The sequence below is a fragment of the Scatophagus argus genome, chromosome 6 (genome assembly GCF_020382885.2).
Source record: "Scatophagus argus isolate fScaArg1 chromosome 6, fScaArg1.pri, whole genome shotgun sequence".
Lineage (NCBI taxonomy): Eukaryota > Metazoa > Chordata > Actinopteri > Scatophagidae > Scatophagus > Scatophagus argus.
In genome coordinates, this window is record NC_058498.1 from 11,358,699 (window position 1) to 11,576,421 (window position 217,723).

General features: G+C 39.9%; 1 protein-coding gene and 1 long non-coding RNA gene across 3 annotated transcripts; one reads left to right on the forward strand and one right to left on the reverse strand.

Moving 5' to 3' along the window:
• Positions 1–56,297: 56,297 nt before the first annotated feature.
• Positions 56,298–184,005, reverse strand: negr1 (neuronal growth regulator 1). Of its 2 annotated transcripts, XM_046391146.1 has the most exons (8): positions 183,569–184,005; positions 144,439–144,677; positions 121,962–122,087; positions 107,191–107,322; positions 96,773–96,893; positions 94,732–94,880; positions 84,031–84,072; positions 56,298–59,423 (listed from the first exon to the last, which is right to left on the reverse strand). In XM_046391146.1, the coding sequence occupies exons 1-8, from the start codon at positions 183,736–183,738 to the stop codon at positions 59,323–59,325; spliced, it is 1,080 nt and encodes a 359-aa protein (XP_046247102.1). In that variant the 5' UTR covers positions 183,739–184,005; the 3' UTR covers positions 56,298–59,322. The 2 variants fall into 2 exon arrangements, with proteins under 2 accessions (XP_046247102.1, XP_046247103.1); XM_046391147.1 differs by lacking the exon at positions 84,031–84,072 and having other exon boundaries at positions 183,569–183,998.
• Positions 183,988–186,318, forward strand: LOC124060327. Its single transcript, XR_006843553.1, has 3 exons — positions 183,988–184,093; positions 185,341–185,409; positions 185,640–186,318. It is a non-coding gene; the product is annotated as an uncharacterized LOC124060327 (long non-coding RNA).
• Positions 186,319–217,723: the final 31,405 nt, after the last annotated feature.

The following is a 217,723-nucleotide window of genomic DNA, read 5'->3' on the forward strand; positions in this document are numbered from 1 at the left end:
ATGGCTGAGGACTTTCTATTCTTATCTTTTCATATTTTCATATGAACAATTGTGAGCAATGTAATCCATTATCTATCAGCACAGTTAATTTACAAACCAGTATGCATTTAAATTCCTAATCATCCAAAGTTTATTGCCCTTAGTTCTTTAGTCACGCATCATAAATTATTAGATAACATTTTTTGCCACATAACTGTCACTCTAATCTGACCTCCCAAGAATAGGGTCAGTCCAATGACTGTGACACAAAATGTTTCATAATTCCTTGTAATAGGAACGAAAGACAATTTCACTGCTTCTAATACGAGGGTAGTTAAGATGCAGGATGTAACTCCCTGTATGTTTCTGAGATGTAAATGCTTTCAATGAGAAGGAGGCTTTAAAATGCAGTTTTTCTTCATGTGATAACAACTACAATTCAAGCACACACCAGACCTTAGGCTGCTCCGGAATTGTCCTTGTCCACCCAATCTGCCGTCGGTCAAAGTCAAAGACCCTTGGAGGTCGCTGTCACAGCTGGTCCATGACCCTGAGGCCACACCAGTAGCTAATTCAGTGTTTTAACTGGAGTCTATTACTTTCTTTTCTTTGCCCTCTGTTCCCTTTTCCCATTTTTGACACGGCTGAAATGACATTGTTGAGGCATGTCCCTTGTGTTTTGGACAAGATGGGTTTATATTGAGTACTCTTGAGATGGACTGAACAAGAGTTTTTAATCATATACTCTTTTAATCATCATGTATCTGTTAAGGAGACGTGCACTTGATTTATGAGCCTTAAAGGTTTATCAGGACAAGAGACCAGGCAAATATGATGTGTCAGAGGCGAGACAGCTGCATTTTATGACTTAGCCTTGTTCTATTAAAGGAAATGACTGTTGGACCCTCTTCAGTATAATTCATAATATCTCATACAGAGGCCAGAGGTTTGATATTGCATGAAAACAACAGCCTCTACCCACACAGACTCTTATTTGTTTAAAATGAGGCTGCCTCTCTGTTCCGTTCTGACTTTTCTTTACTTCATCAAAGTCATTTTTCATAAAGGAAGCCTCTTTTTGTTTCACTGATAGCGCAGGAGCCATCTCAACTCCCAGGTTTTGGCTGAGGATGTACTTTCTGCTAGCTTTCAGCATTGCACAGAAAAGAATGAGGGGGAGATATGAAGCAAATGAAGCCATGAATAACTAATAAGGAGACATTGCCAGTGATGTGGTATGTTTGTTTGCAGCACAGAGTTGCATGAAAGATTCAGAGAGCAGTCAGGCAATTAAATAGCACTTAAACGTTGTCCAATTACATTAAAGTGGTTTCATTGGCAGTAATGCCTTCTTTACTTTGCTGTGTCCTTTCCTAGCCAATGTACAGCCTGCCATCTGATTATGGACCAGGTCAATAACGCTATTAAGAAAGTTTTTTTTTTCATGGGTGTCAATGAGGCTTTGGCGAGGCGAACACCGTTTTCTAGCCCAGTGGCGGATACGACTGAGGGTTCATGCGGAGCAGAGTCTCTGACAGGGAGAGGCAGCCATGTATGTAGGTTTGCAAAAACCTGCTGCAAGTCACCAGGGCTTTCCAATACTGACAGATGGTAGGGAGCTGTTCCTGAGAAAAGGGGTAGGGTGTGGGCAAAGAGTTGGAGGCTGGTGAATGTTGGCGCGCTCCACCCTGCTTATCTCAATTTCATGATTCAGCAATAATCAGGAGAGTGACATGCATTTTCTCACAGGTCAAGTCAACTGTGGGGCTGTTTGTTAACAGGATGTAATTTCATCCCCTGCCCTTACGAGGTACATCTATTTTGTTTCTGCACATTTGTCAAAGGACAGTCTGACATAGCCAGAGAGGTGGCCCTGTGTTCACACTTTAGCAGTGGTAGGTGAAGTGTGAGGTGCCAGCAAACCCCATCAGCATTATAAAATGCAGACTACTGCACAGTGCAACAGCTTGTGTTAGGAGACGTGCAGCTGCATTGTGCCGTATCTCCTGCCCTCTCATCCAGTCCTTATCACTAAAGCACATTCATTCTGGGAGTCAGAGAGCATGAATTTTACAATCCAGTCTCAACCCCTTTTGTAAAAGCAATCTACAAAGCATGATATGATTTGAAGGTGATAAATCTACTGTTTTGCAGCAATAAAATGCAAGACGGGGTGATCAGTTTTGACTGTCTGAGTGCTGACAACTTGAATTATTGACAGACTTTTTTTAAAGCTACTTCCAACAATATTTTTATAATTTTTACTCACGAGAGATAATACTTGTGGTTTTGGGTTAGGGGGTTAAGATTCCCCATGAGGAAGAACTATTCAAAATTTTCTTTTAAAAGGAAGTGTGTTTTGAGCTGAGCAACCATAACACTCTGCAGGGTGTTATGGTTGCAGGTTGCAGCTTGCAGGTGAGTGTTCCTCACTGACAATATCAATGTGTCAAGTCAAACAGGTCTTGACAGACCAGAGAATTGGACGAGTGATGTTGGCACAAACTTGGAGACCAGACATTGTTCTTCAAATGGAATCAACGAATGTCTCAGACAAAGTGTTTACAGGGCGAGGGGTGATCTCGCTTGATGATTCCCGTGTGTCTGTACAAAATGCAATATATAAAACCCATGCTTCCTTTAAGACAAGGCCAGCGGGACGTTCTGTTCTCCAATGCCATTTCTCAAATGATTTTGTCAGGTTTCTTGGGCAGACTCGTTTAATTGCAACACATCACTTTTGGGGACCTCTCGAAGAGGAAAGAAATCAATGTCCCTCCTGCTCCAGCCCCTGGCAGAATAAAGTGAGTGATCTGTCACCCTGCACCCTTTAGTGTTTCCGTGTGACTGAAACATAGGCAAATGGGAAATCTAAATATAAAATACTGAATTCAGCAGAATACTGGTTAGACCTTGAAATATCTTTTAATCCTTTTGTTGAAGCTTAATTCTGTGTAATTAGAGATATTGTGACATGCCGATTCTTTTTGTGCCAAAGCCGTGACACCATCTTCATCTTCATTTTATATTTGATAGTATTTTACTGTCCGCAAACTGTGTCCTGTTTTGTTGGCTGTTGTATATTCTTGTGGCAAAGGAGAGAGAATGAAAATGCGATAGGTAGAGTGAGGGGAAATTGACAGATGGACTGAGACGAAGGGAAGAGGAGATGAGTTCACAGTAAACAATACTCAGACTGTAATTAAGTGACCTGACTTCAATTAGAAGCATTATGTGTGGAAAATTGTTTTTGTGGTTTGACGCACTGAACCGTTGCATTTGATCCCACAATTCTTCTCCCGTTATCTTTAACCCCCCTCAATTCATTTCTCTTTATTCACTCAAAGTTTCCTGTCACCACCTCATTGCCGGGTTGACAGTTACTGAGGAGGTAATCTGATTGCCATGTAACAATAGCTAATGCGGGAAAATGGGAAGCAGCTTCAGCGCAGCCTTGGCCTATGCGTCAACTGGCTCTGCTGTTGGCAGTGACATAGTCCTGGCAGTGGGGTGATTAATGTGATAGGTGGAATTTGTCTCGTTATGTTGACACCAGCTAATAAATGCCTTGTAAACAGCCAGTCACAGCTGTTAATGCATCATCATAATCCAGGATTAGGAGGTGCCAGGCATGGCCAATAAATGCAATTAGACACTGACAAAATTAATTCGCCCATACTCTGACTTTCCTGCCCCCCTGTCCATTCTGAGGGAAACTCGAGTGTTTTGTGTGATTCTTCACAGTGACGCGAGGGGATAAGCCCGCAGAAAATCTCCCCATTAAATAAAGAATATCTAACTCAATTTGTGATCACTACAATGCATTATTTGTGAAATATCAACTGCAAGTTAGATTGAAATGAAAACAAATATCCTTGCTTTGGCCCTCCTAATCTGCTTGGAATTATGGAATTACGGATGAGGGACTTGTCTTGGAAGTGAAAAATCGAAGGGGGAGATGCACCCTGCATGAATGTGAGTGTGAAAATGTTATCGAACTGAAACTCATCATGCAAATGTTGTATTTTATTCTTACACCTTGATATCTGATATAGAAAAGACAAGACAGGTGACTTTTAAATGTGGCTGGTTGTTAGAGAGGTCACCAAAACAGCCATTAACTTCCTGTCACTCATCTCCGTCACGGCTCATTGGTGGAAGTTGTGATGCGGTTCTTCATGTTTTTACTCACCTTGCTTATTTCTAGCACCTGGGACTTTGGTCTGGTGTTTTTCTAAAGATTCTAAAAGACATTCCCACACACCATCGGCACCCAGTCAGCCCATCCTATTACCAGAGCGATGGTCAATTGAGATGATCAATTTGCATAATGGAGCATTAAATTGGGCCCCCCTCACACCCACCTCTCAGCAGCTTGCTCCCATGGAGGGCTCACTGAGAGTGGCAATTGCTCTTGAAGGGGTGACATGTATCTTCCTTGTTGGAGTATCCTTTCACCATGCAGGCTGAAGCATTTGGCTGGTGAATTTAGCACCAGCCACTGAATAATGAAGGCTCTTATTCATGAGAAATCTGTTGCCGAATTGAAAAGTTCATGCGAAAGGAACACCTGAGTCAAAGAATGAGAAAGAATATTTAAGTTAAAATGTTAAAGTAGAATCAAAGATTGAGATTTCTTAGCTCACCTTTGCCTTCTTGTCATATCTGCTTTGCTATAAAAGTGAAAAAAAAAAATAGCACTCTCATGAATTATTCCCCTTGGAGCAAAAACAACTTAATGTTACCCTTTTTTAAAAAGGGAGCTTTTTCTTTGAAGTGTCAAAAATCCATCCATCCATTGTGCTCATCCTTTCCCATTAGCTTAATGATGGCCTTAATTGCAACGTCCATCTTCATAGCCACTAGTGGTCATTTCTCGGACACAGAGCAGATCATTTTGATTAACACCCACCAAGGAAATCTAAGACCGTTATCTTAGGCAGATTAGTTGAGCTTTTTAGAAGCATGTCAATGCCTAAGGACCTGTGACAAATCGCATCCAAGGAGCTGCTTGGATCTGAGGCTGGCGAGCTGTGATTGATGTGTGTGCTGTGTGAGTGGCAGGGAGGAATGAGATAGAGCCGTCATGGCCTTCCTCTCCACCATGTTGCCTTTGTTTGAAGAGGTCTCTCTTGGGATAGTGCTGTCTAGTGAACAATATGGCAGCAGCCCCTTGGTGTAGGGGTTTTGTTAGCTGGCCATTTGTAAGTGCCCATTTGGCATAGTGGGAACTGGCTGCTGGCAGCTAAAACAGATTTCTTGAAATTGAGTGCACCACTAAGATGAAGTCTGATGTTTATACAGCCTCATACACATTTCAAATAATTTTCTCATCAGTTTGATCTACAAAATCTTTTAATTAAATGTACTTCTTTTTTGCTATAATCACACTCTGTTGAGAGGACACTGTGCGTATAAGTGACTTACTCATGTCATGAACAGTAAGCGGAAAACTTTCATTCCCATGAGTGAGTGCTACCTTCCCATGCCACAGGCAGCCTGCTGGGTTGCTGCCAGCCGATCAGCCACAGCCTGACAGGTGATTGACATTAAAGAACTAAGGGATCCGAAGGTAGTTGAGAAGCAATGGTCGCATGCGTTTTTATGAGGCTTTTGTCAGATGTTTTTGTGACACTGAAGGCGAGTAAATCTGTTTGGGTCTGTCTTGTCTCTGTGAGTGTGTGTCTGGAGCCTTGCACTGCCTGGTTGGTGAGGGGATTAATTGGTAAGGCTCTGCATGCATGAGTACGATCTAATTTACCTCCATAAGCTGATGCACAATAGTAAAGCTCCCTAAACAGGCAGTGCTGAAACACATTTGAAGGTCTTGTTCCTGTTCAGTGTCTGGTCTGGTTAGTACAAGAGCAACCTGGCGACTCTACTCAAAGCTGTCTCTGAGGCCAGAGCAAAAGCATCCTGCTATCTGTCTGGAATCTAACACTTTCTTCATTCCATTTTAAATGTCATGCCCAAAAGACAACATGGCTGAGTATTTGCTCGTCCACGCTCCAGATCCATACCATTAGCATAAATGGAGAATCAATTATTTCAGCCCTGATGGAGCTGATTATGCAGAGACAATAAAGGCAGAAGGAAAAAGTCATAATTACAAGATGACCTATGTCGCTTTGCCACCATCGCCAGTGTACCAGCGCTGTGTTGGTATTTCAAGGGTGAGCTGGTAATTACCTGATAAGAACTGCAGATTTGCACATTGAACACAGCACACTTGCTTTGCAGCATGGACCAACCCAGTCACCACTGCAGTTGTGTTCTTGCTACCCAATCACATTCCCTCTCTAAATACACACAATGAGACACATTCATCATACGCATCCACAGGAAAAATGTTGACTCTTCAATTTACATTAGATGTCAGATTTAACTGGTGTGTCATGCTCTTCGTACTGCTGCCCATTTGATGATAATATCCAGCACAGCGCTCTGTTGGCTGAAGAATACAATTCAGATGGCTCTATCTCCTTAGGCAGAGGTGCTGTGTTGTGCCAACCACTCAGAAGCACAGCCCACAACCATCTAGTGCACAGAAGTGGGACTTACCACTGGCATATCATGCCTGTCAGAATGGGGGGTAACAGAGAACCAGAGAGAGGCAAGGGTGATATGTGTGGAAAAAGAAAGGGGGTGGGGGGGGGGGGCAGCAACAAGGTTTATCTTGGGTGTAGCTGCAGAATAACAACCTCCAGCTCATAAAAATCATCTCTGTTGGATGCCAGGGGGAAATGTCACAGAGGTAATATTAAAGAGCCACAAAGGACTGTGAGAACTGTGCCCACATCGTTTATACTGACTAAGATCAGAAGCACCCTCTGAGCCATTAACCCTTTTAGCAAAATCAGCCCACAGTTCCATCCCCTCAACCCCAGCCCAACCAATGAATCAGTGCTTTCTAAAAGACCACAAGACATTTAAAGCAGAATCATACCTTTTGCTTTTATTTTAAGAGACCCACAGACAGCTGGGTACATGGTGGGAAAAACACGGGGTAGCCCACTGCATTATGACTGAATGATAGTACCAGATGGGTTGTAAGATGTTATGAATTATTTAAATCTCTGGAAACACAGCATCCTCTTTTGAGGACAACTTTAAAGGCTCTTCTCTTCCTACCCTCATAATAATGTTGACTGTGTTAGTATGAGCAAGCAGCATGCATGTATGTATCAATCAGAGCAGGAATCAGTGTGAGATCAGACACCTCTTCGTCACTTCTACTCTGCTGTCCCACAGCTTGCTTTGAAGGGCCTGGCTGCAAAGAATAATGAGGATGCAAGGTCATTTGGGATGATTTGGGTACCAGCCCACACACACACACACACACACGCACGCACACACACACAGAGAGAGAGAGAGAGAAATGGAAACACCTCTGGTATTACCACAGAAGATCTAGAGAAGTAGTTAGAGGTGGAAGAGACATGAGAAACTCCGAGGACGTCACACAGAGTGATGTGCATGTGTTGTGGAGGTTGAGAATAAAGATAGGGAGTTAGATATTATACAGAAATAGAGTCAAATATAATGTGCTGTCTTATGACTGGCATTTGAAATTTCTGAAAACACAGTGTGCTGACTGCTCAGTAACCACTTATCACTCTTAGGTGAAAGGCTCTATCCAAAGGCATGAACTGGGGACATTTATTTGGTTTCTGCCAAATAAAGACATACCGAAGCAGGGAGACGTAGGTGGTAATACAGAATTCCATTGTTTTATAATTCATCTGGTAGAGGTTGCACAAAATGGGGGTGGCGTGCTTGTTTTCTTGACAGACACAAGAATAAATCTAACCTAATGGTGTACCATCCAATTCTTGGAAACTGCATTTTCTCCAAGCCCCAAATTCCTTTCAAATCATGCCACATTGCTGCCACCTTTCGAGACAGCTGGGCACAATTGTGTCTGGCAGATGTCAAGGCATCCTGGCAAAGCAACACAAATCTGGGACAGTTGGACTCAGGCAACAAACAGACGGAATATCTTCTAAATCCATGCCACCACAAGAGGACACTGTTGATGTATCAGCCCAGAGACTTATTTATTAATATTGATGTCCCCTCCTTTTTCTTTATAATTTCAGACTACTTGAGTTTAACATAACACGTTTTAGATGAAAAGGTAAGTGGGAATATGTTTTCATCATCATCGGTAAATTGGGTTATTAAATAGTTGAGGGGCCTCTTATTTCATACTCTATCCGAGAGCGGGTGTGTGCGTTGAATATAGTGAGGAGCTATATGGCTAGCTATTTCACTCTCTAATAACCTCTGTTGAAATGAGAGTTTTGGGGATTGAGATAACAGCCGATTATCGCTCTGTGTTACTGTGATAAGCACGCACAGAAAACTACACAGAGACACAGGGCATAGCCAATTATGAATATGAAAACCTATTCATTGAGTCAAGCCCTTTTCTTTTCAGACTGTAACAGCCTGACACAATAGGTATCCTCTGCTGATTCCCAAATGACTTCCTGTCATGTTGATACAGGTTTAGTAGAAGTCCAAGGGTGTGGTGAATCATAAATATGGATGTCCAGTGCATCATTGAGAAAACACTATTAGGCTACAGTGCATTATTCTCTCATTCCCATAAACATCCAGTCATATTCACACTCATTCATGCTGCATGAACTTCCATGAGGGTTTATAATTATCAACGAGGACTCCAAGTCAGTGTGGGACAAAAAAAAAAAGAAAAAAAAAGAAAAACACTTCTGTACCAAAGCTTTCTTATGTGCACTGACGCCTTGTCTCTCTGTATTACAGTCAAACAGATACAGATGTCAGTATGATGTATTTCACAGGTGTCAATGTAGGTACGCCATGAGTGAAAATAACGAGCAATATGACTTTATTCCCTACATTTACATAAATATCACATCACACTGTTACAGGAGGAGGTTTAGTCAATGTTTGTGATTGTGGTGAATTATCAGTGTAGACACTTAAATTCAGTGTCTTCCCCCAACAACTCTATCATTTTTATGGTAATGCAGACATATGTTTATTGGATATTTGTGGCTAAGGAGCATTATGATTATGGGCACCTATATTTCTCTCCCATGTAGATACAGAAACAGTGGGTGTTTCCGAGTGTGAGGTATAATCATAACTGTAGGCACTAATCATAAATCTGACTACTACACATACTAATTGTGTATGTATGTCTATATACAATAGAGCAGTGTTATATTTATTCTCATAAGATGCTGACTTTCAAATCAATATACCAACAAACTAAGTGTTCTCTACAAATAGGAAAAGATGCAATAAAGATGCAATACGTGGCTTACATCAGTCAATCAACCAGCAACCTCTGAATGCCACTGACCAGCTGGAGTCTCGGCTGGTTGCCTGGCAACCTCATGGTAACAAGAAGACAAGGAGGTCACTGAGGTCACTAGCACAGCCAAGATGTAGTCTGGCACATGAACCCTGTAAATCCACAATTTGCTTTCTTTACACTTCAGCTGGGTGGGAGGATTTTGTCACCACTGAACTGAGCCAGGCTAGCTGTTTCCAGCCTTTGAGGTAAGCTAAGCTAACCAGCTGTTGGCTGTACTCTTATTTTTAAACAGCAAATGTGAGGTTGGTATCAATATTAGGTTGAGAGTAGACACAATCATTATATCAGAAAGTGCTGGACTAATTTTTCATTTGTTGTTGCCTGGTTGATAACAAATCCAATAAAAAGAATTCAGTGTCAAATCAAACAATTTTCTAAGCAAGATGTGTGGATGAATTCTGTTAAAATCAGTCATTAAAAAAGTAAAAAAGCAACCTCCACCTCCTTATGTAGATTACATGTCATGGATTTCATGACACTGGAATTTAAAGCCAATAGTCTCAGGCTTTACCATCCAACCAATAAACCCATAATTTACCAGTGGTGGTCGAACTACTCAGATTTTTTACTGAAATAAAAGTGACACTACCACACTGCAAGAATACTCAAAAGGCATCTTTACTATTGTTGGTGCTGCTTTCACAAAGACAACCAGATTGTTCAGTTTTCCTCAGAATAACGGCTACCTACAACACATGACAAGCGTGAGTTCATTCATTCATTTAGTCCATAATGGAGTCAGCCTGACTGGATCACCAGTCAGCCTTCATTTCCCCTGAAGACTTCATGCCTGGTGGCAGACAGAATTGCGTAGTGATAGTGAGTTTTCAAGGGAAGCAATATATCAGTCTACATTATTATTCTATAACCATTACACTGTGTTATCAACATTTATTTCCTAATGATATCTTACAGCAAAGAACTTGTCTGATGGCAGTTTAAGTAAAAGTATGTAGAGCCTCAGTATTATCAGCAACTTGCACTTAAAGTATCGCAAGTACTTGTACAGTAAAATTGCCTCTGTCAGTCTTTGTTTATTATATATGATGTTTTAAATTAATTTAACCCAATTTCCCCCAGGGATCAATAAAGTCTTTCTGATTCTGATTCTGAAACTGCTGCATTAATGCGTGTGATACTGTTTAATCAAGTGGTTTTCAGAGTGAGGTTCAGGGATCCCCAGGGGTCCCTGAGGAGGTAGAGGGAACTCCGAGCAAAATGGGTTATAAATCATCACTATCACTATTTTCAAATATAATCCTACCCATAAATAACACAACAACAGAGTGTGAATAGAATAACTATTTTTGTTCATGGTTTCATATACGTTCTGTAAAAAAAACATCTAAAAGCAAAATTCTTATCAGATGGGGGTCTGTTTAGTAATTTGTGTCAGTTTAGGGGTCCTTGACATGAAAAACTTTTGGAAGGACTGATTTAATTTAGTGCAATGCAAGATTATCATTTGTTTGTAATGTTGCTGTCCTGTGAGAACTGAGCTTTACATGAGCTGCAACCCTGTTTTCAGCTTTACAACAATGTATTTTCCATCCAAACCAGTGAGGGGTTTTAAAGCTTAAAATGTAGAAGAACGTTATTGACTGTTAGAAGAACACCCAAATCCTTCAGTTTAGCAGAAAAAAAAACAGAATACTTAGTTGTTAGTGGACCTGAATGAAAAATATAGTGTAGTTAAAAATAGGCTGGATTTGTCCCTGAGACATAGTAGAGAAGAATTCTAAAGATGCATAAAATAATAGCAATAATACCAGTAGCTCATATTTGTACTTTGTCTCAGTGCTTGAAAAAGTGCAGTGCTACATTCATCCACTGAGATCCAGCAGATATCTGCTGCTGTTTTCAGTCAGGTAGGATAGTTGAAATGTATTACTCTTTAACCTCGATTCCATTTGTCTGCAATCCACTTTCCACTGGTGCTCCCAAACATCTTCTCTCTTCATCAGAGCAGCTTCCCAAGAATGCACGTTGACCCTGCAAGCCTCCTCAGTATGCAGGAGGTGTGTGTGTGTGTGTGTGTGTGTGTGTGCGCAGGAGTGTGGGTGTGTACACAGCAGTCAGGGTGGCAAAGCACAGAATGTGTTATATATATCTGCTTGGGTGTTAGTTTGTTAAAGACTTTTTGAAGGCTGATCCATGACAGTGATATTTTTCAGCTGCAGCTGCTGATAGCTGATATTTGTGCTTGTGTTATGCACATCTAAATTAGCCATTTCATTCTTTATTTTCTTTTGTTATTCCATTTGGGAGAGAGAGAAAAAAGGAGAAATTAACACAGTGTCACTTGAAGTGCTTGCAAACAGAATGAAGCACGGATGTTTTTCGTTCTGCGGATCTATAACTCATGTCCCTCGTTAGGCTTTCTTTCGAGAATATAACAATTAAAGATTAAAATTTGTCAGTGCTTTCTCCAGACTTCTATTCTCTGAGGAAGCTTTGACACCGCACAGTGATAGGACACAAGAGCTGTGTTCCAAATTAGCCCCCCGCTCACTCATTCACTGTGTCGTATATCAGTGGTTCCCAACCTTTGGCTCAGGACTCCCTCGAGGGGTCCCATGATAAATCTGAGAGGTCACGAGAATATTAAAGCAATCTGAAGAGAAAAAAGAATACTGAATACCTAATACTGCCCTCTACACCTAAACCGCACCCACATAGTCCTGGTGAAGCACGTTCGCCGAGAATTCTTGTTAAAAGGTGATTAAGGATATATTGTTTTGTGCTGTATTCAGGTTTTCAGGCATTTTATGGTAAATATTGAACACTGTATGTATTATAAAGTCAGAATCTTTTTGAGGTAGTTTTATTTTTATGTCTAAATGTGCTCAAGATTTTAGACACATGAAAAACGTCAAAATAAAATGTGAAATCTCAGTGACCGTGTTACATTTGAATATCATCTCACATCATCAGGTAGAGACAAATGTGCTTTGCCACTCTTGCTAACATTCCCCCAGATGCAGTGATGCCAAAAGGATCGGCTTTTGGAATGACCACAAACCACTGTGACTGTCATCACATCAGAGGCAAGGAACGAACTGAAAGCATCTTTGAATGCTCTGCTGTGTGCCAGCTTCGCACCCATCACACCACGGCTTGATCTCAGTATTTCCCAGAAGCGAGCCCCAAGAGTTTCACTGAGGGTGAGCAGAATATTACAGCCAAGAGAGGCACAACATGTATTTACAGCACAGTTAATTTCCTACTCTTCCATTTTTCTTTTGGTTTGTCATGATAGCCTATGCTGTGCATGTTGTACCTTGCTCTTCTCCTTCAGGGAACAGAAGTTATACTTTTTCAGCTTTTTCAGGCTACAACCCATGAAGCTGATGAGCAAACTTACAGAATCGCATCCTCAACACATCAGCTGTTTCCTGATTTTAATGATAAGTTATCCATGTATGGCTGAACCACAATGCATGTATGGTACTGCATTGTATTGTCCTTTGTGTGTGTGCAGTACGTAGCAGCTGACATGGCTGCCAGCCTGGCCCCGGCCCAGGAAGCCACATCCAAACATTCACAGCTGTTACGACTCTCCTCTGTGGCAAACCCTGACACACTTTCATTCTGAAATACACACTCACAGTTAATTCAGATTCCATTATGGACTAACTACGTATCATGTTGGTTATATGGGGGGATGCAGGAAACGCTGAACGTTAGAAAGATTTGGTTCCTCGTCTCCATCTCATTACAATGTTTTTGATGAATTCATCACGTCAGGGTTGGCTAATGAGTTTGAAAGGCGAGTGTCTGCTTTGCTCAGGGCTTGCTGACAGCAATAAAGGCCTGTGAGCACTCTGCAGTGATGCCTCAGATGTGGAGTGGCTTTGTCAGGGGCTGACAGCTCTGCAGGGTGGCAAAGCCACAGCAAATACACTCTTTGTTATGAGCTAATCAATGTGAAACTGATCAATAATTTAGTTTCATTCATTTCAGCTGCTCTGATGGCTTTTTTCTTCTCTTTTGTCCCATGAGTTTGTCTGTGTGCAGTGTTTTTATGTATAAGTGCCTCTTTATCTCTGATACCTGTGCATTGTTCTTGTCTTTCCTTGCTTTTGTTTGCCTTTTTTGTCATGTTGTTCTGCTTGTTGTTGCTGTTGTTGTCCTCAACACCTTACTTTACTGGTAATCACACATCATCCATAAAACCCTCACTTGACTACAGATCTGTGGTCCGCATTGCTAATCTTAAATGTGTATAAGGGCATCAGTCTTGAAGCGGGGTTGGTGTTGGCCCAGAGAGGTGGCGAGGTCACTTTGACACATTTCAATCTGGGCCACTTGATTGCAATATACCAAGCAATCCCCATGGAAATAATCTAGGATTATCCTGTAGCAATGCTTATCCCCCCCACATCTCTGACATGGATTTCCCCAAGACATCAACAAGCATATAGTCTGCAGTGTCTGTGTCATCTGTGATGCCATTTTTTTTTGTCCTTATGTGTTAGTGAGACCTCAGAGGACTGATTAATGCCAATATGGCCCCTGGTGACTACCCCTGTCTTTCATGACCAGAGGCAATGGGCAGTGACTCTCCGCCAGTCAACATGGCATATCATTATGTCCATGTGTGAGACCTCTGAGAGTTGTCTGCCAAAGGGCACACACTATGTGGGTAGTGGGTATCTTAATCACAAAGCCTTAGCACAAATCAAACTTCTGCCAGCTTCCCTCAGACCATGCCAGACACCAGTGCATCTGTTGCTAAGCAGGGCTCGAGGAGTGCAGCACTTCACTCTTGTGTTTTGTTGACAGTGTTTGTTTGACAGTTTATATGAGCTGTGAATGCTGATCTATTGCCAAAAAGTCATTCGTAAACTAAGAAACGTAGTCTGATATTTTTTTTTTCTCATGACCAAAACTTCAGCAATGAAAACTGAAATAGACTTACTTAGATTTCAGGAGGAAATCCATTACACACCATAAGCACAGTATAAATATAAGTATTACATAAATGTTTTACAGCAGGGTTCTCGAGACCCCAAACAGAAGTAATGTGTACTTTTCTGTAGTGGAGTTCTGAAACCTGTCATCTATCAAAGGAGAGGCAGGGTTTCCAGTCCCCCAAACAGAACATCATGATGAATGGACTTAAAGTTGAACCTGTAACTGCATGTGTGTAATAGAGTATGTGTGCATAAAAGCCTGTATCAGTGGAGAATCACAGTGGGCAGTAACACAGATTTAAGGTTGAGAAGCTAGTTTTAATACACACAATGAATGTGCAAATTTGCCAAAGCATAGTGTAGTCGGGCGTTAAGTGTGAAGCTGCCACTGCTTGAGGGATCCTGTATCTCGCACAGTGGATGATTTACATAAAAAAACACTATCACTCTGAACTATTTTTAAAATCACATTCAATATATTGTAGTCACACTCCAGAGAGACTGGAAGGGTATAATAAGCCCTGGAAATGTTTACAATGTTCTATTGGCCAATCCTTAAGGGAGACGAACAAAAACATCTTCGCTGTCTATCTATCTATCTATCTATCTATCTATCTATCTATCTATCTATCTATCTATCTATCTATCTATCTATCTATCTATCTGTGAAGGAAATTGATTGTCTCTTTATCAAACAGAAAGTCTAAACATTTCTAAGTGGCAGACGGTATGACTGTGCTGTCCCTTGAACGACAAGTCAGAGTCAAGCGACCACTGGGACCAGATGGATCAGGTTTAGAGGGGGGCCCTGATGAACTCTGGCAGTGCTTCCATCTCTCACAGTGTTACATTGTCCTGGCAGCCGTGTGGGGTTTGTCCAATGTGCGTCACTGGTTCTGTGTGGAGCAAAAAGGGTGTTGATGTGGATACAAGCCCACCTGAATTCTCTACAGTACTAAATGTCTGACCCGTATTGGATCTGTCAGAGTGATTGGTGTTGTCTGCTACCTCTCACGAACCTGTTTGCGATGGGCCTTTTACAATCACACTGAGAGAATCAGGCCTCTCTGCCTGACACAGATGAGCTCTGGAGCCCGGCCCAGGTAGTGATGTAGGCTAGCCACAGGCCATCGATGAGCGGCTCTTGTTCCCAGTTCCCTCCATCCATGCTTTCCACTTTTCCCTCCCTCCCTCTCTCCTGCATACGCCTCCCTCCAAGTCTCCCAGGCATGCTGCACCTGTCCCTGCACCAAAAATACCCAGGGATGCCAGCAACCCTGCAATCTGTCACCTCCAGGGCCTCACTGACATTTTTAATCAGAAAGTGATAGCATCACTGTTACAGATGATATTTACCCCCTTAGCAAACACACTCCCCGTACTCAAGGCTTAGCTAGGAGTATGATTTGTGGGGATCATTGTTGTGAGATTGGTACACACTGGTTTTGGAGAGAGGTAACAAAAATGTGAGCTGTGTTACCATCTGAAGGCTTTTTGTCTCTGCGCCGTCGGTGGGTTAGATACAGCTTTGTGGTTACCACGACAGAAGTACATCAAAGAATACATGCGATGGAGTCCAATTAATGGAGTGTCAGGATTAAAAGCCAATATGTAAAACACCCGTTGCACTTTCCCACCCTTTCATGCTTTCTTAGTCTCACACCAAGGGGGATAATGATTTCTCTGCAGCAAAGAGAGGCTGTTTGTGGGTAATGCTGTGAAAGCAATAAAACAAACACTGCATATTAACGCATTTAATAAAGATAGTAGGCTTTGTACTTAATCAGGCTCTGACACTGTTCATGTGAGTACCAAAAAGAGTCTTATTAAGTCTGATGAGAAATGTTTTGTTCACATTTAACACGCGGTATCCACCTGCGCCAAAAAGTTTCTTACATCCCACTGGCAGTTTTTAAAACTGTGTGCTGAAGGGAAATTTCACTGGCCCTCACATTTCCTGTGTATCAAGGGATGCTGCAGCCTCTGGAAAAATAACAAAGAATCTCTTGAGCAATGCATTCTAAATAAATCCCAAATGGAAAATGCATTTTTTTTTTTTACCTCAGCTATGCAAATGGGTAATTAATGCAGGACAGAATAGGAGACACGTCCTATATAGTTGCTGTCAGGACCCTGATGAGAAGAGGACTCACACACAGGCAGATGTTACCCTCAGGCGACTGATCCACAATAGGAATTCTCTCTCCTCCCCCATCTTACTGTGGACAATAGGAGGCAAAATTATAAAATCATCTCTGGATCCATGAGAGGAACAGTGTGCACATTCATTAGTGTAGCTGTGGGCTGTTGAGGCAGACAGGTGAACAGGGCAAATAATCAAATAAGAAGTTCAAAAATCCACCAACCCCACCGGAGTGATAAGCTGTGCTCCTCAGTCAAACTTAGCTGGTGTATAATTAAGGGTTATGGAGTGTCTCTCATCTCACTATTTTCTATTGCTTTTTGTCAGAGGCAGCCTACATAGTCTGCTGTGCCTGTGTCCCATTTCCTAGATAAAAAAAAAAAAAAAAATGCCTGGGTAAGGCAATGGCTGCCATCCCCTCTATGGTTGAATAATGGTGTGATGCCCTTGCTGCATAGACCCTTGGGGATTATGTTTCAACAGTAACCTGCCAGAGTAAAGGTTGTGGCAGTAATTAAAACCAAATATTTAAGAGTTGGCCAGCAGTCGGACGCTGAATTTTCAGATCAATGTGGGCCAAGAACAAGGACCCTGTTGCCCGCCCAGAGCTCCATGTGCCCCACAGAGAAAGTCAAACAGATTGAGTCAGCTCAACTGCTCGCTAACTCACTGAGCTGAAAGGCTGCACGCCTGCTGGGACCTCCTGTTACATAGCTAGAATCTTTTTCTTAATGTTTACTAAGGAGAAGAATGGGATGACAGCAGAGTACGGGGCATGTTCACTGCACTGAGTTCAAGATATTTTTACTTCAGCATAAGAGAATTCTGCATCAAATCCATTGTCCCCAGCAGCTGAATTTCCTCATGAATCTCTTGATGTACATGAATGTCATGTTGCACCTCAACTAAGGTTCACTGCATTCCAGAGCCTGATGCCACCTAATGCTGGCATAGAAAAACTGTAATTTCACATACCAATTTGTGATATGAATGCAAGTTTGATACGGCAATGTGCACATTCTACCCATATTCATGACTCATTTGCACCCTACAAAATACAGTGAGTGGTTAGCATCTATAGTCTATATATTACTGTTTACCCATGTCAGACTGTGCAGAGGAAATGGTGTAATTTCATGTAATGCATTTGATCACATTATGGAAACTCTCTGCTGAACTACACATCCACTGTGGGTGGAGGTACAAAAGCACTGTAGCATGGAACCTGCTATCTCAGTCTTGTGATACTGTTAAAACAGTTATTGATGAACTAAATGAGCATAGCACCCATCACAGCCAACTTCAAAAAGCACTTAAATGTCATGTGTAATGATGAGTAGCCCAGTTGTCGAACCGTTACAGCCACATGAGAGGTTTGATTCCAGCCAGGAAAATGTGTTGCAATCACCCTCTCCATATTTCCTATCTGCCCTTTCAATGTTGACTGTCTAATAAAGGCAAAAAAACCAAAATAACTGTATGCAAAAAAAAAAAAAAAAAAAAAAAAAAAAAAAAAAAAAAAAACATCCCATGAAACTTCAAAAGCTTTCAAGACACACTAATCCAAGTCTTGCAGTCCCCTTTGAATTGAATTGGTCTTTTGATTCCCTCACCTTACAGTCAAAAATAATTCAGAAACCAAAATCACAGGACGACTGCCAACTCAACTCCCTGGCAGCCGTCTCCTGGAGGCAATGGGCTGGCAGATAACATCCTTTGAGGATCATCACATCCTCTCTTCCATTTCTTCAAGACTCTTCCCTTAGGCCAAAAATTCAATACCGCAACAATTTAAAGTATTTTTTTTTTCAGTCATTTATACCTTCTGCATTCACACATGTCATTGCCTACAAGTGAAAAATAATACAAGCTACAGCAATCCAGCATTAACACACAGGTTTTCTTGCACATTATTTGCTACATTTTCGGTGTGTTCGCCATACTGATTTTGTATTGCTTGCCCATTGGCTTTATGCTGATGTCAGTGACACAAATGATGTCTTAACAAGATTCAGATGAAAAATGTTTCTTCTCATTCTCATGTCTGCAGGTTGGTTGTGGAGTCAGCATGGCATGTGCTGTTAGCACAAATACTGTAAGACAGAACACCATGTAGGGAAGACTGGTATAGGGGTGGATTTGTCAGGGGGACAAAACAAAGAAACAAAACAAACAAGCAAAAAAATAAAACCCAAACATTTACAACTCATTTATTGTGGAGGGGCTTTTGAGCCCTGTGTTCAAAGTCTTTCCACCAAAGGAAACCCACACACACAATCAAACACATACACACACTGACTGGAAGTTCAAACACAATGACCTACGCATACATTCAGTTTCTAATTAATATAAACAGCTCCAGCTACAATTACAGCCTCATAAGTTTGCAAAGCTTGTGTTTTGATAATTGATTTAATAGGCTACAGATAAAATAACTGTTAGATAATTCTTTTGAGCACAGTCAGAATGGCTCTTTAGTAAACCATGGATCCATTTTACTGTAATTGTTTCTCCCGTTTGTTTTCATCAGTGAATCGTATCATGTACTATTTACAACAGAGGCTGGTTTGTATTCAGTGTAATCAACCATATCTTACACAACTGGCTTCCATTTTCTCCAGCAGCTGTATTGGTGTGTCTGCTAGAGAAGCGGCATCAAAACTTCTTTATTCATCGATCGTGCAGGAGTCTGCCTAGTACAACTGGGTTTTCGTTTATCCAGTCAGGGGCAGCTTTTTCCCACCTTTGCTGCACGGAGTCTGGACAAAGCACTGCTTTCCCCTGAGTCATCTTAGTGTTTGCCAAAACTGTTTTGAGGGCAACCTAAGGGCTCTTTCTTTCTCTCTTTGGCTCCCACAACACTGTTTTCGCTTCTTCTGCCATTGAGGCTGCAGTTCCTAGGATAGTGTGACACTCATCTCATTTCTAAACTTAAAAACAGTCCCATTTAAATGCATGATGATGCAGCTAAACAGCCTTCATCAAAACCTCAGCCACAGAAGCCAGGCGTTGTTGAATAACACACACTGGGCATTTCCATAGTTACCCAATTAGCAACATTACTAACTACGTTAGCCATAGCACTGAGGATGGAGTGGGACACTCTTGGGGTGGGACACCCATGCTACTAACCCCAGCATGGGAATTAACTGAGTCTGTAAAAATTCCACATTCAGCAAGGTACCATAAATGCAAATCAAGGTGAGGTCTGTGTATGTCTAGTAAAATTTATGCTCTCCAGTGTTTACTTTGAACTGGCGCCTGTCTTTGCCATTATACTGTAACTGGCTCCTGTCAGACAGAAGCACTTGACTGAGGAGGGGTTGCCCTTTAAGGCCTACAGTGTAGATGTCCGTTTGCGGCAATCAACTGTTTACATGCTGGCTCAGATTCATCGCTGCGCAGAGCCAAACTGACTGACCTGATTTAATTTGATCTAATGGGAACGTTGGCGTACATAGATTCTCAGAGGGACAGTGCCCAAAACAAAAAAAGGGGGCCGCTTTTCTACAGGTCTTGGGTTAGGGTTTATTTATTTTTGTCCTAAGGTCATTTGACAGCAGCAATAAAGTTAACCAGAATTATCAGCAGGCCACTTGGACTGACCAGAGGAGCACTTAGTGGGGGATGAGAACTGTACACAGAGGCATCTGAACTGACCAAGGGCAAAAATAACACACAGAAATGTCCCATGAAGGCAAACACACTGATCATGGTTAAATAAATGTTTTTATTAAACAGACATATGGATTTTAACAAATAAAGCAGCTTTAGTGTTGGCACTCGAGCACTCAAACCTTATGTACCGTATGAGGCTAATTCTGTCACATGACATTGTTAATATCAAATCTGGGTCATAAATATGGGACAATTAATTGGTTTGATTTTAGGTCTCAGAAAGCAGACCCAGATCTGAAAAAACAAACAAACAAACAAAAAACAAAAACAAAGAAAAAAACAGGATGTATGGCTGCTCCAGAGGGACAACACCAAAGAAAAATACCACGGTAGTCTGAGATGCAGCAAGCGCCACTTGAGTCTCGCAGGAACATCTGAGAGGACAGTATAACTGTGCATTCATGCAGCGAACAAATTATTCACAGGAAGTCCCCTATTTTCTATCACCAGAGAAATGTCCTCTTGTGTCTATAAGGGATAAAACTCACACATGTAACATGTAGTGTAACTGTACAGTGAAGATGCTGTTTATCAAAAAGTTAACCGATAACTGAATCCACAATCAGATCACAGTTTGCACATGTGACAAATGAGTCAATCAGAGGATCTGCCCACAACCTTTAGAAATCTGCCAAACTCTCCTCTCCTCTGCACAGGTTCATATTTTGCAGGATAAAATGTTTCTTTTTCTTTTTAGTAGCCACTGCCGATGTGTTTCATTTTGCTTCGCAGTGTGGAAACTTTAGAGCATATGTTTTGGGAAACATCCAATTACAAACCTGTACTCTTCCATATCCCACCTATAGCATGCAATTTAAACTTGTAATTAGCTCGAAAGCTTGTAATTACCATATTGATTGGCCAGTAGCATGTCAGTGTTTTGTCTGTGATGTGATTAAAAGTAGTGTGGTGGTGTAATGCTCTAAACATTGGTGGGTAAAGGGATTTGTGACTCAATGATGATTTTATTGTGTTATTTTAAATCATGTAATTCATTTAATTGACATTTTCATGTTTTGTACATTACCCTAAATTACAGATTTTTATACACGTGACAGTTTAGGATTGCAGACAGATTTTACTTTTTTCACATGTTGCATACCGTACATTAGTATTTATAACCTGATGTACTATACGTTACATCTATGCATTGCAGTATTAGAAAAGATTTATCTACAAAGCAGCCAACAGTATGACAGTATTGATTAGGGTAACAGCGCCAGGTAATATGAGATATTTTGTCTTCATGTGTAATTTGTGTATCGAGCAACACTATAACACAACATATTTGCATGCTAACTTTTCTTTAGGCTGTGCGTAATCGTGAGGCCACAGTGCATCCAGTTTCCTAGCAGAATATATACTGCAATATTACTGCATGCAAATGAGGATAAGTTTTATGGCTAATTCCTAACTTATGTTGATTATTTCCTCTCTCACTGAACTGATAACAGCTATCTTCTATTAGAAAAATAATAAGGGTTGTCAGTTGTGGGCCGGTTTGGGTGTGAGGGGGGCAAAGAGAAGAGTAAGATAGAATGAAACTGTCTTGTGAATGCAAAGCCCGCACCAGCTATAAATAACATGCCGATATAAGTCTAGGGAGAGTTTATCGGCTGCTTATGTCACGCATGGATAGTAAAATGAAAACAGCATAATTTGAAAAATGTCTGCGACATGAGCAGAGTGTACACAACTGGCTAATAGCTTACATTTAAATGAAGAGGCCTAAAACTGCACCATTTCAGACTTGCAAGTCTTATATAATAACACATGATGATTACAACAATAATATAAGACTTAGTCTGAATTTTTTTTTTTTTTTTTATGGTGTGCTTAAAGTGATGCCCAACCATGTTATCAAACACTCTCCTTCTGCAGCCTTGAAAGGTGATTAAGAAGTTAAATCTAAGTAGTTTTCTTCTCTCATGTATGGATGTGAGCATCATGTCTGTCTAGTGGTTAACACATATAAATTATAAATGTTTGCAAAAATATGCCACAAGCACATAAATACATGTCAAAACTACTTCCATGTAGACATTATGGCTAAAAAATCTGTTTCCTCTGCAGCCTGTAAACACAGTACAACCATTATGAGGGCTGAGAGTTCAGGTGAGTGGAAATCAATCTGTTCATTGACAGAAACGATCTTGCAGAACATGTAGAAGTGCTTTTACTATCCCGCCTCGAGATCGTTGCAGCAGTATTTTTGGAATCCTTTTAAATCAATACATTTTTACAGGTAATGAGAGCAAATGAGAAGTCTTTCCGAACTGAAATATTGAGCACTGCGGTTTTGATTTATTGTTGCCCGCATAACAGGTGAGATAAATCGTCACACAGCGGCATACTGGTTGTTAACACAACAATAAAAAACAATCTAAAACAACACTGACTTGCAGTCGAGACCAGTTTGACGTACTAACAGCCCTCTCGTAATCATCTGACCCACAGAAATAAACAGAAATCAAAATGCTTTTCTATATCGTGTCTTTGCAAGACCCACAATTACTCTCACCTCAGGGGAGCGGTGTAGTTGCCTTCACACTGTTTTGCTGCAGGCTGGAGGAGTCAGGAAACAAAGGCAAATCAGCATCTTGGCTGATGACCCCACAGGAGGGAGTATCATGGCCTGACGAGAGCTGCTCCCTGCGTGCACCATTCATTGACCTGGCCATTACCGAGACCTTGTGCACGCCAATACTTCCTCCACATGAGCTCATACTAGAAAATCTTGTGATTTTTTTTTTTTTTTCTGTTTTGCACTTTTTTTGTGTGTGTGTCTGTTCTGAGTGGAAATTTGGTAGATTGCAGCCTTGAAAGGAAGGGCCACAGCTTTGAGGCTGCACAGATTTTGAATAGAGAGCATGCCAAGAGTGTGTTGTGATTCATCCGAGGAAATCATACTGGCTTTGTGCTGCTAGAGCTAGGCAGACTGGTGTCCCATTGATCTTTTTTGTCTGATAATACGCATGGCCACAACGACTGAAGGTGGACCACAGAAACGGTCTGTCCTAAGGACTCACTTCATACATGGTGGGTTACGCTGTTCTTCAACCACTGATAAGCTCCCCATATCTTTCCAGTTTTATCTACATGCATCTATAATTTTCTGCTGGGTTTAATGAGTGGAGCAAGGCACAAATACTGCTAACATGTGAATGATGACTTCCCCTGGGGCTCCCAAAATTACACCTTTTTATACATCCCTGGTTTTTGGTACCATAGTAGACACCTGCAGATTTGGATGTTTTTTCCAAGTAAAACATGTTTGTGGTTTCTTTTGAAGGAACTGGAAACACTAGAATGAAACAGATACTTAGTAATATGGTTACTGAGATAAATATGCAGTGATGGAATAAGCACAGATCATCCTAAGTGTAAAGAGTCCTAGAATATTACAGTATAATAGGTTTACAAAAATTTTTACAGGGTGTTATATGATGCCACTGTTAAATTAACAAACTACTTGAGGCTACTATTGCATTCAGAGTCAATACAATACAGGTGGACCTTCCTCACATCATGCCATTGAACCCTTGTTTTAAACCAACAATAAATTCATTTTGTACATAGAGATTTTGCAGCGACCTTCCTCTGTAAAGCCTCACTAAGACAAAACACAGACAAACAAACACAAAAGACCACCAATTAATAAAACAAGCCATGGACACCGCAGCAGGAGCAACAAGTAATACTAGGCTACAGAAATGAGATAAAAGCCTGTTTAACAGCAAAATAAAACCAACACAGATAACAAAGAAGTGTTTAAACAAGAACAACTCAACATAACCAGTCCTTTTAGCATCTGTTTGCCAACATAATACCAATGTTATAAAGTTGATATGGGGATGTATCAGCAAATGGTTGCCTTTTTTTGCAATATTTTCATTCAGTAGGTATTGAATGTTTGTCCACATGGCAAATATACAGTATACGCCAATCAGCCACCATAATAAAACCACTGACAAGTGAAGTGAATAAAATACATCATATGTTTACAATGCAATATTTGCACGGAATGTAAAGGTATCTGGTAGCAAATGACTCAGTGGCAGAGAAAATTCAAAGCAAAACTTAGTCCAAAATCCAGAGGCTTTAATCCAAGAAATCAGGCAGGGTCAAATCACCAAAAACACAGTCTGGGATCAGTCTCAAGATACAGGCGGGCGTAAGGCAAAGGATCACAAAACCACAAGAACTCACTAAGTCAGAAAATCAGAGAGCACACAAGAAAACAAATGCAAGACTGCAAAGCACACCAAGGTAACAAAGACAATCTGGCAAGGAAACAAAGGATGAGGCAGACTATATATACACAGGTTCACCCACTCAAAACAACAGGGGAAAACAAAGAGGACAGGTGTTGCAGGAAACAATACAAGGACCTGGAACCAGCTTTTCAAAATAAAACAGGAAGTGAACAAGATAAAGAAACATCGCTACAACATGTAGCAGGTTCTGGTGATCATGTGGATCTTCTTTGACACACACCACCCGCCTAAACATTGCAAGCCCCCCCCACACCTTCCAGCCGGACAGTATACTTCATTTGAAAACCAAATGAGGCAAGTCTCAAGGACCACAACAACGGCCTGCAGATTCTGCAGATTCCAACCTGATCGAGAATCTGTGGGATGCAAGTAAGCCGAATCCACCCTCCCACCTGGAGGCCCCACCCTTAATGGACAGGACCCGAAGGATCTAACGTTCAGATGCCAGTGATCACAAAAAGCGGTCCTGTGTCCCTTCCCCTGACAGGTCAGGTGGATTCGGCTTATTCTGGTGCAACCCACAGATTCTCGATCAGGTTTGAATGTGGGGAGTCTACAGGCTGTTGTTGTTGTGGTCCTGTGTTGTTTGGTATAGTTTATAGTTAGTTTAATGTGTTGTTGAGCCAGAGGGAGACAGAGTTGCAGAGAATGAGGCAGAGAAGAAAAGGTTGACGGTGAAGTTGTCAGTTAAGTAAAAAATGTACGGTGTAAGTTACAGTTCAGTGAGTAAAAGCTTGCAGCTTCTCAAGACCAAAGCAAAGTTTGTGAGTGTTGTTTTTCACCTGGAAAACTTCACCTCCACTGGTAAAGTGAAGGGTCACGTTGGTATGACGATAAGCTTGGACTCCTGTCTATGCTGACTCATGCTATGATACCATCTGCAAAATGAAAATGAAGGAGATTAAAGGACTTTGTACAAAAAGCGAAAAGAGTAGAGAGAGTAGAGCTGTACCCTGTAATGGAAAAATAAACTCAATATTCACAAAAAGCTTTACACATTACTTTTTTTTTTTTTTTGGTCACCATTACCGGGTGATCCGTAGAAATAAAGAGATCTACTGAGTTGAAGGATAATTCCCTGTGGGTTCATCACTACAAGCAACCACTTTCATGCTTCACATAATAACTCTTGATTTGTGGTAAACATAAAATATTGACTAGAGCAGATCTAAGTAATACTAGAAATACCACAATGTAAAAAAAAAAAAAGAAAAGGCAAAAAAAAGAGTGAGTTTAGGGTAAAAGTTCTCCATTCAAATATAGAAAAGTATTATTGGCTAAATTTTCTTAAAGGCTGTGAGAAGCAAAATTCCTCAAAATGGAGAATGGGTCAGATGAATGGAGAGAAGTAAAAAGTACAACAGCTCCCTGAAAAGATTTAGTGATGGAGCTGAAAAGTACAATTAGCTGAAAATTGTACTTAAGAGCAGCAGTTGAGTAACTATAGTTACTGTGCACCACCTCATACAGTGTATGATTTCTTGTTTATAGCAGTAAATTTAGGATGCCTGAATGAGGCCCTTGAAGTCATACAGAGTAATCTTTAAGTTGGACTAAATCTGAATTCGAGAATTACGTGTGACAGGGGACGGTGGGGGTCCTATGCACTCGCCCTTGCCGCCGACTCTGCGCATTGGACGGGGGAGAGTGAGTCCTGTTGCTAGGATACGGAGCATGGATCTTAAAAAGGGACCGAGAAGAAAACTGTGAAGCGAATGATTCTCCCCACAAACAAAACCTGGCTTCTCAGGCAATGCAAATATGTCACTGATCAATGACACTATCCACTTTAAAAATGTGTGTCATCAGTGTTTCTGGTGGTGACAGCATTGCCAGTTTCACCTCAGGCAAGAGGTGCAAATGAACCATAGAAATCAAGGAATTTATTTATAATTCAAAAGGCATCAGTGATATTGACACACAGGGCCTATCAGAGGCACAATCATTAATTCTCCATTTTGTATTCTTTTACTGAATGCATTAAAAAAGCATTAAAGCTTTGTCTCGGTGCATCAAGCACCACCCATTGCGCTGCAGCCAGGTGGTTGAAGTTCACAGCACTTTGTTAAAGTGACTTTTTCTTCCCATCAATCAACAGCACTACTGACCCTAAAACCCCACGCCGTAATTGCCTTCAGGATTAAAATGGATTGGAGCCTCCGCTGAAATCCCGCATGCATTTTCCATTAGTGTTCACAAGCAGGAAGTTTGCAGATGCAGGCTGAAAGTAGGTACACGCAAGGAAATTCTTTTTGCTCTTTTTCATCATTATGAATGTTTAAAATATTTGTCCGGGAGCGTAAATGAAGCAGCACATCCTTCTGTAAGCAGAGTTAGTATACAATGCAGATTTCTGCTTAGGTTTTTAAAAAATGGCTGTCAAAAGCCTATGTGGATTTTCACATGTATTCAATATTGTAATGGCCTTCTATTAGGATATATGATCATTTTAGGTTTTGTGTTTTCTAGAGTGAGCAATAGATGTAATTATATCAAACATTTGATTACATAACATTAGATTACAGCTTGGTACCTATTATGAATACAGAGAAGGTCAAATGACTCACTAGCCTGCCTGTAATATGATTATAGTTGAGTCAATAGAGGATAAGAATCCATGAAAGAAAAATTATGTTATCAAAAGCATGTCACAGTAGCAGTGAGTTGTGGTTATGTACACTGGGTAAGCCAATTTAGAAGATGCACTGTAAAAACAAGCAGAAATCAAAAGAGAGTCTATTTGCATATTTATGATACAAAGAACCCAAAGAATATTGTTCACACAGTAATTGGAGCTGAGCTTACTTGGCCATAAATAGAACACACAAATTACATGGAGCAGCTAAACATGTTCCACCCTTACATTAATGAATGTTTGTTCCCCTCCCACAGCCAAGCGCCTTGTGTTGTATTTGTTTCCTCTCTCACACAGTGCGAAGCAAGTCATTGTGTGGCGCTGGAGAGGCGATGTAACCTGCTCCCATTAGGAGAGACAATGATGTGCTGAGCTGCGTTCTCCTCTGGTGGATTCTGCAGTTAACCTTGTGTGTGTGTGTGTGTGTGTGTGTGTGTGTGCTCTTTACAAACTGGCTTTAGCATATGCTCGCAATCTATAGTTTACTGCGTATGGACCAACCATCAATAGGTCTCCTGCCTGTCCATGCTCTCCTCTGTCCTCTCATACTGACTATTACCATCTCTTTGACTTGCCCTCTAGGTCTGCCTCTTCTTTTTTTGACGTCTCCATCAGCCACACAGGATCGATAGATGTATGGGAACAGCAGCCATGGCGTTTCTACAAGAGACAATAGCAAAGTGCATTCAAAAACTGCTTGTTAGTCAAATGTTACACTCGGATGCCCATAGCTGATTCAGTCTTGTTTTCATGTCTCCCCTTCTGTCTTCCTGCTCTGCCTTGCATTAATTTCAGCATGCTGAATCAATGTTTCTTTATTTCAGAAAGACAGAGAAAAAGAAAGGAAAAGAGAAATCTCTCTAATACATCAGATTAACTGTGTGGGAGAATGTCTAAGCTTCATTAAGGGAAATCATGATTTCAGTACTCTCAGTGGAGATGTGACTGATACTGACAAATATTTGTAATTGAAATCAAATGATCGCTTACCATTGCACGAGGCTTTCAAACACATCGTCCTTCTCGTGAAAGCATTTCCCTTTAATCCCCCCTCGCTGAGAAGAGGTTTGATGTGGGCGTTGAGTCCAGTCAACCCTCACTGGGCCGCTGAAGTCATATCTGCAAAAGCTGCTTGATGAATAACACTGATGTAAAGTCTGTCTGCCAGGCTTCAAAACAGCAGCCTGGTTTAGTGACCAGAGTGTGCACACGCTACTCCTCGTATTATTCCCCAGTCTGACAGGAAACACGGAAATACATTTTCTGCCTGTAATCACATAGCTCGGCCCGATTGCGCTCTTGTGCTACGGTGTGTTTTTTGTTGTTGTTTGTGCAGAGTGGATGGGTGTGGTAAGGTGAAAGGAACAAGCTGAAAGAAGCAATTTGATCCCACTGTCAGTTAGTTTCATGCATATTGCTCCTGTGGGAAAAACTGAAACAATTTATCTTTGTGTTATTGTGCGGCGGCTGTAATGCCTCCATTTCTCTACTGGTTTGATACTGAAATTTGTGTGTGGCAGTTCAACAGCAGATTGCTGAGCCAAACCGTTCTCATCCATAAAGCATAAAGCAACCATAAACATGTAGGACATTTTGAACACAAAGGAGTTCCATAATCAGCTTCTTTTGTACCAGTGCTGACCCTAACCCAGAGTTTGTCAACCTTGTGGTCATATCCCTACAGGAGGTTAATTGATATACAGGTATGGTCCTGGGAGACTTGAGAGAGCACTGGATGTGTGATTGATTTATTTATTTGAATGGTTCTGTCAGTCCACCACTTTTGGTCCAGACTGGATGGATTCCCATGAATGTTTTACATTTCTAGTCCCCAGAGGATGAACTGTAACAACTTGCAACCAAACACTTCAAAAACCACATCAATTGCATCAGAAGCAGCTGCATTACATGTTAATTGCTAATTAGTATCACGGTAAGCCGAGACTGTTAAATGAAGCCTTGACTGTTAAACCAAGGCTGTTGTTTGGCTGATGCCTCACTGTAGGTCCCTCACTTAATTAAGAGGTTGTCCAGTGTGTTCAGGTCAGCTCCAGTCCTCTTGTGGTGTTACCAGCATGGAGCACAATGTTGACATCAGCTCATTTTGGTTAACACATATAACACATATAGACAGAAGTTATCCAAAACTCTTGGATAAAGATCATCATGGTTGTCCATCACGTTGCTCATCAAGTTGCTCTGTACATTCTCTCAAGCATCTATCATCTCCACTCTCACTGCCTTGTGCCTTCACGTTATGCAAGCCCCGCCCACTTGAGGATGGCAATCAATTGAAAACAACAATCTCTGACTGTTAGCATTAGCATGTACTGTCAGCTGTTTAGCTGAAGGCACTGCAGTGTGAAGTGCAGCCGCCTTCGCCGGTTTAAATGATTTAAAATGCAATTTTTTCACTATAATCAATTTAGTTTAAGATTCCCTCACAAATCAAACATGTTCTAGATAAATCAACAGAAGGCATAAGGGAGAAGAACACAAAGAACATCTTGAGGTTAATTTTAGACATTTTTTTAATTTAAGTTGGTAATTTTCTAGAATATCTAATTCTTCACATATTAATTTTAACGAGCAATTTAAGGACTGCCTGTTCATGTTGGCTTGAACATTCATAAAGGTTCAGTTTTGACCTTGGAAGCAATGGTGGGCAAAACAGTCTCGACAGGGTCAACAATTTCATGACAACTGGGCAAACTCCATGAATGTGACAAAAATCAAAGCTCCATAACAGCTACCAAATGAACCTTGCTGCAAGATTGTTTTGTCAAAAAAAAAAAACACCTAAATATTATGTTTTGCTGTCTACAGTGTAAAGCCATGTGACAGTAGTATGTGTCAAAGATTTTACAATGCAGCATTTTATAGTTGGAAGTGACTGTCCCCATCATGTGCTTGTAAATGCCAAAGAATGTCCCCAAAGTAACTCAAAGTAATGGACTTTCCTTTCACATTCTGTACAAACGGCAACGAAACAATGGCTGTGCTCAAACCAGTCAATATATCATACAATGACACGCAGGCCTACTGTATAGGACGGTGCACCTATTAGCGTGTACCTAATGCGTCTAATCTATCATGGTGGAAGTTCAATCGTTTCCTCTGCAGCCAAAGACAAAACATCACCTTAGTTAGCCATCCTTTGTTTTCCTCTTTTTTGTCTTCCATCTTCGACAGCAGCCTCTCTTTCAATCATATTTGATGGCAGTGGAGTAAATGCGGCAGGTGCCAATTGCCGCTTTCCTAGAAAACAGAAAGGCAGGCAGCCAGGCAGGCCACAGTGATTTAATTGGAATAATGTATGAAATGAGTCAGAGTCGCAGGCAGGGAGTGTTAACTCTCAGCTGTGCCAGCTTCGACAGAGATCAATGCACCTAACCTCAATTCAAGAAAACATTCTTTAATGGATCCCCTGGGGATCTGTGCAGAGCCTCTTCCCTTCTCCTCACTTATTTATTTATTTTAATCTTTATTTTTTTCTTTTCGACTGTGGCACACACTTTTTAATTATCCGCCTGAGGATTACCAGGCCAGTGGGAGAGGATGATTTTTTATCCTGTCACACTAAACAATACTGTTTCTATCTCTTTTCTTTCATTCAGGAGTCATACTTTCCTCTTTTTTTTATTATCAGGGTTGTATACTCATGAGCGTTTCCCCTGACAGCGTGCTAAGGTTACACTTTGATCATCTGTTAACCTCGACATCGTAATTTTGCATAAAAGCAGCTGAAATACAGGAGTCCTTTTATGATTGAATTCTAAAGCAATTCACCATATTCTCGTACTGCTGTGCGTTTACATTTTGAAGTAGTAGAGATTCCTCATTTTCTTGCTTTACTGTCCATTTTCCACTCTAACCATCACAAACTTATGCAAAAACCGAATAAAATCAGACAGCATTACACGGATTGCGTTGTTGGGTGCATGGGAAGGCACATAAGGAAAAGGAACATCAGAAAGAGTTGAGTGAAAAAATATTTGAAGCTGTGACATAATCAGCTGTGCTACTCGCTCACAGAGAAACAAATATGAGATGAGGAACTGTCTTACAGTTTACATCCCTACTTTTTTGTTCTCTTGGGAGTTATTAATTATTCATTGGGGTGACTTACTTCCCAGTCAGGAAAGAGATCCCAAAGAATGCCAGGATTTGACAAAGCTCCACCGTGTAGTCACATCGCCTTTGCGCTTTCTTTCCTCTAGTGTCTTTGACCATCGACACATTTTAGGTAAAAAAAAAGAAGCCACAAGTGAATGTCCACTCAGAAGCTGGTGTTTCTCTTTAATGCTTACTTTTATTACCAAGCACATCTTAATGCTTTAAGGAGAAGGAATCAGTTTTGACGTTTACAAAACTCTATAACAGTCTGTCAGGTTTTGTAAATTTCTTTGCCAACGTGTATGCATTATGTTATGCATTAAGTTTGTTCCACCCTATTTGAAAAATCAGATTATATGATTAGACTTTTTTCAGTTCTGCATGTAGGAAGCATAACAAAAAAATTTACATCCCCTTCGTCATTAAAAAAAAAAAGCAATTCTTGGAATTTTTTTGATATGGAATAAGAAAGGGAAACAGATGTAAGCAGCAACAAGCCATTTCTGACAACATGGCATTTATGTGCACTGAAAACAGAGGAGGACTGTGTGATGCTAACTGCAAGTGAAAATGACAATGTTAGACAGTGATTTTGAGTTTGTCAATTTATTCTGCATTACTTCATGTCAAATTGTGATTGGTTGGTTTGTAAACATGGATTGTAGTTGTAGTTTTGTTTTTTGTTTTTTTGTGAGAATTAATTCCTAAAGACACAAGAACAGTTTCTATCAATAGACCATCACTATAAGACACAGTTCCATCAGTCATTAAAACAATCATCCATTTACCTACAAATTAAAAATAATGTACTTACAGTTTAAAATAGACACTGCTTGTGACATGCACATTTCATCCATCTGCAAATCCTGTGCACTGTGCATATAGTCATGTGCACAGAACCATCTGGAATGTATATGCTTCACAGATACACCTTTTTAACTTAGTTGTATGTCCTTATGGTGGACAGTGGAGGATCTGCTGAGGAGTCTCACAGGAGAGAAGTTGCTCTATAGTCTGGTAGTATGGCTGTGTATACTTCTGTATTGCTGGTCAGACAGCAGCAGGATGAACATGCTGTGGCTGGGGTGGATGTTGTCTTTTGTAGCCTTTGGGCTCATAAACATGTAGCTGATGGGTACCAATGACAAAAATGTGCACCTGAGCTCCACTGATGTAGACAGAGGCCTGTGTGTCTATCCTTCCTTTTTTAAAAAATAAAAAAAGAGAAATTCAGCTCCTTGGTCTTATTTATACTGACCAGCAGGCTATCTGTTATCTGTGCACCACTCTGCAAGATTGTTGATTTCTGTCTGCATACTTCACAACAGAGATCTCTCCTTGTCTGGGATTGCAGATACTGTGGTACAGTGTGAACAGGAGGGGGCGGAGCACATAGCCCTGGGTACCTCCGGTTTTCAACACCAGAGCGAAGGAGGTGTGACTGCCAGTATGAAAGGTCTGGTGTGTGTTTGTGAGGAAGCCCAGTATCTGCTTGCAGAATGTGATACTTAAGCCCAGTCTCAATTTTGCCAATCAGTTTCAAGGGGGAGATTGTGTTGAATGCTGACCTGAAATCAACAAACAGCTCAAAAAAGGGACCCACATATGAAAACATTGCTCCATAGTGTCACTAATGGTCAAAAATTGTTCAGGGCACTGCTAATTGTACAACTGACTGCTGTTTGTTGTAGGGCAGAATTTCCACAGAAAAAGAAGTACGACATTTTACTTAATTTTTGATAGACTTCAGTGGCTGAGAGATTTGCTTGTTGATGTGAAGAAGTGTTGCTTTCACACTGGAAGAAGTGTTTGTTTGTGAAGCTGTTTGATTGTGTAGCCGTAACAGCAGCATGTCCAGACAGGAAAACTGGAGGCAAAGACTCTCTCACAGCTTGCACAGCAAATAGGCACCTAAGTAAGATGAAATCTCTTAAATCAAGGCAATATACTTTCTTTATTTGTGGTTCTGTCTGACAAGTTATTTCTTCTTCCTTCATCAGGCAGTTTTTATGTTCGAGCTTTTCACTTGTTTCAAGCTACGCTGTCCCTCATTATCTCAATAAGATAATGTAATTTGTTAGGCTACTTTTTAGCGGTTTAGTGCTTGAAAGTAAAATTATAAGAACTGTAAAGCTGTTTGACCAACACTGATAAGTACAAAACTACTTTGTCAAATTCTGAGTTTATTTCAAATGTTTTATCCTTTTCATCCCTTCAAGTTAAGAAAACAACTGTGTATACGCCAATCTGATAACCTTTAATAAATAGGCAGGATGTTTGTTGTTTATTATAAGAAGGTTAAAGCACAGTTACATTTGTTATCTTGCCAAAGGTCTCACATTTCCATTTTCACCTTGACCACCAATGGCCTTTATGTTGTCTTTGCATCTTTTTGTTCTGCCCATATGGAGCCTCAGGGTATGGCTGCTAAATCCTCAATAAAGAAGTGAAAACAAGAGGTGTATTTTTCTTTCTTTTAGCAAGCCAATCTCACTTTTAGCAGTTGGACAAGTACGTTTATCTTAGTAAGGATTACATAATTTATTCTATTTTGTAATAGTACCTTGTTTTTAAAGTAAGTATACTGATTCAGTGGTTAGTGCTATTGCCTCACAGCAACAAGGTTTTGGGTTCAGACCCATGGGATCTATTCCAGCTCATTCACTCCAGCCCCATGATCCTCCAAGGGTCTTTAAGAAAGGGTGGGAAGACAAGTTCACTTGTTTTTAGTGTCGTTGTGCTGGTTGTAAGATAATTCCTAAACTTACAGCTTTATTTCAAGACAGTAGCACTGGCATTATGTAAATTTAAGCCCTTTTTCCTACATATGTAGAAAACAACAACGAGTCAGCTCATAGAGGTGACTGGTGCTCGTGCAACGTTGTGCAACACCAACAACTTGTCCCTGAATGTCAACAAGACCCAAGAGTTGTTGGTTGTAGACTTCAGAAGATCACAGAGTGACCATTCTCCAGTGAACATTGATGGGAGATTGTAAAGAGCACTAAGTTCCTCTGTGTTCACTTGGAGGATCACCGCACTCCACTCCACTTCCTGAGGAAGCTGAGGAAAGCTCATCTTCCCCTCTCCATCTTCACCACATTCTTACAGGAGGACCACTAAGAGCATCATGCTCAGCTGCATCACCGCCCGGCATGGTAACTGCACCGCAGTGGCTCGCAAGGACCTGCAGCGAGTAGTGAGAACAGCCGAAAAGATCATCAGGGTCTGTCTCCTCTCCATCAAAGACATTCACACCACATGATGCGTCTGCACAGCCACAGCATTGTGGATGACCCTGCACACCCATCACACAAACTGTTCACTCTTCTGCTGTCCGGGAACAGATACCGAAGCATTCGGGCTCTTACAACCAGACTGTGCAACAGCTTCTTCCCCCAAGCTATAAGACTGCTCAATTCTCAGAGGCTGGACTAAGTACACATCACAACATGGACATCTTATGCCTCATAATATTTACAGTCACTGTTCTACCTGCACTTTATACTGTTGACACTGTTTACAATACTGTCCCTACCTGCACTTTACGGCTCTCTCACACAATCCATAACAGGACCACGTTCTGGTTGGTGTTGCTCCGTGTGTGTGTGTGTGTGTGTTTTCTCACTGTGTATAGTCTTTGTGCAGTATGTATGATCTTGTATAGTCTCTGTGCAGTATGCATAGTCTGCATAGTCCTTGTGCACTATGTATAGCCCTGTTCATTATGTATAGTCTTGTGTCGGTTTGCACTGTGTAAAATTATTATAGATGTATTTAAATTCTATTGTGGCACCCCGTCCTTGGAGGAATGCTGTCACGTTTCACAGCTTAAACGACAATAAAAAAAAACAAAACCTTTGACCTCTTGAAATAACTATTTCATATTTTCTTTGTATCCAGGCAGGGATTTTTTTTCAGTCTGACTGCATGAGTTTTAAGATATCTGTGGGTTATTTGTGACTAGATATTTTTACTTGCTTTTAAAAAATCCAGTTAAGTGAAATTTTCCTGTTGGCAGATAGTTTTCCTTATTTGAAGTGATATTTTTTTGTTTTGAGATCTTGTTCTTGAGAGCAGACTTTTTGCAGTGTGACAGCAGAACACTGTGCATGAACAGGCCTACAGACCCTCTGTGAACGACTTCAATCACATTTCACATTCTGAATTTGTCTGTTTGGTTACCATCGTTTGTCATTACAAGCATCATCACATTTGTTGCTGCCATACAGTAAAGAAATAAACATATAAACCAACATGATGTGAGGTTTTCAGTGTATTCATGCACCAGTGTACAGCCAGTGTACATTCTGGCAGGAGAGCAGTGAGTAATAGAGTCGACAAACTCTTTCCTCACTGTTCCTGTATGCATGGATCTCTTCCTGTCACTCCAGTCCCACATCATGTACTGGCCACAACATGCCACGCTGAGATGTGTTGATCAAAAACCAGAGCTGTCACCACAACCCTCCTGTTTCCTCCTTCCACAGAGCCAAACAGAAATCAACACTGCAGTCACTCCTTCCCACTGCTTTCTTCCTTTTTTCTAATAAAAATAATAATAACCATAAGAGTTCATAAAAATTCTGTTCTAATGAATTAGTGCTTTCTATAGTCTGACTTAAACCAAAGACAAATGTATATCTACTTTAGCAGCAGTGTCCTTGCATTGGCTTCACTCAGCCTTTCTTACATCATATGGACAAAAGTGTTGGGACTCCTGACCATTACATCAACAGGGACTTTAATAACATTGCATTCTAAATACACAGACATTAATATGGTATTGGTCTCAGCTTTCACTCTTCTGGGAAGGCTTTCCACAAGGTTTTGGAGTGTTTCTGTGGGAATCTTTGCCCACTCATGTTGTAGAGTGATAGTGAGGTCAGGCACTGATGCTGGAGGAAAATCCCTGGCTTGCAATGTCCATTCCAGATCATCCCTAAGGTGCTGGATGGGGTTGAGGTCAGGGCTGAACCCCTGAGAAACGACCACATACAACTCCTGAATTCAATAATAAAGGTGGAGGTCCCAATACTTTTGTCTATATAGTGTATTTTGAACTACAACACCCATAATTCCATTCTGTTCAGGTAACGTCTCATTGCTAAAGTCAGATTCACCCTCTATGGAACAAAGGAAAAATGACTGCTTTGTCCTCGAAAATTGAGGAGCTGAACTTCTCTCACATCTGCTGCTACACGTGGCTGATTCTATTGTTGCTCAATTGTGATTTTCTGAATACTTTGATTACGCCAATCTCGCCAGCACCAGTATCTGCCCTCTGCGTATCCATATGGGACTTTTATTGTAGTGTGACTGCACTTTCAGCTCAGTGTCTCTTTCTGCTTGTAACTTTTTAAATCAAACAGAAGGGAACAGTCAGAGGAGAATGGAAGTGACATAATTCTGTGAGAAAAGTGTATTTCAAAAATTTGAATGGGAAATAATATTTAAATCTCATGGCGCAGCTCGGTGTGAATTGCATTCATACCACCTCATGATTTATGTTCAGTGCTGGTGTTCTGTCCTTTATGTAGGCAGGGGGTCAATGTGACTTTCCTGTTGGAGACCAGAGATTACATCCTGTCACCGTTCTGTCATTAATGTTCACTTTCTTCTTAATCTTGGAGAAGATTAAGTGTTTTAATTGTCTAACTTTAAGGATTCTGCTGCTGTTGTTGATTTTGTGGGATGTGAACACTGACAGACATTGTTGCTTAAGACATTCCAGGCTTTTGCTGCAGAAGAAAACTTTTGGTCATTCATTTCAGAACATGCGAACATTAAGCGGATGCACGGAAGGCTGAAATTCTCACAGCAAAACATATGCCACTGGAGCACTGACATGTGGTCTATGAGACAGTAACACTCCAGCTGTAAGGTTACAACATGTAAAGCAAAGGCCATGCACACTGGGTTGACAGACGTGTGAGCTTCGAACTCTGCAACATATTCGAGCAATGCTTTCCCTGCTGGTTAAGCATAGTTTCCACTATTTGTCCAAGGTTGCAGTAAATCCCTGGGAAATCATATCGCCACATGCCTACTATTCCAAAATGGAATTCTTTAAACCAGTTTCCCATACATACAGAGGGGTTGGGTACATTGTTAGTAATAAAGCAGGTGCCTTCAAATGGCACATAATGAATATACTCTGTGGATGATGTATCATTTCAGTAATTTCTATGCCTGACACATACACAACAAATATAGTGTTATGTATTCATGCATAGAGCAGAAAGATGGACAGCAGAGTGTGCACTGATAGATTTCTGTTTCTGTCAGACATTTATTGTACTGTATGCCTCATTCATTAGGCTGCATTGTTTTGTCTTTCCACTTGTGTCAGCCTCCACAGAGCAAACCATTATGTATAACTCATTCTGATTATTTACTGTCTGAGGCCCCACGGTGAACAAAGAAGCAGAGGCTTAAGAAGCGCCACGGGCCGAGCAGATCATTTGTTGCTGTTCCTTCTCCTCTAATTGAAAAGCAATGAGAAGCATGAGTAATATACACCCAAGACGCCCAGGTACTGTCTGGAATAAATTCACTTAAGAGTGTTTCACATTAATAAGTTTAAATATAGTTTGCATTCAGGAACTGAAGAAGAAGAGGCGTTGTGAACATTCTGATAGCAGCGGAGGAGATAGGTAAGAAGGACGGTGCTCCTGCAAGAGTCAACCTAAATTAAGATTGAGCGCAGCGCTTGCTTTGTTTACTGTAGTGTGAGCAAGGTGAATTTGTGTGGGAAGTCTCATCCAATGACGTGCCAGACAAGGTCTTTGATGAAAAAGTAAAAAAAAACAAAAACAAACAAAAAACCAAGCAAACACAGAGCTCTATGTGACTGTGCCGCCCTTTGCGAGTGTGGTGTATTCGGCTTGTTAGTAGCAGTCTCACATGAAAACATCTGGGAGGCTTGTCTAGACAGTTGCGCAGGATGATGATGGTGGGCAAAATGGCACAGTCTGGTCCACTTGTATGTGCACTGTTATTTTTTCACTCACACCTACAAACATTATCCATTGTCCTCTTAACACTGGCAAGAGCTAAACCAATTATTATGGACAACTATGAATTATGCTGTCAGTCAGCAGCTTTCTGCCAGGTTCTAAGGGTCAGCCCGTCCTGGGGTTGAAATGCAGAGGAGGAGAACAAATGAAAGACAGCAATGATGTGCGATTAACTGCTCATTATGTCAAGGAGCAGCGGAGGAGCCGAGGTGAGGCCAAGAGGTCGTCATATTTTACACATCCACTCTGAAATCATTAATGAGCCCCTGACTGCACAGGCTGAAAAACAACAAACAAAAATAAATATAAAATAAGAGAAGAGCAACAGCAAACTCAGTGGTAACTGTCCAGGTAATTATCCAGTGATCAGAGCATTCATTATGACACTTTAAAACCGAAACCCCCGTTTCTGTACTGGTTCTGGTTCCATTTATATGGGAACCTTGCCATTCTCTGTCCTATAAATGTTCCTTTCAGAGGGGCTGTAAACAGACGCTATAAGAAGTCTTACAAGCTGTGATACAAGCTGATCCAGCATGAAGGAAATGCGATCTTTACATCCTTTCCTTCAGTCTGATGCTCCGCCTTCCTTAAGCAAAGTTCAGTTCAGTTGTTTTGCACCTGCCTAGTGAATATGCTAACGGCTTGTAATGATCAGTTGTTCGTAGCAAACTAAGGTACTCATCAACTAGCATTTACAAAGAGAAGAACATTATGAAGTAATTGTTGGTATAATTATATCTGTTTCCATTTAGTAATGACATATTTAGGATAAACAGTACACTCACAGGGGCAGAACAGTCCAGGCAACAGCAGGACTTATTATTACAAACATTATGCAGAAATTCAGTGTTCAAAGCTTGGATCTGAAGGACTTTGATCTGAGGGACAAAAGTCTCTCTTGAGACACATTTTGGGAAAATGCTTTTCACAGAAAGAGTCTTGGTGAAGCGTATTTAAAGTTTTGTAAGACGTGACTGACAAGGTTTTACCGTACAAGTGCACAATGTAGCAATGTTAGCATAACATAAGAAAATGACATATTTTCATGACAACTTGAACTGTCTGCTGCTTGACAAGGCTAAAATCTCCACTTTGGAGATTTGATTCCATGTACTGGTTCAATGTTACAAAACACTAGTGCAAAGTTAATCTGAGAGAACGGATGGGTGGATGTCCGGAGTGGATAAATACACTTTGTCAGAACTTTTTAATTTGTTCATATGTTTCACATGAATCTTCTATGTGCATCCCTCCCTTCCTCGCTCTCTCCTTCTCTTTCTCTCTCTTAACCCAACCCTTCACAGCAGATGGCTGCCCACCTACAGTCTGGGTCTACTCAGTGGCTCCTGCCTGCTAAAAGACAGTTTTTCATCACCTCTGTCACCAACTGCTTTCTCATGGGGGAAAAGTTGGGTCTGTGTATGTTAAAGACCAAATTAAACAGTATGGTCTAGACCTGCTCTTATTTATTAAGTGTCATGAGATAACTTCTGCCGTGATTTCCCGCTGTATGAGTGAATTGACTTGAACTTGTTGAGTAGAGAACAGGCATAAAACTCACTCTCAGACTTTAATACATAGGTTGGGGGGAGGGGTCAGAACACAAAAAGGCAGTCAGTACAGGCAAACATAACCACAGGACTGGACCAAGGCGAGGTCGATAAGGTAGGCAGAGGTCCAAAAACAAAGCCAAGAGATCAAAAAACAGAAACAAATGCTGGAAGGTATGGCTCTGAGGAATATGATAAAGTGCCAGCAGACACTGTGAGAGCACATGTCTATATACAAGGGAGGTAACAAGGCACAGGTGAAACAAATCAGGGTGGGGCTAACAATCACAGTGATGGGAAACAGGCAAAGACAGGAAGTGTAAAGCAAAAACAATTGACTTTACGGGACAGAATTGAATTGTAAATGAAGATTTATTTGCAAAAAATTGTTGTTAAAGAGATCATAATTAATGAATAAATTAGCACAAACAAATATAAATAAATGCAGAGATATCCAAACAAAGTGTTATCATCATTTAGATCTAATTTATTTGTTACTGTCTGTAATTTCTACCAGATGAGTTAAGGGACAGAAGTGTTCCTCCTGTTTCTCTGAGCTCTGGGGTTACCGAGTGACCCAAACCACGTGGAACCAAACTTAACCTGAACTTTTGCAGATAACTGTCCATTGCCTGTGCAGATGAAAATGACTCATGGCTCTGTCTGAATAACCCGAAAAAGATGCTTGTAAATATGAAAAAAAAAAAAAAAAAACTACAGTCATATCTCAGAGGAGGAAGGTCAAACATTGCTGCTTTAAAAGAAACAAAAGCTACTGGCTAAGTACGCAGGAGGACTGACCTTCCATTTATTTAATGAGAATCTCACGCTGATCAGTTCAGTCCAACAGTCACTACACACAGCTCCTGTAGACAGTTTCTCAGTTTTAAACATTGTAAGTGAGTCCATGTTTATATCCTGTTGTCAGCAGCTGGAGGTAAGTAAACTCTGCCATGAGGAGTTTACTAATACGAGTCCAAAGATCCTTTTCTCATAATCACAAGGTGTTTAATTACATTTTTATTTACATTACACTGCTTTAAATACCCTAAGAGCAGCATCAGATTCATCACCTGAAAATGTAGCTTCCTCATGGTCTTCTGAACTCATACTAACCTTAATTTCACAGCGTCCTTGCCCCACGTGTACGTCTAGTCATGATTGACACAGCAGTTTTAATTTGATCACCCCAGCAGAACGGCTTTCACTCACAGACTTTGGCATTTTGCACTTTGCCATTTCCCACGTGCGTATCCTCAGGGAGCATTTGTCAAGACAGCCAATTTATCAGATAATAAAATAATGATAATGGTAATTAGATTAATTCTCCTGATCATGACCCGTGCACTTTGAATGCCGATTACCATGTAAACACAATCTCCGTGTGATTTTCCAGGCTGATAGCTGTGTGCCAAAACCAGAGCGCCACACGTGTATCCCAAGGTCTAATGAAATAATAACTTTGGCTGCTCAAGCATAGTCAAGTTTTACTTCTCCTCTTCGTGCTGCTGCACCACTAACAACAACTCTCCTGCCTGCCACGAAACATTAGCCATCAATTATGTTGTAATTGAGAAATATCTAAGCATTGGCACCTATGACCACATTACAAATTCTCCACAGCCGGCTGATTTCAGAGGACTGAAAAGCAAATGCAAATAGGTTTTTCAATTTGAAAAAAAAACGAATGTAGGCTAATTGAGTTGACCTTAAAATTGTCTTTAATTTAAAATTAACACCAGAATGTGAAGCAGAGTCTTTTTTTTATATATTTGCTAAATACACATCTATACTTAACCACAACACCGTCTTCTCCAATCCAGTCTCAAACACTTTTTATTTATTTATTTATTTTGTTTTCATTTCATGGCAAATAAAGCACATGGGTAGACTACAACTGACACAATATTTGTTGCTCTGTCAGTTTTTGTTTGCGTCTTCGACAGTGCCGGCCTAATACTGGAACATATCAACCTGAACAATTTATATATGCAAATGCACATTTGTACAACACAGATTTCACGCGGTGTATGTGTTATAAAAGTTGACAGCAGGTTCACGAATGCACAGACAGCTTGAAGAGTTGGTTCATCATCACTAGCTGTGGCAAAGTCACACCCTCTCAATGCCAGAGAGAGAGAGAGAGCAGGGAAACACACACATGGTCTTACGCTGACTTGTGCCCCGGCCTGGCTGCATTAGCTCAGCTGTTTATGCATTTAACATCAGCTACAGCTATGCATGCAGCAAACCATGAATCACAGAGGACTTTTGGGCTGCATAAATCATATTTATTGTTAAGCTTTCAAGAGGACACAGTCATTTATCCTCGGTTCAAGGAGACGCAGGCGGCTTCAGACACTTGTCAATGACGTGTTTGGAGAGAGCTCATAACAGGCTGTCAAGCAGAGATGAGATGTACGCTATGTACCAACACGGTGCTAAAACCAACATCCTCTTGCTTATCTGTGCCATAAGGGGATGCACACGCAGATGTAATGGATGGAGATGGTGCTCACACTCCGCCCTGCAGCTGCCATTGTAAATTATCACTTGTCATATCTGTGACATTTCAGTAAAGACAGTTGATGTGGTGATGTTGGAGATATGAACTTTGCGGGGTGGGGGGTTGTTTGCACCCATAGACCCCATGTTAGCATCTTCCATTTCGGGCGTTTCTCTCTGTTATCAGTCTATCTTAAGAAGATAGATCAAAACATGCAAATAGTGGCAGTGTGTTGCCTGAACAGAGATCAGAGTTAGGATAGGCTGATATATAATTCACCATGCCTAATCTGCACTGAGCAAGATGTGTTTACTGTTTGCTGGAAAAACAGCTCTCAGTGTAGCGAGGCATGAGAGCTTGTAACATTGCACAGCTACCCGCATGTTCAGGTGGAAAGTTAAAACACAAGCATATCCACCGAGGCCTCACATGAAAGTCAAGAAGTAATTAAATGATGTTTTATCTTTAAACATATGCCTGTGTCAAGAGAAAATAGCCTCGATTCAGACAGCCAATAATGAGAAACACCTGTAATTACTTTGAAATGTCAAGCTCAGTGACAAAGCGCGTGAGTGTACGCGGTAGATGGCGGAGAATTACAGCTGGTCTAAAAGCTCATGTCTGGAGGTAAACTGCTTGGTGAGTCATTTCGTATTGCGGGTTGGTTCGCTAATCGCCTTGTTTTTCTGCTGAAGTTTCTCCTGAGGGAGAGATGGCCGAGTTCTGAGATGGAAACGACGGAGGGGGAGGACACGCTGTTCCCACGTGAGATTGTTCTGTCTCTCTAACGGTAGCAGGAAACCTTTCAGCCCACAAGCTCCACATGTTTTCACTGGATCAAATCCTGCCCACAAAATGCCAGTTAGCATTCTGAGGAAAACGTTGTTTCAACAAAAAGAAAAACATCAGAGATCATGTGGGGCTCTATGTTTTTGGAAAAACACTGAGCTTCATAATGAAAGGGGATTTTAAGGTAACACTTGGGGTAACAGTTAAAATGCAACTGTGCAGCCATCCTCAAACTTTAAGTTCTCATTCCACAAGGAGAAAACAGGCATAGAAAATAATTGAAACGACATTCTGATCTGCCAGTTCTGTGATTAAGGTCTGATTAAGATGCCATGTTTGCTTCAGCAACAGCTTCATCTCATTCCAAGGCAGTCAGAAATTGCCGTCTCAACCAGACACAGAAGCTTTAGTGTCTTGCATCTTTTTTCAGATGGTTTTGCTGAATGTTTGGAGATGTCACAAGGATCGCTCTTATTTTGATGGAGCCATCTGTGCTCTTTATCTGATAAAAGCGGTTAATGGATGTGGTCAGGAAAATTCTGGTCCTTCCAGCGCGTCACAAATTGAACCAAAGTTTTGAAGGCCACAGGCACCCACAAATTGATTTGATATGCCGTCTGTTCTGAAATAGAACACTGACTATTAAGGCTAATAATGAAAATTAAGTTTTATTAATAACAGTGTTAACCTTCGTTAACTTTAAAAGTAATGCTTGGTGGTATGTAAATCCTGTCTGAAATCATTTTTAACAAGTAGCAATTATATCACATTCACTCTCAGCTTCATTACATCCTGGCTACTGCTCTTTGACCGCTTCTGTTTGTCCGGTGCATGTAGGGTGTCATTGGTTGTGTACCAAACGACATCTGGCGTGTTGCACTTTACGATGGATAACAAAGAGCATTAATCTCACATACATTACAGAGGCCTGTCGTACTGAAGCAGCATAGTAGGAATGTCTAAAAATTAACCAGCTTCTAGCTACTACAATATTCATTTTGACTAAACTTGAAAAACATACTCGCTGTCAGCCGCACGCTGAGATTTCAAATCTCCATATCTCAAACATTTATGTCCCCGTGTTTTTCTTCTCCATTTGTTTTGTGAGTTTGAGCTATTATTTTCCCTTTAATAGCATGCCATTCATTTGGGTGCCATTTTCTTGTAAAAAGAGGTGCCTAGTTAACAAAGGGAAAAGAAAAGCCATTAAAATGGATGGCTTTCTAATCAACAGGAAGCTATATCAAAGCACGGAGGTCCTCATTCTCTGAAACCGCCTTAATCATCCAACAAACACAATTATTGCCATCATTTCACTGTGAGGCAAACTCGGCATGTGTTTTTTGACATCTAAAGTCACTTTTTTTTTTGTAACCAAATTTCATAAATCTAAACAAAAAGCTTTCAAGACGTAGAAAAGCTTTGATCAATGATAGGATCGTCTCATGTGTTTACTTGCATTTGTCTGTCTGAAATACAGTCCTGTGGTTGTTTTGTTTTTGCCATTTTGCTGTTATGAATGCAGAAAAAAAATCATGACAGAGGACTTGTGTTATCTCAGCAGGACGTCGTGGAGCAAGTTCGCTCTCTGGCGTTTTTGTTCCCAGGCCAATATGCTCAGTGGATTCCACTTAGTTTGTCTTCATTTTAGAAAGCTGGATACTTGCTGAAGACGCAGTGCGTCTCTCAGCCAGAGTGATGGTGACATTTTATTATTTTTAATTCTTAGGTGTTCATGAGAGATTATACATCAATGTCAAGACAGAAATCTGCAGCAGCATATAGCTGGATGCTAAACGAATGCCTCCATTCTCTTATCGCACTCCCATGAAGGTGCACAGCACGCTTAATGTTATTCTATATTCAACAATTTTGAGATCATGAGAAGCTCTAGCAGTGCCTTTACAATTTTATGTGTGCATGCAGTGCCAGGATATGTCTAATTACTCCCTCTCATGGGCTGCCAGTTCGTGGAGACGTGTGACAGAGTCGACAGTTGTGAGGCTATTCAGTGAGGTCCAACCGCTAGCTGTTGATGATCAAAACAAGACTTGATTAGCGATGCCTCTGCAGGGATGCTGCTCTGTACAGCTGTACAGTTGTACAGTTGACAGCAAGGTATCAGCCAGATTCAAACCATCCAGGATAAACAAGAAACTTAAGAGAGGGACAGGCATAACAAGCAAACCAGCTAAGCTGCACTGTTGTGCAGGCAACAGTCTTTAAACTCCCTTAACAGCTATATTAGTGCTAATGACAGGCTGTGTTGCTCTGTGGCACAGGTGCACCTGAGCAGCAGGACGGAATAACTGCTGAACAAGCATGAAAACATTCAGAGGGAAACAAAGACTTTTCATAGGTAAATTACATGGCAAAAATACACCCCATTCAGAGAGAAAACTTGGCTCAGGTTAAAATTGAATATTTTGAACTTTTCATAGACATTTCACGTCATAAGTTACGATTACCACGATAACACACCGTGGTAACACACACCTTTATCTCATGCACACACACACACACACACATATGCAAAGGTGATACCTGTGTTCAGTGGTGTAACACTACTCCACTGATCCACAGGTGGCTGCAGGTATGCTGCAATTCATTGTTAGGGACTTTGGTCTGCTTACAAGGAAACTAGACAGAAGTTGCTGCTGAGGCAAAGCAAACATCTCGTGCTGCTGCTGCTTCGCATTAAAAGACTTTGAAGACACAGGCAAAGATGAAAACAGAGACTTTTATAGTGAAGCAGCTGCAGGAAATAAAAGTCAGTTATTTAAAAATGTGTCTACAAAACATCATTCTGGGCAATTTTTCACTTTCAATTGTTTTTGGACTTTAAAACGACATAAGTTCGGCTGAACTGTTGACAGGCCAGTTGCTCTTATGTTTCTGTATTTGTCAACTGCTGTTTCCAAAAGGCAGGAATGTTGAAGCTCAACTCAATAATGATTCTACTCCCCCCAAATCTTCTATCATTGTACTATCTCAGGTGCGGCAGTTGCCATGAACATTTGATACTAAAATAAAGCAAAGCGACATTATTACTTTTGGCATCTAGACATCACCCGTAAATGTATTTAATTAAAGTCTAAATGTCACAGGGGAAATGATATAAAAAACCAAATTCAATACCAAACACAGACTCTTATTCCTCAAATGATTCATGAAAGTGAACTCTTATGATCCACAGTGGGATCATGTTGGTATTATACAAAATCTGCATCATGTGTAGGCTGTATTTGCATGATTCATATGCATGATTCATTGCAATAAATGTCATTCTATGGACAACTTTGTAGAATCCATTTTGTTGGAGGCACATGTTCTCATCTCACAGGTCTCGTTTTTTAGCAATAAGTATAAACTAACTCTAGAGGAAAACACAAAATGAACAACTTCATGTTAAAATAAGTGGAAATGGGGGGAAATTTTAAATCATGTTTTCAGTACTGAAGTGCGGTTGATTTGTAATTACTACAAGATTTTACATTGCTTTTTATTAATTTGGCCTTACTGCTATGGTGCTCAGGCACCACTGACAAGAGACATTGGAAAAAAACGAAAACATTTCTATGAATAACACAATTTATTCCATAAATGAGAGGCTGTGAAATATGGTGCATACCACTTCGAAACCATCAAAAGGAAGCTTCGGGGAGAAACTGCATGAGGAGGCATTATCAGGCTTGTCAGCACGGCCTGTCTAAAATAAATACCATTTGCATCTTTCTTCTATTTATCATCTGTTGCATTATGCCTGCTGTCCTCTCTCGTTGCTGATTAAATTTCCATTAGCCATGCTTACTAGTTGTGCTGGGGAGGGAGCTCCTGAAAAATGCTCTTTGAATGTGATTGCTCCGAGAGAGTCAAGGTTGGGTAATGACATGGTGGCATGATTTCTTACATTTTTTTTTTTTTTTAAATGTTTGAGGGGGGGTTATACACCGTGTGACAGCACTTCTTTTTCCAGTGAATATCTGGCTTCTGTTTTGGAGGCTGGCAGCAGGAAAATGGAAATGCAAAGAAGGAGACGCTATGAGATTGAAGGGGTTGAATAGAGGGAAGACTGACGTTTCAATTGGAAGAAACACATATTTTTGCGTATACTATTCTTGTGTTAAGATGAGCGGTTGCTTGAGGTTGTGAGCGAAAAAATTATCTCTGAGGAAGTGTGTAACGCTAAGCACTGCATCTGCATTTAAACTCGAACATTGAATGTACATAAAAAGGTTCAGCTTAGTCCATTGACATGTAAAGATCAATGACATGTCTTCTCTTCCTGCCACTGTACAAAAGTGAAGCCAAAATATTCCAGATATAAGCGCTGCCATCTTGTGGCAATGATGTTATTTGTAGCCCTAGCCTGCAAAGTAGTGATTGGGCGGTGAAGCCGCAAAATCCAGTTCCCATACACCCATACGCACAGCTGTCAATCACAATGTTTACTCCCATTTGACAACATCAAACAACTAATTACAGTCAAACCTATCAGAAAAATTAACACTTACATACATCAGCACAATGCAAACTACCTAAAAGCAGAGAAACCATCCTTGAGAAGAATTATCTGATGTGTTTTCAGTTTGATCAAAATTACCTCTGTTAACATGATGGGGGAGGGGTTTATAGTTTGTACTGGAGCCAGCCACCAGGGGGCAGATGACTATGCTGTCATCCATCCTTATGTACAGTCAACAGTTAAGTTATGTTTCAGTTTAATAATTTAATCCAAAATACACAGCATATTTCTTATAAATACTGTAGGTGTTGATCCAGTTCAGTTCAGTTATTCCGTTACATTTGTTGGCCCTTAGACCGTGTGAATTAGTGGTATTTCACAAGAAATAAGCCAATAAGCTAATGTCCAGGTTATGGAAATGTATTCCCCAGTGTATAATAAATAAATCAATAAATAGTGACCATGTTACACTAAGGGAGCAGCTTTCTGTAACTAGCTGTGATCCTCCTTGGTTCCCTTAATGGCGAGCTGGATTGATTAGTGCGGGGAGGATGGGCGGCCGTGTGGCCTGCTGCCTCATTACTCTCAGTTTGCAGGTGTTCTCGATGCTTCGGTGCCCCTGCTGCCTTGGCACAGAGAAGACAGAGGACAGAGACCAGACCCACCTCGTTCATCTTGTGCTCTGTGATGGAGGTCATGCAGGAAAGCACTCTTGCTCAGAATAAGTCGCCGGGAGTGACAGATGGAGTCGCAGAACGGGAGGGGAATCAGCTCAGCCTCAAAGTGTTCCATTTGTTTTTCATCTCAGGAAGGCGACTGCAGGCACAGTTTTGATGACAGCACCCGCCAGGCTGACTTTATGGTTATGTAAGGCACCCTGACTCTGTGTGTTTGAATTTTACTACATCTTGATGAAACTGTGAATGCGTTCCCTGATTAGACGTTTATTGTGGGGTTGGAACAGTGCAATATGTCTGTGCTTTGGTATGTTTATTTTGCAAGAACATGGTGACAGAATAGCTGTGGTAGCCACATAATAAACATGAAAATAACACAGTCATGACATTTTATCAAGATGTATTGAAACATAGAAGAATACAAAATATACTCATGTACACAAACATGCTGGAATATAGAAATAGGAGTTTAGGAGGTGACAAAAAGCAAGGTGGGCCAGCCCTGATCAAAATGTCTTTACCTGATAATGTATCATGATTAACATAGTTTTTTCAACCATAATTGGAAATTGTGCATTTTAATTGGTCCTTTCTTATTTATTTGCATTCTTGAGCACATTTAGATACGAAAAGAACTAACTTTGGAAATTACAAAAAAGCTAAAAAGCTATTAAAAAGTGTAGTAGAATTTGGTTTTATACACCAAGATTCACTTCCATGTAGGTTAAGCTTATCAAAATTGTACAGTTTTGTTATGTCTTGGGATCTAAAGTCAGCAGTAAAATATAGCTCAGTAGTAAGGCCAAATTTGGATTGAGTTCATTAGCATTTTGGGACTTTTTGGGGCAGATTCCTTCATCAGCAACTCCTAATTATGATTAAAACAAAACAAAACAAAACAAACAAACAAAACAAGCTGCATTACCTTTCTATTAAAAAATATTTACTGTTGCAGAGTAGTAGTTTACATGTAATTTCGAGGAGACAACATGTTAATACACCTATCTGAACGTCATCAGATATTTCAGATAAATGCAAAACACAGATTTGTTCTTATGAGCTGCCTCATGAAGTGACAAAATCTGAGGGCACAACTTCAGCCAAATGGACATTGCGCTTGTCAACTTCATCCTAATTGCCACGTTAGAGCAGGGACATGCATGAGACACAGGTCTCATTATTCTGACTTTTCATTTCCCAAATACTTTGCAGATTCCTCCTTCCTGACTTCAGCTGTCGTCGCTTATTGTTCTATCTCTGAGCAGAGCAGTTCTGGATCATAAACTCCATCTTCTCACATTTGCATATTCTCTCCACAATGCTACAAAGTCTGCACTCGTCTCAGCTGTCTTCTCAGGTGAGAGGGTAGGCCATCGCATAAAAAGAAATGTTTCAGGCTACGCCAAATGCAGGGACGCTGCAATTAAGCAGTGTGACCACACCTGTTGTTTAAGTCCTTTGAATTTACACAGCTTTTTGTAGTGCTGTGCATTATCGTGACAATCACCCTGGGCTTTAATTATTGAAACACTTAAAAGTGTGTCGTAGAGTTCATCAGTGCACCGTAACACTCAACACAAGAAGAAGAAAACGAATAGGTGGGCGGGGGGCAATTAGAGTGTAGAGCAGCTTCCACTCGACTGTCATCCCAAAGGAATTCTGTCTTCACTTTGTGGTTCCAGTCAATAATTCAGCCTTTGTATTTAACCATTTGTTAAATATCATACTGCCCATGTCCACTGTCAGGGTGAAACAAACGAAAGAAACCACTGAATTTCATGGTCAGAATTTTGTTTGAGCAATTCATCAGCTAACTAAAGTGAGAATATTGAAGATGCTTTTCCAACTCATTGTCCGAACCAAATTAAACATAATGTTTTCTGGTCCACATCATTTGTCAGTGCCTGCCCGTACCCCTACTTAAAACTGTTGTTGTGACAGTAACAACTTCTCAAAATAATTGCTTGATTTCCATGGGCGCAGTAATGTCACTGCAGCAAATAAGTAGCAAAATTAAAAGCTGGAGTTATAAACTTGACAGGATGGAGGAAATTCTCCACAGGAAACAGAATTAATTTTAGACAGCTCTGATGGAGCTCAGGATTTATCAGGAGGACGTCTTTACTCCAAACAATTTCACAGTAGGACACACTGTGACCTTTTGGACATAGAGATGAACACAAAGCATTAATTAACATCAGATCCTGACCGATCCTGTTGGTGCATCAGGAGTGCGCAAATGCAGATGCACTTATTGTTTCTGCTGCTGTATAATGCTGCAGGTATGTAATTAATTATCTTTTCTTTTTCTTGTTTTATTTTCTTTCAATGATGTATTATTTCACTCACAACTCATCCTTCATCAGAATAAACTGTAGTGCCTTGCAAATATCATGTGATGCATGCATCACTGAGCATGTTATGAGGTGTGCAAAAACTTCAGCTCTCTTTGATTTAATGTGTGTTGTGGCTCCAACCACTGGGGGATTATACTCTTTATACATTACTCATCTGTCTGCTCTTCTGATGCTTTATTTTGCTATTAAAGTTATTTCATTTTTGTATAGCCTTGTTGCACCCTCTCTGATCTCAATAGCTTTTCTTTATTTATTGTCGACCATTGATGCTTAATTATCTGAGTTTTGTACTTGATTGATTGATTGATTATGAATGTCAGTCAAATATTTAAATTTCAACTGAGTTTGTGGTGTCTTATTTTATCAAGATGAAGCATTTCTTATTTAAAAGGTTCAGCCTGTTTTTCTCCCTGGGTTATATCAGAGTTGGACCAAAAATTGAAAAAACTAGAAGCACCATGCCAAAACCCACGATTTTCTTTACTTCACCAAAGAGCGAAGGACTTTAAGGACAGATGTGACTAAATAAATCACATGTGCACCAATTTAGCCTGTAGATCACAGCATATAAGAAAAGACTCTTAATGATACTGTAACTAAAGGTTTTACTGTTAAAATGTATGGCCTGCTTTTAGAATGAAGCTTAATGTCCATTTGAAAAACCCCAGGCTGTTTTAATGTTAATAATTCACATTAACAGGATGATGTGATCAAAACAGAGACAGTGGTTCTGCTTCACCACTGCAAGATATTCAGTTTACAATAAAATCACACTGGACAGACTATCGAAACAGTAAACTCTCATGTTTTAAAAGCATAAATAGTGAACAAATGTAGACTGGAACAACACTCATCAACCAATCGTTGGGGACTGTTGATTGAAAACGACGAAACATATTTGACTATCCATATGATCTGGACTCCTAAAAGCTAAAAAAAAAACAAAGAAAAAAAATGTTCAGTATTCATATTTAAAGCTACTTAAAGCTTAAAACTGGCAAATACTGCTGAATTTACATTTACCACCAGTTTGAGGGGCTGCTTTCAACCACAAAGGGATGGAGGCTTGATCCAAGGGCAGAGAACCTGTATGTGCTGCTCTAGTGAGATGGCCTTGAGTTGAGACTCTTTTGTCTAACATCGTGGTCAAAGGTAGGAAAGGCTGTGATCACGGATAAAAGTAAGCCATATTGACTCTGGAAAGAAACAAAGAAGCAATGGAATAGTGTCCATATTGTCACTTACCAATGTCCATGTTTTTGACTGAATGTCAGAGACTCAAGTATTTATGTTAAGTATACAACTCAGTGTAAACAAAGCAAATGACAAATTTAAACGCATTTTTAAAAACCAATGAATCACTTGTTTTTACACAGAAGGAGCTATTTTGTTGCTAGTCACCAGACAGACAAAGGAAATCACATTAAATGGATGACTTGGATATTTTTAGTCTGTAACATGTTGTTATGAATAAATTATCTTATTCCAGAGTGGCTGCAGAGCCAGTATGTTCAGTCAAACCATTTCTTCTTGAACACATATAAAAGCATCAAATGTTATTGAGAGCAAAGTGTGTTGTGGTTGTAAAGGTCACATCAGTCTGACACAATCTGCAATCCCATCATCAACTGCCATTTATTAGTATCAAACCACTGCTACAAAATTACATCAAACATGATGAAAATGGACTTGCATACGTGCTATACACAATGTAAGCTTTAAAGTAAGTAAAGTACATGAATTTATTTAATCTTGGACAAATATCAATATATATTTATATATATTATATATAGATATATCAATGCCACTTAAAGCCATATATATCATTCCAGTGATCTAGAGCCTATAAATGTACAACTACATCCCTGGTGGCTAAAGTACCTTCATACACAGTTAAGTAACATTTCTGTTCCAGACTTCTCATCACATTATTTTTCAGCATGATGACTTGAAGATTTAAATAAAACAAACACATAAAAAAGAAGAAATAGAAGCCCACAGGAAAAAAAAAATGAGCGTGTTCCCTTCAACCTTATAATATCCATTCCTGTTTTTTTGTAAAAAGAACAAAAGTGGCGCACGTAAATATATTCAGTTTCCATAAACAACAGAAGACCTGCACCTCATACCTTGAGCTCTACTTGAGGTCACTCCATTTAACACAACACTGAAGACACATGATGAACTGGTGCTACAAAGAACTTACTTACTTACTGTGTCATTCAGTGTACATAAAGCAATGTGTAATTCTTCCTTTTGAGGCATGAAAACAAATAAAATAGGATTACATTTTTCTGTCAGTCAATTGACGGCATTTTCTGTATGGCAACCCCATTCATTCCGTCATGAAAAAGTAACAATTGCCTGGGAGCTTCACGTGAAAACACTGCAGTGTGTGATTCAGTCATCGGCGTCATGGAGAGACCCGGCTGAGATAGCTTTGCTTTAAAACCCAGGCATTATCTCACGCTCTGCATCATTGCCTGGCAACTTATTTTCCAGTTCAGTGGAAATAATGAGGGACAGGTTGACAAATACTTGATGCAACCTCTTTTTTAAAATAGCACGTCCCTCTCTACATTGGCAGCTGCCACACTATCGAAGGGATTTCGAAGAAAGTGTAAAGTCACACCAGTCAGAAATTACTCAGTTTTTGTACCAATTGAAATGTTTGGGAGAGAAAAGAAAGAGGCATATTTCAAAAACAGATTTAGAACGGAATGAAACTTACCCTTAGATTGGTTACAGAGAAAGTTTGTTATTTTTTTTATTTCTTTTTCTGCCTTCGTTTGACAGGAGGGGTAGCTTTTTGCCTGCTGTGCAGCAAACATATCTAGCAAACTGACTGGTAGCACTCAAGAAACAGAGGTTTTTTTGATACTGTCAATTCAGTATGCTGCTCGGGGAAAGTTGGATGGTGACAGCAGGAGCAAGGCAGCAGCTCCAGTTTAGTTTGTTTGACACAATCTCCCAGTTAAAACTGACAAAGGCACAGAAAGGGTTTCATTAACCGCAGGGTCAGGAGGAATTCCTCTCTCACAGCTCCTACACTCCTCCTCTCTGCTCATGCTGGCCACAGCACTGTGACACCATGTTAATCGTGCTCCATAACCCGCAGTGTATGCTGCCTTAATTTTGTTGCAAAATAACAGTTGTATATAAAGTCATTTCGGAGAATAAGAACTGCAAACATTCAGTACCGAGCAGTCAAATGACAATACACTGTAAAGCATTTTGTACTGAAAACATAGGCAGACAGGTTGGATGTCTTAGCTGATGTACAAAGTGACTCCTTGTCAGTATTTACTGTCTTAAATGCCACTTGGAATATAATGCCTCATCTCACCACATCAGCTTTTCAATGGCAGCACAGCATGCGAGTTAGTTGCAATGTTTCCTACAGTGACATGCAGAGTCACACATCATCTGCAAACAGTAAGGACAATTTATACGGCTTGACCTGATAATATCCCGGATGAAGATGATCTGAACCCTGCTCCTGTTTGTCTGGAATATACACACACACACACACACACACACACACACACAACGACACTGAACTTTTACTGTGCATTAATCATAATTATTTTAACCGTGATGACATTTAACAATGTTTAATTCTTTTTTTATGCTATGCTACTCGAAGTTACATGTGTCAGAATAACTCTTAAACTCATTTATAAACCACTTGTCTTCAAACAATTACAAATACATAGTACATGTAATTATACTGTATATCTGTATCCTATGCAGAGTGTTGATGTTATAAATAGCCAATGAGGAGAAAACTGAGTATCATTTTATATCTTTAACAGCTCAAAGACTGCATACAGGAGCTTCAGCTTGTTGTGGCACTAATACACTAAATAAGGGTAATGATTGATAAAATACTTTAAAGGCACATTTTGTACAGTACTTGTCCCCCTCCAAGAATATAAACAGCTATTGTTTTATAACGGAACAAGTCCAAACTTTGTAATAAGAACTGGATGATTCAGATACAACGAGAGGCGAGAAGAGGGGGATGCTTTGCAAGGGGCAATTTAAAAATTCAGGGTGGGGATTGTGGGCCGTAATAATACGCGCCAGCATGAATATTTAAAATCCTCTTATCTTAAATTTTAAAGTGGAGAGATTTTTTTTCCCTCTGCTGTCAGTCGGGGGCGTGAGGTGAGGCAGTGATCTCTGCAGGTGGGTGGCATGGCCTCTTTTCAGCTTGTACATCAACATGACTTTTTCAGCTGAACTTTTTAAGAGGTAGGTCACACAACCATGGATGTTTCTGTCAAGAGAGAGAATTCAGATCATAGGATACTCGAAAGCCCTGTGCTGTTGGGCTGAAAAAAAGGGAAAAAAAAAGTATGATAGACCCCAGGTGCATGAGCAGTGAATTATGTTTGTAAATATCTCCAGATCATATACACTAAGTGCTACACTCCAGTCAATAATGATGATGATGAACTGCAAACTGTGGTTAATCCTATGTACAGTGGCATCTGGCCATCTGGGCTCAGGAGGATTTATACAGAGTTTCAGGGCAGAGGGAAAGGGATCAAATATGCATGATACTGCAAAATTAAGATAAGTCAATAACTCAAGCTACACGGACAGAGAATAGTCCCTGCAGTGTCTGAGCCAAGATTGTACAGGATGGAATAGAAATGTGCAAGTAGCAAGGTTATACACAAAAATGTAAAAGTTTTACACTCTGTGAGTGCTCAAAGATAATATTTAATAATTATGTGGTAATTGATATCAGACATTAATTTTTGGCCTTTATATCGTGTTTGGTGACTAAATAAAAGATCATATTTAGGGTACTGTAAAATCACGTAAATCTAAAATATGGTGAAATTGTTCCATCAAATTTTAACTGTGCGCTAGTAATTATATTCTCATCAATATTTTTGTTTGAAGTCAACATCAAAGAACTTGATCGTTGCTCTTTATGTGGAATACCAGACCAACTTACTACAACTCACATTTAGCAATAACACGTAACTACATTATTGTAATATCTGAAATTACTTTTTCATTATTCTAATCATTACATAAGCAGAGGAATTACATTCAGCAGTGTCTGATAATGATGATGAACTGATCTAACCGTATCGTTAACTAACATTAGCTATTAGAGTGTTAGCTCATTTCAGCTATCGTTAACATTAACTAATTTTAGCTAAAGTTGAATTGCACAGATTGAAGGTTCTGCTCAGTCAGTGAAATGTTCACTTTCAAAGACCCTGATTGAGGTAATCATAGTTTGTGATGATCTTAAATATATAGTTGAGGAATTCATTAATTAATTTCTGCTAGCTTTAGCTGGCGATCGTTTCTTTACTGCTGTCTAGCTACAATGTACCACACTGGATGTATGCAGTCAGCGAGAGTAAGATTTTGTAATGACCAACAGACACATTAACACAGCTGGTCTTTTTGAATAAAAAAATATCAAAAAAAGATGTCATCCTTGTCAAGTTTCTAAAAATCTTAATGATCAAAGTAAGATAAGCTATTTCCTGGGCCAACTAAACCATCTTTAGCTGAGCGTACGGGCACCTGCTTATGAAGCATGTTTATGCAACTGTTAACAGTTGATTTTGTAGTTCAGCTAACTGCAGAAATAAAGGTGAATACAGCTTATAAAATATATGAAAAGCCCACAAACAGCATTGATTACGCCCTTGATTTTAACGGGGACAGGGGGAATGTAGCGATATGACATTTTATGATTTGAGGAGGACCTTACCAATAGCGCTCCCAAACCCTGTACAACTGATACTGACAACCGCCTTGAACGCTCATTAACTCAGATATGGGTTTATATTGTAACATGAAGACTTTTATTGCAAATAATAGTGATTCGATAAAAGGGACTTGTTAATACCATTATTCAAAATAATCAACATCCAGTACATTTCATATGGAATACTAGCATGGTCTTAACTGCTTAGACAAGCAACCAACATAACTCCAGACTGTCACCAGTGTGCCACAATAATCATCATGACTCTGAATAGCAGTAGTTTTAGTTTATCAGCAAAGTTGATTCAAATAAATCACAAACAAACAAAGCCTGGTGGTCTGTTGGAGGTATGTATTTTTAGACCAGATTTAAGAACCAAAGGTTTGGAAAAAATTGGTTCCATTCATAAAAAGTATGAATATCAGCAAAATTGCCACCTCAAAAACACAGGTTAACTTTGACATGCAGCACAACCATACTCTCTGCACATCGTCAAACACGCAAGTGTGTGAAAACTATGACTACACACTGGCTCTAAAGATCAAAAGGTATCCTATTTTCTCCAAATATACACACATTGATTCTGTTCTATAATACTGTAATATTGGTTCACACCCTCTCTTTTTCAAAAAGTAGGTAATTTTGATTGCAAACATTGTTCTTTTTAATGTACTTGTCTGACAAAAAATCAACAACAGTTATGGCATCTAAATGAACCCGACAACATTATAAACTATGCCATACTGTGCCTCATTCAAATAAATTTCACATACCCAGTTTTACATGTTTCAAATCTATTTTTTATACACTTTTTTCATAAAGGAAGAGAATAAATATATTTCCGACCCATTTTCATTATACCTTAACATTTAAACAAGATCATATGGTGCAGTATTTTTATAATTCGTAAAACAAGCTGATAACAATTTCAGTACAAATAACAAAAGAAAAAATGTTTAGCAGACCTTAAAACAAATTATCACAAAACGTAAATGTAATTACAGTGTTTGTGCTTTAAGTTTTGAACTGCGATGGCTATTTCTCTATAGGTTTGCAGTTACAAGTTCATGTGAAAATACTGCGTGAACTCGGGTACTGATAGTCCCTCGATCTCGGGGGTAAAATATAACACAATCCGAATCCAAAAAAGTCTTGCAAACATGTTAACCTGTACGACAAATACTGCATCTTTACCAGATGCAACTGGCTTATTTGAAAATACCTGCGAGAGCCATGACTTGAGAATTATTTTCTTCACTGAATTTTATGCCTAGTTTGAAAGATAAGTCAGCTATAGTTTTATGAACATCAGGAATATGTCAAACAAATGAGTTGTATCTTGTTGAGAGCTTCTGGAAGTGTCCTTTTAAAGGAGGTTCATTTAATGTCTATGGTACTATTAAGGCATTACAGTACAGTATCTCTGCTTACACCATGACTTGAGGATATTTGAGGATGAATATGCCATGACAGTCTTGTCAAAAAGTAAACTCTTACAACAACATTGTTTTTTTAGCCTTGATATGGTATTTCAGTGAACAAAAAGCCACATTTCCTCTTATTTCACAAAATCATGGTTCAATTTATCCTCAACTCTGCTGGACTTTCACCAGCCCTGTGGACACTGTTTGAGTTTTGTTTTATTAAAATGGACACTCATCTTGGAGGAGCTCTTAGTGACTTAGGCCACGTTTGCAGTGACATGCTTCATTTTGTTATTCAAAGTTAAATCTTAAGTTACATGTCCTTTGGCTCTCTGGTCTCAACTTATTTGTAAACTGGTGAAACAAGGTAGATATATTTATTTTAGAGGATACTATAAGATATTTAAGTATTGTGAATTATTTGTGAAGAAAAGACAGAAGAATTATAGGCCATGCTGGAGACTGTGGCTTTCCAAGAATCCATTATGCCAAAAGTTGAAGTCAAAATCTTCAAGAGACCTGCAGTGTGCAGTTGTGGGTTTTCAGTCAGCAGATGATCAGTGGGTACACACAGCAATTTCAGAGACATAAAAACCTCTGCTCAGACACTCACTGGAAGTGACATGTTTCAAAGAACTGCATCTTTAAGAGAAAAGTTTTAACAGCTGAACTGGTTGGGCTCTGCTTTTTTCTTTTCAACTGCAACACTTTGTTGCAACATTCATGTATGTGGACTGAAACTAAAAAAAGTATTGAGTACATACTGTAGTATTTATATTTTCAAGAAAAATGTAAACATAGGGCAGCGATGTTCCTCCCTTCGTACTGTACAGTCGTGAAGTTGTGAGCTGTGTTAATGTTCTTGGTTGAATGAGAAAAGCTGGTCCCACTTTAAAACAAAAGCCTACACTATATTAAAATATAAAGATACAATACAGTATACTTTGCTACTTTGACGGCTGCCTGATCAAATCTGCGAGGCAGGCATAGTAAATGTAGGACCCATTTCAGAATACAATAAAGCACACCTTCAACACTGTTCATCCATCTATTGAGTAATCATGACAATACAGGTCCTGAAAAGCCCTGCCTTTTTTGTTCTTTTGCTTTTTTTTCTGTTTTTTTTTTTCCTGTATTTTTTTAAGCACACTCCATAATCTGAATTTGTATTGTTAGGAATCTAAATGTCCTTCCTTTGTTCAACAACCCATAATACATTCAATACAACATTGGTATGGTAATTCTGTGTACTGAGAGACTTGGCACAATTGCGTCTTTTTAGCCATGTACAAAAAACGGATGAAAATGTCAATTTTGCGCCATTGCCTCCCAGAGGAAGAGGCTCGAAATAACTCATTTTGATGAGCAGAGGTGGAGTGTGGCTGGGGCTGAGCACTGATTCACAAGGTGGTCATCAGAAAAGAAGAGAGGAAATAATAATAATAATAATAATGATAAAAAAAACATCATAGTATTTACATGACAGAAATTTCACCAAAAAGCAACAGAAAAAAACCAAAAAAAAAAAAAAAAAAAAACTCCACACAAACTAACGCTGATTATTTTCCCATCACGGCTTTTCAACAAACTGTACCAGATTTGATTCCAGCCATCAGCAATGTCAAAAAGGATTCATAAATGCTCTCCACAGTCATTGGGTCTGGGCTGGCCTCTGCTAGTACACGCTGATGAAGGAGGAGAGAGCCAGGACCAGGTATCGGCAGGCCAGCGGGACGTATGCACTTCCTGTGCTCCCATAGGGTGCAGTGTTGGGCGCTGTGGGCACGGAAACAAGAAACGCTCTGATTAGTGTTGATTGCACTTTCACTCAGAAGCACCCACCATTTGTAAAGCCACAGTCGGCTTGGCATGGTGTTTCCAAATGAGACTGTAAAAACTGCAATTACTGTAGCACTTGTACTTTTTAGTATTTTTCTCCATTTGCAAGAACAACATATAAATCCATCTGCTACTCAATATTCAATAACAGTAATGGAAGAGGTTCTCAGGTCAGAATACTGATGTATTAAAGTGTCAGGTCAAGTAAATTTCTTTGTAGAGCAAATTTCAAACAAAAAACAAATTCTCACCAAAATGTTTCAGAGAGCAGTTACAGCCAGATACAAACAACCAAATAATGATTAAAGTAAATGAATACATGAGTGCGAATCAATAGTTGTGGATCAAATTATATAAAGACAAATTTGTATTGATTTTTTTTTAAAAATTAAAATATCCTTTAAATTTGCATTTTATGACAGTTTTAACTCTTTGGTCATCCAACAGTTATTTTAAATAAAACAACCAGAGAAGGGGAAATCACACTTTAGCTGAACTATTATCAACACAAAATGGACAGATCAGAGCTACTGACTTGATCTAATGCACTGCATTTCATAAACTTATCAACTACTTGTTTAATATAAAATCTCAAAGCCACACGACCCTCGTAATCCATCAAGGTGCTGCCTGATTAAACTTCTGATCAGAGCAGAGTCTGAAGCCTGACTGAAAGCTATCCTGGGCTGTAAAGGGAGGGACAGCTTATATTTATTATTATGATCATTGACCCACACATGTTTGTGACATAATGTAATTCTAACCACGGCTTTAACCTGACTAAAGATCTTATCAGCCTGAGTAACTGAAAACACCTGTATGAGTGTGCGGGGTCTCCGATCTCAAAAGTAATTGGAGCAATAAGTGATGACATCTTTCATAATGTGGTGTAAAGAGTGCAAACATTTTCCTCTGAAATGTAGTGTGGCGTAGCAGTGCAAAGTAACATTAAACATAGTGGAATGGAAATTTGGTACCTCAAATTTTTAGCGATTAAATGTACTCAATTACTTTCCGCTGCTATTCTAAAATAGTCATTTTCTAGTTGAGTGTCAAAACATTTAACTCTCCTTTCCCGCCAATTTCACATTAGTGACAGAAAAAAAGCCATCAGCCGAGAAGAGGAGAATAGATGAGGGCTGCACAAGGCCTTTTCTTCACTTTCCTGTCAAAGGCGGCTTTGTTTTTGCGCTGTTTGTGTTTCTCTGACCAGCAGACAGCCACAGTAATATGAACAGGCCTCTCTGGAGAGCTGCGTCAGGCAGGGCAGAGAGGAGGAGGGCAGCCTTTCATTTGGACGGGCTACTCTGCCTTCTCAACGCAGGTACACTCTTTTAGCTTGTAGCTCAATAAAGCACACCTCGCAGGTTACAAAACATGTTCTCCCTCAGCACACACACAAGGCACAAGGCACATGCATGCCTACGCACACACACACACACACACACACACACACACACACACACAGCGCAGCAAGCAAGAGTGCAAACAGGCTCTGCTCTACCAGGGGAAATCATGTGGTGCACAGCCCATATCAGCAGGGTGCCTCTATTTACACTGCCATGTAATTAGTTCACAATGTAACTCCTATGATGTGAACCTCACGATGCACAAACACACTGAGCAAAGCGAAAAACTACATAACCACACACACACACTGCGCGCACACACAAATGCAATCATAAACATATAAAGTCCATCTCTTCATGTATTTCTGAGGCCAGAAATGACTCATGGTTGCACATTTTGCAGGAGAGGATTGTTAGAGAAGAGGGTTGTTATCCCACTGTGCTGCTGTTGTTGTGGACTGTGTATTTATTCAATAAGAACCCAAGCGGGTTGTCATTAGAGCGGCATATAGCTGTCGGTGTGTTAAAATAAATACAACGGTGCAGAGATTGATCTTTTTTTACCAACATAATAGCTTGTTGGTGACAATTTTAACGGGAGAAGCCAGGGAGAGAGAAAAAAGACACACGTCCCATTATCACCTGACACGGCCCTGCTTTTACCTGATATTTTCAAACATTATTTGTTGGCACTGAAGTTGTTTACCTATTAGAGTGAAAACTATAGCTCTGCTGACAGAAGGGAAAAAAAAGGGGGGAAAAGGGAAATGTAGAGCACAAACGGGTGGAAATTTTCATGATGTGCGTCGGGTTGCACGGCTGGCCTGTGCGAACTGCAGCTCCCCTCTTCTTTCTCCGTCTCCCTGCCTTTCTATCTTTGTCTCCCCTTTCTACCTCATTCTCTCTCTCTTTGTATCGCTTCTCTCTCTCTCTCTCTCCGTCTCCCTCTCCTCCTATCCAAAGTACAAGATAATGACACAGTTTTCCTGGGCTGCGAGAGAGAGAGCGAGCCGAGAAATGGTAACCATAGCAACAGCTCCTGTCCTGCTCTGCCGACCCTCTGTCGCCTGAGCCTGAGTGCGCTTCATTGTGCTAGCCATGCTAGCAAAATCATTTGTGCGTGTGTGTGTGTGTGTGTGTGCGCGGTGGGTGGGGAATAGGCAGATGTCACTATTTCCCTCCTTCAGTTTCTCATCTGATCAGTGTCAGTGTAGTTTCTGGCTCAGTAAATGCTGCAGTAATCACATTAATATCTTGTACACAACTGCTTTTCATGCAGCAGTTCAGGGAGCGCACAGGGTAATTACTGGATCTCTGCTATGACTAATGTTGACTGGGCTGGAGAGTGTAACAATAAACCCCTCAGTGCTTCAGGAGGGGAAGCGTATAGTGAGGCTGGGGCAGAGTCAGTGTTACTGCATTGCTGCCTCCTCGCGCCGTTTGATTTTGGGCTTGTTTAATATCTGCCTGTGTCACTGTCAAAAGTAGGGACCTCCATTGTTTTGACTGTGTGGGTTGTAACTTACCATTTTAATTAACTCCCCAACGTGGAACTGCCTGCAACACCATTACTCTGCTTATTAACATGAAGGGAATAGAAGGTGAAAAAGACAGAGGCAGCCAGAAAGTGAGCACAAATGAAAGACAGATACGGGGGAGAAGAAGGGGAATCAAAGGAAGAGATAGCAAGGGTGGGGGTTGGGGGGGTGGTTACTGAAAAGAGTGCGAGAGAGGGGGCTGCGGTGGACAGGAGAGAGAGGAGGGGGGGGGCTGCTCTGACTGAGCTCTGCCTCTTCGGGGTTTGAATTTAATTGCCATGTACATCAGCACTGAGCTACAATGAAGTACGAGAATCCCAGACAATATATCATAGAGAAACCAACAGTGTCAAGATGCGCAAACGCTGGGAAGACAAGCAGTTCTCCAAAGGGAGAGGAGTGGAGGAGATAAGTGGAGATGAAGGCGATACGCTTCAATTACTGTTTTGCAACCAAATTGAAATGAAAAACTAGAGCCTCCCCAGCTCCAGCCGGAGTCATATGAAAATAACAATCCCTGGTCCTCTCCTCTGGACTGGAGCCATCGGCTTTAAATGGTGTGCTGGGAGTACGAACCTCCCTCCCTCTCTCTCTCTCTTGTCCTTCCTCCCTCCCCCTTCCCTCTCAAATCTCCATCGACAGCAGTTTTGTCACCCACATATCATATGCACAACAAACGTTAAGGCCCTGAACCTCAGTCACTGTTGACACAGATAATGAATCATACTGAAATATGCAATAGTGACACTCGACGAGGGTCTGTGTTGAGTACCATCTCGAGTGTTATGTATTTCACTGGAACGCCATAGTTCATTAAGTAATACCGTGAGCTCGTTTCTCTTCCTTCTCAGCCCTTTCACCATCCCACACGCTGGGTTTGTCAGGTTTGCGTAAATCCATTCAGAAATCCTCAGTCCTGTGTTCACATGTGTTCAGTAAGGCACACGTGAAAATGCAAGAAGAAGGCAAGAATAATGGAAGAAAATCCCCCATGTTTTGTGTTGGACTGAGTCTCAGATTCATTCGTTTGTCGTTTAGTGGATGATTCATCCCTTGAGTTGGTCGTATCCTCCCAAGCAGGCTGTCACGAGCGTCGTACAGACGGCAGCCAGCAAGGCAGCATCCCAATCTCCCCGAGGACACGGCTTCAGAGATGGGCTCTTCTGAGCAGAGGGGTTGGGGGAGGGGTTCAGTGTCCTTGACCATCAATCAGTGGCCTCTGGTCCTTCCCTCGCCGCTCCCCTGAGAGAGCCCACATGAGACACTCCTGAGCCAGAACTGATCCTGTACACACCATGCTGTAAATCGGGCTAAATCCCTCTACATGCAAGGTTCACAGCAACCACCAAGGGTGTCTTTAACACAGTACAGCACACACTGAAAGCAAGGATTCTTTGGGGGAGCACAACGCTGGTGTTCGCTAAAGACTCTAAATGGAATAGCAAGCAACGCTCATGACATTTGATGAGGGGATGCTGCACCTTCAAAGAATGTGCTACGCTTCATCTTCTTTTAAGTGCTTACGCACGGAGAGTGCAAACTCCTTCGAAGGCGATGAAGACATTCTCCATGCTTTACCTCACTTCAATCCACTGACAGTGAAATACACTCATTCCCTCTATCATTCATCTTGCACCCTCTTGCCTGTAGCAGCCTGCCATATTGAGTCGGCGCACAATTGACTTGCCGACCCATCAGCTCACTCATCCATTTCTCTCTCCATTCCTCCTGTTCTTGTACAAGCAAAATGTTCTTCGTGACCAGACATGATGTTCAAAACTCATCGCCTTCGTCTCCCGCTATGATCATCACACACTTCTGCTCCACGGAGCCCTCATTCACGCGAACCTTCGAGCTCATTAGCCCCACCAATCGTTTGCATTAGTGCTAGTAATGAAAAGCCTCCATTAATGAGATGGCCTTCGGAGATCATTTACCCTCCTCCAACTCCCAGTACTGCCATATCCTCACCCCACCCCTCTCTCCCTCTACATCCTGGTACCTGCCGGTTATCAACACCCAGCAGAATGCTTTTTGGGGCTCGAGCCCAGGCTCTAATAGCTCCTCTCGGCATCAGTATCTAACTGGAGAGTGAATGAGAGCGAGAGAGAGAGAGAGAGAGAGAGAGAGAGAGAGAGAGAGACAGGTCACCTGATAGCTTACTGAGTGAGCTGGGGGCTCTCGATTGCAAGCAGGCTTTGGCCTTCAGCTTGACTTAATCAACGCCTCTGTGGGGTATCTGGACGCATAAGAGAGCCCTCAGCACAGTGTGAGCTGGAGGAAGGAATCCCGACAGAGAAGACATTTCCGCCGTTCTCCACACAGATACTGTTCCCCTTCATTATCGATCGACGTCTCACTTTCTCACTCTCCCATTCCCTCATTCTTAAACAGAGAGCATATGTGTGTTCCTTTTATTTGAAATGAATAGTGAAGTTATGAGTCTGCCATTCGAGAGAATCCAAAATTCAGAGTGACCTGCACCTATGTTTATTGCACCTATCAATTCAAGGACATGCTTTATGCAGGAAATCAATGAGCTTGCAAATGATGTACTTTATATGCACGCCTGATGGATAAATCTCCATTTTTAAAATGATTTATGAATTTTCCCTTCTAGGTTTTTTATCCCCTCCCTATTTCTAAATTTAGAGGGTAAATCCACATCAGCGTGTTCTGGGAATAAATAAGAAAAAAAGAAAAACGCAGTACAGTGTGGACTGATACTTAAAGCGAGCGTTTTTAATCACAGCATTTCCAAAAGCATAATTACGCCATGACTTTGGCTGCTCCCGCTAAATCTGTTTAATGTTCGAAGCTTAATAAAATGCACAGGGACGCAAACAAACAGCGTCAGCATGTAGCAAGTTCATGTAGCCCCACTTTTCCTTTTTCTCCCTCTCACATAATAATCTCCCTGTCATATTTTGGTCTTTCACTCCCACTGTCTCTCCCTCACTCTTTAATGCTTATCACGGTTTTATTTCTGCTGCAGGCCCAAGGATTTCGCTGAGTCAGCCACTGCTTGGCTACTGTGCCCCTGTGATGACAGCGACAATCTGGCCAGTTATGAGGAATGTTGATGACAAACCGATGCTACTTGCATCTCCATGCGCTGCTCCATCAATACGAGCCGATAACATCTGATCTCCAACCAGGAGGCAACCCTCTCTCCCTGCCCTCTCTGTTCCACCAATCTCTTTCGCGTTTAGCTTCCTAAAATAGCAATTCCCTGCTGTTATGTATGAGGATTATGATAAGACAGCTCTCTTTTATCAATTTCCATTATGGTGCTGATAACACAGCAGGCCTGAATGTGGAGGGTTAAGTGCATTTTCTTCTTGATGGATATAAGATAACTTTATCACTGCAGACTGCCTGGTTATCACAGTTCACCTGGGGCTAGTCGAACCTGACTGGAATTTGCTCACGCTGTGCATCTCTGCGCAAGCACATGAGATGCGAACAGAATTTGCTCAGATGGTCATGCTGTATGCAGAGAAATCCATATTTTTGTTCATATTTACTTACCCTGAGCTGTTAATTGATTTCTCTCGGATCAATTCGGTGGTTTACAGAAATTGTTGGACCAAAAAGGGCCAAATCAATTGCCAAGTGATTAGCATGTGCAGTGGATTATTTCTAGCTGAGGCGCTGCACAAGACTTGAGGCTGCGTGAAGGAGAGGCACAACTCAGTGGAGGCACACGCCATATGTTTACGTTAATTATTGCTCAAAGTCTGCTTTAGATAGTGTACGCCCATGAGCTGTGCGAGTGTCACACATGAAATATTCCTTTATTACGCCAAGACAGAACCTGAGGCAGTGAATGCACTCCAGTCTCTACTCCCCACCTTGTTTCTGACTGCCTGCGGGAGGTTCAGATAAAAGCTATAGTGTCCTGAAGTGAGCACCATTGATTCAGAGGGGTATTTTATACAGCAGCTTGAGACAGTACAGGCACTGCCTCTCATACACACACACATGCGCAAGAGCAAACTCAGTCTGGTCTCTGGGTGTGAATACGTTCCTGTCTAAATAACACACTCTGGGATCTGTTAAGCAGTTAACAGCTGAAGGTCTCAGAAGTGGATATAAACATTCACAACCTTCCAGCTTCTCCTGCCACAATGTGCGCTGACAATAAAAATACATCAAAAAGCAAAACATATAAAATGATGTTCTAGTGCTACATAGATGACCCTCTTGACATGTAGCTTTGGGAGATTGCTGACTATCATGAAAATGAATAGATATTTATTCTGAAACTAGAAAACTAATTGTGCTGCTGTTAATTAATTGTTAATCGCCTCTGCCGACTGTCCTGGGGAGAAGCTGCACTAAAAAGGCTAAAAATCAAGTCAGTGGTGTCTGATGCAGTTAATCAGGAGAATGTTCTAATGGTGTGAATTAAGAGTGTCACATCGAGGGTCTTTGTGTCACATATCTGTGAAAGGAGCCTACTGAGGTTTTAAATTCACATTACAATCCATAGGCCTTCTTTGTACAGTTCTACAAACACATACAATGAAGAAATACAGTGAATGTGGAAGTGGTGAAAGATGATTTTTTTTGTTCCTGTATGTAGACAGCTCTTGATTTAAGTGCTAAAAATGTAATCTGTTACCATCATTACAATGAGGTTTTGCATTAAAGCGTATTTTATGTTGAACTACAGCTGTAGAACAATATTGCACTTAAATACTGGTAACTTCCCACCACTTAGACATAAGCTTTTGCAACTAAGCTTAACTGTGTAGGTCTGACTGCCTTTATGAAGACTTCAGAAAATCAAACAGTTAAAGTGTATGGAAGTTAAGATGGTGGTCTGATGCATTGTTTAATGCCAGATAAAAACAATGGATGACATCGGAAGTTAAGTGTGAAAACACATCTAATTTGATTGTGTTCCAGGCTTGAGTTTGTGTGCACTCTGTTGAGTGACATTAACTGTGGAAGAACAGGATGTTACAGTTGTATGAATAAAAGGGAGACAGTAACACTTTACTCTGAAACGTGTCAGATCCTGCAAAAGCCCTTAACCCTTATGTGGGAACAGCCCTTAACCCTTATGTGGGTACATCCCCCACCCCCTTCCAACCACACACACACACACTCAATCTACTTTAGCCTTTCCTTTGTAGGCTTATCCTCTCTGCCTGACTGACACTATCAATATGCAACTTTCATAGCTGCTTAAATACCAGAACTGATGGTGGTGACACACGCTCTTTCCCTTTGATGTGGGACTGCAGCTCACCAAGTATTAGAGTACGAGTTTCTTTGCCTTTGTGCTCCTGTTTGTCACATGAGGTCAGACTTTACCGACTGGAATCACTGAGGGGAATAAGTCTGCGTTTACTGACAAATTGGACCAGTCAAATGACCCCTGGTTCAACTCAGCTGGGTACCAGGAGCAGCAAAATATCAATACATTTGGTAAAAAGCACACACTCACATCTCAATTTGTAGCTGAAAACAGAAGCAGATGGATTCACATTTACATTCAGTATTCATCATCAAGTTGAATCACTGCTGTAGTGACAGTGAATGTGAGCACCGGAAATGTCAGTTCAATTACATTGCATTCATACCATTAAAGGCAATTATGCCAGAATGTAAAGGGTCACAAAGTAGCCACATAAAAGGGGCTAATGCCATCTGTCTCGAAAATAATGATCAAAGTTCTAGCAGCAATTTAAAAAGATGCTGTTTTATTGGTTAATAAGACCCAGAATCCTATTACCGAGCTCCTCTATCAATGTTAATTTGTCCCGTAATGTGTTAAGAAAAAAATGAACAAGACTAATTGAATATACACTTTCACTAGACTAGATGTTGTTAAAACACCATTCCAAGTAAGGCTTTTATCCTACCCAAGCAACACTTACACAGCAAATTGAAATAAATGATTTCAACATAAGCTCGAAATATAAGGTCAAAACTCAAACACGCACACAAAAAAGACTTTCCTAGCTTTAACTGCAGACTTGCCAAACATACAGGGAGAGATCAACCACAGATGGTAAAAGGTAACAAACCATCAATTTCAACCACAACAACAAAAACAAAACTGAAACTTTCTTCATTCACTATGACAAATGGTAAAGAAACCAGAGAATGTTTACTTTTGCTTGAAAAACGACTGATTATCAAATGATTATCAAAATATATGGGAGCTGATTTTCTTTCTTTCGACGAATCAATTAACTGACTAATCGTTGCAGCTCTACAGCGTACGTGTGATTCGCTCAAAATAAACTGCAGTGCAGTGTTCATCAAATCCCCTTTGTCTGTCGTGGAAATCGAGATTTGGTCTGATTTGGAACAAAGAACAGTTGCCAGGCATCTCGATGCACATATCAGTCAGTCAAATATCAACAAACAAAGCAAATTACACACTATTAAGATCTAGTTTAGTGGCAGAAATACAAAAGCAATGAAAATGAACAATCATGGAAGGTGGGAATATCCCTCTGATTCTGATTTGTGCTGGGACTGCTGACTCTGCTAGTGAAGGGCACAATGAGCTCTTTTCTAGCCATTTTCTGATGTTTCGAGTTGGGATGCAGATCTGTGGCTGGAGGCCCACTGGGATCCACCCACCATCACTGAGATCTCCCCTTGCAAGATGGCATTAGGAACAACAAATGTAAAGCAAAATGGTCTAATCCGCTCGTCTCTTTTCAAATGTGCTCAGACAAAAAGCGCCTGGGATTCTTCAGAGCTAATTAACAATGTCAACGGTGACAGGAATCTGGCTGGCGAGTAGCTCAGCCCATTGATTGTTTCAAACGCATTACAGTAATTCAGAAGGAAGGGGGTCTTAGATAAAAAAATGGGGGCGTTTATCACTTCAGAGACCAATACAGCCTTGGTGTATTGAGTCCCAGGATTATTTTGCCAAAGGCATCTCACAACATGTTCACTGACCTTTCTTCATCATTAGTGAATGTAAAGAGGGTGGATCCTTGTCAAATGCCTTGAATAACTCATCAGCTGCAAGGCCAGGGGAATACTAAAGGGTTAATGGTTTCTGTTTGGGGCCTTCGAGGCTTTACCATTCAGGACTTGCATTTCAATTGCTCCGTTACATGAGAAGAATCGAGGAGGGGAGCGGGGAACTGTGATAGCCGTGAGCTGTGCGTAAAAGTCTTTGTGTGTGTGCATGAGGGTGTGCATAAAGAAGTGTGTCATTTACTGTCACCAACAACCCCTCCCCAATCATCTACCGCTAATGCACACATCCATGCACACACACCACCAACATCACCACCACTAACGTCCAATAGGAACATCCTTGGCATGCGAGTTATGTGTGTGCTGCACTCTTTATTGGTCTCTGGGGGAGTGTATCACACACGGTGACACCACTCCAACTTGCACCAAGAGCCTTTAGCATTAACGGAGGGCCGGCAATACTGAAGACGCCAAACAGCTCGGAAATCGAGCCGATAGAACTAACCTTATTTAACGGCCAGACATCCAAGCCATTTCCCCAAAGAGAATGCCATTTCTGAATGTCACGACCTTTTCTAACCACGTTTAAAAACCTCCAAGGTCTTCAAGGTGTGGCTTGTCAATAAAAAGATTTTGAAGACTCGTGAGAAGCGGTAAACAAAGAGAAAGGTAATGCATATGCTGAGCTTTTAATAGGTGGTTTATTGCGGATGCTGTCATCTGTTGTTGGGCTGATTGAGAGGTTTTTCCTAAGGCTTGTGACAGTGATTGAAGGAGTGTGTGTATGTGAAAGCGTGTGTGCTAGATGAACATTAGTGCACACAGCTTTAATAGAATAAATACTAAAGAAATAAAAAGATAGAAAATGCTTTGACACGCTGTGTGTCAGTGTGATTTAGAGTTTGTGTGTAGACAAAGAGTGTGGACCATTTAGTGGGTGACGGGCAGCGTGGACTGATTTAAGGGTAGCGGGAAATTGTCGTGAAGAGCAGCTCTCTCTGTTCAAGCAGCTCAGAGATAATTGTCTGTCTGAGTAAAACAACACTGTGCAGCAGCAGTGTTGCACTGAGCACAGAGTTCATCACAGAGGGGCAACACTGCAAACATCAAACTTGACAAAAGAAGTTAAAAAAAGAAATGAAAGAAAAGACAAGAAGAGGTGTCTGGGGCGTGATTTGAGATGAAGGCAGACAAAAATCTTTTGCTGTTGCATAAGGACAGCAAATATGGATCCACATAATCGATAACACAGTGTTTTTGAAAGTGAAACAAGGGCAGGAAGTCAACAGGATTCATTTAGAAATCAAACAGAAACCCTATTTAAGAAAAGCACTAGTGAGGCCTCATATCATATGTCCTCCAGTATGATCTTGAATACAAAGAGACAAACTGTGGAGTTGTGCTGTTCGTGTCTGCGATGTTGTGATTAAGAGGAGATTGAATTCTGTTTCAGCCAAAGCTGGATTAAATGCAGTTAAGTAGCCAATACAGTTACATCTCTGATGATTTACAGGAAATTTTCCTGCAAGTGCTGGAAGCAGAAGTTAAAGTTTAATAGATGGAGCAAAACGAGAACACAGCAATTCCCAAACAAAGTCCCAAACAAAACTGTTACACTTATTACACTGCATTTACTTATATGGCTAACACTTTAAATCACTATTTATTTAGCATATACAGTGTACATTTAACAATTGGTTTATAACACACTATGTAGCCTAGTTGTATGTAGCTCTAAAGTCATTTTTAAGTGCTTATTATTGTAAAGGTTTAGTCAACAATTAACTAACTCCTAGAAAGAGGAGGGCAGGGATTTGAACATGAAATTTTAAAATAAAGGTCTCTGAACATAAATGTCAGTTCACCTGAAAAACTGACCGGACACATTCCACTTCCGAACTGTCACTAATGTGGTGGCAGAATCGACAGAAGAAGAAATGAGCAAACTCCATATCATTATGTCTGTACGTTTGAAAGTAAACAAAAATCTGTGTACAAACTGTGAAGGCTGGGATTTAGGCTGCTTTTGGAGGCAGTGGGCACAGTATCTTTACTCCTAAGGCGCCTTACACTGACAGTGTCAGTCAGGGTTTATTTACAATGGGCAAACTAATTACTGTATAATTCCCAACACTTATCATGTGGTGACATATAGACACCCGTCCCTCTAAGATTCACATACATGGGAAGAAGACATGTCATGGTTGGGTAAAATTCCTGCAGTTCAAGTATTATCAGAATAGTTGGCAACAAAAACTCAACCCCCCTGGCACAATCACATGAAAGAACAGTAATCTGCTGGCAGCCAGCTGTCACTTATGAATTTATATGAAACCCAACAACAAGCTGCCCAGGCCTAACACTCAAAGTCAGCAAAAGGTTGGAAATGTGGACGTCATGAGGCAGTGTTCAACGAAAACTTTGGTGCAAAATATTCACTGACTGCAATTTTTCCAGAATAGAACTAAATAAAATGCAACTTGTGAGAACAGCTGACAAATAAACTGATGAATAAACAAATGTCTTATTTTAATACAAAATAATGTTAATAAGCATTACCTGTCCTCAGAAGGAAAAAAAAAAAACAACCTAAGTTAGAGACTAATTTCATATGAAATCAAACTGTAAATTACATAAAATAGTAACAACACATAGTAACAAACCACAAAAACACAAAAGCCAGCATACTAATGTGAGCTAATGGTAACGATATTAAGGGCGAGTGTGAAAGTAAAGTAAAGCCAGCAGATGTTTATAAGATACTGCTAGGAATGACTGCAGCCTTTATTTTGGTAGTCAGCCATCAATGAGAAGTCAATGCATTTAGCTGCTGGTCTCCAGCTAAACCCAAACTGCAAACAGTAGTTTATACCCCTTTCACAGCGGACAAAAAACGCACTAACACACACCAACATCTGTCTTTTCTTGTCAATAGAAAAGTGTACAATCGGCATTTATTGGCTTGCTCAGTTATCTGCACTTGGTGAGTGAAATCTGTGATCTGTCAGATTCTGTATGGACCATAGTTTGGGAATGACTGCCAACTCTATTGTATTACTGCAGTGTGACATATAAACAACTAATCAGTGCCTTGTCTATTAACCTAATGATAGCACAATAAATACAACCATGGTTAACTATACACAAAGGTGTAGCTTCAGACTTTTAAGATGACATATACAAATTCACAAACTGAAAATGACGTTTCAGAGACAAAAAATAAACTAAAATAGACACTGAAAATAACAACAATGAAAAGCCTAAAATTTTTTAGATAAAAACTGAATTGAAAAAAAAAATTAACTTAACTTAGTTTTATATGGCAGGACTGAGCACCTTGATCTCGTAGGCCAGTGAACACAGCATCCAGCTGTTCTAATGAAAGCTACTGCCTCAGCTCCACATCTGTCATGAGTTGACTACAAATCCTGAGAGTGATGCAGAGAGAAGCTTCCTAACAACTAAGCGAGGTCTGAAGAGTGCATTTACTGTATTTCCAAGGGCAATGACAACATGTCCAAAGCCATCTCTCCATTACTGCTAAAAGTGTTCTCTCTTTTACCTCAAAATTACGCCCATTTAACTCTCCTGAAGAGCGCTCTCACCAAAGATGAGAGAGAGAGGGAAGACCTAAAGCACTACACAGTGTGAACCCACTGCAATCTACAAGTTGGCCGAAAAAGTCATCTTTTCTGATATACTGTGGCCTCTGCTGTAAGTGTGTGGCTTTCTTCAATCATCCTCCTTAATGCACTAACCATTAGAGTCTGTCCAGAAAGAGAATATACCCTGGTGTCTCAATTATAGTCCAAGACTGAATCTCTACAACAGTCTTTCGTGGTCATAAAAGGAAATGACAATCCATTTTCTGCTCCAGCTCTCATGCAGCAACTGCAGAGTTCTGTCTGTTGTTGGGAGCACCAAAACTCATCTTTCCAACTGCATCATCTTATTAATCACCCTGACTGCTGTTGCTAGAGGGCCAATTAAAGTTGGAAAAAGATTTGAATTGTCAGGGAAAAAAATATATATATATTTCTTGCCCTTTTAACAGTGACTTCCCTTTTCTGGTCTTCATGTTTTTGCCAAAACTTTGAATGAGAATGTGGGTTTTGAGAAACATGTAAATACAACATCAAAAATGGGGAAGGATGTCGCAGACCTGAAAGCGTTGCAATGCATAATGTGCTTTGATCTTCTGGTTACAGCAGTGGATGCTTTAGATTTGGTGATCTGAAAACTCTGAAAAGTTACGATAGAAAAAAATTATATAAGTGACAGCAACAGGGATAAAAGCACCGCCTGCAACAAGAGCTCAAAGAAAAAAAAGTGGGAAAAAACACATGAAAGAAAGAAGATTCTTTGGCACAATTTAAAACTGGAAAGGCTCTGACAGGTCTCAGTTTGAATACCCACCACCAATATTATTCTTACGAATACTGCAAAATACCCACAGAGAATGAACAGAGTGAAAAAGTGAAGTCTGTGAAATAGTTTACTTGTTCTTCTGTAGACAGTTACTACGTTTTTGGTGTATGCCGTTGTGCGTGCGTGGGACTGAAACACGACCGGGTTTGCATTTAAGGGCCGACGCTCCTGAGGAGACGCGAGGTGGGAGAGATAATCAGAGGTAGAGAAGAGGATCGTGCATGTGGGAGCAAGGGAAAGATAGAGCTGGAAACGGAGAGGCAGAAAGACTCGGAGAGAGGAGTGTGGGGTAAGGAGAATAATCCGCTGATGGAGGGAGAAGAGCAGCACGGCCGTTTACATCAGAGACTGACAAAAGAAGGTGAAAAGCAGCCCTGAAAATGAGTACTTGCAGGGGGCAGAGAGGAACACTGAAGGCTAAGGCCCATGAAATATGGATTATAATCAGTTTATACTGTTTGCACAGAAGGGAACGGTAGACCTTTGTGGGAGTCCAAAATGTGTTCTGAATGCTATCATGAGTTAGAGAAATGTATCAGTTGTCCTAAGGAAAGCATTATCCATACACTTAAACATTAGCACATATAACACTTAAACTCATACTGTGAGGTACAGCTTGATATCACCTGATAAGATTATCAATACTGGATGCTTTTGAAAACCACTGAAATCCAATCAATTACAGCATTTTAACATTCAAATGTCAACATCTTTATAAATGTCTGCTTTTTCCCCTTTCAGTTCATATGGTGATTTTTTGGTAGTTGCCCATAGCGATCATTTCTGGCAGTGCACTAAAAATACCATCCTTATATCTAAACCTGGAAGGAAACTAATTAATTGTGGATGACCACGAGGCAAAGTAAAACGCATTGACACAGGAGGGGAAAAAAAACCAATGCACTGCAATCCTGCAAGTAGATTTTACGTTTTATGGGCTATTGTTATTATTATTATGGGCTATTATTGGGAGAACATTTTTGTTGAATCTTGAAGTTGTTGAGTAGTTTTATTATTGCTCAGTGCTACTAACCTAACTATTAGAAATGAATCAGTTCTGTAGCAGCTGTTTCGACGCAGCCTGAACACCATTTTCTGATTGTAATGTCTTTCTGTGTGGAGTCTGTCTGACTGTTCATTTGCCTACACCACAGACACACATGGAGGACAGCACACTGTGCATCCCAGCCGCGATCTTCTACATGAAAGTCTGAAATGCTGGCTGCGTCTATCACCGCAAACGCTGCACCCTCATAATCTGCTTAGCTACATAAAGGGGGCATTACTTCCTGCACTGGCACCGAACGCTGCCATTAGATGTAAATTGGTGTAAATCATCCCATACTGATGTATTGCTTATGGAAACTGGTCTGATGATCCATGTGTCACGCCTTGTTTGTGTCATCATCACAATTACACAATCACAATATTAACTTCTGTGTTTCCTTGCCTTTTGAAGTTTTCTATTTGGAAGCACATCTTAAGTGTTTCATAATTAATTAACCAAAGCAACTAAGGAAATAGAGACATCACTTTGGTTTATTGCATCCTTCCCAGCACAGTAAAACACAAAATCAATTTCATTGTCGGTATCTCCCACTTTTAACTAATCAGTATTAACACTCACAATGTGTGTAAGGGCACCGTAATAAAAAGCCCAGGCAGCCACAGCAAAACAGAACCTAACCCATAATGACTAATATCACACAAACAACTGAGTACCAATCAGCCAGATAGCAAAAAATAACACTTCCTTTGATTTATACTCATTAACATGAATTACAGGAGAAATAAGGCAATCACATTGTGTGCTATTAAAACATCACAAGCAATGGCTTCCATTTCCAGAAAACATATGCTGTTAAAGTATGGTAATGCAAATGTCATAATAAGGCATGGGAACTGTTGATCAATTAAATGAACTCTGGGAACACTGGCAGACTTTGATATTTCAGAGGATCGTACTGTAAAGCTCAGGAGCCCTATAAAACGAGATAACTGCTGGTCTTCGCAAAAGGTTTGATGTATCCTGTAAAATGTAAAGCATTATGAGAAGTTTTGTGCATGCAGTCACTGGAGGCTTATGCTACTTTTCATAAGATAAACAATATAGATTTGAGGAAAGGAGGAAAAGCCAGTTTTATGTGACTTTGAACTAGTTTACTGTGACAACAGGTTTTCGACTGGGGGAGCTCGCATGCTTCCAGTCGCACAGGACAAAACCCACCGTCTTATTTATGTTGTCCAGGGATCTCGGGGTCAAGTATGATAGATGACATGCCATCTGCTTATCAGGCCCTTCCAGAGATGATTGGAAGTTAGCACTAGGTAAAAGTGAAGGTCAGCATATCCCCTCAAAATGAACCACACTGGACAGGAGTCGGGGTGGCAGTGCGGCCGTGAGAGGAGGGGGCAGAAGGGGTTCGCGTGGCTCTTGATCTTGCCACCATATAAGTGATAAGGCTGGTAGAAAATGCACTGCCAAAAAGGATTATCTGTGGGTAGCTCAGTGTGTCTGACACCAGGCATGCTGGGTAAAGAGAGGCAGGGTTGTTTAATGTAGAGGTTCCTCCAGTCCTCTAGGATTTACAGTACCAGTCTACTCCCAGACAAAACCCCAATGTAAGCTTATCAGTGGGAGATGTTCTGTCCTCTTGAATATTTCATAAGTGCAGTGTATTTATACTGCCATTAGCTGGGGGTGACTCACAAACCCACAGTCAGTAGTCACATTGGTGACTATATTGTAATTGCCACTTTATGCAACTCAGCTTTAGCACTTCTGGCTCGTGCTTCTGGTGACAGAAGTGTAAAGAAAACAGTAGGAACATCGGCACTGTTAACACCGAGGTCGTTTATAGCTGTTATTTGGTGAAGCTTTTCATGATCAGGAGTCTCATATGTTTCACCTCGTGATGAAGACTTAATTCACCACATCTGAGCTGCAGCCAAAAAAAAAAAAAACAAAAACGCACAATGCTTCAGTATGTTTTTAGTTTACTGTAACACCATGGTTGATTTTCAGGGCGTTGAAGGCGGCAGGAGGAAATAGGTGACAGAGTCTGTGCTTTGTGTGAAGTTACAGCCAGTGGATGGAAGAAAAAACCCTTTCAAAATCTGGTACCTGCTTTTATTTGACACCGCCAAACTGTCAGACTTCTTATCTGCTGAGCTGGAAATGTCTGAAAAGACAACACATGAGAACCAAGTTTGGTTCGAAAAGGACTATGGAACACATAGAGTTATATAATAACTGATTTGTGTTATTGATTGTGCCTGGGGTGAAACAAAGGACAGCCAGATCTACTCAGCTCAGTCAATGACATTCAAGGAATCCAATATCAGTCTCTACGTATCAGTGTTCTCCTGCACAATGTCAAAAATAATCCTGATGGAAATTAAGGACATGCTTTGGCAGCAAAAACTTATTACTGTGTCTTACAGCCAAAGATACCATCAGTATTCTTTCAGTTTTTCCTTCCATGACTTTTGTGAATATTTTACTTTTTCCTGGGCACACCAGGTGATTTATGATGACCCAATATTCTGATTATCAATAATAATCAGTATTCCTGTAGTCCATGTGGACATGTAACATATGATGGAGCATATGTTTCAGAACATATTACAAGAGCTTTCACTGCTCAGGACCCAAGAGCATGAATACTCTGTATACTAATCGATAGTATTTTGAGTAAAAATAAAAAGTAATACATACATGCTTTTCTGTTCTTAAAGAGCCAAGTTCGACATGTAAAAACAGATCTGCAGTAAATTAGTGAATATGGGTGACAGTTTCTCTCTTTCACCGGCTCTGATGTTGAGGCTTTCATGTTGAAATACAACTAGAACTTTTGTTTGATGTGACACCATACTGACAATAGCCCCACAGGCAGACAGTGAAGACGCTGCTCCAAACAAAAAGAATCTCAAAGTCACTTCGCCTTCATCATAACAGCTGATAGTAACCAATATTCAGGCTCAGCAGAGAGGCTGTTCCTCATCCACAATGGAGTGCCTCAGCTGAACTGGGTGAACATCTGAAAACTTTTAATTTAAAATGTTCCTTCAAACTCTTTTATCACCATTAATTCCCACTGAAGCCAAACATGAAAAGAAAAAAAAAAAACTGGGATAAAAAGTCCTAAAGTTATTGAATTTTAATGAGGGCAGCTAAAGATGCATTATGTATTAAAGCTAAAGTTAGAATATGTTGTAACGGTATTTTGAAAAACAGCCAGTTGCAGATTTAATCAACAAAGTAACGCATTACATGGTTTCAAAGACAGACTCAATGTGCTTATGAGCTCTTTCCCAGTAATAGTTAGTCTAATATTTACAAAGTCGTGGCCAAGAGAGAATATTAATTCAGAACTTAAGAGAAAAATGCCAAGTTGTTTATTTATTGAGAAGGCCTCGCGCAATGTAATATCAACAAAATGTGCCTTAGGGTCCAACTTGTACCAACATCAGATAGAAGAATTGAAAGAGGAAAAGCATAACCTAATGTTTTTTAAAGTCATTTTCCAAAGAAGACATTACCCCAAATTCAGACATAAATTAGCCAGCTATCCTTTGATTAAAGAAGCTTTACATGCTCGCTAAAATAATTTGATTAACACAGCTCCCTGTGCCTTGGGGAGCTGAGTGAGTGACTTTTGAATTTTGGAGGACCTTGGAAGAATACTTAATAAGGTAGATTATCTCTTTGAAGTTGTTCTCTGGGCCTTGAATAAAGAAAGATGAGACCTAACCTCGCTCTAAATCAATCAGAAAATCTGCTTCATTAAGCTGGTGAGACTTTCAATTTCAAAATGTGTATACACAGAAACTGAGAAGACTCTTTTCTCTACTAAAATGCACACGGGAAATGCAGGGCATCATCCTAGATTGAAAGTGAACAATTCTTAAAGGTTGCTCCATCATGGATCTTCTTATGACCTACTCCATGGTATTAACAAGACACATAAACCTTCATGGACTCATTAATCACCCTCTTCCTATCTCCTAGTGCTTCACACTGGGTCGGTGGGGGGAGGGTCAGATAAATGCTTCTCACACCAGGCTTCGAGGATGACAGCATCACAGTTGCCTCCTCTGTAATTAGCTCTGATTATACCACATATTTCAAACTAAAAAAATAAATAATCATGCACTATGAAAAATGATGGCTAAGAAGAGCCTCAACAGTGGAGTGATCATCTTCGCTTAGCTACTCTTGGGCAGTCTGAATTTTGTTTACGTTTAAGTTGCCATGCCACATGGGAATCAGAGAGAGTCACATACATTATGTATAATGCATCTAATACCCCAAACCCAAAGTACTGTACACTGCGTCTCACAAACACAAGAAATTTGGATCAGAACAGTGTTAAGAACATTGTTTTTTGTACTGTCAAGTGATTTGCGAGAATAAACACTAGTGAAAGCCTGCGGGAGCATATGCTATTATCACAGATCTACATTTCACTGGGATGACAGGGTGGCACCGCGCCAGCTGCTTTGGAGTATTGAAGCAGTGCTTTATGTTTACGTAAATGCATACAACTCCCCACGCTAAAGATGAAACGAGCTTCAGACCTGTATTGTTAACACAGTGTGGTATATTACCATTTATACAGAGGCGGACCAAACTTTCAAGGTGCTGTATATGAAAAAAATGTCTGTCAAGTCAGAACAACAGATGGTTTCTATTTTTGTCTGTGATTCCCTGACAAGTATGAAAATATCTTTATAACACGTATGAGATAAAATAAGAGAAATTCAAGTGTCAGAGCAGACAGATAATGTAGACAGTAAAATTAAAATTTGAAAAGTATAACATGACAGTATCCTAGACTAGATGAACGTTTGAAGGTATTTAAAAGCGAAACTTAAATTTTACCTGTCACATTGTGTAATCCAGTGCTCAGACGGTAACATCTTTATTATGTATAACACATGTAAGAATGATAAAATATGATTTAACATATTACTTTAAAAAACTATATAAAGTGTTAAAGATTAATAAAAATATATAAATCCATAACAAAATAGATATATTTTGAAGTCCTGCCTCAAGAGAACAGGTCAGCATTTTCAGATGCAAACTTCTTTGCTTTGTTGCCAAGAGTTAGAAGAGAAGATCCATGGCACTCTCATAATTATATACTGTAGTTAATATGAAGCTACAGCCAGGAAGCCGCTAGCTTATCTTAGTATAAAGACTACTGTGGGAATATGGAAAAACTACTTCCATGAAACCGGCCAATCTTGCAACAGATCTGAAACACGGGGTGGAAAGACACATTATTTTATACTTTTGCAAAGTGAGTACAGGTCTCTCCTCCCTGGCTTGAGACAACAGCAGTGGTCGCGCTAGCTAAACAGTGAATTCAAAAAGGAAGGGGCATTTAAGACAACAAAAAAGTGAATCAGAGAAACAGAATGTTATTTTTTGATTGTCTCACTGTGGTTTTGATCTAAAGCACAAATAAACACACCCACACATCCACAAAACCTTGCAGGAAGGTGCTGCACTGCCAGGGTTTGTGTCAATTGAGATGAGGCACTCGTCAAACAGACAGTCCTGTACCTCTCTTTCATCCATGAAACAGCCAAAGCAGAGTGGAAAGATGGAGACATTGATATAACCTGGTTGACTGGGGGCTACAAGCCCACTACCCAAAGGCTGAAGTGCAAAAAATGTCCCCTGCACCTCAAAACTACAAAAGACAAATGAGGAATGAGTGAACTTTGGAGGAGCTAGGTAGATGGATTACCTTCATATATTACCAGGATAGCCGCTTCCTTCCGCTAAGCTATGCTAACAGTTGGCTGAAGTTTTATATTTGAAGTATAAATGTGAGCAGTTTCAGTTTTCAGCATAGTGACTAATGTTGCGTATTAATGTTGTTTTCTCTTGTAATTTGAATTTATTTCTGGCATTTGCCCTTGTAGTAGTTTCAGTTTTCTTATCAATCTCCTGGCAGGACAGCAAATAAGCACATTTACTAGAATGTCTACTATTAACTATTAACTAACTATCTACTAACTATTCCTTTAACATTATTACCAATAAAAATAATACTAAAAGTATGAGAAGACCACTGATAGTTGGGTCATTGTTCAGCAGAAGCAGAAAAAGGACATTTTGAACAGTCACCGCTGAGTGTTAAAAATGCTGGAACAGTCAGAGATGAGAGCAGTGAGTGTGACAGGTCTGGCTGAGAGGGAACAGGTTGGGTGTGGGGGTGAGGGGGGTCACAGCTGGCTTAGGGTGTGCTGTGGTCACAGTTGCTGCTGTGGCGTCTGATGGCAGCGGGCACAAGTGAACGCCTGAAGCGCACCGTCCCGCTCTTTGGTGGGTTGAGCTGGTGGCTGAAAGAGCTGTCCATCTGCTGCAGTTCACCATCGAACGAGTGGGAGGAGTTAGTCGGGACGGTGTTCATCATGTCAATCATCCGTCACGCTGCCACTGCCTCCAGACTGTGCACTTCCTGCCCGACCATGGAGTTGGACTCCAACAAATTCTACTGGCATCACCAGCCTCAATGCCGCCTCCCCAACACGCTACAGCCAAGAACAGTGCACTGACCAGCGCTGACATTCAGCAGCCTGAACTGAAGGATCTCAGTTTCCTCATCGGAATTTCATGCTATGATCTGACCAGTAAAAGTTTTTGATTATTTGGAATACAAGGTGTCTGTACAAGTCTATCATCTCTACTTCTTCAGGCTTCATGATAACGATGAGCTTCAACCACAGAGCTCTGAATATTTGTTATCGACAACTCAAGACAAACAACTCCTTACACTGTGGTTAGAACTGCAGAGTTATCAGGGAAAACAAACAATTTTTTTATGTAAATACAGTACATTTTATTGTTTAGCCATATTTACTAGAGGTAATTTGAGCTTTACTATTTCATGTATATGTACACAATTCATGTTTTGATTATCCAAGTAATCCATATTGTACTCAGTGATACAGTTTGTTGTGTTCTATTTTCAGTTGCTATACAGCTTAATAGTTAACAAACCTTCTGGTTAATTACACATACCTTCCATAATCAGAATATTAATTTAAAGGCCCATAGCAAATCGTAGCAAATCAACTTTAAATTGCATTTACTTTCTACTGCTGCAGCTGTTTTCCACATTTTTAATAAATTGTGTTTTTCCTCTTTAACCATTTCCCACCTTTCAAGCAGCCACTGATTAAATAATCAACTTGGGAAACTTTCCGAAATAAATCCTTAAATCTATTAAACCTTCATTATTTAGGTGTTACTGCTGGGTGGTAATACAGTTGATCATTGTGAAAACTATCCTTGAGGCACAAGGAAGTCACAGCACAGTTGTGTCTTTGAAAGATCAGAGTACACAAGCTCTAAATCAGAACAATCTACCAGCACCATAACTTATTCAAATGGCTTCTAATTAGCCCACACATTAACATTTTGGCCCATCTGAACTGATTCTTATTAGAGCAGTCCTGGGACACCAAGGTTAGATATTAAAGTATAGTGACTGATGTTGCCTATTAATGTTGTTTTCTCTCGTAATTTGAATTTTTTGGGGTATTTTTTTGGCATTTGCCCTTGATGAATGTGCTGAAATATACACTGCATGAGCTGTGGGGGATGAACAATTTTTCCACTTCATATCTCTTGATTCGCTTACCTTACAGACTCCTTGTTTTGGGCACGCATCTTCCCAAACTCATTCACAGGGGAAATAAAAGCAGATAATAACCTAAAAATTAATTATTAAACTTGATTAAACAACGGTTGGGGGAAAAAAGGTCAATTTGCAGGGATCTAAAATAATTCCCTTTACCGAGCCACTTAGTGAGGGCACCATCAAAAAATTAACTTCAAATACCACTTGGAACAAAACAAGAACAGAAGGTCCCCGAGTGAGTTTATCTCCACGATTGAAACCACTGGTGTTCCTTTGGACCATGAAATTGTCATTTGTTCTGCAAGCGTTATATCAAATGAGAGTTCAGGGCCATGCCAGGACTGGTCGTTGCTGCTGAGGTTGTTTTAACTTGTTATCTCACAGAATCTCCATGGATAATTATATGCTTGGCTCAGATAGTCAGGTAGCAAATGCAGGTGGGTGCACGCTAATCCCGGGCTATGTCTTCATACAGCTCAAAAGGAAAATGATGGCATCTGTCCACAGAATGCTGGAGGAAAAGTCCCCCAAAAAAATGCTTAGCAGATTCTTCATGCAATACGAATCCCCTCATGTGACTACGTGTGCGCTGTAAGTGCAGGTGCATTTGAGCATGTCTTAATATTTCAGCACATTTTCACTTCAGTTTCAGCGTCTATTGTGAGCCAGTGAAAGCCTTTTAGTGTGAATGCATTTCGTTTCTCTGCACATGAACAGTATTAAGCAAAAATAATGTAACCAGCATGAGAGATTACATTCTGTGACTTGCTTAAAACCATTAGAAAAGGAGAAAACACGACCAGGCAGAGGGGGATTATTCTGGGCTGGAATGTGGAAGCAGCTGAATACAGTGAAGGCAGGGGGGGGAGGGAAGGGACAAGGGCGACATTGACAGTGTAGCACCAACAACAGCTCTGGCAGGAGATCGGGTTAAAGAGGGTGGCAGAGCGCCAACTGATTGTTCTAGAAAGGAGCAAGAACAGACAGAGGAAGCAAAGAGAGGGATATAGGAAGATTAAGACACAAAGAGAGAGAGAGAGACCGAAACACAGAAAGGACGTGATAAAAGTACAAAGACAGCAAAGATTCCATCTTGCAAACAACAAACCAAGGGCCTTTGCCACCAACAGCATCCTGCCTTTGATGTATACTGCATTTGGGTGGCACTGAGGAGAAGGAAAGAGGTGGTGTTGGTGGTGAGAAAGCCGTAAGGAGAAGAAGCCATCAGCAATGTGAAAAGCATCAGACCCAGAGGCCTATGGAAGAGCCACTTTGATGACACTACTGTTTACTCCACATGGGGTGGTGGTGGTGGGGTTTGTAATGAAACGAAGGGGAAAGGAGAGGGGGGGCGTGATGGCACAGGCTGCAGGAAGTATATGTAGCCAGGCTGTAGAAGCCAAGTCAAAATTAACAAAAATAATAAGAATAAAAAAGGAATACAAGTCAAATAAATAAATGACATACAATGAAGCTGTACACCCAGCAGGCATTCCAGCCAGCCAATTGAAAGAAATCAAGATGGAGGAGAGGGTTTCGGCTTAGTTAGTATGAGGCAGCGGACCTCTTTGCTGATTTGGTGTACAGCATGGTGACATATACTGACCTGGGCTTGAGACAGCACTAGTGGTGGTGGGTTCAATAATTGCTACAGGGGAGGAGAGGGGGGGGAGAGGGAGGGGGAGGGAAAGAGGACATTCATGTATTATTAACAGAATGGAGACGTAAAATAAAAAGAAAAATTCATGCAAGGACAAAAGGACAGGGAAATGGAGACAAATCCTCTCCATGCACTAAGGACTGGTGTCTCCGTGGCAAGATGCAAAACTTCCACATGCTCATAAACAATGTGTTTTATCCCCCCGCTTTCCTCGGATTTGCATGGGTTACTGGTAAGACAAAAAATGAGGGGAACCTGGGAGCTGGGGGTGGGTGCCCCCGAGGGGGGCTTTTGTGATTGAGTGACAAACTCTCATCACACTTCTAGTTCGCTAAACAACCGGCTGTTTCTCCATTTCGCATCATCCTTCGAGGCTGTATGAACCGATCGAAGAATGAGCAAAAAAAAAAAGAAAAAAATGGGGGAGAGCTTATTCTGCTTTTGATCTCTCTGAGGAGGGAACTCGAGTCCCAATCTGATTACCTTATGAACTCATTTCTGGCTGAGCCATTGGTGACATTTGCTAGATGGAATAATGTGACATCCAGCAATGTACAGTCCAGTGTGTCAAACTACTAGAGCTGAGCCTGTCCACGGCAGCAAACACATCGTCTTTACTTTTGAAGTGTATATTTAAAATGTCACACCAAGCAGATCTTATGCTCAGTCACATGTGTGGTAAAGATGTTCTTGCAGATTTTGTTGTAGAAGGAATCAAACATGTGAATTCATTCTGTTATAACTGATAAACTGATGAGAGCTGCAAATTGACTGACACTTCTGACACCTATTATAGCCGAAACATAACCAGAACACATTTAGGTGTTAATAAGATTATCGATACAAAGGACTCAATGATCACATTGCCAATATTCATTGATTCTTGATTTCAAAACTCACAGCTCAACAACCCGCACTCTGCTGTGTGGCATTCATTATTTAACGCTACTTTGGTATAAAAATATCACTGTAATGTAAACATTACTGCATATTTGATCTAAAGTTGCAGATAAATAAATAAATTACATGGATTTCTGTTTGGTAAACAAGCACTTAATTCGAGATAAGCTGTGACCAGCTTTGTGCAGTGACTCACTCAGGGTGCAAAATCTGGGGTGTGTGGCGAAGGAAAGCTCAACTCAAAGTGATGCAGTGTTTGGAATCGTAGGGTTTTTCCAGCGATGCGTTTTTTGGCACATAAACAGTGCGACTTACACTTGCAGCTGAGACTATTTATACTCCTCACAAAGGTATAAACCACTTTCTTTCCACAAGTCTTCACGGTGGAGGAGGAGCTTATCTGTCACAAGGGAAACCATGGCAGCCATGATTATACCTCACACATATTCACACTTAAAAAAAGAATACTTTTTTATGCTGTTGCAGTGAGCTGCTGAATCTAGGCCATAGTGCAGAAACCTACTTAGACTCTCCACTTTAATCCATTTACAGGAGAACTCAATATGCCCATATCAATTGTGAGGCCAAAGGGTTCACTGCCATCCACACCAAGCTCTCAGTCTGTGAGTGTCTGTGTTGCTATCCCAGCTAGGTAATAACTGCGTTGCTGTTCACGGGCTACTGTTATGTCAGCAACAATAAAACATGTCCTTTCATTTGATTTCATCATTCTTTTGGATGGTCAAATTGTATACAAATCGGTATTCATACGTGAAATGCTCCCCCCTTGTTATATTGGCGGGGAAATGGTGGAATTCATCTTTTCTTCCACAAATGTTTTCACTTACAGTACTCCTGAGGGAGCCGATATGTGTAGCCAGTTTCTTTTTAGTTCTTTCTTCAAACAGATGGGCGGGTGCTCTCTGGTAATACTTGAGCATAAATTCACCAGTAAATCATTTCATGAGCTCTCAGACACTCGTCCGTTACTGTGGAACATATCCTTTGACATGCAATCCCTCCCTCGTAGCTCCACACTGACTTGGGCTCTTTCTCTCATTCAGCAGAGCATCATTTCATGCACTGTATATGGCAGACAACCTCGTGCACACCTGCACACTTGCAAGATAATACATATTAGTCTTCACAGCTATTTCATTTCATGGACTGCTATTTTCTTTGTTCTCTGCAGACCAGATAATGCAAGAGATTTATTGGACATGATTTGCAGAAATCATTGTCCATGTAGGGGCCGCACTGTGATTTTAGCTTGTCGTAAGCATAATGACGAGTTAATACTACAGCTGCACAAAATATTAGGACTCTGGAATCAAGACAGCTAATGTACAGCATGTGGACCTATTGGCTTGGTCCTTAACAGGAAGTGTACTTGGAGGCAAATTTTGATAGAGATGAGGTAGCAAGCTAACAAAACCAAAAATTCAAAATAAAGCAAAGGCTTTAGCTGATTGGGTTGGACCTGGACTGCAAAGCCGCATCACCGAGAGCCACGAGACTCGGCTCAGCAACCTAGCGAAAACGACTGGATGCCAGAGTGGCAGCAGAGGCCAGTCTGATAACAGGGGATACAGTATTAAGGTGGTCCCAAAACATTCTGGGGGACAGGAGAGAGATGAAGCAAGAGTCAGTGGGGCATCAGCAGCTGGCAAAAACAGTGTGTAGAGATGGATTATTTTCACATACTGTTCTGTGAATTGAGGATTTATTATGAAAAGGGGTGACTGCCAAAAAACAAACCGAAACAGTTTTGTCTTGTTTGAATGAAGTCTGCTTTAAGATGAGTAAACAAGGAATTTAAGCTCATCGCTAAGTTTGGGAAAAGAGAGAAACTTGAATTCAGAAGTTGTAGGAATGTATTCTTCAGTTTAACAAGGAAAACTGATGTTTTATATATTTAATGATATTTAATTTTGCGACATTACACTAAATGTTAAGAGAGGTTGTGAAATTTATATATCTCCCAGCTGAAACTACGGGAAGGACCCTTGCCTCTAGAGAAAGTGGTAGTACCAGAGAGGTCGGGCTGAGCCTAGCTGGTTAACATGCTACCTTCAGCAAAACAATACATAGATGATTTTGACATAACATCAATACTCTTGTTTCCTCACATTCTGCTGATACAGTTAGTCAATTTTTTGAACGTTTTAAACTAAAAGTATGATTGTACCTTACAAATCGTACTTATAAAGGAATAGGCAGGAAAAGGTTGGATCTGAGCCACTGTAAATGTCCAATTCATCATCACTGCTCCATTAAGATGTTTTTCATGCAGGGATCTTTTCCTTATGTGAACGGTTCAGCTATTCTAAAACATTTTCTTCACTGGTCCCTTCATGATCATGGAGAAGCAGGTGTTAATTTGTGAGCTGGCCACTTAGTTATTCATCTTATGTCATTTTTTAATGCTGCCCAGAGAGTGCATCATCCTGTGGGCAGTTGCTGGGCTCAGTCATCCAGGGATGAACATTCCTAGCAGTGCATCTGGCCTCCTACAGTAGTTGGCGAGGGTGGGTGGGGTGTGGGTGGGAAGAAAGTCCATTGCCCGCTGGGCTGCAGGATGAACATTCTGCCACAGCACCAAACATTTCCTCATCGTAGTGCGACTGGAAAATGTTAATGGCTTTTCTGATTACCTAAATATGGAAATGCAGGCTTTCAAACGATAGGTAAATGGCACAACACTGTAAGGGTGCTTTTGGGGAAAAATAAAGGACCCTGCAACCTCACCAAGTTCAATTTATTCAGCATATTCTCATATATCGTGTGCGAGTATCTGAACATTAACAGCTAAAAAAGACGTGAAAACACTTTTGTAAAAAATATTTTGTTTATCTTAAAGGCTTTAAAGGTAGAATAACAGCTGAATGTGATCCACCTGCTTGTATGACTAGAATATGAATAGAAGAGCTAGTAATTTCACACGAAGATGAACACACCTTGCTAAAACTGGATACACTGCCTTCCAATGCCCACATGGCTTCAGTGTTATTTCCCTGCATTTTAAGCCGTTATCACACACCCACATTTCAGATTTCACCTTTAGCTCCCATTTTCCTCCATCTCTGCTCCATGACTCAGGTACAATCACACAGCGTGGGAACAAACAACATCATCAACAACAATGGCAGATGAGGAGACATGTCGAAATGACACCTACACATGCGGTGATTGATAAGCGTGACAAACGAACACGACGTTCATTAACCAACTAGCCAGCAGTGTCTCTTTTGCCGGAGGGAGGCTGAGCGGCGACGGTGAGAGAGCGAGAGAGTAAGTCTTTTTCTTTTCCCATCAGTCTCTTCCGATTACTGCTGGGGGGGGGGGGGGGGGGGGGTAAATGATGGCAGAGGTATAGGCGGAGAAAATCTCCTCCAGGGCTAAGCCGAGGTGGGCTGGGGGATAAGAGCTTGACCAATTAAGCTGGAGGACTACTCAGAAAATTGGAGTGAACAGCCTCAGTCTTTTCATTGAAGTTCACTTCCATCTCGCACATGAAATGGGAAGTTGAAATAGGGATTGCCAGTTTGGTGATTGTTAGACCTCTGCTAAAATCATAAAGTGTGGGTTTGAGTGTGCATGCATGTGAGTTGTGCATATAGCAAATATGTGTGTGTGTGCAAGGAGAGACTGTCAGAAACACAGCCTGCAGTGTTGCTTTGGTACTAAGGGTGAAACAGTTCTGAAGCTGAGGCCGAAACTGCAATTCAAACATTCGTGGTCTGGAGTCATGGTTCTGTCGAGACCAAAAAACTTCAAATACGTTTGTACGACATTATCACCAGTATGTGTCGATTATGGGAACAAGACAAATACAGACTGGAAGGCGTTTCCTCATTCCTACAGGTTTCAGGCAGCCTCTCATTGCAGATTCAGACCAAAGCAATAACTAGAGTTCATCTCTGCCTGACCAAATCAGTTTAAAAAATTCACAAATATGATTTAAACACATGATCAGTGTGCTCAAAGTGCTGCTGTAGTTTGCATTTTTTCTTTTCAAAACAGATGACACAAATGATATTTCCTACGTACTTGGTTTGTTTTCAATGCTGTACTGAAAACATACTGAACCCGTGACCCTGAAACTGAAGTATATAATGTGCAAACATTTCATATTTATTTTATGTTCATTTTCGATATTTATCTCTGCTCTCTTATTATGCAGATTACTACTGGTTACTAAAAACTGTACAAGGTCCAGTTGTGCAGTGGACAGAAAACGTTTTCAGCCACATGGCTTAAAGAGGAGAGTCGTCCAGCACGTCAGGAGGTATTGCTGAATGACCTTGACAGGACCAAAGTGGGCCTACCTTAGCACTACAGCATTTTTTTTTTTTTTTTAAATTTAATGATTAACTAAAGATAATTTTGCCTCACAATAATGCAGAATACGATCCACATTTGAAAGTCTCTGTGTTTCTATGTGTAATGGCAACAGTGAGCTGTTTTCATTGATGATAAGATCATCAAACATCAACACTACATTTTGCAATGATGTGTTGAGTCTAAGCAACGTACAACTACCACCTGTCTTTTGCCTTCTCTTTTTCTTTCATTTTGACTTTGATTCCTCCCTCCTCTGCTTTTCTTTTCATCCACACTTCACAATAACCCCCAAATAAAAAAAAGATCACGTTTTTCTGAATCATTTTGTGAAGTCAATTAAGAGTAAACTTTATCTGTTGCTGGTTCACACATGCTAATGTTTAACTGATGGCTTGTCAGTTTTTTCAAGCAAATCTGACTGAAATGCTCATAATGTTGAGCCTGCTGTAGTAATTCCCACATAAAAGTCTGCAAAGCCAGCCCTAATGTTAAATAAATATGTGAACACACACCATATGAACAGAACTATGATATACATAATAATAGACATGCTGACTGTAACATATGGCGACAACATTTAACTGGGTTAGCTGTGGCAGCTTTATGGTGATGATTACAATATGCACTATAAATCGACAAACAAATCAGCACATTTGTATGAAACTGGCATCTCTCTGACTGTGAGAACAAATGCATTGATTCTTCTCCACATGTCTAGTCTTACTGCTTTGATTCTGCACCACGGTTAGTACAAACTGACATAAAGAAACTATTACACTGTAATTTTCTCTGAATGCTGATACCTCATTAATTGTGATTACACGTCTACAGTGTCTTACAGTGAAGCTTTTGAGAAAAGAGTCTCTCTCTTGTGATTAAATCAAACTGACTGCAAAGAAATCAAAACACAAACTTTACCTGTGCAAGCCCTGGTTCAGTTGTAATCAATTAAATACAAACATTCTACAAGCAAACATGCTAAGAAGCGCAAAACGTTATTTCGGAGTATCTCTATGCAATCATTCAAACCTATTATACAGTTCAATTCATTACACCTTTACAAACTAAATTTTATTATTTAAAAGTAAAGAGAACTGTGAGACATGTTTTATTCACTTTATTATTTGTTCATTCACTGATGCCACTGGTTATTGTGTTCTTCAACAATCAGGTATAAAAGCTCACACACACACACACACACACACACAAACACAGGGTACTCCAACAAGTAGTGACAAAGGGGTTGTATGCTTTCTTTGTGCTCCAAAGAACCCTGTTTGTGCTTTAAATACACAGCTTAAAGTGGCACTTAGCTGAAAGAGATCACAATCCCTGACTAATGGTTTAACAGCACAAAACCCCACATGGTCTAACACAACGGGCACAGCCGAATCCCAGCCGCCACAACAGCATACAGTGAGGACACGGCTATTCCAACTCATTTCAAAATTGCAGAAATTAGCCAGTACCATGTCGACGTGCACAAAGCTTGGATGCAAATTCAGTTTTTCATCCTTGTTTTCTTTGAATCAGAAGCCGACCTGTCGAACTGTCTTCCAGTGGCTGCATTTAGATGGAAGGCAAATGTGTTTACTTTCCCTGAGAGAAGGCTTTCCACGGTTACAGTTCATCTCATCAGAGATAATGGCAAGCCTTTTCCTGGACTGATTTAAAGGGACTCGGTTAGATTAAGACAAAGAGGATTTACACTGCTGGAGAATAGGGACCTTTCAACTTCAGAATCTTGACAACAAACTAATGAAACTGAGCCCTGAACGCTTAGCATTTCAGTTTATATTTTATCTTTTTCCCCCAGTGGCTGCATTTTAAGGAGGTTCTTTGAAAGGACATGACCCATACTTGACATCAGCAATTCATGCGCCATTACCAAACCTCTAGGTGCAATAGAAACTAGAGGTCAACCAACTGTGGATTTTCAAAGGCCGATATAATAATAACAGTTTGCAGCAGTGGGAAAATATGTCGATTAACCCCGCCCCCAGAACCCCGACAAAAAATAAAACCTGTATTTTATATCTTGTAAAACGTCCTATCAGTGCCGATTAATCAGCCAAAATGATTGATTACTCTACCTCTAATGGAAACAACCAAAGAAACTACTGCATATAAATTTCTTCACCGCAAACCACCCACATTGTGTTGCCACTTAAAATTCACCTCAATGTATGATGCTCTATCAAATATGCATGCCCCTTTCCCCCTTCCCATCTTGCTCGTCAATAGCTATTGACTGGTTCTAAAATAGCAATCCAAAGTCACCCGTGGTGAAATCTAACCTCTGGGTTTTGTTATTTGCGTCAACGTACCGGTGAGAGTGCACTGCGACGATTGCTTGCCATTTCTCATTAAGAGCGACAGCAGAATTGGCCTCTCCTCCATTAGTGGAGATCATGAGAAAGAGAGAGGGAGGGTAAATGAGATGCTGTGTGTGTGTGAGAGAGAGCGAGGGAGAGCAAGAGAGTGATAGGAAGAATGAACGACAAGGGGAGGGGGGGGACAAAAAAGCGAGAGCGTAAGAGTGTGAGATAAGAAAATCATGGAGACAAAGATAGAAAAAGAGACAAAGAGATAGAGAGAGGGAATGGAAGAGGGAGAAGTTGGGGGTGGCAGCACAGGAAGCTGCCTCCTCTGACTATTCTGAGGGTTTCTTTGCTGCTCTGCCTTTGAGGCCTCGCTGGTGTCACATTAAGATCATCCATTTGAGGATCTGAGACAAGGCTTTGATGTTCTTTGTGCATACACAAACAGGAGAGTGGAGGGCTCCTTTGACAATTGCCAACTCTACAGAAATATCCTTTTGTATTCTCAGTCTCTGGCCTGCTAGGGACAGTGTTATCATCAGAGGGTGCAGCGCAAACTGGTGAATAATTTAATTCACCTGTTCATATTTCATCACTGAATACATTAAACGGATATTTTTTCCACTCATACTTGCTCTAAAACATTGAGGGAAATATGTTCCCCAACCCCTTGCTTTCATTGCTTTTTTTTTCCTGCCTGGCAGGTACAGCAGATGGACAAAATAACCAAAAAGCCTCACAGTGTAGGGATATCAAATACCTACCTAGAAGTACAGTATAAACCCAGAAAAGTGGAGCTCTCCTGAACAGGACATTGTAACATCCTTCAAGAAGAGAAAATGTCTTGCTCTTTCAGGAATGAAAGTGGTTGAAAGCCACTCCACATAGTGATTCAAAGATGTGTACATGAGGCACGTTTTCAGGTCATCTCATACTGATGCTTTGTCACACCTTTTTTCCCCATCCCATCTAGACCCACAGGGTAACCTTTTAGTGTCTGTGGTCTGTGGTTTAGGTACTAAAACTATGTGGTTCGGTTTAGGAAAAGATCCATGACGTGTGTTTCTTTTCACACAGGATGCAATCTTTGGTCTCCTGGGTGAAAGTGAGTGTGACCCACCACTCAACTCTAACCTCAACCCCTCTTGGGACTTTCACTTTTATTTTACAAAATCCGTTGCATTGTGTTCAGTTGCTCTGATGGCCTAATATTGACGTGGGCGTGTTTAAATTCAAGACACATTAAAGTCTGGTGCGACACTGAGGGACATGCCAACTTTGTGGTTTTGGACACCAGGGGAATGAGACCAAGCTTGTATTTCCAGTGACTACAGACTCATCAAACCACTCTGGGATGTTTAAACGTAAGAAAATGAAAATGTTAGACTGTTCGTGCAACAGTATCCAAACAGCCTTGCATTCCTTGTCTGTTAATGGCTGGTTAGATGTTAAGCAGTGCAATGGGAATAAGCCTCAGGGCATTTTAAGGAACTTTTATCCTTTTTGATAATTTATGTTTTAAGCATCCTTGACATAACGGGCCTGTTGTGCTTTAATGATCCATAAAAAAAAACTTTAATCAGAGAGTGAAATCACCAGTTGGCCTTGTAACAGACAGATGACTTGTTCTGGACAGTGTATACCCTGCTGACTTCCTGGTTCCAATCAGCAGACCTTCAGACTATGGCATAATGGCTTCCTACAGTATAGTATAACCATTACAGTGTTCTCAAGAATCGGCAACATGTGCTATTGTTTGGAGGCTTTTTAAACTCAAAAACATCTGAGAAGTCACCACACAACCTGATCTGGTCATAGGAGATCTTGTCACCATTTCTTCTCCACAATGGCTAACTCTGGTTGTACTTGTATAGAGTAAGCAGCCACGTTCTTCCTCAAATACACAGACACATACCGAAACTCAGTATCAAATGGGCCCCAGGGAAAAACTGTTTAAGACTGATAAGCCCCGACAATAGCATGTCAATATGTACTCTCTCTCTCTCACACACACACAGACACACACCCTACACACACACCACCACCTAACCATAATAATAAACATTACTTGCCTTATCCTAACCCTAACCTCAACCTAACCTTAAAGCAAGTCTTCATCCAAATATTTAATAATATACATGCATCTCTTGTTACCTTATCCACCTCAGGTATGTTATGTACGCTAGCAGCCCAGATTCCACACAGAGTTAACCAAATTACACAAACATGGGTTAATAATTAAAAGTAAGCATTAGCCACTTGATTGTTGCACAGTCTGAGTGTGTTCATGAACAGCTTTGGTTTTTATGTAAAAAAAACAACAAAAAAAAAAAACAACAACAACAACAAAAGATTGCAATAAGAGTACCGTTAAAGAACCGCATTACTGTGCAGTAATGGCAGACAGAAAGTTTCTGCTGTTTTGTGGAAACTTGGTGTCTTGGTTCCACAGTGTTTAGAAAATATTCTGTGTTTCAGTACTTTAATAAATGCAGAATGCTTCCTTGACCACATTAAATAATTCTGCAGTCTCCCACTGATGCACCAGCAGTTTGGACTCTGATTATTTGGCCTCTTTGAATCTCTGCTAGACGCCTCATGGCACACTGAAAACCATGAAAAGGCTGACTCTCAGACCTCTTTAAAATCTGATTCATACTGCTACTTGGCATTCAACTTAGCATGACTGACCTGTGTAGCTGCCTTTGTAATTGTTATGCTGTTACCACCTCCAAGCTAAATTTCTTTTTCAGGTGGTGTTCTTGTCCAGTTCACATGCAGCTGTAGACTTAAAAAGCAGACACACACACACAAACACCCACCCACACACATACAGACTTTGCAACTATGACAGACAATCAACATTCACAAACCTGATGACTGGGACATAAGAAGCCACCTCCACTGGTGATATGTGGACACCCAGTTGCAGCACTGGAATTAACATAGCTTTTATCCTATCCTGCTGCAACAAAAATGAAAACACTTCTGAGGGCACAGACCCCCACTGCCATCCCCAACACTCAGCTCTCTGACTCTTCACCACTCCATTTAGCCACAAGCATGTAGAATGACTACTTACGAATGAGAGGCACACTGGCATTAGCCGTCCCTAGCTTGTTGGAGGCGACACATGTGTAGTTCCCGTAACGATCCTCTGTCATGTTGGTCACTGTGAGGACTGATCTGGAGCTGAGGCTCTTGATGTCGATGCCTTGACCCTTGATAATCCTGAAACCAACACAATCACAACAAATGAAGCTTTTATTTCTCACTCACACACAAAGTGATAGTGGGTGGGTGGGGGGCATGAGTACAAGGACGGTGCAAATGTTTGTCATCCTTTAGTGGATCTTCAGATTGTATAGTACTTCATCACCCTCTTCAACAGATCTATTTGTCCCTTGATCTGTCGTAGCTGCCTGGGAGAGATGCTTCGAAGGACTGAGAGGAGAGAGAAATGACCCAGAGGTGAACCAGCTGGTTGCCACTTGACATGTTGTTCATCGTTTCGATGCAGGTGCAGGGGGATTACAATAAATCCTACTCCAGTTGTGTCTGGCATCTGTGCAGTGAAATTGACAAATGTTTAATTGTTTATTTTGGTGGTTGTGATGATCTTTAGCAGCCTGTAGAAATTAAAATTCACTCTGTAGCGACATATGCTGCGCATCCAGATTGTGAGATTATCGTAGATATTGCTGCAGAGTATGGTTTCATCAATGTCGTTTCATATTTCACACTGTAAACCATAAAACCTCCAGAGAGGAGACATGTTTCTATCTTGGCCTTGCTGTGCCCCCTCCCCCCAGGATATCTAGCTTGGCTTTGGTTGCTCTGAGAGCCACTCTGAGTAGAAACACTATGTGTGACCTTATGTCCTGCAAATATCCACAAATCTGTTGTTCCCTCTCCCACGGCAACCTCCTCAAATGTTAGCTGAACATTCACTGATAATCTCGGCGGGTGTCTCGCCTCTTCACTAGTTCAACATCAAACTAGTCAATGATCCCCTCTGTCATATTGAAACCAACTCCTCTCCCATGACTGCATAAACACTCACCCACTTCCACTGAAGAATGAAAGCACTGACAGATCAACAGATTTGAGATTGCTTGTCATAATACTTCTGATAGACACAAACTGGCAGCGGCACTGCACTGATGGTATAGCTGCATTAACACAGAGTCAAAATAAGAGGTGGCCCTTAGCTCCCATACATGCTAAATGGGCGCCGGAGTAGTTAGTTAATGTCTTACAGATGTTACACATGTTCTGTGCTTAAGTCTTTATACTAATGTCCTTTTCATAATGAGAGGTAAATGAAGAAATCACCATTTAGATGTGTAAGAAGTCACAGAAAGAACAAGTCCTTGAATTAAGTAAAGACTAGAATCATGCCAACTTGCCTCCTTAGCAATTTGAATAAATTGAATCCACCCTATAATTACAATTAGCACAGTGTGAGCTGATGATTGAAATTGTGCTCACCAGGAGTGGGTAATGGGGGTAATTTGGTTTTTAAATTCAAGAACTGACACTTGAATCTAGACTGATTGATGGATCTGCTGCCGATGATTTAAGCCAGTTGCCAGCAAACATTTTATTAGGATGCAAGGTGAGGACAAGGCACAAGTGACTCCTCTTGGACCATTTATGTGGTTTCGGCACAGGGCGGACAAATGGAAGAACAAAAAACAAGAACCAAATCGCTTCTATCACGTCTATGCTTACTTGGCCACAAACAAGTATGACTTATTAATTGTCTCATGTCAGCATGAAGGATTTTAGTTCAACTGTGTTCAAACACAGTCATTAGACAGTGATTCTAAATAATAATTTGTGGCAGGACATTCCCACTTCAGAATTACATGAGCTAAACTCTCAAACACTGTTGAGGTTTTCTTCTGCTAATATCCAGTATTCAGGAAAAACACGTGTAAAATATGTCGAAGATGGTATGCATGTAAATTAATTAACATGAGTGAAAAACAAGGACATATAACTCTAAACAGACTGCTTAGTGAATTTTCACTTCATGTGGACAATTGAACAGGTGGCCTGCCTGTGATGCTGCCAATACACTTTATAATAGACAATTCATACAAACAAACTGGGCTCACCTTTTCTCGCCCTTGTACCACTCGAATGTAGGAGAAGGCACAGCAGCTGCCTCACACCGTAGCAGAGCTGTGCGTCCCAGACCGACACCATGGCTTTTCATCTCATGGATAGCGGGGGCAACTGGAGTAAACAAGAAATGGGAAATTTTGTCAGTTAGCACATGCCAGTCAAATCTGTGTTATCACCGGCATAAAGACAAACAAAAGGAAAACACTTCCGTGATAATAAGAAAAGGCACACAAGGGTTGTTGAACTTGAAAATGGCAACCTCTGACATCCTGGTCAGTGCATACATTACATAGTGTACACTCCACACTCAGAGCCAACAGAGAAGGAGCTGAAGAGTGGAGAGGGCAACCATCCCCAATGTTAGGAAAATGAAATGAATTGCACTGCATGGTGATAAATGGCTTAATGGAAGTTCAAAGACTCAATGGCAGAGGCAGGTTCTGTGAATGCAAAATGAGGCTCCTTTCATGTGCTGAAATGTGGCGAAAATCTCTTTGCCGGTGTCATAAAGGCAGCTTTACATATGGACGGTTTCTAAGGCAGCCTGGGCCTTTTGTACTTCAAATATGTAATACTGCTTATAGTAACACAGCCTTGAAAGAAATGAAATTAATGAATTGAAGTTATATAGACTTAGAAGAATGGCGTTTTGTTGAAACGGTATGTGTCAAGAAAAAAAACAACAACTTTCTCCTCACCATTCTCTTACTCACATAATGGGCATAGAAATGTTTCACTTGTTGTATTTGAAATCATTGGCCGTCATCAGAATAATTCTGAACTCAAAAATGCTGGAAGATAATCAAAAGAAAATGACCCTCTTGAGGACAAGCAGTTCTCGCTGTAAGTAGCAATGTTCCTAAATGAACAGTGAGCATACACTGGGTCATATGCACTGGTATCATCCTGTCTGGTTTGCTGCTTCTTCTCCATTAATCAACAGTGGCAATGAAACAGAAGAACCGATCATAATAAAGCACAGGCCTCAATTTGACATTCTGTATTGTGTAAACTTGGCTCGGTTCCCCACGGCCTGACAAATAATTCAACTGTTCTGAACACACAATCAGATGCACAGCCATCTGAGATACAATACAAGCAAAATTACTGGTGCCATTCACACAGATTCTGATTAAAGGCCTATGAGGCATGGAAGAAGCTCAGACTGTACAGGTCAATCCTGTAGCCAGCAGTCAATTGCCCTGCATGTCTGAGAGCGAGATGGACTATGGACTATTTATATCCCCGACAATGAGCCTTTAAGAGCTAGCTGTCAGTCAGAGCTGCAGGCTGTATCCTGTGGAAAGGCTTGACCAAGCACCTCCAGATCTTTACTTCCAATTGTATTTGGAGATGTTTCTAATGAATGACCTCAGTAAGGCCTGATGCAGCTCTGGACTCCACAACCCCAAGGTACTAACTGGCATCAGACTCCCCACATTGCAGACAGTGAGAAATCCAATAAACATCCAGCGTTCGTGTTTGTGAGTCTATTCCTACTGAATAAAATAGTTCTGACGAGTATTTCAGGTACACGGGATCAGCAACACATTTTATTAAAACACATATGGTATATGTATTTTGTAAGACGGATAGTCTCGGCTTCATTTTAATGACACAGTATGGTGTGCGTGTTCTCTCTTCCAGCCTGTGAGAGGCCAACAGATAGATGAGGTGGGATGTAACAGATCTGCGTGAGGTGAAAAAGATACATGTGAGCATTTGAACATGTGGTATATGATCATGTAGGAGAGGCACGTTGAGGTGACAGTGCACCCTGTGATGATGGATGCCCTTCCACCAACGTTCTTCTGCATCCTAATGAGCAAATTCGTATGACGAGTGTATGTAGATTTTCTGTCCCTGCATACGTGGGCCAATTATTTTCAGCTTCTGGGCTGAATAATCCGAAGGACTTGAGACAGTGAATCAATGTGTGACGGTAGGGCTCTTCATGTTCATATATTTTGGAATGAAATGTTGGATGCTATGCTGGAAAGTATTAGTAGACCTTGATTGGATGTCTGTCCTGGCTGCTTATATGTTGTAAGCGTGTGTGTGTGTATGTGTGCTTTGGCTGTGTGTACTCTTGTGTTTAAGAAGTATCCAAACTTCAGGTATTAAGACTTTTCTGATGCAATCTTGCTTCAAGCTTCACAAACATCAAACTTCAAACTTCACAGATTCAGATATGTATCTATTTCAATCACGACCAGCATTAAAGACACCTGTAAAAAAGTCATAGGCCCAATCAGCCCCTTTGTAGAGGAGCTACAGAAACGTGTAGCAAAGAATAAGAGGGTTACTAAGGGTTGATAAAGTAACATCAGAGAGACTGTGTGCAGCTGAGATGAGCTGTCCAATACTTAAAGAAAAGGAAGGGAGCAAGGAGAGAAAATTGCAACAGTGCTCTACAGCACAGAAATATAAGCCAATAACAAGTCTGACAAAATCAATGCAGCACGCTGACCGACAGAGGCTTAGTGAATCCTCGTAATCCTCCATTGGTGTCATTGTGCGAACCCATTGATTATCTGAGGCCTCTGAAAGCGCTGGGGTGACCTGGTTGTCGAGCTGGACAGATGCTAGGACAGTGGACATGGTGGTGCAGGTAGATGTGCCAATACCTGAAACCTCACACACTGTCTTTTATTCTAAAAGTCAGAACACAAAACCTCTGACAAATAGTCTGTCTAAATTTGTTCCTTTCATGTAGCTGTTGTATTTCCTTTTTTGCAAGGCTGAGAATTTTGATGTGTTGCCTTTAATTTATTACCAACTGGTCAAAAAAAGAACACTGCTTAAAAATGAGATTTCCTGTTCATGATTAAATTGGATTACCGTCTTTTTTTATTATCATTATATTTTTTGGGACATTTATGCCTTTTACGGATAGAACAGTCAGACAGTGGCAGGAAATGGGGCGAGAAAGAGGAGAAGACATGTAGCAAAGGATAACAGGTCAGGCTTGAACCTGGGCCATCAAGGGGTTTCAACCTTCTGTACATGGGGCATGTGTAATAACCACTCCGCTGCGCGTTGTCCGAGATTACTATAATTCGTTCAAAGATGGTTAAACCCTGGCAAGCAAAACTAAACCAACAAAGAATCAGGAAATATTTCTAAATGTATATTATCATCCTACTGATTAACATACTGTATAAGTACTACAGGCCATACCTTCCAGTAATGTAACTAAGGAGTGATAACTAAGAATATAAACCCAGATTTCTCCTCATATGAGCTGGTGTCGGACAAGGCATATGGAACATCTATCATCATCTATCTCCTCTCGTAAAAGCTTATCAGACTATAGTTTCTATCAAATGAGCAGATTTCAAAAGTAGTTTGGGCCCAAGTAATTGTCCTCCTCACCACTCAAATGATACAACCGTTGTAACATTTTGGAATGGAGAAAAATATCCCCCATAATTTTGTAGGTGGTCCAAAATGCCATTATTTTATGCATATCGATAATATCAAGTCTTTCCAATTTAGATCCTGGCAGTGAATCTGTTAAGACAGATCACACCCATAAAATCCAGTCCAATTCAATAATTCCAATTTCAACTTGCTGGCATGTCCTATATCATCATATATTGTGCAATACACCATCGGGATTTGGAGAGTAATGCAAAGTAGTGCACTAAAAGTCATGAAGGCCCAATAATCCAGGTAATTTAGTGTCTGCAGATTGCTGTGGTGGTGCTGTAAATCATGCCTGGAGTCATGGTGACTCCACCAGATGGGGGTGAAGGGTTGGGTCCAGAAATAACACAGGCACGGCAGAAAAATGGGTGCTGCAAGGCCCTGCCCGGTGACAAATGGGCAGTTGTGGGTCGATCACAAACCGACTTCCATTACATCTGCATAATGTGGAGCATGTCATCAAAACAAAGATGGTGTCTCCAACGGTACATCTTTACAAAGTGCATGAATACAAGCACATTAACGATGAATAAAACGTTTGACCTTCAAACCATCTAATATTAATGGACAGGGTTTGTTCAGAAATCATCGCACCTCAATTCACTGAGTTGCGTGCCTTCTTCAACAATCCTCATGTGAATATGAATGATTAATTGGTGTACTTCAAGACTGAATATGATTTATTTAGCTGCAAAGTATTGTTTGCCAAGAGAACCCAGAGATCGCAAGCTTTTTAATTAAAAGATCAATTAATAACCCTACCTCTTCAGCCAGATTTGAAAATGAGTTTTCATTGCAATTAAGAAATGGACTCATCAGTGCATGACTTATCAGCTTACACACAGAGACACTGTTCCCCACTGCCATCTGTGGGCTTCATTGTCCTGTTTTTTGTCGGTCAGGAATGGTTCTGCTGCCAAGATTTATTAATTAATTAAGATTTCTATTCAGGACAGCTAGGGAACATTGTGTTCCTTCTTTTTTATACAATGCAAGGCATATAAATAACCGGCTTAGTGTGCAGGATTGTGTGGTTTGACAGCACCAAGGATTCAATCTATTGTCTGAGTCTTACACTAAATGGTTTAAGGTACACAAATCCCCCATCTTAAACTAAATTCACATATGAAATGGTGGGTTTGCTGTGGTGAAGACCACACCACTACCAGCACACAATGAAATATCAACGTGAACAATATGCTATGTTCAGCTGTTTAAACAAGCAAAACATCCATTTTTCTAATATACCGTATTTGATGTAGCCCTGCCATGTAAAAGCAGTTGCATTTTGTCAGTGTCATAAAGTGAATTCTGCTCAGTCCCAAAAAACTCTTGACTGAGCTAAAAGATGAAGTCACTGTGGGTGTCAATCTGTTTTGAAGTGGTACTAGCAGGAACATTTATTCTGAAAAAGATCAAGGTTGTGCTTACTTATTCATGCCCCACATGCAACAAAGAATCCAAATAGCAATCAAGACAAGAGCTTTGGAGAGATGTAGAGAAACGGATTTACATCCAAACAGCTTGAGGGTACCGGCTTTAACTTCACTTAGGATTGGATCAGAATCCAATTCACGGAAGCCTTCTCTTTTGAATTGTAAGTCACAGTATTTCAATGAATACTGCAAACTATCGTCAGATGCTCAACTGAGACTCTTCCTGATGTTAAAATACTCCCAATAATAGATTTCACTGAACTGTGGAATGAACATTCATTTTATTTTGATCCACCACTGCAGCTGTGGACACACACACACACACACACACACACACACAGTATGTAGGAGTAGGACGTGTTTTTTATCAAATGTAAATATGTATGTCATACAGTGCTACGCAAATGTTACAGTAGATAATGATTCTTAACAAAAATAAATGTTGATAAGGTGTAAATATGCTCCCCCTACTCCCCTAATAATTGTTCACTTTCTTGCCATTACTTGAAATTGTAACATTAGGTGGTCATGAAGGTGTGTCTCCGGACCGCCAGTAAACAAGTTTAGCCTCTTATTTATCGGAGATGGTCATGACTGCCCCGTACCACTCTGTCAGGGCAGTGAGAGGAGCATGTTGTGGGTGCATCTGGCAGACCAGGGCTTGAATCCCAAACAAGCCCAGATGACGAGGCCTTTAGAGGAAAAGGCAGGGTGGGAGAAAAACAATAGACAAGGTGATGTAAAGAATTTGAAGTATTCACAGTTGTGGCCCCTGCATTTCAATTATGCCCAGAAAATCTCAGTATTAAGGCTGTAGCTGTGTACAGCAGTTCTTATATGCATGCTCATAATTAATTAAAGAGGATCACAGTTTTGTTGGTCAATTCTCGTAAGCAGAAGAGAAAGCAAGGTGCTCTTCTTTTTATAAAAATGGCCATGGTGAATGTGTGAGCAGAATTCACAGCTGCAGGCTACTGGAGGAGGAAGGAGGCGGCTGGCAAACACGGAAGTACACAGGGCACAGCTTCTCTCTGCAAAGCAACACAAACCTCAGCATGATAGAAAACTAGTGATGTTGAGAGGGAGAGAAGCCTGTGCTGGTTAAAACCTGAAGCCTCTATCAAGTTTGGAAGGAACGAGATCATGGAAGAAAAAAAAACAAACAAGCCATAAACAAAGTTGAATCTAGTGTGATAGCTGTGCCCAATTAACTTCAAGATGTGTGCCAAAGACCATGCTATCATAGCACTTTAAAGAGAGGCACTAGAAGTCTGAATATTCTGCTTTAACTTTTCCAGAAATGTCTGTTATATAACTGGTGGCTTCATGTGAAAAAAGTATATATAAAAAGGAGGCAGCTATCCCTAAAAAAAAAAAGCCAGGGTCTTCCTACTCTACATTCATAATTCACACATCTGTGATGCGAACATGACATCAACCGATCTGTCTTCTTTACACATTTATTTCCTGAAAACTGACTGGTGGCAGCTTCGCGATTATTACATGGACGGAGAGAGACGATCTCTGGAACATCTGGTGTCGAGGCACCTGAAACAGTGCTGAGCAAATAAAATGCAGCACGGCAAGACAGTTGGTTGTCTGTGTACTTTCCACGTTTGACTAAAGTTTGTGCAAACTGTCAAATCCCATCTTGTAACACGATGGCGTTCAAACTCTTAAGTGTCACTCATTCAATAAGGAGTGAGAGAAGACTGAGGAGAGCTTTCAAAACTACAAAGGAAGGTCGGACACCTTTAATTTCCTAGCTTGAAAAAGGAACACATTTTTGTTAATGTTTCATCTGTATGTTGTTACTAATTGTTCTACCACACAGTGGCTTCATTAATTAATCAAACACCAGCTTTTTATCTCAGGTGGAGGTTTTCCACGGTTGTTTCCTTCTCATTCATCCCTCCGACTCAGCCAGCTAGATGTGATATTTATGCCTTTGAGTCACACTGTGCAGTGAGAATTTCAGCCAATAACGGCGCCCACCTGCAGTGAAGATGAATATGTAAATTTGTAAAGTGGGTCAGAGATCAAATTTTATCAGGTAAAAATCACTGCTGAAATATCCTTTCACCAAGTAGGTCTTTTCAGCCAGTCTGATTCCAGTATAACCTTCTGGACAATGGCCATTAACCCAGTTTCACTCAAACAGGTTATCAGTCGCCAATCATTCATCACTGGAAGTATAAAGATGGGAGACACATGCAGTCCAGTAATATAATTGATGCTATCTGATCAAGACATTTTCTTGTCTTAGAGAAACACAAGCACAGGTTAGATGCACCGGAGACAATACTTGGAAGTAGCAGAAAATTGAAAATACAAACCTGCCTCTAACTCTTCATATCATATAAAGCCAAATGGCAGGCTTAGTGTTATGGAAGGCCTGGTGTTATTATGCTGGAGCTTAATTTTGTTTTCATTACTTTGGTTTGCTTATTTTAATTAGTGGCCCTAATCTGCAATTAGCCCAGGGGTCAACTATACTCTTAGTTTAAAAAAAAAAGGAACTGTTTTGAAAGCAGAGAGAAATTGTTTGGACATGTATTTAATTAGAGTGTTAACCCACGAAATGTCAGTGTCACTCACTCTTGTGCGGTTTTATTAGAACGATAAAAGAGAAAAAATGCAGTCATGACTGATTGATGTTTATGATTTAATTTAATTGAACTGCTAGCAACCAGAAGGATACTCTGAGAGGATCAATGTGGATATTCTAGCGGGGTCAGTGCACACCATTATAGCCTCTTAAATAATTCGGCAACAACATCCAGTGAAAGCTGAATATTTTGCATGAAAAAAAAAAACAGTGTAATTTTCTGTCATCATACTGTGTGGTAACTTAAAGTCTTTAAAATGGCACATTTCACATTGTGGACTGTCAGGATAAAACACTTGCAGAATCTCCCAGGAGAACATTTACAAAGCTGAGTGGCTGTCAGCAGACTAGAACAGCTGCATGATCATGTGACTGTGCAGCGCAATATTTTTTAAACGTCTTTATCTTGATTTGGAACTTGGGATACTGAGCCCTCATCAATACCTCGCTTCTGGGCATTCTGTGAATACAGCTTGATGTGTGACAGTGGAGCATGAACGATACAGCACATTGGGATGGGATATGGTGCAAATGCTTCTCTTTTTCCTTCACAGAGGGAAAGGCTTGCAACAGGGTGGAGAGGACGCAGTGAAGAGTGGCCACCAGCTGGCTCAGGCTCTGCCTGCTATGACCAGATCAGCCGCTTCAAAGCACAACTTTAATTTCTTTATTCTGCCCCCTTATCTTTGTAAATGAGCACGTCTGCGCAAGTGTCCATCATGTAGGGAGGAGACGGACGTGTCAACTAAAACATAGAAACTTTACAGAACAGAAACGCTGACAATTTAAAGTTATGTGATGTAATGTACCAAAGATTTTTAATAGATACCTCATTAGAAGATGCTGACAACCAAAGAGACTTGGTGCTGCTTTCATGTCAGCGACATGTTTTGTTTATGCAGGTCTCATAGTTTCCTAGCACTTTGAATGCTAAACAGTTGCAATAAAACACAAGACCTTTCATGCATAAGGTGCTTGTGAGGCCAGAAAAGTCTGACTCTGTGGAGCTACACGTTGGCCATAGCTCAAACAGGGTGTCAGACATTATGAAATATTTATGAATTAAGTGGGAGGCAGCTCTAAGATTTACACTATGTGGAGACACAGGCTGCTCCATCACCTCAGCTAAACTAATTACTGCAGACAAATTTTGAATAAAGACTTGTCAGAAGGACATGGCAAATATGTCATAGAACCGCTACATGAAAGATTTTAACGTACACTAGAGCCACCCTTCGACTGATTAAACATGAACTGCCAAAAAAAAAAAAAAAACATCTTAGATTTTGCAATAGGCTGTTTTACTTAACACTCTGGAGACAAAGGTTTTCATGGGAAACCGGCTCTTACACAACCTCCTAATACCAGTGCATTCACTCAGGATCTCTCTGCTGCTTTTGACAAAAGTACAAACTTTATATATAATAATTCACAGCATTTCCAAGAAACGCCTTCGGTGTGTTGCAATTAGGCTGTGTGCAATACAGAACCTCAATTTCTCAGTCCAGAAAGCGTAAGTAATGTGTGAGAGTTTATACAGTACAGTAGCCACCTTTAAATTAGAGACAATTTTCTGGGCCTGAAGTGAAGGAATTCAATCTCTGCTATACCCTAAAGGATTATGTAAAATATAACATTAAATCAAAATCATAAATAGTTTTCATAAAGCAATTTATAGACCATTAAAATTCATTAAGGGAGCCTACAAAAGATATCTGGACAATTCTTCACTGTGGTACATGTCAGTGACTGGTCAGTGAGGGGAACAGCTCTGTAGCTCTGTCAGCTCCAGATAACTCTGGGTAAATACTGCTTTAACACTTCACGAACTACAGCGCACTCCCACCTAAGGTATCGCCCCGGTGATCGAGCTGCAGTGACTCTGTCTGACAGCAAAGTCCTCCTAATCAGTTCACTCTGTTTGGATGCTAAACCCACATACCCCTGGTGCCTCGCTTTAAAAGTCAGCATCTGACTAAGACATGCCTTATCAATCACTGTGAATATCTCCTTTGTTCTGTCACATAAAGACAGTGACAGTCATCAAAGCACTTTTCATTCTTGAACCCACGTCTCTGTAGAGCTATAAATAACCGTCCTGTAAGACTCCATTCGGACCCAGCTCATTAGAGTCAGGCATTACACCGAAATAATGGCCACAAGACTTTGTTTTATAATGAAGCCAGAATGAAAGCAGTCTTAACACAGAGAGGTAGAAATACAGAACAAACATTACTGGACTCAAAGTTTTGTTTAAAAAAAAAAAGAAGTCAAAAGTCAAATCTGTGTAGAAAAACAAAATAACTCAATTTCTTAAAACTGATTCAGAAAACTTGCATGATTAGCTTTCAGGATATGACTCAATAAGTGGGCCAGGAGGAGCTTTTTGTGGCCGACTGCCGACTGATAAGCTTTGCCAAAAGTGAGATTTAGCACAGGACATCTACACAGAAACCTCTATGAATAACAGTGAAGTAAAGGAGCACATTTAAAAAGAGATGGAATGGCAATAATTGTCAAGCACCCATTTCTGCTCACACCTATAAGTGGTGATTTCCATGTGACCACGACAGCTAAAGCCCAGCATCATTCATTAATGCCCCGGCTCCTCATTACTGTCTGCTCACACTTTTGAAAGACTCATTACCTGCATAATGGAATAGTGCTTAGAACAGTCAGACCTTTCCTTAGTGTGAATTAATCACCTACATGCACAGACAAAAAGGGAATTCTCACATTAAATATTAAGAAACTTCAAGCTTCAGCTTTCTACTTTTCCAAACTTCTAGAAGGTGTACTTTTGTTGCAGCACACCGTCAGGGACATGACACTGGTATCATTGAAGACTGCTTCAGTGTCTTTCAAGTGTCTGCAAGGCCAGGCACATGAAACAGGGAAAACAGGGAAGCCAGGGTGAAGACAGAGATATACTTACAGTTGACTGTGACTTTTACTGTTTTGGTGTCAGGAGAGGCGATGTCATTTAAAGCGCTGCATTCGTAGTCTCCAGCCTGGTCCCTTGTGATGCCGGTGATGTTAAGATATTCGCCACTGTCATACTTCCTGGCTGGAAATAGAAAAATGGAGGCAAAGTGCTTACACTGTGTCTACAAAGAATACAAACACAGGGCACAAAACTAATACACACACACACACACACGCATACAACTTTTTATTTGGCTCTAAGATTTGTGTAGTCTATAGTTAGCATGTGGGAAAACCCTCATTTGCAAGGTTTCAGGTTTACCCCGGAGTAAAAGATGTAATGGTTTTGTACTGAACACGTTCCTTGTGTCCTAAAATAGCAGCAGATTAGCAGATTAGCAGTGGGAATGGTGACAGGAAATGACACAATGGTGCATTCCCAGTTATCCACTCATCATTTTCTGAACTCCACACTTTTCAGTTAGAGCTACTTTCTGGGAGAAAGACAAATTCAATGGCTCAGTGCACATGTCAGTGCTTTATTGTTAGCTAACAGTGCCAAAGGCAATAGCAGCAAAGAACCATGACTGACATATTAGCAGGGGCGTAGTGCACTTAAAAAGCCAGAGGGAGCACAAATCCACACAAATGTCCACTCCCATTAACGAAAGGCACATTCAGATACTGTATGTTATCATTGTTAGGGGTGACGGATGATAGGTGTTTTTGTAAATGTATTGCTAGAAAGAACTGAAAGTATGATAACCGGAAAGAAACAACAATGAGATACACTACAGTGTCAAGTATAATTAAGTGAGAATAATCAGGACGAAATATGTAATTTTATTCAGAACACAAGAACAAATCAAGTTGGTCTCAATCAACAGTGTCAGCGGTCTTAGCATGGATATGCCACTCACAGGATTTTCTCTACCATTGCTTGGGGGGTCGGGGTCTCCCCCTCTGCCCCTGAGAGAAACAAAATATTTCATTTATGTTATGTTGTTAATTCCTCCTGTTCCTGCATGAGACCTCCAATCTCATTTATGTTGAAACTAAGGATTTGTTTCCGCTCTATCTCTTTCCCCTCATTCTCCTATCTGCTGGAACTATCAGGAGTTTAGGTTTTTCTTTTGTTATGTCTTTTGTATATTTGTTTTCTTGTTAAGGTCTCTTTTCTTTTTGGATGTTGATCTCATAAAACAAGCTATATGAATAAATCCCTGCGGGCTGAGGGAAATTGTAACAGACATTTTTACTATTTGACTGACACTTTTTAGACAAGACAGTTTATCTATTAATCAGTACTGGAAATAATTGTTAGTTTCAGCCCTATTTTACATATTAAAATTTGCTACAAAAAAGTTTTTGCCTTGAGTGGCGTGTGATTATGTGCTAGATTAAAATCTAAGTCTCGGTAATGACAGCCAATAAGCCACCTGCAGATGATCACAAACATTATGCATCTGTATCCATCACTGATATGTTATCATACATAATTTATTACTTCTTAGTTTAGACAGATGAACAGATAGATACGGAATTGGGAATACCAACAATGAACCCAATTTGTGTAATAAATGATTATAGAAACTCTGCAGACGACATTGTGTATGTCTGTTAGAGTGACTGAGGCAGATTCTCTCCTGACCGGAATTAATTTCCAAAGCAATTGTGCTCAGTGTGAAATCTATTTCTATACAACTTTCCAGGGTGGATATGGTGGTTTGGGATGGAAGAAATATGGATGCGGTTGGAAGGTGTGGGGATCAAACAAAGTGCACAATCAAGCAAAACTGAGCTCAACATCCTGTTCAGAAAACCCACAGAGACCCGACACTGACTCAGCAATATCTCATAAAAGAGGAGCCAGAATCACGACAATCTATGCTTTAGGAGTGGAAACACTGCCATTCTGTCCTGCCAATCTCCCCTGCAAGTGAGCTGAATACTTATATAAAGCCACCTCCTTATTCTGTAACCCTGGTGGCTTTTTATCTGCTAGCTGTGATGTCAGAAAACTTGAAACTGAAGGCATTGTCGATAATGAGCTTTCCCGTTTCTTCTCACACTGTTGTGGTGGCAACAATGGAGTCTTGGCAAAGATATTAGTGGTGACACAAACAACAGCAAAGGAAAGAAAAATGTTTGAAAAACTGATCCATAAACAAGCGCCGGGTGTGTCTGAAGAACATAACCATTAATATGCCAAGAGAGTACAGGGCAGCATAATAGGCTCTATTTTTGTGGTGGTGCACAGTTCATGACTGGGCTTTGGACCAGGAAAGAAGCATTTTTTCATTGGCTGCACACAGTTTTTTTTTTTTTTTTTTTTTTTTTACTTAATCCCACTGATGTGAGAGGGGATGTGCCGTACAGTGTGCCAGTGAAGTGATCAAATAGTGCAGTCCAAGTTTGAGGTCAAAAGTAACAGGGATTTGTGCAGGCTTGGTCAACATTTTCTCATTCTCTACTTGGTATCTCCAACTGTACCTTAAGTGATGTGTACATAAACAGGAATACCTTTTTAAGAACAAAATCCTTGGAAATCTGCCTTTGCTACACTTTTTTTTTTTTTAAACAGACAGGATAACACTGATACGAGCATCATACCATCAAAATTAGCCACAGGGCATCAGCTATCAAGTACAACTAAGGGGCAATTTTTCAGCACAAAATTTACTTTATAATAAATAAATACATTAAAATTAAATTTAAATTGAACATTTTGGCTGATGTATGAATTGTTCTTGCTGTGATCTACTTAATCCAGCACTATGCCCAATGACAAATGTGGACTCTTACTACAGCAAACTTGTTTCAAAAGAGGTATGCGTGTCTGACTGATGAAAATGTAGATAAATAAAGCTTATTTATACAACGCTTTTCATGGGGCATCAACCTCTCTCTTTAATGCAGTTATTATTTAAAAAACAGACTTGAACACACAGCTGAGATGCAAGCCTGCAACGAGCCAGTGCAGATAGTGTCTCAGATTGAAATGAGTGATACGGCTGTGGTGGAAATCATATCGATACCATTAACTACTTTTATGGAGCGCAGAACAAAATTCTGGTGAGCGTACATAAGCAGGATGGAGAAGCAGAATGTCAGATCCATGGAAAAGGGATGGCAAACTCGTTTGTGATTGGAGATTTAACATTCATTTATGTTTATCTTAGCAACCCGTTGTCTTTCTTGGAACCAAACTGGGCTTACTTTTCTCTACAGTAGACATCTGAAACATACCTGAATGTTATGATGTAGGCAGATTGTAATATAGTTAAGATTTACTACCATCTGAGACAAATATTCTTGGTTTGCTTTTTGCCGACTGACACTATGCAGTTTGTCTCTTTAATGGATGAAATTAAGCCTTATTTGGTCATTACTGACGCCAGCCATTCCTCACATACTGATTCCCCCAAATATCCCCACTGTTTCATACTTGCAGCCACAGAGTTATCAAAATCCATTCTCCACTTTCATAACGCACCATTGGTTCACAAAAGAAGAGCAGGATGGTTATATGTACAGTGGCTAGAATGTGTGTCACTCTTTTCCAGTGCACATGACAAAGCTAAAATCAGACATACAGTATTTATTTTAGTGAATGTTGACATACTGCAAACACAGCCTTTATAGATTTCTCTGAACCATAAGTGGTTCCACTGAGTCTAGCTTGTTTACTGCACACAGTGATCAATGCTACAAATCACAGGACCTACACAGCAGGTCTGTCGCTTTTGTCTTTTATGGCAAAGCACTTTGTAACGTCTATTCTAGAAAGGTGCCATATAAATAAACTTTATTTACCCACTTATCGATTATAAAAGTACTTCAAACGTTCACAGGACTTCATGTCTCAGTGCCCCGTGTCGATTTCTCCCCAACACACCAAGTAACTGCCTACCATGGTTGACCTATACGCTGCCCAAAGTCCACAACTTCATTGTATTTCACTGTAATGGGGAATTATGATACGCAGGATGTGGAAATCCACTGTGTGCACTTGTGTCTTTTACTCGAGCAATGAAATAAAAAGCACTGGCCCATGAGGCTAAGTATGCTTGATGCTTCCAATACCATTTACCAAATGGCTGAGTCCAATACAGTGGTTTCCACAAAAAAAACTTTTCTCTCACATCCTGAGGGAAGTTGGTCACATAGGACATGTTGAAGCAATCAATGTCCAAAAACAATAAACTTTAAATTAAAATGAAACTTATTTATAACATAGGTGAGTTATGTTGTACGAGGTGGTGGTGTGAGCATGAGATAAGAAAAAGGCTTTCCTCCTTGCTGCCTCACAGTGTTGCACCAGTTTGAGGTTTGATACCACTGACTGCAATTTTGAAAGGCACCAATTTCTTTTCTAAGCCTTTACTTGTTGTGCTCTACTTTTGAAATATGAAGTCATGGTGGTGTTTCCACCTGTTAAGGTCAGATACAAGTCCAAAGGGCAAATTTACCCTCATACTGAGAGCATTTTATCCGATTTTCAGTTTTGTGCTTCCCTTTGATATAAATTCTTCATAAAGTACACATTTAAATAAACAGAGTGCAATTTTTAATACAGTTAGGACAGAATTTGTACTTGGCAAAAATGCCTGGTTGCAGGATGTATGATGTCCTTTCAGTTAATGGAATATTTCAGACAGGAGCAATCATATAAGAGAAATCACATTCCTAGTTAAATATTCTGACAGTCTTCTGATGGGATCTACTCAGAAACAAGTAGGAACTTTTTTATGAAAAGTCCAGAACACAACTTCACGCTACTGGACATATCTGTTACACGTCATACTGCCTGAATCAAATTGGCCTGAATTTGTTTTCTTCGAGGCAGCTGGACTGATGCCGTCCCGTCTGATACCCAATTGAATGGCACCACAGACCAGACAGTGGTTTTCTTTTTCTGGCCACAGTAAGCCTTTTAATCCAGGAAATCAATACCATTACTGAATGAAGTCAGAGACCTAATTACAAAAACTGTTGACTGAGAGACAAAAAAATATATATATATGTAAACAACTGAATGCAAAAGTGAGAAAGTACCAGAATGACAACTAACGCTCTAGAATCAATAGAGGCAAATTAAAGTGAGTTCTCCAATGCTACAAACAAGCACAGCTTTCATGATAACAAAGTGGGTGCAAAATGGACCACCTATGCTTCGTTGACCACATGATATGAAACAGCATCTCTGGCTGACTTCTGATGCCTCCAGCGAACTGGTCAGAAAATGAGAACCCTGCATTTTACTCAATATAAATATAACTGACAACATGAGTTCTATTGCTGAACACTGACGAGGCAGAACAGATGACACCCTGAAGACTTGGCCAATGAAAGTGAACAGGGATAATTCACAGCAGGAAGCACAGAGTGCTGTGATATATCAGCATTGGAAATAAAAGTAATAATAAAAACTATTAAACATTAATATTGTGTTATTAAAACACATATGATAATATTGTGTAAATAGTGCAGAAGTTAAGATTTGTGTGTCTTTTGTTTTAATCTGGTCGTCTTTTGTATGCTTTTTATTATTGTTACAGACTCTCTACTCCACCTCTCTACACTTATTTCCATATTTTCAGTGTAATTATTTTTGCCAAAAAGAGGCAAAACACACAATAAAATTATTTTTAGATACTGTGATAAATATTGTTAATGGAAACTGGTTTCACCACAATAATCACGTAGCGAAAATCTGATGTTGAAACATGATGTAAATGTCCGTATAGTGTATTTTTTTTTTTAATAAATCCAGTAGAAACAGTAGGAATATTGATCTGTCTGTGCCATAACGACAGAGATCAACAACAAGAAGAGAAACCATGTTAAGATACACCTTCATTTTCATAAAAAACTGAATGCATATTCCTCACGGGCATTGACTTAACAGGTGTTAACAGGTGAAGAACAGGTGTACTTTTTAAAATGATGGCTGTGGTCTTTTGTGGGGTCCCAGTAAGCCATTCAAGTATCCCTGCAAATGCAATGCCAGCACCTTAGAGCTGTACTTCTGAATAGGCTACAACCATTTTTAATGTCAGCATTACTTCCTGTGGTTTTCCTGCAAGTACATGTCAAAATGTCTGCTGTGAAAAACGGCCTATTCACTTTCTTGAAAAATTCATTCAATAGTAATGCAAGGCATGAGAAACACGTGTGAGTAATAATCACTCCCACGTTCAACAGCACCCTTTTGCGATATCCACAGGTGGCATGCAGGGTCCCAATTAAACTGATGGAGATGCGTAATACAATGTGAAGAGAACTGTGAACTAACTTCCAATGACAACTTCGAGATTGTGAAATATTGGTCGAGCCTCTAAGATTAAACCATATAGAGTAGGGTGGGGGATACATCATCAAAAATGATCAATTTCACCTAGCCCCTGATCTTACTATTGATCTAACATTGTTTCTGAGCTACTTTCTTGGTTTCTTCTCAGCTGTGCAGATAAAAGTTTCTCCCTTTGAATGTTCCAGGTGCTTGAACACAAAAAATAAATAAATGAATAATAAATTAGCCACTAAGTCAACACATTGGTTCATGAAACATGCTGGAATCACAGACATAGAACTGCTCTCCTGCTCCTGCTCTCCTGCTCAGCCCTGAATAATGACAGTAATTACACAACTTAAAATCACACTGTAAATTTCCTTACCAACAATAGTTCAACTTAGTTCATCTAGTCCCACTGGTGAGCTCAGTGACAGCTGAAGAGGTGAATGATTAACAATTACAATGTGATATTCTACACAAGTGTGCACAAGGAACAACTCAGAAAAATAACTTAAGCTAATCGAATTAATGTCTCACATACTTAAACTGTAAGTAAATAAGAAAGCCTATATTGCATCTGTACAGTGACAATCTGTCTTCCCACTGAGCAATTTTGATATTGATTGGAGAGAAAATAGAGAAATATGGCTTCCTCTCTGTTTCTGTCTTTGCTGCCACATTATTTTTCAAACCACAGACAAATTCTATTACAGCTAGGCAGTAATAAAAACGTCCAAAAGATGGTCCACATTGCACAAAGTTATGATTGGATGAATTTTGGTAGGATAAGCAGCAAAAAAGTTTTAACAAAACCCAAAATGGAAGCTAAATAAACTGACAATATTACAGTGTTTAGGCCTAAGAGACAGCATGGGGGAAAAACTAATTTTCTGGTCGAGTTATATGAAGAAATGTGAGTTTAAATTTGGAGCAGTGGCGTTCTAGATGAATTACTGTATAGACCTAAAAGTATGTGTTTGTAAATATGCATTTTACTGACTGATTTCTACACAAGTGTCATATGAAAAACTTCACCAATCAGTTCAATCAAAACCATCAGCTCTGTGCTGCCTTAGATATTTATTGCAAGAAGAAAAAAAAAAAGCTTGCGACAATGACAGTGCTGTAATTCAAATATTAAAATGCCACTTCTAAACAACTTGTGAGTTTATTTTTATGTATTTAATGCGTGAACATATTAATAAATTATATAGCATTTCAAAAAAGCAGAAAAACCATAAAAAATATTTAGCGCCCATATCATCCACATTTAAATGAATTATGAAAAAAAAAACATATATGATGTATTTGTTTGCAATTGTTATAGTCACATATATCTTTTTTCCAAAGCAGATATGGTCTTGCATCAGAACAAATGCACAATTACACAATCTTCTGAAACAAATGGACCAAATTTCCATTGGAAAAAAATCAAATTAGGCTCCAGTCTTTCTTGATAAATGAAAGCCAATATATTTTTTTCATGAAAGATCTGGATGCCCTGGTTGCAAATGGTATTTCTATCGATTAGAACAGGATGGGGGGGCTTTGCAAAGGTCATGGAAGCCATTAAACAACAATTGCATCCTTGATGTATACTTTGAAGAACATTATATGCTATGAGTGCTCAACCTCTGCATTACAGTAGACAAAAGCAGTCTTAGCATTATGTGGCCTGAAAAATATGAAGACTAAGAAATGGAGGAAAATAACCCGGGCTGTTAGTGACGCAAAACCAACAAATGACCCAACATGAATTGTGTACAAGTGCATGCTGAGATATTTGCGACTGACAATGGCCCCTCTCACCTGAGGCAGATGTCACTCCAAGCAAATTAAAGAAATCATAGCAAGGTTAATTTCACATTCAGTGCCAATGCTGGATAAGTCCCGTTGCAGTAAGCAATTTCCCACATTGTGTAGGGGAGCTGTGAGAACGCTTCCTTCAGGGCTGCAATACACAGATAGGGTAGGCATCGCTGAGGAATCCATTATAGCATAGAGCAGCATTTTCTACATCAATTTATCCTTTTAACTCCTGAAAATGGAGAACAACCCACGCTGCTACATTGTGCACTGCTGCCTTCTGGCTCCATCTCAAGGTGTGGGCCAGAACTAGGGGTAGGATCACACCATGTGCAGGGACTGTCTGAAAAACAGGCTGTTAGTCTGTTTTGATACATAACCCCCTACCCTGCTTCCTGTATGTCAGTCTGAGGCAGCTAAAATCCAGCGTGTGGAACTGGGCCAAAGAAGCCGTAAGTCATGTCTGATTGCATGTGCTGCCACCTCAGTGACCCATAAAATTACCTCACTGTTACTTTCTGTGTGGACATATTTAGCCGAATGCACTGTAGGCAAGAAACATAATTTCAGATGCTGAATCTCGCTGGACTGACAGATCTATGTGACTTTGAGGTTAGAAAAATATCTTCTATATGGCAAGAAGACAGTGAATAACAAGTTCAAGATTAAAACAAAGTCATTTGTGTGACAGAGCTTCAGTGTGTTTGTGCATTAGAAGCATAAAACAGTTTGTTGATTCCAGTCACAATAAATCATAAGTCAACAAGAGATTTAATTTGTATATTCAAAAACTATTGGTATATAACATGGGCACTGGTAAATGAATCTCAGAGGATTTGAGTTAAAAATAGGAAACACTTTAAATTGGAATTAAATTGGAACAAAGTGCAGGACATAACAACCGAACAAAAAGAGACCACATCTCCATGCCACAGCTCGACTGTTCTATTGTTTAATTAACTGTCTTGGCCGCAACAGTAAGTGGTATCGAATCAATCTGTCCAGCTTGGCCAATCCATGAATTCTTAACACATTGCAGCACGTGTGCGAAAATATAATGACAGAAAACAGAGATTATATTTAAACCATGTTCCACTTTAGTTTTTATGAAGAATGAGTGGCTTTTACAAGATCTGATAAATTTCAACAAGAATGGAACAAAATAGAGCCAAAACAAACATAGATATGCTTGATATGCCTTTACATATCAACAAGATTAGTGCTGTAATGAAATAGTGATTCAATTCTGAGGAACATCATTGCTTCAAGACAAACGCTATCACTATTTACCACCCACTTATCCACCAGGGGAAATGGTTTCTTTATAGAACTTAGACTGCTAGTACGCACTAACTAGTGAGTTTGTTTCATTTTTAAAGAAAGAACGCCAAAATTGTCTGGTTTTGTGACAACAACCGCCTCTTTGGGTTTTAATCTAACAAAAGAAGAATATTTGAAAATGTAGCTTTGGTTGCTGTCAATTGGTGATGGGCATTTTTTAATAAGATTTAACAGTTTATATTTATATTCAAAGGACTTATGGTTTAATCAAGAAAACAAGAGAGATTAAATGATAGCTATAGCTGTGTATTGCTTTTATTAGAAAGGGTTTTACAGTTTATTTTTCATGAACCCATTGACACACATCTTTACACACCGCTGGCAGAGAGCCGTCATGCACAATGTTGGCCTGACCATTGAGAGCAATCCAAGGTTCAACGTGCACCGAAGTGGACAGGATGGGCTTGGGATTGTACTGTGATTGGCAGACGAACCAGGTTCTGCTGAAGCCACAGCTGTTAGTAGTAGCTCTGAGATTCTTGAAAAACTAAAAAAAAAGAAAGACATCATCTATCGCTGCCAACTGCCATTAAATATGTGTAGCGTGGCGGTAACTCAATAACACATTTAAGTTAAAAAAGACACTCCAATGAAGCGTGTGGGCATTGAGCACCTCTTTAGTTCACAATATTCAGCTCAACAGCTAAATGGGGAAGTATGAGACATGGCTCCTGCTGTTGATATCTGAAATTTGAAATACAGAGCCTAACTATTTAACTTTCACCTCCCATCGTGTCTAAAGCATGCTGAAGTGTCAGCCCTTTAAAAGCTCATCAGTTCTTTGCAAACTATGAGGAAAGGAACTTGCTTAGCATTTGTTAAAGAGCTGCAAATTCTAGCACACCATGGCAGGCCTAACTGAGGTTCTGGAGCAATGATATAAGGTCTGAATGACTCATTGCACCATTCACATACCTACTGTACTTATTTCACTTGCTGTCACCACTTAGTTCAGGAACAAGCAAGTTACGCTGGATCCAATTTCAAGGAACAGATCACATATGGTAGTGAATTGTCAGTGCAGAGGGTGCCGCTGCCTGGGAGGGGGAGGGGGGTGTGATTTGAAGAAGATATGCCTGGTGCATGTATATGAAAAGGCAAAACAAAACATTAGCAGTATACAGTTGATATATGTGCAATACTAGCTGCTTGGAAAGAGAAAGAAAAATGTATCCCAGCTGACTCCTATCACAGGCAAAAATCAAATATGTACTCTAGTATTCTAGTCAGCCTTTGCAAAGGTCACACTTCTATCCTATGGATTCAAATCTCAATAGGAAAAGCTTATCAAAGCAATTCTGCCTGGCCATGCAGCCATCCACCCAACCAAACCTGAATGAAACAGACTACGTTAAAGGATATTTTAGCCCCCCTTCCTGTGACCTATGAAAGAATGTTTGAGGAACCACAGCACAGTACCACATGCGTAGACAATACCCTGAAAGGCAATTGTAAGTTTGTAAGTAAGCAGCGATGTCAAAAGCTAAACTGATAACAAAAGAGTAGCTTATGGGAGCATTACCAGTGTTCTGATGTCGTCTCCTGTTTAAATTCAGCTTGTTTTTATCCATATAAGTTGATTGAGGGTATATTTTAATGACATCAAAAACCCGAGGCAGGAGCTCCAGGATTGGACAAAATGAGACACAGAATCTAGACAGTTTCCCATTAGTGCTATTCAACTGGTGATTGTACTGCAGCACTGGAACAGTCTGGAGGAGAATCCTTGCTCAAGGGTAGGGAGAGCTTTAAGCACTCACTTTGCACGTCTGGATTTCACCAGATGATAAGAAGACTTGAACGGACTTTCAAGTCCTAAGTGCCCTCATCATCCAGCAATCAACCCAAACTGCGGAGAATTTCTGCGTCAAGCAAATCTTTACACGGATAATTAAACTGTTACACAAAACTGCGATGACTATTAAAGCGCATTAAGCTCCACACATATGCTGGTGATATTCCTTCTTATGGTAACATGTCAAAAAATATGATCTGTCTGTTAAAGTACTTGCTTCAATTTGCATCTCGCTAATTGAAGAATATGCATTAACTTTATGTGCACACATACTGAGACAAATTATCGTCTCAATAAACAGTTTATAGCCACACTTCACTGAATGCACATAGTTTATTATTAGCTGGCAGTTTGCTGGTTGGCAGCAACGGGAGAGAAGGAAAGAAATGCAAACACAAAACAGTCAGAGTGGGAACAGGAACTTGACAGTCAGTCAGGGCAATTTATCATTCTGTCAAACTTCACTGACTGCTGCAGCAGAACTATCTGAAGTGCGAAGCCCTCCCCCCACCCCAAAACGAGTGAGTGTTAAGAGAGTATGGCCAGCAAAAATTACTACAAGTTTGTCACTTTATAGCAGTTTCAACGGCAGGGCCTCATGTCAGTGAAAGAAATTACTGCTGCCAAATACAAATCAGGTATAACTGGTATTAGCATGTAGTACTCACAATACATTAAGTCTGAAAAGTGCGAGTGGGCGATCTGGTGATAACTAACTAAATAAATAAACAAATTAATTAATTAATTAAGTTCCAAATGAAAACTGTGATCTCTTTCTCAATTAAGAAATGCCCTGTTGATTCTAAACACTTAAAATAAGCTCCAAATTTCTTCAATTGCAAAATTAAAAGACAATTTTGAAATAAAGGTAAAGAAAGTTCTCACGTAACTTACAATACATCACCACCCTCTTTAAGTAATTTGTCCCATCAGCTTGTACGTTCTCCTCCATCTAATGGTTTGTTTACATATCTTGGCTCCATCGAAGAGGTTACGTGATGTTTAGAAACAGAAGTAACAGGAAATAAATATGATTTGACATGATTCGCCAGAAAAGTAGCTCGTGGACACCAGATCAATCACAATCAGAAACTGTCTGATTGCTCACCCCTGAAAAGAAACAATGAAAAATGAAAATATGTCATCCATTTTTAATTCTGTGCTTCTTATCAATTATACTGTAATTGCGATTAATACTCCACTTAAAATGATAAATAAATCACTGTTTAGCATGTTGATTCTTGCTTGAGAGAAATCAACACACTGCAACTAGTGAAAAAACATTAACACTTTGACAACACAAGAAGAATTTAAACTAAAAATTTGGAAAAAAATAGATAAAACCCAAGCAAATTAAGATTTTATAACCCATTTGCTAATTTGTCAGCAATCACTATGAAATGAATAAAAACAAACAAACACACACACAAAAAAAACTTGTGAATTAGTTTGGACCAATAATCTCCAAACTTAAATATTTCCAAAGCAAATTTGGTGAATGGTATAACTGTTATAGCATTGACACTGTATTTAGATTTTATAAATTTGAGAGTTGTGACTATATTTACCGCTTATAAATAATCCACTGTTTTAAATCCTGAAAAATGTCCATTTTTATCCTGTATTGTAAGTAATTCCGTTGGTGGTTGCAGGTCTGCTTTTATGCATAACTGAGGTATTACGTATGCTGTGACTGCACACTCAGGTTGCCTACGCACTGACCGGAACAGACTATTCTGCATATCTAACAGATTTAATGGAATTAAATTGAAAGGTAATTAGCCTATTACAACTTTTCAGCTGTACCACGTCCTTTGGACAAATCACCCTTACCACAATAACCAACTCAAAGATCCCATGGCAAATGGTTTCTTTTCTGATGTGCTGGGAGACAGACCGTGATTACATTTAGTCCTGAGCCCTTTCATTTGACCAGCATATCATTTCTTTCCTGGCACACTTCAAAGTGTGGACACTTCAAAGTAGAATGAGTGACTGCCACTCGGACTCTGAGGATGGCTCTTTTGATCATCTTCTGAAAACTCCCCTAACGCAATCAGGGCAAGCACCAGAGAGAAGGATTTGACAGCCATAAGATAAATGCAGTCATCCTCACAGCTATCAGATAAGCACAGCAGGCTCTAATCCATTAATATGAAAATGAGGGAGGACTAGAAGTGGCTGGGTGGGGGCTTTGCAGCAACAGTTAAATGCTTTGGAATGAGTTTTCAAAGGAAGGATGCAGTATTCAAAGCACTTAATGATGTATGTGTTCTCTGACTAGCAGGCACCTAACTAAATTATGACAATAATAAAGATATTCTATGTTAATGCACCTTAAATGATATTTTTACAAACAGCCACAGCAAGCCAGAAACCGTCTGCAAAGATGATTCATAATGCTCATCGACATGTTGGATGTGCTCTACTAACATGTTAACTACAGCCTTGAGCAAGTAACAAAATCTGTGCCTTAGAATATCTTTTCTGTATAACCTCTTGAAGAACCTGATTTTAAAGTGGAACACGTCGGGAAATATGTTTTAATGTATGTATGTATGGTAATTGAAAATCTACAGCAGCATGTAGATTTAAATATTTCCAGAATGTGTTGTTTTGTTTTGCAAGGGGATATCTACTTCCACAAAGTTCATAAAGCTTTGTTTCTTTTTTCTTTTTGATTACTTTATTTTATGCATCTATCAAAGTTTCTGAAGAGACATTCTTTAAACATGAATGTGCATAGGGGTGTGTTAAATAACCTCAAGCCGCAGTGACTCAGGAAACATACATCACTCCTGAGATTACGTGAACTAAATAAAATGAATTTAAGTACACTGCACACGTTGGTCCATATCATCTTTACAGAAGCACAACTATGTTAACTTTTTTATATGGTCAGCCTGCATCACAATATGGTCGTATGAGTTAGACAGGCTTTTTTACGCGAGTTGAATCAGTCTTCGGTTGAATCTGAACTCACGTTATAATACTTCAGCATGATCGAGAGGTGTGACTTTGTTCTTTTTCATAAGTAGTAGTTATTTGTCAAGCTAAATCTGGACACCCCGAAGTACATACTATGCAAAAGCATGTAAACAAGTAATTTTATCTTACCACTGCATCTCTCAAGCCAATTTGAGCTAAGATGATACAGCAGCAAACCATGAAAGAGCTATTGCTTCTGCCCTTGAATACATGACGCCAGATGGTAACATCATTGCAGGAGCTGAATATGTACTCAGGTCTCACTCTCTCCATGATACTGTATGTTTACTTGAATGTATAACAACATCTATCCGTGCGACCTCCCTTCTTCTGTCATGAATCCATCCATCCTCATGCATCTCTCGCTCCATCCCTTCACTCCTTCCATCTCTTCATCCACAACATAACTACCAGTCCTCTCTCATCCTCAGTCTATCACCTATTGATCGCGTCCATGCTTTCTCATTTCCTGTCTGTATCCATTCATCCCTCTGTCCATTTATCCATCCGCCAATTCATTATCGTAGGTATATGAGAGGTGAAATGAACTCACCTAATGGCGTTATGTGTCTCCAGGAAATGGACGGCTCAGGTTTCCCACTGGCTGTACAGATGAGCGACACATTGCTGCCCTCGTTTACCGTGATGTCAGAAGAAATGTCATATATCTTGGGAGGAACTAGAGGAAAAAGAAATAAAAAAAACAACAAAAAAAAATTAAAACATAGACACAAAATTAGAATTTTAAATCTGCAATCTGCACTTCATCCCCTAATATCATCCATACGTAACATTAAATTAGAGCGCAGGAAGGTAAGGAAGGTATGGTGGATGTCTTAACAGTGGCTACCGGCCTGTGTTCTAGTTTTGACCAAGGAGTAAATGCTATACTTAAATAACCCCTCACTTATGGTAAAATCATGCTAGGTAGCTCATAATAAATCTGAGGGGCAAATTATTCAGTTTGTGATTTATACTGGTATTGCCAGCTTGTTAAATGTTCTCTGGAGCGAGGGAAGATCTGATGTTCCCCATCCCAGTTTCCAGTCTCTCAAATGACATTTTCAGTGAACCCTTTAACTGCTGTACAGGTAGTGTAAGTTGAGCAAGTACACAAAGAAGACATTTTTTTGGTTAAAACCAGCAATGCACAACAAGTGTATTGATATGGCCCCTTGTTTTTCTAGACACGTAGAAGGCATACTGGTGTACCATATTGATAAAACTAAACAAAGGTGTTTTAATTACCCCAGAACAACTAACTGTTACCTTTTCAGCAGTGAGTAACATGGTGGTTAGACTAGCAAGCTAACTACCTCAGTGACAAAATCTGCAACACAGTCCCATTTCCTCCCTGAGTCTTCTCATTTTACTGTAGCTTTCGCATGAGGAACAACCACTTGAGTTTTGTCATGAAAATATGAGAAAAACCAGAACGATTTGTTCTGAAACAGGACCTTACTGGTTGCTAACATGGTACCTAATATAGCTTGCTAGAATTCAGGCAGCCGTCTATGTCTGTTTATAGTGCATGATAAACTCCCTTCACGATAAAAACAATGAGATCGTAATGGGCATGATTAATCTGTTTATTTTGGAGTTAGACTCAGCTGAATATATCATGAGAATTGATTAATCTTTTGACTGTGACTGTGTTTAATACTTCCTGACAGAGCTTGGCACAATCTGTTAGTCCCACACACAAAGACTTTGACTGGCTCAAACAGCCATTCACAAGAACAAAAAACTTTTTGAATCACTTAACAAAACTTAGGATGTGGGCAGTGGTCTGGAACCACACATCACTTTGGGCAATTTGGAAGCTGTGTATCTGAAAGTAAGTCCTCAAATATTCTCAAAAAAAAAGAAAAAATCTTTTCCATTGGGGGCATCTCATCAGCAGTCCCTGCTGGACATTACTTACCATCATAATTTACAAGTTTCTGAGCACTTAGATCCTCTTGAAGCTTTGATGTTAAAAGCTTCGGTATTTAGGCTGCTCAAAACAGACACAGACACACATGCAGCCACCCACGAAGCCATTTAAACACATTCAACTAAGCACACATGCAGACACACACACTTATACATCCAGGCTTATGAGACACTATTTTAATCAGCGAGATTTGAATCTCTGAGGGAGCTTTTCTGCAGTGGACTGTGCCATATAGTAATAGCTTCTCAGTCGTCTGGGGCTTCAAACTATTCTACCCTCTGATCCCTCCTGATGCTTGCTTAAAAAAAACAAAACAAAAGAAAAGTTGATTCAACAATTTCCAGAGCTCCACTTTAGACCCAGCAATGTTTTTTTTTTTTTTTTTTTGAGTCATATGCCCTCCATTGTGACAGCTCTATTCAGTTTAGCTGCCGCCACCTTCGCTGGCTCCTCTTTAGTCTATTATAAGCAACAATACGGGGGATGCAGCTCGGCAAATACAGCATGACTAATGACAACATCAACCATATGTTTAGCTTTGAGTTTAAGTACATTTACCTTACTGCTCTTGCTTTTCCTCTTCAAGCATTGCACAAACAAGTAAATAAAAAAAAAACAATATTGTACTGAAAACACTGATTTCTGAAGAAAAACAATAATCTATCATCAATATTAAGTCCATACTGTTACAATCACGTACACCAATTGCACAATAGGAGCAAAAAGCCTACAGTCACATAGAGGATGGTGCATCATTAAAAGCATCAATACTCATATAGCGAAAACCTCTTTAGCACAAGAAGATAAAAAAAAAACATCTATGATTTACAAATGGTACCACCCCAGCCTGTACTGACTGAGCCTCACACAGGCAAAGCCCTCAGCGATATGAGGGGCCAAGAACATTCTCCTCACTGGTGTTTTTTGTTTTGTTGGGGGATAGGCGTCATTTTTGATCAACAGATCTGGATCTAAATGAGATGAAAGTGGCGGACCTTCAGTGGGAGAGGACCGGAGGCGATGTTGAATCTAGGTTATTGCTTGTCAGACTCTTGTGTTTACTTGCTGTAGGACCCCACTGTTGACACATCTCCTCAGTGTCTGATAGCACAAAATTGAAAATGTTGGGGTTGTCTACTGATCCTATCTCTTTGGCAGGGACTGAGAGGTTTTCAAAGGTTCAGATGAAGAGCCCTCAGTTTCTCAGCTCAGATTCACTATTGCGGAGTTGCTTTACTGTATAACGCTGTTTGCCCCAGCAGAGAATAAAAGCCAAGCCCTGAAAACAGAATAAAAGATCAACAGAAAACCTTTAGACAATAAGATGTGGCAAACCTTTACCATCTATGGCAATGGGAATGTCTGTATGCTATTCACCTGACATCAACCCAAACAATTCAGATTTTGTATACACAACCAAGACTGCTAGAGGTAAGAAGCAAGGCAACGGCTGTATCAAGAGATTTATTTATTGCAATGTTATTTCAAAGTTTTAATTATTCCAGCAATAAAACAATAAAATCTAGAGTCAACTGCATATTAAATGCATTTTTGCTAAAATCACTACAATATAAGCACTTGTAGTTAAGTTCCCAACACCTCAATTAACCGCTCACTATTAAGTATGGAGCAATTACTATTATCAGGGGAAGAGCGAAAGAAGGACTTCGGACATAGCTAATGCATTAACAAAAAATGATTCTGCTCATTCCTGTTAAAAGGAAGATCTTACAGAAGTTACGTCTCGTTGCTAGGTTACAGTGCCGAGACACTGCAGGCATGGCTGCTGAGGGGCCATAGAGTGGACACTTGATACTCAGGGCTGAAGGGGGTTTCCATTTGGCAAATAGAGAAGTAAATGTATTTGAAATTCCACACCGGCTAATGAGAAAATCAAGTTACTAAGTGGATGCAGAAGTTAAAGTGTTCAGTTTGTGCCTACTGGGTAATTTCAGGCTCAATTAAAGTTGTTTATGTCACAAACTAATTATTCATATGAATGTGTGTGAGTGGTCGTGCGAATAGCATCATTCAGTTCAGTTTACATACCTCGAAAAATGTTAAAAGCCAACACAAAAAGGACACAATCTTCACCTTGTACTGAGGATAATTTTCGGTGAATGGGCTTTAACGTAGCATAAAGGCTGTTTCACACCAGTCTGATGCAGAAAGTCAGTACAAATATGTGAAAAATTTGCATACATAAATACAGCATTCAGCATTTGGTCATGCCAACTCTGATCATTTTGCAATTGACACCAAAACAGAAATAAAGGCACCTGGACTGGATGAAAGGAAGAGAGTCTGCAGGTGGCAATGTTCCTCATTAAGATTAAAAGCGTGGATTTTTTTTTATGCAGGATATCTTAATGTCTGAAGGCAAAGAGCTTTTTACCACAACAGCCACAAGGACCTTTGTAATTAAAAACATGGAAATGCTGACATATCAGTCCCAATATGGCCCCAAACGTCAGTCACGTCACTGAAATTAACATTGATTTTTATTGTGTATCAAAAAATTTCTGAGAGCAATAGCACCACATTTAGGAATATGTGTTTATTTTCTTTCTGGTGGATATTTAGATGGGAAGATTAATTGCTTTTTTCTCTATCTGTCCAGTAAATATAAAGCAACAGCTAGCAGTCATTTAACTTTAGCTACCAAAACCCAAGGGTGAAAACAACAATCCATTGTTTTACAGGCAGTTATGTGCTGCATTATTTCTTGACTGTTGCGAGACAATTATTGCCTAAGAAGCCGTTGGCCCCCCCGTAAAACTGTGTCATTGTTCTTAAAATTTTGTTTTTGCACTGATTAAACAAATTCAATCTAAGGTGTTAATTAGTGAGTTTTAGAGGTTCTGACTGGTGGATTTAGTTACCGTTTGAAGGAGCCAGGCTCGCCGTTTCTAATAATTACCTGCTTCTCGTGGCTGAAACCAGTAAGATAATCAACAATTTCACATTTTTATATTTTAGAAAGAAGAACATAACCTGTTGTTTATGCACACCTGTGCACACCAGAAAAGGTAAAATGTAGTGAGCAAAAATGAATGATTTAATATTCCATAGCTCTAATAAGATTCGTTGTCTTAAAACTTGTGGACTCTTGCCTTCTTCTCTGAATTCTGTTAGAACATTCACTGCAAACATCAATCAAAGCTGTATACTGTCACCTATTATATCAGAACATGTAGATGCTGTGCTTATTAAGTAAATTAAAGCAATTTGACTTTATATTATTTGCTCTACTTGTTGGCCACAATTTAGTTAAAATTTCCATTACTAGGTCGTGCATCTATAGTTTCCAGTCTTTGTGCTATGGCTGCTGGGTTTAAATCGGATTTAACAGAGCGATATGAGAGTAGCATTAGTCTTCTCATCTCACTCTTCCACAGAGAACATATTATATCCCCCAAAATGTCAAACTTTTATTTAAATATATCCTCAGTCCAAAAAATCCTTTAAATCAGGTTTAGTGCTTTGCCAAACAGCACAATGCACCCTTCAGTTAGTGTTTTAGTCAAATAAACTATCTGATTAATGTGAGGCTAAGATTGTGGTCCTGGCAAACAGATGAGAGTTAAGCTGCAGTTAACTAAAAGTCAGACTGAATGTGACTACTTGGCTGTTAGGGTGAAGAAAGACTGTACTCACATCTGAAGAGCTAATTATTCACAGAGATGCTGTGAAAAGCCTTTTAGACCTTGTTGTGGGAACTGGTTGCAAATTTCTTGGTTGACACATTACCTTGAAAGCCTGCAAAGCCCATTACTATCTTTTTTTTCCCAGACTGCTTCTCTCTGAGTGCCCTATATTATCCCTTTTACACCACTTCCACCTCTTGAAACATCAGAGGCTGTCGTGACTGTGCTGCCCTTCAACAACAGAACATTATAACCCATTGCTGGAAACATACACACAGCTTGTTGTTTTCTTTACATGCTAATTCAGTAACGACGCCATGATTGTCATGTTTGCCCATTCCTCTCTAATTTCCCCTTCTCCATCCCTGCAGGAGGTGCTGAGAGTGAGCTGCCACAGCTGATCTGGGAGGCGTCATCTCCCTCCTGGCAGACGCCTTGGGTGAATAAATAAGCCTCTAATGACGCCACCTTGAATTACGGAAATGCTTACAGCTGCACTATTAAAATGCAGGGGTTTTCTTCTAGAGCTGCAAAGTGGGACGCACAGAACTGGGCTCTTCTACGAATTCTGACAGGCTCTCTCCAGGACGACTTCTGCTACCAAATTGCAGGACCCCATTACTGGCTAAACCCACTGGCATCTAGCTTTCCAATTAGAGCAGAGAGGGGAAGCCCAGCCTCTAGTTGTAATGGAGGACAGTATGGGCAGAGGTAGAGGAGTCAGTGAGAGCTGTGAGGGATGGGGGGAAAGAGAAAAAAGGAGAGAAAATTCCGGCTTCATTTTGTGTAATTCAGCTCCTTCATTCGACCCCATTATCCTACGTACACCCGATGGAAGTCGACAAAGGTGAACTGCCCCAGGGCACATTTACTTTCTAAACACAACAAGATGTAGATGCTTACCGATCTTAGGGCAGATCATACTTAATAAACAACATGCAGCACTTTGAAATTGAATTAGGGGCAGATCAGAGTTTTATTTTTCAGATTTGCTTAATACGGTGAAGAAAGTCTGAGCAGATCTTTGAAATGCTCCTAGTAATTCTACAATTACCTACTCTTAAGCTTTCCCAAACCACAGGTTGTTGACATTGATACAGGCAAATTATAATATACCTGTAAAATATACCTGTGTTTGTAGGGCGTAATATACACCTCAGGAATGAGACAGTCCCCACACAGCTATTCCTAAAGGTGTTCAATTCCCTTTCCTCACCGCAGGGAGCAAAAATGAACCAACTTCCAGTTCGTTAATTAGGTGTCAGACACGGAAACTAAACATAAACAGTAACAGATTGCATTACTCAAAGGGATCACTTCCAATTGCGGTGTCATAAAGCAGGCACAGACAATTTGTGGTACCTAACTTTGGGAAAAGTTCATCCAACTAGAAAGAGAAATCTGTGATTATTTGTTTTCACTACAAGTTTTTCACTGCTAGTGACAAAAAACACACAAACATCGTGGCTGGGATGTCCGTGGCCTTCACTTTTGTTCAGTTTGTAATATCTGTAAAGATGGTTGACGCTGATTGTCACCCCGTCACTTCGCAGCCTTCAGGCTCCTTCAGTCAGACTCCGACTTATATTGTATTGCACAAAAATATGTGTAATAATGAAGGAGAAATGTATAAAATGTGTTCCAGGGACACTGACAGCATGTTTGTGTGTATGTGCGTGCATGTGTGCATGCTCATGCGGTTGCAATGTGTGCTTCCAAAGTATTGACATACAGTGCTTGACTCCCAGGCCGTAAACTTTGAAATCACTCTAGCTTTACCTCCAATATCATCCTCCGCTCTCTCATAGCGTTATTAAACATATCAGTCTCAATCATTTTCAACCGAAAAACACACACAACCATGCCCCAATAATAAAAAGCAATAAAAATGTTCAAGGGAGAAAAAAAAGGATGTTTTCTTTTTCTTTCCATTTATTTGAGCCCAGCAGCTATAGAGGAGGTGGACTAAGTGCTTGAACGGCAGGGCCAAGACATAAAATCTCATCAGCCTTCTGTTTTTGGCATCTCTTCATATTCTAAGATCTCCTTGTGGCTTAGATATAGGCTAGGTTAATAAAGAATAGAGATTTGAGGAGTTGTAGCAGACAGCAAACGGCTTAAGACGCAAACAGATTCCCAGCAAGTGCACATTAGCAGATGAACATTATTCCATAATGGCGTCATTATGCGTGATGAATCCAGTGATTTACCCTATTAATGTACTGCAGGAATTTGCCTTGGGGTACAATGATGGTGTGTGATACTGTGGGGAGCTGTACAGTGTGATACACTGCATGTCAGCAGCGGCACAAAAGCTTCAACTGCAGATCTGAGATCAGCAGTTTTGATGTAAAAATGTGTCTGACTTCTCTGTAGTAGTTTTTTTGTGTGGGTGTGACCCAGTTGTTATTTTCATTGCTGTGTCTTAATAAGAGCAACACCTCACTGTACCATTGTAAATGCACCTGGAATACATCCTTACAGTAAAATCTATGCCCATTACTTTAGCTGTAATCCTAAAGTTATATTCTTCTCTCAATTTATTTCAATGGCCCAGTTTTTTTTGCTTCAAGGCAGTATTCCTGTCTGACTGAAACAGAAATGACCCTGATACTGTAGTAACAATAATGCACTGGTGAGAAACAGAAAACATCAGTGTTCCTGTAACACACAACGGATTCACCACGTTGAAGCTCTTGGTTATTTGGTGTAACAGCAAATTAACAAAATCATAAAGCCAAAAGTGTGTCTTTTCAGTGATGTCTACTTGTTCCTTGTTTTAAATAGTTATATTGGAAGATATTGAGCTGATTAGGCTGATAAACCATAAAAAAAAGAATAAAAGGTTTCACTGCTGAACATGCTTGCTCCTTTGCAGAAATCCGAAGCGACTGCGAAACCCACTTTTGTTCAACTTGTGATTAACCATTAGTTTATGATAATATTCCTGTCATGACCTAATGGTGCAAAAATAACATGCTTCCGAAAATGTCACAACTGATACATATGATGAGTAATTGCCAATGAGGTTAACGATGCAGAAAGCGTGATTATGGAGAGCTTGTTACCAATTTCATGCACTTCTAGTGAATTCATGAATTAAGGGAAATCAATTGATGAAAATGAACTTTTCGGAATACCTTGTGAGAGGCAATTAATCTTCAATGGGAGAGCTGCACTGGGCATGTAATTCAAAGATAAGCTATCACCCACTTATTGCAATAGTTTCTCATTTACTCATGCTAATCGGTGTCTTTCAGCCCTGGCATCTTGCTTATGATAAACAAAATTCCTCTGCGTGGGCCACTCAGCTTTGGCTCTCCAGAATGATCACTGGTTTTTCAATTAACTGCGTGGCTACAAAGTGTCTTTGATAAGCACAGCTTTTTCAAAAAGTTTCTTGTCAAAATGTGGCTGTCAGAGGGTACGCTGCTTTCCAACAACGAAATATCAGCCAGTGACCAAGCGGCCGTTGCTATGCTAGCTCTGTCTGTGTGTATGAGGACAATGTCTGTGTGTGTGTGCGAAATAGAGGATCTTATGTGAGGACACAAAGCTCTGTCTCCATCTGTCACTGGGCCTTGATGTAGTGCTAAAGGTCAAAGTTCAAAGTTTAGATCCTGGGTTGTGATTAATGTAGAGAGACCAGTTGGCAGCTAGCACACATGCGCTACACCCAGTCATTGGGAAGGTGCTCAACTCCGCGGGGGGCTCGGATCTGCTCTTTACTGGCCTTTTGCTCATCAGTTTGTTATACCTCAAATATGTCCCGAGCCAAGACGGAAGATGGCTTCTGGTGATGGCTATTCTTACCTATCAAATTACAAGTCCAAAATTCAAGATCCAAAAAAAAGCAAAACAAAAAATCCCACTCAATACATTTAATCATAGCCAAAACCCATCAGAACAAGGTAGTGCATGTGAACCTTTTAATCTATAGCTTAATTAACCTCAGACATTTGATGTGTAAAATGATCCAAATACTTCCAAAAACCTTCATCTGCATTTTCAGACCTTTTATTGAAACTCCTCAGTTGCTGTTGGGAAATTAATTCTCAGAAATGTGGAAAACACATTTTCTGTGCCCAAAAAAGTGCGCTTGATAGTTATGACGAGTGACTTTCAAAACATCCGAGTTTGGGCTTTTCTTGGACCCATCATCATCATGAGAGCAATGTGTAATTCCCTGTCTATGTTCATCCATTTGTAATGACATTAAGCTATTACCTTTAAATATTAATATGCAGTTCTGATTGGGTCATCCAGTAGAAAGGAAGTCGTTTCAGGATTGAGTCCATGAACCAAGTTTAGTTTATTGGAATGAGGGTCCAAACACATTAATGCAATGTTTGTTAAACTCTCTCTTCCTCTCTGTTCTGATGTATTTCTTTCGTTGGTGAGTCATATAAGTCCATGATAAATAGCACTGACTGCCAAACAATTCAAGGTTCAAGTGCTGGAGAGGATTAGCGATTCTCAGAGCGTGTGTGTGTGTGTGTTTGCTGTATCTGTGTATGTGCACATCCACAAACACTGAAGCTGTGTGCATACAGCATGTGTGTGTGGTTGTTTGTGCGTGTGTCAGCTGCCACATGCTCTGACGGTGCCCCGTATCGACTGCTTCTTCTTCATGATCCGCCCCGCGGGCTGTTAGGAGAAGATTTGGACTAAACAACACGTAGGTAATACAGGGCAATTTGTACCCACTGAGGGCTTTGGAAAGGCCAAAGTCATGACTATTCAATAAGTTTCTCATTATTAAAAACCCTGAGCTTGTACTTTGCAGAATACAGATGTCAGTTCTCGCTATTTGTTTATGTGCTGCTTGTTAAAACAATTATTCACACAGAACATCTGTGTCTCTGATCATTTTAAATAAGAATATGCCACTTCGATCTTTGATTTGCTTTGTTCCTGTGTCTTCACAAACAGAACCTCTGCCATGCCGGTCTGTAAAAGATGTGATGGGACATACAGATGACTACCAGATTCTCTAACAAAGCAGAAGGGCTTCTGCAACTGGATCTTAAGAGCTAAAAGTCAAGGAAGTGGACTATTGGAGGAAATCTCTCACTGCTCTCTAATTGCACTCCTTGCGGCAGATGAGTTTCAGGGATGAGACAGGCTGGCGGCACCCCACTGCTGGTGGTCAGTCTGCATTCAGGGTGATATATGCAACAGCGCTGCAGGGCCAGAGAGCGCAGCCTGTGATATTTATCTGCCCAATTAAGGCCAGTGTATCTGTGAGATGCCTGCCAATGCTTCACCCCCAGCAAATCTGTTTCACAGCTATCGCGCTGTTGATGAAGGATGTATTGTGATAAACACTGCCTAGAGGAGAAGTGAGAGAACCCATGTCTCTGTTGTGATTTACACCTCTGAGAAACCAACTGTTTAGCACCAGAAAAGTCGTGGCCTTACACCAATGGTGAAGGACAATCCTGAATTTAGATTGTTCTCACACTCAGCGTGACTGTCTCGTGTTCCACTGTGCTTCCAGAGTGGCCCCGAGTACAACAGAAATCATCTTAGAAGTCAAAGAGTTGATTAAATTTTCTCGACAGGACACAGCAGTGTTTACAAAAACAAAAGAAAAGAAGAGCTAGAGAAAGCTTTCGTTTATGTCCATTTACTTTGCAGAACTTATGAATTTCACTTTTTAGCCGATTGACTGCATTGAGCATCATCAGAACAAACACCAAAATGCTCTTCATTCACTTACTTACTAAAAACAGACCAGACAAAAGCAAGATTAAGACTTCTGTGTTGGTGGTTAAAGCTTGCAGATGTTGTAATGCAAGGACAGACATTTTTTAAACTGTCCTGAAATAGATATGGATAAAAGCAAAAACAGAGCTGCAACTAATGAACATTTTCCTCATCAGTTACTCTGAAGATTATTTCCTTTATTGACTAAGTAATTGCTATGGCAAAAAAAAAGCATGAAAGTAGAGAAAATATCCAATTTTGTCTGCCAGAAGTCCAAAGATATGAACTTTATTATTGTAGACTGTTGTATAACAACAATGAAGGTTGAAGTCAGTGAGGTTTTGACATTTGACTTAAAAAAGTTACTTGACAATTACTTTTTTGTAACAAAACCAAGCGATTAATTGATTAATAGTTTCAGCTCTACGTCAGACAGCTTCACACTGTCAATCATCAAACAGTGAGAAGAAATTCTCATGCAACATCTAAACCTCCATGATCTGCATTCTCAACCTGGAAAGAGCTGATCTTCAACCAAAAGCCAGTGCATCTGTGCAAAACAGCCATCCATCTTGTTACAGCGCAAACAGACAACAAAGTACCTCAGGGCAAGAAGACAGCAAAGAGAAGATTAGATGAAGACCAGGTTGGACAGTGTGAAGAAAAAGCACCATACTAATATGAATTTAACTGAAGATGACCACTGTTAAAAGGAAGGCATCATTTGTGATGTGGACCAGGAGTTGTGTCAACTTTGGTCAATATTTAATGTGAAGTATCTGCTGGGAGTGCTGCATTTTATTAACACATACAAAAAGAAAAGCAACCTACAACTGATCTGAATCAATTAGTGATAGGGAACTATTACTGTTGAAAAAGAGAGCAAGCACGGGGAGCAAAAGCATTAGTCTGGTTCCAGACCTCTGAATTGCTGTCCACGTCTCCTGTAATGAGAGCCATTCAAACAGATTTGTATTCATGCACACTGACTGCTGTTTTCCTCTGTTGGAACCAGAAATATCAGAAGTATTAGTCTTTCCAGGCTGACATTATGCATGAAGTGGAAACGGAAAACGAAGGAATATAATTGGCAAAATTGAAATTATCAGTATACTGACATGTGTGATTCCAGTGAATACCTTCCAGTAAGAAACACGCTGTCTTCATTTAGAGACACAGAGGGCTGACGGAGAGCTTCGTCACATGGTGCAGAGACAACCACCTGACGTTCAATATGAGCGAATCCACTGTTTCAGATATGGATGTTGCTGAAAAGATTCCAAATTCCAAAACGTGGATGCTTCACACACACGTTCAACCCGGCGGCACAGAAGATCTGTATAATCAGCGCAGTTTCAAGTTGGGCACTCAAGATTAGTGTCACCAGTTCAGTATCTGACCAAATGTGAAATATGGTCATAATCTCCCCTCCTGCTCCTGAGCTATGGTTTTGAATAATAGACAGGAAAGATTATGATGTCACAGTAAAGCTGACCTTTTGATCTTTTGGATATAAAATGTCATCACTTTATCATTTTATTCTATTAGACATTTTTGTGAAATATTGTCATAAATAACACATCAATTCTTGAGTTATATAGCGCAAAACGTATTTGGCTATAGTGACCTTGACTTTTGACCTCTGACCACTAAATTATAATGTAATTCATCCTGGATTCCACATGGACGTTTGTATCATATGTAATGAAATTTCCTTCAGGCATTCCTAAGATACCCTGTCCACAAGAATGGAACGGACAAAAACACTGACCACCCACAGAAAAATGTCTACCAAACGGTGAGTTCAATGCAGAGACTTCCAGACACAACAACACACTTAAATCGGCATAACAGCCCTTCAGTTCACTTAGCAGACCAGTATGGTATGATGGAAATGATGTCGTGGGAATATAGATGACATGGATTGTACAATGACAACATATAGTAAATTTACAATGACAACATATAACAGCCAAATTAATCTGAAACTGGGGCAAATCAGTAAACAGATCAAATAAAATGATAAAGGAGGGAAAAGTGGAAGTAAAGGCCTATAGTCAATATTACATAATATAATAAAAACATAGTCTGATTCAGGTAAAAGCCAAGTTGCCTCTTCACTTGAGTTAAATGAAGCCACACTTTGAGAAGTTAAAAAGAAAAAAGATTCCTGAATGAAATGATTTGCTAGATTATTGATTTACACTTTCTTTATTCCACTGGAAAGGTTTTACAGCGAGAGGATTTACATGACTTTCTATCACGTTATTAAACATCTGTGCACGCGTTGCTGTGCACTGTGACAACTGTTGCTGTGTTTCACTGAATATTTATGACAATTAGCAACTGTGAGAGGTAACAAAGATGATGTTGTCCTGCCAGTTAATTTAATGTCATCCACAAGGACAGGCATGTAGAGAATATATTGGGAAGGGAAGCATAATTACTTGATTAGTTGAAAGTGGGACAGTGTCCAAGAAAATTCACAGGAAGTAAGTCTACATTTTCTGTTTTAGAACAACCCCATTACTATAATCTGACGGCCACTTTGACTTACAATCATAAACATGCATTTCAGAGTACAAAGAGCACAAAAATACCACTGCTGATCACTGTGAGTAAAGTGGGTCCAGAACTGTCATGCAGAGACAATCAAGCTTTCCATAACAGATCACTCTGAATCTTAAATTAAGAAAACTGTGACAATTTGAGCTACAATGTTTAAAGCACAGTGTGTGCAGTCTGCCTCTATGTATTCATGTAAACCATTTAACTTGCAAAGAGCCATTCCAAGAGCCCAAATAAAACTGCCTAAGTTACTCTCCTCTCGCGTTGTATCTGTTCCCTCTCTAGAGAAGAGAGACGTGAGAGCTGAGTGTCTGACCTTTGTCCTTACCCATTTTAATTAACCATGGCTAATATCAGCTATTTCCATGATGAGGACTCACATTATTGCACAAACACACAATCACCTACACACACGTGCATGGAGACACACATATAATTAGGCATGCACATGCAAGCACATAATAGGGGACAGAAATTTAAAGGGGCTAAGATAGGGATTCACAAACTCTCTCTCTGTCACAAACACACACACACACACACACACACACACACACACACACACACACACACAAATGATTAGTGACTAACTAAATGTCAGGGGCCATAATGGCAAATCTGTTCCTTTAGACACACTCATATTCTCTCTACACTTTCGCTTTAATATCAATAGCAGGCCGAGTTGTTCTAATGCATTATTATTCCACCGAGACTCTCGATACACAGATACTCCAGCCAGGGACAGTAAAATCCATCCACGATCCCCCTCTCACAGCACTCAGACATCTTATCACACATGCAGTCATGACAAAATTTTGCATTAGAGTTGTCAGAGGGTTGTTTTTAATTTAGTTTGATAACAGCTCAACATAGACATACACAAGAATGACCGTATATCTTTATTAAATCCAAAACCAGGGAAAGCACACATCATTATCATCATACTTACATTGAAAACTAACACACTAAACACAATGTTAAATAGAATTTGAAGAATGTTTTAGAAAATCTAACTGGAATAATTTCATGTATGGCCACAGCAACATATCCTGGCTATACCTGGCGGAGATCATATGGAAGGATGAAGAAGGAATTTTGTATAAAGTTGGTAGTAAACATTGATGCAACCTTTCAGAGAGATATTAAAGAACTGCAAAATGTATGGCATCCTGTCCGTCCTGTGTATTTCACGATGACCACAGATAATACTGTACATGTAAGGCATTTGCACGACAGCATCAACCAAGTGTTTATCTACTCTCAGCAGTTATTAGAACTTAAAATGCATGAACTGCAGATATGTTACATAAGGATAAAGTGTTGGGCAAATGTCCAGTGAAGCGGATCAAGCCCCTCCCTGAGTGAACTTAAGTAAACAGTTTACATTTGTATTAGAAAATACAGTGTGCACATCTGTGGGTGGCGCCCTAATTTTCTGAAATGGCTACTCAGGAAGGAAAACGACCTCCTCAATTCATTTTTTTAGAACACTTATAGTCTATTACAGTAAACTGACAGTCTAATAGCAGCATTCAATTTAACCTTGGGATGTGTCACAGCCACCATTGACAAAATGTCTCGCTGTGTTTCAGTTTCGATGAAATACGGAGAACTTAACACTCAGCTGTTTAAGCTACTCAGCATCATGTTTAAATAGGAAATTGCTTATCCAATATGTTCACACAGTGCAATCTATATTTAACTGAATAAAGAGCAAGGTAGAGCTAGGTTGCAATTATACTTAAACTTCAAAGTATTGATATAGCTAATCCTCGAGAGGAATCCACGACAGTAAATGAGAGGGAGAAATGTCATTGCGAAGGTGTTCGTTCTCTAGATTAATTCACTGAGTGGCATTAAAGTCTAGTTGACAGGTCTGTATTTTTGGACTCAAGAGAAAATGAAATCTGTTTTAAATGCGCCTGGCAATTAATGAGAGTGCCAGAATCACAGCATATTAAGAACAAACTGCTATTTTCTGGGCCTACTCTGTGATTATTCTCTCTGAGAGGAGCGACGACCTAGAGATTTAACCCTCCATTCCTCTCCTTGCTTAGAAACACTCTCCCCAGACTGACTCACTCCGCGGGCGTGGGCAACGAGTTTTCACTTGTAGATCCACTCTGATCCATATTAATGTCCAAAGCATTTTCATCACATACAGGATTATGTCTATTTGAAAACGTTAACCCTATGAAGTAGTGCATCACACTGAGACTTCGTATAAAGTCTTAGATGAAATCCTTTAAAGATACACGGCATCGCATCTGCTGCATGCTGTTTCGTTTCTACAGTGCATGATCCGGTGATAGTTGGGAAAGATGCATGCTGGGAACAGGCGCTTCGTATTTTTTAAAACCGATCCACGTGACGATATGTCAGCAAGATTCCACTGAATGAACGGCCTGCAGCTTCAGCCTGTTTTGTCTGATGAAAGCTTGAAACACATCACCAATGCCCATGTAGACAGTCACCGGTGAAGGGAAGTATGCCTCTTTCCCCCTACTTGCAGTGACAAGATATTCTTAGATGAGAGGTGCTGTGCATATTTAACACATTATCACATTCACAATCTTAATTAACAGAGAGGGAGGAAAGAGAATGGCGGCTGAGGAGGAGGGTAGTCATGTGATGTGTAGGAGGGCGGGTTGGGCCTGATAGCAATCTCTCATTCCCCTGTATCCTACATCAGATAATGGTCAGGGTAGCCTGTAAATAGGTCAGCGCGTGCATGGTGGAGATTAGGATATTCAGATGAACACCAGGGCTACAGTAGAGTAGTAAAGGAGCTGGCCTGATGTGGACCAGGAATTCGGCGTGGTCATAGTTCATAGGGTTGTCGGTGATGCCACTGATTTTGCAGTTTCTCAATAATCGGCACACAGCCACAAGGCAGAACCCATTCAGTTTAATCTTGTTAAGTCAAGTATTTAAAGGAAGGCTTTAACTGATCAGCAATTACCTGTGCCAAATGTACCTGCACCCCTTTAGTCATTCAGCAGACCCTGATGGCCCTGATGATTATTGCTTTCAGCTGAGATTATGTGAGACACTCATTTAGGCACTGGTAAATCTGGAGCTGTACACTGTGGTAGTAGCTGAACTTAATTGCTTCTTTACTGTACAGGACATTAATATTCTCACAGGTTTCACTATCTGCTGATGTAAAATACTGACAGTAGTCTAACCTACTGCTTTACATCCACTTATTTTGCCCGTCTGCACATGAATCTGCAGATTCGTTTGCAACAAGAAAGAAAACTCAAAATGTAGCTTTCATGTTGCGCCCTCTACTTCACATGACTCTGAAGTGTAATGCCGGTGCAGCAGTGTAGAATCCACAATTTTCTAATTTCTCATGGCCGCTGTTAAATGGCAATGGAGCTATGGGGGGAGAGGCACAGATGCAAACGCCTAATTTGTTCAGGTGACACAAGATCTGAGGGGGATAAATGTCATGCAGAGATTAAACGATTCTGTCGAGATGAGTGAGGAGTCACAGCCATATCTAACCTCCTGCTCCTAATGCAGCAACACGTGTCTCACTTGTGACGAAGTGTGTTGATAATTAGCCTCTTGTTGCTGTAGAACGGTTGTTTGGGTAAGAACAACAGGTTGGAAGGTAAGAAGAATCCTCCAAGGGTTGTGACTGGAAATCATAAAAAATAAATAAACCTTCATTTGTGGCTCCAATAGCAAACTGAATGGTTATTTCTCGTTGTCATGAATAGTTTTTGAAGGTTTTTGCTGATGCAGACAGTACCAGCAGTACTCCAGTTACAAAAAATACTTTCTCAGCGTTAAGAACTTTCAGTGGGTTCCTGAATCACTAAGTCCTCGCTGATCAGAAATTTATGAATTTAAGGATTCATGAAGCAAACTGCTGAGTATATTTCTATCTTCATCATCAGTTTAAAATGATGTCTTTTCCTAAAAAAAAATCATTCATGTTCAGGCTACTGGATCGTACTGGATATTTTAGCATTCCTCTGTTCTGTCTAAGGTCAAAAAAACATTGAAATATGCGTTTATGAAACTGAAATGACATGACCAATGCCAGAAAAACCACCCAGCGCTGCTGACATGGATACACATTTCAGTTAAGGATAATTGCTTGGAGAATCAGCTGGTCAAGGACCCTACAATGCACCTGCAATGGCTTGAGACTGCTGCATATTTCCATACATATACAGTAATCCCTTCTTGCTCCCATTTTCTGTGTTACTCCTCATGGTGCTGTCTAGCAAAGCAAAAGTGCCAAAAAATCCAATGCCATGAAATCCTTTTACTTCAACTGTAACATTCATGTTGCAGCATTAATAAATGTTGTATGCTTGGACTGAAAAGCCCAGATTAAAGTGTCTGTTTTTTTTTTGTTTTTTTTTTACTCTTAGCAAGTCTTCCCTTGCTTTTCAGCAGATGAAAAAACAGCATGGTCCCAGAAGCCTCTGCAACATGACAGAGCTGCTCCCCTGCTGCATCTCATCTGTAACAAAATCCCTCTGTTCTCCATGAGTGGGCTTAAGCATGTGTACACAAGTATCGCACAGTGACAGGTAATGATTCACAACACACAGAGTTTTCACAAAGCAAATAAACAAAAGTACGATATGGTGTGACGTTATGGAGGAGCCATAACAGCACCCACATGTTGGTGTGGTATAAAAATAAAGAAATGACTGAATGGCAGGCAATATAATGAGCCAAATTTTTAACTACCTCGAATACCCCTGTCAGAGATATGACCGCAGGCATTTATCAGCTGGAGTGAGTCATCTGTATTTCGACATATTTGCTGCCTGCAGCTCACACTAAAATACACCGCTCTGTCTCAATGGCTAGCGACCCATTTGCCTAATGACTCAACAGAAGCAGATTTACATAACACAATCACAACACCATCAAGCTTTGCTAATAGCCGATAACAGTAAAAGTAGCGATACATACTTATGGACTTATATGTTCCTCTTTTTTTTCATACTGATTTCATACATTTCTTCTCTTCTTTTACAGCCACTGTTACTTTTTAAAGTAATCATTACCTAAATCTAGATGCAGAGCTGCAGCGAGAAGATGTGAAAACAGAAGCCTGCTGAGTTTTACTCCAAAGAAAGAATTTAAATTTAAACTGAAACTTAAAGAATTTCCCTTCGGGGATAAATAAAGGGAATCTGAAAGTGCAATGAGTAACTTATTTAAAAGATTTGCTTTCGTCTCCATTAAGCGAAATCCCGTTGGCTGTGACTTTGGCCCTTTCCACTGGTGCAACTGACAGACTTGTCATCATAGAAGTAGATGGCGAGATTGTGATGTTTATGGAACTTCTGAAATACATGCTGCCTTCCCATCGACACACAGCTCTGGTCGAACCAGGACAGGTCCAGTCTCTCTTTGCCTTTCAAACACAGTCGCCTTCAGTTTTGATAGGCTGTTACTCATGATGCATAACCAATCAGAGAGTGGTGACTATGGTTGTATTATAAGACTTTCAAATACAAAACGTAATATAAATATAATACTATATTATTCTATATAAAATAATAAATATCAAATGCATTAAATAATAATACAATATAATACATCTATCTATGGTGTGACTGCACACACAGATTGGAGGTTGCATGAGTGTCAAAGGCACACATTTGTAAATCAATTTAACCATTGCCCTAACCCATATTTCCTGTTTGCTGATCCAAAACATTATCTCATCTGTGACTCAAAACCACAATGTGATCCATTCCAGGTGTTAGAAAACGAAGTGTAATCTCTAAGCTTTATTTAACCAAATTAAACATGTTTCTGTGTAATAAAATCACCTGTCTCAGACTGTAAGTGACAAACATCTGACTCAAATACCAACATGTTACATTTGTGAGCTGCATACCGACAGTTGGTCTTTGTATGTCAAACCAGTGCCAAATCTTAGCCACGAGGTCACATCCATCAGGAATTCTGGGCATTGCTAAACTTATTATACAGCTGACAGCTGGCACATTAGCTTCGGTTTGATTGTGGCCATATGGCCAGTGGTGAGGAGCTGCTATGACCTGAAACACCCCTGGTAAGATTCCCATTACAGAATGTTTTTCAGAAAGCCAACACTCACAAAAACATGATGGTCCTGTAGTGACCCTTACTGCCTGCCAAGCAGCTGACTACAGTTTATCACATGTATATTTACAGGCACAGTGTATCTGTAAATGTCACTGAAGGAGGCAAAGTGACTGTTTGCTTGAGCAAAAGGAGCTCTACTCGCTGTCAGGGTGAATATCATTAATTGTAACTCATTCGCTCTGTAGTTCACTCACTCTCAGGCCTGTGCATCATGAACAATAGGGCACGACAGGTTAGAGTAACAAAACAAGTGGACATGGATGGGGTTTAATATAGACAATGCTGTCTATCCTGTGAGTTTTTTGTCATAATTACTGGACTTGTAGTTAGATTTTTTTTGTTAATAACTTCAGGGTGTTTCATGATAACTGGCTCTAACTTCTGGGGATAAACATCCTGCAGCCTCTTCTCTTCTTTAAACTCAGTACATGTTGTTACTAACTGCTGATATGAGACCAGTAACACTCTTCTTTATTGATCTTTCTAACACGTGATAAAATCTAAAGTTACTTTACTTTGGATTGTTTTTAAATGTAATTTTTCCCAATGAAAAGTGCACAAATGTCTGTTTCAGAAAGACTACATCGAATCAGTTTTAGTTAACAGTAGCTAAACACTGTAAAAACTTACAGTTTCATAATTAATTCTTACTAGGCTTACTGCCTTTGCGTGAAAATGCATTTATCATGAGGCACATGTATGATGTGATGTGTAACCACCTAAAAATGAGCTCCTCAAAGCAAATATTTAAGCATGTATCAGTCACATCTGGCTGATGCCTGATCTACTGAATGAAGTCAGCGTGAAGCTGTTTAAAATGGATGTGTGTGTGACTTGAGTAGTAAATTAGGACAAAAGAAAAAAGGAGACAAAAGTGAGCTTACTGAAAAGACTGCAACAAGACATAAGACTGGTGATGGACACATTGGCAGCAGTAGAGTTTGCCCTGTGACCTTTCAGCTTTGGGACATTCACTGTAACTGTGTAGCACCATAGTGCTCTCACAAGCTGACAACTGCTGATAGAGCACTGAATTTATATTATGGGCACTGAGCTAATGTGCTTTTACACAAACAAACAATAAGTGAGCCAGTAGATGTTTAGTGTCTTATCAAGGATACTTTGAGATTACACAGGGGTTTCATTCTGTGACCCTCTGAAAATGGGACAGGCTTGTTAACCACTTCTAGGTCAGTAAGGTGAGCTGCACTCTTATCATTAGCCATGTGTCTACCAGTTTAACTGACAACCTTATAAGTAACCACAATAATTTATAAGGCTCTTGTGGTATGCTCAGACCAACCATGGCGCCGCCCTACACCCAATCAATTTTAAAAGTATAGTGCAAGAAGGTGGATGCTGACATATGGTATCCGGCAGCTCTGAAAATTCAGAATAAATAAATGAGCTAAGGGCACACTGCAGTCTTGGTTACTGCTCACGGTTTGCCATTTGTTAATATTTTCTTAACAGGCACGGACACATGAGAAGGTAAATGCTGCGTTCTGACTATTCTGATAATTCCCTGGTGTTACCTAACAGGCCAGTGGAGACAAAAACAAAACAAATACTCTAATTTTGGTTTAGACTGAACAAAACACACTGCAGGTACGATCACACCCCTAAAATAATTTTTCCTCAGCTTACTCCAAATTATGGCAATGCCAGCTAGAGAGCTGTTTCCACTTTCACGTTTCACATATCACAGCTTGCACTTCTGCAAGCAGTGTGTCTCACCCTTAACTCCTCTACTAATACACTGGCTGTGTGGAAGTGTGCATATTCCAACATTATGTTGCTTTGAAAGTAAGGCCAAGGCTTAAAAGATAGGAAAATCTGCTAAGCACTTGCAATACATCTGATTTACGCTCAGGGATACATCAAGAGTGTTAACAGTGGGCAATGAATGCAGGCTATCACACTATGTGGTGAAATAAATACTGATATTAAAAACAGAAGGTTAAAAAAAAATATTTTCATTTGAAAAGGCTGTCTAATAATAAATCATCCTCATTAATATTTTAAGTCAAATGTAAACAGAGCCAAGAGGACCATACATGAATCTCTGCATCAGCCTGTTAAAGAAAAAGAACACGGCATTTGGAAGATGGATTTTCAGTGCGGTTGTTTTCTCGCTGCTTATCTTCACTCTGAGGTATCAGCATTCAGACTCAGCCACCACACTATTACCTCACCAAGTAACAATTAGGATACTGTCATCAATTAGCTCTCTCAGCCTACTTAATGTCCCATAAAACACAACTGCACCTATTGACCTTGTTAGACACAGAGATCCTCCAGATGAAGCCCGATTTGGGCAATGGCAGTTTTATTATGTTAAAAGGCTTATACTCACAGCTCTAACACCTGTTACCAAATGCAGTGTAATGACATACACAGCATAACAACTAGCTAGACAAAATTCATTTAAGAGTCCTAAGAATCACATCTTACTTTGTTACCTGCCGTGACAAAGCCCACAGAGGCTTGATTAAAGCCACGTACGTAGCCTGCCCTCACTCACTTAATTCAACAAGTGTCTACTTTTTCTTGCATAGCCTACAGGCACAAAATGTACCCTACAGTGTCGGTTTGCCTCCACAGTTAAAAATTTCCCTGCTCAAAAGATTTTGTTGTTCTATTATTTTTACAGAGAACGACTCGAGCTCTTGTTCTTACTCTTAGTGTAAGAGAATTACAGACATGTTTAATGCACAGATGGTGCCAGATACACCTGTGACCAGCAGGTACACGGACAACACAGGAATACCGTCGGAGTCGCCACGGAAATCTGGCTGGCTAAATGATCCGTGTAATAAGAAACAGGATGTTAGATTTAAAAAAAAGAGAAAAGAAATCAGAAGTCAAAGTATAAAGCAAATATCCTATCAAATACTAAACATCAGAGAGCACGACAACTACAGGTGCAGACAAGTAAATACCAATGGAAATGAAGTAAATTAATAAGTTATTTAATACCGGAGTATGCACGCGCACACACACACACACACACACACACAAAGAAAAGTCCACATATGAATATCACGACCAATACGCACCTTTTACAATTAGGTTGAGGAGCTTTGGCCTCGGGTTGCGCTCACTCTGAATGGAGCACGTGTACTGGCCATCGTCAGTTACATCCACTTTCTGTATCTGAAGGCTGTACTCATGTTTGTCTCCGACGCTGGACACAATGGACACGCGTGGGTCCACAGACCACTTGTCGTTCCCTGCGAATATGATGCTCGAGCGGTTCAACCAGGCTCCTTTAGAGATCCCATCCAACAGGTAGCACCTACAGTGACCAGAAACACTTCGGTTAGATCCGGAGAAACGCTCGTTGGCCGACTCTGAAAACAAAAGAATGAAGTAGTAGCTTTTGAAATTATTTTGTTCAAAGACTGAATACTGTTTTAGCTCCATCATCTTGCTTTCTAATTAATAAATTCTACCTCTTCAGCTGACAATTTTAGCTGTTAGTGCAGCATTGTGTGTGTTGGTAAGTTCTCCCCCAAAACAAGTTCTGAGGTTTAACGTATATACAAAAATTCCAGGAAATGTTAGCCTCAGAACTTGTTTTTTTAATACCAGGGAGCATATGGACTTTTTATAGGCAAAAATGGATTATGAGCCATAAAGTGAGTCATAAAAGACAGAAATCTGAACATCTGAAAATGACTCAATCTGTTATAGATGCTATAAGATTTGACTCAAGACTAGAACAGCTAGACCGATGAGTCACTATTTTGTAGGAACGGCTGCTCTGTTGTTGTCGGACCTTCTGAGTGGGCAAAGACATCGGAAGAAAGTGTATTACTTTATTATTCTTTCACTTGCAAGTCAAATGTGTGGTTTAGCAAAAACAGTTCTACCTACATTTATGTTTTCACAACATTTGCGATTTATGTTATTTATGTTGTTGTTTTTCATCTTAAATATCCGTCCCTGGACAATGTAAAATGAGAGACCTTTCAGAGACCTGAGACGTTTAAGCCTTCAGTTTTAACTGAGAAAAATACTCATGCAGTGGATAGTGTTGACAGAAAAATGCCACAAAAGACATCAGAGCAGGGGTGCACAGAATTGAAACACAGTACAGGACCCAGCAGACTGACTGTAAAACATGCTGCGTACAATATCAAGTGAGATTTTCACTATTCAAAATCCTGGCTGTATCTATTCTGCATTTAGCTTTTTAGTGCGAATGGGCAATCATCAGCAACATCTGGTGAACAAAGTCCAGTCACAAATAAATGAAACATCTCCAGCTCAATAGGATGTATTCTACGGCTCTGATTATCGAGGCCAAATGCAATTTACTTCTGAAAGCTAATTGTACAGCGACAAAGGGTCAGTGAATTGTACAACATAATGAGGCTGGGGTCACCACCGTCAGAAGCCAGTTGTATTACTCATCATTCCAGTGCTCTCTAGACTCACAAAATCGCATCATATTCTGTGACAAATACTGCAATAATGAGAAGGAAAAGAGGCAATCAAGTTTAGGCTCTTTAGCTGTTGTCAACACACCACGCAGACTGCCAGCACCAGAAGTAAAGCCGCTGAGGAAATCAGTTTGGCACTAACCACAAAGCTCTTTACCCTCTATGCCAAGAAAGTGTCTGTCAGGAAAGCAGGGAAGAGGACAATGGTCTCGTCCAGGCTGGTCTCCCCCTTAGAGAAGGTGCTGCCCTGGAGGTATTGTGACAAATAAGTGGCAAACAATGGAGAACGGAGTGCAATGAAAACAACACAAGGAGAGGAGTCCAGGTCCTCTGGAAAACTCACACGGACCTCTCGGGTAGTTAGCTTATTGACCACCTGAGCCAAAGTGTTCTTGGCCCTCAGGCAAGATTCACTAAAAGAGCCTTGAGGCAAGTCTCACATCTTTTTTTTTTTTTTCCCCTTCCAACTTGAATTTAAGGGCACTGATTATTTATCCATTAATTTCAGGTAACGGTAGATCTGTTGGCTTCAAATTTAATGCATAAGATTTTGAAGCTTCACGGCCCTAACTTCTGTAAAATGTATTAAAAAATACATAAATGAATCTAGTTTTAAATGCATCGTCTGCTTTCCAGAGGAAGAGCCTCCATGTAGCATGGCTTTCTACCTACCTCCATGATCACAGGCCTTCAGTGACTAATAATTTAACACAGTTTTGTGGGACCGCTGGGAGAGCCGACTTAAGTCTTGAACATTAATGCACAATGTTTTCGGCCCACAGCCGCTGATGTGAAAAACATGTCAACAGCTTGCTGGGCTTTCATCATTATATCGTTGTAAAACAGGATAGGCATAAAAATGTTTTCTCCAGTGTATTTGCTATTGATTTCTCTGTTTTTTTTTCTACTAGAAATTGTCCTTTCAAAATGAAATATTCACTAGTGTGGGCTTGAAAAGTGGCTGATAAAAAAAAATATATTCCCTCAAAAGAGATCAGAAGCTGGAGTCAGCTTGAATACATGTCAGTTACGATATACATCAATGTTGACAGGTTTTTTTACAGCTTGAAAAATTATCAAAAGGTCCCACATCAGCACCGCAGCAGAATCTGCTTCTCAGTTGTCCGTTCGTGTGATTGGTTTGTTCAAAACACTAGTAGCTTCGCTGTAATATGGATATATAAACTGCTGACCAGTGATGCTTCTCTCTGTGAAGAAGGAAATAACAAACTTTTAACAGCCACCTTTCAAGGACAGATTTCAAATAAAGGATCATTTTACAAAGTGTAGTACCAGAGTGGCTGAAGGACACTTCACCCAGACAGGATTTCTACTTGGAGACTTGACATTTTCTTCATCTTGATGAACCTGTCCTTGATGTTCTTTCGCTGTTTTTGAAGTTTGCTTATGACTGCTGAGTGTCTTTGCATTGTCCCTCCAGAAATTATTATTGTTATCTCATGTTCCTTGTAATCTCACACCAAGGTATATCCATACACCACCTCACAAAGCCCCGCGCCGAAAAACACACTTTTACATTAGCAGTTTGTCTCAGGTGTTGTTTACTGCTGCTTCCTTCCTTAGTTCCTGCTGCCTTGGATAGGAACTACATATGCACTCATCACAAGTCTGGAATGATTTGACAGCTCAGTGTGGCAGATTTAGGCTGCTGTTAGGCCCAGCCGTTTTGGTTGTCTGTCATATGAACCAAACTGATGGAGTGTAGAGTCAATGCATTGTTATGAAAAAAAAAAACAAAACAAAACAAAACAACGGATGCATATGTACAGTGCTGTGATGAAACCGCAGTGGTAACTGTTAGTGGCCTAAGTCAGTCCTGTCAATTCTGCAGTCACAAAACACCAGAGGTTTACTGATGTTTGCTCTCTGCAGATTATTATAAAGTAACTTTGTTTCACTTCTCCACAAATAATTTCTCATCCTGCGTTTGTTTTTACTTTATGGAGAGGTGGTTCATCAGCAAGATAATTTAGCTGGACTGTTTAACTGCTTGTCATCTTTACAGATTAATGTAAGCTGGGGCAGATCCTGCTTAATGCCAGTGAAAAGCAAGGATTTCAGCATCTACAATCCTTTTTTTTTTTCATTTGTTTTTTTTAACGAGTTGACTTTGATAGGTTTGCTTTGCCTTGTTTTTCCCATTCCACATTTTGAAATATACCATGAAAGACATTAAAAACAACATGCAGTACATCACGTACCACAACCTTGCGCATTAATGTGAAACAGCAGCAAAGTCAAGTCATCAGCTAGGCCTTTCTTCTGACGCATTCCCATTGACCATCTCCTTAATCAGGCATCGCTGCACAAAGCTAGCAACACCTACGGTGGGCTTCACTTTCATCAAGCCCCTTTTCTCTAGGAACACACCGGGATACACACTTCCCATGGGTTATACAAAGCTCAGGTAATTATTCCACAGACCTCGGCGCATCCACTCTGAAGCAGCTTTGACACCTGAAACATGTACTAATTGATACTTTTATTTATCCCTGCTTCTGACAAGTGACTGCAGGAAAAAAAACAAAAAAACAGGCTCATTACAAGCTTTCCTTTTTTCGTATTTTGGCTCACAAATAGCAGAGTTCAATTCAAACCGCAGTGATTATGCACAATGTGAAAAAAGACGGAAAGTGATAAGCTGGTGTTTGAGCACCTCACATGAATGGAGAATGATGACAAACCATTAATTACAGTATGGCAGCTGGTAAGAGAAGCAGATTGTAATCCGTTTAGCCAAACTCATTCAAGCTCTTTGATTGGATGCCATAATTAACACTGGGGCATCATTCTGACCCAGATTGTTATTTGCTTTATAAAATTGTTTTCTAGGTTCTTCAGCTCTAAATATTCTTCTTGGCACAAACTTCACAGATCTCCTCTTGCAAACATATTTCAGTGTTTCACAGTCTAGTAGTTCACATTCAGCAGTTGCGTTTTTTTTTTTTTCCCCTGCATTTGGCTGAAGAAATGAACACTCTTCTGGATGGATCCCTCTGTAGTCTGAGATTTCATGTTATGTAACAGTTATATAATAAACACAGAGGATATTTAAACTTTAAGCCATGCAGAACCCATGTGTGCTCACTATTCTCTGCTTTTTTCCTGACTCGAATTAAAACGGAAACAGTCCCACACCTCTACCTGTTTTCTCCAAAAAATACAGTAGATGCGATATAGTCTTGGCTTTTAGTTTTACTTTTATTTTTGCCACAAGTGTTGAATGCTGAACACCCATGAGGTTTCTTGTCTTGATGTGTCACCCATCTATTGTTAGTTAGTGTTTTTGCAAATGCATTGAAAGGAACATGCAACCACATATACTTTGGATTAAAGAAGCAACAACAGTTTTTTTGTCACGGGGTGGTGGCGCTCACTGACTATGCTGTTGTGGTGAACGTGCTAGCAGGCAGTTGCCTGTTTTCAAAACCACCCAACATGCAAATAGCATTAGGATTCATAGAACAGAGACACAGCTTCAGGCCGCAAAAAAACAAAACAATGAGCTGAAAGGTGTTCCGATGCTCCATAGAGCTGAGAGGAAGTGAAGGAGCCGGCTGATAATATTCTGTTTCTTTGTTTCACACAACAAATACTTAACTGGTCCACTATTATTATTAAAATATGGATCAGAGCAGTTTTAAATGTGTCATATCATTTTGTCATTTCACTTAACGCAATTGGCATAACAGACATATTAAATGCCAATTCATTCTACAGTACAAAGCGACATTTGATAGAACCTTGTCACATCATAGGTTACAATCATTGTACAGAGACAGTGTGCATTTGTGCATTTGTTATTATAGCAATCAAAACGAGGCAAGCCCAGTTCAGGTTTCCGCAAAAGAATTAGGAGAGCATTGCAACACACTGGCTTCCTACAACAACAAGGGAAACATCTGAAAAATCCTACCTCCAACCACAGCTTGGCTGACAAATATGGTCACATCTGTGATCATTCAAAAAAAGAAAAAAAAAGCAACACTCAAAATGCAGATCTATCAAAACAGTCTGCCCTGTATCTTTTCTGTGCTGTGGCACGTTGAATGACACTTAATCACTGAAGTATAAATCAAGCCTCAGCCACTGAGAAGACCACCTGGTATATTTCGCTTTCCAGCGTGTACTGAACTGGAGTAAGTCAGAAAATTAGTGGTGCATGATATCATCGCAGTGGAACATCTGCTTAAAGACAATGCTCATGTGTTTCTGTTAATAGCAGCACCCACTTAACCGGCTTGAATGAAATACGTGTTTTGAAGAGTAAAATGAGAGAGGGTGATACAGCCCTAAAAATGTACGAGCAAAACCCTTTAATCGTGCAGTCGGGGGCAGATGTTTCACTCCATTTTTTTTCCCTTTTTTCACACATAAAGAGAAAGATGCCGTGATGATGGTACCTGCACCGTATGCTCTCCAACCTTTACAACGACTCGCTGCCCTCAGCAGAGCTCAACTGTCCGATGAATCCTCAAATGAGAAAATGCATTTCACACTGACTGACTGGATATTGAAGCACTAGTGAAAGGAGGCTAGGTGTGATCATTGTGTGAAAAACCAAGTCTTTTCTGCAGTCAGTTCTTATTTTAGATTGCTGAGGTACTTCTCCTTTATTAAGTCACATCAAAGAATATCAGAAATGACGGAAATCAGGCAAGGCGTTATATTTTCAAAAGGTAACATGTTGGGCTCGAATTAACACATTTTCCTTATCAATTTATCTGACAGATACTTGTTTGATGAAGTGATTAATCTTGAGTTTTATAAAATGTCAGGGGAAAAAAAAGTGAAAGAAAACTCATCACAATTTCCCCAAGCCCAAGCTGACATGTTCAAATTGATTTCTGCCCAACAGTACAAAAACAAAAGATAATCAATTTACTGCCATGGAAGAGTAGAAAAAAATAACATTTAACAGGCTGAATCCGCTTAATGTTTTATTATATCTGGTATTTTTGTTCAGAACTTGTTGATTGTAAAATTAATGCAGATAAATAGGTAGTTAAAACTTAAGAACATTGAAATGGAAAATATTAAAATAATAACAAAAATATAAACCAAACTACTAAACACAATCTCACAGCTTCCTTTGCAAATTTGAAAAAAAAAAAACAAACCAACAACAAAAAAAAAACAAACGAACGAACAAAAAAAACGAATCAGCAGTTCATGTTTTATTTACTGCTGTGGCACACTTTAAGATGTGGTGTAACCACTTGCAACTAGTCGATTTATGACTGAAATAGCATTGCTTTGATGTGATCATATAAACTGCTTCACCAAACTATTATCTACTCCTATCGTCATTGTACTAATTAATTGTTAACAAAAAAAGACACCATCTGCAGCTGGTTGCAGATTTGTGGTGCTGTGTGTTCACATCTCGTCGATGTGCACTATTCAGACAAGCCACTGTCATCGTGCGTCACTGTAACTGGCACAGCTGTTTCGGAGCAATGAGAACAGTGATGTGACTTATTTAGAAAGCACATTTATTAATCCTCATCCCCTTTATTTTCATCTTTAGCCAGCCTTTTTATACTCTGTGCTGCTGCACCTACAAAACAAAATAGCAACTGTGTTTGGAGATGCCTACACAGTCTGTGTGCCCAAGGCTTACTGATTAGTGCTTGTTGTTGCACTTGCACAACTAAAATAAGGCCTCAAGTACATTTTGTCTAAAACAAAACAAAAATCTTTATTGTTGCTCCTTTTTTTATCATCACCTTTGGGTAGAAAATGAAACCACAGTGCATCAAAGTTTATTTTTGGAAAAATGCCTAAATGACAAACTTACTGGTCTAACATCTTTAATGCCTTTTCGGAGCTGAATTATTCGATTAGTCAAATGTCAGAACATTAACAGGCATTTTTTTTCAAAAATCTATTTAATACTGATTAAAAAATGCAAAATATGGCCTAGTTCAGCCTAGCTTCTTAATTGTGAGTATCTGCTATGTGTGTTTGCAACAGTCAACTGCTGTGGTGGAGCCCATCTCTGGTGCAGCTTTGTGTCTGGTTGCTGGAGTTTGAGGTTGAACGTTTTAGGGGTGGGGTGTTGAGTTGTGAGGAAAGAATAAGAGAGAATGAGGACATACAGTAGGGCTGTGCAACCAAGGTACAGAGCACCAGGCTCTTAATCCCTAAAATAATCCTGTCGACTGTGGCCAGTGGGACACATCTGAAGCCTTCCAGCTATAATCCACACAGACTCAGTGCTTAAACCAACACCTAACATCACATACACAGAGAACAGGATAAAAACTATCCCACGGTCAGTAGAAACTACAAAATCTCACTTCAAGTGTGTAAACTTTACTGTTTCTTTGGTTGTTATTTTTTTCTTTTCATTTCACTATATTTCCAATTGACGCTGACAAGAAGGCTTTGACTGATAGAGCAGCAAGAAACTGTCAGACCCTTGATGACATCTAAAATCAATGGCCCAACTCTGTTGTTACCAGAGCAGTTATTACAGCAAACCCTGCACAGCATCACCTTGTCCCCTCCAGCTTTGGGTCCCCTTAAAGGTGCACCTGCCCGCCTCCCTGCCAGTGCATACAAATGAAGTGACCCGTACTGGAGTTGCTTTGGTTGAATGGCTTTGACTTGTTTCACATGCGTGGAAGCAGCTGAGTCAAAGACGTCCACAATATGTGACTAGGAAAAATGTCACCTCTCATGTGTGAACAATAGTGAAAGGCTATGTTTGTACTGTAGCGTCTCTTCTCCCTTGTTTCCACTCCTCACACTTGAAAGAATTCACACACTCCTTATTTCAATTTATGCTCAAGTCATCACCGAGCTTTACCCTAGAACTAATTCATGTACAGAAAAATCTTCCAAAGCTCTACATGAGTAATCTCTGGATTAATTCACATTATTGATTCTTTTTTTTTTCCCCAAGAACTGACATTGACTGAATGAATGCAGCTTCAACTGAATAAAAATGAATAGGCCTTACAAAATTAGTGGTTGAATAAAAGCTGAGAGCCAGAATTCTGAGAGGATAAAGAGTAGCCTTTGCTGAGGCATAATGGACAAGTATTTTTCCACACACAATCCCCCCCTAATAAATATGTGAATGAGCTCTGTGTAATATATTCACATCAAAACTGAGTCCACTGCACGCGCAAATACTGCTAAATGTCATGTTCAAACCCCAACTAGACAAAAGATGAAGGAACATTTAAGCGGTCCACTGCTATCTGTTGCAGTATATCATCTGAGCATCTATTACCTAAGGCAAACTCCGTAGTTATTTAGTATCACTAGTACTTCTGTGAACACACTACTGGACCACAGTCCCCTGTCAGTACTACTAAAGATAACCATATAGCGATTAGGACTGCTACACACAGTATACTCCAGCACCTATGCTTGAGCAGCATTTATTTTTCCGAGATGCATTTTTGAAAAGATCCAAGAGAAGGCCAGGAGCACACCTCCTGAACACATTTATTGGTAAACAGTTCTCATTTGAACTTCCAGCAGCAATGACTCACAGTGACAAACACTCAGGAGATGAATGACTCTGTATTTCTTTCATGAAACCGAAGCAAGCTGCAGGCTTTAGACACATTTCAAATCACTTCATTTATTTTAGTCTGCTCCGGGCCTCCTCCTAGTGCAAAAGATGCACAGTTTGCCTTCTGGACAATACAATACATCTAATCATACCAAGTATTTTTAATTTGCAAGAAAGACAACTCTTTTTTATTTACTTAGTGAAACACTAATCTGACTGTATCTACAGTCTCTGCTCGCATGTGAGAGTAAACTAAGCAATGTGAGCCATTTTGTGATCCATTATGCACAGCATCTATGGAATTCAACTACATTTTTTCCAGATGATCCATTGTTTACAGAGGCTAACATAAGCTTAAACAGTCAAATGCAAAGGAGAGCTGTTACTGCAAATATACCAAACATGCTTTTACCCCCGCAAGGACTTTAACCTTGTGTTTTACTTTTAACACAGCCAGAAAAAGTCCGAGTGGAGTGCGCTGTAGGTATAGCCTGTATGTATCACTAACATGAGACAGGGCTTTAGAATAACCTAAAAGCACGCTGCCTTGTCCCTTTAGGTGCCTGTCAGATGACTGTAATTACTCTTGGATGCAGAGACCACCAACAATGTATCACCCAAATCAAATTACCCTGTCCTTCAAAACCGATGGCTCGACACTGCACACCGTCAACTCCCGGTGGTTCCAGCATGAACAGGGACTGACAATTCACTTTCCAACAAAGTTATAAAGCAGATCTCACGAAGAGGCACATTTGGGCCATCTTTGATCCTCTGCTGCTGTCCACCAGAAAACAGCGAGAGGCATTCACAAGTTTCCTTTTTTTTTTCTTTTTTGTCAAAGTTTTCTTATTAATGCATCAATTGTGAGCTTGTAATGACTGACTGGCATTTGACATTCACTATGAATACATGTCTGTTTAATTCTTCCCCTATGGAAAATGGGAAGGGAGATAACACGCAAAAGCCGAGAAGAAGAGGAGAATATGAATTAAGCACATAACTGCATTTCTGCTGTGTATTAAAGACCCAGAGATCAAACTGATGAAGGCAGTGGGTGGCTGACAAACCCCCAGACGAGAACACATCAAGTTAAGGGTGCTATAGTACTGCCTGGGCCCTGTGAGTTTTTTAAATTATGCTTAATTTAATTTCCTACATGGTGCGGTATATGGACAGAAAACAATACACAAAATAAAATAACATAATAACATTATTGGTTTCTCTCTACCAGAGGAATGGAGCCATTCATGAAGGATTCCAGCAAACAATTACTGACCTGCCCAACCACCTGTCTGATATTCAGTTTAATGTCAGATGAGATCAAGAAATTTGTCACAATTTATAAGCTGCAGGCTGGCGTTAGAAAACTTAAAATCACTCATCCAGGGAGGGATTATATCAACAAATGAAAACAAATAAATTCAAATTGGACGAACTGACATTACATCCTTGGCAACTCGTATGTTTCCACAGACCAGTAGACACTCAAGTATCCAGATACGCCTCTTTATGAGGCTGTTTTTCAGGGGTTGAGCTTGGCCCGTTACTTCCAGTGAAGGAAAATCTTCAAGACATTTTGGACAATGCTATGCTTCCAACTTTGTGGCAACAGTTTGGTGAAGGCCCTTTTCTATTCCAGCATGACTGAGCCCCAGTGCACAAAGCAAAGCTCCATAAAGACATGGTTGGATGAGTTTGGTGTGGTAGAACTTGACTGGCCCACACAGAGCCCTGACCTCAACTCCATCCAACACCTTTGGGATTAACTGGAACAGAGCCAGGCCTTTTCGTCCAACATCAGTGCCTAACCTCACTATTGGTCTACTGCATGAATGGGCAAAAAATCCCACAGAAACACTTCCATGAAGAGTGAAAGGTGTTATAGCTGCAAAGCTGTCTATGTATTTAGAGTGTGCTGTCATTAGAGTCCCTGTAGATGCAATGGTCGGTTGTCCCAGTACTTTTGTCTAAATGGTGTAGCTCAACAAAACCTTTTATAGCTGTCCAAAGGTCTATTCAGAACAGCACCAACTGATCAATCACAGCCACCTATAATGTATAGGCAGAAGGAGTAGACTATAGAACCACCAACAATAGCATAACAATCACAAGCGAGGGTGAAAGCTTGTTGTATTATAAAAGCTGCCTCACATTGTTGACTGAACATGACTGATGGGTGATTACAAAGACAGCTGATGTCAACCAGCTGGCCACATGCACGTCTCCAGTGCTCTGCCACAACTTACAAAAATGTTTTATTATTAAATGTTGAAACATGAGCAGAGTTTTTTTTATTACTTTAATGGTTCGTTACTCCAAAGACAAGCATAAAATTTCAGTCATCCAAATTGCCCCCCTCCCCCCTTTCCTACGAGTATTTTGAGGGGTTTAAAACTTTCCACAATTCTTGGGAGGGTTGCTGTTTTCTCGCCTTGCTTTGGGTCTAGGGACATTTCCGAGCATGGAACGCATTTTTTAGCATCTGCTTTCCAAAATCTAGCCACCCGTTCTGAGGTAGCCTATTTGCTCTGCGTACTTCTGTTACCGTTTCTGAGCTGGCAGGAACTACCCTGAACAGCTCAGCAGGGACATCTGCCTCCAACAGCCATCTGTGCCCAGGTCGTCCTAATCCACCCTCTCTCTGTCAGCCTTCCTCTCTCTCCTTCCTCAGTCTTCTCTCTGTACACTGTACATCTACTACTTCAAGCACATACATACATGCACATGTATAGTATACATAGTGACACACCCACACACACAAACACACACACACTCAGACCAGACTCTTGTAATCCTCAATCTACGATGACAGCTACAGAGTTTTATATCAGTTATGAATGAAAACTGAATTGCACAGCACAAGAAGTGGGTCAACATGCTTTGGCATTTTAATGTTTTACTGAAGTTAGAATAAATGTGTACCCCATTAACTGTAAAAAAAAAAACAAAAACTGATCTAGTTAATCTAGTATGTAACAAAAACAGCAAGAAGCCAAATAAATAAAAATTCAAATATTCTGATAAATGTCACATTAAAATATTTTTTTTCCTAAATGGACTGATCATTATTCCAGTGTGCTCCCCCACCTTGTTTGTTGTGCTTTGAAGTGTGTGTGCATGTGTGCGTATGTGTGTGCGTGTCTGTAAGGTGATTCCTTTCATCAGTATGAGTCTTGTGGAGTATTCTGCTGCCAAACAGTTTACCCACACCACTCACCACCCAAGTGACAGGTCAGGCTTGGCAGTGCGCCAGGGAGAGCAAGGGAAGTGGAGTCGGAGGGATAGGTCAAGGCTGGATGTGTGGTAGAGTCACTCACCGCCTGTTTGCCTGGGACTGGTTTGCAAACGAGTTTAAAGTGCTCAAAACTAGAGCTTAAACCCCAAGTTAAATCAGACAAACCCCAAACAAATGTGTTTGTGAACCGTCTAGACTGCGAGGACTCTTGAGATGACAAGGAAGGCTAAGCTCGCTGTGTTTTTTAAATGTCATTGCAAATGAATGGAATTCAGCAAGGATGAGCAAGATACTTAGCTGACAACCATTTTATTTCAGAACTTAAATGACAAACTGATAGATGAGTGGAGAGTAAGTAGTAGTGCACCACTCGCTTTTGTAACTCTGTTTCCAAAGTGACGGGCTGCAGCTCAAAGGTATGAAAATGGGCAAAGCTTGAACTGATTCACAAATTCTTCTCTCCACATTTCTGACATTCCTTTTTCCTCCGATCTGCACTGATCGCAGTGGAAGAAAGCTCCAATTTAGAAGAGAGACTGGGGGAATGTGACTGAAACATGGATCTGAAACAGATATGTGTCAGTTGTCTAGCTCTCCCTACCACTTCCAACTCACATTTTTTATTTTAACTCCTACCACTTTATGAGATCATCTATTAATAGCATCAGGTGTAAGTTGTCTATTGATCCCCTGTACCAACAACTCCTTCAGTTTCATTATTCATTTCTCACTAACAAATCAATTTCTCAGTGTATCTTTTACAAAGGTTTAAAAGGTGTCCTTTTCTCCTCTGTTTTCAAAGTATACCTTATTTGTCATCTATGAAGGACAACCAAAATATTTGTTGTGGAGTGATCTTGCAGACTAGAAATTTGTACACCCATGACTATGATTAAAATACAAATCAGCATTCGCCAAAAGTGTGCAGTTTTAACTTGACAAATCATCGCCATACACTGGAGAAACATTCTGGATAACACTGACTGCTGAACAGTCAGCAGCAATCTCCTTAACTTTCAAGACAACAAGGGGCAAAGCCAATATGATCTCATATATAGCATGCATGCAATAGTTTATTCAATAGTCCATAACAAATTCAGACTCTCAGATAACCTGGTAAATATAGTGCACTATATAGTAAATAAGGACAGATTTTGAAGGCAGCCACTATTATAGTGATGTTGATGTGTGTACACTGATGCGTCCATTTGGCAGTATTTATATGACAGTGGATCATATTGGATGTGCAGTTTTTTTTAGAAAGTAAATCAATGGCACTGCATATGCATGCTGGTGCTTTCAACAAGCCAGCATTGGCACATTTACAGGCAATAACAGCTGAGGTGAAATAGTGTCTAAGCCTTTTGAACACACAGGCAAACAACATTTGCCACAAGTTAAAAGGCAAACAGCTTACCATTGGCAAAAGTTTAACTAATTTCAGAGTTCAAACAGCTGCAGAAAATATAAGTAATTTTTTCGCAATGCTGCATGTTGGGATGATACACAACTTTTGTCTTTTAACATTTCAGTTTTATCTTTAAAAAGTTGTATTCATTCTTGAAATTTTAAGTGTAAAGACTAACAAATTTGTTGTGAGTATTTTTGTCTTATGTGTGCTTTTCCAAATGACTTATTCAAATTATTATATTACTAATACAACTCAAGAAACTGTCTGTGGATAATTATGGAACTACTAAATGCCAACGCTAATGTTAACATTACTCACTCATCAACAGCAGAAGGCAAGTGGTTGCCAGAACCCTGCAAATGAGTCCAGTTGTTGAGTCAAGTGGCTTACACTATTTTTGACCTAAATCACAAAAACTACCATACTGATGAGACACTTTTAATTTTAATAACAATTTTCTCACCATCTGACCATTTAGTGACTCCACATTGCTCCTGCTCTTGTTGTGTCACATATTGGTGGTGCAACCAAACAACACCGCAGTACAAACGTGAAATGGAGGAACTTTTCATTTTGTTAAATACAACAATTTATTTCCTCAACATTTTACTGGGGTTTTTATTCCGTCTCTGTGATTGGTCCCAAAAATCCGGATCATAGCACGCTTAATGTAAATGGTGTAATTGAATCTTAACAGATTCAGACTTGTAGGAAACCAAGTCTGTATTCAAGGTACCAAAAACATGCATTATGTTCCATATAGCTTCAGAAGTGCTTTGGCTTACAAAAAGCTGGTGTGTATCACTTATTCACTACCTCCCTTGTTGACATGGTTTATATTAACTGAACACTGATCGATAAAAGATATGTGTATGCCTATCAGGACAAATGTCAGGTGATGCCATGTCTTCAATGTATGCACATGACAAGGGAAATATCATGCTTTAAAATTCCTCTGCCATACACAATGACAGTAATAAGGGAGTGTTTGTTATTGCCTTCCTGTAGGGCTTTATCCACCCTTTTTGATGTGCTCTGTCCATGGCACAAATGGACAATCCTTCATTGTCAGAGGACATTGGAACCCCTGCACAGTGCGATAGGTGCGACCACATTCATCATCCTGACAAAGGGAAATAAGCAATTGCCACAGCACTTAACTGCTTTCAGTCATGTGCAAATATTGGAATAAATACATTGAGCAGAGAAGAGGCCCCTCTGGGCGTACTCATATTTTACATGCCCTATTTGTGCTTACTTGCTTGCTTTAGACAGTCCTTTTTCTGTCTGTTTTGTGAAGTTACAAGCATGCAGTAAAAACGTAGTTCCTTCTCCTAGTTTTGAGTGTGGGTGAAAGAAGTGGGTTGTACAGCATGAACAGCTTCCACATCCTGCTTTCATTTCATCCAAAACCCCTGCCAATATCAGAGCTATGGGGTACAGATCTGAGGTATTTGAGGGAATGCCTTTAGCCTGTTGTGTACATCTACTTAATTGTCATGACAGAATTCAGCAAGTTTCTTAATACCAGGCAAGATTAGTGCATTGTCAAATTTATGTTTATATTATTCAAATATGAGGTTGTGAATGCTGAAAAATGTTAACAAATTTTCAGCATTCATTTTTTTATTCCCTTTGTGCATATATATGCATGCATGTTAGCCTGTTTGTATGGTTTGTATGGGAGGCAGAAGGTTGGATGAATACAGAAATTCAATGAATGCTCACTCTGCTTAAAATGCAGAGCCTGTGTGTTGGCAGGGACCAAAAAGTCCTTAGTTAAGCTAATCGCCAGTCCATTTGGCAAGGATTATGTTCAGCTTAGGGTTCGTCCCACAAACAGGGTCTCTGATTCACAACAGTGATTTGAGTAAGTAATTTTATTGATAGAGCAAATACTCCATTCTGAGATTGCCTTAATTACTGTAAGGTCTCCATAGGAATACATCAGTAAGAGTAAAATACTATTACGGCAATTAAAGATATCAATATGCCTCTAGTGTGTGTGTGTGTGTGTGTGTGTGTGTTTGGGGGTTGACTTAAGGACACAGTTAAAGGAGTGAGAAACGAGTCAGCAAACCAAGAAGCAATTAAAAAGTTAAGCATTACTTCCTGATGATAGCCAACAGGGGGCACAACATGGGTTAGAGAGGCACTTATTTACCTCACTCCACCTAGGCTCAGAGCTTGTTGCACTTAACTCACTGAAGTGGTGGTCAGCGGGGTGAAAAACAATCCAATTCCTGCAGGAGTGTCAACACTGCTATACAGTTTTAAAGAGGCAGTCAAACAATCCAAAGCTCTGCCCAGCGCGTGCAAGGTAAGCTGAACCAAACAATTTGAGTTAAATGATGAACAGAGGACAGTTCTGAAGTTCACTGCTTCCTTGTCAAGTTCTTCTTGTTTACTTGCCAACTAAATCAACTATCAAAGAGGGGTGCAACCATGTGCCATATAGTTCAGGAGTCTGCAGGTTTCTGTCAGAACTGGAAATTTTTAGATTAGATATCATCGTATATCTGTTTATTCTTTATACAAATCAGTCAAGTCACCATAGCGGAGAGGAGGTTGTATGGCATAGCTGCCATTTGGCAGCACCTCAAGCTGCTCAGCTGCCCTCCCAGACCCACATTCTTATTTTCTGATCTATATGTATTAGATATGTTGTCATTGGCTTTTTGGAGAGCTTTCCTTTACTTGAATGGTCTAAGAACAAAGTACATTGTACATACTATAAAGCCTACTGATGCTTTGTGGGGTATATAAATTGACTGGACTTGTTAGTTCCTGCACTTGTTCAATGAAATCATTGGGACCTCTCAAGGAGAGATTAAAGGGCTAACGAGCTGAACTTTGACTTTCCTGCATGTTCGTTTTGGTTGGTCCTCAATAAATCAGCATTTATAATGTGACCCAGTTGTACAGTATTTACCATGTGTTTGCATTTGGATGGTCAGGTGCAAATTCATAATATTAGTATGTCTACTGGGATATCAAGAGATGAGTCAACAATGCTGTTTTTGAAATGGAGCATTTCTTCATTTCATCTCATTCTTGTAAAGCTGATAGTATCTGTTTTTTGGACAAAAAAGATGTGTTTTACACTCAGCCTAATAAATCAGACAATTATATTTCACCAATTATGACTGCTCTCTATGACGTCTCTGTTACTAAATGACCTTGATGAGCAGCATTACTTGGAGCTAAATGAGAGCCCTGTTGTTTTGAACAAGAACTTGCTTTTACTGGAAATAGTCTCGAGACAAGCTCCATTGTCTGTGCTGAGAAACAAACTATTTACTGGCAGTGAGCTGGACAACCAAATTATACAAAAAGTCTTGTATTCAGTGACAATTGCCTTCTAATTTGTTAAACTACAAATAAAATCAGCACTTACACATCACAATTTGGTTTAATTCAATAAGTTTGTTAAATACAGGTACAACGAAAGAAACAACGTTCCTCCAGGACCACTGTGCTACACAGAACAACACAGAACCAACTAAAGAGCAGTATCTGCTGTAGCAGATCAAGGTTCAGGTTGGTTGTTGGAGGGGTCCTATGCTGTAGCACTATGTGGCCAGGGTAGACTCAAACACTGGTTGCTCTGAAACGAATGCACCGTGAAAAAAATAAAAGGATCACAGTTTAGGACCATGTCGCTGCTATCAATAACATATTAGAGTGCTCTAATCAATTGTTATTCTTCCCCTTCATCTCCTTAATGAAAAAACCAACCAAAAATCCTGGAGAAAATTGCTCCTCTTGCGCAGCACAACCAATCAATTGCACCAAGTCACTGAAACATGTACAGAGGCAACGACACAGATCCAAAAGCAGCACCAGACTGGCACAAAAACATATTAACCATCATGATGTTGTTATCTAAAGCCTATTAAATGATGGATTTGGGCCTGATTCTTCTCCACATGTGCCAGTGGTGAAGGGGAAGAGCAGGAGAATGCATGCAAGTGAACAGGTTCATTAAGCCCATGTAAATTGCTGCAGCATCCAGGACTTAAGCATCTTGGCAACCAGGATAATAATGGTAAAAGAGAAACACCCAGCGGAGAATCCATCTCATCCCTTCCTTGGGCATTATTATGCATCACCAGCTCTGGCAGCTCATTACCGACTTCGTACACATTCAGATGAGCCAATGGCAAATGTGCGTGCACAAACACACAATACTGTATTCTGCAGGGTTTGAGGGGATGGGCTGATGATTCTGTGCAAGGTACAACAAAGTCACCTCATCAAACACTGACAAGAAACACAACACTAAACTGATTCTGTGATTCAAGCTCCTTTTCGTCATGTGTATGACCGGGACCACAGCACTATAGTGACTTGTATACGTCAAATCTAGCCCTCCAAAACCCAGTTCATGGAGTATGTAATTTCAGCTGAAGGTAAAATGGCTGATAAGAAGTCAGCTAAGCTCTTAAATTGGATGGTTACAGGAGCGCAGGAATCTAAATAAGATGTATGGGCTGTAGCCTGTAACCTGTATGATTTTTCCTTATCAGTTTATGAAACATGCAATTAGTTGAGGATGGCTGCAAGGTTTACTGGATAACCCCATTAAAGAGAAACAGTGCTAAATAGGAAAGTGCCTTAAGGCAAATGTAATTGGTTTTTCCATTGACATGCTTTCTATTCGATGGGAGAGAATGCTTTGCCTACTCTTTACTCACGTCTTGGAAACCTTGAGACGAATGAGAAGCATTTATTCCATAATTTATGAATATGATACAACATAAATGCTAAAACACAATCCAACTGCTGTGCATTAGACATTTAAGTATAAAAATCTGGTTGCAAGTATGTCTTAAGAGCCTCAAGGCAATGTTGGTAGCCTCCTTTCTAGGGTATGATTTGAGAAAATGTTTAGTGAGAGTTATTGCAAGCGCTCACACTATACAATGGAGCGCAAATCATATCAACACCGTGAAAATCAAGGCTTAATGGAATCTATTTTTACACACAGCTTAGCATAGCACAGCTAAACGGAGCTCTAGTTGCTTTTTGCCTCTATCATCCGGGGGTTTGGTTACGTTGTGAACCGGCCAGGTCCTTCAAAGCACAGATGTCTTTCCGTTGACTGTTTTTAGAACTTTCCAGTTCAACGGAGCAATGTATCCCTCCCTCATACGTGTATTCCAAAAATAGCCTGCTCATCTCCAAAGATAAATTCATCAGTTGTGTTAGAGCTGTGAATGAACCCCTGATTTCTGCCTGAGCTCCCGCTGCAAAAACAGTAAATAAAGGAGCTGAGAAGGTTACCACACTGCTGCAGTACTACAGCACATAATACACCCTCAGTGTACGGTCAAGCTCATTACCGCTTTTTTCTTTCATCTCAAGCAAGTGCGCAAAATTTTCTGGCACAATCAGGCAACATTAATTTTAGCACACTTATCTGCTCCACTTAGAGCTGCAGTTACAGTAAGTTTTTGCTCCTAACATTACACTTCCTGCCACTGCTTCTTGATACAACCTTTTCATTGACTTCTTTATTGTTGTTGTTGTTGTTGTTGTTATTTGTTAATTGCTCTTGTCTTTGCAAAACAAGGTTATACTAGCAAAACAGAGACAGTATGCTTTCAGCATAGCAGCAGTTACCTTCCATCCAGTGCATTAACAATGTCATCAAAGTGTCTTATATGAAGCTAAGTTTCATAAAAATATAAATTATCTCAGGTAGATGAGATTTCCTTGGCTTCGTGCATGGAGCCTCCATGTAATATCCTGATGTAAGTCACTGGTGCAGGTTGTGCAGCCATCAGTCACTATCAGAGCCATGTTCCTGCCATAATGATTCTTACTGGTGCTGATTAATCGGAAAAACCCATAAACTGGTCGACCTTTGGTACTCAGGGATGTATTAAGAGACACAGCAAGTCAAACTTGATGACAATTTGCCCCAGTGGCCAGCTGTGGTACTTCATCAAAAAAAAATTGCTGCAGCAAAAAATACATTTAAGCCATGTACATCATTTTAAAAGAGACATTTGTAAAACTGCTGACAGGACACATTAGACTTCACAGATCAATTACTGCTCTTGAAGCCTGGAGGTTTTACTCTGTAGCATTTTTTTAGAGTTTAGAAAAACTATTTTTGTGTATGTGCATCGTCCTAATGTATTTATGGGCCAACATGAACTGAGTCTACTCATCCAGGAAGGACAATGTTAAGTCATAGTCAGTGTAATTAGGAGCCTGCTTGTTGTAATGATGTCCATTATGCTGTACATAAAAGAGGGTATGGAAATGGTGGGTATACACACACAGGTGTAAGAAAGATGACCTAAAAATGTATATTCTACATAATCTTTTCATTTTCTGGCATCTCATTGCAAAGCCACAGGTAAAAAAGTGCACTGACTGTATTGGGCACACATGCTCTGACATAGCAATACTATCACTTGTATAAAGGCCTGAAAGTGAAAACAATAAAAACTGCTGAATTATGGACAGTAATCTTACCGGCCCATGAGATTCAAAGTAGCTGTAGCAGCTCCTCCGGAAGGCAATCAACCAAAATTGCAATCAGCAGGTTAGCTCAGGAAATTCAAACTTTGCAGAAAAGTGTAAAAAAAACAAAACAAAAAACCACGAGCTTGGTCTGTGAGAACAAGCCCACAGAGGTATTAAAAAAGCAAAGTAAGTAAAAAAACTTCTTTTATTTTTAATGCAGGTTTTTTTTTTTTTTTTACATAGCCAGACTCTTGCTAAATGCCAACTGTAGTGTTTATGATCAACCATAAATAGGCCTATACCACAGACACATTTGTCATAAAGCCTGAGCACGGTCAGCAAAAATAGCATCAAGATAAATTTATCAGTGTCTAACTAAATGCAGAGTGGTGTCTTTATCCTGCTTTTGATCTCACAAATGAGTGATTGCTCTGTTCACAATGTGGCAATGGAGTAAGTGGATTTTGCATTCGATGCCATGGTATATGCTCATTTCTGGTAAGGCTATTTTAGTATTACAGCCTGCAATCTGTTATCAACTCCCTGTGGACTAATGGGAGAGGCTAATTCCCAGGCTCAAAATTAGTCCCAATCAAGCCATAACCAAGCTGTCGTTTGACTGGCGCACACAGCCACACAAACACACACACACACGTCTTTCTGGAATGGATCCACACACAGGGCTGTATTACTTCTGAATAAATAAACATATCTATTCATCATCATAACATTCAGTTTATGTTGACCACAAACATTCCCATACTTCGATAAATGAATCGGTGGCTTCCTTAGGGTTGTGTTCTAAGACAGCAGCCTTTCTAAATCTGACATTAGATGTGATGGATGTTTCAATGGAATATAGGGTGTGTTTCAGTGAGCTCACTAGGTTGCCACTCTGTTATAAGCCTAGTAACCATTGACCTTGACAGAAAGATAGGACAGCCCCCATGCTGAAGGCGAGATTCTGATAACCATGTCATCCATCACAGTAGCACTGAACCAAACACGTGGGTCAGAAACCTCAACTTGGTTGTGAATCCTCACCTACACATGGTGTATTGTGGACACACACACACGCGCGCGCACACACACACACAGGCTTAAAATGAGAAAAACTGACAGTACGGTCTTTTAGCCCTCAAAGGATACAGCAGAATGTTCATTTTTGTCAGCAATTAATGATGTATGGAGCTCTATAGTGTTGTGGGAGATAGGGCTGTCAGTCATCCCCTTCTGCAGTCTCTCTCACATGTACACGTACACACACACACACACACACACACACACACACTCACAAGCACTGATACACACAGATAGATGGTCAAACGGCACATCCGTGTACACACTTACCCGCCAGCACATTACACAGTCATACATGTGCACAGACACACACGTGAACCAGATAGTGTTTGGATCTCTTCTCAAAGAGCTTGTTCTCTCTGCCTTTCGCTCTTATATTTTTTTCCTTGGGCTTTGCTGAGATAGTCTTCAGCTTCAACGTATCACCTCCTGACAGAGGAGACCTCAATTCCCCACCAGTACACACTAACAAGAGACCGAGAATCCTCCTTACAGCATGTAGGTCAGCCCTTCCTTTCATGAGTGTTGGTTAGAAGAAGAAGTTATTACCAGTAGATCCGAGCTCTGCTCTCCCACAGACTTTTTTTTGTCTAAAACAGCATGCTTGTCCCACCTGAGTATGATGGTTTGTGAAGAGGATATGCTGCTGTGAAGTCATGATCTCTGAGAACAGCCAAAGAAAAACCAAACTCTGACCTCAAATGCATGAAAAACCCAGAAACCTGGCTATCCTCAGTGACATCACAGTGTCATATCATTTGCTTTTCCCTAATAAAGAGAAATCTCCATTGGTGCAATAACATTTTATACCCCTGCTAGTGAGAGTCGTACAGTCATCCCAAAATGCCATATGGACATTATCATCAAGATAATGTTGTTGAGGATAATTTGTGAGTGATGAAATATTGCTTAAATGGAGGGACAAAAACTTAATTACACATTTCAGCTAATGTTGATGACTGCTTTATGAAGGGTAGATGTCAGACAGTTGGACGGTAAGCCATAGGCCATACCATGTTTGCAAACCCTGGTCCTGACATTCCAGTCCAAAATGACCAATTTGAGTATCCAGATATTGTGAAAGGTTGAATTAAGCCCATAATTGTAAATGCATTCTCATCTAGCCACATTCCCTTTATCCCAGCCCTTGTCTCTCACTGCTCTATGTGAGGGCAGCTTGTGTTATATCCTGTATTATATTACTGTACACCTCCCCAAGGAGAGATTATCTTCAAGCATTTTCCACATGAATATTTTGTGTTATAAAGCAGAGGGCCTAAAATGAACAAAAAGACTCATGCCAGGAAATACAAGCATAATTTTAACCTGAAAGTATGGTGCTTTAAGAAGTATCATACATGACATAATACCTCAAAGATAATATTCAAAGATGATTTTTTATGCTTTCATTAGCTGGTGCTGACACTGTCAAGACTGTGACAAAGCAGTGAGCAGTAACTGACTCGCTAAATGAGAAGCATTTTAAATGATGATGAACTGTCATTATCATTACACCCTCTGTACAGAATGTACCCATTTTTGGAAACGCTACAAATCTATGAGCCAGTGTCACAAAATGTGTCAGTGTTAAAGCCAAGCAGGAACCACTGGTTGGTTTGCACATTGTCGACATGAGAGGGAAGGAAGGCAGTGCAAACATTTGACAGGCTGAATGTACAATATTTGTCAGAGGTCATGATGCATGATGTTGCATACTGGCTGTTTGGCGATGGCAATCAATGACCATACACAGACATACACACTTTACACACATTTAGTGAGGCTCAATGATCCGACATAAATAATTCCTTTTCCAACCCAGTTAAACAGCTTTAGCAGTCCTAAAATCATAGATCACTAATATGCTGCACTAATTGTTTTTTAAAATAGGTTCATTTTAAACCAACTTACTCTCTTCACATTTATGTAGAGCTTAAAGGATATGGCAAGTGAAACATTTTTAGTTGCTGACCATGAATTCCATTAATAAATTAAAATCAACAATGTGTTGGTCTGTATTTATTATTTTGTTTGTTGTTTTGTTTGTGGTTCTTAGCCCCAAGCCCTTAATTCCCACTCAAGAATTAATCTTTAAAAATGGGTCACAAAAACATAGTTTTTTGGTTTTTTTTAATTTTTGTATTAAAAACTAAACTAATATGAAACACATTCAGAAACGGCTTTTATCAAAAGCTCTTTTCAGTTTGTCTCTCATTCACACACAATGGCAGTAAAGGCAGCTACCTACCATGCAAAGAATGCCATAACTATCAGGAGAAGTTCGGCATTAAGTGTTTAAATAAACTGCACTTTTGGGGATTGAACCGCCATGTTTAGCAGTTAGCTGGCTCTACCTGTTGATCCACCGACTACCATAATGGCTAAATAATCTCATAAAACAGCTTGACAAAACACTTAAACAGAAGTAAATACTGCACTTGTTTGGGGCTATGTTCAGCATTTAAAGAGTCATTACAATAGTATGACGGTGTATATTGGATTGAACATATCGCCCAGTGTAATGATTTGACTCACTCACATGTTTCTCAGCGAAGGTTTATGGCACAGATTAATAAACTACAACAGGCTGTAGCCATGTTGCAGTTTGCACTTTTCATGGGAATAGCTGAAAATAAGAACAATTCAGATTCAGTTCCCATGAACTTAATGCAAACAAACAAATAAAAAAATGATTATAATTGTTCTTTATCAATACCCAGAGATAGGCTTTAATGCAGTCAGTTCAGTTCCAGTGAAGTCTCTTGTCGTTCCTGAAATTGGCCGGCCACTGTCATTCGCCCCTCTCCTTTCTCCTTCTGCCAGATAGGGAAAAGGGTTGGAACAAGCCTGGAGCTGGAGTGATGATTGATGACATGCCTCCTCTGGTGCACACTTCCCTGCTGACGCACTGCTACACTTTTCAGCACTAATTGGGCAACCCTGCAAACTCCCCACCCAGTGAATGTGGGGTCCGGCTCTAAGCAAACCTCCCACTCAGAGAAATGTGTTAGCTATACTGTTCTGATTAAGCACTGCCCACAAGCCCCCCAAGCATGTTAACACCACACCGTGGTCCTGTTTACTGTGTAGTGCACATTTGCCAGACACTGAGGTGGACAGCAAAGGCCATAAATATTGACAGAAGTTGAGAACCTATAAGAACCTATCTCTTTGGAACAGTGGTGCTATACATATCTACATGCAAAAATACACAATACATCGTGAAAGGGACTCCAAACAATGACACAGCAATGCAATCCAGACAAAAGCCACTTGATATTCCCCAGGACTGTGTTGTGGGCCAAGGTGCTACATGGGGCTCGCACTGTTTGTTTCTCCTGACTTCATCGAGGGTGACTTACATAACCTATGATATATGTATAATGCGTTTATCAAGATGGATATTAACTGACACAATTTAAATTAAGTGCCTCGCTCAAGGACACATCAGCAGTATCCTCTCTACCTGTGTATGAACTGACAACTTCAGGACCATTAATCCACTTTAGGGCTTGGAGGGTTACAGCAGAGTAAACATAGTGCCAGTGTCCTTTGGAAAGGTTTGCTAAACAGCAAAGCATGTTCAGATCAGGAATTCATTCACAATGTCCTGTAATGCAGGCGCAGGCAATTACTTAGCTCGCAAACCATATGGCTGGAGAGACATCGAATAACACTCTGCTGTATGTTCACTGGTTTCCAATGAAGGGCAAAGGTTCAGCTTATGGGCAGAGGAATTGTTGGTGTGCACTGAGGCATGACTGATCTGTGCAATTGGTGAGCACAAAGAGCATTATGTAAAAAAAAAACCTTCCTGAATAAATATACATGATGTGCCTCTAAATCTGATTACTATGTCGAAACAAGTTGAAAGACCCATTACTGTCATTTTGCTCACAACAAACTCAATCTCTTGTCTGCTTTATCAGCAAACCCAACAAAATGTTTTTTTTAAATCCCTTTTCTCTTTCATTTTCTCTCTTGCCCTTTTTTTCTTCTCATTATTTTCCTTCTTTTATCTGCTGCTTTTATCCCTACATAATTGTTCATGTTTAAGTGTCTCTGGGCCCCCAGACTGTATAATTAGGACCTGTCACTTCCTCAGTGGCAGAGTAAACCAGGAGAGGTTTCAGCATGTCACATCCAGGAGAAAATCATAAGAATTTAGATCAAGGAGGAGGTGGAGATGATATGGACGAAAGCCTTTTGAATCTATTCTTTGGCTGGCTTCTAAGCAGGCGCTTCTGAGAACAAACTCAGAACTTAGGTAGTTGCCTTGCCTTGCTAGTTGATTAGCTGTTTCTAAAACCATTTATGTAAGCTTACAGCATGAATTATTCTTATTCTGTTTTAATCTCTACAAAGGAACGCATGCATGAATTATTCATGCAGCTGTATACAGTATCCCCCCATTATTAACTGTGAGATTAAAAAAATATATCTGTGGAATAATTAAGTCGGCAAAGCAGTAGCTGAGTTGACACACAAGAAGCGCATGTTTGAGCTGATTGCAGGAAAATAAAAATCAATTTAGAGGAGCTGGAAAGTGTCCATTTGAAGTGTTCACAGCAAAGGTTTCCTTGCCGTTAGATGCAGGAAGGTGAAATGTCTACTTCAGCTGTGCCTGCAGCACATCACTACAACACTACTGTTAAAAGCTCCATAACTACAATGTAACACACCACTACATTGTTACAAGGAAGTCAGTTAGAGCACCAAGGACCACCAAACTGACACATATAAGACAACAAATTCCTGTTTCATAAGATTTTGCCCCAAAATAGTCATCCTGTCACTGTGTTACTTATGAATGTAAAACAAAAAAAACCAAAATGAATCCCTGTAAGGGGACCCTGGCCCCTACTTTGAAAACCACTGAGCTAGAGTATTCAAGGCGTTAAGACTAACAGGCACTTTTGTCCAATACATTCGATATTTTTTTGTAAAAGTCTTCATTATCATGGCAGCTGGAAAACCGAATGTGACACAGCATGTAAATAAATAGTTCCTGGAGCCAACAAATATCGTGTCAACCCCAATTTAGTTTAAAATGTCAGAGTTTAGGGTAAAATTAAATTGTATGAATTTCGAGAGACATGTATGAGTTGCTGTGCAGCTCAGCAACTCCAGTTTTCTTTTTAAATAAGCAATTCTTCTTTCTAAGGAGTTCTAAATAAAAGTATATTGGACTCCTACATAGAATAGTGTTTTCATTGATATATTTTACCTGGACAAAGTCTCATTGGGAGATTGCTTCCTTATGTAACTTTCATCTAGCTTCGTCGGTTCTTGTTTTAGATGATTACAATCAATTTTTTGGGTATGTCCTAACTAACCCTTCTGCAGAACTAGAACTACAGAACTCCATTAGGCAAACAAAAGAGTAAACTGAAAGCAATATTTCTAATTTAAAAGTTGTCTTGTTTTGATTTCAGTAAACAATGTCAGTTCTCTTCCTTACAAATGAAATCTTGCTATTGTCCAATTATCCACAAGCTGTTAAAATATACTTTGACCTTACGTTTTTAAGTACTTCAACAAAATAGATGAAATGAACATTAAACTCGGACAAGAAGTGCAGTGATTAACCATTTTGCATTACGCACAAGGAGAGGAGCTACAACCAATGATCATTTTCATTATTGATTAATGTGTCTGTTAAGATTCATGATTAATCAATTAATCATTTTGTCTATAAAACTGTGCTACAAAAATGCTTACTACATTTTATCACTATGATGAAAAAAACACTATTTTACTTGATTTATTGTTATGTTCAGACAATTAATCATATGATCTGGTATGTGTTCTGTATACCATGAAGTCTTGCCTGGCACCTTTGCCATGCACTGCAACCATTTCAAATAACTTTTCTTGTGGTAATTTTGAAGGTAGTGATACACACACAGCTGTCTCTAATGCCTATGCACAAAGCTGGTTAAAACCAGCCTTGCAGACGCTGATGACCCTTTAGTCACTTCTCACTTAGACAACAACAATTTAGACACCTTTCACTTGGTTCCTTTTTTCTGTCTGACATACAGTTTCTCTGTTTGGTCACGCACACCCCTCACACGCACATATAAATACATCCTGTTTCCTTCACATGCAAGGGTGCTGCTCGAGTGGGACTTTATACTTGCGGTCAAATCTTTTATTAAATAATCACAAAGACAGATTTGTCAACTTTGTCTTTTTTCTTCTCAGTGAAGTTTATTTCCACCACACCAGAGCCCAAAGTGATGCGATCAAATTTCTTCTTTTGTCTAACAAATAGTCATAATGACCTAAAGCAGCAAATCCTTACATTTAAGAAGCTGGAACCAGAAAATATTTTTGCTTGTAAAATGACTGAAACGATTAATCAATTCTCAAAATAGCTGGCAACTAATTTTCTTTCAGCCAACTAGTTGATTAACTGTCTAACTGCTGCAGCTTGTCCTGCAGCTATAAGCTGAACCCAGACAATACTGTCCTGAACTTATGCTGATATTATGAGTCTTTCTTGTCCGAGATCCCTTCACCTCTTTATTTATTTGACTTTTAAAATGGCAACATGTTATGTTGCACTATTCATCCCCTAAATTTTGCATCCAGCTCTTGTACATTGTCTCTGCAGTTTGTATTTTAAATAATGCATCCTTGAACATAATGTGTTCATTACAGAGTTGTCTAGTTGTCCTCATACATGTAATTCATTATGTGTATGCAAAAACCTGGCTCATTTAACTTGTATCCCCATATGCTCTGCATTAAAATAATGACACACACTTGTTAAAATATGAGCAACTCCGTGCGTCATAAGGCTCCATATCACCTTGTCTCAGACTTTTTTTCTTTCTTTCATTGTCACTATTCCTGACATGTTTGTCTCAGTACATGTCAGGCCTGGAAGCCTTAGGTTTGTTTTGCCATAAACATTTCTGATTCTAGAGTTTCTATCTTATAATGATTTGTACTCCTCTACCTGAAAATATTTTCTCATCATAGGAATGCATAAGATTCTCTTCTCCCACAGTCATTACAATCAAATCAAACACCGTCTCTGTCTCTCTCTCAAGGTGAATCATATTGTCCCCAAGAAAGAAGACTTCAGAGTAGTCAGAAAAAGAAATAAAAAACATTCCCTGCTTCCGCAGGGACTGTAAACCCAATCATCTCTGAATGGCCGCATTGGCCTGTCAGAATATGGCTGTTTATCAGGTGGCTGTTATACAGGTCAACATGTCTGACAGAAAAATTCAAACACAAGCCAAAATTCATCATGAAAGCAGCAATTTCCATGAAGCATGACTGCTTTCAAGAACCACCTCCCACCCCTGCACTTCTATGTTGTGGTACACTGGCATCAGCATTAACACAATATAATAAAGCATCTGGCGCAGATATTCCCTTAAGTGAGCCAGTACATGCCACTGAAGTCATTCAGCACAACACCTGTTTCCACATGTAGCTCTGCCTGTGATGAAAGATACAGAGACAACAGCAAGAACCAACTGCACAAACACTGCATTTTTTTTTCCTTTTGAATTTGCTGAATGGCCCTGAAGTGGCCATGAAAACAAAGATGACAGGATTATCCTAGGCAGGCTTTGAAAAGACTACCCATTAGCAACTACTCTGGCAAAAATGAGGGTGAATATTCTGAAATGAAAGTGACACTCACACAGTGCAGAGAGGAAGGCAGCGGGGACATTGTGTTGGAATCAAAGACAGTGCCTGGATCGAGGCTTGTGGAAGAAAGACGTGGCCCACACACTTCCAGTCGAGACAACTGGGTGTTTTAGAGATTGCAGAATGCACTGCAGAAGCTGGAAACTGATTGCATGCCTCAGGGAAGTTCTATTGTGGCACCTGACTGTGTCTCTTAAAATACTAAGATGAAGCAGTGTGTGTTAAATCCAACAGTTGGCATGCACATTAAACAAGACTGAGGCATGGTAGCTACGTACACATAACAAGAAAGAAGGAGACCCTGACTGTACTACATCATACCTAGCTGAGGTTAATTCCATGTTGTCCTGTAAAGCTTGCATGTAAGTTTGATGGAGATAAACAGGACCGTTAAAATATCTCCATAGAGAAATGCTATCCTTCTTCCAGATCCAAAAGCTTCTGAATTAGCAACATAGCTGTTAATGCTGCCAAGCCCATACTCTGTGGGTTTGAGACAGCAGCAGAAGAGCAGTGTAGTTCATTCTGCTGCTAAGAAACTGGGCTACAGCTTTGAAATGCTGGTTGGTTGTTGAAACACATTATGTTATTTTTACAGCCACAAGTAACAAGTAAATTTTCACAATCAATTTTCCTGCTGATTATTTTCTCAGTTGTTTAATGTGCAAAATATAAAAAAAAAATTCTCAGAACTCAAGATGATGCACATATTAATTTTAACACACAGCATGTCATTTCTGACAAAACTATGAAAACTAAAGACAAAGTTTGATGAGATAATGAAGTAGCATGTAATCAAGGGAGTGGATGATTGTCTTTATAGTCAAACAACCACCCCATGCAATGCAAAAAGAATCAGGCAGAAACGTATTGGATTGATGTTTACAACCAAATGAAATGCACCATTACCTTGAATAAAAGAAAGTAAGGAAGATGCACTGTGTTAATTAAAAACTCTTTCACTCAAACTAAAAATGAATGGGTTTAATTTTAAGCAGCGTCTAAACATGTTAGCTTTTCCTGCTCAGGAAAGTGGTTCCAATGGTTCAGCATGTATTTGAACCAAGGATTAATTGCAGAATGTAATCATACTGTTGAATACAGTTCTACTGCCCATGTTTAGAAAATAATGAATCATTAAGTCTGGATTTTTGGTGAAAAGCAGGTAAAGACATATAAGACACACAAGACTTACAAGATATAAAATGTGTTTTATTCTAAAGCCCAATAACGAGGTATAGGGCAACAGACATGTACGAGTCCTGAGTCAGTCATTCACAATCTCTTTATAATCTGCCCCATTCATTCTAAGTAGGTGTTAGGAAGAAACTGATGCAACAAATAGCATAAATTACATGGACTAGCAGTGTTTGCTACCTTGTTTGTCATCAGGGGACTCAGGGAGCAGACGGAGTTGAGTTAGAAAAACTTCCTGCATGGCTGGAAACATATCTGCTCCAGCTCAGTTGGAGTGAGTGCACGGGTCTCATAGAGACAAACAGATCTGACTCAAAAGGACTCGTGACTGTAATCAAGAACCAGTAAAATCTCGGTTTCAGTCACGCTAATATCTTTTGGTGCTATGCCGGAAGCAAACATTCTTTAGTTGGAAGTGAAACACCATTTGTTATGTGTTTTGTAGTGATGAGGACATTGCTTGCACCCTTAATTGTACGGACTCAGACCTGTATGACACAAGAGGACTTTGGAGTTTCACGGGTAGGTTCAAGTGACTCAAAGGACTTAAATAACCGAGTGATCTGGAAGGACTCACAGAAACATACATGGAAACGGATTTGACTATTAGGCAAGGGCGACTGATTTAAAAGCTGTCACATTCACCTCCACTGAGTGAAATCCCATAGACTGACTTCAAACGTCTTCAGTGGTATAACTGGGAAAATGGTTGTGTTTGTCATCATACAAACAGATCATGAGATCGTGACTTTTATGGCAACTTCGTCAATTCCTTTCTTTTGACACACAGCTGGACTGGCTTACAGCAGCTTCAGTCTCTCTTCCTTTCTGTGGCACAGTAGCCCTTAGTGTTAAAAGGCTACAACTCACAGCGTGCAACCAGTTGAGACAGTGATGTTGACAAATTGTTGATTGATTATTTATTTTTTTTCTTCAATATTTCCAGCGTTGTTATTTTTCAGTGTTGTTCAGCTTTCTCTCACATGTCACCGGCTGCATCATTACAGAAAGCTCCGCTGTGATTGGTGCATTGTGGCGTGTGGAATGTGGTACTTTTAGTTTTTGCATGATTAGCAGCGTAGGAGGAACAAAGAGAAATCTTTACTCACACTCTGCTTGTAAATTATTTATCACGTTTGTTCGTATCTCCTTTTAGGGCCAAACACAGTTTATTTCTTTTTTCGGTCTCAGATATATTGCAGTCTGTTTGACTGAAAACAATGATTTGACTGTTGATATGATATCACACAGAACAGAGCACAGACCAAATACTAGACAAAGATGGACAAGTGAAGTATTTACAAAGAATACCAGACAGCTTGTCCAGTACTAGGAAATAACTGATCACGACTACAGTTGCTGCTTACCTTTAGATGCAATTAACGAACAGAGTTTCAGAGAGTCAGAGACGTGTGGAGAAATTACCCCCCTCCCCCATGTTTAAAATTAGAATCCTAATGAGTGTCACTCTCACAGTTCAACTGATAAATTCACTGTTTAACATTAGCACAGATTCACAGACTCAATCTGCCTGCTGTCCTGCGTTTGGGACAAAGCTTGACAACCTATCAATGTAAAGGTTTTCCCTCCTTGTTTTGAGAAAATCCTCTCAATGGTCTGCAGTGACCAAAATTAAAATATTATTCATTACTTGTTACAATACTAAACATGCTATTAAACAGTGCAGGGCGGGGGCCTTTTAAGCACCAACCTTCGTGGCCGATGATTTCAATTCCACTAAGGCGACACCAGATTTTGTTGCATTGTGCGTTTGTTCACACTACTGTAACAAACCATTTGTGCCATGTGTGCAAAATAGCAAAGACTTAACACGCTGTCATGAATCTGCAAACTCACAGTAAGTGCCCTACAGTGGCAACTGCACAGCTGCCTATCACCAATCACAAAATTAAATGAAAAGCTTTTCAGTAAAATAAGCTCAGTATTTCATCTGTACCATAACACCATATAGAAAATTAGGCCTATACCTACAAGCATAAAGACTGGATAATATTAATGCATCAGTCAGACAAAAGAGGCTTTTATTAATCTCTATGCAGCATGACACTTGTGTTACCTTAACCCCCATGGAAAGAAAGTTAGCACTATTGTAACTGATATTGATTTGCTCCACTGCTTCTTTCTCCATTTACTAATAATTACCAATGCAGACTCTCCAATTACTCGGCTCCAACAAACATTTACAGCAGCCTGAAAGCCACACATTCATTATACAGATGACAGAGAGAGAGAGAGAGAGAGAGAGAGAGAAAACAAAACCCCAAACCTGCATAGAGCGAGTCCAATTAAAATTCTTTAGTCATGCCAACTAAAAGCCAAATGAATTATGACAACACGCACCTCCGTTAGCTACCAGAGTTCCCAATAAACTGTAAGAGACCAGCCATCGTGAACATATGAGTCAGCTAACCCAAGTGCTAAAATAGAAATTACAGTCAAATCTGCTTTCTTACTTCAGAAAGTTTTTGACTCACAAGAGACACTGATATTCTTTTAATCGGGAGAACTGTGGCATCCAGAAAAGCAATGGAAATTCTTTTAGTCTTTATGAATCCAACTTAAAACGGCATCTCATACGTTAGTTTGATTGTAAACTTTGATAGCTATATGAGCGTTAGTTCGGAGATGATGTGAGTGTGAGCCAGCTTTACTGTTCCTAACTCTGGAATCATGCTCCTCAGAACAAAATGCTAAGACTAATGTTGAGTTTCATTAAAGGACTGGAAAATATGCTCTCTAAGAGAAATCCCTGAAGTCCCTGAAATCCCCCTGGATTGTTTTAATCCACTGAGGGGCATTGCTACCACAACTGTGTGTCAACACTTCTGATTTATTATTCCCATTGGATCAAATGTTGTTTACCTGTAGTCCCCCCAGCCTCAAACCATGCTCACACATAAAGATCTTGCATTGAAGATAATGACATCAACCACTCCATCCTAAGGGAATGTCTCCCATGATGATGATTCAGTCTCACTGCTGAAACGTGGTTCAATTCGGAAACAGATAGGCTTATGGAGATTTTTGTCACATATATCAAATATTGCACAAGAGGTTCACCGACTGACTTGGACTGAACTGACATAGCGGAATTCACACGTGTATGATTATGCCTACAGTGGAGATTTCCGTGCAGGAAATTTCTTGTTCCCCAGAAGCTTACTAAAGGTTTAGGTGTTTTCCATACTCAGCATACCAAGCAAAGTGTAACACCCCTACGCCTGCACTCTTTGTTTGAAAGCTTCACCATCACTCATGCTTCACACTCTCATGTCAGCAGGTTTTGTCTATAACCTGCTGACATGAGAGGCATATCAAGTCTTGCTGGTACATAACTAGGCTCAACTGAGGAGGCACAGATGAGATTATGGAATGTTGTCAGAGTAGCACAACTAATTATCACGAAACACAAGGAGATGCTAACTAATTGATTAAAGATTTTAATTGAAGGGGCTCTGAGGAATCATTTCAGCTGTCTGTGATGAAAGACTGGGAGAGCTGGCATATGAGCTGGCATATGATTTGGAGCAGAAAAGGCTACGCACTGTTCAACAAAAGAGATGGTAAAAAGAAATGTACTCTTTAATATCTGTCAACTTAATCGTGGATAAAATAATCTTCAACACAAAAAGACCATATATTCACAAGAATGTAAATGATGTGGCCTAATGAAATGAACATCAATGAAATCAATGAGCATGCTGACTGTCTGCTTAAGCAGTCTGTAAAAACTCACAACGCATGACTGAACGTATTCACGCTTGTAAAGAGCAAACAGGCAGATCACAGCCCCATGCTCAATTTAAAATGTAAACTGTCTATAAAGTCTTCCAATGCAGTTGACATGTTGATTGAAAAAAAAAAATTGGTTTCACTTGACATTGGCCAAAAGATACCCTGTTATTGCCTCTCTAGTCATTCTCTGTCAAGTTTAATTTTGAGGCTTATAGCTTTCTCACGACACAAAAACCCTCCTCTGAGATTCTCCTGTAGAATTACGGCAATTATCTGGATGCTCACAGCTGGCAACGGGTAAAAGCTCCATTTTCCACCCCAAATCATTTTCCCTATCCCCTATAATTGTAGTGATTATAATAATATTAGAAAGATGCTTTAAAACCTAGCATAGCATCTATTTCCCTGGAAGGATTTACCTTGAGAAAGCATTTCCATTTAGGCCTTAATTCACCAGGGCACTCAATCAATTTAGTGCTAATTGAAATATATTACAAATAGAAACGCTTAATTTTTAGAAAGTACAATGGATCCACTTGCCTGACAAACGATAACTGTAAATGTAATCCATTTGGAAATGGTTTACAGTGTGCAAATCTGGCTTTTATGTATGTTAGCACCACTACATAGTTAGAATAAGAGGCCATAAATCATAGCATGTAACTAAAAAGCTCTGGCATCATCCTAAAAGATATTCTAAAAGAAGCCAGAAAAAATTCAGTTGCATTAATTTGCAACACTAGTTTGGATCTTATGTTCATTTGTTTTTTTAAAAAAAAGCTATGTGCACTTCAATGTATGCATATGAATGGGTAAGCAAGGCAAAATTGTATATGAAAAGCATCTGATATCTGTCCTGACTGAATATGCATCAGTTGAAACAAAATGTGACAAGGGTTCAAATATCTGAGATCATTTCTCATCATTGGGGACCTTCGGAGAAATTTTGATTCCAAAAAGCTTTCATAACATAACAATTGGCTACAAAGTAGTTAGGGATATTATTTATTTTCCCATAACTTTGCAACCTTGTCGATTCTAAAAGAGATTAGGCTGCCTTAAGCAACAAGCTGAATGACAATTTAAAGCAAGTCACGACAGTCTCTGGGGATGACAGTGATTCTGTGGAGGAGGTTAACTGGAAGTCTTAAAGGAGGCAGCTGCTATGAAAGCCTTCTTAGCCACTGTTCTAGCATGTCACCTTGTTGGCTGATTTCCATTTGTACGACAGCTATCACAAATGGACAGCAAAGTAATGAATCTGATGATCTGACTTTAGTATAGCCAGCTTCCCTTGGGCAATTGGAGACAGAACCCAATATGCCTGTTTCTACTGTTTTAAAGAAAAGCACTAGTTTCTCACAGTTAGTAATATCTGTGCGTCACAAAAGCCCCTCCCCCACATCCTCTGTTTTGCATCAAGATGGCGTCTATTCACTCGTCAAAAATGAGGTCAAATGACTTGCCTAACACTTGATCCTTGAGATGCGGAGACCATGGTGAGCATAAGGACTGTGAAAGAGAGCAACACTGTGTTGACAGCAACACTGATCGCATTAAACATGCGGTGCAGGAAACAGGCAAGAGGATTTTGGCGTTTAATTAACAGTGACAGACTCAGGTGCGCACACAGATGTGTCATACGGGGTAAACCAGGTTTTTGCCCAAATGAGTGCATGAAACTGCAGTTACGTGGCAGCTAACCGATGTGTTCAGAGATCATCGCTATATCTCCAACCAAGCTGCTGAGTTGCTGAGCTGCTGAAGCAGTCTTGCTTATACTTTAAAATAACTGGCTGTGGCCTAATTAAATAAAACGTGGGGAAATGCAGAAAGTGGAGAGGGTGCGTCTCAGCCATGGCTGGGGTCTGTGTTAAGGAGATAGTCAACAATTCCTCCTTTAAATTGTGCCCTGTGGAGTTTGAATAGTTATTTAATATTCCTCTATGCCATCTTATGAACATCTGCACTGGGGTGGGGACACCAAGCCATTTAAACTAGATGTTGTCTCTGGCACAAGTGCTTATAGTAAATGTCAAGACCTTTCAGAGCCATAATAATGACACAGTTGAGGAAAATGATACATGGCATCGTTTTTTTTGGCCTGGATATGGCTAGAAAACCTTGCTCCAGTACAACTGTGTACGGCCAGATAAGATTTTCGTCAACTAGTCTGTTGACATGAGGCAATGATTTTTAGATTTATACGAATACCAGACTTTCAACCTAGTGACAGGTCAATTTAGCACCATTAGAGAGACTAAGGCCTGTGGTGCAGGCCTTATTTTGTGGCTGAGGGCCAACTGTCAAACTAAATAACAAAAATAAGCGAGGATCAGTGTCTTATTCTTGGTGTATACAGCCTGGCTCAGATTTAGTTGTCTGCTTCCTATTTTCTGCCTTTGCTGAATGTAAAATGTAGCTTTTAAAGCTTAATCAGTGTACCTTTTGTCTCGCTCTCACACTATCATATATATTTCATTGGAAAAATAGAAACAAAGCCAATTGCCAAAGCACAGAGTACCAAGATAGAGCTGCACATTCTGTATGGTAGCAGCCCATGCTTAAGATTTCAGTCTGCTTGAACTAAATTCACAGATACTTGTTCTTTGCTGTTGATTACAGCTGCTTATCCATGTGGAAGAGGCTGTCACTGATACCGGGTGTTTCCTGACAACATAGGGAACTGTCTTTTCATCTGGCTGTCCCCATCAAATTCATAGCCAGATGAGTCATTTACTAGGAAGAGTCAAGGTTCATTCAACTGAATCTAAATGACATGAAACCTGTGAAAGGATAGGATAGAAAGGAATGGGTAGCTCTTCTAAACAATGTGCTTCCCATGGAAGCTCAAAGACTTTCAGTATGTAAAGAAAACGAAGCATATGCGCATAACTTTGAGGCGCTCACATGAAACACTGCAGCAGCAGCACAACTCCTGTTGAGTACAGGGGCCTTGGTTAGAGGCTGAAAAAGGCTGAGCTTTTAGGTAATCAAAAAAGATTAGAAGGATGACGCTACACATGAACACATTCCTCATCTTCAAGAGGCTCAAATCCTTTAATTGATGTGGACCCAGTGTCCAACGTGAATCAGGGCACAGCAATGCAGCGCTGAGAACTGAAGAGGACGGGAAAATGAACATGTGACAGTGAACCCACCTCTCGGGAGCTACTCCATAATCCAGAGGCAGTGACTAATTGCGTGCTTCTGGGTTTGTCAGTATTTGAGAATGCTCACATTTTTTAGCCAGCAATCAGCTTTGGGGCACAGCACAATTGCCCTCTAATAGTCAGGGGTCTTGACAATAGAGGAACTCAACAAACGGGCTCTGTTTTCTGCACTGAGTTTCCTAAAATAAATGGTTCAAGCTTTGATGCCTGGCTCGCAAGACCAGTAAAAAGAAGGGGGAAAAAAGACAGAGCCGCGGTTCCTTGTGGTCAGATAAAATGACTGGACAGAGCAGGCCTTTATAATCGCTTTGGTGACAGCAGATGAGATGCAATCCAGGCATGAAAGTAGAGCAGTTTGAGAGGTTTACAATCTGTATTAGGTCAACAGATGCGAGCACAGCAATGAGACAATTTTACACTGTCAGCCTTCACATGAGTGAAAAAAAAGCAAATGAATGGTTACAGTGAGCACTGAATAGCCCATTAATTAACTGTAAGGACCTGGCAATGAAAACCTCTTGAAAATGTTTCCCCTATCCATTTCATAGATTTCTAGATGGTATTTACTGATGCTTTGACCTGCTGGTGGAAAATGTTGCCTTATTCAGGTGGTGGCAGGCAACTTGCTTATTGAGCTGATTCATAGCACAGGGATAATCTCTGGTCCAATAAACCATCAGGATTCAGGCAAAGCTTCTGCCACTGATCACAGCCAACCCAGATTGACACCAGAGAATTAGACACCCCCTCTAAAGAGACTGTCAGAGGTGTAAGTCTCTTTGACAGGACGGCACAGAGGGAACACAGTAAAAATAGTAAGCATCCCTTAGCTGTTGCCAGAGTAATTCAGTGATGAGCACCAGCACATTTGAACCATCCTCATAGAAAGACACTCATCTCCACACAGCCGCTGATGATGACCTGAGGCCACAGAAACAATTAAGCTCTACAGCAAGCCAGTTTGAGGCAACAATGACTAAAATCCAACCAGAGTGGAAGTTTAGACAGTTAGCTGCTCTGTATGCAGGCCCACACTTAGCATCTCTTGGAGTCAACATCCAGAGAGAATTCATATTGAAATGGAGCAGACCTGCCCCCTCAGCCTATCCTCAGTGCTATCAAAGCAGATATTTGATATTGGTAGAACAAGATATTATCACAGCCCTCCACAGATTTTGCATCTTGCTGCACATGTCTTTTGTGTAAACCAAAGAGTTTGGATATTTTCTGAAGAAATTAAATAGACTACACTGAGATCTTTGGAATTATAGCCTAAAGAACACAGCACGAGTGGAACATTGGAACTCATGCAAACTTAAGCATTATTATTATTTAACTATTTTTTACATTTTTTGTGAGTATATGTTGAAATTGTATTGAAAAACTCCTCAATGCACTGGCTCAAACCACGCCCATGCCTGTTAATTTAGTTCTTAATGGGCAGCTACCTGTGCAGCTGGCATCGCAGCGTACGTGATGGAGGGAGGATGGAGGAAGGAGGGAGGATGGATGGAGGGAGGGAGGATGGAGGGAGATAGCGCGTCATTGCCATAACTCGATTCCCATCAACGGCGACCACAAATACACTCTTCTGCCTCGTTTTGAAACTGCGACATCACACAGAAAATTCATCCCAAAGTGTCTGAACAGCACTCCAAACAGCACCCCAGCCTCCGTGTTGTATCTCAGGCTCCTCTTGTGCCGCTCGCAGCGTGTGAAACTGCGCGAACATACCGACGTTATAATCAAATAACATAAGCGACAAGCTATGGTAAGCTAATTCGGGCGATATCGTCCCACCTAGTAGAAGCTATGAGAAATGAACACCCAACAAAACAACACCTCATATCTGTTAACTGGTGTACACAAAAGGAAAGTATCTTAAAAAACTTTAGTTCGTAACCATCCGAGCTCCACTTGGCGCAAGAACAGCGTCCTGCGTAGCGGCTCTAACCGCCCCCCCGTCAGGCGACCACAAGGACGGGATGGAGGGAAAATGGCCTATTGTGTATTTATCGCAAGCGCTGAACGATAACCCCGTATTTAAAAGTACTTATCGGACATATTTAGAAGGATGAACTGGTGTGAAGAGAGTATGTACGGTCGGAGGCGTTAGCTCCGGAGAAACTCCGGCAGAGAGTGAACAGGAGAAAGTGAAGTTGTTAGCTTGTTTGTTTTACCTCAGTAGAGCCGTGTCGCCTTGTCTGCTGACCACACTTTCGACCGGGGAATAGTCCACAGTTTGTCCAGCGGGCAAACAGGACGGCAGAAAACAGCACAGGCTGAGAATTATCGCAGTAAGCCACTGACCAGAGACACAAGCATCCTGCACCGCAATCATTATGTCCATCACAGCTGTGTTCTGCTGCCGCTTCTCCCAAGTCTTGTTGTTGCCAAAAAAAGCGTGGCTTAAAAAAAAAACAAAACCTTGATGCGAACGACGATTTATTGCCACACTTTTCCTCCTCGGAGCCCCGCAAAGAAATGGTCCGCCGTATAGTTTCCCAGGTTTGTTTTGCTGCTTATAGAGCTCGCTGTGCGGGGAGGTGTACTCTCCAGTGGCTTGCACACCATCTAGTGAGGAAATGCGATGTAAAATGGGAGCAGACCTAGAAGCAGACAACCCCCAGGCTCTGATCCTGTTGCCATGCGGCCGTTTCCCGGGCAACCCGTTCCCAGTGGCTCGTGATGGAACAGTAAAACCGGTAGGTATTGATTAGGTATTGATACAACCCAAGAGCAATTAAAGATGTCGACTGGAGATTGAACCACATCGTATTTGTTCCCCACATGGAAATGAACAATCTAAGGATTTGGAAATGGAGATTATTAATAGTGACGCGGGTGTGACCCATAGGAAAACTATAGGAAAATTGGCAAAATATTTCAGTAGGGCTAAGTCGACCAGTCGACCAATAGTGAAGCTATCGTCAGCTCTCTGTTGTGATATGATTAAAGTAAATTTTCATGCTAAAAAAAAAAATGCTGTTTTTAGCCTCTCAGATATCAAAACTTTCTGCTTTTTCTGCTTTGTGTTAAACTGTATATCTTGACAAAACAAGACATTTTAAGTCATAATCTTTGACTTTCAGAAACCCTGAATATTTTTTACTGTTTTCTGGTACTGTTTTACATGACTAGACCATTAATCAATTAGCCTAGAGAATAACAGATTAAACATGAAAATAATAGTTAATAATAGTTAAAAACGTTAGTTGCAGCCCTACCAACTAGTCTAATATTTAAAGGGAATAATTGTATGTTATCACTTACACATTTCTAAATGTGTGATTTTATATGAAATGAAAAACATACAGTAATATTACACAGAGAGAGTGAGGAAGTGAAAGACACAGGGAGGCTTAAAAAGTTTATTTTAGAGCATTAGCCCTCACCATTGTGCCACTCTAAGCCTTTTGACTAAGCCTACATAATACTTAACAGACTGTAAAGCCATAACCATGGAAATGACATACATTATTCTGAGGTGACATGTTGGCATGGAGCCACTGAATCAGTGCAGATCACTCGGAACTTTTTATGAACGTAAGATCAGCAAAACTAAATAGAATAGCAACAAAAGATGCTAAATCAACCCTGTGTCAGTATTTTAGCTTAAAATTGACTAATTTTAAGAATTTACTGTAGGGATTTTCTAATTTGGTACTATAAGCAATATTCAAGTAAAGTCGTTGACTTACAGCAGTTAATTCTCAGTGTAAAATATCCCTTTTTGCTATCCTTCTTGACATGGTGTAGTTTCAGTGTTTTTATTTGTTGTTTTATTGCTGAGTTCAAGTTCCAGTTTGGAGCTTATATCCTATATAAATGATTTCCTGTTTTATTCAGTAAAACAGTTTCTCCTTTCCTTTTTTTTTATTATTAATTTCCCCCAGGAGGATCAATATAGTTTCATGGTATCTTATCTTAAAATCTCATCTCGCAACCACAGAGCCAAGATTGCAGTCTGTGATGTTATCAAGATGCACTGTCTGGAGCAGCTCCATTGAAATTAAATGGGGTGAGTGGCTGTGAACTCCTGAACGCTTTGTTTCAGTTGTTACACTGATACAAGCTTTAGGCAATTGCCTTGCCTTTGGTTTAAAATCTGAAAAGGAGTCTTGATCTTCCATAAATTTCAGAGTACTGCAAGAGTTGCCTTTCGATCTTTGGTTATTATTTTCTGAAGGCATAGATTGTTTATTGCAGCGGTATGAAAGAGTAGGAATTGGGATGCATTTCTGTTTACAGGCCCAGCTGTGATAGAAAGCAAAGATGCTGCGTTCCAGAGGTTACAATGGTCACCCTCCTGGAATGAGTCAACAGCCAATGTACCATGACAAGCAGTATTAAAAGATGGAGTGAAAAGTTCATCTTGGCACAAACGCATTTCTTATTTGCATAACTGAAGCTCGCTCTTCTGTTAATAGCTATGATGATAGCAGTAAAACCTAGTACTTATACTCGGGGTTTTGTGACAGAGGTGTTTTGGGTTGAATCTGTACGATATTTTCCACCCTTTTCATGTCAGTAACAACGTTGATTTTTTATTTTTTTTTTCCATTTCTCCGAGCCCTTGAAGACACCTCAGAAAATGAAACTTCCCGTGCATGAAAGCTATAATTACAGTGACTCCATTTAGTGTTAGTGCACTGTGCAGAGAAGAGTGGCATTCTCTAATATCCAGCTCATAATAACCCCAGAAATTATGAACAAGATGAAAGATATCAGGCACTGGACTATCACAACGTCTGAGCAGTTCTTTTTTTTCGTTGTTTGTTTGGGTTTCTTCTTTTCTGAGTAATGGATACCTCAGACATTTCTTCAGAGCATTCATAACCAGTCGTCTTTTCAAAAGCAGAATGAAATCAATGTGTGCAATTTGCTTTAATAGAGAGTGAATGAAGTGACACATAAAAAAAATGGCAATTTTTTTTTTCCCCCCCTGAAGGTTTAAATATATACCACTTCAGAGTGTTGTCAGGATCTTTAAAAGTGGAGCATAAACCCAAGAAGAATGGCCTTGTCTGTTTTAGTGTTTATGAAGACCGTCTGCAGCATTAAAACTGCAGTTATTGTCTTAATAGTATGCTAATGATGTGGCAAAAACCACTGAAGCATATGCTGCTTTATTTTGACTATTCAGGGTGAATGATGAGCTTGAACAAAAAGCCTGAGCAAAGAACTTTTTTTTTTTGCAGTGTTATTGCTTATTGTCACAGTGTTTTTGTTCAGGTATATTTAGCCTCACACACAATACCAACCTGTGTTTATTGGATTAATTTAACATGAGTAATGTAGCATATTGAAAGCTGTTGTTTCCTGAAGTGGGTAAGTACATGGCCATTTTTCTATAAAAGTGATTTGGTAGGCTATTATGATAATGGATGACATCCTGCAGGGAAATGTGCCAATCGATCACAGCACACAACCAAACTACGAATGCTGAGCAGTTGTATTAAATGCGTTCCTGCATCCTGGATTTACGGGACATGAGAAAGATCCATTAGGAAAAAAAGCAAGGATAATTGATCTCCCAGTCAAAGGATCCATGTTTAAGTTACAAATTTATAAATTAATTGGGTATGTATAAAGCTTGATGTAGAACAGTCATTCCCATTTCAGTTTAAATTGTGTGTTTTTACATAGTAATTTGGCATTACCAGTTGAGTAATGTAAGGTAATGCACTAATAAATGTGTAGCCTAAGTAAATGAACTACTCAGATGAATTATTCATTGAGATTTTCTTCGACATCCCTTGGTTCAGGACAACAAACCAGCATTTTAAGTTGGACATCTTCTACTTTTCTGGACTTCAACCAGACATTTATAACGATTAATACCAGCCGTTCTTCACAGAAGTAAAAACAAAGGCCTTTAAATTCTTCTTCAACTTCTTATCAGCAACTACCCCTGGTCATGAGGTTGCAGCGCACTGACTCCCTTCCCGCACTGATGCCTCCGAAAATAAAGGCGATAAGACTCCAGTGGGGCCACGTTCATTTAAAAGAAAAATTAAAACCACTACACAATGTCATGCACAGAAGAGAAATTAATTATGTTTTACTGACATCTCAGTAAAAGAGAATAAAAGATGTCAAAGTGTCAGAATTTACCTGCAGCGAGACTGTGCTTCGATAAACCTTTGACAGTATATAACACGGTGAGTGACGAATTGTAAGTCTTCTGAAAGTTCTGAAAACAGTCAGGTGATGGCAAAGAAGCTCAGCATAAAGAAGACTGCATGCCTGCACCTGCGAATTCAGAAACACACATCACATTCAGCTTTCACAAAAGGTTGTCCTTACTTTCTAGGAAATACAAAATGCCTTCTTCACATAAGACATTTCCTTGTGGTATGATTCAACAGCTGCCACTTGTCTGTGTAGAGAGTAACGTATTACTTTTCTCAAGCTGTACCATACTGTCAAAGTCCACATGCACAACATCGACAGAGTGGACAAAACACATTTTTTAATGAATTATAGCATTTCATGTATGTTGCCCTACAGCAGTGATTTATTTTGAGCCTTTCCTTTCTATGCTTTTCCTGCACTGCCCATGTGGGACAAAACCTGCAACACTCATGAGTCACAACTGATTTGTATTGCCAGACAGCACCAACCACATTTAATACATGGGATGGTTCAAAAAGCTCTCCTGAGTCATTAACTATAGCAAGAAGCTCATCTTTTAGGCACGAGGGTGACATCTACTATGAACCTACTGCAGAATATGCAGCCAAACAAAATTAAAAGAGGAAGGGAATGAAAAGTTCATCTTGTTACAAAATTTGTTGAGAATAGCTAGCGCTGAGACATTGTTGACATCTTTATCGGACGTGGTGTAGTTTCTCGTTAATTCTCGTCACTTAAATGCGTAGCAGCTGTCTGAAACAGTTGAGTGCCCAGTTGGCTGGATGCAGAGTGGTCCGTGGTGTATCAAGTATGCTTGAGGCTACATAATAATGAGACTGAGAACCAACAGTGGATGAAGCGACAGATGAAACCATCATAACACTAAACTGATAAATTATTATCATAAGCAGCTCAATGTCATTTCTAAGAATACAGTATCACAATTTGTACATACACTTGTCTTTTCATTAGGCCCAACTAAGCAAGAATTATTTTATAATATGCAACTATAAGGCAGATGAGTATCAAAGATTACATAAATAAGCATTAAAATAAGAAAAATGTGCCTCCGTGTGTGAAACTTCACCGAAGGGCTCTAAACATTTATTTATTTCAAGATGACACTTCCCATGTGTTTGTCAAGCTTCCTTGAGGTCCAGGGTCAACCACCGGTTGTTCCAGAGAGATTTAAAACAAAGCTGTCGAATCAGGTGGTGATTCAGAAGCTTTGTTCAATGTTGCAATAATTTCTGCTTTGGCCACCTGGGGATGCAGAAGAACGAGCTGAAATCTCAACACTTTCCACTATGTACAGTTGTTATAGCAAACATGTTAGCAAGTTATCAAGTGAGCATGGAGCAAAGTTAGTGTAGCATTTATTTTGGATTCTTTGAGTCTCTTGGAGTCTTGAGGTTTTGGCCATCTGGCAAATGTCCGACAAAGTCCAATATTCACTCTCCTTTTTTCCCCTGTTTTCGTTCTCCAGCAACTGTTTTGTGCTGCTAAATATCCCTTAATGTTCACCAGCTGGGCAGGTTGTGTACAGTGGGGTTGTCAGGGATTTTTCCACTGCAAACAGCTCTCCTCTACAGCTTGAAACAAGGTTGACATGAGTGAATTTGGCTCCAAAGTAAAGTTTTGCAGTCAGATCCTCTTTATCACTACAAGCAACCCCTTTCACAATACTGTAGTTATTTTATCCATTGTTTTTTTTTTGTGAAATATCGATTAGTACAGGGGCTGCATAGCAATGCAGTGGTTAGCCCTGTCATCTCACAGCAAAAGGTTTCCTGCTTCCAAACCTGGTCTGGGTCCTTCTGCATGGAGTTTGCATGTTCTCCCTGTGCCTGTGTGGGTTTTCTTCAGGCACTCCGGCTTCCTCCTACAGTTCCAAAAACACGCACAATAGGTTAATTGGCTGCTCTACATTGCCCCCAATTTTGTGTGTGTGATTGTCTATCTTTGCATGTCGGCACTGTGATTGACTGGCTGGATGGAATAATCTCCTGCCCCAGCCCCCGTTACCCTGCAGGGTTAAGCAATATGGAGGATGGATGGATGATAATGCAGCTTTAAAATTAGGCATATGATTCTGACACAATGACTCACTAGTCAATTGTTAATTGTTAATAATTGTTAATATAAATAAATAAATAAATTTTTAATGTAAATAAATACATTTTCATATTACTTGCTTACCTTTAGTCTTTAGATAACAAACATTTTCATTGTATTTAATCTGTCCTACTGCATTTATTGTAATTAACAAATTTACATAGCAGTGTAAACCATCCAAGAAGCTCGCTGGGTGAGAATGAAAGTGTAACTCTGCCTTATTGCTCCCTGGGTTTCTTTGTATGTGTGTGTGTGTGTGTGTGTGTGTGTGTGTGTGTGTGTGTGTGTGTGTGTGTGTGCGTGTGCGTGTGTGTGTGTGTGTGTGTGCAGGCACCAGCCACAGGCAAAGCAGGGGCTCCTGTTTGTTTTCTTTGATTGTGTGAGCTAGCATGGCAAAGCCCCCCTCTGTATGAACCAAAAAGTTTTTGTGACACTGGGTAAATGTTTAGCATATTTGCTGAGATTAAACACTCTGAATCCCTCTTCCTTGGAAGAAGGCTTTACAAGTACGAGTCATAATAAAATCTGTTGCAGTATCTCTCGTGTTGAATACGAGGTGTTGGAGACAAGGTCGATTCCAAATCACAGCTTACTTAAAGTGAGTCTGAAGGGGCTGCACTCTAACCGTTCTGCTGTGTTAAGTTAATTTCCTTGTCATTTATCATGTTGTTTGGACCAGAATGAGTACATTTGAAATTCATTCACAGAGAAGGAAGTTTTAGCTGAGCGGTCACCTAAAGAGTACACTTCAATTAGCTGTGCTTTAGTGGTCGCTGCTCTGTAGTATCTCTGAATGGATTTTGATGAACTTTGGAGAGCCCTTATTAGACAGTACATATGCTGATGACTGTAACCCAAAAAGCTATAATAACTTCAGAGAATATTCTTCAATGTTATTATGTTTCCACTATTTCTAAGGTACTGAGTGCACCCTTGTGTCAGGCCATTTGTGCTACCATCTTAGTCATAATCACAGGGAAGAAGGTCCTTTCAGGTACTGCTTCTATTAAGACTGAAAACATGGTTCATCATAGGAATTGTTTTGATTTGTCATCTTTCTTTGTATTGCGTTGAAGCATGAACTAAACTTGACACACTCTTTGTTTGGCTGATGACCATGGTGCCACCACTGGTTGTCTACAAGTTAGTTAGTCAACTGTTCCTTTAAATTCACAGCAGAGAAAGATACATGCAAGGCTTTGTCTGCACGCTGGGGTCGATGAGATTATAACTCACCAGGTTTTAGTCGTTATTCTTCATTGTCATCTTGATTTCTAATACATTCCTGCGCTTCTCTGTGGCGCATTAAAGAACATTACAATCACCTTTATTGATGCTTTCATCTCCAACAGAGGATACTTTGACTGGAACCTGTTGAACCTCGAGGCAGTGCTAATATTGAATGTAGCAAACCTTGCAGCAGTTGGAAATGATTTATCAAAGCTGTTTTCCTCTCTTCATTTCTACTGTGATAGTTCTGCTTCAATTGTTTGACTTTTCTCAAAGTTCTTGTTGCAGCAATGGAGAATGTGAGCCTTCGATCAAATGAGAATATCAGGTGTTTAATGCGTCACTAAACTCTCACTGAGGTCTTATTGTTATCCGAGGGAGGGTGTCTCTCAAAGTGACACAATAAAGATAAAAGATTGTTTAGAATTTCTTCAGAATAAATTTAAAATAAAGGAATCATCCATAGAAATTCACTGTAAAGAAATGTATATGCAAATCATGCAATGAAGTAAAGGCTGATACCAATGAAGGCATTTTCTAGCTTGCGCCTTAACCTGTAAATGCCATAAATTAAAAGTTATGTAGTTTTGTTATATTATTTAATCAAAAGCAAGTCTTTATGTGTTGTAAATAACATCTTGTGCAATCAAATAGCTTAAATGTCACCAGCAAATTTAATTTGTTGGAAATGAATCGTAATGGCGAGATAAGAGTGACCTTTTAAGGTATTTCGAATAACAACCAAGGTCATTCAAGATAACCACTTAATATCAAGCCCTTTTTACAAAGAAGGTGTTAACGAAACGGTTGTCTTGAGCTCTTGAAAATCATTATCACATAGATAATGTTCTTACAATGAACAGGGACCAAATTTATACTTTCAAAGCCATTAGAACAAAATAATATCATAACGTAAGTGGAACTCAGCTTTATCTATGATTATTCCAATGAAAAACGACAGTGATAAGAGGGAGTAAATTTAATACAGCATATGCACTGATGAAAATGAGGCAGAGAAAATATTATCACCAAAGGGTGGTTGTTCTTATTCATACTAGACGGCAAACGACTTCTCTTTTATAGCAGAGATCGGGGTTAGTCCAGTAATGTGGCATGCATGCTATTCATAGTTTTAAAATAGATATTTTGTGACGGATTGAAACTATGACCAAAACTCTAAATTTCACTTTAGCTCAAACTAGATGTAATCCTTGACAATTGTGGCATACAGAGGCTTCATGAAAAGAAGTTTTTTGACTGGTTTCACAACTCACTCAGCCTTTTTGGAGTCAGACTCAGCCCTTTTGAATGCAGACCAAAAAAAAAATGCACTGGTTACCGTGGGGTAACGTCAAGCGCCTGTTCTTTTTGGTACAAAAGCGTGACCTTCACACCAGAAGATGGGAAGTTAATTTTACATCTCATTGAGAGCTCAGATTTAGAGCTGCACGGCTCCCCTGCAGACAGCTGTCATAGAAAACTGGGATCTTCATAGCACGCTTTAATCTGTCTGACCTTCTGGCTCAGAGAAATAGATTACCTACCACACCTCCAGAGCCTCTGCTCTAACTACCTGCATTGCCTTTTGCATACCAAAAAGGACATCAGACTGGCTGCTCATTACTAGCTTTGTGTACATCATTAGAAGTATTTTGTATTTTATCAATATAAGAAACAATGAGGTCCATCTGTGTTCTTCAAAAACAAATCCATTTGATTATTGGATGAGCTTGCACATGTCTGAACAATTGCTAATCATATCAAAATGAATGGAAGAACTCCTCCATGTGCTCTTGTGGAAAAAAAGGGGTTATGACTGCACATAGCACAAAGTTGTTTACTGTGTGGATTTGTATTCTTCCTGTTCACATATTTTTTCAAAAAAATTTACTGGATAACAATTTATAAAACACTACCACTAATACAGGCACCAAATAATGTTTCACTGGATTACTGTATAAGAATAAACATATGCCACATATGCCATCTAATGCAATTTTTAAAAAAGTCTACAATTGAATAACAAAGCTATCACCTTGTATATCCAAAATGACAAAATGACTATCAGCTTCCTGCTCATTAAGAGATAAACGAATGTTATGAATAAGGAAAGAACAAATTATGTGAATAAATGGCTCAGGAAACGACACCTAATGCTTTGACTGTTTCCCCCCTCCTGCCCATTCTGCCTCGCAAATTCAACCTCAGGAGAACAAGTATGTGTCGTATTGTACCTCGAATTGGCTAGATTGGAAGATTCAGCAAGAAATAATGAGAAGTGATATGCCAAAGCTTTGCTGGAGATGAAAAGCCTGAGGGCATCATGAATGCTCTAAAAAGTGCAGAGTAGTCTCCAGATTGGATGAGGCTTATTGTCACGGCAACCATATAAAATCCAATTTATTTGACTGCCACCAGCCCCCATGTGTGCTTTATTGGGAGGCTGACCCTGACTTGACCAAAGACAAACAAACCTAGAGTATGCTGTTCACCCCTTGCATCTAAATACGAAGGGAGAATGAAACAAGCCATTACAGTTTTATTCTTCTTATACTGCAAAACTTGTCTTTTATACCCCCTGTGTTTACCCTTTACTTGAGGGTGATGTAATTCCTCAGGCTATTTTCTGTCTCCCTGAGAAAGTGATATAACAACAACATGAATAACTTTCCCAACTTGAGAGATCTAAGCGATTTTGTTACCAGCTTTGCTCTGTGGTCACAAATGTAGTTTTCACGTTGTTTTGACTCTGGCAAAAGCTTGAGTTCCTTTTTCATTTCCCCACGGTTGACAACCCCAGCAGCCCTCAGCGGGATGGTGAGGATAGAGGTGAACGTGTCAGTGTGAAATGAAATGCTCTCTATCTCCTGAGGGAGGTCCCTGCTCTATGTGGCCCGCCACTCAAGGAGAAATAACATTGCAGTGTACACGGATTTGTGAGGCAACCTGGGTGAAAACATGGACATTTGACTGCGAAGTGAAATCAGAGAACTAGGAAAAGATTGGTGAAAACCTGTTCAAATGTGGTTAAGTAATCGTTTCATCTGTCTCTGTGTGTGCTTAAACGCCAGATTAGATTTGCTAATCCCTGACCTTGATAGTAGATGAGGTCTAATCCACAAAGAATGTGACTGAGACATGAACATATTTGCTGAATACAATGCCTGACAGGCCCCCTAAAATTAATGTCAAGCTCCACGAGGGGAGACGGTGAGATTTAATGTGGTTGTCAAATGACTGAACTGATTTGGCCTGTCCGCTCCGCCTCGCCCGGAGACACTTTAGCAGCTCCGGAGGAGGAGTGACCCTGAGAGGAGCAGCAGCAGCAGCAGGACTGCGACAGCCAAAGAGGTTGGTGTGTTTACCAGGGAAACTCACACACCATGCTCACAACCAACCTCAACCACAGCTATTACATCCTTTATGCTTGGCTCAGACTGTGAACTGATAGTCCCTGAACCTAACCAACCCAAGCAGCCAATCAGAGCGGGGAGAGTCTTGCCAGAAAAGCAGTGAGGTCCATAATAACACCTCAGGCAAGGCAGCATCTTCACCAGTCAGTGATCCATGTAGAAGACACAGAAATAAAGAAGCACCATTGTTCTGATATTGGTATTTACAGATGCTTAGTCTGAGAATGTATAAGGAAAAAAAAACCAATGTAAAATCAGTCTTGTGTCTTGTTAAAATATGACCCTATTAGTCTGCTTAACCTATATTTGTATTTCCAAACAGAGCTGCTAATGTTACTCTAAATTATAACAGTATTCAGATATGACTTCCACACACTTAGATAGATGTGCAAGTCTTTTAATACATAAGCTGTAAGCCAAACAAACTAATGGAATTAGTTAATGATGTTCTCCTTGGCAGTGGAAGTAATTAACACACAGATAAGCACGACTGGAGCAGTTAGTCTGACTTGAACGATAGCTGCTTACTTTAGAGTCGATAAACACACCACGTCTAATCCAGTTCTTACATTTTTGATCTTGACAAAAAAAAACAGACATCATTCTCCAAACTCTCTGAAATCTAAAGCTGCCAGCTATGATTGGACAGGCGCTGTGGGAGGGAGGGACTTAGCGAAGCCTTAATTCTCTCCAGGATCAACCAGTTTCCATGTAATGCACTTTGTCTTGTTTGGTATAAAAGCATCAACTTAATGAGCAAAGTCTGAGTCATTCCATAATCTGTAATGATATGAAGACCTACCAGCTAGTGACGGTTATGATATTTTGTGAATGCCATTCTAATTATATAATCACCTTGAGCTTAGAAACAGCATTCAGTATTCACATGCACAGCTTCCACAGTGGAGGCACTCGTTTTGCTGTTTCACACATATCTTTCAAAGAGACCATTTTCAAAGTTGTGCCTTTGCTATTTTTTTCATTACCAATAACTAACCTTTTAATTAATCTGGAATGTAGCACTTCCATAAGGTTTTTTTTTTTTTTAAATTACAAATGCTTTAAAGTGTTGCTGTCAACAAATTCGTGAAAGTAGATGCCACTTTCTAGAAATGTTTTCATAGTTTAGGACATACAGCTACTCTTCATTTGCTGTACCAAATGTTTCACACTAGTGTGAAGCTATTCTGTATTCACAGAATAGCCGGGACATCCGGTTTTCTTTCTCAACTGGACATTTGCAGTTTTGCAGTCTGACCACACACATCACTGCTGAAATGAGGAGCCTCCTTATCTGAATGTTCACACTGGTTCATTGTGCCATTATTTCATGTCTTTCTCTCCGTACTGTCACTCTTTTTTTTGTTGCATAAGGCAATTATATCTTTAATTGGACCTGTTCAGTGTTTAATTGAACAGCTTTTCCTCATCACATAACATCACTGGCAGTTTAATAAATACTTTTGAACTCTTTCAGGCACATAAAAGACACCCTAAAAATTACCCGACCACCTGCCTGAAAATGTGGCTGGAGGATAATCAAACTGTTCTGATGGGTTTCAAATAATAATGAAAAATAGTTTTACGGACGGACCTGTTGTTGCCGGTTTTAATGAGGACAAATTTGAAGGTTGTGGCCTCTCATGTGCGTTCATGTCCAGAGTTTGCTCAAGATGAGTAGAATCTAGAAATGCATTCAGACAGCAGTCTTGCACCATAAGGCTTCTCCATTCAGTATCAGTAAGTCCCTTTTTCAATCCAAAGCTGCACAGATGTTAACATTATTACAGATGTGTTGTGACTGTTTCTCCACCAACATTGTGTGTACGTTGGTCATTTTTAAAAAAGAAGAAGAAAATTATCCCATTTAGTATTTTTCTTCCCATTCTTTAACCTTGTGTGATATGCAGCAGTGATAAGGACAACCTGTTCAACCAACCAATTACTGAAGATTATTGATTTTCTGGTACTAAAATGTTTGTTCTTTTAACTCGTTCCAGTTCAAAGACAGATTAGAGGTCAGGTCGGCTGGTATGGATTTAATTCTTGAACCCGGAGCACTCTGATGCCCTGATGTATGGGCCACTCATTACAGACATTACGAGTTTAAGTCCCGCTTTGGCCCGTGTCTCCTCTCTCTGCCTCTTTCCCCTGTGTCATATGTGACATAAACGTCAGCTTTCATTTTAAGAACATGTCCACAGTTTCATGTCTGAACATCATCTGGATTGATGTACTCACTGATGATAATCATAGTGGAAAATAATGTCAGAAAGTATGAAGTCAGAAGTCTGTTTGAGCATACAAGTAAATGATTTCCCATTAGCTGTAACGTTATCAAGCACATTAGTTTTTAGTTAATTTGCTTTTATGATCAAGCACAACAAAGCAGTGGGTGCTTTGTTTGAAGCAAAAGAAGAACCTTGATTTGATTGTTAGTTAAAATCGATGAGCATTAAATTACAGAGACTAAACACAAGAAAATGCAAAATTTAAAAATGGATTTCCAAAAGCCCCACTGATTTTACTGCAGCAGCAAGAATAATTTTCTGTATGTACCTGTCAGCTTTTCCTTCTGGTCAGCCTATAACATGTAGTATTTATGTTCCAAACTGAAAATCTATACACTGCATAAAAAACAGATATTTATCCTCTCTATACAAGCCAAACATCATTGCCCGTAATGAATTATTCAAAGACTTCCTCTTCAAGATCAAGTTATGCTTCAGTGTAATTGCTTTGAAAGGAAAAGCTTTTACTGAGCCATGCTCAGGCCTTGACAGTTTCTGCATTCAAAGTAGTCTATCGTCAAATTTCCACATCTCTATTGCTATTTGACACTTCCCGGGGTTAAGTTTTTAATGAGTGTCACATCAATAAATACCTCAAACACATATAGTAAACACTGACAGACTGACAGATTCTTACACTGAAACACACCCGGCAACACCCCACCAAAAGCAAACCTTGACATGTATTCACATCCAGACACCACCGCGTTTTGGACAGCTTATCTTGCTGTGAGAGAGGAAATTTCAAACTTCATGCTGAGATTTTAGATTCTCATAAACTCAGCATTAAAGTATTTGGAGAAAAAGTATTGTGATATGCAACCTGATGACGCTCAAATCTATTGTAAAGACATTAAACATTTGTAAGAGAGCTTCAAAAATCTTGGCACCTGATCTTGTTATATTTATATTATCCAGGAGAATGATAAGGAACATAATATAGACGACTCATCCAGCTTCCCTTGGAACTTTTGATTTATTTGTGAATAAAGGCCAAGGTACATGCAAGGCTACAGCTCAAACATCAAAAGGGGATCAGAGCTACTTATTGTTGATTTTCAGCAAAAAGCAATTTGAACCAAGTACACGTCTAATAAATAATTGTGGAGTGGTCCGTGCTGGGGCTGTATCCCAATAATATGAAGGCAATTTGTAGTAGAGGGATTCGAGACAACGTGAGGCCAAAGGAAATCAATAAAAAGGCAGATCATAATGATAGAGCTCCTAGAAACTCTTACATTACAACGCTGTCTTTCCTGACTGCATGAGACCCTGACACATGAAATGAAAAGCTCCATTTGTATTCCGCACAGCAGTCCTGCTATACAGTGAAGACAATGATTTGTCCTCTCACCTTTTCCAAATCAGTGAGGATTCTATGATTAATGTCGTATCTGGTCATGACATACTTATTTTGGTTCTACCCCCAAAAAAATGACAAATTGCATGTTTTTTGGGTGCGCATGTGTGTATGCATGGTTTCATCTGGGTTATGTATCCAGGGCAGCCCTGACCGATGTCCTCTTGTAAACCGGGGAGTAGGTGCAATTTATCCTCTTTGTATGATCCTCACAAGTGCTATTTTTCCACTCTGAGGTGATGTGGCAGCAGTTGGAACTTGCAGTGTTCAGACAGATGGACCCACACAGTACATGTCTGTCTGCTTACATGCAAGTACTTAATGCGATTTGACAATTTGATTGTTTTGAATGAAAGTAGGAGGAGAGACAGGAGGCCATACATTTTAACCATTTAATGAAACGGATGAATTAGTTTTGATTAAAGGAACTTTATTGTCATACCAGCTCGCATTAAAATGTTTATGGTACAAAATTAGGACTCAGGTCCCGGGAGCAATAAGTAGAATATAAAAATATAAAAGTACGAGGTAAAAAGTTGAATAAAATAGAAATATAAGCTAAATGAAAATAGAATCTATAAAGAATATAAAACTAAACATTTAAATAAGCTAAACATTTAAATAAATAAGCCGGTTTTAGCATATAGCAGCATAAATATGCTTGTGCAAGTGTGTGCAAGTATTAGGTAGTCCATAAAGTAGTCCAGAAAGAAGTCCTTAATATTGCACTTTGCACATATTATAACTGTAATGTGCAAAGGAGGTGAGAGGATAAATAGCATTTTATTAAACAACTACTGTGGTGGAAATTAACTTTGGTGAGAAAAGAAAAGATAAAGTTGACAAAATCTGTCTTTGTGATTATTTAATAAAAGATTCAAGAGCACTCGAGTGTGGATCAGGTCAGCATTCAAGCTGACTGACAAAGAGCATTAAGAAACAGGATGTATTTATATCTGCATGTGAGGGGTGTGAGAGAAACTGTACGTCACACAGAAAAGAGGAGCCAAGTGAAAGGTGTCTAAAATGTTGTCGTCTAAGTGAGAGGTGACAAAAGGGTCATCAGCGTCTGCAAGGCTGGTTTTATTTTTAAGTTGTTTATAATGTTTGCAGTGCATGGCAAAGGTGCCTGGCAAGACTTCATGGTATGCAGGAAACATACCACACATTAATTGTTTGAACATAACAGTAAATCAAGTAAAATAGTCATTTTTCCATCACGAAAAATAAACCACAATGCATTGAGTAAATGAAAGGAAATAAAAAAATCTAATTCCAGGTTTTAGACACAACAGGAAATTGAATTGTACGTCAGCTTTATTACACAGCACAAAATTACAAATGGTAAATTTGCCTCAGAGAGCGCCTGAGAAAGATGCACAGACATGCAGTAGAGGTCAAACCTGTACAGAAAAGACAGAAATAAAAATGATAAAATTACAATATCAGGCAGATTGGTTATCACATCAGAAGAGGGCTTACAGGTAATACATAAATTCCATTTTCACATTGCTTCCTCGTTTTTCCCTCCACATCCGTGAATCTCTCGTGACAAACCGTGTGCGCTGTGTGTCACCTGATGAAGTGTGCTCATACGGCAGCCTGCAACCCCCCCCCACCCCCACCCCCACCCCCGGAGCAATGTTATCCACGCATGCAGCGAGCAGGCGGAGGGGAGAGCTGGGCCAGGGGAGGAGAAGATGGAGTACGGCTCCTCCCTCTCTGTCTCAGGGTGACAAGGCTTCTCCTCTGCACCTTCACATTCGTCTAATGAGGTGATAAAGTGAATGAATGAGGCATGAAAGGAGACATGCTGCTGAGGCCAGTGTGTTCCCAAGATGCCACTCCCCACCCCGCAACCTTTTGCTTCTCTTTATTTTTTTTTTTAAGGATGAGAACAGTAGGAGAAAAAGCTCACAGGGGGATGAGGCAATTTCTGCAATGTGTCTGCAACATATTTATCAGTCCTGGGTGGCATACATCCAGCCTGCATATTATACATACGCTTGTTACAGTTAGGACGTGGAACAGGAGTGAGGATCGTTGGGGAGCCAACCCAACCTCAACCCAACACTTCCTCTCATTGTGGTTATAAAGCCAGTTTGACTTGAATTGCCACAAAAGATAAACTCTTGTGCTTTACAGTCCTCGGAAAAAATAAATAAATAAAAATTATTGTTCACTCAACTTCACCCAGTGAAAGTTCTTACAATGAACTTGGTGAATAATGCCAAGAAACAAAAGAGTTCCTTTCACTTTGACTGTTCAGCCATGTAAATGTCTCAGATTTGGCCAATTCTTTGTCATGCAAAGGAACACGCTCAAAGCCTTTTTTCTCGAGAAGCATGTGCAGTCACTCTGTGAGATACCGGCGCAGTAAGCCAAGCAGATTTATTAGGTGAAATTCAATTCAGAAGAGTTATTTAAGGAAACACGCTGAGCCAAAATGACTTCATACAGAAGAAACACTGGATATTTTCAAACTTGAGGTAATTTTCTGATTTTTCTCTGAACAATAGGGCAGGTCATAGCTTAGTTTCAAGCAGCTTCTTGCTGAGACTCAAGGAATTTCAAAGTGAATGCATTTCCAATGTTTTCACATCCTAGATTTTTTTTTTTTTTTTTAAAGGTATTTGTAATTAGGTTTTTTTGTTAAAGCATAAAAAAATCACGGCTCATCATTCCTGTTTAACGAAAAGCCAGCAGGTATTACTTGACTGATAGAGTCATCTGTGTCACGCTCTTCTAGATGTGGTTTGGATATTGATGTCATTTCAGTCACATTTGTGAGCTCCTTTCATAATGTGAATTCTGAATCTTGTGGCTGGAGGGTAAGTAAAGGTTTCACTTTCGGACAGCTACTGCAGATTAGTGTGCTTTCTGGAAATAATGACTTTCTGCTAACAATCTAATCTGTCAGTCCAAACACTAGGAAAAGCTCTGTTTCACATCCCAGTGAACAGATTGTGGGATTGTCGGCAGCCAAGACAGACAGTAGATCATATCCTTGTGTGGCCAGCAGGGAGACACAGCTCAGGCATATTAACCAAATCCTCATATTAACACAAACTAGCTGTGAATCTTGCAGGTGTAAGACAAATCTCAAACACGAAATCAGATTTATAGTTTGTTTTCCTCTGAGTGGCAAATATATGAGAAAACAGCCTATAGTGTATGCACAGTGTGTGCTTAAATGGCAAATAAATAGCATCTACTGAACCTCAACTTGAAGATAACAGTCAACCAGGGGGGAGCAGAAGTGCAAGAGCTTACACTGGGAGCAGGACGGCAGGGGAGCTCAATTGGTATTCCTGCTTGAGTTGCATCCCACAAGGCCAGCCCTCATAAATAATATGATAATACAGTATTTCCACTGCTGCTGAGGTTAGCTGTATGGCAGAGGAGGAACAAAGCACAGTGCTGTGAGAGTGACCCGAGGTGAGTGGCAGGGATCGGCAGCCGACGGTGCATCCTGGGGTGATTGCGCTCGGCACCAGTCGGAAGCTGAGGAGAGAAGAAGTGTTGACAAGTTTAATCAAACTGTGTCAAGCTTGACAAGTGCAAGATTGGGACTGTAAAAATGGCTGTCAGGGGCCCGTGTTTATGCAGAAAGCGCAGCACCGCTGGTACAGATCATTTACCCAGGGTTTGGGATCTGTCTGAAGAACGCCTAGGCCCCCTTGTTTAAGCAGAGGGGATCTTAAGCCGCTCCTGTCTTGACCCAATCTTTCAAAACAAACCCTGCTCCTGCCAGACAGGGTATAAGAGTGGAAACATCGAATTTAACACTGCCACAGGGTGCATAGACGGGAAAATACAGGTTCAGTTTCCTCTTGCAGCTGCAGCATAAAGAGGTGACTGCTCCCTGAAATCAACAGACACAGAGCCTTTTGAGGAGAGTGTAACTGCTCAACCCACTGCTGAGAACAGCTACAGCAGCACATTTTGACATCTGTGCATTTATGAAGAACAGATCTCTACTGTAATGGCATTTTATCTCTTTGGGTTCACCGTAAGGATGATATGGATGTCTACAGGGTTTGTACAGTTATTATGCTACAGGCAGTTTTTTATCTCCCAGTCATTCGATGTCTGTCCCTCCCTCTTTCTCTCCCCCTTCATCTTTTCCTCCTGTGTCACATTTATTGTTTGTGATATTTTTAGCTCAAGTGTTTGCATTCGCTGTCGGTATGGAGGATTTTTTCTTTTTTGTTTTTTTGTTTTTACCGTATCACCCCAGCACACTATTGTGGAACCACTTAAACGTAAGCAATATTTGCCAGCTGAGATAGGATCTGTAAACTGTAATTTGCTTTAGTGCAGACTCTTCCTTAGTGTAATGGTTTCATACTCCACTTCGATGAATATACTGTATGTGGAGACATCTTTTTACTTACACTGGGCTGCATAATATTTCACATTACTGTACTTGCAGGATAGAGCTCTGATATAAATGCGCTCCAACATGCATAGTTTTCCCAAACAACAAGCCCGACACATTTTTGTGATAGCTGAGGCAGCACTATCTGTATCACCCCATGATCATAAACTATTTTCAGTCCTTCAGAGACTTATTTTTATTTCAAAGCTGAGGAGGTACATCCCACATTAACATATCCATATCAATTTCTTCCCAAGGATATTGATGTTGTTCATGTTTACTGTCCCAAAAGAGCATTTACAAAATCCTTCCACAAAGTGGCTTCATGAGATGGTTCATTGCGTTTTCACGTCAGTCACGGGTCAGTCTACTGAGCAGAGGTGGTTCATGTGACAGATGTGTTTATTTTAACATAGTTCTGACATTATTTCAAAAGCGGGGCTGATGATTTTCTGTTTTCTGAAACATCAGTTGACCTTTCAGAGTTGTGTCTAAGCTACTAAACCTAATGACTAAAACAATTTACTTATGGTTGAAAAACGTATCTGACCCTCCACCACCTGAATCACAATATCCTAATTTTCCTCTGCACTATTTAAATGACAAACTGTGGCCTGCTTCTAATCATGTCTGCTACAGGTAATCCTTTCATGGCGGGAAAATTTATTCCCCTCAATTTGCATTCCATTTGCATTTTTAGACATAGTGCTCACCAGCCTCATAATCCAGTTATTCATTCAGCGATCTTTCTATAGCAACCCATTCATAAAGTCTGTTGTTATGCAGGCCTAAAAATTGGGATGCATGTATTTCTCTTGGTCCTCACTTTAGCTGCTAAGGTTAAATGTAAGGTTTAAGACTGAGATCAGACTGGCTGTGAAAGAGGGATTTATACAGGTAGTAAAATTAAAATATTGAAAATATTGCTTGGCTAAAAGTTTATTTGGGAGATCTGGACTACTGCTACCTGGCGACAGTAATATCTCAGTTTTCTTGCAGGAAATTAGCTGCCGACTGTTAAGACAGCTACGGATGGCATAGTGTCAAACAGCAGTAAAAAGCTACTAAAACAATTTTAAATTTACCATTTAACAGCTATGTATCATTTTGTAATTTGGCCAGCTCACAGAATTATTTTCTGTTGGCTAAAGTTAATGAAATCTGGTGACATACTTGTCACTTCAGCCGATGGTTTTTATTTAAACAAGCACTAAAATCAAAAGACATAACTAATAAATCATCGCTAAATTGTCATTTTAATCATCAGCTTTGTGGTATTAACAAATTAATTTTGGTTGACAAAAAGACTGCACTCAGCGGATTGCTGATTCCCACCAGGTGTGTCTGGGGGCGTGTCGGCGGGAAACAGGAAGTGTGGGGCAGACTGTTTTCCAGCTTGTGTGCATGACAGGAGTGGAACAAAAGACAGACAATATGCAGGTTTCAAAACACCAGCAATGTAAAATTTCAAAGTGGAAATGGCCCTCAACAGAATCAAAAAGTGACCGCCACTCACATTTCCAAACTGAAGCAGTTGTTGAAGACTCTAAGCACCGAGCGACCGGTTAGGTGAAGTCGGCAATCAATGGCAGCATAAAAGAGAGCTGTCAATAAAATGGGTCTTTCAAAAATGGTGAATCATCGCAACCAAAAGAGGTCCTCGAGCAAACAGTCATAAATGTGCACAAAAAAATTTTTTGCTGATGGGTCCAGCAGGATTGCAGACACACACACCAACACAAGGACAAACACATGACCAAACATATGATCCCCTTCAGGCCTACACCTGGTGTGGATAAACAAAAGCTGGTCCCATCCCTAGTTATAACACTTATAGTGTTACAGTAAAAACATTGGATTGCTGCTCCAGACCCGACCTGCAGTGTCTTTTCCTGTGATGGCCCAGTGATCCTAAAGCTTTTGCCCTCTCCCACAAACATTATTGGGGAGCAGAGCCGGTTGCTGGATCCAGAGAGTGTCAGAGTTGATTTCTGCCTGCGGTGAGGCAAACACTCAAACCGCTCGATTGACAAAGTCTGCCTGGAGGGTCCATTTTGAGACTTTCCCAAAAGGGAGGACTTTACCTCAATGTGAGGACATGATGGAGAATTTTGCTTTTGCAGTGGGTAAACCACCATGAAATTCACGTCTGAGTTCATATTGATCTTCTACAAAAGTCATTCTTTTCTTGCCCTTGGAATCAGAAACAAGGAAATCTGTTCCCTCCATTTCCCACCCACACAGGGTTTGATATATCCTCCCACAGCAGGAAAATGACATTAATAGGCAGTTAATCTCTGGGGGTTTCATTGTGTCATGATTCATCACAGACTCTATTCAAAACTTAGATTTACTTGCATGACCTTTTTGCTCTTTTTCATGGTAAGCAGTCTTACAATGAACAATACAGTGTTCCAATAGTATAAATAAACAAATTATATTTTATAAATTATCTAAATATTTTCACTTGTACATCCAACACAGTTGGGACAGAGATAATTTGCCAATCCTTTTTAGAACACAGTATTTTTATGCTTGCTCTGAATTCGATTCCATCAACAGGAATCAAACAAGTTGGGACAGGAGCAACAAAAGCCTGGGAAAGACGTGGACGCTTAAAACTGTTTGGAACAACCCACAGGTAAAACAGGTGATGTTATGACTGGGTATGAAGCATCCCAAAAATGCTCAATTGTTCGCAAGCAAGGATGGAACAAGTTTGACCAATTTCTAAAACACGTGATTATGTGACAGCCTGGCTCTGAAACACAAAGATAAACTATACAACAAAGTGATTTATTTGCAAAAAAAAGAGAGTCAAAGTCCAAATAAACAAACACAGATTGGTATGGGAACTCTGTAAAATCAGTTGTGTGGGAACTATCGTGCAGCCAAAATAAAAAGTGTATGGAGTGAGTGTATGGAGTCTCTGGCTTATAAGCATGGGGCAATCTGGTCCCAGGTGTGTCCCATGCTGCTGATTACGCTCCCACTTAGGTCTGCAGCCCTGGAGAAAGCACTGCAGCAGCAGAGTAACAGAAGCAGGGACGCTGTCGCAATGGTATAAAAGATATTACATGGGCTCAGGAATGCTTTGTAAACACAGCTTGTTTGCAGATGAATGCATTTGGTTTTTATTTATGTATTGCACAGCCTCTCCAACTTTTTGGGGGAATTGAGGTTGTAATATATAACATTAATTATTTTCATATGTTACCTTGTTCCCCAGCAAATTCATCTCCACTTAAAACATTTGACTTGATTCTTTTTTTTATTGTTTTCAGGTTAGCACAATCTATTCCAGAGGCCTGTTGATGATTTTCTAGTTTCTTGGTAAAGAAAGAGTCAAGTTAGCTCTGTTTCCTAGAAATTATGTTGAAGTAAGCTAGTTATTTTGCAACAACAGAAATGATTTTTTAATAAATGCAATTGTCGCCCTTATCACAGTTTTTGTGAACATAACAATTCAACAACTCTAATCTATCTGGAAAGTCCCAAACTTGTGATGGTATCAGCATAATATCAGGACAATATATAATATTTGTTATCCCACATAGCCACACTTAGATAGTAAGCATGTTTTACGTTTTAGTCATAGCACATAGTTCATCATCTTGATTGAATACTGAAAGAAATCAATTTTATTCTTTTACATATTTAGTCAAAAACATCAAACATCCTGAGCCGAAATGTTTTTTTATTAGCCTGAACTTAACCACACATGCAAGGCTGGATTACCAACTGGGCACAGCGGGTGAACCTGCCTCAGGTCCACATAACTCAAGGCGCTCTTGAGGGTCTTGGTGTTTTTTATTTGATCCTGTAATCCTGTTGAAGAGGTCCTTGTGTTGAAGTTTCAGTTTCAACAAGATCATTATCTCAGGTTTGTTGCTTATTCTTACAATAATTTGAATGGATCAAATCAACACACAGCAAATTAATAGGGGCCCTGCAGTTTGTTCGTTTATTTTTCTTAGGGCCTCCTGGTGTAAATCGAGTCATGCACCCGTGGGATGCAGGACGAGAAGGTAACACTTTCTGGCCTTGAAAAAAATGTTGAGTGTGAACATAATCCATGCATCAATTACTTTTCCACCAAAACACATTAGTCAAACTCATTGGAGGTAGGTTACATAACATCTTTTCAACTGTAAAATGTAATCATTTACAAAGTAGTGATTGGTTTCCTTTGAGGATTTCATGTGGCTGTAGGAGCATGACGAGGCTATGATGTGCTGCATTGTGACAGCATTGGTCACATTGCCAGGTGTTCTTCTCTCAATTCAGGTCAGAGCCAATGTGGGACGCTGTGAAGGCATTGGTGCGAGAACACTTGAATGTCCATCAATATGCCTCACTCAGCCGAGAGACGTGTTGAAAACCCCTGTAGAACCAGAGAGAAAGGGAGAATGAAGTGTGTTATCGCAGAGAAGAAAAAGCCCACTGTGTGAATGACAAGCCTCAGAGAGGCACGAGGACAGTGCATTGCCACGCTGACATTCACTCTCTGGTAGGAGGCTTACTGCCAAAGATGTGGCAGACCCTGTGGTGCTTTCACAGGGAGCAGCGACCACACACACGCACACACACACACACACACACACAGACATACATACTGGTGGGCTTCAGAGCTCTTGTCAAGCCATTTGAACCTCACCCTCTTCACGCATAACCCTTAACCCTCACCTTTGTTTTCAAGCATCTTGTGCCAAGCCAGGTATTTCTAACTTGCCCCTGTGCCCCGTGGGCTGGAGGAGCTGCAGTGCACTGGCTGTGAATCGTAGGTGTGACATGGCAGATGGAAGGAGCGGTGGGAGACCAGGTGAATCTTTCATTCCTCTGAGTCCCCTGGGCTGTAAGTGGAAAGTGACCACAGTAATTAATCCATTTTCACCACTTTTTTTTATCCTCCAAATATTGAGCTTCAGGGGAAGAGTGTTCACTGAAGGACACAACAAGTACACCAAATTTCATTTCAGTCCTTCTCTTTTTACTCTCTTGAAGCTGTGAGGGGAGGAGGGAGTGCGGTTGTGTAAGGGCCGGAAGGTAATATTTAGTAACTGTACGGAGCCATCTTAAATGGAGGCCATGGTATTAATGTTTCAGTGGAATAAACTGAGAAAAAAAAAATCCTGATATTTTAATGCGTGGCTCATTTTTACATAGATGTTCTCCATGTATCACGTATCAATCAAGTCAGACTGTAATGCATAAAAGATTCCAAGAAACTGGAAAGGATAATCTTCTTAGAGAAAGTATTTGAATATTGGATGTGTTTGATGGATGTCACCCCATGCATCAGTCTTCCACTCAGCTTTAGCCTTTTTGTTGCATTAACTGTCATGGCATTGAAATGTGCAAATCAAGTCTGCTGCCTGCAGTTACAGCACACCATCCTCATTTTTTGTACCCATGAGCAGTTCTACATACCATCACGGAGAGACCCTGAAATTGGTCGAAATAATCATATTTTTCTCCCCCTCCCGGCTATTCCCCCCTTGTGAAATCTGTTCGGATCTCAGAGGTTGCACAGAAATTTACATGTTGCATCATAATGAAAACATTAGATCAAAGGAAGGAACACTTTAAAATCTGTCTCTATAGATTAGCATTCTAACAGCAAGTATTAATTCACTGAGAACAAAGGGGTGGTGTGCTGTACAAGCACATACAAGACACAAAATTAAGGAGAAGGCCAGGCGTACAGCAGTGTAACTCAGGAGCATACACAGGGAAAATGAAAATGTAATTATTTCAATTTCCAGCAGCAGTTAGGAAAGACTCCAATGTGATTCAGCACTTGGCCTTAATCAGTGTTATCATCCCTTGAAGGGAAGTGACCTCTGATCAACAGGGACCAGCAGTGCAAAGGTTGAGACAGAAAAGAAGAAATGAGAAATGCCAAGGGGTTGACTGTGAATATTTTACAAACACACAACTGGACTTGAGTGAATGCTTCTTTTGACTGAGCTTTATCTTTTTATTGCCTTACGGAGAAGAAGACCCCATTATGAAAACATACTGAAGTGTTTTGTTTATTTTTATTTATTTTTTTATCAAGGATGTGTCTTATCATGTTCCTCTGAGATTAGAGGTTAGCTTTTGTGAAAAACACATTTTATGATGGTATTTATAGAAAGCACTTTAGACCATTTAGACTGAGGAATATATTCTGTGTATCTGTATTTATAGTTTTTGTAATACGTAACTGACTTGATTCACTCAATAGCTCAACATATTGGATGAAAATCCCTGGCTCCCAGTCTCTGTTCCCGTTAATCCCAAAGGTGTTGGATGGGGTTGAGGTCAGGGCTCTGCACGGGCCAGTCAAGTTCGTCCACACCAAACTCATCCAACCATGTCTTTATGGACCTTTGTTTTGTGCACTGGGACACAGTCATCCTGTAATAGAAAAGGCCTTCCCCAAACTGTTTTCACAAAGTTGGAAGCATAGCATTGTCCCAAATGTCTTGAAGATTTCCCTTCACTGGAAGTAAGGGGCCAAGCTCAACCTCTGATTAACAGCCCCATAAAGAGGTGTACACCAAACACACCAAACTCATCTAACCATGGACTTTGCTTTGTGCACTGGGACACAGTCATGCTGGAATAGAAAAGGACCTTTCCCAAACTGTTGCCACAAAGTTGGAAGCATAGCATTGTCCAAAATCTCTTGGTATGTGGAAGCATTAAGATTTCCCTTCACTGGAGGTAAGGGGCCAAGCCCAACTGCTGAGAAACCCCTGAATATTTCCATAAGCAAACCTCCAAACTCCTGGTTCAATAGATTGGAACTCAATATTTTAAAGCACTTTTGTAAGTAAAATTGTCTACCTTTACCAAATGAATACATCTTGCTCATCACAACTGCTTCTAAGTTAAGTTGTATGAATTCTTACATTGTGTTAAGTCATCACATGCACTCCAGTCCATTCAACTGTCTGAATGTGTCAGGCATGCTGAATATACCACGAATATCATTATAGTGGTATGGATTTTACCGGTACTAAAAAGGTAAATTTCTCATCAAGTGGAACTTCACCACCAATGAATGGGAAGTTTCTCACATTTCTTACATCATTTTGTCACTGACAGGTGCTATTCATGTGGTATGAAGTATGAACATATTTATAGAAGTCACAACATCACAACTGAGTCACAAAAATTTCTTAAATGGAGAAACCTGGATGGGTAATGAGTAAGGACCCTTGGTGGTGTAGTGAAGTGAAGGCAGCAGAACAGAGGAAGAGTGCATTACAGAGTATTACAGTAATATCTGTTTGTGATTTCCAGTGTGTAGGTCCAGACAACCGCCTTGGGCTGGTGACCAATTTTCACACTTCAACAAGAGCAAGAGATTTGCCAGATGGTGAGAGCAAATAATGCTGTCATGCCGAGAGAGATCCAGAGTGCAAGCAGGGGACATCTTTCAAAATGTCGACTCTGTAAGCATCTCTACAATAGAGAAAGTATGAGAAACTGTGACAGGATGAAGGAGCTGTGCTACCAGTATGTACAAGCAGAGGTGTGCACTACACCTGGTATATTGTACTATGATAGGGTTACCTTCATTATGGCCGGTGTATACTTAAGAACTTGACTGTCTGTCTGAGTCTACAGTAAAACTAATTTGGTATTATGTTTATTGTCTTATGGAGAATAATAGAACTGAAAGGAGGTAACATCCCTTACAATCTTGTGTGGGTGGATGAGCCCCTGTTGCATTGCAAGGGAAAATATCCAGTGTGATGTTGATGAAATTCTGCAGCCAATCAGACGGGAGTGACAGGACATTCAGTGAGGTGGAGTCCTCACTGTGGCACTCCAGATTTACTGTGTTACAGCCATAGGGTACACATTATTATTTGCCTTTTTTGTATTATACTCAGCTGTATATGTTTTCTGTTTCTGTGGCATAAGACAGTTACTTTACTTAAATAAACATGCAATAAAGGTTTCTAGGGAAATATGTGTGAGTGCTGTGTGTCATGCAAAATGTTGAAATTTGGCATCTGAATTATGTGTGATACACAAGCGCATTTAGTTAGCGAGACATGAATGACACAGCACGTAATAAAAAGGACTGAAATGTTGTTAAAGAGGACATTTCCTCAGTTTTTTTGAAAATATTCTGACCATCATTGTTTACTCCAAGCCTCAGAATCTTTCATTTGGATGACACTGACTTTTTGTATGAGATAATAACTCTTTTGAAGCATGAGTTGAATGTTTTGGGTGAGTTATGGTGTTTTACAGGTGAGCGGTTGCGATGTGCTGTAAATTACAACAATACAATACAATAACAACACAAGCTGTTAGTGGCAAATGCGCCGCTCTGAGAATCTTAATGAAAATAAGAAAATTAAGAAAAACTGCAACAGATTTTTGTACTACTACCGTGCCTTCTAAGATCGTTTTATTTATCCTTCTAAATAAGTTTTATTTATCCAGCTCAGTTCTTTAGAGATAACAAAGCTCTTTATAAGGGATTCCTTTCAAAGAGCACAGCATCAAAAATAAAGCCACAGCTTTTACAGAATGATAAAAAAAATAATAATAATGTATGAAATCAGAACCATCAAAGAACGTATCATATTATGCCCTACTTCAAAGTCTATTTCATTTATATAAAAAAACTCAAAATATAATAACAAAAACAAACCAACTTTACAGTATTTTGCAGTCTTACACATTCTCTACATTATGCATTTTTCAGTGCTATGTGTAAAGTAGACATCATTAACAGTAATTATCATCATGTTGCAGAAATAATGAACCCTGAACACTACTCAGAATACCACGATGAACTCGGGTCATGTTTGTGTAAACCTTCAAGGTGCAACGTTTATGGATGTTTAAGAAGGGGTGAGGTAATGCAGTAAATGCATTCACACAAATTTTATGAAACAGTAATGACAAAGAGAGAACATCACACACCGAGAATAAAGATTAAAGTGAACTCAGTATGCAAATAAAAATGGTTAAAATTCCTGAATATCTTCCAATGTAAACTACAGATCAAAGATTACGCTTCCTCAGCACTGAAAACATGTTTGAACTGAAATGCTGCAGTTTATAGAGCAATGAAAGCTGCTTAGATTGTTCTAAAGGCATTAGCATCTTCAGCAAACCCAAATAACTCTCTCAGCACTTTATTGTCAAAGATTAACATTTGACACATTATGACAAAGATCAGCAGTGTAAATGGTTTAAAGAAGAAATTCAAGCACAGAGCCTGAGAACTCCTTTGATGACAGATAGAAATCACTGAAGCAAAACCATCAAACTGAGTCTGTCATCATTTACAAACCGCAGCCTGGGCTGCCAAGAAATCTCTGTTGGACAATGGTGTGATCAACAGTATTAAAAGCAATGAAAAGATCTATACATAGGCAGCAATAATTGTGTCTGAATTCAGTCGGTCTACCTGCCTCCTCAAAAGGCTTCATCGTACTCTGTGCTGTCAGCAGGGGCATTGGGTGCTCCGTTAAATTATCACAACAAAACAGAGCCAAGTTGAAGTTTCACTTGCGCGGTCATATTCAAACTGCATTATTAGCTTTACTCTGTACATAGGGCCAGAACTGTGCAGTCTGTAACACTGAATGATATATAATATCAGGCCAAATTCTTCTCATAGAAAATGTCTGACAGCAACTGAAGAATATATGGTGGATTTATTTAAAACGGAAACTGCTTGATCACAAACCTCATCTACCTGATAGAGGGTTTAAAAAAAATGATAATAAATGTTATATGTATTATTATATTAATTAAATTTGATAGAGACTTGATTTTTATAATACTGGGAGTGCTTATACTACTTTGCTTTTTCTTAATAAAACACCTAGAGTATATACTTTTTGACTTATTTATATGGATTTTATACACAGTAAATACTCTATACCATGTATTATGTGGGCTATACATTATAACAAACTGTTTGGACACACTTCTTTATTATAGAATTCAGGTGTTGCATGGGTTTGTTTTTTGGGGGTTGGGCTTGGCCCAACCCCCAAAAAACTTAGAGAATTGTGCCAAAGCAGAAAGTGGAAACAACTTTATCTAATGCAACAAGAAAGGAAAAGACATAGACAGTGTGAAAACCAATGCAATATCATAGACAGATACAATACATAGACAAAAGTATCCAGACACACCTCTTTATAGGGCTGTTTCTCAGTGGTTGGGCTTGTGATTCCCTTCACTGGAAGTAAGGGGACAATTCGATATCTATTCCAGCATGACTGAGCCCCAGTGCACAAAGCAAAGGTCCATGAAGACATGGCTGGATGAGTTTGGTGTGGAAGAGCTTGACTGGCCCAAACAGAGCCCTGATCTCAACCCCATCCAACACCTTTGGGATGAGCTGGAACACAGATTGTAAGCCAGGACTTTTCTACCAATATCAGTATCTGACCTCACAAATTCTCTACCTCATGAATGGGCAAAAAATCATACAGAAACACTTTAAAATGTTGTGGAAAGCCTACCCTGAAGAGCGGAAGCTGTTACAGCTGCAAAGCTGTCTGTGTTTTTAGATTGCAATGTCATTAAAATCACTGTTGGTATAACGATTAGGCATCCCAATACTTTTCCTTTATAGTTGACTGAATTTTGATATGTAACAGAACTTGCTACAATGCATACAGCAGTACATTAATAATAATACAATGGACAGGATTGCTTCATTAATGCATCAAGGAAGATAAAGCTTATATTTGTTTCTTGTTTTTATTTAATTGTTGTTGAGACTTCATTCAAAATCCCAAATATGAATCCAATGGCACTACAGGAAAAGTCACTAATAAATCAGTGTGTGCCAATATGCCCAGCAGATGTTTCACAGGACAAGGTAAAATTTTCAACTGTTGGTGGCGCAGCAGGGACGTCTGTTCAAAATGTTCATCCATCCAATAGTAAGACTTTTCAGTCTCAACATGCTGCTGGCTGCAAACTCTAAAGTGTGGTCAGTGAAATGTTTGGATTAGAATGTAAACATCTAATTATTCAGTTATGGCTTGCATACACACATTACTTATAAGATCTTACATGATTCAGTGCATGCATATTATGTTTGCCTGAAGGCATGATGAGTGAAGACAAGTGGTGGTGGTGGTGGTGGTGGGTTCTCCACTAAGTCTATTAGTAACAAGCCCATTAATCCTTGTACAACATAATTATTTACTGACTTTATTTTACTTTTTTTCTGTATTCTGTTCATGCAGTATGCCCAGGTATATGTTTCAGCTGTGTGTGTGGAGGTTTCAGACCAGTCAGATGGGACATTCTTTGATGGGGGTTCATTGAGTTAGTCCCATTACTTCCCCACCTGCACACCTGCCTCTCATCTGCCCTAATCAGCTCCACCCCAAACCAGCAGCATCTTAAGGAGCAGCAGGCACATGCTCTTCATCTCTGCCAGATCATTCAGTCTCTTGTATTTGCTGTCTTTTGTCTGTTTGTTCTCAAGACTTTTTGGTAATCCTGCCTTTATTTTATTTATTTATTTATTTTGTCTGTGGTCCATTCCCTGCTCCCTCTCTGCCTCACTGACCCAAATGACCAAGCTGTCATTTAGTCTACCAACTGAGTTTGTGTTATTTCAGCTTTTTTCTCATTAAATTTTTGAAAGTCAGCTGTGAGTGTGCGTCTGCACTCTGCATTGTGGTTCCACTCCTCTGTCTTAGTTCTAAACTTAACATGCTGTTTCCCATGCCAATAAATGAATCCATTGAAATCTGACCAAATGTCTCTGTTTGTATGTTCTCTTGTTTGGCAAAGTGTTTTTTGACACCAATGAGCGTTACCTTCAGCAGCCACTTACTGTACATTTGCGACACCTGTGAAATATAACCCCCCCCCCCCCACACACACACACACAAAAAAAAAGAAAGAAAAAACTGAAGTAGCCTGTTTTGATTGCGAAGGAGACTTTGAGTTTGAGTTTCTGTGGCTCTCTGAGGCTGTAGTCAGGCACTGTGACCTAAATGCTAACATTGTAATGCTAACATGGTCCAAATCACAATGTTATTCATGTGACAGTTTACCATCAGGGAGAAGGCAGCGGGAGTCAGTCTTCTTGACAACGCTCAGTGAACAGATTTATTTGTTTTTGAGCCAGTCGTCCAAGAGTTTTATTCTTGTTTTGGTCCTTCAATTAAAGAACCATCGACTATAAATCTTCATTTACTTATTTGTTGATTTATAGACTTATTTGTTGGATCAGTCTTCTTTATTATGGTTCTCTGAGTCAGTATTAATTCTTGAGGTCATGATTGTCAGTGACACTGCTGTGTTTGAAGCCTGATTACATCACCTTCAGTGATCCCCCATCCACAGAAACAATAAATGCATCTTCCTAAGAGACACTGCACATCACATGAGACACAGCAGCTTAAATTCACTGAGGCAAGGGCTTGAACACCACGGGCCTGGACTGGGCTAGGGCTGGAATTTTAGCTCATTGCAAGACTCAGCTAATTTTTACTTTAGTCATCCTCATAGTTTAGATGTTAACATGTTAATGTTAATGTTAGCTAGTCAGCACAAAAGAAACAACAGCTGAGGATGATGATATTGTTGTTAGTTCTTTAGGTATTTGGTCATAAACCTAAGTACTGGACACAGTGAAGTTTTGACCTGTTGATGGGGCTGAATGTCAGGGAAGTAATACTGTTAATCCTGTGGAGAACACGAACGTGTGAGCAAAATTTAAAGGCAATCTATCTGCTCTGCTGAGACATTACACTCAAAACTGCCGATGTCAACTGCATGGTGGTGCTAGAGTAAAAGACAGACAATCACCACAGTCATTAGGATTCATCTTCTGGGAACCACAAATGTTTGTAAAAATGTTTCTGAAAATCTGTCTAGCAGATGTGGCGATAGATCACAAAATATAACACTCTGATGGTGGAGTGAGAGGAAATTTCAGGGGATCGTCAGAGTCTGTGTTGTTCATCCTGTGTGCACCATGAATGTTTGCACAAAATATCATTGCTATTCATTAAATGGCTGTTGGGATATTTCAATGTGGACCAAGTCATCCTTGCCATACAGAATTACAACATCCGGTTAGATTTCCAGCGCTACAGTAATGCAGGAATAAACGTAGACTAGACATAGTCATTTCAGTAGCAGTTAGATGATTGGTGCTCTCTAAATCAGTGACAGTTATATAAAATAGTTATTCAACATCAGTGCAGCCTGCCCAGCGTTGTCCCTTCAGGGACTGAAGACTTGGATGGATTGCAACAGGAACAAATAAACAAGTGCTCTCTAAATTGTCTTGGGCACCTCACTTTGGCACATTTTACCTGTGTCATTGTAAAGTTTGTCAAGGTAGTCTCACCAGATTAAGGTATTTATATCTGTGATCAATGCTCTTGTGTGTTGGATTTCAGCAGATATCCTGGTGTGCGTGCTTCCCAGATTATTCCTATTTATGTCTGAGGTAGTGCAGCCACAGTCAACTTGTCACGTTGTTAAGTGTACTTTTGCTGCTACTTTAATTATTCTGCCTCAGTGAGAGCAGACATGGCAGCAGACCTTCAGTAAAATGCCAAGAACAGTGCAGATTAGGCTCATCTTTCAGGGTGTCTAAAAATGTTTAGTAGTTGCAAAACTGAAATTCTCCCATTTATTTTACATGGTGGCAAAATAATTTATTATGCTAGTTCTCATCAACAGTATGTCAAATGAAGCTGACTGGTAGAGCACATTTGTAGCTTCATCATATCACAGTATTGTGTCTAGCTTGTCACTTTAACCAGCAAATGCATTGTATTCCGCCCGCTATAGCAATTTACATTTCAAATATTTATTGAAACTATTGAGGTGATGCAACCCGTAGCCAGTCGACATTAGTCACAAATGAAGCAACATAGTGCATGCATGCAAAGGGGTGTTACCCATCAATGGCTCTCACCAAAGACAAAGAGTATAATAGCTCATTTTAGCCCAGCAACAGCAACAAAACAAGTCTTACACATTTTTAGATCCCCTAATGGGTCTAAACACACTGTAATTTTTGCCCATTATCTCAAATGGAACCTGCCATTCTATGGATGTGGCAAAATCAGAAGGAAAAGAGCAGTCCCTCGACATAGACCACTTTAGCTCAGTTGCCTATTATAGGTAATTGATGCAAGACTGAGTAACAAGAAAGAGAAATATAATTTGGACTGAAAACCTTTCTGGAAAGAAGGTAACTACTTCACACAGGTTTCAAAATACATTCCAGAGTGCACTTTCTAAACTAAAATCCCACGACTGTGCTGAGCTGCTCAATTACTTCTAAATGAACTCAGGTGTCACACTGGAGTGGTGCTTTTTGGTGATTACTTATTTATTCTGCATGTAAATATTATGAGCAGCAGATACACTAGTTATTGTCTAGGTTTTCCCATTTTGCAACAGGAACTAATTAGCATAACCTCATCAGTTTCACTTCTTATTGTATAACCTATGCAAAGTGTGCAGTCAAAGGTCAGCCAGCTGTGTCATGGGAAACGCCAACGCAGTGGCCTGAAGGTCGGATGGTGATTCAACGAATGTGTCAAAAAACAGCCTGTTTGCTTTTACTAAAATATAAGAGCTGCACTAATTATTATGGTTGCGGCATTATTATAGTTTATAGTATTCACATTTTGAGTGGACTTTATGTATGTAGCTATGAGTCCAGAGTTGATTAACGTAGCTTAGCATCGGGAGTTGCTGTAGTGTCAAGTTCAAAAGGGGGCTCTCTTCTGAAGCTCACTAATTATACTAATAAAAACGCTTTGTGTTTTCTTTGTTTGTGCAAAAAGGTTTTTGAGTAGAGACACTGGAGTGGTATCATCTTCTCATCTAACTCCTTGCAAGAATTAAAATAAGCAACTAAGTGTATTTATAGTACAAGCCTAATTGCACTGCTGCCATAAAATTTTAATGTCATTGTTTACATTTCTTGAGAACATTCACAACACTGCACCCAAATATCCTGTCATCTTGTACCAAACAGTGAGATTTTTCCTCTCCATCTCTAATTTCTGCACAGCAATCATTTGGTTCTGATGGGTTAACTGCTCCTGTTGTAAGAAAATTGTCAATCCATCTTGAAAGAGCCACAGCATGAGTGTATTACATAGTGTAAATTCTGGTCTTTGATGGGATCAAACCTGCAAGCCTCCAGTCATGCAGCTAATCTCTAATCACCCTGTCGCCCTGCCATATGCTCACCCCAGCACGTACATGTTTACTAAATACAATATAATCTCCCTGCTAAAATTATGTATATTGTGTGAGCACACTGACACATTCTCATCTACATTTGGTTCTGTTTAGAAATCAAAATGGGAGACCACACTTTGTAATGTGCCTGTTTTGTAATGTGTTTCATAACAATGCTCATGTGTGTTTGC

Excerpts from the sequence above, each read along its gene's own strand:
- negr1 (XM_046391146.1), bottom strand. The coding sequence starts at position 183,738 with ATGGACATAATGATTGCGGTGCAGGATGCTTGTGTCTCTGGTCAGTGG. Across the intron at positions 96,894-107,190 it reads AGTAAAAGTCACAGTCAACT|TTGCCCCCGCTATCCATGAG; the intron begins GTAAGTATATCT and ends TGTTTACTCCAG. Across the intron at positions 59,424-84,030 it reads TAGTGCTGTCTCAAGCCCAG|CGCCCAACACTGCACCCTAT; the intron begins GTCAGTATATGT and ends CCGTGCCCACAG.